This window comes from Cryptomeria japonica, chromosome 4 (assembly GCF_030272615.1).
Source record: "Cryptomeria japonica chromosome 4, Sugi_1.0, whole genome shotgun sequence".
Taxonomy (NCBI): Eukaryota; Viridiplantae; Streptophyta; class Pinopsida; order Cupressales; family Cupressaceae; genus Cryptomeria; species Cryptomeria japonica.
Window position 1 is genome coordinate 360894237 of NC_081408.1, and position 288358 is coordinate 361182594.

The window sequence follows — 288358 nt, forward strand, 5'->3', positions numbered from 1 at the left end:
TCTCTCTCAGGGGTTGGTGGTTCAGGTCAAGCTTCGTTATAAGTGATACAGAACTATGGAAATAAAGCGGGGTTGATCCTTTCTCTACGATTTAAGCATTGGTTGAATGTCACTTTCTAAATATAAGTTATGCTTCTTAAAAGGTCTTTGTCAAACTCATTTTATTTGCCTTGAATATACAATCGCATGTGACGCAAGAATGTGCGATGTGATTTAAAAAGTTAGCGATTGATATAGGGAAACTTATTCCTTTTTGTAAGTGTCTTAGAACTAGGTTGTCTCTTCTTCAACTTAGTTTTGTGATGAATACTTGTTCTTCTCAAAATATGAGGAGTGGTCATGCACGAATGATCAAGGGTTTCCTTTGATGTTGGATTGTGATACTTTGTTTGAAAAACTCAAGCTTACTTCATCAAGTAGAGGTTTAGTTAGATTCGCCCCCATGACAAAGTGTGTCAAATGATATGGATAAAAAGTCTCCTAATATAGAAACTTGATTTGACAACTTAAGGATTAAACTTGGTATTTTGTTTGTGACAGGATCCGTTAGATGGTAAAACTTTGATCAATGTGATGGTACTACTTGATTTTGTTTGGATGAAGTATTATCTCGAGCTAGTTTAAGATTCAAAAAATGTGTTCTAAGGATGCTTGTTTGATTTTGGAATTGTTTTCTTTGATAAACTGGTTTGGATTTTGACTGATGATTTTAACAGAGGACCAAAAAGGATACTTACAATTGGTGATAAAATTTTCGGTTTTTAGCATGTGCTAAAGTAGAGACTGGATGCACTAACTAATGGTCTAGATGTGCCATAGAAAGTTCTCTATGCACTAAGCTGCCTCTTCTATGTGCTGACTAAGATTTGTTTGAAACTGTTTTGACTGGAAATGTTACACGCTAATATGTCCCTAAAAAGCGTTAATGTTTGGGCTAAAAGCGCTAAGAGATGCCTCTTACATGCTAAGCTAATGCTAAAATGCACTAAGCTGGTTACCGAATGCGCCATTGAAAGTTTATGAAATTGATTATGTGCTAAAGTGAAGGCTGAGAGCGCTAAGTTTTGGTGCAGATGCGCTACAAAATGGTTGAGACACGCTAGGAAGTTGCTCCTATGCGCTAAGCTGCCCTGATTTCTTTGTTTTTTGCCATTTTGAGATTTTAACTTGTTTTTTTTATGGATGATTTTCTGTAAAATAAATTGCAAACACGACACAAATGAGATAACAAATTTTGCCTATGCTAGACAAATAGTGTATGTTCTGTGAGGATGTGTTCAAATCCCCGATGTTTTCACTGGATTAAATAACAAGTAAGACAAATCAGATAGACTCTTTATTCAAGTGTCATCAATAATATCATAGCCCACTAGTCTTGATACTTCGTCAGCTCAAACAGCTTTGTCACCCCCTAGGGGGTGCCCTTTTTTTGTCTTTTGTCAGAAATTAACTCAAAGTGAATTGCTTCATAATTGAGTAGTTATCTTGGGAGATATATGGTGAGTGATATTGGGGGTGCATTCTTCCCCACCCTTGCATTATGATATTGAAGATGTTTGGATATTGACTCAGCTCAAATTTTCTAGTGCTAAGGTGCTTAATCAGGCTTTCATTTGGTCTTCAGTGATAAACTCCCTCAGGAGGCTTCCCAACCTTTAGAACAAAGGCTTTACATATCTTAAAGATATTGGGGGAAGGCTAATCATTGAGCAAAACTATTGAAGGGGACTTTTGTCAGCCTCCAATTTTGATTATAGTGGGTTGGAACACTTGGCGTTAAAGTCGTTTCCCACTTAGGTCATTCCCCTCTCATCGACCATTTAAATGGCGCTCTAAGAGCAACTCGAGAGGGTAGGCCTACGAAAGGATTTAAATGCTTGAAATGAAAAAAGCATAAGAGTGGTTTGGATTTTTGATCACCCAATTAAGGGGAGAGCATATACCTTCCATTTTCGAGACAAGGTGCACAAGTGTTCTTTTTAACCTTCAAATCAGTGATTTTCTAATTTCTACTTGGAGATTTTTCTCCAAAAAGTATGGTGTTCTTTTTACCCCTTTATAGCAACGATTTTCCATCTAAGTAAAAGAAATCCTGGTCAACAAATGAAATTTTGATATTGGTCAATAAAAGGGAAGTCGCGAAATGAAAAATCTCTTTTGCTTTGCACAAAATAAATATGAGGTTATTTTTATCCCTTTGTAAAGAAAAACAAAAATGGATCCTTTTATGCACCAAAGGAAGGTGAGGTTCTTTTTAAGCAACACCAAATGAAAATGAGGTTGTTCTTTTTACTCCTTTGCAAAACTTTGAAAGTGAGGTTGTTTTCTTTTTAAAGCAACACCAAATGAAAGTGAGGTTGTTCTTTTTACTCCTTCGCAAAACTTTGGAAGTGAGGTTGTTCTTTTTAAAGCAACACCAAATGAAAGTGAGGTTGTTCTTTTTAACTAACAAGAAAATGAACTATTTTTAAAACAAACTTGAAAAAGTTAGAAACAAAAATAATTAAATGTTTAAAATGAAACTCCTCCAACCTGCAAATAAAGATTAGTAACCTGCAGCAAAAATACCAGTTAGTGAAAGATATAGATCTGATGTGAGCTCATATAAGCCTAACTTTTTTCTTCGGTTACAAATTATGTTTTTGCTTCTTCTAGAATCATGTGCTATACTTTTGCATAGATGCGCTACAAAATAACCCCTATGTGCTAAGCTAATTACCTAATGTGCTACTCTATTTTCTGAATGCGTTATGATGATATAGAATAAACCAGAACTATTAGGCGCTAACAAAAAGCCTAAATGTGCTAATGAATGAGTCTCATGCGCTGAACAGTATACCGGAAGCACTACTGAAAGGGTTCTATGCGCTAAAAAAAGGGTCCAATGCGCTAACTCATCTTTTTCGCATGCTTGCAATGTTTCTCTTGTATCAAAAATGATAAGATTAATGGGGTTATGCCCAAGGTAGGCACCTGAAAAGTGTGCGGGAAATGTGGGGTATAGAAATGAAAAATTGAGTTTCAAAAGGTCCACACACCAATGGGACTCTTGGTGCAAATTATGGAGCTATATGGAACAACTCAACTTCCCAAGGGATGTTCCATTGTTCTCTATCTCATAGGATCCCTCAAATCAATACCTTTTCTCTTAGATCACTAAGCAAAGTGACTTAGGAATGACAACTCCAAGAATGAGTGATGTTTAATTTATTTTAGCACGAATGCATTCCTAGATATACATGATATTGAATTTATGATGATTTAAACTAGCATAAAAGATGATGATAAGATAAAGATTAGCAAACTTATCCTAGCATGATATACTAGTCTAACATGGATATACTCTGATATTTAAAATTACTTCTAAAATGCTATTAAGATGATTTTATCAAAGAGAGGCCAAATGCTTAGTAAAATGACTATAGCTTAGATGCATGAAACTTGGATATATAAAAATGAGAGAATGGGAGCTCTATTTATAGGAAAAATAGGGCAATGGATGATCAAGATTGGATAATCTTAACACGAGCCAAGATTGAAATTTATCAATCCATGTTTACAATTCTCACCGATGAAATGATGATGATTGTCAACAAGAGGTTGCTTGAGAGGAGATGAAAGAAGCATTAAATTCTTGAGAAGACATGATGGTTACCCTAGGAGGTAAGGGTTAAGGGTAGGTTATCCATTGGTTATCCATTGGATAAAGCTTGAGGGTTTAACCGGCAGGTTCAGTAAACCGGTAGATGAACCTAGTAATGGAGTTGGTCGATGATCCAATCAATACCAAGACAATTGTTCAAGAAGAGGTGGATATCGACATGGATACCACATAGAGATGAAGTATCAATCTTGCAGAGGTCGGTGAACTGCCATGTAGGAATAGGTGTTTCTACAGGTGTGCATTTATTATGGAGCCCGTGATTTGTGGATCGGATCAGAGGAGTGCGGCTCGAGGAAGAGTGAACAATAGAGGAATATCATGGAGTTGTTGGCACCTAAATCGAAGCAAGGAAATCAGATTGCAGGAGGATCTCCAGAAGGATACATTTGAGACATTTATGGCATTTTGACATATGCAGGTTGAGATACAAGGTCGTGTTTTCTAAGTTTAGAAAACGTGTATTGGAAGGAACGTTAATGGCGGTGGTGTGCAGACAGTTGTCTTGGAGATCAGATTGAATGAGATCTAATTGGATTTGGTTTACCTTGGGGTCAAAGAAGAAACCCTAACCGCCTGAATTTGAATTGGATTTTGGCTGGAAAATCTGGCTATATGTATGAGAGCCAAAGATATTGTTGGGTGTTGTTGAAGGATAGAATAGGGCTATTGAAGGAGAGAGTGTTGTTGCATGCAAAGATAAATCAGTCAAGTAATCATCAAGGAGATAGAGAAGAGACTGGGTGTGAGAGAGAACCAGGTTGAAGTGTTCAACCAGTAGTAGTGAGAGAATAGGTAGTGACCATACTGACAGAGAACTGGTAGAGTGTAGTACCGGTGGAGAGTATTAGAGCAGTAGAGAGAAGAGGCAACTAGAAGAGAAAACTGTCATAGAGAGAACTGACAATGAACTAGATAGGAGATCCAGTAGAGAGATTTGAAGAAGTGTTATAAAATCCATTTGTAACAAGGCTATTACTTTTTTAAATGAATATGTTTTGTATTCACTGAGTTAGAGCTCGGTGCAGGGGTTGATGCTCCTTGGGTTGGTGCCCTAAATCAGAGGTCGGTGCTCCTTGGGTTGGTGCCCTAAAACATTGTAATCAAAGATTGATTGTGAGGCTGGATTGGAGCAGTAGACTCCAACAACATTTCTCACTGAGGTTTTTCCCATCTTGGGTTTTCCTCATATATGTTGGTGTTATGTGATGTCCTTTTGTGTGTGATTGCATTTATGTTGGTCTCCCCACTAACTAGTAAGTCTACATTAAGTTAGATCTGAAAACCGGTATACACACATAGAGTAGCTTAAGGGAAAAGATTAAGAACCACTGAATCACCCCCCTCTCAATGGTGCATTGTGTCTAACACATTTCAGTTTGCCTCTTATGGATATAAAAATGCTTTCTATTTCATTTTATTATTTGTTGTTTCCATCATGCCATGGCAGGATACTTAGCCTAATCATTATGTTTTGAAATAGCTTAAATAGTTATTAATTTGTGTGGATATAAGATTTAATTTTCACCATAAAAAAATAGGTCTATTCTAATTTCTTCTCTAAAGTTAAAGAACAAACTTAGTGTCACTTCTGAGATGACCTTTTCTAAAAGATATTTGAAGTGCTTGACATAGACGTATTTGAAAAAAATAATGTCAAGGATTGGCTGAAAGTGATATCATCCAATAAGGATCGCAATGTCTATGAGCTACATTTTTTTTTTATCTATGAGCTACGTTATTTCAATATTTTGTTAAACAATGGAAATAAATTTAATACTGTGATCTTTTTTATGTAATGTTTCTTCCTCTATATTTAATATATAAAAATAAAATCTAGTTTGTTCCATTAATTATTTGTACTTTGATTATTATTGACTATAAATGTATATAAAAAGATGTTTATCTCGCAAAAAACAAGTGAATTAAAAACCAACTTACTTGTAATTTTTTCTGCATAATTTCAATTTTAAAAAGTCCAACTAACTAGGTACATGTACATTGAACACTACAAATATGTGTCATTGAACACCGACATGAAATAAAGGCTATGGCCTGTGGGATGATGAAGTGTTAGTTGATGTGGCATTTGGGTGGCATAAATCCTATGTATAATGAGACCCGCAGGAATTGACAACGGATATGCAGTGATATTGCCTTATGGTACGCACATCACTGAAAGTGAATGGTTAACATTTAGCCTTTAGGCAGCTTTAATATCGGCTTGTGCAGACAGATTATGCGGTTGAACTAGTACATGTGGAAGAATGATGGCAGAGTTTGTGATTAATGTCGATGATCGTTGTGGTTGGATGTCAGAAATTAGAATTGAGTGAGAGGTTTTTAAAGCTTGGGTGGATTGGAAGTCTTGGTATCATACTATCTGCACTTGTTGCATTGTCTTGGGTTTCTTAAGCAACATGGAAGCCAATTTCTCGTTCCATACTGATAAGAAATTAGTCCAATTTCTTGAACGATTTATGGACAGGAGGCTGAAAGGTTTGTTCTTGTTTAAGGATGAGTGTCTATACGAGAGTGTGAAAATGTTGTTGGGAGAGGAAATTGTCCATGTAGGTCATCACTATAGGACAAACATGGAGGCATATTCATTGATTTCCACCTGGGGTTTCCAGTTTGAGGACAAGGTAAAAAATACCCTGAGAGTTGTAATTGATTCAAACTACCTGTTAAATTCAGATAGTGTGTGTGCTTGTGTGGTCTTGAAGGTGGGCATTGTTCCTAAGGCAGGGGTGGCTGGTCTAATGGCACCACTACCACTCATTCGATGGGATGAAGATGATTTGAAGGAAAGATGTAGAGCTCTTGCTTGGTGCTGGTGGAAGGCCTTCAAAATGTTTGCAAGGTTGATGCAGTGTGATGAGGTTTTAATGATCCTTCATGAAATGGCACATGCAGAGGTGGGTCGAGAGTTGCAGCCGAGACCCAAGACTACCCAAGAAATGAAGCAGCTCTCAGAATTCTATGATGACCTAGAGTACAGGCCATTTCTGGGTTAATCCTGTTATGGCTAGTGGTGTTTGGTATTGTTTGTTTCTATCTTTTTGTTCCATGTCCATTTTCTCCCCAACTTTGTATGTATGAGGGGATGTCTGCTACAAATTTTGGTACACCAAATTGGAATTTTGGGGTTTTTGCATGCAGTAGGGTTTTATTTTTTGTTGGGAATGGTGGTTTTGGCCCTTGCGAGTATTTTTTGCGGTGGCAGAACTCTGGTGGTTTTACTATACCACCTATACTTGCATATTTGTAATATTGTATTTCCAAGTAATACAATACAAAAATTTACGATAAAAAAAAATGAAATATCATGCAAGTTTTGAAATTACATATTTAAATTATATATTTAATTCATATTCAAATCCTATTGATAATGGGACGAATGACAACTGACAACAGATATTGTCATCCGTTGTATTAGCACGGATCAACGACTTAAGGTGTATTTCAAGCCAAATGTGGGATCTCAAAAAAATTTTGCAAAATTTTACCAGAAACAGGTGTCATTGAACACCGAAAGGAAAGAAAGGTTATGGCCCATGGGATGATGAAGTGTCAGATGACGTGGTGTTTGGGTGGCAAAAATCCTATGTATAATGGTACCCACGATAATTGACAAATGAATTGTCATCTGTTGGATGAGCATAGATCAACGACGTAAGGTTTATTTTGGGTTGAATGTGAGAATGATAAACATTTTTTGCAAACTTCTAATGGAAGACTTCCATAAATGATAAAGATTTAATTAAGTATAATTAAATTCTAAATTTATAATTGTATACTTAATTAACTATAATAAGCTCTATTTTGGGCATAAGTTGTAAAGGATTAAAAAGTCTTCAAAACCATTCCCAAAAAGTGACTCGTGTCTGTTGACGTGACCGAAAAATGGCAAAATTCATGGGACCCACGACAATTGACAACATATACCATTGTTCGTTGGATGAGCACAGATCAATGTCTTAGGGTGGATTTTGACCCGAATGTGAGAAGTAAACACATTTGTGAAAACTTCACTCAAAATTAAACGTTTTACATTTAATTAACTATAATTAAGTCTAAAAAGCTCTATTTCAGGTGAAAGTTGAAAAGGATTAAAAAGAATTCAAAAACAGTCTGGATTAGTGACTCGAGTCTGGTGATGTGGTCGAAAAATGGTAAAAGTCCTGGGACCCATGACAACTGACAATAGATACCATCATCTGTTGGATGAGCACAGATCAATGACTTAGGATGGATTTCAGCCCGAATGTGGGAAGTAAACACATTTGTGAGAACTTTGCCCGGAATTGAATGTTTTACATATAATTAACTATAATTAATTCTAAAAAGCTCTATTTTGGGCAGAAGTTGAAAGGGATTAAAAAGACTTCAAAAATAGTTTGGAAAAGTGACTCGAGTCTGGTGACGTGTCCACTGTCCTCAGAATTTAGACTGAAGCAATGAATATTTTGTCCTTCGACGACAAATAGATATTAATAATAATTTATAAAATTACAACAGGATTCTAGATATTTTTCCCTTTAGGTATTACTTTTGAAATTTTCAGTGTTTTCAAAATACATAACTCATAATCGTATTTCATTTCATAGACAAACCAGTAAATCTAGGGAGATTCAGAAATGGCTACTAGATTGAGGAATGCAACAGAGTGTCTGCGCCAATCTAGTGAAATAGAAATTTTGAGTAAAATCTAGAACACCTACATCCCATGTTTTTTATTTTTTTGAATCTCATGGTTCAATTTGAGGTTAGCATTTTCAGGCTTGTATCTAGCATTATTATGAATTATTAACAGTAACAGCGATGGGGAAACCATAAAGCAATAGTTCAACAAAAAGCCAAGTGAATAAAAAAATATACCTAACCAAATTGGTTAAAACATAAGGTTTCACTGATGAATACCATGATATTTATGACCTTTCTATCCATAGTAAAAAGCCTATCATAGAAATTAGATATGCATTGTCTAATAAGGTGGGAGATCCAAACAGGGCAAAATTTATTGTTTTCAACACAATGCTAAAACAAAGAACAAATAAAATTGCATCGTGGGATGCTGGATTGGGAAGCATGGTGTTATCTGAAGTATTCTCTTGCCTTGAATTTGTCATGGTCTGGGCAGAAAATTATGATGAAGATAAAAAATCAATTGTCAATAAAAATACAAAAGAGGAAATTCTATCCATAACCAAGGGAGAATTTGCTCGTTTATTGAACCTAGGGTTTGAAGCACAAAACTCAAACACCCACATTGACCTAGGAAAGCTGGCAGAGAAATATGAGTCTCGATCCAAGTCATAGAGATTCATTTATCAGAGATCTAATAATGCATGGTACTCCGTTGGATCGGAATCATAAGCCTCCTTATGATTATAACATTTTTGTTCCATGGGTTCAGGATACTATTATATTTTGCCTGGGATTGGAAAATGATAGGGAAGTGGGTGATAGCCTTCTTGAAATGATTTTTAATATTCATTGTGTAAGTCAACCAATAAGATATAATTTTGTTGAGCACGTTGTTCAAACCATGCAAAAATAATTACTAATGATAAAAAAAGGTTCTTGTAAGACATTTAGGTTCTCATCCTACTTGTGCTATCTTCTTCTATCCAAGTATCATGCAATTTTAGAGACCAACAATCTTCACATTGTGAACTATAAGATTGATGAGGACTTGGAACAGAACAGAGTGTCCAATATATGAATGGACACCTAAGATAAGGATGCATGATAACAGAAAGAACTACAACCATTTTGTAGACTTCTTTTTGGCACCAATGTATAATGAAATTACAAGCACTCCAATGCCTAGATTGTTTGTGTCTTGTAGAGATTGCATTCAATTCAAAAGTCAAATACAATTAGCTGACTGGTTCTTCATGGAAGAATGTACTGTGTTAAGGTTCTACGAATCAGCAGCAAAACCCTACATACTTCCAATACATGTGACAGAGAGGGTATTTGCATTGGAATATGTATGGAAGTTGGAGAGCACAAATAGGCACTTTCATGGTCAGCAAAACAAGAGCATATTTCCTTCCTTGCCTTTCTCATGTAAAGGGTTTACATTTGAGAGAAAAGCATTCAATGTGTTACATTATTTTTTGATAGTTTTTAGCTTTGATGATGAGGGTCTCTGGCAGTATGATCCAATCGGTGTAGTTCAAGCAAGGCTTAAGAAAAATGGTAACTCTTCAGCGTTATGTCAACATGAAAGTAAACCATTGCTAGAAAATCTTAGAAACATGGACTTCTGGGATGAGGTAAAAAAAGAGATGGAGAAAATTTCTGTTGACAATAACATTTCAACAGAAGAATTGTCATCACAAATTATGGCATGGCACACACAGAGGACAACAAAGAAGGGCATCCAGAATAGGAGGCCTTGCAATTTCTACTAAAAATCTGCTAATCCATCTAACAAATCTATTCCCAAAACAATTATGCAAGAATGTAAAAACAATTGTTGGGCTCAAACCAAAATAAATGATTTTTGGACTATGAGGAAGAATCTCGGTGAACCAAAGACCAGTACAAAATTTGAGTCCATCGATGAGGATGAAGAGTTTAGCAAATTGTGGAATATGGAGCATCCCACAACAACATATGACAGGAGTGCTGATGAAAATGAGTGTGAGGTTGAGGCCACTCCAACAACTACTACACTCCCTACAAAATTTGGTGGAGTCAATGAGTCCGTGAAAGAAAAATATGGCAAAGGGGAAAACATTGTGGAAAAAATGGGTTTTGAAGGTGGTGGTCTAGGTCCCAGAGGAGAAGGCATTTGTTTTCCACTTGAGGTACAACTTCCATCAGATTCAAAATCAAAAGCTCCTGTTAAACCAGTCATTGGACTTGATTCATCACAGAAAGGTACTACTCATTACCCCCTAGCTCCACCTGCATTTTTTAGAGGTTCAAATCCAAAACCACCACCACATCATGGTATTCCTATTGGTGTTGAATCAAGTGCCACTACCACTAGTGGGGAATCTGGGGATAGTATTCCTATTAGTGTTCAGTCAAGTGCCACTGCAATTGGTGGGATTGGCATGGGTACTACTACTGATACTATTTGTCTTGGTGTTGGACAAGTGCAACAACAAAATATCTCTCTCAAGAGGCCACTAGTGGTAGATACTCATACTATTCAGAATCCTATATCAAGTACCACTGCTTCTACAAAACTATCATTTGCAGCTTCAGAACAGTCCCCTCAAAAGACTATAAAAACTACACATGCAAGTGACAGTGGGACAAGACTAGGAATGGTTGTTGCTACTCCTTATAATGCATTAGTTAAAAACACATGCATAGGTGGAACTGGAGCCTCTGCTATTTCACCTTTCAAACATTCAATTGCTTCAGCAAGCCTAGATTTTCAATTTTGTGATTACTATGAAAAAATTGAACACACAACAAATGCAAATAAAGAAAAAAAGAGAGCATTGCATAGGGTTGCCCTGACTGAAGTTTTAGAGGAACAACCTACAAGGAAAGGGGTTTTTCCAACATATGACCCACACAAAGATATGATGGAGTTCATGGTTGTTATGCCCCCAAATAAAGATAATAATCCACCACACAGTCAGATAGATCCCTCTAAATTTCAAGTTAGCACCCTCAAAATGGATTTTTCCAAAGTACAAAATGTGGAAAAAATTAATGTCAAAAAAGACTAACAAATTGGTCTACACTTCACTGCTAAAGGTGGAGAGAGAAAAATAAGCTGGAGAAACAAATAGAAAAGTTACAAGTAGACCTGGCAAATGAAAAAATCAAAGAGGAAAGCAGCGGATAACAAGTGCAACGATTTACAGAAAAGGATAAAAAATTTGGACTCTGCAGTAGAAATTGTAGAGCAAGAAAAGATGGAGGCAGAATTGAAGGAACTGAGGGAAAAACTGGCTAAAAGCAGTAAAAAATTTGATGATGTAAGAGCCAATTTACAAAAATTATACAAAATTTATGAGTCTTCTATTGCCGAAATAAAAAAAATACAGGACCTATTAAATCATTAGAAGGAAAAGGCAAAACATTTGGAAGAGGAAGTAGAGGAAGAAAGAAAAAAATGTGCACAAATGAAAGAAGACCTGCACAATGCAAATGATAAAATTAAAACTTTGGAGGATAGATTGAAAGATAGTATGAAAAATACAACGAAGTATATACAAGAAAACATTTGGGGATAAATAATGCAGATGAGTGACAAGGTGTGTGAATGGTTTGAATTGAATGAAAGTCAGATTAATTTATTGCAAAATCAAAGGGCACATTGAGAAGAGCATGTGAGAGCGATGACTTAGGTGTCCTTGGTGTTCCATCCTAGCCTTGAAACTTCCAGGAGTAAGTCAAACCCTTGGGGGGGAGAATGCAGTACCCCTACCCTAGTCAGACCCTTTTTTACCTTGTTGACCATGGTTGACTTTTTCAGTGGCTTACATGGATGGTTGATTTATTGTGATTGTGATGTTTTTATCCAGGTATTATGATTTGGAGTGTGATTTGGTGAATATGATTATGCATTATTTCTCATTGAGGAGTAGATATTTATTAGGCACTATTTCTTGGAATAAGTAGTTGTTAACACTGCTTATGCATCGTATTATTATAAATGACGAAATATTAAGTTTATCTATGTGTTGCTAATGATGGAATAACACATTTGTTTCATGTGTGAGTTGATTTATGTATATGTCATCATGTTGTGTGGGAGTGTATGGGGTGCGACGAGATGATTTCCCGTCACTCATTTCGGTGAGACACAGAAAGTCATGATTATCCTTCACCGGTGTGTTTGTCGTGGTTGTACATATATGTATGCATGGTTCGGTGATGCAGGAAATTGTAGATACAAGGTACCAACTCCACTTGGCTCCACAGGTCTAAGCGTACCTAATTAACCCGATGGAAGTGGAGGAGATGGTTTTAAGACCCTAATGTCATCCCTAGCCTTGCTCGATTATGAGTGTCGCCAATCCTTTGTCAACCCTGTTGGATTACCAAGTAGGTCGTCGTTCTGACGTTGGTATGTGGGTCATGTCCTTATTTTGTTAAAGTTGAGTTTTGTGTATTATGCATGTTGTGTCTTATTTATTCTTCTAGTGTTTTTTTATGTGAATTGTGTTTATAAATTATTATGGGTGTTGTGCGTGTTGTGTCTTATTTAAATTAATAATGCAAGCATGCTAGGTTGATTGATTTAAATTATTGTTTAAAAGTCATCATATAGTGGGTGTATTTTTATACCTTGTGTATTTTAAAAAAAAGAGGGATTGAATTGCATGTTTTTGATATTAAAAGTAGCCAAAACAAGGGGGCTGGCCTAGGTATAGAACAAAGAAATAGTGGCAAGCCAACTGTCAGTAGAGCAGTAGCAAAATTATAGCCCCCTCAACTTTCCTCTATCAAAAACAATAATCATTCTACACATGTTCATCAGATATATAAAAGTCTTAATAAACATTTTAAACATTTGTCACGCAGGACAACAGGTAGATAAGTTCAAACATAAACATAAATTAAAACTATAAGCCCAGAGGCTACTAGGGCCAAACAAAAAACCAGAGGTCCAAGACATAGAAGCAAACTATTTCTTTTTTCCATGGCTCCTCTTGGGGAGGAGCTTCCTAGTCCATTCCTTGGTGAGGAATTTGAATAGGGCCTTGTAGTCATCATCCTCCTTGCCTTTGCCTTTAATAGTACTTTCCTGCAGAAGACACAAAGTGGTCGTTGAGCAATGTATAATGTTCAAAGCAAACCTGGAGCCGTCCTATAGCTTGTTTTCCATGGCCTCCATTCTATTGGTGATCTCCTGCAAATTATCAAACAAACCCTCCACTTTCTTACCCAACTCCGCCAGGTTGTTTTCCTCTTCCTCCTTTATGTTGCTCACTTCCTCCACCACCATCATCTTGTCAAACCTGAGAGTTGGGGAGGGAGAATTTGTCTGGGATTTGGGGCTGGACTTTGAACTCATGGAATTTTTTGGGCTCTCAGAAGTGTGGGTGGAGCTAATAGAGTGGGGGGTCAAGGTAGACTGAAATAGGGCCACATTCTCAGAGGGGATGGAATTCCCAGTTTCATGGGATGAGGAGGGGTCTCTTAAGGATTTTTCAGGGGGTTTGGAGGCCAATCTCACAGAACGGCGAGGGGTGTTGGCCTCATTAGTAATCTCAACATCGGAATCAATCTCCTGAATTCTAACTTTCTTTGGGGTTCTAGCATCCTCAGGATGGCGCTTTTTGTTTTTCTTACCGCAAGAGCCAATTTCAAGCAGTCGAGGAGGGCTTGTATTGGGTTTATTGATAGCAATGGCTAGGGGATGGTTTTCAGCCACATTCTGGACAAAGATTATGCGGGGTGGGCAAAGGGCCAAGTGGAAATTGTAGAGGTGTAGGATGAGGCCTTGGTGTAGAATGGGGAATTCTTTTCCTTTTTTCTTGGCTTCGACAATATCCTTAACATTGGAGTCCAGCGATTGTAGCAGAAAAAATGGAATGGAGATATGATCTTTATTTCTATGATGGTTAAGGAAAGGGAGGTGATAATAATAAAAGATTCCATATTGTTCTTCCAAAGTGAAGTATTTCATAATGATATAGCAAACCTCGTCCCACAGTGGCAGAAGCTCCTCCCAGTTGAAGTTGTTCACCCTCTTCACAGGGTTCTCCCCTTCACAAAAAAACTGGTTCGGGCTGGTGGTATTCAAAATGCAGCTTTGTTTCTCCCATTTCCTCCCCTCCATGGACTAACCCATCACTTGGGAAATCACCTCTTCATTGATTTTGAAGGAAATAGCCCCCATGGTAACCCTTCTATCCTCCCAGGAAGCCATGAACTGCTTAGACAATCTCTCATCATTTCCTTTCATACTTTCCACAAACTTATCAATCCCTCCTTCCAAACAGACAAACCACAACGTCAGCTTGGCTTTAAATTCATCTATTTTTTCAGGTTCCAGTCTTACCCTATCACCCCCCATGGTCCTTTCTTCCAGCTTAGCAGAGCGAAAGAGAAACAGGGTATCAAAAAAACAAAGCCGAACCAAAGCAGACGCAAAGTCAAGATAAAAACTTAGCCAGTTTTGGGATAAAATCATGCAACAAATGGTGTGATTATTGCAAGTTGTGCCTAAGCAGATTTCACTATCACAAACACTCATGCGAATCTTCAATCCAACCAATGTGGTTTGGCCGATCCCAGCAGTCGCCTTTATCGCCTCCAATTATATCCGTCTGGATGATAATTAGGAAATTACCATTCCGGATATCAATACTATAACAATAACTATCACCATTATTAAACCCCCTTTGTAGCTAATGATAAGGCCATATGTAGCTAAGTGGTAGGCCCAACCCATGATGGGCGAGTTTCCCCTCCGAATTCAAAATTTAAAATTTAGCTCTCTTCATCTGGTCATAGTTATACTGGTTCATCATTAGAGTTGGTTTTTTATGTCTCCAAGATCTCCTTGGTGATCATTGGTAGCAAATCAGGGTTCCTCCAGCATCGTAAGTCATTTTGCAGCCTTCCCACCACAGCCATAGAGTCTGCAGCAGCATTCCCTTTCTTGAAGATATGGTGGATGGTGAAACCATCAATGTTAGCCAGTAGCATCCTAGCGTCCCTCAAAATAGAATCCACTTTCCACCCAGCAACAGATCTACCACTAACCGCTTCCACAATGATCTATGAGTCGCCTTCAATTTCTAGATGTTTAATACCAATAGAGGCAGCAAATCTCAGACCACAGAGGAGAGCCATTCCCTCGGCCTGAGTGACAATATGGTTCTTTAGGTTGCCCACATAGGCTGCAATAGTATTTCCCAGGTGGTCACAGATGACTCCACCTCCCACTTGGCAGGCATTTTGGGTAGACCCATCAAAGTTCAATTTGTACCAATGGGGGTTTGGGGCTAACCATTTGGTCTTTTTCCTATTGATCTTTGCACTGTTGTTGAAAACTTCAAACTCTGGGGGGAGCTTCCATAGTTTAGCAAAAAAAAATTCCATCGAGTTAGGAGGATTGGGGATTAAATTGCATGTTGACTTTAGTGTGAGAGGGAATTGTATTTTTAATGAAAGACATAAATGTTTTAAAAAATAGATTTTTCATTTTTTATAAAAAATGAAATTGTGCCCTAAATTAGATTTTTGGGGTAAAAGGCTTTATAATTTGGAATTTTTTTGGAAAAGGGGATTCTTTTTCTCATTCTGGGAAAATTCTTGCTCTCTGGTGATAATGGGGGTTTTGGTGAATAATCTGGAAATTTTGGGAGGAGTGGGAAGGCTCTTCCTCAAATTTCTTCCAAGAAAGCCTTTACAAGTTGGTTGCTTTCTTCTCTTGTTATGTTCTTCTTTTTAAAATTTTCCTGTGATTCTGTGATTGTTTGTTTCCTTCCTTTGTCTGGTTGAAAGATTTGTTGTTGAGGATGCTCTTATAGTTGGGTTTTTTTATCAAACTTAGTAAAATTGGAAGAAGTGATTCCTTCCTTTCTTTTGGGCAAAAATTGGTTCTTGGGATTTGAAATTTCTCAATTTGTTGTTTGGGAAGAAAATTTAGACTGTGAAATATCTTCAAAATTTTGTTGTTGAATCTTTGATTCGAGTTGTTAAGTTATTATTATGAGTGTTTTACCAATATATTGTTGGCAAATGTCCATACGCAGTTTCTAGGCAGAGGATTGGTTATGTTGCTGCTGGAAACTTCATTCTGGAATTTCTTTTTGAAATTTTGTTATTAAAAAATTAAATTAATTTTTAAAAAAATGTATCTCTGTTGGATATGATATCACAGAGAAGAAATTTTCAAAAAAAGTTATTGAAAAAAAAATTAAAGCCAAACCCCACAGCTGTGGGTGCCCCTCTATTCACAATAGCAGTGTGGCCTCCCCTTCCTCCACAACCATGGGGGGGAGGCAAACACAGTGTGGCCGTCTCATTCCCCATGTTGTGGGATGGGGGGGGGTAAAACCCCTCCCCAGCATGGAATGATTGTTGTTCGTTTTTTTTAAAACACTGTCAATTTTGATTTCCTGTGGCAATGCGTATTTCGAAATATATATATATATGTACATATATATACATATGTATATATATGTATATATGTATGTATATATATACATGTATATGTATGTATATATATATACATACATATACATGTATATATATACATACATATATACATATATATACATATGTATATATATGTATATATATGTGTACATGTATATGTATGTATATATGTACATATATGTATATATACATATGTGTATATATGTACATGTACACATATATATACATATATATATACACACACACACACACATATATATACATATATATATATACAAACGAATATGTGTGTGTGTGTGTGTGTGTGTGTGTGTGTGTGTGTGTGTTAATATATGTGTATATATATGTAATATGTATTTTGGGATTAGTAATATAAATTAAATGTCAAAGATTGATTGAATGTAATTGTAATTTATTTTGCGAAAATAAGGCTATATGAATAGTCATCATTTTAAGTGTAGTCAATGTGATTTTTAATTGAAAGGTTTATTTTGATTTAAATATTGAATTTAGTTTTCAAATGTATTTTAAATATTATTTTCATTAACTTGAAATTTGAATTCAAATGGTATTTTTTATAGCCAAATTGGCTTAAATTGAAATGATTATATATTTGTTTTAAATGATGGCTTATTTAGGCTACGAGTTGTTGTTACTCTTTTTAAGGGTGTATGGTTTAAAATCAAGTATTGTGCAAGTTTATTTGGGGTGTGGGTTTACTTAGACCATCTTTATGCATTATTCCCTATTGTGGTGTTCTTATAATGGAAAAGTCAGTTATTGAAAGAGTTGCAATTAGATGATATTAGTTTTTAATCATATTTTGAGTGATCGTTATGATTCCTTAACATGGATGTGTTTAGAGTGCAAGTCTTTGATTTTGAGTATTTACTCTGATTGGTGGATATTTGGTGTTGATTTGAAAGAGTCATTCTCGTGTCATGATGGCATGTTGTTGAATTTAAGTTGATCGTGCAATTTGATTTGGTTAAGTTTTTATGGTGGTCGTACTTGCTTTATTTTGGTTTTGGTCTTGTTCTATGAATAGACCAGTTGTTTGTTTCACACCTTTAGTGGTTTAACCTTGGTAGAAGGTTTGTATAACCAAGTTGTTCTTTAGTTTTGTATTTTGAACTCCATGTGTTAGTTGGCTTTCGTGTGTTTGCCTTGGGGTTCTTTGAATGTTATGTAGTGTCATAAGGAAGAGTGGCTTCTAAGTGGGGGTCAGGGCCCAAAGTGGTTGTCAGGATAACCCCTTGGAAGTTGAGTAATAAGTGATAACTAAATTAATAAACTAGGTTTGGGTTTTAAACATTAATCAAGACTAATTATGCCCCGCTCATGGTTGAGTGCTAGTACAGACTCAGGATGCAATGGGAAGGCCTAGAATGGAAAACCAACTACCTTGTCTTCATGAAAGGTTTGTTGGGTCTGCATGATTCATTGATGGGGGTCGGGGATTTGGGAGAGGATACTAGGATAACCCAGGATGGGGGTCAAGGCCTATGGAGGCCTACTAGGATAACCCATGTCAGCTATGCGATGACACTCTTCCCTTATGTTCACTAGTGTGTATTCATGTGTTGGATTTACCTAGAGCACTCTTGTGAGAGTCATATGTATGCTTATGTCTTGTGTGAGTACCTGATGTACATGTGAGACCATGTCATGCTTTGTTGTGGCTTGCTTGAGGGCCTTAGTACTATCTCCTAGCAGAGAGGGGTGGTTCCTTTTTGGGCCACATGGTCAGGTGGTAGTGCCACTTTCCATTGGGTATTTTGTTTGTGCCTTCTTGGGAGGGATTAGCTTCGTAGGTGCTCCAAATGTTCTCTTGGATTTGTTTCATTCCGTTGTACCAGTTGGATCTTTCTTATCCTTCTTGGATCATATTGTAATCTCTTGGACCCTTATGTGGTCGATTGTATCATTTGTTATATGTATGCCTTTGTGGCAGTTGTAATTAGATGTAATCATTATGTAATTTGTATGAGACTTGATGTATTAAGTTCAATTATAATACTAAGTTATCCTTGCAATGTAAAAGAAATGTACTATGATGTGAGTTAGATGTTAGGAATTCTATCTTTAATTAAATCAGTGTTGTAATGTAATTGAATGAGTTAACATGAATGAAGTATAGTAATGTTATTGTTATCTCATTCAAAGTATAAACAATCATTGATTAGTGTAATTAAGATCCTAATGGTTAAATGAATTCCTTAAGAGGATTAATTGATCTTAAGTAAGGATTAGTATAATTAAGTAATTCACGTTGGGAAACCCTTTAGGAGTTTTAGTTAAGCCTTCCACATGTGCAACTTCTATTACAATGGTTATCTTTTATGTTTATGTGTTCTATAATATTTAAATATATATATATATTGCACTCTTTTCGAATGTTTGTAGATATATCCTTTAGGGTTTCTTGGCGGAGCATTACACGATGTGTTTGATTATTGTATGTTTGTCTTTGTGAGAGGGACGATGTCACATCACTCATTGCAAGAGGGATGTGCCATTGTGATTCCATATCACTTGCCTATTATGATATATATGCATATGTGTATCGTTGCTTTGTGGTTGCAGGAATTGCAGGTACCAAACACCGACTGCACCTAGCTCCACAGGTTTGAGAGTGTCTTTAAATCCCAATGGCATGTGGTTCGGAGTTGACACAAGTTCCCTTCACATACTCTAGGTCTAAGATTTCTACCTTGAGTCGTCTATCATAACCCTCTTACTCTATCTTGATAAAAACTTGCTACTATTATTGTTATTATTATATTTCATATCATTTTGTGATTTTTGTTAATTAGAAGTGTTTTATTTATTAAGGTTGAAACTAATTTTTTAATAAAAGGAATTAAATGGACACACACACACACACACACTTGAAAATCATAAATTCTATTGGCAAATTAAATATTTATTCCAAATTCCAATTGAGCACATGTCATAGGAGGAAATGAGAAGCTTCTAGAAGTAATTTCAAATCCCATATTCTTGGATGTAACTCCTCCACTATGTCATCATTCAATTTTGCATGAGGACAATTTCGGAAAAGAATCTCTAATTTCAATTAATTCATTAGATAGTGGGAATGGTGCACCTTTTTTATATAATGTTTGATAAACTTTGATCAAATGAAAGGGGTCCATTTGTTTTGGTATGAAAAAGTAGTTTCTCGAATTCTTGAAATTGTTTGTTAATAGTAGAAGGTTTTTGTAGCCTTACTTCATTGTAGAATTGTTAATTTGTTCTTGAAGAATTTTCACCAAGCTACAAGAAAAGTTCTAAGAAGGCTAGCTAGAAGATTGGAGAGGATTCAACATCAAAAGCTTCATCAATCCAGGTTCTCCCCTCTTTACAATTGCTTAATTTCATTTCAAAAGAAATATCTTCTATCTCTCCCTTAGATTTTTTTTTATTTATTAATTTTATTTGTATAATAATTTTCTTTAAGAAATCATTTCTCAATTATTTAGGTATTTTAAATCATAAAGGAGAAATGCATTTGATAAAGTTTCTCTCAATAGTGCACATGTAGATCTTATTAGTTTGTTTTAGAGAAAAAGAAAGAAAAAAATCAGATTTTTTTTTACTTTTTGCTTTTCTTGAATTTTAAATCTAAAAAGATCTGTGAGTAAAATCTTTTCTTTCAAACAAAATTTTTCCCTTGAATACAAACCTTTGTGTTTGATGATTTATGTGAACAGTTCCTTCTTGAAAGTCCTTCTATTTCAATTTGTATCTCTCTGTAAATGTTTTACTTCCCTATGAAACCTATCTCTGAGAAAACAAATGTATTTGTGAATATATTTTTCTTCCCTGATGAATAAATTTTACTCTCCCCTATGGATAAAATTTTATTATTTCTCCGTGAATGAATCTTTTATACTTATTTATTATTTCTCTGTGAATAAATTTATCTCTCTATTAACATATATTTGTTCATCTGTGTATAAATCTTTTTATACTTATTTATAATTTTTTTGTGAATAAATTTATCTCTCTTGAACATAAATTTGTTCATCTATGTATAAATCTTTTTATACTTATTTATTGTATCTCTATGAAATAAATTCATCTCTGCAAACATATATTTGTTCATCTATGTATAATTTTTTTTCCCTGCAAATAAATTTTACTTTCCCTATGGATAAAATTTTATTTATACTTATTTATTATTTCTTTGAATAAATTTATCTCTCTGTGAACATATATTTGTTCATCTGTGTATAAATATTTTTATACTTATTTATTATTTCTCTTTGAATAAATCCTATCCCTCTCTATGAACATATATTTGTTCATATGTATTTATTATTTCTCTATGAATAAAATATCTCCCTGCAAACATAAATTTGTTAATCTGTGTATAAATATTATTTTACTTATTTATTATTTCTCTGAATAATTCTATCTCTTTGTGAGCATAAACTTGTTCATCTGTGTATGCATCTGTGATAAAAAAAAATTCTCTTTTCATATGCACCTGAGAGAAAAAAAAATTAACTCTTATTCATCTATTTTACACCTATTAGTAAATTTCTCTCTCTAAAAATTAATAATTATCTTTCCCGGTTTATTAAAATTCAGAGTCTCTATTCATCTTTTTTTTTTCTATCTGAATGCACCTGGGAAATTACCTCCCTCCCCCCTTGATGGTATGATGAAAGAACAAGGATCAGGTCAGCTACTGAGAGGGAGGGGGGTGAATCAGAAGATAGAAAAACTGATATTAACTTCACCAATCTCAGAATTAACCTCTCAAGTAAACTTAGAACTATCAATGCAATATCTCTGTCAGAATAGAAAAGATAACTATATGAACTCTTCTGAAGTTCGCCTTGTTAGGAGCCAAGCATGTTAAATATTTTACAAAAAGTCCTATTAAGAATAGATCCTATTAGAGACCATCTGGTTAAGGAGTTGACTATAATGCCTTGTTAGAAGCAATACCCTATGAGGAGTAACCTTTGTAAAGGATTTAGAATCCAAGCTAATGGATTACCTTGTTAGAGGATTTGAATAACACCAAGCTTGTTAGAGATTACCCGGTTAGGGGATTATACTACTGTAATTGTTAGAAAACAACAGGAGTTTGTTGATCTGTTTGAATAGCACTTCAATTGCTTGTTCAGATCTTTTTCATGCTCCTATATGCCTTTACTCAAAACTGCAGATACATCATTCGGTTCGGCAATCACACACTCAATTCAACTTTGCCAACAGTTAAACTAAAACAACTCATCAACCTTACAAACAAATCACTTAGGTCGGTAACACAACGAAAACCTAAATCTCATAGAGATTACAAACAAGTCGGTTTAGGTATGACCATTAGATTACATAAAAATCTCTACACATCATTCAAGAAAGCCTCAATCTCTCCTTGATTACCACTTCATCGAACTTAGTAACTCATCACGTGTTTTTCATTACATGCAATATACTTGCTCATTCCCTAGACAAAAAACATTAACTCAACGTGCCAAAAACTCTTCGAAACTCTCTTCATACATTATGCATATATGTCATAATCATTTCCGCTCATTACCAGATCATAAACCAATATAACCAATTCACCAAACTTAATCAATTAGGGTTTATCAAAACAACAGGTAGGGTTTACCGGTTCAACTCTCCCAACTTAGCAATATCGATTCACTCCACAAACTTACCTACCGGTTACAGTTTCCTTTTACTTAGCTCTTTCTACCAATTACAAGACATTATTGCAACAATAACATTACTGGTTAATTGACATCAATGACAACATAACATATCATCAATGTAATCTTTATGCAAATTCCAACAATCTCTCCCTTGGCATAGATGGCAATACAAATATCAATGCCATTGATTGTTGTGATTATGAATAGGAAGTGAATAGGAATCCTGGTTTACATTTCACCATGTACTCTCATTGTCTTCAGCTTGTCTTTGGTTCTTCTCCCCCTTTGACAACAATGCCAAATTGAAAGTAAAACATGAAAAATAAAACTTCATTGTTCAGCATCAACAACATGCAACTTGATGCTCCCCCTATGGAATAACTCCACTCCTACATTAATCCTACTGAAAAAATTTTGCAAGTAGCTCCAGGACTAATGTAATCTACATCATGCTTAATTTACCTCATGAAGGGGTACAACCCCTAGCTGATGTCTAAGATACTCAAAAGTAGTCTTAGGAAGAGTTTTAGGAAAGATATTTGCAAGTTGCTCCTTGGTAGAAACATGCTCTAAGATCACATCTTTACTCTGCACTTTTTCCCTCAAGAAATGATACTTCAATTCAATGTGCTTGGTTCGTACGTGCAAGACAGGTTTCTTTGAAATATGTATGGCACTGGTATTGTCACAAAAATTTTTACAGGTTCTATAAACTTCATCTTAAAACCTTCCAAAATGTGTCTCATCCAGATAGCCTGGGTACAATTCATATAAGCAGCAACATACTCAGCTTCAGCAGTAGACTATGAAATACAACTCTACTTTTTGCTACTCCATGAAACAAGTCTTCCTCCAAGAAAGAACGCTCCACTAGTTGTGCTTTTCCGGTCATCAACATTACCTACCCAATCTGAATCTATGTACACCTTCAAGTCAAAGTTTCCTTCATATGGATACCATAATCCATAGTCAATAGTACCTTTCAAATATGTGAAAATCCTCTTAGTTGTTATCAAATGTGTTTCCTTTGGATTCTTCTGGAATCTAGCAACTAGACCAACTGCATGAGCTATATCCGGTCTGCTGTGAACAACATAGTGCAATTTTCCAACCATTGACCTGTACTCCTTCTCATCAATAGATGTGGCCTTATCTTCCTTAGACAATTTACAACCTGTAACTATTGGTGTCCCAACTAGTTTACAGTCACTCATACTAAATGTCTTTAATACCTCCTTCACATACTTAGATTGTGTGATGAAAATACCGCTCTTCATTTGTTGTATTTGCAAACCTATGAATTTTTTTTATCTCTCCAACTAGAGACATTTAAAACTCACTTTTCATTTCATTTGCAAATTCATTGTTGATGTCATCATTTCTTCCAAATATGATATCATCTACAAACACTTCACTAACCAGTATCTTATCTCCTTCAGATTTGAGATATATGTTACTATCCTCATTGGTTCTTTAAAAACCTATCTTCATCAGGTGTGAGTGAAGCCTTTCATACCATTCTCTTGGTGCTTGCTTTAATCCATATAGTGCTTTATTCAACTTACATACCATGTCTTTCTTATCAGTCAAAGCATAACCATTTGGCTGCTCAATGTATACTTCTTCTTCCAGTATTCCATTCAAAAATGCAGATTTCACATCCATCTGATATACTTTGAATCCTTTATGAGATGCAAAAGCTAGTAAGGTTTTGACACCTTCCACTCTTGCCATTGGTGCAAAATTTTCTCCATGATATTCTCCTTCTTCTTGTGCATAACCTTTGCAAACCAATCTAGCTTTGTTGTGAACTACAACACCATCTTCATTCAACTTGTTCCTGAAAACCCACTTAGTACCTATCACATTTTTATTTACCGGTCGAGGTACTAGGGTCCATGTGTTGTTCTTCTCAATTTGTTCAAGCTCCTCCTCCATAGCTTTAACCCAATGATCATCACCAAATGCTTCATTAGCATTTCTAGGCTCAATAGTGGAGATCACGCAAGAATTTTCTCTGATTCTTCTTCTGGTTAGCACTCCAGCATCCTTATCTCCAATAATTTATTCAGGATTGTGATTGAGTCTCACATACCTTGGAATAACATTATCATCATCTTTAGGTTCATTTTCTTTATTATCATCTTCTTCTTCTAAGTCTACCTATTTTGGTTGAACTGGTACATTAGTATTGGCTTTATGGTTTCAGGTTTCACAGGTTCTAGTTCCAAAAACAAAATGAAAGGATCTTCATCCTTTCTCTCCATACTGGTTTCTCCTGAGACTTCATAAAGCTCATCCACTCGAACATCAGCACTCTCAATGATTTTCTGTGTTTGGTTGTTAAAATATTTGTAGGCCTTACTCTTGGTGGAATAACCAAGAAATATAACTTCATCAATTTTAGACTCAAACTTGCTTATATAGTCACCTCTCTTAATAAAACATTTGATGCCAAATATCTTAAAATAACTAACATTAGGTGATCTACCATACCAGTATTCATAAGGAGTCTTGTCCTTACCTCTTTTTACCAAAATCTTGTTCATTGTGTAGAAAGTTGTGTTGACAGCTTCTCTCCAGAAATTCTTTGCTACACCTTGTATCAACATCGTCCTAGCAACTTCAACAACTGACTAGTTGTTTCTCTTTGCAATACCATTCTGTTGTGGTATCCTTGGTGCAGAAAGTTATCATTTGATACCATTCTCTTTACAATATCTAGTGAATTCTTCAGAAGTGAATTATCCGCCTTGATCAGTCCTCAGACACTTGATCTTCTTTCCACTCTCCTTTTCAGCTAAGGCTCTGAATGCCTTGAACTTACTAAATGCCTCTGTTTTATCTTTCAAGAATGTGACCCACATTATCCTTAAGTAATCATCACTGAAGATCATGAAATATCTATCACCTTGAATACTTTTAGTCCTTATTGGTCCACATAGGTATGTATGAACCAAATCTAATAGATGCTCTGCTGAAAAAGATTTGCTCTTGAAAGTTGAGGATGTCATCTTTCCCAGATGACATTCCTTACATAGAGAATTAACCGGTTTGTCCAACTGAGGCAAACCTCATAGTGACTTGGACTTACTCACTTTAACAATGTTATCAAAATTTATATGACAAAATCTCCTATGCCAAAGCCAACTATCATCTATCTTAGCAATTAAACAGTTGTTGACTTTAGGATTCAGGTGAAACGGGTAACCTTTAGTCTTTTTGTCGGTTGCAATCAGTTCACCTTTGCTCCCATAGATTTTGCACATACCATTTTTGAACTCCAATGGGTATCCTCTATCATTGATTTGGGCAACATTCAAAAGATTGTGCTTTAGACCTTCAACCTAGTAGACATCATCTACATTGCTCTTTCCATTAAGAGAAATAGTTCCCTTACCTTTAACCATGGAGGGTGAGTCATTACCAAATCTTACAACTCTGCCATTAAATTCCTTCAAAGAAAGAAATTTTCTCTGGTCACCGATCATGTGATGTGAACAACCACTATCAATGATCCAATAATTAGAATTATCCATGCGAGAAACTAAAGATTTCTCATCAAATGTCTCCTCTTTAATGGCTACAAACACAATGCCCTCATTAACATCACCATCAAATTCCTCATCGCTGACACTGCCATCAATTGCAATAAGACAATCTCTTTTTCCTTTACCCTTGTACTTCTTGAACTTGTCTCACTTGTACTCATTATCACCATTAGGATAGTTAGCAGCTATGTGTCCAATCTTGTTGCAAGAAAAACATTTCAAAGGTAATTTACCTCTATATTTACCGATACCTTTGGGCAACTGCTTAGCCAACAATTCTTCAAGCTCGACTAAACTGTCTTCATCATCAATTTCCCTGCTAGATCTAGATTCATGACAGTGACTAACATATCTACTTTTCCTCATAGATGGGTTAGAAACATAAGCTCTAAATGTTGATTCAGATTTCTGAACACTACCATCATAGCTATTTAATTCAAAAGCAGTAAGCTTACCTATGATGGAATCAAGGGTTACCTTGTTTTTGTCAATAGATCTCAGCTCCTGAATGGCTGCAACTCGGATAGCGTAGACCGGTAGCAGGGTTCTCAACACCATACTAACTACTGTGGCATCATCCATTTTACCACCAACAGTCTTAATCTCACCCACTATCTCTTTTATACTCTGACCATACTACTGGATATTCTCACCTTCAGCCATCCACATGTCATCAAACTTCCCTCTTAGACTCTCTTCCTTGGAAATCTTCACATATTCATCACCGCTATAAATCTCTTCAAGTTTTTTTCATACCTCATGTGCAATCTGCAAACCATGAACATAAACATATTCAACATCAGACAAATAACTGATAATAGCCTCCAGTGCTAGGTTGTTTTCTTGTTTCTCTTTCTTTTGATCATAATTCATAGTCCCACTAGGTGCAACATATTGAGTATTAACATGTTCCCAGTATTGATTTCCAAGACTCTTGATATAAATTTTCATTCTGTCATTCCATATCCTATAGTTCTCTCTATTAAACTTTGGACCTTCCTTCTTCATCATGACCTACAAGATCTTTACCTCAAATTGTTAGGCTTAGACCTTAGAGGACCTAAGAAGTGCTCTGATACCAATTGATGGTATGATGAAAGAACAAGGATCTGGTCAACTACTGAGAGGGGCAAGTGAATCAGTAGATAGAAAAAATGATATTAACTTCACCAATCTCATAAATAACCTCTCAAGTAAACTTAGAACTATCAATGCAATATCTCTGTTAGAATAGAAAAGACAACTATATGAACTATTCTGAAGTTCGCCCTATTAGGAGACAAGCCTGTTAAAGCTTTTACAAAAAGTCTTGTTAAGAACAGATCCTGTTAGGGACCATCCGATTAAGGAGTTGACTACAATTCCTTGTTAGAAGCAATACCCTGTGAGGAGTAACCTTTGTAAAGGATTTAGAATCCAAGCTAATGGATCACCTTGTTAGAGGATTTGAATAACACCAATCTTGTTAGAGCTTACCCGATTAGGGGATTTAACTGCTGTAATTGTTAGTTTTCTAATCTATTTGAATAGCACTTCAATTGCTTGTTCAGATCCTTTTCATGCTCCTATCTGCCTTTACTCAAACTGCAGATACATCATCTAGTTCGACAATCACACACTCAATTCAACTTTGCCAACACTTAAACTAAAACAACTCATTGACCTTATAAACAAATCAATTAGGTCAGTAACATAACAAAAACCTAAATCTCATAGAGATTACAAACAATTCGGTTCAGGTATGACCAATGGATTACATAACAATCTCTACACATCATTCAAGAAAGCCTCAACCACTCCTTGATCATTGCTTCATCGAACTTAGTAACTCATCATGTGTTTTGCATTACATGCAATATACTTGCTCATTCCCTAGACAAAAAACATTAACTCAACGCGCCAAAATCTCTTTGAAACTCTCTTCATACACTATGCATACGTGTCATAATCATTTACGCTCATTACCAGATCATAAACCAATATAACCAATTCAGAAAACTTAATCTGTTAGAGTTTATCAAAACAACAGGTAGGGTTTACCGGTTCAACTCTTCAAACTTAGCAATACTAGTTCACTCCACAAACTTACCTACCAGTTCCAATTTCCTTTCACTTAGCTCTTTCTACCGGTTACAAGACATTATTGCAACAATAACATTACCGTTTAATTGACATCAATGACAACATAACATATCATCAATGCAATCTTTATGCAAATGCCAACACACACACACACACACACACACACACACACACACACCCTGCCCCCCCTCACTTAATCCTTATCAAAGCAATAATTAATAAATATGTTTTAGTTTATTTCTTCTTTTTTTATTATTATTTGTTTTTTTGTTTTTTTGTTTTTTTAAAAAAAAATCTTTAATGTAAATTTTGCTTTTTTATTTATTAGTGGAATACTAGATTTATTAAGATGAAATCTTTTCCTTTTTTTATACTAATATGAAATTATAATTTTGATTGGTATCGGGTGGTTTATAATTAAAGTCTATTTTACAAATGGAGTTGATAAGTTTATGAACAAATTTTTGTTAATAAAGATTTGTAATTTTCTTTTCACTATTAAATGGAACAAAGTTGGGAATTTACTCTGTCAAGTGATTGGGGCAAATTTTAGATGAAATAATTAATTGTGCTAAGGATATCTCAACCTTGCCAAATCAAGAGGATCTAAATTGTAGAATGGACTTGCAAATAAACTCATGGTTTAGACTCACCTAAATAGTTTCATTGAGTTAATTAGTTGGTTCATTTTATTTCAATTATTAATTCAAATGGATATAATCAGCAAATTAAGTTAATTCATTGTTCAAGTTGTCCAAGGAACTTTTCTCTTACAAGTAATCATGTTTAGAAATCGAAATTTAATTTCCTATTCTTTATTTTTCATGCAAGTTACATTTAATATTACCATGCAAGTTATTTTATTATTATTATGCAAGATATTGATTACTATTATCATGCAAGTTACACCTTTTACATATTTATTATCTCACTAGTTGCGTAAATAATGTTGCATGTCAAGAAACTAGATGATAGTTCTCTCATTTGAACTTTGATCACTTAGCAGTAGTAGGTTGATACTTTTGAGTGATTCTCTTTCTTGATATATATAGAAATTAATTTCATGAGTTAATTTTCAATTATTTAATTCTTGCAATAATGGTCTCGACTTCAACTACATTAGAGATGTTATTTTAATCTTTTCAAGATTATAATAGTTGGATTTCTTGATAGAAAACTAAGCAAGAGGAGTTGGAAATAAAAACCTTAGTAGAGTTCGATATTTACAGTACCTCTGGGTCATGCTTACAAGTGATGTCATTTTGTTGAACTACTGCACTTAATGCCTAATAAATCTACAACAACGACGTATGTGGCATCGTCCCTATAAATCATCGAGGAGTAATAAGGGTCATATAGAAGTTAAAATCCAAGGGGTGGGTAATCCCACTTGGATCAATAATCTAAAAAGATAATTTTTAAATGAGTTTTTCATCTCCTTAGTTTAACCTTAGGAAACCCCATTAGGGATTGGTTGCGTATGATGTCGGATTTTATTTATCTTAATGTTTTTCAGCGGATGATAATTGGGTCAAGGGTGATGCTTATGATAGGAAATAAGATCTAGTTGTTTTAGGCCACAAGCAATAGGCCACCTTGAGCCTTTTCTTAGAGCTACCATCGTGGGTAGCAATTGCAGAGAAACTGTCTGGGACATTGACACTAGAAAAGGTTGCATAGCCACCAAAACAGTTTACACTAAACCATAGATTAGAAAACAAAACTACATACTTTACACCTTGATCCCATGCCAAAACAGGTATGTAGGCAGTTTAGGGATGGAGTTGTCTCTAATACTCATGCGTTTGGGGATGGGGTCTAGGATTTTGGTTAAGGCAAGTAGAGGGATTGTGAAGTTTTCTGGACTCCCATTCAAAGGGGATACATCTACTAATTGAAAGTTTAAGGGATAATCCAACGCATACTCGAAAGGAATCTCGTATGGATTCTCTTGGCTTCCCAAGGCTTTAGGCCAAATTTTGAGGTGGAATTAAAGCTTGCATCATGTTATTTTATTTACTCCTAAGGACAACGACTTCAGTGCACTCCTATTAGAGGAGTGTAGTTCTTAGAGAGTGACTCAGGACCAGGATGGTTCCGATGAGTCTAAGTCTCTGGCCAGAGCACCTCCTATCCCAAGCTGGATAGATGCCTACCCCATTTGGGTAGATGCCATCCCATATTGGATAGATGAAACCTCGTGTCCCCTATGGACAGATGCCTAACCCGGATGGTTAGATGCTCATCCTGGATGGATGAATGCATATTCTGATTAGATAGATGTCCAGAGTATGCGATTGAATCAAACTCAAATAAGGGAAAATAAAAATTAGTCAATTTTTTTGGGGGTTAAGTAGAGTGGGTTATTATATCGTCAGCGCCTTGGCATAATTCACCATGTTAGTCAGTGAGTTTTGGTTTTGTGAGTATGCAAGTGCGTATTGATTTGTTTAATTAATTTGATGTGAGATTATATGGTTTATGATTGATTAATTTAATTGTTGGTTTAATATAGTTTTATTAGAGTATTTAGTTATTTGGGATTTAATGCTCATTTATTTATTATTGATTTGTTGGTGTTTTGATTATTCGAGATTTAATATTTATTTATTTATTGTTGGTTAATGATTTGTTTAATATTTATTTTTATTTATTTATTTATTTATTGTTTATTAATGTCTTTGGCTTTAGTGTTGGATAATATTTATTAGAGGTCATTTATTTATTTTATAAACTCTTAAGTTATTTATTTAATTACCCATTTGATTTATTTATTTAATCATAGCATATAGTTATTTGTATATTCTTATTATTAATTATGTGGGGGTAATAAAGTATCTTATATTATATCTTTTTACATCCTACTTATAATTATAAATGTGTTTCATATATTTCCCTCACCCACCGTTATTCTCATTGGTTGAATTTGAAATGAGAAATAAAAATATAACCTAACGTGGGTAGGTAAAATTTATTCCCAAAAGTAATATTTTGATTGTTTGATTTTGATGCTAGGGTTTTGGCTTGGAGGCTAGGGTTTAGACTTAGTTTTATTTTTATTCGGTTTCTTGAGCTTGTTGTTGGGTTACCATCTTTTGAATTCTTCTGCAAATTTTACTTTGAGCTTGGATTTTGGCTTTTGGAGCTTGCTGGATTTTTGTGGGCGCTTCATCAATCTTCTTCCATCACTTCTAATCTAGGTTGGAGGCCCTTCCTTGCAGTTTTATTTTTTGGTTTTGTGTTTTCACAGTGTCTACAGATTGTATGTGGGTGTTTGGGGAGAATAAATTTATTATAGTTTTTATATAGTTAAGAAGAAAATATTTCTTGGGGAAATTTATGTAGTATAGTTTTACTTCAGCTTTTGGGGAAAATACATTATTCTATTATGAATTTTGGCTTTTATCGTACGCACGGCTCTGCATATATTTCCTTATGTGATTCTTCCCTGTGTGAACACTTTGCCTTGTTTGAGAGTGTATTTTTATTTCTCTCTGGCCTGTGTTTGTTATGTGAAAATTGTTTTGGTTCAATAAACTCTCTGTGAGTTTCTAGAGTGCATTTTGAGGGTGCAACCATGAAGTTGTATTTTGGTATATCTTCCATTATAGTCAATGGTTTCATATTATGTCTATATCAATCATTTTGTATTGTCTGGGTATTTATTTTAAGCCCTTATTTGTAAGATTTTGTGATGTCTTTGATTTAAAATCCTTGTCATAATTTCATCTTTTTGTGCCTGAGTTTGGAGTAAATGTGTTGAAACTACGTATGCACTATAACCCTATGTATATGTGATGGAACCATCATCAAATGCATTGCACTGTATTTTATTTGTGTTGTTTGATTTTTCAAATGCATCATTTCTTAGTATATGTGTTGTTTTATTTTGTGTATGCGCTTCAAAGACTGATAAATGCATTGTTAGGTGCAGTAAAGGCGTTGCAGGGTTTAGCATATGCGTTGTCCTACATAGTGTTGGCATTATGGATGGATTGATTATGTGTTGCATTGATGTTTTGTCATTGATGTCAACACTAGTTGTTATGGTTGGTTACCAACATACAGGTTTTGGTTCCTGATAGACAGGTTTTGGTTACCGATAGAAGATCTAGTGTTACCGACAGAAGAGACTATCTGTTGGACACTTCCGACATATTTGGATCAATGGAGTATGTTTGATTTTATGTGTTACATGTTCCTAAAGCATGTTTTGGTCAATTGGTATTGACTTGGTAATCGGATGCTATCATGCAATCTTGTAAACCCATACCGGCATTGGTTTAAGGTTTAATCGAGAGAGCTTTCACTGAGGAATCTTGGCAGGATGCATAAGTAGTGTTGGTGCAGCTTCTACATGGATTTCAGGATGTTGAAGATGTTATTTGATATTGCTTCAACTGCTTGAAGACATCGCTTTGGCGTGGTGGACCCAGAATAGGTCCGGTACCTATCTAGGTTATGGACCGGTATTATGTTAACGTGTACTCTACACGTTATCGAGATGTTTCGGGATGTTCTATGGATTGGTTATTATTATTTTGGTCTTAAGCCGACATGGCATATCATTGTAATATGGATTTATGTAATGATCTTATTATAATATCTTTTAGGTGGTCGACCTAATTGGTTTAGGCCTTAGGGTTGGTATAAAATGATGTAATATCTCATTGTAGATCATGGGGAATAAGTGTCATGGTCTTGAAATGCAATATCATATGCGAAGGATATTTGGTCGATCATAGGTGATCGAATTGGGATTAAGGAAGAGGTTAAAGGCCTCTGGTATTGAGCTTAACTGGGACTATAATCAGGCATGGTAGATGTTATCTCTGGCAATTCATTACTCTGGATTGTTGTCCATTTATCTTGAGGTGGTTATAACCTCTATGTAGTCAGTGAGACTCTTTTGTAATGAGTAGTATGCTCTAGGTAGTGTGCCATCCTGCATGTGCAGGCCGCTCATTATATCACATGCTTTCTGCAGAAGTATCATCTGATTGTGGGTAGGCTTCCCACCATGGTTTTTCCCTTTCTGGGTTTTCCACGTACAAATCATGGTGTTATGTGGTATGGTTGCATTGTGTTGATTATCTGCTTTATTGTTAAGTTTCATTGCTTACCGATATTTGTTTCTGTTGTTCTGGTACTTAATGTTTATATGCTTTGGTTTAAGGTTATTAAGTGGATTAATTGATATAATATGTTGACAACTGATTCACCACCCCCACCCCCCCCCCCCTCTTAGTTGTTCATCGGTTATCCCAACACATAGCATATGCGCTAAACTGCCCATGTTTAGTATTTTGATCATTTTTCTCAGTTTGTCTTGGTTTTTTGAGTTTGATGTCGTAATAGAGGCTTGTTTGCAGGTCTGTGGACATTTTCTAACTTTGAGTTTTATCATATTTGATGTTCTTGCGCGACTTTTGCTTCTAAATGTTGATATGTTTCAGTGTTGAGGTTTTGTGCACTCTTCATGTTGAGAAGCCATGAAAGAGAGGATTGTTTTATTTCTTTTAGATCAACAAGTTGATGTGCCTTGTTGTTAGTTCTCATTTCATATGTTGGACAAATTTTGATGGCCTTTTTGTGGCCCTTGATGCATTATTATGCTATGAAGCTCTTTATTGCTTTATTTGATGTTGTGATCATTGGGTGTATATGTATGTGTATGGCTGCATGATGTTAACTATGGTTTTTAGATTTACATGTTGATTATGAGCCTCTTGTTGTGATTTTGTTTTTGAAACATGTTAGGGGGAGTGGGCTTCCTTGTGATGACCAGGGTCATGAGATATAGGCTTGCATGAGGTTCCTTGTAAGGATGCATGAAGTCTAGACTGCCAGGGCACATTGGAAGTTTACCATGAAGTAAACAAATGATAATGTAATAATTAATTGATGGGTGGGTAGTTAGGTTCACCTAATCAATATAATTAATAGTTGAGCCCCATGACTTGATCCTAGGGAGGATGTTTTAGGATAAGCTCGAGAAGGCCATTGTGATGGCAAGTCAATCTCCCTTGATTTCTCATAGGTTGAGATGGCTCCACATGTCCATCAAGCTTGTGCCTTGTATTATAGTATTGTATGTTATAGGATTTCATGTGATGACACTCCACTCCTACATATGTCCCCTTGTTGATTTGTATTTATGACTTGATGATTTGTAAGCCTCTGGGAGTTTATTTTTGTAATTTCTTGTGGTTGGTCCTTGCTTGAGAGTCCTTGTATTGCTTAGTCTCTTTGGTCATTAGGTTCCAACTTAGCTCTAGAGTGTGTGTTGGGACCTTGTGTCATCTCCTAGCATGGGGGGTGGTTCCTTTGGTTCTACATGGTCGGGTGGTTGGTTCTTTTCAACCATTGGGATATTCTTTTGGATTCCTCATGCGCGGATGTGGATTCTCTCATTATTGCAACTTTTGGATGTTTCTTGTAGCAGATTTATGTAATGGATATCTTGGATTTATGTAGCGTATTATCTTGTAAAAAAAAGTAGATGAAATCCTATATCAGAGAAGATCTATGCTCATGATGTATCATTTATGCAATGGTAATTGTAATTGTAAATGAATTGTGATTGGTATCCTAGGATCATGGCATGATTTGTAATAACGTGACTATGAGATGTATAATTATGTACTTGTATATCAAAAGGAATGATTTAATGTACTTAGATGCTTGTAATGGAATTACACTTGAAATAGAATGCATTCATGTGATGAGTTATTTGTATTAGTTTAGATTCCATGGTTATCATCTACGATGTAGATAAATATGTGTAAGAACCTTAAGTGAATGGAATGAATAAAATGTAGGAATTGTGGTTCTTAGATAATATCATGTCTAGATCATGGTGTCATTTATGTGGGTGCATTATAAATTAGGAAAGTATGCATAACATATAAGATGATTAAATTAAAGAAAGGCATTAGGATTATTTCATTGTGCATTGGAACTCATGTTAAGGGAAATGATCATGCTAGGAATATAGATGCATGTGTAGCATGGATAAGGTAGTTAAGTAAAGATGATTATATTTATGCATTAAGTATTTAATTATCCTTATAGATGAATAATGACCATGTAGATAGGAAATAGTTAATGGTTTAATCACATTTCGATTTGGTATATAAAATGAACTCAAGAAAAGGGATTAGTCTTGCATACCATGTTACTTAGGTGATAGAGTAGAGTGAATCTCATAATGGTTAAATAATCAAGTAGATTGCATATCATAATGGAAGGAAATATATAAGTTGCATTTGATTAAGATTAAGGATTAATATGATAATAAGTGTGGTAATCAAGTGAGTAGAATGTTATTGCTTAGGATAGTTGTTCAAGTAATGACGTTAAGGTACCCTAAAGAGATAGTTGTAATGATTGTGTTGTTATTATGCTTGCGTAATTAGTTAATGGATTTATAACACATGTTCATAATGATTAATGTTAATGGATGTAATTTTAGACGATGTTATGTGTTGCATTAGTTGTAAATATAAAAAATAAATAAATAAAATTATCTTTATTTAGTATGTTAGATCCTTAGTTTCTCTAGGGTATTTTGGTGGGCATTACAATTGACACATGGAAGAAAAAACTCCACTACCAAAAATAGTGCAAGCTTGTACTAATCTCAAAGAAGAATACATCAACACAAAATTCCCACTCAATCTAACAACATAACAACACAGCCTATAAAAAATATTAACCACTATCCCAAGCTATCATCAAATAAGAGAATATAATTTGAGAAAACTATAAATGATTTTTAATATGATGGACTCAAACCATGAGCCAAGTATTTAATATACAAAATAGATCTCTTGACATGTTTGGGAGTTGGAAGAATCTTTCTATAAGGACTAATATATTTCTCACTAATTTGGTCATTTGATTTCACTAGCGGAAAAAATATCCTATTAGACAATAAAATAACAACTAGCCATGTCTCAAAGTGACAACCAACTTCTTCCACATAATCGTAAATATTTTCTTACACCTTTTACAATGTCATAGATGTTTCTTACACATTTTATAGTCATAAATTATCATATATATCCTTCCACTTCATGCCAAGGGTCTAGTGATTCCTTACATTACTTCCTCCCATATTACACTCCTTATAGATATATTCTAAGTTACCTAGAGAATGATAATTAATTATAGATGTCCTAGACCTTATACAAACATCCAAGTTGGCCATCTCTATGATCTTTTCAAAGTGTATCACCCATATTCGTTAGTTGAGAAGATTGATTATCACATGCACCATCATGTGACCAATAAAGTAAAACATTATCATCATAGCTATAACTTTAGTATCAAACAAATAACAAATACTAGATGTATCTATACAAGTGAGAGGTAAAGGACTAGATTCTTGATGAACTATAGTCTTGTCACACGAGAGACCACCATCAACAAGAGGTAGTGTGTGGTGATATAAAAATTCATGGTATTTTCTAAGGAAAGGTTACTAGAAGGGGATGCATGAAGATCACAAGACAAAAATATCATAGTACCAAGAGTAATTTAACATATGAAAGTACATGAAATGACAAAAAAATATGTATAATGACACAAATCAAGAAATTCTAATGCTCTTCCCTTTAAATGCTTCTAAAATAACTCATTAACATACTCATAACTTACAAGAAATGACTTAATATATAAGGATGCATCCTTAGTGCCATCAAAATCATCATGCAATAATTCTTCATGAATAGATCAAATATCATGATTATACACCATCATCATGCACATAAGGAAACAAAATATTACTATCACTATCCATAGACTATTCATTAATACTGCATCAATGGGATGCAAACCTAAGGGTACATGTAGTGCCCTTCCTTATCATAATCTTTGATGATGCTCTCGACTAATACTTATGGCTTTATTTATATTTCAGATGCTTATAGTTGATGTTAGACATTGCATTTTGACTGTTGATATATTATGGTTCTATGTGGATGATGATATATTTGGGACAATTCAAAAGGGATGATGTTATACCACTCAATCGTGAGCAAGGTGTAATGTCGCAACTCTCTTTCACCTACTTGATTATTCTATATGCAATATAAATGTTTTTATAAAGACGTTGGTGTTTTGAAGGATGTAGGTACTAGACATCGACTCCACTTGGTTTTGCAGGTCTCAGCGTGTCTCTAATCCCAATGACAAGTTGATCAAAGGTGACATGGGGTCTTATTTAATACCCCTCCTTGATCAGACTCTTTTTGTATGTTTTTGATTGACTTCAGTGGAACATTATTGTATATTGATTCAGATTTTATGTGACGTTATTTCATGCTTTATCTGGATTTGTAGTGTATGATTTTGTGCAGTATCTCAGTGCTTATGGTTAATGTTATTTTATGGATCATTATCATGGACTGACACTTTTACCTTATATGTACGATGCGTTATTTATGTGTTGCATGTTTGCATGTGTATGGGATGCGAGGGGATGATTTTCCTTCACTCACTCCGGTGAGACAGGGAACATCACGATTCTCCTTCATCAGTGTGTGTGTCGTGTCTGTATATATATATATATATATATATATATATATATATATATATATATATATATATATATATGCATGTGTGGTTCTTTGGTGCGAGACATTGCAGGTACAAGTACCGCGTAGGTACAGGGTATCGACTCCACCTAGTTTCACAGGTCTGAGCGTGCCTTATATGTCCAATGGGAGTGGAGGAGATAGTTGTTGGACCCTAACTTGACCCACAGTTACACTCACGTGAGTGCTGTCAGTCAGTTGTCTTTCCCGTGTGGCTAGTATGCGAGTCATAGTGCTTTGGTTTGGTCATTTGAGAGTCATCATTTGATCATTCTTCATTTTGCATGCTTTCATTCATCTGTATGGTTAGTTAATTGAATGGACGATGCTATCTTATGTTGGCGTAATTAGTTAATTATTATGCTCTGAGATTATTGATTTAATTAAATTAATGATTTGCTAGATTAAATGGTTAAATGGCTTATTTCATTGTGTAAAGTGCATTAATATATATTGTGGAAGGAATTAAATAATTGCCTAGCCATTTAAATGATAAACGATTATGTTGAAAGAAAGTATTTTGGAAAATAGGAAATTGAATTTTTTTTAAAAAAGCTTTTCTTTTTACCTTTCCATTTAACTTTTTCATTTTAATTGTTGGAAAAGAATTTTTTTTGATAAAGGTAAATTTGATTGTTTTTACTATAAAAATATTTAAATCTGATTGGATGCACAAACTTTCAACCTAGAAAGTTTAGGTTGAAATATATTTTTCCATATATGCCTAGAAATTCACGAGAATAAGGGGGCAAGAATTTCTGGAGAGAAATTTGGTAAATCATTCTGGAAGGAGGAGCTGGAATTCGATTTGGGTTGCAAGGATTGGGATTCTTCCATCATTTTGCTTGCTAGTTTGCTTCAAGGTTGGATAATCTCTTCTTGTTTTAAATTTAAATTTAAATTTTTCAGTTTGCTTCCCGTGTGTTGAAATTATGCAAATCTCCTTGTAAATTCTTGTGGAATGATTGGAATGGAAGAAAGAGTGTCTATTATTGTTGGTTTTGTGAAATTTATATCATATGTTTGCATTTAGGAAAGAAATGGTTCATTTCTCTATTTGTTGTTTGCTATTTGTTCATGGAAATCAACTTCTGGAATTACCTCTTCTATTTGGAATAGAATGAACGAGATTTAGCTTGTCGTGTGCTTCCCTATTATCTTATTGCCCAAGATTTGGGGTTCTCGTGTGATTATAGTTCACCATTTACCTTGCTCGAAAATATCCATTTGAATTTTGGATCTTGGCACTTTGTGTGTGTGTGTGCCCATGAAATGATCTGGAAATGAATCATTTTCTTTTATGTTTAAACGTTTAGTATCTTGTGATTTTTAAATGCTTAGGAAGTAAGAATTTTTATCATTTTGGACTTTACCTTACCTTGTGGCTGGCTAGTCCCACCACACAGGTCGGTAGTGTCTGCTGCCCGCAGGTAGCAGTACTACCGATCGGTAGGACTGCTACGCGGTAGCAATACTACCAGTCGATAGGACTGTTACCGTTCGATAGCAGTACTACCGATTGGTAGGACTGCTACCGATTGGTAGTAGTGCTACTGGTGGGTAGTAGTGCTACCAGTAGGTAGCGGCTGCTACTGACGATAGTAGCACTATCGGTCAATAGCGCCTGCTACCGATCGGTAGCGCCTGCGATCGGTCGGTAGCAGCTGCTACCAGTCGGTAGGACTGCTACCGGTCGGTAGTGTCTGCTACCGTTTGGCAGCAGCGCTACCGGTCGGCAGCAACACTACCAGTCGATAGGCCTGCTACTGGTCGACAGTAGTACTACTAGCAGGTAGTGTCTGCGGCCTCGGTAGGGGCACTCTTGCAGGTTGGTCTCAACCCCCGCATAACCTTGTACCCTTAGCGGTACAAATTCCTATGGGAAATGAACTTTAATTTTATAAAATCAAATATATTTTTAAGTGGTTTTAGTGTTAAATGAAAATGGTGATTTTTCATGTGATTTTTATTATGTGGTTTAATAAATTTATCTATGGAAATCAAGGCATGAATTAGGAAATCAGATTGGTTAATTTGGATATATTCTGGAAATGAATTAAATGCCTGTTAAAAATTCATGTTTTATTCGCTGGAATATGTAATGTGAATTTTATCCTTGATGGAATATTGATTTGGAAATTGAATAGATGTTAATGGTAAAAGAGTGTTTTATTTAATTTTCAATCAATGATGTTGCAAGTGCTTATGATGTTGATTTCCTCAAAGATTGTCTGCATGTGGACTTAGTGAAATTAGTTTTCCTTGCAAGAGTTATATTGTGTTATTTTTGGTCTGTGGTTCAGTCGTCCTGTGGTGGCGTATTTGGTACCTTTGACCAAGTGATATATGATGACTTTGTTGTCTTAACCATGTAGTGTCTTTGCCTTATGGTTAACCAAGAGTCAGTATGACATTGTTTTGACCACTTGTCTTTGGATAGTGGTGTTATGGCTATCTGTTTCGCCATAGGATCCTCATGGAATGACCATGTTTGTTTAGTGTGCTTCGAGATAGTGGCTTTCGAATGGGGGCTGCGCCCAAAGTGGTAGGCAGGATGACCCTTCGAAAGTAAGATAATAAGTGATAATCTAATTAATTTATTAGGTTGGTAGTTCTCAAACATTAATAAAGATATTGTACCTTGTGCATAGGTGAGTTCTTGTATTTAGGCTCATAATGTAGTGAGAAGGCCTGGAATGGCAAACCGACCACCTTGTCTTCACGAAAGGGTGGTAGGGTCTGCATGAGACTTAGTTGGAACCAGAGGTTCAGGAGAGGTTACCAGGATAGTGAGCCAAGATTTATGGAGGCTGTACCATTGTATCCATATTAAGCTATGCGATGACACTCTCTCTTTAGGTTCACTTGTGTGTGTGATGTCGGTTCACTTGTGTTTTGTGATATCAAGTCACTTGTGTATTTGTGATGTTGAGTCACCTAGATTATTGTGGAGTCTCTTTGTGTTGTCATGGATTTGTATTGTTTTATTGACCATGTCATTCTTTTGCTTGCTGGAGGGTCCTCAGCTATCTCCTAGCACGGTGGGGTGATTCCATTTTGGGAATTACATGGTCGGGTGGTAGTGCCACTTCCCATCGGATGTTCTTGTTCGTACCTTCATGCGAGGATTGGCTTCGTAGGTGTTTCTGTGGATCGTGGCTCATGCTTATCTCATGTTTGGAGATTATTGTTATTTGGAGACCTATGTGGTCATTGTATCATGATCTTTTGTAACCTTGTAATTGGTTAAGTTGTATCTTTATATGTATATTGAGAAGTCATGTATTGGAAGAGCAATATATTTCTAAGATTGGGATGTTATTTATTAGTTTCCTTTATGTTATGTGTACATGCTATTTGAAGAGAAATTATATTGTATCCTTTCAATATTTCAATGATGTAATCTATTATTGCATATGGTTTCTTGTGATCATTGAGTTAATGATGGATTATTGGATTAACCTTATTGTGGAATTTATCTTTTGGTTTTAATTCTTCGTTGGTAACCCTTCAGGAATTCTGGTGTAAGGCTTATGCTTGTGTTATCGTGCATGTTGTGTGTTATGCACCTGTTATGTTTATACTTAAAAAAAAATGTTTCACCCTTGTTGTGGGTTTTCCTTCGGGGGTTTCTGGCGGGGCATTACATTTGGTATCAGAGCCCATGCTTCAACACTGGGTACTCTGGGTTTGTAGTGAGCCCATTCGTCTTGACCTTTTGTGTAGGTCTTGTGGTGTGACTTCCTTGTTCCTTTCCTTGCCTTTGATCTAAAATTTTCTCTCTTGTGCAGTGTTAGGTCATGGCTAGGAAAGCCAAGGGAGGTGGCTGTGTTGGTGGCCACACCAAAGGCAGAGGAGGAGGATGGGGTCGAGGTTCTGACCGCCATAGTTCTTTGGCACCACCCACTCATGCTAGTGTGGATAGAGATCAGTCGGTTCATGAGGAGGGACCGCATTCAGGAGAGCAGGTTCCCAAAAGGGAAGAGTTACAGCAGATGTTTTAGGAGGTGCTAGATAGACTAGGCCCCAGATCTGAGGTGGATCAGCCCATCCATGCCCAAGTAGTGGAGTCCCATTAGCAGATTCTAGAGATAGAGAGAGATATCCTAAGGGAAGAGAGGCCTCAATGGACCAGGATCCAGCTAACATGGGGCACATGAGGGACTTGATGAGGTCCAATCCTCCTTTCTTTGATGGTAAAGGTACCGGTCTCGAGGCAGAGACTTGGCTTATCAGTTTAGATTGGTGTTTCACCATGTATCCATATGGTAGCAACACCAAGGCGAGATGCACTATCATGCATCTCGAGAGCTTCACATCTATCTGGTGGAGGTTAGAGGAGGAGAGGATCGGTGTGAGAATTAACACTGTGTCATGGGAGATTTTTCTGGAGAGGTTCAGGGCACAATTTCTCTCACCCCAGTGGAGGCAGACGCATGCAGATGATTTCTATGCTCTGCGTCACTTTGGGTTGTTAGTAGATCAGTTTGAGCATAGGTTCTATGAGATTAAACAGTATGTCGGGATCGGCAATGATGAGGCTATGCTTGTTTAGCACTTCTTGAGGGGTCTTAATGACCGCATTTGTGGAGGAGTGAGAGTTTTTTAGCCTGCTTCAGTGGAGGTAGCCATGACGAAGACCAGGATGGTGGAGCAAAACCTTAGCCATGCTCATGGCAGCCAATCTAGAGTTTAGATTGGGAGTGATCCTTTCAGTGGGTCTAGAGGGAGAGGGAATCAGTCCCAGACTGCTGCACCTCTTAGGGGTCCTCAGGCACCCACTAAGGGTGGTCAGTAGTAGCAGCAGCCGCTGAGACCGAAGCAGTCTCAGGGCCAGCATGGTGGCAACTCTCAGTTTCGGAAGAGCAGGAACTGGCTAAAGAGTAGGCAAACTTTTCTAGGGCAGTCCTCTCAAGGTGCATCTCAAGCCCCTAGCGGGGAAAGCTTTCATCAGTCCAATAGGTCGTCTAGTAGTAGAGAACCTGTTTGAGGAGCTTGCTTCTCTTGTGGTCAGTTTGGCCACAAAGCCGCTTAGTACCCTCAATGTCCTCACCAAATGAGTAGCCAGAGGCCAACCGCATCAGAGCCGGTAGTGGGGGATGCAGGTAGATCCCATAGAGTATTTGCAATGGTGGATGACCTTTAGGCTAAGCATCAAAATACTATGATTGAGACCACAAGTGTGTTGTGTGGTATTCCTATCTCTGTACTTTTTGATTGCAGTGGTTTAGATTCTTTTATTTCTTCATCCATTATGGAGCGGTGCAGGCTCATGTCTGCTAAGCAGGCAGATAGGTGGCAAGTAGAGTTGGCTACCGGTGTGCATGTGTTCATAGATTCCTTTGTTCCTAGTTGTGAGTTGGACCTAGGACCCTTTGTCACTTCAGTTGATCTTTGGATCATTCCCTTGGGGTCCTATAGAGTTTTGTTGGGGATGGATTGGTTATCATCTCACAACACTCATATAGACTATCATCTGAAGACAGTAGAGTGTTTAGATGACCATGGAAGGAGAGTGGGGATCGTTGGAGTTTAGTGAACGGTATCCTTACGTATGATTTCCTCTATTCAACTTAGGCGGTGCATGCATCAAGGGTGTCATCTTTTTATAGTTGCTCTTGAGGATGTGGGTGAGGAAGAGAGTTTAGAAATCACTCTTGATGGTCACCCTATTCTTTGAGATTATGCTGATGTGTTTCCTTTGGATATTCCCAGAATGCCTCCGAAGCGAGACATATATTTTCACATTGACTTGGTTCCTGGTGCGGAACCTATTTCGAGAGAACCATATCAGATGACTACTCAGGAGTTGAGTGAATTGAAGTTGCAGGTTGAGGAGTTGTTGGCCAAGGGGTTCATTCATCCTATTGTTTCTCCTTGGGGTGCGCCAGTTATCTTCGTTAAGAAGAAGGATGGTTCTCTTCAGTTATGCATTGATTACCGACAGTTGAATAAGGTAACCATCCGAAATCGATATCCATTGCCTCGGATAGCTAATCTTTTTGATCAGGTAAAGGGAGACAAAGTGTTCTCTAAGATAGATCTAAAATCTGGGTATCATCAGTTGCACATTCATGATGCAGACATTCATAGGACAATGTTTCATACTCATTATGGTCACTATGAGTTCACAGTGGTGCCATTTGGGTTGACGAACGTGACTTCAATATTCATGAGTCTTATGAATGGGGTTTTTCGCACCTACCTTGACCACTTTGTCCTTGTGTTCTTGGATGAAATATTGATTTATTCTAGATCTATGGAAGAGCATGAGGGTCACTTGCGTCGGGTATTGCAGTGCTTGAGGGATAATCATCTTTTTGCGAATTTGGCAAAGTGTGATTTCTTCCAGTCTGAGGTGAGCTATCTTGGTCATATAGTCTCGAGAGAAGGTGTATCCATGGATCCTTCTAAGATCCAAGCCATTTTTTATTGGCTAGCGCAGACCAATGTTTCTCAGGTTCGAAGTTTCATGGGTTTGGTTGGATATTACCGTTGCTTTGTGCAGATATTTTCTCGGATAGGCCACCCGTTTATTTCTCTTCAAAGAAAGGGAAAGAAGTTTGTTTGGTTAGAGTAGTGCAAATTGGATTTTCATATCTTGAAGGAACTCTTTGTTAGTGCTCCAATTTTGGCAGTCCCTGACCCATCCAGAGATTTCATGGTATGCACGGATACCTCTTTGGAAGGAATAGGTGCGGTGCTTATGCAGGATGGACGTGTGGTTGCCTATGAGTCTCACAAACTCAAGGATTACAATTTGAACTATCCAATTCATGACTTGGGGTTGGCCGTTGTAGTGCATGCGTTGGTTAGATGGAGACATTTCCTATTGGGGCATCGGTTTGAGCTGCATAGTGATCATCACAGTTTGCAATATATTTTAACGCAATCAAACTTGAATGCTCGACAACGAAGATGGATGGAATTTCTTTGCGAGTATGATTTTGAGGTTCGTTATATTTAGGGGAAAGAGAATGTAGTGGCAGATTCTTTGAGCCGTAGGTGGCATGAGGTTGTAACATTGTCCCTTGGTGTGGACTTGAGTGAGAGAATTCTTGGAGTTCTTCCTCAGGACACCTGGTATCAGGATGTTAGAACCGTGGTGAAGTCTGGAAGACCATTGGAGGGTAGATATTCTAGATATACTCTTGAGTCAGATGGTCTTCTTCGACATCTTGGTTGGATCTATGTACCTCCTTTGGAGGGTCTTCACATTTTGATCATGACTGTGGCCCATCGTGCACCTTATTCAGCACACCCTAATGTTAAGAAGATGCACACAGATCTTAGACAGATATATCATTGGGCTGGTATGAAATGTGACATTACTGATTTTGTGTCAAAGTGCTTGGAATATCAGTGAGTGAAGGTGGAGCATCAGCACCTTGTAGGGCTTTTACAACCTAATTTGATACCGGATTGGAAATGGGATATCATTTCCATGGATTTCATTGTGGGGTTGCCTATTTCCTCGCGTTATCATGATGTCATCATGGCTATTGTTGGTAGATTGACCAAATATTCTCATTTTGTTCCTATTAGATCTTCTTATACAGCAACAGTGGTGGCATGAGTCTTCTTGGAAGATGTGGTGAGGTTGCATGAGATTCCAAGGCAGATCATTTCTGATAGAGACCCTGTCTTTACTTCAGCCTTGTGGACCTCACTTTAGCATGCTTTGGGAACCTAGTTGAACTTCAGTTCAACTAATCACCCAGAGACCAATGGTCAGACTGAGCGTGTGAATCAAATTTTGGAGGACATGCTTCGCATGTATGTTATGGACCAGCAGTCGCACTAGGAGGAAAATCTTTTCCTTTTGGAGTTTGCTTATAACAACGGATATCACAGCTCTATAGGCATGTCTCCCTTCCAGGCTTTGTATGGTCGTCCTTGTCGTACTCCTTTGAGTTGGGATCGGCTGGAGGATAGGGTGTGTTTAGGCCCGGATTTTCTTCGTGAGATGGAGCAACAGGTTGAGTAGATTCATGGGCATTTGGTTGTTGCTCAGGATAGGTAGAAGAAGTATGTCGATGCCCATAGAGTAGATCATCAATTTTTTGTTGGCGATCGTGTGTTTTTTAGAGTGCATCCATGGAAGAGTTCGATCCGTTATAGAAAGGGTTCTAAGTTGGCACCTCGTTTTGTAGGCCCTTTTGAGATCCTTGAGAGGATAGGACCTGTTGCCTACCGTCCTGCCTTGCCACCGAATCTATCCCGTATCCACAATGTCTTTCATGTTTCTGTTCTTCGACCTTATCATCCTGATGTGACCCATGTTCTTGATTGGAATGCTTTGCAAGTCGAGGACGTGCAACTTTCCATGGAGCCCGTGCGCATTCTTCAGCATCGGGATTTGACCCTCCGGGGTCGTACCATCGAGCAGGTAAGGGTCCTATGGGATCCAAATGATGAGACCTCAGTGACATGGGAAGATGCAGCGAAGATGAGAGAGCTTTATTCTTATCTATTTTAGGCTTCTAGGAGTAAGCTTAGGCTTGGGGGGGGAGGATGTAGTACCCCTCCTTGATCAAACTCTTTTTGTATATTTTTTATTGACTTCAGTGGAACATCATTGTATATTGATTAAGATTTTATGTGATGTTATTTCATGCTTTATCTGGATTTGTAGTGTATGATTTTGTGCAGTATCTCAGTGCTTATGGTTAATGTTATTTTATGGATCATTATCATGGACTGACACTTTTACGTTATATGTACGATGTGTTATTTATGTGTTGCATGTTTGCATGTGTATGGGATGCGAGGAGATGATTTTCCTTCACTCACTCCAGTGAGACAAGGAATGTCATGATTCTCCTTTATCGGTGTCTGTGATGTGCCTGTATATATATATATATATATATATATATATATATATATATATATATATATATATATATATATATATATATATATATATATATATATATATATATGTCTATATGCATGTGTGGTTCTTTGGTACATGACATTGTAGGTACAAGTACCGCATAGGTACGAGGTATCGACTCCACCTGGTTTCACAGGTCTGAGCGTGCCTTACATGTCTGATGGGAGTGGAGGAGATAGTTGTTGGACCCTAACTTGACCTGCAGTTACACTCACGTGAGTGCTGTCAGTCAGTTGTCTTTCCCGTGTGGCTAGTATGCGAGTCATAGTGCTTTGGTTTGGTCATTTGTGAGTCGTCATTTGATCATTCTTCATTTTGCATGCTTTCGTTCATCTGTATGGTTATTTAATTGAATGGATGATGTTATCTTATGTTGGCGTAATTAGTTAATTATTATGCTCTGAGATTATTGATTTAATTAAATTAATGATTTGCTAGATTAAATGGTTAAATGGCTTATTTCATTGTGTAAAGTGCATTAATATATATTGTGGAAGGAATTAAATAATTTCCTAGCCATTTAAATGATAAATGATTATGTTGAAAGAAAGTATTTTGGAAAATAGGAAATAAAATTTAAAAAAAGCTTTTCTTTTTACCTTTCCATTTATTTTTTTCATTTTAATTGTTGGAAAATAACTATTTTTGGATAAAGGTAAATCTGATTGTTTTTACTTTAAAAATATTTAAATGTGATTGGATGGAAAAACTTTCAACCTAGAAAGTTTAGGTTGAAATATATTTTTCCATATATGCTTGGAAATTCACAGGAATAAGGGAGCAAGAATTTTTGGAGAGAAATTTGGTAAATCATTCTGGAAGGAGGAGCTGGAATTCGATTTGGGTTGCAAGGATTGGGATTCTTCCATCATTTTGCTTGCTAGTTTGCTTCAAGGTTGGATAATCTCTTCTTGTTTTAAATTTCAATTTCAATTTTTCAGTTTGCTTCTTGTGTGTTGAAATTATGCAAATCTCCTTGTAAATTCTTGTGGAATGATTGGAATGGAAGAAAGAGTGTCTATTATTGTTTGTTTTGTGAATTTTATATCATATGTTCGCATTTAGGAAAGAAATGGTTCATTTCTCTATTTGTTGTTTGTTATTTGTTCATGGAAATCAACTTCTGGAATTACCTCTTCTATTTGGAATAGAATGAATGAGATTTAGCTTGCTATGTGCTTCCCTATTATCTTATTGCCCAAGATTTGGGGTTCTTGTGTGATTATAGTTCACCATTTACCTTATTGAAAAATATCCATTTGAATTTTGGATCTTAGCACTGTGTGTGTGTGCCCGTGAAACAATCTGGAAATGAATCATTTTTTATATGTTTAAACGTTTAGTATCTTGTGATTTTTAAATGCTTAAGAAGTAAGAATTTTTATCATTTTGGACTTTACCTTATCCCGTGGTGGGTTAGTCCCACCACGCGGGTCGGTAGTGTCTGTTGCCCACAGGGAGCAGTACTACCGATCGATAGGACTGCTACCGGTCGGTAGCAGTGCTATCAGTCGGTAGGACTGCTACCAGTTGGTAGCAATGCTATCGGTCGGTAGGACTGCTACCGACAGTAGCAACACTACCGGTCAGTAGGACTGCTATCGGTGGGTAGCGTCTGCTACCAGTTGGCAGTAGCACTACCAGTCAGTAGGCCTTCTATCGGTCGATAGCAGTACTATCGGCAGGTAGTGTCTACGGCCTCGACAGCGGCATTGCTGCGGGTTGGTCTCAACCCCCGCGTAACCTTGTACCCTTAGCGGTACAAATTCCTATGGGGAATGAACTTTAATTTTATAAAATCAAATATATTTTTAAGTGGTTTTAGTGTTAAATGAAAATGGTGATTTTTCATGTGATTTTTATTATGTGGTTTAATAAATTTATCTATGGAAATAAAGCCATGAATTAGGAAATCATACTGGTTAATTTGGATATATTCTGGAAATGAATTAAATGCCTGCTAGAAATTCATGTTTTATTCGTTGGAATATGTAATGTGAATTTTATCCTTGATGGAATATTGATTTGGAAATTGAATAGATGTGAATGGTAAAAGAGTGTTTTATTTAATTTTCAATCAATGATGTTGCAAGTGCTTATGATGTTGATTTCCTCAAAGATTGTTTGTGTGTGGACTTAGTGAAATTAGTTTTCCTTGCAAGAGTTTTATTGTGTTATTTTTGGTTTGTGGTTCAGTCGTCTTGTGGTGGCGTATTTGGTTCCTTTGACCAAGTGATATATGATGACTTTGTTGTCTTAACCATGTAGTGTCTTTGCCTTATGGTTAACCAAGAGTCAGTATGACATTATTTTGACCACTTGTTTTTGGATAGTGGTGTTATGGCTATCTGTTTCGCCATAGGGTCCTCGTGGAGTGACCATGTTTGTTTAGTGTGCTTTGAGATAGTGGCTTTCGAATGGGGGCTACGCCCAAAGTGGTAGGCAGGATGACCCTTCGAAAGTAAGTTAATAAGTGATAATCTAATTAATTTATTAGGTTGGTAGTTCTCAAACATTAATAAAGATATTGTACCTCGTGCATAGGTGAGTGCTTGTATTGAGGCTCATAATGTAGTGAGAAGGCCTGGAATGGAAAACCGACCACCTTGTCTTCATGAAAGGCTGGTAGGGTCCACATGAGACTTAGTTGGAACCGGAGGTTCAGGAGAGGTTACCAGGACAGTGAGCCAAGACTTATGGAGGCTGTACCATGGTATCCATATTAAGCTATGCAATGACACTCTCTCTTTAGGTTCACTTGTGTGATTGATGTCAGTTCACTTATGTTTTGTGATATTGAGTCACTTGTGTATTTGTGATGTTGAGTCACCTGGATTATTGTGGAGTCTCTTTGTGCTGTCATAAAGTTGTATTGTTTTATTGACCATGTCATTCTTTTGCTTGCTTGAGGGTCCTCAAGTATCTCCTAGCACAGTGGGGTGATTCCATTTTGGGAATTACATGGTCGGGTGGTAGTGCCACTTCCCATCAGATGTTCTTGTTCATACCCTCATGCGAGGATTGGCTTCGCAGGTGTTTCTGTGGATCGTGGCTCATGCTTATCTCATGTTTGGAGATTATTGTTATTTGGAGACCTATGTGGTCATTGTATCATGATCTTTTGTAACCTTGCAATTGGTTAAGTTGTATCTTTATATGTATATTGAGAAGCCATGTATTGGAAGAGCAATGTATTTCTAAGATTGGGATGTTATTTATCAGTTTCCGTTATGTTATGTGTAAATGCTTTTTGAAGAGAAATTATATTGTATCCTTTCAATCTTTCAATGATGTAATTTGTTATTGCATATGGCTTCTTGTGATCATTGAGTTAATGATGGATTATTGGATTAACCTTATTATGGAATGTATCTTTTGGTTTTAATTCTTTGTTGGTAACCCTTAAGGAATTCTAGTGTAAGTCTTCTGCTTGTGTTATCGTGCATGTTGTGTGTTATGCACCTATTATGTTTATACTTTAAAAAAAATAAAAAATTGTTTCACCCTCGTTGTGGGTTTTCCTTCGGGGGTTCCTGGCGGGGCATTACATCTTATCACACGCTCTAGGCTTAGTTGGTACCTTGTCACTCTTAGCGTCTTGCCTAGAGTTGCTTTGCTAGATGTTATGTGGTATTTTATTTAATCCTATGTTGGGATGATTTATGGACTTGTGGTTATTAATTAATTGATTTATATAGTTATTGGTATTAAATTAGTTGATATAAATATATCTATTTAATTGGAGTTTATAAAAAATAAATGTTTATTTTAAGGGATTTATATTTGATTGAGCATTTATATTATTTGGGCATTTGATTTATTGATTTATTGGTTATCTCGTTATTTATTTGTTGGTTTATTTTATTGATTAATCCTTTTACTTATTTGTTTTATTATTTATTTTACTTACCCTTTCTTGCTATTGGCTTTTGGGAGTTGTATTTATTATCTAATAATATTTTACCTTGATTTTTGGGAATGGTTGGTAAAGTTTATTATTATTTTCATTATTTTTTATTTGTGTAGTGATGAGGTATGATTTTTCGAGTAACTTTAAATATAGAATTTTGAGATTGTCATGGGGTTCTTTTGGTTGGAAAAATTATTGGTTTTCTAGATTTGGCTTGAATGGATTTTCCTGCAAATGCTTGAGGATTGGAGGTTGGATTTGGATTTGATTTGTTGTTGCATTGCATGGGGAGAGTTTGTTGGTTTTTGGTTGGCAATTTCAAATTCTTCTTCCATTTCCTTTGTCCATTTCTTCTTTTCCAAGCCAGTGGTTTGAATCTCTTCTCTATGCATTTGTTTAACTGGAGATGGTCAACCCCCAGTCAAGGGCCTGCTAACATTCTTTGGCCCGAACCCAACTAGCCATCCTTCACCCCAACAATAGAATATTAGGGGCGATTGCTCTTTCATACCCTGCTAACTGGGGGTGTGGGTAGGCTTTCTCACTATTTATGAAAATATTTTATGCTCTGTGACTATTTTGGAAGGGCATGAATATTGTTGTGTGTTGGAAGAATTTATTTGATCATTTTACAATGTTGAGATTTTGGTTCTTTTATTGTAGTTTTGTATGTTGTCAGGTGTTGAAAGGAAGTTTGTGTATTGAGCTCTTGTTGTATTTAATTGTTTTATTTTTAGATTTACTGGTATATGAAGTCTTTGGATTTTTTATTGTTGTGTATTGCTTTGAGATCTTGGATGGAACATTTTGTATTCATTCCTTGGAGGATTTTATTCGTAAGGTAATCTTGTCAGTTGCTAGGAATGAGATTCTGTATAGTGTAGGATAAACTTGTCTTTGATTTGAGGCATTTATTTTCCCTTTTAAGTCTGGAATTCCTCACACTTGGTTGTAAACATCTTTCTGTGATAAGTTTGAGTTGGATATTATGTCCATAATATTTTTTGGACTTCGTTGTTTATATTTTGGTTCCATTTGAGTCATATTTTTGTGCTCTGTTGTAATGCGCTAAAATGAGCGTCATATGTGCTAATCCTTTCATCGTATGCACTAATTTGTTTAGTGAATGCACCAAACTAGTTAACATATGCGCCATTCTAGTGAAGGAAAGTGTCAGTCCATTCAATATATGTGCTATTCTGGTTTACACATGCGCTATTGTATTTTCTATATGCACCATTTTGGTTATTGAAAGTGTTACTTTGAGTTGTTTATGCACTAGTTTATGTGTCACTAGACTCTTTGGTCAAAATAAGTCTCCGAGTAGATTTCTTGCAAGTTTTTGTTACCTTTTGTGGGGCAACATTCTTTGGTTTCTTACTCGGTGATGCTGCAGATGATCTTGTGTTTGGGCGCTTGACTGAAGGAGTCGGTGATACCTTTGATGTATCTGGTTTCTTCCTTTTCAGAATTTTCCCTTTAGGCAATTCGGTGCTCAATGTAATAGCTGCCTCTTGAGCTTCAGATTCCTCCTCAATGATGACTATAGTGCCCTTGACAGGTGTGGAGGAAGAACCTTCACCAAATTTCTTCGTTAAAGCCTTGATCATCTTTGTTGCTTTCCTTGTAGCCTTTGGTACTACAATACTCATCTTAACTTTCTCTTTTACTTCTTCATATGTACCATATCTCAGCTCGGTAGCATGCCTTGGTAGAGTAAGAAAAGCGTCTATCTGTTTTTGTGTGATGTCAAAATCAATCTCATAACCCATAGGTGGCAAAGATTGGGTTCTTGGTTCCACAACATTAACATAGCAGTAATCGGTGTCCACTTCAAAACATATGTCATCCTTGTATTTCTCTACTAACTGGGGTGGGATCCGGTACCTGTTATGCATCCTTTCCTAAAACTTACTAAAGTAATCATCCATAATATCATTAAAATTATCACCTAGCTTCTTGATGAAGTCATTGATTTGATGGGTGATTGGTCGGTGTAGCTCCCAAACTACATTACCGACTGATGGAAAGAATTTCTCAAAATAGAAAAACATGCATATTAGAAGTGATCCAAACTTCAGAGTGTTATCTGAGTTGTTCTTCTTTGGCTTCCTTATGGTGTTTAGATTCTCAAATAGGTTTTTCAGCAATACTTCACAAAGATTAATTTTCATTCCTTTCTTCACAATTTTGTATGCTAAGTCGACTGCTGCATAGGGTCCACTATTTTCCCTTGCCGATTGGAAGAAACAGTAACCTATTACTCCAATGGCAAACTTCAACTCTGCATCTGTCACATTGTTCAGTTTCAATCCTCTGCAATCTTATTCAACTCCTATTAGAGTGATCAATTCCTTTTGTGATATCATTTTCTGAGCTCGGGCATGATCAAAGATAGGGTAACCAGTGATCAAATGAATGATTTCCTTGGTGATTTTAAATGGTTGCTCTTCTAACCACATGACATCATCATGAACTCTGCTCAGAACAAACTTGACCCACCGGGGTTTGAATACATAGGGATAGGTTAGGGCTTTGGTCAATCCCCTGATTTTGATGTGTTCATACTTGCTATCCAATTTCCCATCAGTACACAATTCATCATATGTGTCCTTGATTTCAACATGACCTAGTTCCTCAACATGACACTTAGTGAAGAATCTGACATCTTCAACTAGTAAAACCTTATTTGGAATGAGTGAAAATGTAGTTTTATCATCCGGTTCAGAAGCTACTTTGGGAGTTAAAGAGTATTTCAGTGAGGGCTTTTCAATGTTCTCAACAACAACGGGCTTCTGGATCTTAGGTGCCATTGCAGATTTCAGATAATCACTTAAAAAAAGATTCCTAGGGTTTGAAGACTTTCAAATGACAGACACTTCCCACTTAGCAAATGTAAAACAGATATTCACAACTGATGTGATCGGTAAACTAGTTCTTAGAAATGCTTGAGATCGATGTGTAATTACCTTGAAATTCGCTCGAGAGGTGGTTTGATCACCTTGAATCGCTTTGCTCTGCTTTCTTGAAAACTTGGTAAGTGTGAAATGACCACGTAAAAGCTTTAAGTACACAATATACCTTATCGGGCTTCATGCAGTTAGGTCAAAAGATATTAAATGCACTTAGTACCACTTCCTTTCTATGCTTTTACCAAGTAGCCAGTCTTCCTGTATTCACCGACTAGACAGGCTTCCAAAAGACTTGATAAAATTTCAAATTTCCTAATGCATCTTTAACTATGCAGATTTTGAATTAAGTACATGATAAAATAGGAACTGTTAAGATTTAACCTTTGAGAGAATGCAGTCCCTTCATACCTTTACCGATTAATTTGAAATAGGTGCACCTAACTCAGTAGGTAAGGTGCTTTCTTCATTTGACACAATTTCCTTCTTTTTCCAAATCATCTGTAATTTGCCTTTTTTTTCTTCAGTGTCTCCTCTAGGTTGATCTCTGCAATCTCTAGCCAAGTGTCCAACTTTGTGACAATGTAAACATGCCATACTAGGATTTCTCAATGATCTTCAGTTGTTCATTCCAGACCTTATAAAGCAGTTAGCACTTATATGTCCATATCTTCTACAACATTCACACCATATCCTTGTATTATAATCCCATGGTACTGCAGAATACTGTCGGTAAGGATCTGTGTGAGTTCGGTATCCTCTAGCATTTGCTCGGTGTGCAGACCATATATAGTTCTTTTGCTTAAACCAACACTTCTCGGTACTATATCCATATCTATTACAGTTTTTACAAAACCCTTTGAATTTTGCCTTCTGATAATTGTTAACAAACTTTGTCCTACATTGATTAGATGTGTGACCATATTTATTGCAATTGTAACAATAACCATTAGACCTAATGACATTCAATTGCTTACCTTTTCTGATTTGGCACAAGTTAGTAGTATGACCTTGATTTCCACAGTAGTTGCAAATAGGATTCTTTCCTTTGATGTTCTTTTTGTTTCTAGCTTGCTTTGATGATTCTCCTCTCTCTGTAGTGTGAATTCCTTTCTTGGTAGAGTCTTTTCCTTTGTAACTGAGTCCTGCATCTTTGTTGGGTCTTCTTGTATTTAGTTGCTCATCCAACATCTTTGATGCTTCATAACTCTTCTTCAGTGTTTCTTTGGATTTCTTCTCTGTTTCAAGTTCATCAGTCAACCTTGATACTTCAAGTTTTAATGCTTGATTCTCATTATTCTTTAGATTTGCTTCATGATGTGCATAACCCAATTGATCTGACAAATTACTTTGTATTCCAAACATCCTAGTGATTTCATCATTTTTTTCAGATACTAATGCTTCAAGCTGTTATTTTTCTCTTTCTAGATCTCTTACTTTATCCTCAGCTGTCCTCAATGCATCAAGATTTTCAGTCATCTATGTGCTGAAATGTTCATGTCCTCTTTTCATTGCTTTTAGCTGATCAGTCAGTGCTTTGTACTTTTCTTTCAGTTCTCCAATCATCTCTTCAGTCTCTTTAGATATACTGTTCTTAGATGATGTCTCAATCTGTTCCACTAACTCTTGAGAGTCCTGCAAATCATCAAACAATCTTCTTCTAACTTTCAATGATTTTTGCATTTGTCTTTGCGTGTCTGCAATCACTTGATTAGCATGATCTAGCTCTTCTTGCAAATACACAATTCTCTGAGATTGTTTATAGCCTTCCATTGATAAGATCTTTTTCCTTAGGCTGTTAAACCCTTTTCCAAGATTCAAGCTCTGATACCAATTGTTAGGCCCAATATGGAAAGCTAATGTACTGAGAGGGGAGGGGTGAGTCAGTACTTTAAATACTTTTAACAACAATATCTTTACTATTATGCATAAACCAAAAACTGTTGTAACATAACATAAAGCTAAAACAAATAGATAACAATCATATATGATTCACTCCATAACACATATATTTTGGTTACGCAGAAACTCTTTGTTAGAGAGAAAAACTGCGGTGGGGATGGCACCCACAAATTCACTACTGCAATAATAAAGAGTGCTTAGTTAGAGCTACATGTTTAGCTATTTCTGATAGCTTACCCTGTTAGGAGTATCAAGATCTTTAGATCTACCTTGCTAAAGGATTTTACAACACTTATTCTAAATGCCGCACCTGGTTAAAGGCTTTACATTTTGCAAACTTTGTTAGAGTCTTTTACCCTGTTAAAGGTTTCTCTTACAACTTCAAAATATTACAATAAAATCTTTACAAATATCTACAACTTTACATCTGAAATGTTATAGCAGATTCTATGTGCTCAAAGTGAGATTACCTTGCTTATAGCATACCTTGGTAACCCATAAAGTAACTTGGTAAACCCTTCTATTTACTCTGTTCCTTGACTGTTCTCTGAAATCCTTCTTGGTGACCTCTGTGTCTCTGTAAGAGTCATAACACTCAGTGCTTTCTTATGTATCACACATGCCTTTCTTCATACACCTCTATATCTCTTCTTGTCACTCCTCATCTGATCTCAATCCATGCTATATAAATAGATCTCTTATGTCAGTGATCTGGTTCATTGCTTCGATCTTACCAACATGATTTATCGAATGAATAACCATATAAAATATTTCATTGGATAGATGACCTCAAAATCATACACAATCCTTAAGTATAATTTCCAATGTGATAATGGTTCTTTGTTCCTTGGTATTGTAACACATTTCCACAAGTGTGTCTAGGTTCAATGAATCTGGTAACACGTTTCACTCGGTGTATATCAACTTAGTGTATCATTATTGATGCTCGGTAGACATACAGTGTTACTCGGTAGACAACTCGGTGTATACTGAGCTCTGTGACTACTTTCTTCTATAACCGACTGCTCTGTGCATACCGACTGAATGTTTCGGTAGTAGTAACCAACTAGAGTGTATAGAATGACTTTGGATATAAAACTAATGGCAACTTAATAAGTAGTAGCATGACTATACTCTCGATTGTCTTCTCAAGAGGTTGAGTTGGTTTTGCATGGGTATCACTTGAGTGACTTGAGTGTCGAGGTCTAGAGAGAGACTACTAGGGAAACCCTTATTGATGGGCGCCAGAGTCTAGAGACTATCAGGGAAACCCTTGTTGATGGGCATCAAAGTTTAGAGACTATCAGGGAAACCCTTGTTGATAGCATGTGATGACAATCTTTCCTTACATGTCTCCTACTACCTTAGCCTTGTTTTGATGGTAGCCTCTAGTGGTTTTGTGATTTATGATTAAGCCTTGTTGAGTATATTGTTCTTATCTTTTTTGGTTTATCTTGTTGAGAGTTATTCTTTTGTTATATTCCTTGGATGTTAGGTGCCAGCCTAGGTTTAGAGTGTGTGTGGTGTTTGTCCCTTTTAATGGTTTCAATAACTAGGCCCTAGAATGATAAGTTAGGGATTGAATATACATGCTAAGTAGTTTTCTCATCATTATGAAGGCTCATTTTTTGACAACTTGGGGCGTATACTTGAAATGGGTTAGCAAAGTATATGCACTAGAGACTCAATTGTATCCATGCTAAATATAACTGAAAAAGGAAATGGTACTGAAAATAAAGTACATGAAAAGATAAGAACGCAAATGATTAACATGAACTATCATCTAAACTAAGCTCAAATTAATAATAACAATCTAATCCATGAAAAACAAACAGGAAACTACTCTATCTGCTTTGGCTGTAGGAACAGTTACAGGATGGCGTTTCTAGTGGTTGCGAGAATAGTCAACTGTCAGGACAACAAATGAATAATACATGAAAAATAACTATTGAACACAAAGATTGGAGTTCTCACTAAGTGGCCCCCCTCAGTGAGTCCTCCCAAAGCTCAACTAAGTACTGCAAACTATAATATTATCTAATTAATCCAAAGACATTGTTACATCATAATGTAGCTGAAATTGTTCTTCAATAAACTAAAATCTAGAATTATAATATCTGAAGTTATACTCCCTAAGAAGGCGTATCTGAACTTTATTTATAGAAAGAAGACTCCTAACCGATTCTAACTAACAACAAATCCACTCCCAAGACATTAGGAGGATGCATTTATTACAACATGAGAAAAAGGAAAGGGAGTTACACTTCGAATAGGAAACAGTCAAGTTGTTTCTAACACAAAAGAAATCTAGCCTAACTACTCCCCCTAGATCTACTCTACTACAAGAATGAACATTAAAGTCTCTTTATTACTCTACATGAGCTCTAAATAATCACTTGCTGACTCTTTCAATGCTCATCTTTGCATGGCTTTGTCTTCATCTAGTTAATTGGCATGAACTCCCATGTTGCAAGGCTTTGACCATTACTGCTCCTTCATTTATTCTTGCATTATGATATTAGTGTGTACAAAACAAAGGCAATATCCACTTCATATCAAAATAACATTTATTTAACTACATGCAAGATTAATATGACTAAATCACATAGCAAGATTACTTATCATCTTTCACCATTTAATTAAAAAGGAAGTATAAGGGTAAGTTCATGCCCATATTTGTCAAGCTTAGGAAAACAACATAGGATCATCATTAATAGTCTTGAGACCTTCAATTCTATCTAAACCCCTGACAAAACCAATAAAAACATAAAAGTCATAAGCAAAATTGAGCCATTATTTGAGCTCATCATTCCCCCCAACTGAACTCCCTACTGGTCCTCTAGTAGGTACAAGATAGTCTATAATCACCGGGGGTAACTTGGCTTGTACCTCTAGTAGAAAGACTCCAATAGAACCCCTTTTTCTTGTTCAACCTATCCCACCTAGCTGTCTCAACCTCATTGAAATCATTTCCATACTGCCTATAATCTTGTATGGCCATAAAAGCATCGGTGGTTGAAAAATATGAGGGAGCTAGTGATTTTGCTTTGTTCTACCTAGGTGTATATACCAAGTTGCTCTTCTAATGGCTGCATAATAATTCTGAAGGAAATTTTGTTATGCCTGCTTCAATTCTTCTGTCAAATTGTTCCATCTCTATGCTAGCTGATATCCCATCACTATATGTCCTTTAGCAGTGTCAATTTGCTCAAATTATTGGAATGCCTCCTCTCTCAAAGCTATGATTTGTTGTTTACACTGTGGTCTGTATAGAATATTTTGCCAACTGAAGTAAATAGTCCTAGGATTCTGAGCTTCAACCCTTAAAGGCAGAGGAATCCATAGTTCATCATCCCTGTATTCTCTAGACTGTTGCCCCATTTTATTCTCATTTTGGACCCAAGACATGAAGAATCTGAGATGAATATCACCAATTTACAACAAAGGATTCCAATTACTGTCATGAGGAACTGCATAGTTATGAAGATATAATTCATAAAGAAAAAATTTAACTGCTACAGGAGAAGACTGAAAAACCTGGTAAAACTCCTATGGAGTCTCAATAGAGGGGTTCAAATTTGAAACAATCCTTGACAATTTAAAGAAGAGACTGAGTTCCTGTAAATACGCTGCAAATACTCTTGGTGATGCTTTGCATTCTAAAATCTATGGCACCAAGGTTACCACATTATCTACTTTGCTTTTTAATATACCAATTCCTTCATTTTTATTCTCAATCTCTTCATCCTTCTCATTGATTATCTCCTGAAACTTAAATTCCTCTTTATTCCATTCTTCTTCCTTATCCATCATGTCCTTGAACAATTCCAGGGCTATATACATCCATGAAAAAGAGGTATGCCTATGCCTAACTACTTGGAGCCTTTTCTGTATTAATTCCTCTTCTTCTCTCCTCATTGGCTCTTTCTCTACCATCTGGTCAACTACAACATCTAGTCCAGCAAGGCCCTTCAAACCTACATCCTCTTGATACTGCTCTCCGAAACCTTATTCTTGTGACACATCTTCATCCCTCTCCCCTTCTGACTCATGAACTTCCATCAACGAATTGTCTTGTTACTTAATTGAAGAGGATAATTGTGGATTATCACTAGGAGGTCTAGGAGGATGATTAAAAATTATCCTTTCCTCTTGACTAGGGGTATTATGAACAGATTATGATGATTAAATTTGGATATTAACCCTAGGTTCACTATGTTTAGTTGCTTTCCTAGGCTTTCCCCTAACCCTGTGACTGCTTCATTGTGGTGTCTTTTCAGCCATTTTGGGGGTTTTGGCCTACTTGGGTTTCTTAGCATGTTTCTTAGTCTGAGTAGCCACAAGTTATTCTTGTTCTTTAGTTTTCCTTTTCCTAGGGCTTGGAGTTTTCTTTTCCAATTTATGTTTCTTCACCTTTTCCTCCTTTGCCTTTACTTTCTTTGCTTTTTCTTTTCACTTTTGCATAGCAGCCATAGTTCTAAGTGGGGTTTCAGGTGGTACATTGGCATTAGGGTTTGCTGAAGAGCTACTAGCGTCACTAGATGAAGATTCAAATGGAGTTGGTTCAGTTGCAGGAAAGTCTATAGTAGGAGTTACCCTAGATGTTGAGGTGCCTAGGGTTAATTTAACAGTTCCTTCCACAGTACAAACCCTCTGAGTTAAAGGTTGACCCCTCAGTCCAACATTAACTTCTTGAAACTTCCTAATTGTAATAAATTTATCCCAAGACATCTGGGATATATCTTGCAAAGATTTTTCCACAAATAGCATGATTAAAAAATAGTGTGAAACAAAATTTAGCCTATATTTTTGAGTTTTAGTTGCCATGATTGAGAGAAGATTATATAACACATTCGGCACATTCATCCTCTAGTTGTGTCCCGTGTGGCTCAATAGTTTAAAATGTAGTGAATGGAGACAAGATTGTCTGCCTTCATGAGTGAGATACTTGATCACATTGATGGTATGATGAAATAATAAGGATCCAGTCAACTACTGAGGGGGGGGTGAATCAGTAGATAGAAAACTTGATACACTTTCACCAAACTAACAATAAAACAACTTGAAACTTACAAACCTTTTATCTTGACCATTCAAATACTTTACTGACTGTAGTTAAAACATGTTTCAGTTTGCTATCGGTTGTCATAACATATCAAAGTGGATTTAGTAGTTAAGCAATTCAACAATAAACATAACCACAAAAACATTCACCACTTGACACAATATTTTGATGTGGAAACCCAAATGGGAAAAACCACGGTGGGGATGAATACCCTCAAGTATTCTGAACTCTTCTGAAGTTCACCCTGTTAGGAGCCTAGCCTGTTAAAGCTTTACAAAAATTCATGTTAAGAACAAATCCTATTAAGCACCACCTGATTAAGGGATTGACTATAATGCTCTATTAAAAGCAATACCCTGTTAGGAGTAACCTTAGTGGAGGATTTAGAATCCTAGCTAATGGATACCTGGTTAGAGGATTTGAATAATGAAGCTTGTTAGAGCTTACATGATTAGGGGATTTAACTGTTGTAATTGTTAGAAAACAACAGGGGTTTGTTGATCTATTTGAATAGCACTACACTTGCTTTTTCAGATCCTTTTCATTCTCCTATCTACCATTACACATATTGCAGATACATTATCAGGTTCAACAACCACTCTCTCACTCCCAACTACAAGTTTTCCAACACTCAAACAAAATAACTCATCGACCTTATAAACAAATCAATAGGTCGGTAACACATCACAAACCTAAACAAATCATAGAGATTAAAAACAAATCGGTTCAAGTATGACCATTGGATTACACAACAAATAACATAGAAATCAATGCACATCACTCAAGAAATTATTGACCGCTCCTTGATCACCACTTCATCGAACTCTATAACTCATCACATGGTTTGCATTGCATGCAATGAACTTGCTCATTCCCAAGACAAAAAACTGTTGTCTCTACGTGCCAAGAAATATTTAAAACATTCCTCAATCAACATGCATACGAGTCATAATCTTTGTCATTCACCATTTGATCATAATCTGCTTCAACTCCATTGGTTAGGGTCTGGACTTCTTCTACAGGTAGGGTTATCGGTTCAACTTTTCATAACATAAGTAATAACAGTTTCCAATACAAACTCTCCTACCGGTTGCATTAACCTTTGTTATCTCCTCCTACTAGTTGCATGACAACATATAACCGGCTAATTGAAATCAATGACAACATAACATATCATTAATGCAATCTTCAAGCAAAATGCCAACACACATAAACTACTACTTGCTTCCATTTGTCTGGTAAATTGAGCCTTCTAGTTTCCTTCTTGTCCACAATGAGTGGAGGGACGCAAGGCTTAGTAAATTCAACCCTGGCAGTCCTGACATCCTTGACTTCGGGATATTTTTCATCATCCATGGGTAACCCTAAAACTTTAGCTATCCACTCCTCTTTAACAATTACCTTTAATCCTTTCACCATTGCTTCTCTGTTTGAGAAAGTTTGAGCAAACTCCAAAGCAATGTCATTGTCAAAACCATTTAGATTCAAGAAATAATCAAACCACCCACACCACCTAAACTCTGACTCATAGAGAGGATCTTGAAGAAGTATAGTATGAACCATAGGCTCATTTCAAATAAGTGTTCCTCCCATTGCTTTACCTTCAACTTATACCCTTCAATTTTTTTAAAAATACATCAAATGTACTTCTCGCAACTTCTAGTAAATTTAGGCCCTTCCGCTAAGAGAATAACCCTTCAAATTTTCTATCTTTCAGTATTATTATGACAATTAGGCTCATTAAAGAATGTACCAAAGAAAGGCATAATGACTTTGAATGGCGGTGTTGCCAATTCAACTAAGCTTAGAATGAATAAGTTTTAAAAGGTCACATCACACATGTAAACTGTCACTTCAACTTAGATTCAAAAGATTTAAAATCAAAATAAAAAAGTGACATATTGGCATATAGCTCAAAAAAATAAAAAAAATAGTGACGCTAGTGATGCGGATGACACATGTGTATCATTCCCCCAACCTAAATTGTGACAGGTGTCCACACATGTCTTTTTGTAAAAGTGCAAGAAATTTGAATGGGATATACTATGTAAACTATGCATATTATTAAAGCAGTAATAAAACAAAGGCATCTGAAATAATGAATATACACAAATTGTTAAGTACATACCTGGAGTTTTGTCATTAATGCATAATGTCCACCTTTGGGGGAAGTAGGTATCATGTTGACCGAGTAAACTGGCTGAAAAGTGAAGTGGAATGATGGTGAGGTGATATGGAAGACAAGTGACATTAGATGAAAGATGGTGAATTTGTTGATAGAGAAATGTACTCCCACAAGGAGTGGAAGTTTTTATTATGGAGGCATGCAAATATTTGACTAGAAGAAGGTGGGACATTAAGTTCGCCTTCTTTGGTTGCACGAGTTTTCGAACTATGAGTAGCATTAAATTGCTGCAAGAACTCTTATTTAGAAGTTGGTTTATGATAAATTTTTAGGTGATGACCATTGACCAATAGTTTGAACTGCACATAGTCGATAGTTGTAAGTTTCACAACTTAGCTAGGAAAAACTTATGCAATTTCATATGGGCCTAACCACCTTATCTACAATTTTACCATGTTGTCTTTGTATCTAGAGTCATAGAGCAGTGCCCAATCTCCTGTTTGAAATTGCTTTTCTCTTATGTATTTGTCATGCCATTTGATCCTTTGATTTTGTACCATTTCCATTAGTTGTAAAGATGATTTTCTCAATTCATCCAAAGCATTTAATTGCATTAGCCTGTCTTTATATGCTGCAGATATATCCATGTTGAGTTCAAGTGTTGTTTTTAACGTTTTATGCTCAAACTCAATCGGCATCATGGTTGTTTTTCCAAATAGCATTTCAAAAGGGGTAAAATCTACAGTGGTTTTCCATGATGTTTAATATGCCCATACTACTTCAGGCAGTCTAGTTGCCCAATCCTTTCTATGCACAACCATAATTTTGGTGAGAATAGCCTTAATCTCTCTATTGGTGATTTCTACCTACCCATTAGCTTGGGGATGGTAAGGTGTAGATTTTCTATGCCTATTATTGTACTCACCTACCAATGTTGTAACAAGAGTTGAAGTAAATTGAGCAACTTGATCTGTTACTATCTCCCTTGGAATTCCGTAGCAGGTGAAAATCTCTTCATAGAGAAATTGTGCAACTTTGTTGTCCCTCACATATTTCATGGCTTTGACTTCTACCTATTTGGTAACATAGTAAATGAAAACCAAGATTTAAGACTTGTCATTTGATGGAGTATCAATGGGGCCTACAAAATCCAATTCCCATTTATCAAATGGTGTGACTACTACTTGAAGATATGATGGTATTTCATCCAATCTAGTTGGCCTGCCCATTCTTGTACATCTATCACATTTTATGGTGTATTTAGCTACATCCTTGTGTAGGGTAGGCCAATACTACCATGTATTCAGTATTTTAATTGTTGTTTGTTTGGATGCAAAGTATCCCCCACATGGCTCATCATGACATGCATGCATGATGTCATAGGTCTCGTCCTCTCTTACACATCTTCTCATTACTCAGTCTAGTCCAGTATTAAATAAACACCCTTCTTTTCATGAGAAGTTAAAGCTCTTATCAACAAGTAACCTCCTCTCCTTTGATGAAAAATGAGAAGGAATCCTATTAGCAACTAGGTAATTAGTTATGCCAACATACCAAGGTGTTTGAATAGAAACGGAGAACAAATGTTCATCTGGAAATGAGTCATCAATGACTTGTGGATCCTCCTTGGTTTGTAACCTAGATAGAAAATCTATTACATTTGCCTTCCCTGGTTTATCAATAATGATTATATCTAAATCTTGCATCAACAATATCCACCTTGCTAATCTGCCTGTTATTGAAGGTTTGTTTATGAGATATTTAATAGCTGCATGATTTGTATGAACAAATATTTGATAACTAGTGATGTAATACCTGAATTTATTGAGTGCATATATGACTGCTAACATCTCTTTTCGGTGATAGTATAATTGAATTTAGGTCCTTGCAGATTTTTCTTGATGAAGTAAATGACAGTCTCCGCAATTTGTTCTTTCAACCCCAAGACATCTCCAATAGCATAATTTGATGCATCGGTATGGATATGGAAGGGAAGTTCCCAATTGGGCCCTTTAAGAATAGGTGCTTGAGTCAAGGTTGTCTTCAAGTTAGAGAATGCTTTCTCACGCTATAGTGTCCACTAGAATTCAACATCTTTTGTTAATAGATTATATAATGGACCTGCCATGGTGTTGAAATCCTTTATAAACCACTTGGAATAGTCTACATGCCCCAAGAAACTTTTGACATCCTTTTGTTTTACAGGAGTAGAAAGGTTGAGAACTACCTCAATCTTAGTAGGGTCAACTTGGATACTAGCTTCTGAAATATAATGGCCAAGCACTACTCTCGCATGTATCATCATAAAATACTTTTCACTATTCAAGGATGGATTGTGATCTTCACACCTATGTAAGACTTTTTCCAAGTTTTTTAATCCTTAATCAAAAGTGCCACCATAAGCAGTAAAATCATCCATATAGATCTCCATGCAATTATGTGAGATATCTGAGAATATGCTTATGCCTGCTCTCTAAAAAGTAGCTAAAGAATTACATAATCCAAATGGTTGTACAAATTAGGCATAGGTTCCCCAAGGACATGTAAATGTTATCTTTGTTTTGGTCTTTAGGTGCAATCCTTATCTGATTGTATCCACTAAAACCATCCAAGAATGAAAAATATTGCTTACTTGCTAGAGAATCCAACACTTGGTCTATAAAAGAGAGTGGAAAATGATCTTTCTTAGTTGCAACATTAAGCTCTCTATAATTTAGATAGACTCTCCACATTCCTCCCTTTTTAGGAACTATAATAAGAGGTGATACACATTGACTATCAAATATTGGGTACATGAATCTTGCATCTAGAAATTTCTATAATTCTTCCCTTACTATTTCTCTTAATGCAGGGTTAATCCTCCTTTGTGCTTGCCTTACAGATTTACAATCCTATTTGATATAGATTCTATGGGTGCACAACTTAGGATCCAGACCCTTCATGTCATGGTAATTCCATGCAAATGCTTTCTTGTGAGACTTAAGAAATTCTATCAAAGACATATGTTGTTTGTGGTTAATGTTCAAATATTTGTCTAGTGAAACTTATACTTTCTTGGTCAACTCAATCATAGATGTTTCCCTAAAATATGGCATTTGTACTTCATGTGATAGCAATGTATGAAGTAGATCTTCAGCTGTAGGAAGGTTAGGTGAACGGGGGAGTAGGAAGTATGGTCTATAATGGACATGCAATTCTTGATGAACAACCAAGTGGTTGCTCATTTGCTCCATAGTAATTCTGAATAATGTTGGAGAGTAATTCATCTTCCTCTTAGAGTTGTTAGAAAGGATCCCTATCTATAACCATAAGTTGTGTGATTGAATTAACTTCATTAATTTCTTCTCCTATATTTGGCCATACTGGTTGTCCCAAATTAGGCTGAGGTTGTGTTGGAGGATAAAGAGAAAGTTTTTTAGTAGTCATGCAATCTGAAATGGTCATGTCTCCTGACCTACAACCTATAAAGGCATCTGTTGTAGCCAACCAGGGTCTTCCCAAAATAATTGGATATCCTCCCAGAGTTGCTTTAGGAGAAAGAATCATAAAATTAGTTGGGTATTCCCAAGAATCCAAGGTTACTACAAGGTCCTCTACCATACCATCATGTCTAACATTAGAACTATCTACTAGCTGCATGACCATAGGAGTAGGTCTTAAATTTGTGATATTGAGATTTTGCATGATATCTTTGTCATCACATTGATAGCTATGCCTAGATATGTTAAGGCATTTTGAACTTGGATTCCATTGATAACAATCCTAACCACGGAACTACCAGGGTCAAAGTACTTAGGTACAGTCACCTTTCCAAGCATTATATCTGCTAACTGACCTACTACATGCACTGTTTGTGGATCTTTTTTCTTCCTTCATGGTTTCTTTAAACAAGCCTCTTTAATGGCTTTGCTATAAATTAAGACATCCTTTATGGCTTGGAATAAAGGGATCTTAACACAAACATGCTTCAACTGGTCTAAAAGATCAAATGTTGGTTCCTCTTTCTACTTTATTATATCCATCTCTAACCTTTGAGGAAATGGAGGTACTGCATCATATTTTTTAAGATGTTCTGACTCACTTATCTGACTTGGTTGAATAGGTGGACTAGGCAAACTATCTTGCTCTACTTCTTCTACAGGTAATTTAGATATGACTAGGTGAGAAGGTGCTGACAAAGTTGTACCCGATTTGAGATGTATATATCTTATATTGATAGCATATGAATGATATTGGTTTGGGTTAGCAGAATAAATAGGTGGTTGTTGTGGTTTGTTGTTAGGATTAGGAACGAGTTATGTTGGTAGCTGATTAGGTCAAGGCGCACTAGTATTTGGATTAGGAGGATGCATTAGTGTTTGTTGTTGAGGTTGTTGTGGAGGTGGTTGAAGGTAACCAATGGACTAGTTTGGCCATTGTTGTCCTCCCCTCCATTGGGATGTTTGCTGCCAATTTCCCTAGGGTTGATGCCATTGAGATGGATAATTTTGGTAGTTGGGCCATGGATTATTCCAAGGCGGTGAGGGATAATTTCCATAACTTTGTGGGTAATAAAGCCACCATTGACTATTAGGAGCATAAGAATTTGAATGAGGACCACTAAAAGATAATGGGTTTGGTGGCATACCTTGTGCTTGGAGCCCATGGCCTTCTTTGTGCAATGTAAATAAATTGTTCATCATCTCCTACAATTGGTTTGAATTCTGGTGGAATTTGATGCTCTCAATGTTGCCTACCATTTTGCATCTGCAGTCCTTCTTTTGTCTATAGTGGGGACAATATTTTGCTAACAATGCCTTTGCCTCCTCATGCTTCTTCTTGGATTGAAGTGTGTCCACCTGAGTAGCCATATTGTTTATAATGTCTTGCTTGAAATCTGATAGTAAATGGGTGATTTCCATCCTTGAGATTCCATTATTGGAGGATTTAGCCATAGTAGACTGGTAAGCTCTTCCTTTCTTGGCAGCTGCTCTGGAGTAATTCTGGCATATTTTCTTGATGTCATCCCAAGGAATTTGAGTGATATCTCCTCCTTCCATCAGGTCCAAGGATTTTGTACAACTTTCATTTATCCCTCTAAAGAAGAGCAACCTTTGAGACTTTTCATTAAGTGCATGATGTGGGAATTTCTTCAAGGTAAATAAGAACCTTGAAATATAGTCCTCCAAACTCTCATCTTCCTTTTGTTGCATCCTAACGATAGCATGAATATATCATCTCCCCTCATATCACTACCTCTGCAATATTCCTTGTACTTTTGAAGGAACTTTTCTTTCATAACATCCCAGCTGTCCACGTCATCCCTTGCTAAGCTCATAAACCATCTCAATGTTGGTTCCTTCAAAGTGGTAGGAAACAACTTAAGCCTATGAGCATCTGTAATATAGTCATAGATCCTATAGAGGATACCAAATTCAAACGGGAAAGTATATGGGTCCTCTGTCACTAAACCATAAAATTCAGGAAGGATTGAAGCAAGAATGTTCTTGAGATTATGAATATTATTTTGGTCAGTGATAGGGATTCAAAGGTTACATGATTAGGTTGATTTGATGAAGCCATCCTTGCTTGATAGAGTATCAAAGCAAATAGATTGTCAACCAGATGGAGAACCGGGTCTCTAAAGGGAATTTCAGGATCGTGGAAATTAGCAAATATATCAACTAAAGGATAATTTCTTGTTCTTCTTCTTCTGGCTGATTGTAGGGCTCATCTAGGTGGTTATCAAGATAAGGGTCGTTAGGAAGAAATATCCCTAAAACATCTCTTCTTATATGCATGCATTGTTGACTTAATAATAGTAGTTGGTCATTACTTTATCAAACTAAAGGCTATACTTAAAACAAATTTCTGCACTACTAAAAAATAAGCAACAACTAAAAATGACTGCAAAAGACTCCCCAGTTTGACACCATCGCTGACAACAGTGCCAAAAATATTTGTCCCTTTTAATGGCTTTAATAATTAGGCCCTAGAACCATAACTTAGGGATTGCATATCCATGCTAAGTAGTTGTCTTATCATTATGAAGACTCATTTTCTGTCAACCTGGGGTATATACTTGAAATGGGTCGGCAAAGTATATGCACTAGAGACTCAATTGTAGCCACACTAAATATAATTGAAAAGGAAATGATACTGGAAATAAAGTGCATGAAAATGGAATAACTCAAATGCTCAACAACAACTATCATCTAAACTGATCTAAAATGAATAATAACAATCTAATCCATGTAAAACAAATAGGAAACTGCTCTATTTGCTTTGTCTGCAACAACAGTCATAGGATGGAGTTTCCATTGGCTGCAAGAACAATCAACCGCCAGGACAACAACTGAATATTGCATGAAAAATAATTACTAAACACGAAGATTGGAGTTCTCACTAAGTGGGCCCCCTCAACGAATCCTCCCAAATCTCAACTAAGTACTGCAAACTATAATATTATCTTATTTATCCAAAGACGTTGTTACATCATAATGTAGCTAAAACTGTTCTTCAATAAACTAAAAACTAGAATTATAATATCTAAAGTTCTACTCACTGAGAAGGGGTATCTGAACTTTATTTATAGGAAGAAGAGTCCTAATTGATTCTAACTAACAACAAGTCCACTCCCAAGACATTAGGAGGATGAATTTATTACAACATGAGAAAAAGGAAAGGGAGTTACACTTCGAATAGGAAATTGTCAAGTTGTTTTTGACGCAAAGGAAATCTAGCATAACTGCTCCCCCTAGATCTATTCTACTACAAGAATGAACATTAAAATCTCTTTATTACTCCATATGAGTTGTAAATAATCAGTTGCTGACTCTTTCAATGCTCATCTTGGCATGACTTTGTCTTCATCTAGTTAATTGGCATGAAATCCCATATTGCAAGGCTTTGACCATTACTGCTCCTTCATTTATTCCCGCATTATGACATTAGTGTGTACAAAACAAAGGCATATCCATTTCATACCAGAATAATATTTATTTAACTACATGCAAGATTAATATGAATAAATCACATAGAAAGATTACTTATCATCTTTCACCATTTAATCAAAAAGGAAGTATAAGGGTAAGTTCATGCCCGCATTTGTCAAGATTAGGAAAACAACATAGAACCATCATTAACAATGTCTTAAGGCCTCTAACAATATCTAAACCCCTAACAGAACCAGTAAAAACATAAAAGTCATAGACAAAATTGAGCCATTATTCGGGCTCATCATGTGGGACCTTATGTCATTCTCTGGAGTATGGGGGTGGACCTTTTTGTGTCGCATGGTCGGGTGGTTTGATGCCTTCTTCCATTGGGATTCTTCTTCATTGGATTTTTGTGTGTGCATTGAGGATTATTTATCTTGTTAACTTATGCTTGGATTATTGGAGTAGATTTGATCTATGTTCTTGGTTGAGAGACTTCATTGTATTATGTAATTTGGATAATTATTGTTGTAGTTAATGATTATGGCTCCTTGTTGGAGTAGATGATGTATGTTTGTAACGATCATGTTTGTATTATTTGTAATATGACATATGTAGCATGTTAAACACTTATGTGGATTCTTCTATTAAGAAATGGGTTGATTATGTTTAGAGTTTATGGTATTATCTAGTTATTGGAATTAACGGATATTGTTTATGAGTTTTAATTCATGTATGCGTAATGGTTTAGCTAAATGGTTATTTTCCTATGTTTCTTAAATGAAATGAAAGTTAGATTAATGAATGAATCATATGGTAGAGTGATTAGATATTGTTCATATATTAATGTTATGTTATGTTAAGTAATGACGTTGGGATACTCTAGGCAATGTAAATCTAATTGATGCTAATCTATGTGATGTAAATTGATTTCGCTTGCGTATTTATGTTCATATGACCATGTGTAGTTACTCTATATGTTGTAATTATTCTTAAAAAAAAAAAATCCCTATTTTCTTAGTTAATTGGTTAGTTTCTCTAGGGTTTTCTTGGCGAGCATTATAGTAAAAGAATATCATCATATATGGGAAGAATGACATTGTTGGGCACAACATTGTCATGAGTGGTCAATGGAATATGACCAACACACAAAGCATTATCCCTATATGTGTTGAACACGTATAGAGCAAAGTAAGAGTTAGAGCACTATCAGAGGCCACATAAAATATATTGTTCCTATTGATAATAATGGTATAAAAAATGAACTTGGCTAGGAAAGAGGAAAAAATATACATGATAAAGATCTAACAAGGATGTGTATAAGGGTGGATCAAAACCCAACGAATTTAGATATGCTATAAACAATAATTACACAAAATAAACATTTGGTCAAACCTTAGAGGGTGTAAGATCAAAGATGTTCACTAAAATGAAAAGAATAAATTATATATTTTATATTTCAAAATGTTTAATGCACATAACAAATAATACAATCTAATTAACTAAATTTAGAGTTGCGACAAATTATATGACAGACTTTAGAAACATGAAAATTAATACAAGTTAAATAAATTAGATAATTTTAATGATTGATAGATAATTGCCCACTATTTTGGTTATATCTTTTGAATCATATGAATCATAGCTTAAAATTGCTTAAGGTTGGATATGTTGAAGCAAAACAATGAAATATGAATTGTAAAAAAATGTGCAAGGTCAATTTCATAACTATAGAATTAAAAATTCTAAACAAAATTCATATATTTATATTTAATTCTCTATTTTAAATGATTGTAAAAATATGATCTATTTGTCTTTTTATTAGTCTATAATAGAATAGTGGCAATTTTTTTTTCTCTTTTATTAAAATGATGTCTTAAAGCATTTAATTCATCTAATCAAATGTCAATTGTATGCATGACTTGAATGACATGATCAATGGTTTGAATGACACAATCACTATTGTATATGTCATATCTTGACTAGATTGTGTATTTTTTATTGGTTGATTTTAGTTGCAAATATAATTTATTATTCAAATTTTTTTTTAAAAGTTGTTTGTGGTTAAATTGTCAATCCTATTAATTTTTTGAATGACATTGTATAGTGTTATAGATATGACATGGTGATAAAATAATTTAGTTTGAAATTATTTCACTTATAATTTAAAAATGTACAATTATTTTTGTCGATTTCAATTTATATACATACATATAACTTTTTCCATTAGATTTTTTAATATGATAAATTATTTTGGTTATGTTTGTATACTTTTGTTGTTGTATCATCTTTGACATTTTGATCCTCAAAAGTTAAATACTTTTAAAAAAAAAACTTTATACTATTTGAAAAAAGTAGTGATATCTAACAAATTAATAAACAAATCCGTCTTAACCAAATTCTTCAATGTAAATTAAGTTTGTACTTTAGCAACACTAATTAAATATCGAGACTAACATTTGACTTAATTATTATTATTATTTTAAAGCAAAGAAACAAACCCATTTTTAGATTATATATAAAACAAGAGACGCATAGCGTCAAGTTCTTGCCCAAAGTTTAGGGTCAAAGTTTAATGTTTTTGTTGATGGTGAAAGAGTGAGTTTAATAGTTGTAGAGAAAGCATCTGTCAAATTAATTAGTCCAGAACGGTCTTAATGAATTTGTTAAGTATTGAAATTGTCCATATTTCTTTCGGTGAATGAATGCAAGGACTGTATGCTTTACTAATTAGATCTAAGAACTCTGCATGACTCATATTATATGAACTTATGGACTTCCTAAGATGATATTGTAAAGAATATCTAGCTCAATGGCATGTTACTAGTTTTATCATAGGATAGATTATATTTCAAGTGGTAGATGTCTCGTTCCAACTAGCAAACAACTCTTACAAGCTAAGACATGGACAAATTTATGGTTAGTGGAATTTGTTTTGTATTTTTTCAAAAACAGTTTCGGATTATGTTCAATGAGGCTATAAATCTCTGAATATGCGGTGAGAAAATGTGTCATTCAAATAGAGTGGTTGTTATTGAACAATTAAAATAGAAAGAAATAAATGGAGAAATGGAGGAAGGTGCAATGGGATTTACACTATCGAAATTGAGATAGTGAGGGAAGACAAATTAAGTTTAACAACAAATGAATATTAATAATTGTTTAATGTAATGACATTGAATTGGCAAGATAACAAGTAAGAGAGAATAATAAAAATCTGATAAAAAAATTGATTTTGGAGCTAAGATAGAACCAGAAACAGATTTGATGCATCGATTTGGAGAGAGCAAAAATATTTTTAAGCCAAATGAATCAGTGTAAAGACAGTTGTGGTTCTGAAAGTGAAGGCTAAAGCTATTTGAAGATCAAATGAGGTAAAAAAAAAAAGATTGGGATCTTGTGTTAGCTTTTTTCTTAAATAAGAAATGATTTTGTCAAAGGAAAAATAGAGGAGAAAGTGCATTTAATGATTCAGTATGCATGATGGTATATAATTTTACCAGGGTTGCAATAAATAGATTAATACAGGAAAAATGTTGGACAACAGAAGATCTATGTGTAAAGGAAGAGTTATTGAAAAGGACACAAGGCAGTAGGTACAATAAATTAGAAGAAGTATTATGAGGACCTTATGATGGAGCTTAGCAAGGGTTAATGCAAAAAAATATAAACAAGGAGAGTGTATTATGCGCAAACTTGCAGAGCATTAATGTCTAAAAAACTTACTAATACATGTTGTAGACTAATTTCCAATACAAACATGACAGGTCTAAATTTGAAGTTCTTTGCATTTATGTTAACCACATGGGGAAAAAATCACTTTTCTTGGGTTTTAGAGAAAAGACCTGTAGCCTTTTCACAATGAAATCAATTTCATGGAGTAATCATATGACGAAGTTTCAATAAAGGACAACCCAGAAGTGGAGGTCTACCGGGCTAGGTGATGAACCAACAAAGGGTTATAGATAACATAGAATTATATGGAAGCTAGAAAAGAGATGCATTCCTAAAAAAAGAGTGAATAACCTTAACATGGATAAACTTGACCTTAAAATCCCTGCAACTTCTGGTTCTGTGGAAATCATATCATTAGGTCTAAGAACTATTACCTATGCATGTTTTCATAAAAATAGATAAATGCATTCATTAAATTGATGGTTTGAAAGTTGATTCTTATGTATCACCAATTTGTCAGGAATATTTTGAAAGACATGCCAATAATAACAAATATATTATAGAAAAAGTTTTCCACAAAAACTAGAACATAAGGAAATTAGAGGTACTGATATCCATTTATAAGAAACAAAAAAGCTTAGTTAGTAAAAGTCTAATTAGCTATCATAAACTAGAAGTGCAAAAGACAAATACAGGTATCAATAGTAGCAGTGTTTGAAATATAATACTTTAAAGTAGTTAGGCATATATGTTTGTTGCATCGACAAAAAAAGAGATGAGTTTTGATTGTTATTTTGTAGAATACGATTCAAAAATATAATTCTGGAAATGAAAGTTTGCACATTGTATGGTTGGAGTGAGTTGGATGCACCATTATTTTTCGGATCGAATTGTGCCTGCAAATTTTGTGTTAGTATTGTGGAAAAAGGATTAGTATTGTAATAAACATGAGAATGTATAGAAATATTTGTTCACTAGAATAAGGGTTTGGAAAAGTATTGTATTTACCTTTTTGTAGCATTTGCTGATTATTCATCAAGACGTGTAACATGGGTGATTATACTGTTTTGGTTCAATGTGAACTAGCCCATGACTGTAAAGTCTTGAAGTAGATATATTATTCCTGGTTTGTGTTTGATGTAGCCTTCATAGGTCGTGTTGTGGAGAGTGGACATAAGTTGTTGTATGATGGGCTCTTCAACAAAACAATGTATTGACTGTTTGTCATCAGTTGTGATAGTTGCGTTGAGATAGAGAGAGTATTTGTCATTTGTACTAAAGTGATAATAATAAAAATTAAAATCAATAGTGTTTTAGAAAATACCTGCAAATGGGAAGAAGGGTTGGATTATATCAATAGAACTCTTATTGGAGCTTTTACAACCCCTGCAAACACCCAGAATTCATTAATGAGGCTATAAGTTTTTTCGATTCCCAACCATCTTGGCATTGCTCTATTTCAGTTATCTTGGTCTTAGTACAAATATTGGTTTCACAAAAGGAGTAGATTCATTTAATAAACAAGGAAAATACATAAATACAACAAGCAGATGACCATAACTTAGTTTATACTACCTTATTAATCATACCTACCAATGTAGTGCTAGTTACTATTACAAGCGCTACAAAACTCAATAATTGTTGCCACAAAACAGATTTACAATAAACTATTGACATCATTGTCAAATTAACACATATAATGATTCAATTTTGTAGTGATATTCAAAGTCATTTGTACTAAAGTCATAATGATAAAAATTAAAATTATAGTGTTTTAGAAAGTCCTTGTAGATGGGAGGAAGGCTTGGATTATATCTCCATAACTCTTATTACAACTTTTACAACACGTGCAAACACCCAGGATTCATTAATGAGACTATATGTTTTTTTGCTTCCCAACCATCGTGAAATATAAAATGGAGAGTAGAATAATATGATGTTAATAAACAATTATTATAGATGTGTAACAAATGAGAACCAAAATATTTGTTCAAGAGAATGAAGGTTATAAATATAAAAAATATAGGACATAAGCATATCATTATAAGAAATAGAAAATTAGACATCTCGAGGAAATGGTAGCTTGGAAAACTTTACTATAGAATGTTAAAAACTTTCAAAATTTGTTTATGCATAGGGTTTTCAATATACAAAACAACAATATTTCGACAATTCATATAAAAGGGAAACTCCAAAAGCGAAAGTAAAAATGAACACGAATTCTTGAAAAGGAATTCCAACATTTACACTCAGCCTCTTTAACAGATGGAGTCATATTCCTCAAGCTCATAGATACAGAAAACTTCAAAACCAGAAGAAGAATGGATTTCTTCATAATAAATTCTTAGGAATGCTCATAGAAAGAATACTGAACACGGAGTATATATCGATTAAGAATACACATTGAAACTGAATTAGCCGCCAAGGATTAAAAGTTCACCATAAATTGAAGAAAATTGTACTTACTGAGAACAAAATCGTAATGAAACATGTAAAGTCAATAGAAACATAATTAAATATTTCAAGATAATAGTTCTGGTGCACAACTGAAAGTAATCACATTCATTTGTATTATTTATTAAAAAAATATATGAAATCACATCCAAAACTTTACCTTTTAAAATAGATGAATTTAAGTTATCAATTTATCACATGGTGAAATTAGTTTGAACATAGAAAATAGAGTAAGGAAAACATTATTTGTTTTATTTTTGCAAACCTATTGTTCCATGTTGAAGAGCAGCCTTGAAGAGGCTGACGATTTTCTAGCTGGACAAATAGTTTCTTCCTAAGTTTATAGTGACAAATTTAACATTTAATTAAAGGATCTATTTAATATATGTAACAAAGGAAAAAAATATAAACTACGACACATAGGCCCTGGTTATCCTATCAAAAGGAAGAAACCAAATTGAAATGGTAAATACCAGTCCTAATTGAAATCAAAACCTTCATATCAACAAACAAAATTTTAAAAACACTAATATGCTTGACCATGGCCTATATTTTCACAAAGAGCCAAAATGATCTAAATCATAAGTACCACCTCAAATTCGCGTATGGAGAAAGTTAGATTTTGATAAGGCCATTACATTGGTGTAAATAGATATTGTGATTGCCTTGGTATTCGTAGAACATGATGACTTCACTCAAACAAGAAGTCTACAACAATAATATTATGTGGCAAATTCACTTATCTAGTTTTCTGAAAGCTTCATACTAACAGATCCAGACAACAACATTCTAAAGACATTGAGTACTGCATTCCATGTCTGAAATGAAATTTTAAATGGCCGCATTGATTCAATGAATTACTAACAGAGCTAGGGTCATACATTTTTGGCACCTTGAAATGTTAATATGCAATCAATATTGTTGGTGAACAGATTTGTCTCCTTATTGAAACTTTAACTATTATCTTCTTAAGCAAAATATGACTCAGTTTTACCCTTTAGAAAGAAACAAATATACCAATAGTTGGAAGAATTAATGAAAATTCAACCTCTGCATTAGAGGGCAGCTCCTCGTATGATTTACAATGAATTAATTGTACAATTGATATAGTAACACTTTTAACCAGAAAGTATTGAAAAGGCTTCAGCATTTATCTATCAACACAAATAAATGCCTAATTTTTTCTGAAAGAATGTTAAGAGGGGAGTTCACAAACTCTGATTTATAACATATTTGTTGCATACATTCAAAATAGAATGGGGACTTAGCAAGAGAAAATAATAGCTCAATCGAGACTCTCTCATGCCTCACAGGGCAAGGGGGATCAAGCAGATCAACACCGTGTGAGTCGTCCAACAACTTATATTAAATATGAACTGAGGAGAAATGCAAAGATGACTGATTACCAAATTATATCATGCCCACATAACAACCTAAGAAGGATTATGAATCCCAAAATGCACAGATTCAAAGATAACACAACATTCCATTAATAGTCAGCCATTGTATCATTCCCACAATTCGTATCAAAAACTTTTTTATTGTTTCCAAAATCACAGTTTCAGAACCTATTCAAAGGCAAGCTTTTTTGCTTAAATAGCCACCAGGCCATAGTTTTTACATGATTAACAAATAACATTTACTTTCACTTCGGTGAAAGAAACCGTTAAAATAACATAAAAGAGAACTAAACTAATAGCCACTGAAAGGCTGACATTTCATTGTAGAACAACTAAGCATCCACCGCAACTGAGGAAGTTACGGGCTTGTCCTACTTTGTCGCGGATCCATGCCATTCTAGGTGTGCTCCCGAAAAGTTCAGGATAACTTGGAAATAGGGCAGGCCAATGTGTATGATCCTCTGCTTCCACACTTCTTTGTCCATATTCACTTGCGTGACCATCACTTTATGAACCTCTAAGTGATCTGAACAGACAATAAGCATTGATTCAATCCTTGCTACCTTTGAAAAGTCATCGGTAGTCAAAGATTTTGTGGTTTGAATGGAATGGACTCTGTCTTGAAAGACCTTAATCATGTCTACAACTTCCTCTATCACCTTGGCTCCCTCCTTTATGAGTTGGATATCAATACATTTAAGGTCCTTCTGTATAGTATCAATCAAGTCAGTCAGTCCCCTGACTAGCTTGGTGGACTCTTCATGGCCCTGCCCGATGATTGAATTGCACCATTCCACATTTTTCTTTGACACGTATAGCACATTATCATCTAGGTTCTCCACTAGTTTCTCAGCTAGGAACTTCATCACTCCATACTTTTGGACATCATTCATTTGTGCAAGAACCACTACCCACTTAATCCTTTCCTTTTCCCAGGCGACCGTCTCCAGCTCGAGCTCTTTACTCATGGTTTCTGCATCCTTATAAACCTTAACCAGATTAATAATATATTTTGATCCTTGTTGAATTGTCAGGTCCAACCATTTGTTAAACATCTTCGTCACTACCATGTTCCTTTGAACTTGATCAAGCATCTTCTGGTTTGCTAGAGACTTAGGGTCAAATGACACTAGTATCTGTGACAATGGTTGAGGGTCTGGATTGTGAATAGCGTTGATGTATTCTGCCATCTATGTGACTATTTGCTTCATTTCTCTCTTGTCTTTTTCATATTTCCAAGTCCTTGAGATTATCCTCTTTGTAGAGGATTCCAGATGTTTTACATCCACGAGCCTTGATGCAACCCCTAAATCTTTTTTCTCCATAGTAAAATCTTCCTCCGTGGCCTTATCTACATCTCTCCCAGGAATGGGTTTAGCCACTTCAGCTGTCCACTTCAGTTGTCCAATGTCCTGTTATGTCGTCCACATCAAGCATTGCTCGTGTTTTGAGCTTTTTGGGCTTTAATGCTTTTCCCAAGCATTTACTAACCATGTCCTCCAGTGGAATGGTGACCGACACCACGCTCCTCTTCTTTCCAATGGTGGCTTCTAGCCATCTTGGTGCATTGGTAGGTCCTTTAGGTGGCGGGGTGATCTGTGCATCTGGGGAGGTAACGATTACCATAGTATTCATGGGATCCTGTTGAGTTTCCACTTCTTCATTTGTATCCATTTCTTGCATCCTGGGCTCGCTTTGATCCTGTGACTTCATTGTTTGCTCAGGCTCTTCGTTGGGATCTAAGTCCACCATGACCTGTTGCAGGACAGGCTCCCTACTCTTCTTTTTGCTTCTTGACCGGGTTACTCGGGTAGCTGTAAGACCGAATGGTGACCTTCCTGACCTTCTTGGTGGTATTTTCTCTACAACGGGCTTTGAGACACCTGCAACATCAACAATTTCATTAGTGGCAGAAACAAGAGATTGAACCACGATGTGTGAATCACTTCTTGATTCGTGTGAGGACATGTGAGGACCCTCCTTGAATTTCAGTTTCCTCAACCATCTCTTTGTTCTCCTGACAACATTGAAGGTCCTTGTTTGGATGCTATCATCTTCTTTTTTGTTCTAGTCAATTTCTAGAATCGGTTTCCCTTCAATCTCAGTACCAAACTTGGGATCCAAGATGTCTTCCTCTGTATCTTCCAATACACTTGATGTATTAATTGGGAGCCTCGAGATAGCTATCTGTCGTAAAGTGAATCTTGACCACAACCTCTTTCTTACTTTGTGCTCATCCTTGTAGTTTTCCCAATAATCCTCTATTTGAGGTTCATGGCAGAAATGACTGTCTATATTAAGGTTCTCCCTTGCATAACCTTTGCTGTCAAATTTTTGCCTAGCCACATATGGCTGCAGGTTCATCCTTTTGAACTCCGATTCCAGATTCAAGGCATCTGATACTGATTTGCAACTGTAATACCCAAGTTCAACGGGAAATACCACCCCGGATTCACCACTTGCCCCTAATCTTTTATGTATATAAGCTAATTGCCTGCTCACTTCTGTAAGCACGTAGCTATCAATTGCGTACCTGGGTAATTTGAATGGTTGGCCTTCAAAACCACCTACCTGTATGTAAGTAAACTGTGGAAATTGGATAAAGAAACTCCCATATATACTCACAAATTCCATAGCCTCAATGAACATTCTCTTGTTTGCATCACCCTGAAGTTCAAAGGCCAGCCTTCCTGCAAAGACTCCATTCCATCTGTCAATTTGTTCAACATGTCTTTGTTGTTGCAGCAAAGGGTAATAATTGTAAACCCTCATTCCATCAATCTAGGGTTCATTGGGTAATCCAGGCCAATCTCTTGTGCAAGCTAAAATATAAAATAGGTAAGAAGACATGTAAAACCCAAACATCCCCACAAAATTGCTTAGTCCTTCATGAAACCTCTCCGCAATTACCTGAGACCAATCCAGAAATCTGTCACCAGATAGAACCACTTGGATGAAAAAGTGCATCCAGTCTTCCCAATAGAAGGAATGTGAATTCCCCTTTACTCTTTTCAAAAGCACAATAATGTCCTACACCTCTGTGATGAGGTGTTCTCTGGTTAGGGGTTTGGGTAGTCATGATCCTCCTTTCTGAACCCTCAAGAGCCAATTTATTGCAATTACACTTCTGTATTTGCTCTTCTTCTTAGAGAAATAGGCGTTTGAATTTCCAATGGTCCAATCCTCATACTCCTCTTTATGCGGAATACCCATTGTCGCCATCACTGTTTCCGTATTAATACCGACTAACACCTCACCATCATTGGTTCTGACGCACCTGTTCTCAGAGTCATATCTGTTCATGCAAGCCAACACTAAATCTGGACACGACGCGACGAGCGGGAATGCAACAGCTTCCACAAGACCGCTCTTAACTATCTTCTCCATTAATGAACCAGCCTGAGGGTTCTTAGTCCTTTCAAGGGAATCCCCCAAATCTACATGAACTAAGGAGGTGTCTTCCATTTCCGGCAAGATACTCACTAAACATGAGGTTCGGTCAAGCTTTGGCAGCATTGGCCTCATTTTAACTATCTATTCCCTTAACCAAGAAATATTAACAGCAATACAGTATGCTACCTCAACAATTTTCAGATTTCCCCCTTTTCAATACTGATAAAACTTCAGTACACAAATAAACACAAACATAGGAGAAAACAACTGAACTTACCCGATAACACCGTGAAAACTGGAAATTCTTCCGGAGAACATAGTTGGTTTTACCTTCAACGCCTCCAATTTATTGAAGTATGGCAACTGCAACCTTCCTAAATATGGAAATAAACTCATACATTTTTCCTTTAATCAGACGGGCAAATATCTATAGGGCCACACATGCTTCATCATGATTTACCCAAGCGTGCGAAGTAACGGTAAAATGACAAACCTGACACCTTCTTAATTATCCATCACTTCCGCACAGGCAATTTGATGTTTGCATGATTACTTTCTACATTTAGAATTTCAAAAAGCCAAATAAGGGAATATTCCTTCTTGTTGTGCCGCTTTTATTTCCACCAAAGAGCTTTCGGGTTAGTTTGAAATGAACTTATGAACCTTGAACCACTTGAACAAAAGGTTCAATAGCGCAAGTTCACTTAAGAAATATAACAGTAACGGGCGACACATAAACAACACCGGGAACGAGCGGCAAAAGAAAAGGACTATCTCAAGTGAACCTTGAACCTTTTGAACTGCTTGAAATTTGGTTCAAGGTCCAAGACTGCACATCAACTCAAGGTAAAAAGACTCACACTCATCATATAACAATACATTACCGTGACTTTCTAAAAGGTGTTTCGAACCTTGAACCTTGAACCCTTTGAAATTTGGTTCAAGGGGTTCAAAATTTCAATGACCAAAAGCAAAAAAAAAAGCGCTTGTTCACATGGTGACAAAGACCAAAACAAATTTATTTTTAAAAACGCGCTTTGAACCTTGAACCATATGATCCTTTTGACAAAAGAGTTCAACGGTTCAAGTATGAGGAGAACAAATGACCCGACAGAAGTAAAGGCATAAAAGCCAACCCTTGAATTGGAATTAAAAAGGGAAAAATTATGGGTGGTCTAACAAATATATTGGAAAGAAAGTCGTTTTAAGCTCTAACTCCCTTAAGTAGTATACAGTAACATATAATTTATCATATTATAGCTAAAATTACCATTCATGTATATGGACATAAACTAGATATGCTTTTATTGCATTTTTTGCTTCACCAATATAAACACACACAAATATAAATGTCATTTTTAATAGCCATCATAATTCATACACATGTTTCAATAATGATGATTTTCCATACCACAGTACTTAAAGAATTGTTGAATATAATGCAATTTATATGGGAACTTAACATCTAGAGCAAGGCTTGGCCAAGAAGAACCAATTGAAACGATGTCAATTATCTTAAAGTAGCTAACATAGGACAAGGGGATTCAAAAGGGAACGACAATGTTTGTCTTGGCGGCGTTGATTAACAATTCCAAAAAATTGGTTATTCTAAAGAATGGTCTGCCAAACATTTATGTTCTTGCCTGAATTTGAGGTTTTTTTTCGTATGTGTTTTGTTCCATTGGTAGGGGAAGATTTGGCTAAAAAGAAAAATAAGAAGGTTCATTTTGCTGCAGAATTGGTGGAATGTTTTGGGGAAAAGCAAGAACACCACAGGGAGGAGACATAAAGATGCCAACAACAGTCCAGGAGAGCAGATTTTGTAACTGATAAACAACCAGTTCAACAAAATCAAGCAGAGAATAACATTCCGACCAACAAACTTACTCTTTAACAACAATTTGTTGTTTGATTTACATTTTTTTTTGTGTTTCTGGTTTCTTTCTTTGTTGGCATTTTTCCATAAGCTCAAACAAGGCATGAACATCCATCAAATACAGATTTGGTCATGTGGAAGCACGACGTCTAAACTGTTTGATAGAAATGTCTGAAAGAAACGTTATCTCATAGAATGAAATGAATGTTGGGTATGCACACAATAGAAAGCGTTAAAATTGTTTGGAGAAATGCAAATGGGGGGCATAAATCTTAACTCCACAAAATTTGCCAACGTTTTCCTAGCCTGTGTCAAAATGGGAGCTTTGAAACAGAGTTTGGGCATCCATTCGAGTATAACGATTAAGGGAAATTTGTCAGATGTTGTATTTGCGACTATCCTGGTACCCATATTTGCAATTTATGGTAGCATGGATGTGGTACGTTAAGTGTTTGACAAAATGCCTCATCATTTGGAGGATACAAATGTGATTTATTGTTTAAAAGATGAAATTCTTGATTTTTTTAAAGAATATTTCAAGTAACACAACAACTAAATCTCCAAATTGAACACCCAAATTATAGATTTATAGGATACTGCATATGAAGAAGCTTAAATCTATAAGGTTGTAAGGTTGTCTTAGTTCAGCAAGTCCAGCAGTTCCGATAGTAGCAATTCTGAGACAGGAAGCCTTTGCAGTAAACCGGTGATGAAAAATCTAAGTCTACAAGAATATATGGAAATCCAAAACCCTAATTTTAAGTGGCCAAAAACATCATTGCCGTACAAAGATTGGCATTTGTGAGATTCTGAAACATAATAGAACAGGTTAACAACAGAGGATTCAAGAGATTTATAGTGAAAGTTCAATAAAAATGAGAAAATTTGTAAATTTTGAAGTAAAAGCTCAAAAAATGAGGTATTTTCTGTAAACCCCCAAACACAATGAGTAATTAAAGGATTTTAAGTAGAAGCCCAAAAAATGAGATATATTTGACAAAACTGGTAATAGGAATTGAACAACAAGATGTAATATTAATACCATATTAAGATTAGCAGATAAATAAAGCAAAAGATAAAAAAATAAAACTTTAGAGATAGATATAAAAACAATTAACCTAGCCCATTTTGTTATGGATCTGGAGATATCGCGACCTCTGTTAGTGATAAAGACGAAATCCCAATTTTGTTTTGTACAGGAGAATCACAGAGACTAAACGATGATGAAAATAAGACATTAAAAGCTAAAAGAGAAACTGTAACCATTTAATAAGCATTCAATTCACAAAACAAATGCTTTCACGGATTTTTGTACATGGGCGAATATCATTTATTTATTCTATATGTACTGTACTAAAAATTTAATTAAATGTTTGTATATATCATTTATTAAATGTACAAAAAATAAGAATTTTTTGTTTCAAAAATTGTATTGTCCAATGAGAGTAAAGAAAAATGATATTTTTATAATTACATAAAATACAAAATAAATATGAACTATAGAGTTGTTTAAAATTCTTAAATTTGATTGGTTAGCTAAAAAAATAAATGACCAAGGTGAATGCATAATAACTAGGGCAGGAACTAATAAACTAAGTAAAAAATAGAAATAAGAATATAAAATATACACTTACTTTTCACCATTATGATAAAGGGTTAAATTGACAAAGGAGAAAAGCTTTTTTTCATGCTTAAAACAGAAAGGAGCAGAGCTTTCATTGAAAAGATATAATGAACACATACGTACAAAATGTCACAAAACCCAAGGCAGGTATAAGGAATTGGCATACCAAAGGCTGACCACGGCTGGTGCATGGGTACATGAACCACGCACCATGCAAACGAGGCCACTACCTCACTCTGCACAAAATGTATAACCGCAAAGGGCAATCCATTAACAATCATGCCGTCTTACAACCGCACAGCAGGCCTCATTACTCTGGCGTGGAGATTTTTTCTACAGATCCCATCTATTTTTTCCTTCCCTTTGTTGTATTCTGCCAAGCTTAAATCTTTCAGCTATAGGATTGAGATCGAGCAGTGTTAGCTGACGATGGCAGGTGAAAAAATGGCGGGTTAATGTTGGAATGGCAGACTTCCAGTCCGGCAGTGGCCACAGGCTTCATTTGGAGCACATGGGAGGTGGCCCTCCTCTGTTGGTGGAAGCGCCATCCTGTGAGAAACCCATTTCCATTTCATCTCTGGTAGGCTTGGAGGGTGACAGGACCTCTTCCTACCTTGGCAGCTTCAACAGAGAGGGATGGGAGGATGCAACAGCAATACCATTCTACAGCCACTCCACAGAGCTAGATGGAAGAAGGCATTCAGCTTCCATAAGCAACAATGGAGGTGCCTACTGTTGTGCTCTCACCACCCATACCCACTTGCCCACTTTGACATCAGGGAGAGCTTTTTCTACTACTAGTACTACATCTACACCTGTGTCTACACCTAACTCTTGTCTCGAGTCTGCCATTCGTCCTGTTATACCTGATAACTCATGTGACAGTGAAAATCCTTCTTCCAACTGCCTTAACATAGCGCATCCTTCACCAGAGGACTCAAGTGTGAACAATGCTGTAAATGAGTCGTCTGTGAATGTGACCGACCTTTGGGCTGAACTTGAAAGAGAGCGGCAGAAGAATGCAGAGTTGTCAGAGAAAATATCTTCTTTGGAAGCACAGTTACAACCAAGTGATAAAGATTCTTTAGACTCATCTGTGCAGGTATGGCTGTGTAGGTTTATGCTATTTCAGATTACAAATACTGTAAAAAATGGTTTTATTACTATGAAATTATAGAGCACATCAAGGAAACTCCACCACTTCAAGTTGTCTCTCTCACACACATACATATAACACGCTTCTACACGTACATATACGCTTCTACATGTATATATACTTATTACCCACGTATGCGTATGGATACTCGTGCCATGCATGTTTATAAATGCTTCTACCCATGTACATTGTATATATGTTTGCACGTATCTATAGAAGCTTAAACATGCATGCATGCTCAAAATCATGTATACATGATCATACCCATGTTTGTGTATATAAGATATTTACATCGTTATCTATGCTGACATATAGAATCATGGATTGTACAAATTATTTATCTCTTCCTCTATGTGACGATGGCAACTTTCAATCTCCTTTAGAACACTTTGATCTGTGGGACCTTTAAATGATCATGTAGATTTATAGTTTTATGTTAACTTTATTTTATAATTTGTTAATGGAGTTGTTCATTATTATTGCCATCCTTATAATCATCTCTTTGTAGATGGAAGTGTCAATTGTGTGATTAATCTTGATGTTACAATTCTTATTTTTCTTCTTCTTCTTTTTTGTGTGATCACTTGAGTATAGAATGCCCTTAGTAGTCGTTCATATAGGTGTGGATATAATATCATTTCTATTTTGAACATGATGGAGATGAGGTAACCAAGTTGTATCGATTCTTGTAAGTTAGAATCTCTTGAATATTATTTGATTTGTGAAATCGGGGGAATTTGTTTCTCACATTATTACAGGTAGGGCAAGTTAAAAGGAAATGATACGCATCTTCAACTGCATTATTATTACAAATTTTACGAATTTGCTCGCGTCAATGAGTGTTTTTAGATTAGATTAGCATTTGGTTTTGCTTCGTAGCTCACAAGCAATAGCAACCAATTTCGCTCACTATTTCATGGGCACCAATCCATAGTTTTGCAATGTTCATTTTGTTTTTCAAGCATATAATGCTGAAAAAATGGTTTTAATCAATCAAAATTTAAAGATAAGTAAAACCTTTATAATACCCCAAATTCTTCTTATTAATAATTTCACTGTCATTACATATTTTTTCTTTGCTCTATAGGATGTAAGATTTGATTTGGTTGATATTGTTGATTAGATTGTGATAATGTTCTAGTATATAATCCAAGTGTTAATTTCTCTAGCCCTTCCTGTTTTTTGATTGGTGAATTGGTTTAAGGGAGCCGTACATGATGAAGGGTACTCCTCCTCAAATACAATCCTACACAAACAAAAGAAATTTGAAGACAAACAAGTATGCAACTTTTATTATTATTTTATCAAATCAAGTACAAAACCTGTAATACAACTATTACAGTCATAAGACCTCTGTTACAACAATATGGGTTGCAATATAAGCAGGAAAATCAAACATGCAAGTCAGGAAATTACAATAATGGCCACCAGAAACAACAACACCTAACCCTGTGCTGAAAACAACCACTTCACCAATCTCCTTATCCTGAATGAGCTTCTTTCCATTTATGATGAATTTATAGGATTTTTTTTGCATGTCACTAAACAGTGACTCCCATTTGGGAACCATATGAATCTAGTTGTCCCTTTTACCCTCCCAATTTATTTTCCCAAATTTAGTACAAATTTTGGGAGCCATAACTTTTGATCTGGGGGCACCCAATTGAGTCTATTTTTAAAAAATTGAAGTACTCAAAGTGCCCTACAACTTCCAAAATACGACCATTTTTGGACCCAGAAAAGGTTGTTTAAGGCCTCATATCTCAATCTAAAGAATTTATTAGAATGCTAGAAAATTAAATGATTAATATATACCATTCTAGAGCTAATCTTGGCTCGAAACTCACCCACAATGTGCAGTTTACTAATTTGGAGCTTTGGGGAAAATTTTGGGTTCCAATGCATTCATATGAAAACTTATTAAAAATAGAAAATTGCTATTTTTAGCCCTTATTCTTACTAAAAATAGAAATCAAAATAATTTTGTTTGGGTGATGTAAGATTGTTCTCACATTCTAGATGCTACTGCATTAGACACCATGGCTAATTTGAGAGGTGACCTTGTCACATCTTATGAAAGATCCCCAATGGATCTCTTTTACTAATCTGTTGTAATTTTTATTATTTTAAATTGATTTTTCCTGCTTATTAATATTTTCTTTTAGAAATAGACAGAAGTTGCAGAAGGGTTGGATTCTTTTTGTATTTTGATGATTTTTCAACAAGTAAATAATGAAGTACAAGTACATGAACAAAGTACTGAAAATGAAGTTCATATACAGCCAAAACAAATTCGATTCAAGGTAGATTTCTGAATATAAAATCAAATATTTGACTAGATGAAGATTTCCAATAATTCCAGGAAGATTACAATCAGGAATAATTCCAACCTGAATGCTGAAAGAGTAACATAACTAGGAATGAAGCTACGGCAAGATTCCAGCCCTCCAAGTGCTGCACGTGGGAAGGAAAGTGGCTGCCAGGTACAGCCGTACGGCTGCCAAGTACACCCAACTGGTTAGAAACCCCAAACCCCACACTGAACTCTGTCAGAATCGCTGAACCTCCAGAAAGAATGCCGTACAATCTCCAAGATGCTAATAGCTGCAAGCAAATCCAAACCACTGTATTGGGGGCTACGTCCTAAACAGGCAAGGCATTGGGGTTGGCGTCCCAGATGCTGAAAAGCTCTTCCGGAGCCAAATCTCAAATCCAAGATGTAAAATGTGTAAAAGATAATAAGAATTAGGTCTCAACTTCCTTATAACACCTTCCCACTTAGCTTGAACCCTAAAAGTGACTCAATGGGGCGTTTAGGGTTAAAATGTTATATTTCTCATTTTAAGTTGCCAAGTGCATAGAAAATGACCTTTTTTCAAATATAAAGAAATCCGTTCACCGAAAGGATCTGAGTCAAAAGAGAAATATTTAGAAAAGTCCAAGACCTTTCCAACGAGCTATTACACCAAGGGATACGCATCCAGATGAGGCCAAAAACCCCTTATTACTCCAAAATGGCTATAAACATAGCCTTATTTAAATAATAAACGCTAACTTAGGAAATATTAAAAATATAACCCAAATAGCTACAAAATGCTCAAATGACACCACAAACCAGAAAGTCAACCTGCCACCTGTCTGTGACTGAAGTCGGAAATCAAGGATCCACTGGCAGTCTCATCCCTAAAATCTAGGGATGCTCCTAGAAACTAGGAAACAAACCCAAATCCTCTGAAACTGAACCCAAGGAATAATCTCAAGGAGACCCAACCCTAGGTATGGTCATAACCTCCTAAATAGTAGGGATATCCTCCATAAATGTAGGAACGGTCTCCTAAAAATAAGGAACTGCTCCAAACTGATCAACTACTGCCAGAACACCAAGTCCCAGACACTGTATTACCACATTGAGTCTCTATCCATCGCTGTCAGCCTACAAGACCCCATAATAAGCTGACTCACATGTCTCTGCTAGACAGAACTAAAGAGGGGACATGACAGTCCTCCCCTCTCGGAGATGCTTGCCCACAAGCAACTATAATGCTGGATGTTGTAAAATGGCCTCACCCTCCCAAGTGGCATCCTCTATGCGAAGATTTTTCCAACGTACCAAATACTCACGAATCACCCTGCTTCTCAACCGCCGCTCCCTCACCTCAAGAATCTCCTCAGGAACCAAAGTCAATTTACCTTCCTCATCCATGGGAGGCAAATTGGGTGAAATTGTAATATGTTGTCCAAGGGCCTTTTTCAGTTAAGATACGTGAAACACATTATGAATTTTACTGCCTGGTGGTAACTCAACCTCATAAGCAACCTCTCCAACTCACCTGAGTACCCTGTATGGTCCATAAAAACGTGGTTTGAGCTTCTTAGCTCCCCCCCTTTAAGGGTGCTTTGCCGGTATGGTTGTAAGCACAAGAAAACCATGTCATCCACCTCAAATGCTCTCTCAATCCTATGCCGATCAGCGTATATCTTTTGCTGATTCTGTGCATGCTGTAAATTCTCCCTGAGAGATCTCATGATATCCTGATTCTCCTGTAATCAATCCTGAGCCAAAGGAACTCTACTGTCACTCAGAGCTAAATCAATGAAGGATAATGCCTCATAGCCGTAGAGAGCTTTGAAAGGCGTCATACCAATGGACATATGGTGCGTAGTATTATAACAATATTCGTCCAAATACAACCAACGTACCCATGCTTTCTGCTGCCCTGACACATAGTTACACAAATATCCCTCAATCCACTTATTGACTATTTCGGTCTGTCCATCTGTTTGAGGGTGGTAACTAGTACTAGGTGTCAACTCAGTGCCTGCTAGCTTGAAAAGTTCATGCCAAAAAGAACTCATGAATCTGCTGTCCCTGTCACTCACTATGGTCTTGGGAAGACCATGGAGTCTAAACACCTCTCTGAAAAATAGCTCAGCCACCTGAGATGCTGTAAAATCAACTGCAGTGGGAAAGAAGTGGGCATATTTTGTTAGCCTATCCATGACCACATAGATACAATCCTTCCCTTACACCCGAGGAAGACCTGTAATGAAGTCCATAGAAATCCCAGTCCACTTCTGTTCCGGTATAGGCAAGGGCTGTAACAACCCAGTAGGATAAGTATGCTCTGACTTGTTCTGCTGACAAGTCATACACTCACGGACATGTCGCAAAACATCATCTTTGAGACCCTTCCAAGAGAATCTCTCTCGAACCGCTCTGTAAGTCTTAACATACCCTGGATGTCCTGCTGTAGGAGTATCATGGAAAGCATGCAAAATTTGTTCCTTCAACTGTGAACCCGGAACAAGATAAACCCTGCCCTTGTAATAGATAATATCATCTACCACACTGTATCTGTCGTCCACTATCAAACCATCCATGACCTCACAAGCATGCTGATTTTTGGAATACTCAACCAAAAGTTGAGCCTTCCAATCTGCTGAAATCTCGCTCAACGAACATAAGGCAGCAAGTGATGGTTTCCTAGAGAGTGCATCAGCCACAGTATTATTCTTTCCTTTTATGAATTCGATATCGAAATCATAAGCCTGAATCTTGCTCACCCATTTTTGCTGTCGATCATTGAGCTCTGTCTGATCTAGGAAATATTTCAAACTGTTGTGGTCGGTTCTTACGACAAATTGGCTGCCAACAAGATACTGTTTGAATTTGGCTAAAGCATGCATAATAGCCAACATTTCCTTATCATAGGTAGAGTACAACCTCTCATTATCTCGTAGCTTCCGACTCTCATAGGCAATGGGGTGTCTGTTCTGCATCAACACAACTCCTATGCCCAGACTTGAAGCATCACACTCTAGGACAAATGGCTGCGAGAAATCAGGTAATGCCAAAACGGGACAAGTGCTCATGACCTCCTTGAGTCTATCAAAGACTCCCTGTGCCTGTTCTGTCCATCTGAACACCCCTTTCTTTGTGAGGTCTGTCAAAGGTGCTGCCAACTAAGAGAAACCTCTCACAAATCTTCTGTAATAAGCACATAAACCAAGGAACCCACGTAACTCAGTAATGTTCTGAGGGCGTGGCCAATCCCGAATCGCCTGAATTTTCTCCTCATGCGCCTTCACCCCATCAACACTGATCACACGGCCCAAATATAAAACCTCCCTAAGTCCAAAGTCACATTTGGATAACTTAGCAAATAGAGACTGGCTCTCCATAATGCTAAGTACCTCCCCAACATGTCTGAGATGGTCCTCCCAAGTACGACTGTAAGTCAATATGTCGTTAAAGAACACTAGAACCGACTTCCTCAATTGCTTGTTGAAGATATGGTTCATACAGGATTGGAAAGTGGCCGGTGCATTGGTAAGGCCAAAAGGCATTACCAGAAACTCATAGTGCCCATAGTGACAACGGAAGGCAGTCTTGTGTACATCCTCTGCTCGTACACGTATCTGATGGTAACCTGAACGAAGATCAATCTTAGAGAAGTAGATAGCTCCATGAAGCTCACCCAACAACTCATCAATGCGTGGAATAGGGTATCTGTTCTTGATTGTCTTCTTGTTCAAGGCTCTGTAATCTATACACATCCGTAGAGTCCCATCCTTCTTAACAAGCACTACAGAAGAAGCAAAGGGGCTAGAACTAGGCCGAATGAAATCCATATCCAACAACTCATGAATAGTCTTTTCAATTTCATCCTTATAGGCTTGAGGATGACGATATGGGGTGGTAATCACTGGCTTCGCTCCATCCTCCATCTCTATACCATGCTCAAAACCCTTATTTGGAGGCACTCCAGAAAGTATGTCACCAAATACTCTCCCATGACGGTCCATCATTCACTGAATATCAACATGAAATACCCTGCCATCTTGAGGTGTAGGTGCTTTGGACTTCACCAAACAATGTGTAGCCCAAATCACATCATTATGTCTAATAATAGTCTCCATCCTGCGAGAAGACACCTCCTTAGGTCCACCATCTGAAGCTGCCCTCAAGATAGTCTTCTTCCTCCCAGAAAGAAACTCTAACTGCATACGGTGGTGATCAATAATGCAACGCCCAATACCCTGTAACCACTGCATGCCCAAGACCACATCATAATCCTCTAATGGAAGCACATAAAAATCATCGGTCAGAGTATAATCCCCCATCTGAATACTAAGCTGTGGAATCCGTTTAGTACAGCCCAAAATAGCACCATCTGCCACCTTCACTCCAAAACCACCAAACTCCTCATACTGTAATCCACGCCTCTCCACTAACTTCTAATCAATAAAGTTATGTGTGGCACCTATTTCTACCAAGCTCATGACCCGCTTGCCCTTCAGTGTACCTTTCAACCTAAAGGCATGAAATTTAGGATAACTGGAGAGGGTAGCCATAGTTACTTTGGTTGTCGCCAAAGGCTCAAGGGTATCTAACTCCAACTGTGTCTGCACCTGCTCAACATCCTCCATGCTATCCTCAGTGTCAGTGTCGGGTACCTCCTCATCCCCTAACTCAGATGTCACCTCAATCAAATGAACCTTTCCTTTACCCATACAATAGTGTCCTGGTTCCCAGGGTTCCTTGTAGGAAAAGCATAACTTTTTCCTTCTCAATTTGTTCCTCGTCTCTTGATTCATCCAAGGGGGTCTAGATGATGACCCTCCTTTATTCTGTGAAGTATTGGCCTTCTATGCAGGCCGAGAGTCCCTGAATGACTTCTTATCTGCCTGATAAGAAGTGGGAACAGTATCCAGTCTCAATGTCACATCAATGGCTTCCTTAAGAGTGGCCGGCTGGAAAGCACGTACCAATCCCTTAAGTCTATCCTGCAACCCCTCAATAAATAACATCACACTCCGCCTCTGGGGCATATCAGGTACCATAACCGCAATACGCTGGAACTCATTAATATAAGCTTCTGCATGCCCAGTCTGTGTAAGATGTGCCAACTCTCTATAGTAGAGCTCTGTATCCTTACGGTCAAACCGTGTAATGAGTCGTTCAGTGAACTCGGCATAGGAACGTACCAAGGCATGATCCTGGGTGACCAATCCATGGTGCCACCAATCATAGGCAATCCTGTCTAAATGCAACATAGCAAACTGAATAGCCTCACGCTCAGGCATGGGCCTCAAGGATAGATATATGTCCAGCTTGTGCACCCAAGCTCGTGCACTCGTATCACCAGAGCCATCATATGTAGCCAATGTGATCTTCCCAGTAGCTCTATTGAGGTCATAGTTCTGTTGCTGTGGTGGTCTATAACCACGATCTACTCGGAACCTAGTTGTATCTCTACGCTGTGCACAATACTGGGGAAGAGGGAAAACATCCCTAACCTCTGGGGGTAGGGCTCTCCACTCAGCTGTGCCAAAACTGACTCCTGGAACCCAACCTCTGGTGGATCTTCCTGTGTTGGCTGTTCACCTGGTACAAACTGAGGAAGCAAAGGTCTATCCATAGCAGGTGTACGATGGCATTCCCGCTTAGAGGAATGAAGGGAGCTCCCAACTGATGAATGGGACTGAAGGCTATGCTGACTGCCTGCCATTGAAATTGATCTGTTCCGCCCATGTCTGCCCCTATTTCTATCCAACTCCATTCATGCCAAAGTTTCCTGTAATCTGTCAAGTGTTTGGACTATCCTGGGCTGTGTAGTGATGAGAGTTCTCATCATCTCCCGTTCTTCATCCTCAACCCGGTTCTGTCTAGCACCCCCTTGTTCATCTGCCATGCTGGGTACCTGTTCAATTCCAATCTCACGCTCCTGTTGAGCTACCCTGTGTGTATAATACCTGTGTATCTCCTCTCTACCCGGATGCATAGAATGAAATGTAACCCTAGTGTGAAAATTCCACACAAACCCTACAGGCTGGCAGGATGATAGCTTTGATACCATTGAAAGATCCCTGATGGATCTCTTTTACTAATCTGCTGTAATTTTTATTATTTTAAATTGATTCTTCCTGCTTATTAATATTTTCTTTCAGAAATAGACAGAAGTTGCAGAAGGGTTGGATTTTTTTTGTATTTTGATGATTTTTCAACAAGTAAATAATGAAGTACAAGTACATGAACAAAGTACTGAAAATGAAGTTCATATACAGCCAAAACAAATTCGATTCAAGGCAGATTTCTGAATATAAAATCAAATATTTGACCAGATGAAGATTTCCAATAATTCCAGGAAGATTACAATCAGGAATAATTCCAACCTGAATGCTGAAAGAGTAACATAACCAGGAATGAAGCTACGACAAGATTCCAACCCTCCAAGTGCTGCACGTGGGAAGGAAAGTGGCTGCCAGGTACAGCCGTACGGCTGCCAAGTACACCCAACTGGTTAGAAACCCCAAACCCCACGCTGAACTCTGTCAGAATTGTTGAACCTCCAGAAAGAATGCCGTACAATCTCCAAGATGCTAATAGCTGCAAGCAAATCCAAACCACTGTATTGGGGGCTACGTCCCAAACAGGCAAGGCATTGGGGTTGGCGTCCCAGATGCTGAAAAGCTCTTCCGGAGCCAAATCTCAAATCCAAGATGTAAAATGTGTAAAAGATAATAAGAATTAGGTCTCAACTTCCTTATAACACCTTCCCACTTAGCTCGAACCCTAAAAGTGACTCAATGGGGCGTTTAGGGTTAAAATGTTATATTTCTCATTTTAAGTTGCCAAGTGCATAGAAAATGACCTTTTTTCAAATATAAAGAAATCCGTTCACCAAAAGGATCTGAGTCAAAAGAGAAATATTTAGAAAAGTCCAAGACCTTTCCAACGAGCTATTACACCAAGGGATACGCATCCAGATGAGGCCAAAAACCCCTTATTACTCCAAAATGGCTATAAACATAGCCTTATTTAAATAATAAACGCGAACTTAGGAAATATTAAAAATATAACCCAAATAGCTACAAAATGCTCAAATGACACCACAAACCAGAAAGTCAACCTGCCACTTGTCTGTGACTGAAGTCGGAAATCAAGGATCCACTGGCAGTCTCATCCCTAAAATCTAGGGATGCTCCTAGAAACTAGGAAACAAACCCAAATCCTCTGAAACTGAACCCAAGGAATAATCTCAAGGAGACCCAACCCTGGGTATGGTCATAACCTCCTAAATAGTAGGGATATCCTCCATAAATGTAGGAACGGTCTCCTAAAAATAAGGAACTGCTCCAAACTGATCAACTACTGCCAGAACACCAAGTCCCAGACACTGTATTACCACATTGAGTCTCTATCCATCGTTGTCAGCCTACAAGACCCCATAATAAGTTGACTCACATGTCTCTGCTAGACAGAACTAAAGAGGGGACATGACATCTTAGGTGTTAGGAGGAAAACCAAGATGGTAACCTTTGCTTTGGATAGCCATGATGAATTTTCAATAGGGCTTCCTTTCCACTTATCCAAGCATTCTTCATATGCCTATTTCTTGTCTTGATGCCCACACGACTATCCAAGATGTCTTTTATCTCTTCTCCTTAGTTTTGCTAGAATATTTCATAGTTCTTTTATTGGTCCATCCTTCGTGCCTCCTGCATGATACTTTGTCCAATCAGTAATGTTGAACACAAGAGATATGTTTATTCCTATCAACAATTCTACCTCATAAGCTTTTCTTGAATCATGCTTCCTCAAGATCTTGCATGGTTCAAATTTCTTCATTTTTTGACTTGTTATAGTTCCCATAGCGAACCTTTCCTTCCTCAGGCGAACCATTACTTCATCTCCAACTTGAAATTCCTTAAATTTCCATTTCTAATCTACCTTAGCTTTGTACCGAGAATTCATCTTATTAATATACTTTCTTACCTCTTGTGCAAGTCCTTCAGATGCTTTGCAAAATCTTCAGCCTTTACACTGCTCTTTTCTACTTTGTCAATATTTCTCAACTTAGAAGTATATCTCTAACTACTCCCATATACATTTTGGAATGGGGATTTACTAGTACTCATGTTCTCAGATTTGTTGTATGCAAACTCTTCCTGTAGTAGAATCAAAACCCATCCCTTGGGCTTATCTCCTACTAAACATCTTAGCAGGTTGCTCCAATCCTATTCACCACCTCTATTTGCCCATTACTCTGTGGATGGCGTGTAGAAGTAAACTTCAAATTGATCTTTAGCTTCTTCCATAATGCTCTCTAGAAATACCCAACAAAGCTGGTATCTCAATCTGAAACTATACTCTTAGGTAGACCATGTAGTCTAATCACTTCTCTTAAAATTGAATGTATAATGTGAACAACATCACTAGTCTTCTTGCATGGAATGAAATGTGCCATCCTTGAAAACCTGTACACTACCATAAATATTGAATCATGTTCTCTTTGTGTCCTCAATAAATCAAGAACAAAGTCCATGCCAATATCTTCCCATATTCTCTCTAGTATAGATAATGGCTGATATAGCCCAATATTTTGACTTACTTCTTCGGTCATATGGCATACTCTGCAACTGTGCACAAACTTCTTCACATCTTGGTGCAATTGTGGCCAGTAATAATTCTCACTAACAAGAGCAATGGTCTTATCTCGACCAAAGTTCCCAACAACCCCTTCACTATGCTTTTCATTAATCAGGTTCTCACTCATAGAACTCCTTGGATGCACAACTAACTTCCTTTGAACATCATACCATCTTGAATTATGAAATCCAACCATCTTGCCCTACCCAAAATGATAGGTTCCAAACAGGCCTTCCAAGCCTCTACACAGTTTGGATCTCCAGGAGAAAACTTTTGAGTTCATTAAACCCAATGACCTCTATTTTCATCTCTGTTAACAAATTTTGCCTTCTGCTTAAGGCATCCACAACTTTGTTTGACCTTCCACTCCTGTGTTTCGAAACAAAGTATAAATCTACAAAAACTCAAAACGATTTTAAGTGCCTTTGATTCAACTTTCTGTGACTATTAAGATATTGCAAAGCCTGATGATCATTATATAAAACAATTTTTTTTGGCAATAAATAATGCCTCCAACTATAGCATAAAACTCCTGATCATAGACATAATACTTTTTGCTGGCATCATTAAGCTTCTCACTAAAATGGGCAATGATCTTAACTTCGTGACTGAAATCAGATCCAATGGCATTGCCACTAGCATCACTATCTACGTGAAGTGGCTTATTTTTTTATATTAAATATAGAGTATCAAACAAGCATTACATTATAAGGAGCATCAGCCCCAATAAAGTTAACGGAGGATCACCAAACAAGCAGCACTGCCAAAATAATAATCTAGTTTATCCAGCTACATACATATGCTAGAAAAAAGTCATTAGTCCTAGGTTCTAATGATGCTGTTACATTCATCTTTATTAGTCTCATATGTGCTGATAGGAGGAACATTGGTATTGGGAACAACATGAGTGTCCCACATATCCTTCTTCTTTCTTTGTCTCTTACTGCCTTCTTCCTTCTGATTGGTCATTTTTTTCTCTGTCATATACTGATTGAGCAACTCCTGTTCTTCTTTATTCAAGTTATTCTTGCCATGTGGAAAGCAGTGAGCAGCAATAATGTCTGATTTGAACAATAGCATGACCCCTTCTGTTAATAATATCATAAACTTGTCTTTTGAAATCTCCATAGAGTAGGAACCTATATCACAATAGTTAGGAAGGTGAGTTTGTTGTTGAACTCATTAAGGTGTCTTCTCTTGCACTGAAAGATTTCTTCATTCCTCTTTTTCCATAATAGCCAAAAAATCTCATTGGTAAGCACAAGCCAAAATCTACTCAATTTCACATTAAACTTTCGACATACTCGACAAGAATCTCAGACCAAGAAAAATCATTCGAATCACTTCTATTAATAGGTAAACCAAACATCAAATACCAAAGAGCCATTGCATATTTGTAGTCAAAGAAGAGATGTTCGAAAGTTTCAGGCAAATCACATAATTCACATTTCTTGGGGGCCACAACATAGGACTGTAAAACATGGTCAACAACAGGTTACTTAAGAATAAGCAACCATCTAAAACAGGTTTTCTTAGGTTCAACCGGCTTCTACCAAAGGTGAGACAGAGCCTTTTGACATTTGGAGTTAGGCCACATCAAGTTCCAAGCCTTATTAAGCCATTTATAAACTTCTTCCGAGCCAACTAACATGCAAAAGATCTCATTGACTGATACAGAGCAAAGTTTAGTACCATCCTGCCATGAGATCTTGTTAATAAGATAATCAGAAATTAGGTTGCTAGGGAACTAAGCACCCATTGCATTATGAATCATAGAAATGGTTCTTTTTTGTGATAGAGGCAACCCATATTCAGATCTCAACAGCTCCCAGGAAACAAGTTTGCCATTTGCCAATATATATAGAAAGGTTTTAATCCCCAGAAGATCACAATCCTTGGCCGAACAACCGTGTGTCAAAGCAAGAGGCTTCCCATTAGGGGCTATATTATGCCATACTGATCGACTAGTAACACCATGAGGAGGGGATTGCCTCACAATAGAGCATTTAGTAACCAAATGCCTTACTTGAGCCCAAGCCCTCCACAAAGAGGCAAAGACCACCGAACCATGGACTCTAATCTCAAATTGGCCAAAGAGGATATCCTGAATACGAAGAAATTGTCAATGTTTACCTTTTTTTGGCTTTGACAAATTCAAATTATTTCTGATTAAGACCTTCTATGGCTCATCTACTTGAAATGCCTTATTGAAATTCGAAAGCACCAAAATAGGTTGCTTCGTGACTTTCTTCTTTAATAGATCAAAACTCTTAGTTTCTCCTACAGTCCATTTAAACTCCTTTCTATCCCCTCTCATTGTTTCAGTTAGGGCTGCAACAAATACTACTAAATTTTTTGGTAAACTTTCTATAAAAACTTGCTAGACCATGCAATGATCTTACCTCTGTAACACTTCTTGGTGTAGGCCACTCAATGATAGCCTTTACTTCCTTTGGGTCTGTAACATGCTAAACATTTTAAGAGAGATATCAATTCAAATAATCTAACCATTGCAATATAGCCGTTAACATAATCATTGCAAAGCAACATAAAGGAAGAGATTTTTTTTTAAGATAACAAAAAGATAACAATAACTGAAAGTATTTCCATTGATCTAAACTAAACATGAACGTAAGATAAGGAAATAAATAACATTACATTAATTGGAAGAGCAAGGGTTTAGAAGGTACTTTTTATCTGATGCTAACTTTGAACTTCAAAACTTTATCAAGATACCAGTGAGGAGGGAAAGTATCATTAGGGCACTTTTTTGCCCAACCACAGACTATCTAGTCCCCCATGCCATATCCTTTTGGATTGGCCCGGCCCTTCGCAGGGAGGTAAAGGAAAAAGAAAACTCAATGCCATCTGAGACTTGGTGTTAGGACCTACACGCTTAGTCGGTCATACACTAAGGGTAACTACCTACTAGTATGACGCTCTGACTAGAGGTGTATCTGGTACTAAAGATCAGACAAATGCATGCATTACGCAACACCATCTTGGCCAAGGTATAACATTGTAAGCACGAATTAATGCGCTGTCAATGATCTCACCCTTCTCAGCAATAAGTCTAGGTCCACGAAGTTCAACTGAACTCCAAAGGGAAATTAAGACCCAACTTTATGTTTAACATACATTTGACACAGATTTAGTACTTTGAACTATTATCACAGTTTCCTTTCACATTCAAGACTACATTGGCTTATGATGATCAACTGAGTCCCTGGCTTGGGAAAGTTAGCGCGTAAGAGCCGCCGATTGTACGCACAATTCATGAATATCGAATTAAAATTTGCCGGGCATGTCTCTGCTATCCGACCCTTTGAGAGGGACCTCCTAGTAGTGATGCTAACTGCATCCTGTACAAAAGTGCTCTTCTACCCACTGCCTTCCTAGGCTAGGGTATAGGTAAATTCCTAACTCTAGAGAGGGTTATCTCAATTAGATAGATTTATCTTAGAGCTATCCTGACTTTCAGTCTAAGGAAGACTCTGAATATTATTGATTAAGGGATCAACTTCTTCATTAAGTTGACTCAGGTATGAACACTCTTCAGTTCAATGGTATAAGTTTGCACCACCATGCTGAATATTCTTACCAGCACATGTTAGGTACGCTTACACATACACACGAGTACAAATACCTTCACATATCCGTCAAGTAATTCCAATTATAACCACACGGGTATCTACTTGACGATATATGTCAAAGTACGTGTACAAGTATGCATACGTACCCATACATTCACATGTACGATAGGTATTCTAGGGTGCCTTAGATTTAAAGTATAGTTAAATTTAACAACTAGCAATTGTTCCAACCTTTGTATCACATTAATCCCAAATTTCATGAAGGGCAAGGATTCCATGGTTAAGATTTTATTCCAGTCTAAAGTTCTACTAAAGAATATACACAAATCTAACACATAGGCCTGCAATTGTCATTACACAAATATTTCTACCTTAGAAGTATATGAACTTGCATAAGGGTGTAAATTATATCTAAGACACACGCTGGCTGATTTTAACTTATTGGTTTTCCAGTTTAAGTTGACCGATAGGAGCCTTGCTGTACTTGATACCTGGTTCTATTCTTACGATTTTCAGATTTTAGTTAGCTGAATGGTGTGAGTAAACATATCTTCCAAGCCTGCCACCAATATATATATATATATATTTATTCATACTGGCAGACCTTATATATATGTGTGAGTAAACATGCTAATCTAGAGACAGTGTAAACTTGCTGTTCACTCAAGAAATGAAGATATTTTTGTGTAGAAAATAATAGAACAGTACTATGGAGGGTTTAGGGCATAACATGAATCTATCACTATAATTCCATATTTAGAACATCTGAAGGAATTTACAACACCTTACTGGTTTTCTGCATACAGTCTTCCAACCACTCAAATGATTTTCCTGACCTTTCATGATACAAGCATACACATTAATATATATATATGTTAACATACACATACATTAACGAGTATATATATTTACACATGTATTCCAAATTTAACCAGGTATGAGAATTTCGTACGCAATATCATTCCATTTAAATTTACCAAAAACAGAAGGTAAAATTTGCATTATGCAGAAGTAAACAGCAATACTACATATAAATTTTCTTTAAGACAGCATAATGGGTTTTTCCTTTCCCATTAAAGTATATTTCCAGAATTCGCATTACAAAAAGGGTAATAGCTCAGAAATTTTTCAAGGAATATTGAAGAATAAACTGCATTTATTTTCTTCCCTCTATTTTCCAGAAATTTAATGAAAAACGGAAAAGAACCTAGTAGAATCCCCACACGACCTGGAGGAAGTAGAATACTGTCAGAGGTTGCACTCTAACGCACTTCTCACTCAGAGCCCTTGGACTTGGTAATGGCTGAACAAAAAATCACGAAATTTTAGAGCAAACCCTCCTCTTGCTGTCTAGAAGAAGAACAAATAAAACACGATGCCCTTCTCCTTTTCCAAAAATGGTTTTAAGTATTCACCAACCCGTGACTCTTCTTTGGTTCACCCTAATACCAGGCAGAATTTCCAAACCACCCAAGGAGTCACGTTAATCCCGTGCTCCATTCTCACGCCTTCAACATATTTTGCCTTTGAACAGAAGCTTCCCCGTGAAAAATATCTTTCCATGCCTCTTTTAAAAATGAATGCCTAATAACATTTATATTTGGTGCTTTTATTTTCTCTTTTCTTTGCAAATGAAATTGAAATGTGTTAAACTCATTTTTTTTTACTTGCTTATTCTATTCTTTTTCAAATCTCCAATACTGGATAATTCCAAAAGGCAAGATAGAGCGATGAATAAAGGTTTAATTAAAACTATATCCCTCACAATTTTGCCATAATATATTTAAGTCAACACTTAGCAACTTAAGGAGGGGGAAACTTCATATCTCCCTTACACATAACCCTCACTTGATTATAGAGATGCCAATTTAAAGTTGGCAAATGATAATTTATTTAATTAAAAAAAATAAACATTGCCATACAATTTATAAATTAATTAAATATACATATTTATATATATGTGACCTATACTCCCTACGATTACCTAATTGCGGTAGTACGTATAGGACCACGTATACATACTCCCGTACCCAGGTACTCGTATAGGATATATACGTAACATATATATACATATACATAAACATATATAATTATAGTAAGAGTAACATTAGTCCCAACCAACTTGATTAATAAAATAATTAATAATTATCACAGGAAGCGACAAACCCTAAATTCTCTGCACTGACCTACCAGGTTATCTAGCGCACTGGCTAACAAGGTCTGACAAGATCAACATAGGTTTACTTGGCTTAGGTTAGGGTTTTCAAACGACATTGAGTCCTTTCCTTCCTTCCACCTCCCAACCTGATGATACTTTCCCTCCTTTCGTGGAGGACGACGGTCTCCTGCACACACTTGGCCCACAGAAATCGGTTAGATCCAATCTTGTCTAATTCTGACAATTAATAAATCATGACAAAAGTGAAACATGATATCATATTGTTAATTGCAATTTCATCATTTTAATAAATCAAAGTACATCAAATCATCATAGAAAGCATAATTATCATCATTCACATATGCATAATCATCTGAACAAATCCATCATTCAAAGCATAAAACTAGGCACATTATACATCATACAAATATATAAAAAATGCACTAGGGTTAACATGTATCAGGGTGTAAATACCGCACAAAATCAACTAGGGCACAAGTGGGATGTAACATATCCTTCCCCTTGTGAATCATCGTCCTCGATGATTTTTAAGTATCATTTAAAGCAAATATGAACATAACATTGTTTATCCATTATTTAAAGAAATAAATTAAGTTTAGCTTTTAAAAACATTAAACAGGTGGGGAAATCGTTGATGGATTTCGTTATAATCCTCCCAAGTGGCACTGTCCTCAATGTACTGGTCCCACTGGACCTTGCACTGAGTAACTTCTCTGTTACGTAAGCGCTGCTTACGTGCCTCGAGCACCCTGATTGGCTCGATCATGACTACCCCCGGGTCCTATACCTGCAAGGAGTTTCAGTCAATCATATGTGCAAAATCTGAAACATACTTTTTCAAATAGGAAACATGAAATACATCATGCAACCGTGCAAGAGCTGGTGGTAAAGCAATTATGTGGGCAACTGGGTTAAAAATTTCCAACATATCGTGGAGCTAGTTTGGAAGACTTTCCAAATTTATGCTACTTTTGTTTGGTTTCACCTATAGAAGTGTTGGTTGAAAATTTTGTACACTTGGGGAAATATACAAAATTGTGGTTTCAACCACAGCACACGAGTAAAAACTCTCCTAATTAAGGGAAGGCTCCCCCTATCTAACTACAACTTGAAAAATAAAATGGGATGAGACAGCAATCTTTCTTCTTTTTTCAAGAAAGACAATATCCTTTTCTCTTCACGGAAAATGATAGCTATTGAATAACAGCAGTAACCACTTTCAAGTGAAATAAGAGAAAGGAAATGAAGTTTCCTGAAAGCGCAAAGACTTCCGTCACTTCCTTCGGGACGGGACAGCAATATCAAGCTCAAAGACTTGACTATTGGAAGTTCTATCTACCCTTTGCTATACTAAATTTTTACAACGAATAAAAGATAACAGCTCAAAGACTGAAATAATCTATTCTTTTAACACAAAGACAAGAATTAATGCAAGCTCAAAGACTTGCTGCTATTTCTTATCAAACAATAATTTTTCCTCAAGAATAGACGCAAGCTCAAAGACTTGCTGCTCCTTTAAGAGAGTTTCCTATTTTAATTAATCTTCTCTACTTGCAGCTCAAAGACTTCAAATCAGATTGGACTAAGCTCCTTTAGAAACACTTTGCATAGAAGAAATAAAAAGATTCAAACTCAAACATGTAGCTCAAAGACTCAAAACTTGAGTAATCTTTCTTTCTTATTCTTCAAAACCTTCAATTCACATACATAAGCTCAAAGACTTCCTGCTGTAAATTTGGCAGAGTTTTTGCTTGCTTTCCAAAAGATATATTTACAATGGACCTTTCAAGTATTTATAGAAGAGGAGCCTTGAGAAAAAGGTGGGAGGATCCTAACTAACTTGAGAGATTCTCTCAACCACCAAGACTCATTCAATAAATAACTGAGACTTCATTAACTAACTAAGAGTTACTCTAATTAACTAAGACTTATTCCAACTACAGTCCTAATCGGACACAACTTGTAGTTGCCTTACATGTAATTACAAAAGTGCAAGTAATGTGTAACTTGCATTTTACAAAAAATACTTTTACATGTAACTTGTTAAAACAAAATTACAACTAAAGATTACAAAAGAGGGAAAATTCAACTAGGTGTTGAAAAACACTTAAGTTGAATTTTGTGAAGACACGAATCCTTGAAATTTCCGGATGCTCGCTTGTAGTTCCTCGGGATTCGGTTCATGGGTGTTCTTAGTAACAACCATAGTCTTCACAATAGTGTCGTGACAGCGGAGGAGTGCGGAATTGTTTTTATCCAGGATAGACTGGATTTCATGCAAAAAGGCTTGGTGTTTCATCAATGCTTGAATTGAAGCTGCCGAGAATTGTTCGCTCCTCCATTCATTATGAATCCTCATCTGTAAATCAGCAAGAACTTCTTCTTCTGGAATCAGCTCTCCATCCTGACTTACTATATTGCAAGAGGCCCTTTCACAATGTGAGACAATACCTCGATAGACTTCATCCCGGAATCTCCTTGCATCACTGATCTCCTCAATGAGGGGTTTAAGAACAAGGGTCTTGTTTTCCATGAGTTCTTCAAATTCCAAGTACATGACCCTGGAAGAGATGATGGCGTGCTCCTGCAAAATACTCAGTTGTTGTTGGGGCATGGTACGCCAGATTGCCAGACTTTTCTCAACACTTTCCAGATTCTTTTTGAAAGTGTTAGAAGTCTGATCCAGTTTCTCCTCAATGGTTTCCAACTTAGACATTATTTGAAAAATGTCTTTTACCACTTGTATACATTGATCATGAAGTTGATCAACCCAGGAATCCAGTGCTTGTACTTTCTGAGCAGCCCTTTCCACTCCACGAATCGATTCTTGGGAACCAGAAGAACCTATGGAGTTACTCCCTTCAACAGCAGGTTTTGTGATTTTATGAATGGCTGCCATGAGCTGTCGGTTTTCTTCTTCTAGCTTGTCTTTCTTCGCAAGAAGATCGTCACACCTTTGCACTAGTGAAGCAACATAAAACTGAGCATCATGTTTAATGACCTCATGTGTTTGCTTGCCCAATTCTACCCTTGTAACCTTATAATCAACAGCTGACATTTCATCAAGTGGTTTATCTGCAATAGGTTCCACAATTTCAGCTACTTTCATCTTGTTGCTATCAACAGTTACCCTAGAGATAGTCTTTGCCTTAGCAACTTTGGATTTGGACTGTTTGAGTTGCTGGTAGTCAAAGGCATCAGGTGAGATCTCTTGCTTCTTCCTTTTCGGGGTGAAAGAACTAAGCCATGGAGGCAAAGTCATCAACTCACTTCCAGTAGCAGCCGTAGGCAAAGGAGAAGCAGTTTCTGTTTGAATTACCGTGGTCACCCTGGGAGGAATATCTGTTTGAATGGCGACCACAGTTTGCTCAGTTACCAATGGACATGAAGATTGCCTCATGAATTCTTCAAAACCAGAAGTGGAAGTATCAATTTTTGATAACTGAATGCAAGTGGGATTATTTTCAGGAACTTTCAACACACTTTCTCTTTGTCGATCAGGAGAAGGCTCGTATGCTGAAATGGGAACTGCATTCTGAGGAGACTCATCTACGAGCAAATCAGGAGGAGAAAGAGGCGTCTCAATGGAAACTAGAGGAATGACCTCGTGAGGCGAGTCTGAAATTGGAGACTTAGGCGCATCGTCAGATTGCTGCCCCTCTTCTGGATTATCTAGATCGATCACCCGAACATGGAACCATGATTTCTCCTTCCCACGAGTAGTCGTCTCCTTAGGAGGAAGCACTATTGCACGACTAACTCATAACTTGATCCTTGTGCCTGAAGATGAAGCACCCTCCTTGTTATCAATCTGAATCTCAGACTTCTGTCCAAGAGGCCCTGTAGAATCATCTTTTTTACCAACTTTGATTTTGATAAGTCTAACAGCATTACTTTTCAGCCATGCGTTAGTGTTGGCCAAGATAGGCTGAAATCTGTCAAGGATGGAGACGCACTCCTTGTGTGACCATTGGATCAAAGGAAGTGGAGCTTCCTCAACCCTTCGTGAAGTGTATTCAGGATCAAGTATATGCCCGTCATCGATCATCCCTTGTGGGATATCCACCAAGTTCAAGTCAACAATTTGCTCAACAGTGAGCCTGCAGTAATCCATCTTCAGAACTTCGGCTTCCGTGCGGAGATCTACCCAGATGTCTTCAATGCGATGAACATGCACAAAGGATTTCTTGATCTTCTCCCTCATACCTCTATAATCAAAATCAGCTCTAGGTTTGAACGTCTTAAGCTTGATTTCCTGCAATTCAGCGTCCATGGCCTTAGCCTTCACAGATGTGACAAGGGAGTATCGACCAATTTTCAATGGGTTTGTGCTAGAGATCCCCATTCCAACCTTGTGTCTAGCAGACTGAAAAGTATGAACAGCCATGATCTGTCTTCCCAACTCCATAAGAATTATCTTATCGGTTGGGTATCTTGGAAGCATGTATGGCTGACCATCATAGCATCCAATCCTCATATAGGTGAAGGTGGGAAATTGCAGGAACAAACACCCATACTCAGACACCTTGACCCATGCCTCATCTGATACTCTTTTGTTTCTGAGATCCACGTCAAACTGACACATGAAATATCCGAAGAATGCATCTTGGACTCTTCTGAAATGCAGTTTGCTAGGTTTCAATGGCAACTGGTCATAATATTCCCAAACTGGTATAAGCGAGTGATCACCCTTGGTAGAAAGACCTGGAAAGTGTCTAAGTGATGCTGCTAAATATACCAAATAAGAATTCATGAAGAAGGTCATAGTGGTAGGAATTGCTGCAAGTTGTTCGCACAAAGCATCGTTGATGATTTCACCCCATGAAATGTGATGCGACTGCCGTATGAACATGATGAATTGATACATCCATGGCTCAAAGACATTGGAGTGCTCAAGGCCCAACATCTTGCTGAGAAGAGTGATGGTGTCTCCTATCTCCCACTTGAAATTACAACGGTACAACTTTGCCCATCTTGAGAAGGAAGGACGTGGCTCTTCGATCCACCTATTGATGTGTTGCTTGCAATCTTTTTCTCTTTTCACATAATACTCTGCTGCACTTTCTTTGGTGATTTCCATATAAACAGGTGCAGGAGGTATTTTGAAGACCTTCTCGATTGTATCCGCATCAAGACGAATTATAGCTTCACCATCATCATTTTTAATGACTCTTGACTCTTTTTCAAAATGATGGGCGCATGCAAGAACGAACTCAGGTTCTAGGGCAGCCACTGGGAAAGAATATGCATGATGGATATGGCTGTCCAACAGCTGCTGCAAGTTGTTATCTTGTGGATCTTCTACCCTGTTGATGAATTCTGCCATATCAACGTGCCCTATTTCCGTGTCCCTGATGCGATCCAAAGGAGAAGAAACCTGGGAAGGTGCAACCTCATTCTGGTATTTGTCATATTTGTATTTCATTTTCTTTGGAGTTGGAGATGCCGGCAAATCTGACATTGATTGTGAACCTGGAATGCTGTGATGAAGACTTAAAAGAGTTAAGGCAACATCATAGTCAGCTGCAAATATCATTCTTCCTTCTTCAAATGGGTAAAACTTTGATTTCTGAATTTCACGGTTTTGTGAGAGGAAGAGGGGAGATATGTAGAGATGGGAAAATCTTGATTTTGACCAATTTCGGATCTTGGGAGAATTTTCGCAAGTATACAAGTTGGAAAGGACATACATGCAATCGGGGTTTTAAAACCCGAATACAAGTACACTTGTAAATTCGAAAATGGAGAAATGGACGAAAAATGAGATTTTGACTTGCGGGAAATGATGGAAATGGAAAGTACAGATATGGGGAACATGAATGGATAGAAATGAGAATATCTGGGAAAGTCATTTTCATGAAAATGGGAAGAACTTTTCAACATGTAATCCGGTTTTTAAAACCCGAATTTGCAAGGGAGGGGTATTTCACACTTTTCAAGCTTGGAATTTCAACCAAAAATGACTAAGTTCCTTAACCGTAGGGGAAGAACAAGAATTTCCAGCGAACTTGTAATCGAGATTAAAAATCCCGAATACAAGTTAAGAGGGAATTTTGGAAAGAACAATGCAATTCAACAATTGCATATCAAGGGGAAGATTTCTTTCACAAAAACCAATTTTTGGGGGAAGAACAACATATGCCAAAAATGTAACTAATAACAAAAAATAAAGAAAACAAGAAAATAATAAAATGAAGGGAAGAAAGGAAAGAGAACATACCTTTCTTAAAAAATGCAAAATGCTTCTCCAATAATGCAACAATTCTTGGAATGAAGAAGCAAAACCGGTAAAAAAGGAGCAATCCGGAATGTCAAACCCTTTACACATTTTTGCAAGAATGTCTTATATGGCAGCAAAATGCAAACTTGGAGGCACAAGAAGAGGGCGAATCTTCCTCAAATCCCAACGCCTTAGAATGGAGAGCAAAAACGATTCCTCTCATCAAAGATTCGTGGCATTTAAACCCTTCAAATTTGCAGCCAAAGGAATCACATTTTTGCAAAAAACGTGGTATTTAATGCTTCATCAATGGATCATTAAATGGCTCGAATCTTATCCCAAACTCCACGCCTAGGTGAGAGAGGGCAAAACGCTTAAGGAGATTGCAAATTTATGGAGTAAAAAACGCCCAAAATGTGGATTAAAAGAACCACGCGTTTGCTGATCTAGGGCAACAAACCAGTCAATATAACCTCCATTTGGCGTGAAAGATGTTCATGATTGCATGAAAATAGGATAGAAGCAAAAACGCCTTTCCTCCCTAAAAAATCTCAACAAAAAATTGCTTTGAAATCTTCAACAAATCAATTTTTCATGCAAATCGGGTTTTGGGAGACAAACAACAAGTTTGAATTACCCAAAATCATGCAAATCGGGTTTTGGGGAGAAAATAAAAGTTTTATTTTCACTTTTTCCACTTACAAGCCAAAATCGGGTTTTTTAAGACAAATGGCAAGTTTAAAAATTCACTTTTTCACTTACCAAGCCAAAATCGGGATTTTTTGGACAAATGACAATTTTAAAAATTGTCAAAAATGCACTTGCAAGGCAAAATCGGGTTTTTTGGAGCAAACTACAAGTTTAAAATACTTGTAAAAGGGAAATAAAATCCCTACAACAAGTTAGAAACACTTGCACATATGTAATGGGGATTTAAAATCCCTATTACATGTAAAAACCATTAAAGTAGGGGTTTTTTGAACAAACTGCAAGTTTACTTGCAGTTGAGCCAAAAAATCCCTATTTTAACTAAAAATGACCAAAAAATAATAAAAAGATAAAAACATCAAAGGGGAAACTTAAAATAAATTACAAGTGACATATTTGAAATAAAAGTGCACATGTAATTGGTCAAAAATTCCCCTACAAAGACCAAAACAATGAATATCATTAAAACTTGCAGTTTGAAGAAAATTCTCCACCTACAGACGGGGTTTTAAAACCCGAAATTGAAGGAAAGGCATAGCAAACGAACCCAGAATTGGACGAAATTCGAAACGTAGTTCGAGAATGGATTGAGGATTAAGCCAGTCCAAGGATTAGTCGAAATTATGCCTCGGGAAGCGTGCCACAGGGTAATTTTTTTCATTTTTTCATAAAAATTTCACCGTAGTGGTCCTTCATTTTTGGAAACAAAAATGAGGACAACAAGAAGCACTTTCTCTCCCACTACAAACTGTTTGGGAGTACGCTTTGCATCTGCATGGCTTTTCTGCCGATCATTAGCTTCTACTAACCTTTTTCTGATTAGCTTGACTTGCTCCTCCATTTTTGAGAGCATTTCTGAACCGAGGGTTATCCTATCTTCTAGCTTATCCTAGCTGATAGGAGTTCTACACCTCCTTCCATATAGTGCCTCAAATGGTGCCATCTTAATGGATGATTGGTAGGAATTGTTATAGGCAAATTCGACCAATCGGAGGTATTCCTCCCATTTGTACTGTTGATCCATGCAATACATTCTCAAAAGGTCTTCTAAAGCTTGGTTGACTCTTTCTGTCTGACCATCTGTTTCAGGGTGATAGGCTGAGCTTATGTTCAACTGAGTTCCTAAAGCTGAAAATAGAGTTTGCCAAAATCTGGATGTCATTCTGGCATCCCTATCTAAGATTATTTTCTCTAGTACACCATGTAATCGAAATATCTCATGCAAGAATTTGTAAGCTATAGTAGGTGCCCCATTTGACAAGTTGCCCGGTATAAAATGAGCCACTTTGGTTAGTCTATCTATGTAATATCCCAGTTTTTTTTTTTTTTTTTTAGGCCAATAACAATCATCCACAACAAATAACCCGTTAAGGTTAGAAAGCATAAATTGAAAAATTGATGAAGATTGCAACCCTTGCACTTTCTGATCACCAAGTGCCCAATGTGGGAAGGTGAGAGCATACGATGAATAGGGGATCGTTAGATCTCAAACTGCTGAAAAATGAAATGAAATACAATACTGGGCGGCAAGCCAGCCCCTTTCGCTTATCCAACGGGAATGCAAGAAACTTGGCGGTGAACCAGCCAAGAGAAACACACAAGGCACAAATCACTCGACCGCAATATTTCAGCGGGAGAACTGAAATTACAAAACAAACTCAACTCAACCGCGTATGCAGCGGGAGGACCATTACAGCCAGACATCACTCGACCACTTATGTAGTGGGAGGACTGAATTACAATTAACTTGAAAATAGGCGGCAAGCTAGCCTCTTCCACTTTTCAGCGGGGTGAGATTTACAAGGCAGAATTGGTTAGTAGTACTACTACTTAACCTTACAATAATCAAGATAATGTGAGAAAAGAGTAATGTTGAACATCCAATTAAGAACATGAAATTTTTGCTAACATAAAAAATCTACAGGCTGGAATTGCAAAACCAGCAGCTTGTGGATTCACTAAAACGCTCATAACTCACCCAATTCACCCAAAATCTGTTCTAAATAATTGCTATACTTGCCACAATGAGAACAAACCCACGGAAAGCCATCGAAACACCCATATTTATTTTGCACGCTTCCCAATGCATTAACTAAACCCCACGCCTAACCTGGGAAGTTCAATTTTCAATATAAAAATCCACACTCGAAATAAGATGCTAAAAGCTTACAATATGCATCGCCAGTGGTAGGAAGGAAGGAAGGATGAGCCGGTACCCAAAATGATGGAATCGCCTGGCCAAGAGGTGCGAGCAAAATACACTTTTAGCAGTCCTGCGACCAGCAACCAGAAAACACTCCAATCTCAATTAAAACACTCCACAATCTGCAACTCACTCACCAACAGCGCTGGGAATACTTGAACACAGCTAGGTACTATCTTGCAAGTACGAAATTGAGACTTAGCTAGGAAGCCACACTTCGAAGCTCAGATTTTTCAATCGCCAATTTGGCAGCATAACGATGCAAATTCATTTGATATCCCAAAAGGAGAGTCCAAGGCTCTTATTTATAACTTCTTGCTCCACCAAATTTAAATGCAAATGCACACAAATTTGCCCAAATTACACGTCCTCCAATGCACCCAACACATTTGAATTTAATTAAACATGTCCCTTGAAAATGGCGTCCACTTATTTCCAACTCCCTAGGCAAAGTTCGAACTTTTGCTAGGTGAACAACTTGCAATATTAAAACAATATGAACATGACATGTTTAATCATTTTCAGCGCCACCTGACTAAGGGAAATAATGATATTAGTAGCATATATTTATCCTTTTCCCTAAGTCACCCAAAACACGATTAATCAGTAATAAAATAATTAAATATCAAACCTTAGGATAAGGATTTAATATTTAATTAAATAACTTATAACTCCAACACTGATTAATACCAAAAATCAAGGATGAAGTTGTGCGATGAAGACCACTGAACTGTGCTGAGTCAGAACCCTGTCCAAGACTGCTAAAAAAAGAAATGCTCAACACAACCACTTACTAAAAATAGTAAGTCAGGAAATACTGCTCCGAAAAACATAATCTTTGCACCCAGAGAAAGAGCTTGGAAAGCTCAGTAGAACTGCATCAACCAAACAGCCAAACCCTAACTTACTAAAAATAGTAAGTCCCAACTTCACCAAAGAATCAAATGCATGTTATGCCACCCTGGAGTTCATGGAAAACCCAGAAGGAAACCATAAGTAGAACTGAAGAATTCCCTCCCGACAAACCCTCGAAAGCTCGTGCAGAACTCCACAAAAGTTGGAAACCCTAGTTCTCCTTTCCAAATAGCCTACAGGTCTCCGGAATAGGCCAATGGACCACTGAATGCACATCACCAAGAAGGGGACATTACAATCCCAGGGTCCCATGCCCGTCTTAAGAAGAACCCAGCATGTCGATGCTGCACCACTCTGATCACATCGAGGAAAACATCATGCCCAAACTGCACTAACCTCCCTTGTAACTCCAAAATGTTACCATCCATGATACTCAAACTGGAAAACCTTGAAGGACTGAAATCAATATCATGCAGCATCTCATGCCCATAAAGCTCTGAGTAATCAATATCAATAAGGCCATTGTCTATCACAAGCCTGGGCAATAGGAAATAAATCTTACTCAACTCACGATCAAACTCCACAACATATCTTCCCAAGGTGTCAAGTAGAGCCATGACTGTAAATGTGACTTCTCCAAATCTCCCTGCAAAGATGAAAAGAATCCTTTGCAAGAGCTCAACAACCTCATCCCCATAACTCCGCATGAATCTACTAGGCCTCAACTGAATTATTCTGATACAACCATGGAGACTTCTGAAATCTCTTATAACTCCTACTTCAAGCACCTCAGATTGATGATCTGATTTTAGGAAAATCAGCATCCAAGAAGATGAACAGCTGCTGCAACACAAGAAATTATCATCCAAAACAACACATATGCTCACATTCAGGGCTGGAAATATCCTCTCTAGTGACTCCAACTCCACATAGAACCATCATTTTCTCATAATATCTTCCGAATCCACTAGTTGATGAGCAAAAGGAACCATCAAATGGCTGGTAAAGAAGGGAACAACACCATCAAGACTGAAAATTTATTCCTTATCCCTCCAAAGGTCCTTTCCACATATAACAAGCTCGATCAGACTAGGTTGACGATCTCGAGCTTGGATCCCCAACCGAAGGTGATTTTCAATACACTGAAAAGAAAACTCAACACATCCCCAAGTACTAGTGAGGACCAAGTGCATACTTAAGAAATTGGTGTCTTCTCTAGTGAACCCTTGAAGCTTAACCATGAAAGCTTTAAAAACATTGGAGTATGGAGAAAATGTTGTCCTTAAATCCAACTCCCAAAATGGACTAGTATGAGCCTTATTATTATTCAACCCAAGAAATGGGTTATCAAGCATGCAATCACCACGTTCTGGTCCTTTCTCCCCTACTTCATGAGTAACAAATCTGAAATCTTCACTCCTTGCTGCTGCGATGAAACCTTGGATGACTCCTAAACTGTGTTTAGACAACATCTTGATGCCAAAGATGTTGAAACCATCCATCACAAAGAGAGGGTTTTCAAGAACTTGGAAGCCATCCCTTTCTTCTTGCTGACTTCCATCTTGCTGATCCAAATCTGCACATACAATCTTTGTTTTTCTTGTGAAGTTCTCAAGATCAAACTCTTCTTGAAGACTATCAAGCTCACCATTAACTTGCTCGATTTCTTCAGCTCTTTGTGCATTCTCTTGCTCCCTGACAAGTTCGAAATCAGCAAACTGATCTTCTAACTCCATTAGAGCCAACTGAGTCTTTTCTAACATGTCCTTTGTTGACTCAAGCTCAAGAGTAAGCTCTTCACGTTTCCTCTCTTGTCCTTGTAAAGCACTAAGGACCTTCTTTGCAGATTCGATGGCATAATCACGATCTGTGATCAATTGTATGCACTCTGATTTTAGTGTCTCCAAAGAGTCTTTGATGAGTTGCAGATTGGGGAGATCAACTTCATCGTTAACTCCCTTCCGTCTCTCTTCAATTTGAGCCTTCCAATAGAGTTCTTGTATCAAACTATGTGTATGGTCAAACCCAGATAGAACTCGCACCTCATTCTCAAAGGACCTCATGACTTTATCCTTCCACTCGTGAACATTTAAAGGTGGTGTACTAGTCATTGGCTGCAATTGAAAATCAGAACTTCGTTTCTTGTCTTTGCTACCCACAAAGCTGCTCCAAGACTCCTTTTCTTCACTACCCACTAGCTGCAATTTCTCAATATCATGAAGAGGATCAGATTCTACTAAATCTTCAACTTTTTGCTTACTACCAACTTCATGAATGGGTGAATTAGATTTGCATTTTAGAACCTCTTTAAACTTTCCATCATCAAAAACCATATGGTCCTTTAACTCTACAACACAATCTGCTTTTTGAGCTTCATCAGGATGAAAGGGAAATTCATCCCACACAGGTTCCTTGTCATCGCTAGGTGCCATCATACTCGGATCCCAAGTGCTAAAGGGCTGATTACTTTGTTTAGTTAAAAAGTGCTCACCATAGCTCCAATTATCATCCAACTTAGATCTTGAATCTTCTTTTAACTTCCACACATTTCTATTCTCACCAAGAGCAATGCTAGAACCAAGTGATGTTTCATCTTCCCACTCAAACAGTGGATTATCATATGTTTTCACTTTACCCATCTCAAACAATGGGTTATCAACAATCTGAAAAGTATTTCCTTTTTCCAACTTAGACCAACAATCCCGCTATCCTAAATCTGAAAATTCCAATTTAGGACATTGCTCAAAGACTTTCAGAATTTGGTCAAGCTCATTCTTCAAACTATGAGTCTCAACACCATTGTTCTGAAATGCAATTTCTGATTGGTCCTCTAAATCTACCCCTTGAATGTCATCATTAGCTGCAATATTTTCATCTTCATAACATGAATCTCCATCCAACAATCTGTTAACCTTTTCCTCTTGTTTAACATCTTCAATTTTCATCTGCTCTTCCTCTAGAAGCACATGAGTGCATTCAACACTGTCACTAGCTCCATAAGAAACATTAAGAGATTCATCATGCACAACCTCAAATATGGTAGGTGCATGCATCACCAAAGAATCTTCATGAAGCACTGTCTCAAAGTTAGGTGTCAAAACACCAACTCCATCATTTGTCTTTGTATTAAAGATATTGTTTTCAGACTCTTCCTTATGTTTGGATTTTGCAAGAACCTTTACGAATCCCATTTTAATATCTGGATCCTTCATCAAATTAATCAATCCTTGCATTAACTCACAAATAGACTTATCTATAGTAGACATTCTTCCAAACTTTGATATGCAACGAAACAACCACGACCCAACAAGATGGCAGGGACAACTTGTGCTCTGATCAATTTGAACACACATGCTGGCAGGAAAACCAGCTCTGATACCACTGTAATATCCCAGTTTTTTTTTTTTTTAGGCCAATAACAATCATCCACAACAAATAAGCTGTTAAGGTTAGAAAGCATAAACTGAAAACATGCTGAAGATTGCAACCCTTCCACTTTCTGATCACCAAGTGCCCAATGTGGGAAGGTGAGAGCATACGGTGAATAGGGGATCGTTAGATCTCAAACTGTTGAAAGATGAAATGAAATACAATACTGGGCAGCAAGCCAACCCCTTCCGCTTATCCAGCGGGAATGCAAGAAACTTGGCGATGAATCAGCCAAGAGAAACACACAAGGCACAAATCACTCGACCGCAATATTTCAGCGGGAGGACTGAAATTACAAAACAAACTCAACTCAACCGCTTATGCAGCGGGAGGACCATTACAACCAGACATCACTCGACCACTTATGCAGTGGAAGGACTGAATTACAATTTACCTGAAAATAGGCGGCAAGCTAGCCTCTTCCACTTTTCAGCGGGGTGAGATTTACAAGGCAAAATTGGTTAGTAGTACTACTACTTAACCTTACAATAATCAAGATAATGTGAGAAGAGAGTAATGCTGAACATCCAATTAAGAACATGAAATTTCTGCTAACATCAAAAATCTACAGGCTGGAATTTTGCAAAACCAGCAGCCTATGGATTCACTTAAATGCTCATAACTCTCTCATTACTCAACCAATTCACCTAAAATCTGTTCCAAACAATTGCTATACCTGCCACAATGAGAACAAACCCAAGGAAAGCCATTGAAACACCCATATTTATTTTGCACGCTTCCCAATGCATTAACTAAACCCCACGCCTAACCTGGGAAGTTTGATTTTCAATATAAAAATCCACACTCGAAATAAGATGCTAAAAACTTACAATATGCATCTCCAGTGGTAGGAAGGAGGGATGAGCCGGTACCCAGAATGATGGAATCGCTTGGCCAAGAGGTGCGAGCAAAATACACTTTCAGCAGTCTCGCGACCAGCAACCGGAAAACACTCCAATCTCAATCAAAACACTCCACAATCTGCAACTCACTCACCAACAACACTAGGAATACATGAACACAGCTAGGTACTATCTTGCAAGTACGAAATTGAGACTTAGCTAGGAAGCCACACTTCGAAGCTCAGATTTTTCAATCGCCAATTTGGCAGCATAACGATGCAAATTCATTTGATATCCCAAAAGGAGAGTCCAAGGCTCTTATTTATAACTTCTTGCTCCACCAAATTTAAATGCAAATGCACACAAATTTGCCCAAATTACACGTCCTCCAATGCACCCAACACATTTGAATTTAATTAAACATGTCCCTTGAAAATGGCGTCCACTTATTTCCAACTCCCTAGGCAAAGTTCGAACTTTTGCTAGGTGAACAACTTGCAATATTAAAACAATATGAACATGACATGTTTAATCATTTTCAGCGCCACCTGACTAAGGGAAATAATGATATTAGTAGCATATATTTATCCTTTTCCCTAAGTCACCCAAAACACGATTAATCAGTAATAAAATAATTAAATATCAAACCTTAGGATAAGGATTTAATATTTAATTAAATAACTTATAACTCCAACACTGATTAATACCAAAAATCAAGGATGAAGTTGTGCGATGAAGACCACTGAACTGTGCTGAGTCAGAACCCTGTCCAAGACTGCTAAAAAAAGAAATGCTCAACACAACCACTTACTAAAAATAGTAAGTCAGGAAATACTGCTCCGAAAAACATAATCTTTGCACCCAGAGAAAGAGCTTGGAAAGCTCAGTAGAACTGCATCAACCAAACAACCAAACCCTAACTTACTAAAAATCGTAAGTCCTGACTTCACCAAAGAATCAAATGCATTATGCCACCATGGAGTTCATGGAAAACCCAGAAGGAAACCATAAGTAGAACTGAAGAATTCCCTCCTAACAAACCCTAGAAAGCTCGTGCAAAACTCCACAAAAGTTGGAAACCCTAATTCTCCTTTCCAAATAGCCTACAGGTCTCCGGAATAGGCCAATGGACCACTGAATGCACATTACTGAGAAGGGGACATTACAATCTACCACTACTAGAATGGTATTATGTTTATTTCTGGACATAGGCAATCCCTGGACAAAGTCCATGCTGATTATTTGCCATTTTTCAGTTAGGTACTGCGTTAGGTTGCAACAACCCTGCTGGGTGTTGATGTTTGGCCTTAACTCATTGGTACTCAAAACATCTAGCCACAAACCTTGTGGCGTCCTTTTTGATTCCTTTCCAGAAATATAAAGGTTTGATATCCGCAAGTAGTTTAGTTACTTCTGGATGTCCAGAGTAAGGTGCAGAATGTACTTTCTTCGACACCAATTTTCTCAACTCGGAGGACTCAGGTATATACATCCTACCTTGGTATCTTAAAAGTCCATCTGGTTCAAATTGGAAACCGTCATATCTTGGATCCTGGGAATCTATTTGTAAAGCTTCTTTACCTGCTGGTAAAATCTATCCCTTCCTAACAATTGTAGGACACGGTTCCAGAAATCTGTATGCACTGCAGTGATGGCATTTATATGGCATCTATGACTCAACGTGTCTGCCACTCGGTTTTCCTTACCCTTGATGTAGCTGATCTCAAAATCATAATTTGAGATTAGTTCTAACCATCGTCTCTGTCGGGCATAGGTTGGGTTGAGTGAAAATATATTTCAACCCTTGGTGATCTGACCGAAGCTCAATAGTGACGCCACATTTGTAGAGCATGGACTATTGTTGCAAGCTCAAGGTCATGTGGTGTAGAATTTTGCTCATAATTGTTGAGCTTTCTTGACTCATAGGCAATTACTTGTCCTCTTTGCATCAGGACTCCCCTTAATCCTTCCCCTGAAGCATTAGTTACTACTAAGAATTAGTCATCTGGATCTGGCACTTTTAGAATTGGTGCCGTGGTCAATTTCTCTTTAAGGAGTTCAAAAGCCACCTGGCATTTTTCTGACCATTCAAATCTTTTGCCCTTCCTCTGCAATGATGTGATGGGGTGTGTGATGTGCGAGAAGTTCATTACAAACTTTCTATAGTATCCCGCTAACCCCACGAAGCTTCTAACTTCATGCACATTCCTGGGAGTTGGCCATTCAGAAATGGCTTTAATCTTTGCCGGGTCTACTGCTATCCCTTTGGCTGAAATTATATGCCCTAGGTATTGTACTTCTTTTTGGAAGAAAGTACACTTGGATAGTTTTGCATATGATTTGTTTTCTCGCAATCGCTGTATAACAAACCGCAAATGCTGCAGGCGTTCTTCATTCTTTGAGTATATCAAAATGTCATCTAAGAACACCAAGATGAACTTGTCGAGGCAGTCATGGAATACACTATTCATTAAATTCATGAAAGCGGTTGGTGCATTAGTAAGTCCAAAAGGTAGAACCGTGAACTCGTAATGTCCATAACGAGTTTTGAAGGCAGTTTTATGGATATCCTCATCCTTTAACCTCAATTGATGGTACCCCGATCGCAAATCGATCTTGGAAAAGACTGCTGCTCTAGGCATTTGATCAAATAAATCATCAATGCGGGGTAGAGGATATCTATTTCGGATGGTCAACTTATTTAGCATCCTGTAATCTATGCAAAGTCGAAGAGTCCCATTTTTCTTTTTAACAAAGATTACTGGTACCCCCCAAGGCGACACACTAGGTCTTATCAATCCCTTATCCAGTAGTTCCTGAAGTTGGGCCTTTAACTCCATTGGATACAGGTGCTGCCGCAGGTATTAATTCGATGGAAAAGTCAAATATCTTTTTTGGCGGTAAGCCAGGCGATTCCTCTGGAAATACATCTTGAAAATCTTGGAGGTAAGGATATTTCACTTCAAAAGGCTCTTCTAGTTATTCGACTTCACTAAACTCCTTTTTATGATGATTACAATTCTCATACATCATCATATCATCCTGATAGAGGACATCCTTTGCACCACTGATTTCATCCATTTTAACTGCAAATACCTAACATCCTTTCTTTTTGCTTCGTCTCAGCTGCATGGCAGAGAGTTGCACAATTTGATATCCCGTTGGATGCCTTGTAAGAATACTTTGTTGCCATAATCATCTTGGCACTCCACAAACTTGTCGAAACAATTTACCTTTGCCCTATGCTGACCCAACCACTTTATACCTAAGATGACATCATACGTGCCTAGTGGTGCTACAATCAAGTCAACTTCGGTGGTGAAGTTTGGAAATTCTACTCTTGCCCCAAACAGGCATTGTTCTACCTGAGCTCTTGACTGGTTGGCATATTCTACTGTCCATGAATTAGCCATATAACTAGCTCTCCTAGGAAATTTACTAAGCAATTTAGGCGAAATAAAATTCTCTGTAGCTCCTGTATCAATGAGTATAGAAATGGGTATACCGTATAAAGTACCTAGAGTTTCCACTGGTGTGAATTGGTACTCAGCTTGGTGGTTATCAACCGCTGCATGAATCCTTTGCTGAAAACCTGCCTGTTGAGGTGGCAGTGGGTTCTTCCGTTGTTGCCCTCCCGGTGGTTTAGTTGGGTAGTGGTTGGCGTAGTGATTACTACCACAATTAAAACAACCCTTGGGTGGTCCCTTCTTTTTTGATTTGTTGTTATTCCCACCATTGTCCTTTCTGGGTTTATCATAACCTTTACCATCTCTGCGGTTGTTTTGTTGTCCTCCTTTGTGCCTTTTACTGTTTTTATTATTGACCCCATATCTGTCTCCCTTCTTGTTGAAGTTCCGAGACGACTGACCCCAATTACTCTTCTTTCGGTTTCTATCTCTAATGGAATCATCTTTACGGAGCTTTTGTTCTTGCCTAATAGCCTTTTCATAGGCTTCATCCATGGTAGTTGGAGCTAGAATATCTACTGAACCACCTATTTGGTTGTTCAAGCCCATAATAAACTTCTTGATTTTATACTTTCCGTCCACCTAGAAGTGAGGTACATATTTCAAGAGACGTGTGAATTTTTCCTAGTAGGCATGCACAGAAAGTTCTCCTTGTTTCAAATCCTGGAAGTCTGTCAATTTTTGTTCGAAGAATAATTGAGGTAGCCATCTTTGTCTAAACACCTCCACAAATTTGTTCCAAGTTATATTGTCTGATCTTAGGCCAAGTTCGGCCTTCTTGTTTTCCCACCAACCGGCAGCTTCTCCGGTTAGTTGGTATGCTCCCCAAACAACTTTCATGTTTTCAATATAATCTTTGATCTCAAAGTACTTCTCCATGCCTGTAAGCCAGGCTTCAGTAGCATCTCCTCCTTCAGCCCCATCGTATTGCGAAGGTTTTACTTTCTTCATATCCTCCGATATGACACCCATAAGCTGTTTTCCTTTAGGGTTCTGGTTATGGTTTTGTGTTTCTTGGAACCCACTCTGACGAGTGTGCTCCTGCTCAGTGAACTGGTCTCTAAATCGAGACTCATATTCCCCACTGAGTGTCTTAGTATGGCCACTTACTCTGTGCTCCAAGTCTTGGAGCCTGTTTTGCATGTTTTGAACCATCTGGATGAGTTTATCTAGTTTATCATTTGATGTTTCCGGACCTCCGAGTTCTCCCCCACCTTCCTGGTGATGAGACATGTTATAGTTCTTGTGAAACCTGTTATTATAGAATATGAAGTTTTAGTTTTTGTCTAATTTTCAACTATAAAAGCATGAAATGAAAGCATAATAATTTGTTTTTTAACCATCTAGCTATCCACACACACACACACACACACACACACACACACATATACATCATGAAAACGTTTTCAGAATCTGTTGTCAAAAGTAAGGTTAAAGTTCAATATATACAATGTAACCCAATCAGGGGTTACTCTAAAAAATAGTTCGGTTTAGGATTCAATATATACAAGAAAGGCTCTCTCTCTAAGAACTACTTTCCGATCCTGTGATGGGCTCTTCTTGCCCCTCAAAGTCGGAAAAGGGTACCAACCGAAAACAAGGTCGGGGTATGCGAACCGTCTTCGGTTCCTCAGGTTCGGGATGGATGACAGTCGTGTTATATTTCATCTCTTCAGTTGCAGGTTTAACCGGTTTCGGTGCTTTGTTTGCTAGTATTTTTGTTCATACTGTTGCCTTACTGGCAACTGTCCAGGGTCGTCTTTCTTTGATGATTCTTTTTAGGGCATCAACTAGGGTCTCATCGTCAGACGACAAACAACAGTATTGCAAAGCAACATAGAGGAAGAGATTTTTTTTTAAGATAACAATAACTAAAAGTATTTCCATTAATCTAAACTAAACATAAACGTAAGATAAGGAAATAAATAACATTACATTATTTGGAAGAGCAAGGGTTTAGAAGGTACTTTTCATCTGATGCTAACTTTGAACTTCAAAACTTTATCAAGATACCAGTGAGGAGGGAAAGTATCATTAGGGTGCTTTTCCGCCCAACCACAGACTATCTAGTCTCCCATGCCATATCCTTTTGGATTGGCCCAACCCTTCACAGGGAGGTAAAGGAAAAAGAAAACTCAATGCCATCTGAGACTCGGTGTTAGGACCTACACGCTTAGTTGGTCATACACTAAGGGTAACTCCCTACTAGTATGATGCTCTGACTAGAGGTGTATCTGGTACTAAAGATAAGATGAATGCACGTATTACGCAGTACCACCTTGGCCAAGGTTTAACACTGTAAGCACGAATTAATTGCGCTGTCGATGATCTCACCCTTCTCGGCTATAAGTTTAGGTCCACGAAGTTCAACTGAACTCCAAAGGGAAATTAAGACCCAACTTTATGTTTAACATACATTTGACACAGATTTAGTACTCTGAACTATTATCACAGTTTCCTTTCACACTCAAGACTACATTGGTTTATGATGATCAACTGAGTCCCTAGCTTGGGAAAGTTAAGTCGTAAGAGCTGCTGATTGTACGCACAATTTCTGAATATGGGATTAAAATTCGCCGGGCATTTCTCTGCTATCTAGCCATTTGAGAGGGACCTTGCAATAGTGATGCTAACTACATCCTGTACAAAAGTGCTCTTCTACCCACTGCCTTCCTAGGCTAGGGTATAGGTTAATTCCTAACTCTAGAGAGGGTTATCTCAATTAGATAGATTTATCTTAGAGCTATCCTGACTTTCAATCTAAGGAAGATTCTGAATATTATTGATTAAGAGATCAACTTCTTCATTAAGTTGACTTGGGTATGAACACCCTTCAGTTCAATGGTATAAGTTTGCACCACTATGCTGAATATTCTTACCAGCACATGTTAGGTACGCTTACACATACACACGAGTACAAATACCTTCACATATCCGTCAAGTAATACCAATTATAACCACATGGGTATCTACTTGACGGTATATGTCAAAGTACGTGTACAAGTATGCATACGTACCTGTACCTTCACATGTACAATAGGTATTCTAGGGTGCCTAAGATTTAAAGTATAGTTAAAATTTAACAACTAGCAATTGTTCCAACCTTTGTATCACATTAATCCCAAATTTCACGAAGGGCGAGGATTCCATGGTTAAGATTTTATTCTAGTCTAAAGTTCTACTAAAGAATATATGCAAATCTAACACAGACCTGCGGTTGTCATTACACAAATATTTCTACCTTAGAGGTATATGAACTTGCATAAGGGTGTAAATTATATCTAAGACACACGCTGGCTGATTTTAACTTATTGGTTTTCCGGTTTAAGTTGACCAATAGGAGCCTTGCTGTACTTGATACCTGGTTATATTTTTTATGATTTTCAGATTTTAGTTAGCTGAATGGTGTGAGTAAACATATCCTCCAGGCCTGCCACCAATATATATATATTTATTCATATTGGCAGACCTTAAACATGCTGATCTAGAGACAGTGTAAACTTGCTGTTCACTCAGGAAATGAAGATATTTTTGTGTAGAAAATAATAGAACAGTACTATGGAGGGTTTAGGGTATAACATGAATCTACCACTATAATTCCAGATTTACAACATCTGAAGGAATTTACAACACCTCATTGGTTTTCTGCATACAGTTTTCTAACCACTAAAATGATTTTCCTGACCTTTCATGATACAAGCATACACATTGTTATATAAATACACATTAATATATATATATATATATATATATATATATATATATATATATGTTAACATATACATACATTAACGAGTATATATATTTACACATGTATTCCAAATTTAACCAGGTATGAGAATTTCGTACGCAATATCATTCCATTTAAATTTACCAAAAACAAAAGGTAACATTTGCATTATGCAGAAGTAAACAGCAATACTACGTATAAATTTTCTTTAAGACAGCATAAGGGTTTTTCCTTTCCCATTAAAGTATATTTCCAGAATTCGCATTATAGAAAGGGTAATAGCTCAGAAATGTTTCATGGAATATTGAAGAATAAACTGCATTTATTTTCTTCCCTCTATTTTCCAGAAATTTAATGAAAAACGGAAAAGAACATAGTCGAATCAGTAGGGTAACTAGACCACATGACCTGGAGGAAGTAGAATTCCGTCAGAGGTTGCACTCTAACACACTTCTCACTCAGAGCCCTTGAACTTGGTAATGGCTGAACAAAAAATCACGAAATTTTAGAGCAAACCCTCCTTTTGCCGTCCAGAAGAAGAACAAATAAAACACGATGCCCTTCTCCTCTTCCAAAAATGGTTTAAGTATTTAGCAACCCGTGACTCTTCTTTGGTTCACCCTAATACCAGGCGGAATTTCCAAACCACCCAAGGAGTCACGTTAATCCCGTGCTCCATTCTCACGCCTTCAACATATTTTGCCTTTGAACAGAAGCTTCCCCGTGAAAAATATCTTTCCATGCCTCTTTTAAAAATGAATGCCTAATAACATTTATATTTGCTGCTTTTATGTTCCCTTTTCTTTGCAAATGAAATCAATATATATTTGGAAGTATTGATAATGTGTTAAACCCATTTTTTTTAACTTGCTTACTCTATTCTTTTTCAAATCTTCAATACCCGATAATTCCAAAAGGCAAGATAGAGCGATGAATAAAGGTTTAATTAAAACTATATCCCTCACAATTTTGCCATAATATATTAAGTCAACACTTAGCAACTTAAGGAGGGGCAAACTTCATATCTCCCTTACACATAACCCTCACTTGATTATAGATGCCAATTTAAAGTTGGCAAATGATAATTTATTTAATAAAAAAAAATAAACATTGCCATACAATTTATAAATTAATTAAATATACATTTATTTATATTTTTATATATGCGACCTATACTCCCTACGATTACTTGATTGCGGTAGTATGTATACTCCCGTACCTAGGTACTAGTATAGGATATATACGTAACATATATATGCATATACATAAATATATATAATTATATAGTAAGAGTAACATTAGTCCCAACCAACTTGATTAATAATTAATAAAATAATTAATAATTATCACGGGAAGCGACAAACCCTAAATTCTTTGTAGTAACCTACCAGGTTATCTAGCGCACTAGCTAACAAGGTCTGACAAGATCAACATTGGTTTACTTGGCTTAGGTTAGGGTTTTCAAACGGCATTGAGTCCTTTCCTTCCTTCCACCTCCCGACATGATGATACTTTCCCTCCTTTCGTGGAGGACGATGGTCTCTTGCACACACTTGGCCCACGGAAATCGGTTAGATCCAATCTTGTCTAGTTCTGACAATTAATAAATCATGACAAAAGTAATACATGATATCATATTGTTAACTACAAATTCATCAATTTAATAAATCAAAGTACATCAAATCGTCATAGAAAGCTTAATTATCATCATTCACATATGCATAATCATATGAACAAATCCATCATATAAAGTATAAAACTAGGCACATTATACATCATACAAATATATGAAAAATGCACTAGGGTTAACATGTATCATGGCGTAAATACTACACAAAATGAACTAGGGCACAAGTGGGATGTAACAGGATCCATCTTAAGACCTTCAATTAGGACAACAAATCTCATATATACCAATACCTTTACAAAACTACATTTCTTCAGGTTAATCAATATCTTCTCTTCCCTCAACTTTTGAAAAAGTCCACAAATATCCTTCAATTGCTCCTCCAAAGTCTTATTGAAAATCAAAATGTCATGCAAATAAACAATGATAAATTAACCAAAAAATTGTTTCAATACCTTGTCCATGAGCTGCATAAATGTGGTTGGGACATTGGTTAGCCTATTGGCATGGCCAACCACTCATACGATCCCTCCTTGGTTTTGAAGGCTGTCTTCCATTCATCTCCTTCTTTGATCTTCAGGTGGTGGTATTCACTTTTCATGTTGATCTATGTGTAATACTTGGCTCCACTCAAGCAATCTATAATATTGTCCATCCTCGACAATCAAAATCTGTACTTGATTGTTATTTTTTTAATGGATCAAGAATCTTTAGACATTCACCACTTTCCATATTTCTTTGGTGCTAGTATTGCAAGTTCTGCACATGGACTGAAGCTTTCTCGGATCAATCCTTTCTTCAACAACTCTTGGACTTGTCTTTCCAGCTCATTTTTTGTAGGAGTCATTCTATGGGTTGCATTATTTGGCAAACTGACTCCTTGTATCAATCCATCTGGTGACTAATCTTCCTTAATGGTGGCAAACCTTTAGATAAATTATCATATACAATGTCTAGGAACTCTTCCAACAACTCTAAAAGTTCTATCGACACTTCTTCTTCTTCTTCTTTGTTGACTCTAGGAATGAAAGATCCCTGATGGATCTTTTAAGCTGACACACTGTAATTTTTTAATTATTTGTTTTAAAATAAATTCTTCCTGTTTATTAAATGATCTTTTAGAGAGAGACAGAAGTTGCAGAAAGGTTGTGTCTTTTGTTTTTGTTTGTATTTTTCCAGATATAGGTAAACAATGAATAACAACAGCAGCAAATATGAAATAGGCTGGAAAATAATGTGCAATAATATAATATTCAGCCAACCCAGAATAGCTACAAATCGTACCAGGCAAAATACATAAATGATATGCCAGCAAAGTATCTACCAACCAAAGTAATGTTGCCGGCTGCAAGAAAGACCATCCACGCACAAAAAAAGAGATGGCTGATGAATACCAATCAGCAACCCACATGCCAGCTAGAAGGAGGCCGTACGGCTGCTGTAGTCATGCCCAGGCAGCCAAGGAACTCCCACGTGCCAAGCAATATACCCAATGTCCAAAGCCAAAGCTCTTCCAATGCTGAACTTGTACTCCAATCAAAGTCTGAAACCAAATGAAGCTGCTGAAACCTTCTATTGGGGTTTGCATCCCAATATCTAAGCCCTGGGGTTTGTGTCCCAGTTCTCCAGAAATCGCTCCTCAGAGCAAATTCACAATGCCAAGTTTGAAGATGTAAAAAGATTAAAAAAAACGAGCCAACATCTCCTTTTATCTCCCTCTCAAAGCTACTCGAACCCTAAAGGGAGAATATGCTTTTACCTTTATTAAATAATGGCATATTCTTAATTAAAAAGGCCTTTATGTATAGGAAAAACACCCCTTTCATCAAATCACAAAACTCAAGGTGCCAGAAGGTCTCCGGATGATGAAAATAAGTTATAATAATTCAAGACCTTTCCAACGAGCTATAACACATATGCCTGCCTGACCAGAAGAAGCCAAAATCCCCTTATTACTTGAATTAGCTATATAAATAGCTTTATTTAATTAATATGACGCTAACTTAGGAAATATAAAAAATATATCCCAAATAGCCGTATAATGCTCATCTGACTCCACAAGTCTAAAACGGAGCCTGCCACTTGTCTGTGACTGTTGTCGGAAATCATGGATCCTCGAGCAATCTTGTCCCTAAAATCTAGGGATGCTCCTAGAAGCTAGGAAACATACCCAAATTTCCTGAAATTGAACCCAAAGAATAGTCTCATGGTAACCCAACCCTGGGTACTGTCAAATCCTCCTAAATAGTAGGAATAGCCTCCACAAAAGAAGGAAATGCCTCCTAAAATTAAGGAACTGGTCCAAACTGGTCCACTACTGCTAGAATACCAAATCCCAAACACTGAATATCCTCACTGAGTCTCTATCCACCATTGTTAGCCTACAAGACCCCAAAACAAGCTGACTCACATGTCTCTGCTAGACAGAGCTAAAGAGGGGACATGACAGTCCTCCCCTCTCGGAGATGCTTGCCCACAAGCAACTGCAAAGCTGGATGCTGCAAAATAGACTCACCCTCCCAAGTGGCATCCTCTATGGGAAGACCTCTCCAGCGTACCAAATGCTCTCGAATCACTCGGTTTCTCAGCCGTCGTTCTCTCACCTCAAGAATCTCCTCAGGAACCAGAGTCAATTTACCTTCCTCATCCATGGGAGACAAATCGGGTGATGCTATAATATGTTGTCCCAGGGCCTTCTTCAGGCATGACACGTGAAACACATTATGAATTTTATTGCCAGGTGGTAACTCAACCTCATAAGCAACCTCTCCAACTCGCCTGAATACTCTATATGGTCTGTTAAAACGAGGTTTGAGCTTCTCAACTCCCCATAAGCTATTGTTATAACTTAGACCAGCATCATGAATGAGGTTGTAAATGTTATTGTACCAATGCCAACCAAGGATATCGATCCCGATCTCAATGTCCATCAAGTAGTCATATCTCTTCACACTCCCATGCAACTCAAGAGCTGATGTAGACCATGATAAATCTGCAAGTGCATGGGAAATTGCAGTAGGACAGCCACTAACTACCAGAGAGTCAAGGAAGATTGAATCATCAACCATCAAACACATAGCTGCCATATCACATGAAATTTGTGACACATCCAAAGAAGAATTGTAGATGCCCTTATCACCAAACAAAATTGTTTCTTGGGTGGCTATTCCACTACGAATGATATCCATAAAGTCACTGTGCTCATCCATGATTGCATATCCTTCAAATTTGTGATCATCATGAAAATCCAATGATGCAATATGTGACTCCTCTAAAATTGGTTTGCAATCAACATACTTACTTTGCTTATGCTCAATCTCTAAGTCTTCTTTTCTTGGAAGAAAGTGTGATCGAAGATATGCAACTCTTTGTTGTCTTGCCTGATTTAAATGTTTGTGGCGCTCCTTGATTTGTTGTAAGTGCTGCGTTGTCTGGACAAAAAACAACTTAACCTGCCATGCTCTTTTTAGACCCCCTTCATTCAACCTTCCAGACTGTTCTATTTGAGCTGCTCCAAAGTGCATAAAATCAATCCCATGGTGAGATGCATCATCAAGCTTATCGCACAACATGAATTCACCTTGTGTAACACCCATGGTAGAATCTCTAGCACTCATCTCTTCATGCTTAGAATTTGCATTAACTTGAAAAAGAAAAGGTATTTTACTGCTGTTATAAAAATCAAAATGACTGTCATGCATTTGTGTCATGTCATCAACTCTTACGAGTACCTCTTTATTGAAAATAACACAAGCATTTTGAGTGCTATCACTTATAGAATATCCTTCATTTGTTATTCCATGTATCATGGTGGCAAACTCTCGAGAATGAGAATGTACACAACTGTTGTCTCTAATCAGAATTTTGGGCTCCTCCTTTATACTTTCTTTCAAATCATCAAACATCACCAACTCTTGACTTGTCCCATGTCTATCTTCCCAAAATTGAATGCCAACATTAGATGACTCGATAACATTGTCTTCTACATGAGTATGGGCTGCTAGCTCACTGTTATTACCTTTCCTTGTGTTTCCTTTGAAGTCTTCAACACTGAATTGTACCTGCACACTCTTGGCTGCCACATCTTCAACAATAACCATTAGCTTCCTTGGCTCTTTGTTCACTGCTGATATGCCTATTGTCGGTGTGTTATTGATTTTTCTTGTCTCAACTGAAGTACTGCTGTCAACATCAACTACAAACTCAACATAAGATAAGTCTTGTTCCTCATTATGTATGGAGTAGTGTACGTCACAAACTTCTTCAGACTGATTTAATACTGTTGTTTTGATATAAACAAATCCAGTCCCCTTGGAAGAGACATCATCAAAATAACCATGCTTAACCAATGTATCATGTATACCAACATTTGAAAATTCAATTTCAATACTTGTTCCATGAATAGGAGCTGCAAATTCATGTAATTGAAAGAGGATGATGCTGCTGTCCTTAATCATAGACTTAGGAATGATTGTAGCCTTTCTTCCATTACCTTGGAAAACTTCAATGCAAGAGTACACTTGCATACACTTGGCAGTCCAATCAAGTAACATATCAAGACTTGAGATTAGGACATCCTTACACTCAAGCAAAGTGTCAACATCATAAAGGTGAGACATCAACATACAATCTGATTTGTGTTCTTCTCTAACTGCTATCATAAAATCAGATTGTGGGCAAACAGAAGTTCCCACCACAACCTCATGCTTATTTATCCTTTCATAAATGTCAACCATGCTATAGTTGTCTTCACTATCCTTCTTGGATTTGTTCCCATATGAAGTCAAAATATTTATGTCCCAATTTAGGAAATCAGAATTATGTTCAAACCTTCCCAAGGTGTCTTCATTGCCATTCCTTGTATTGTTCTTGAGGGTAGGGTAACCTTTCATGAACGTTGACCTATGAAGTGTACCCTGCTGTAAGTAACATGGATTTATAGCTTCCATAGCTGCCTTTAATCTAATCCATACCTTCACCTCCATGATTGCTATGCTTTTCCTTACCAATTGTCTCCAAGATGTAGTATGCAAAACAAACCAAACATTATCAAAATGCAATATCTTCTTAGTAGACAATCTCTTGGACTCCATAATAAGCTCTTTAAGATAAAATGCCTCATGTGACCTTAATAACTGTCCTTTCATTGTAGATGATGCATGATTAGCTAATTTGAAATGAAATATGTTCCATTCCACACAAATGGATATGTCACTTGTGGCTAGTCCATCAAGTGTGTAAATATCAGCATTAATGTTTTGAGTCTTCAAGGGGCTCTCTAAAAGAGGGAAGTCATAGACTTCATAAGGCAAACTAGACCAAACTGAATTTCTTGAATCATACCTCCTTTCTTCTTCACACAATGTAACATGCTCTTCTTGTGGGCTTACCTCAAGAAGCTTTTCCCTTGTAAGCTCTTCATCTACACATTCTTCCCTTGGAAGAAATAACGATCTAATGTATGACTCTCTTTGTCTTCTTGCATTATCAAGCTGATTGCATCTTTCCTTGAACTCTTGCAAGTGCTGTCTTGCTTGGGTAGCAAGCATCTTTGCTTGCATAGCTCTATCTAACCAATCTCCATTCAACCTTTGGCAATGCTCTATATCTGCTGCCCCAAAGTGCACAAAATCTGATTTATGATGGGTTGTTTCATTCATGCTAACCTCTGATTTTTCTTCATGTATGGAATTGGTCTCAACAATAGAGTCAACTAATTCACTAGAGAATGCATCTGTTTCATGTAACTCAACATTCATTCCTTCAGAGCTGTTTCTATTGTCATACTCTCCAACGGAATCCACCTGTAAGACACCTTGCAAGGATGTAGAAGTCTCATATGAATTATTCCCTAATGCTGAGATTTTATTTTCACCAATCAAATCTGCCTAGCTATCAAAGTCATCAACTAATTTTTTGCCAATCTCATTTGCAGACATCATTTCCTTTGCTCCTCCACTGCTTCCTTGGTTCTCAAATGATTCATGTTGCCTCTTTGGTTGATGACGTGGACTCGAAAGCATCAAGTCCTCTTCATCGGGTATTCCCATGAATTGTGTGAAGGAAAAACAGTCACGTATCTTTTTCGGAAGGGAACAATACTTGTCATAGTTGTTCATAACTGTATCATTCAATGTCTTTGCAGGAGACCTCCTCTTTGTACTAGTTGATGAAGTCATGCTCTTAGAGTGTCTGGAACTCCTTGAAGGTGTTTGTTCAAATTTTTTCCCTGTTTGTTTATTCTTAGACAACCCTGTCATGATGACCAATTTGGTCTGCAACGGAGCTTCAATATAAAATTAAACTACTGATCTTCACCCAACACGCTGGCAAGATCAAGGCTCTGATACCACTGAAAGATCCCTGATGGATCTTTTAAGCTGACAGGCTGTAATTTTTTAATTATTTGTTTTAAAATAAATTCTTCCTGTTTATTAAATGATCTTTCAGAGAGAGATAAAAGTTGCAGAAAGGTTGTGTCTTTTGTTTTTGTTTGTATTTTTCCAGATATAGGTAAACAATGAATAACAACAGCAGCAAATATGAAATAGGCTGGAAAATAATGTGCAATAATATAATATTCAGCCAACCCAGAATAGCTACAAATCGTACCAGGCAAAATACATAAATGATATGCCAGCAAAGTATCTACCAACCAAAATAATGTTGCCGGCTGCAAGAAAGACCATCCACGCACAAAAAAAGAGATGGCTGATGAATACCAATCAGCGACCCACATGCCAGCTGGAAGGAGGCCGTACGGCTGCTGTAGTTATGCCCAGGCAGCCAAGGAACTCCCACGTGCCAAGCAATATACCCAACGTCCAAAGCCAAAGCTCTTCCAATGCTGAACTTGCACTCCAATCAAAGTCTGAAACCAAATGAAGCTGCCGAAACCTTCTATTGGGGTTTGCGTCCCAGTTCTCCAAAAATCGCTCCTCAGAGCAAATTCACAATGCCAAGTTTGAAGATGTAAAAAGATAAAAAAAAAGGAGCCAACATCTCCTTTTATCTCCCTCTCAAAGCTACTCGAACCCTAAAGGGAGAATATGCTTTTACCTTTATTAAATAATGGCATATTTTTAATTAAAAAGGCCTTTATGTATAGGAAAAACACCCCTTTCGTCAAATAACAAAACTCAAGGTGCCAGAAGGTCTCCGGATGATGAAAATAAGTTATAATAATTCAAGACCTTTCCAACGAGCTATAACACATATGCCTGCCTGACCAAAAGAAGCCAAAATCCCCTTATTACTCGAATTAGCTATATAAATAGCTTTATTTAATTAATAAGATGCTAACTTAGGAAATATTAAAAATATATCCCAAATAGCCGTATAATGTTCATCTGACTCCACAAGTCTGAAACGGAGCCTGCCACCTGTCTGTGACTATTGTCGGAAATCATGGATCCTTGAGCAATCTTGTCCCTAAAATCTAGGGATGCTCCTAGAAGCTAGGAAACATACCCAAATCTCCTGAAACTGAACCCAAGGAATAGTCTCATGGTAACCCAACCCTGGGTACTGTCAAATCCTCCTAAATAGTAGGAATAGCCTCCACAAAAGAAGGAAATGCCTCCTAAAATTAAGGAACTGGTCCAAACTGGTCCACTACTGCCAGAATACCAAATCCCAAACACTGAATATCCTCACTGAGTCTCTATCCACCACTGTCAGCCTACAAGACCCCAAAATAAGCTGACTCACATGTCTTTGCTAGACAGAGCTAAAGAGGGGACATGACAAGGAATCAATGCAAAGCACACTTGCTTGTACCATCCAAAAATTTCCTACCATCAACCAAACAAACTCTTGCATTTTTACATAACTTTTCTCTGACCTCCTTCAAGGGCTTCAACTTGTGAGGAACTCTATCCTTTTTCAAGGAATATGTGTTAGCACGATCATCATGGACAACACATCGATCAAACTTCCATGGCCTCCCTAGTAACAAATGACATGCATCCATAGGCATGACGCCGCATTACCTCATCATGGTAGTTCCCAATCTTAAATTTACTAAGTATCGCTCATAGACCAAAGCTCTATAGTCATTCTACAACCATTCAATCTGATATGGATGTGGACACTTCGTGCTTTCTAATTATAATGTTAACCATCTCTTCTGAAACAAGATTATCGTGCTACCACTATCAATGATAACATCACAACATTTACCTCCATATTTGCACCTTGTGCAAAAGAAACTCTTCCTTTGAACTAGTTCCATTTTTTTCAATTAACAAGGCTCTTCGAATGATAAGAGTATCTCCTCTTTTTGCATCTTTAGAATGCTTGGATTCATCTTCTTTATCTACATACGCAACTTGTGTGTTACCTTTATGTTTTCTATTTGTCCTTCCTTGATGTTGTGGACGCTCATAGGCTCAATGTCCTTCTCCACATTGGTAACAAGTTCCTTTGAAGCCTCCTCTTCCAAGGCCTTGTCGATGTCTTCCTTTTCCTCTCTGTTCACCATTATTTTGGTCACGAGGGCGGTAGGCATTATCTCCTTGTTGGTTTTGACTGGGACCAACTTCTTGATTCTTCTTTGGATCTTCATTTCATCCTCTGTAGGATCTTTCGATAGTCCTTCCACCACGACCTCTTCCTCTTTGCTTGCTTTTGAGTATTCTATTTAGCTTCTCTTCTACCTTCAACGCAAACTGATAAGCATCTTCTATGGTAGTCATTTTGACCAAACTTAGCTCCTCTTGAATACTTGGATTCAACCCATTTATATATTAGGCTATCTTCTCCTTGTTGACCTTTGAATGGCCTGTTTTGTTGATGACCTTGTAGAACTCTTCTGTGTACTTTTTGACAAACTTACCTAGTTGCATCTTTTAGCAACTCTAACTCATAATCAATGGAAATGAACAGTCTCTTTAACTTTTCCACCATTTGGAAGAAGGTGTGTTCTTTTTGGCAGTTTGTGCAGCCCTTTGTATCTTGCCCTAAGGTTGTACACCTTAGTCTTGCAAGTCCTCCAGGTGCAGTGAGCTCCTTGGCCTTGAGCCTAAACATTGTAATCAATTATTCATATTGTGAGTGATTGTCACCATTGTTTTTCCCTATTTAGGGTTTTCCATGTAAATCTAGTGTTCATGTGATTGTTATTCTTTGTGCTTTCATGCTTCATAATTGCAGTAACAAGTTAATTGTGATCTGAGGTTTGATCGATCAAAAGTAAAGTATTTTGAGGTCTGGACTGATTCACCACTGCTCGCCACCCCCTCTCCCCTTCCCACCCCTCCTCTCAGTCCTATGGTGTGTTCAACACACTAGAGGGTGCTTGAATGAGTTTCCATACCCTTTCATATAGCAGCCGTTGTATTTTTTCAACATCTGTTTAAACTGATTGTGCAATGGCAGAATAGCCTTTAGGTAAATCACTGTTGGTTTAAGCTTTGATCTTATCAATTGTTTGCAACCTGCTAAAGAGAGTCATTTCTTGGACCATCAATTTATTCTGTTTTGAATTTTGCTCATAGTATGATTTGAGACTTCGTTTTATACCTACTGTGGAGGGGAAAGCTAAGATAGCTGCAGGGATGAGTCCTTTTCTTGAGTCTTAGAATTCTTAGAATTTTAGATTTGACAATCTGACTAGTATTTAGAAAAAGAACTGTAGATTTGTTGCAATTGATGACTTTCCCTGAAGCTGATTGGTAGTTTGTAAGGATTGTTCTAATTTTCTTGATCTCTGACAACATAGACATGGAAAGGAGGAGAGTGTCATTTGCAAGTTGGTATACTGTGCATCTTGAGCCTTTTTCTACTGCACAAAGGCCCTGAGTTTTCCTTCAATATTTTTTGGCTATGAACATTCAAAGAAGAGTTTCATTCATGATGAAATAAAGATAGAGACTGAGAGGATCTCCTTGTCTTGATCCTTACATGGTAGAAAGAGGGCTACCCATTGGCAGAAATTTTGAATTTGAGGGTGCTCATGCAACAGTTGATCCACCCTTTATGTGCTTCATTGAAACCCAGTTTTCTGAAGGTTTGGACAAGAAATTGCCTATAGCTCCTATGAAAATGTTTAATCATGTCTAACTTAATGAATAGACTGAGCCAGTTGCTTCTATGAAAATATTCAGTCATGCCTAACTTGATGAATATACTGGGCTGGTTTTAAATTTTACTAGAATGTAGAAGCTCTTGGAAACATTATATACAATCTGTCTTCCTTGGACAAAAGCTGATTGGGTTGGAGTTAGTCTGGTTTCTACTAGCTATAGTTTTAGACATAATTTAAATTTTAGACCATATTGCAGGGAGCTATAGTTCTGAACTGATCCATGTTTGCTGCCTTCAATTACTTTGGGATGAGAACCAGGCAAGTTTCATTTATTTGTTTCAATATTTGGTTGTGGCAGTGCTTTTAAAAATTCGAGAGGCCTTCAGAGTCCAAGGTTGGATAATTTTGTTGATTTTCAAGTCCATGTTTTTGAAAACTTGAGGGACTAGGTGATTTTGTGAACAATTTTTCATTTCTTTTTATCATCCCCTATACCCACCAGTTGTGAGTGCTGTATGCTAGCGATCACTAAGCCTTTGTTCATTTCTATCTTCTTGGCCATGTTGTGAGTTTGCAATTTGGCCTTTGAGATGAATTTGATTGGACCCTTGCTAGGTCCCAGTTGATTTGTTTTTCTGTTTTGTTCGTTACTGACCATGGGCTGCAGTTCTTATTGATTTGGTTCTAGCAGGTCTTCTTCCATGAGTGCTTCAAAGAGTCTTTGCAAAGTGATTTGGTTCTCTAATTCAGATTGGGCCACGCTGCTTTTTTGTAAACTTTTTCCGGTTTGCTTGATTGATTGATGTCTTCCTCTTGTTGTTTCAGCACCTTGAGATATTTGTGAGTAGTAAATTGAGCAGTAGCTTTTGTCTTTACCAGGTCAGCAGGCTTGTGTTTATTCATCTCCTTTAGTGTGTTTGAAGGTAAAACCTCTGTCAGGTGGCCATGCTCATGGTGCAATCTTCATCCAAATGAAATGTTTCATAATGAAGTGATTGCTCCCATTCATTGCTTTCCATATCTAGAATGATTCAGTCAGGATAAGTTTGTTCTATATTGAAAATTCATGGAGTCCTTGTGGACTTTTGCTAGTATTCATTTAGAGAAGTGGGAGTTTTATCCAAACTGGAACTGTGCTGGGCAGATCTTCAGTTGGATTGAAAAAAGAGGGGCCCACCGTTTCATGAAGAAGCCTGATGTTTTGAGAAACCAAGTCACCTCTTGGAATATTCTATTCTTTTCTCCTTTTGAGGCAAGATTACCAAGAAGTAGCTCTTTTTCTTTTAGAGAAGATCTATTGGGCCATTTGGTTCCCAGCTTTCTTAAACCTTGAACTTTAAAGTTTTTGGCCCAGGGAATGCTTCCATGTATCTGCAGATCTGGGCTTTTTCCTTGATCATTCAGATTTATTGTTCCATTTCCTCTATTGAAAAGGAAATCTTAGGGAGGGTCTCTCTTTTGAAGTGGTAAACTGGGTTTTGTTATTCAACAAATGGCATGTTGAGAATGAAGGATTTGAGATCCTCCTCACAGATCTGATTATGTTCATTGGTTACTGTGGCTCTGAAGCTCTTGAGGGGGCCAGTTGAACTCTGATCTCTGAAGGGGGCCATTTCCTCCTTCCTCCTTAAAGGAGGCTTCCCATTGAGCAACGTAACTGTGGCAGGTGAGAGAAAAGAAGTGGGAAGGAGGGTTGTTGCAAGAAAGAGATGGTGGAATGGGGAACATCAGAGATATATCTACCTGTTAGATATTAGGTAGCATATTTTTTAGTCCTGATTTTTCATTAGTGATCCTTCTATGTTTTATGACTGATGACTCTGATGTATTCAGTTGTAATACCAATTTTATTTCCAATTCTCTATTGTTTATAGTTTGATTAGTGAAAATAGGCACATTCTCCCATTATAAACGTGCTATATTTCTTGCAATGGAATTTAGAGCAGAAGTTCCAATTCTCTTTAATCTTTTTCTGTTTTCTCTGTAGTTTGGACAGAGTTTTCATTTGCCCCTCTTTTTCTCTCCTAGTTATTAAGAGAATATAATAACTATTCATTAAGGTAAGCTTAAGGTAGTAGTCTCCACGCACACACACACACACACCCACACCCACACCCACATCCCCCCTCCTCCCCTCCTCCCCCTCCGCCCCCCACCCCCTTGCAATGGAGTTTTGAGTCACAGTTGTACTCTTTTCCTTTGATGTATTCCTGTCTCAGAGAAGGCTAATGCTTATTTAAATAATTTTGTAATTGCTGTTGTAATGTATGCTTGGCTGGAATTAGTATCCAACTTGTTTAAGATTGTGATAAATAGTCGACCAATACATATGTAAGCTTGAGGAAGAAGATATATGTAGCTAAGTCCAGCAAAAAGGGATTTGAAGTGGGTTTGCATTACTTACAATCTGGAAATATGGTTCCCCTCTTCTTAAACATTAAATGTGTTTTGAGCAGTGAAATTGGCATAGAAAATCTCAGTTCCAAGTCCCTTGTGGTCTTGCGTAGCATCAACCTGCACCAATGACACAAAATATTGTACATTATAGAGTCTGATTTTTAAAATAGTGTAAATATAGAGATTGGTTTGTACAGTTTGATCTTTAACAATGGTGTAATTTTGGATGGAGAATTTCTAACTATTGCAATGTATTCATCAGAATCAGTAATTAGAACTTTGATTTGAATAAAAACAGAAACATTCTTATTTTGAAGTTTCTTTCAAATTTACAAAGAGACTAGGTCTAGTGAATTGAAGACAAGGAAAGAACCTCTAAGACTCATTTCAGCTTGTTTCCAAGAGTAGAAAGATGATTGTATTTCTGAGTATGTAGGATAGTTTAGATTTGACAATTCAGAATGACATGGCTTCTGAACTGATAAGCATGCCCTTTATGCAAAATGAGAAAATATTTAATCTAACTTGCACATATTCTCTCATTTCTGATAAGATTGGACCTGATACTGATGGGAATTGGCAGTAAATCATAGGAATAAACTAATGGTTTGAGGCTACTTTGTTGGTCTGCCTGTTGGTTAAAATCTTTTTAATTGAAGAGGTTGTGTTTCTAAATGTCTTTATATGACATTGATTTTTTTGTATCACACATGTTTGGAGTGATTGAATTTTCTATATCAAAATTGTGATATCCAAGGATGCCCATATTTCTAAGCTAATAAGTACTGTATTCCATCTGCCAGGATGCCTCCCACAGGATGTTAGAAAACAGCAGCAAGAAACTTAAGAGAGCGAGGAAAGGACAGAGAACTGATCAACAGGAGGATGCAAAAACTCAAACGGTATTAAATATAGTTTCAAAGGTCATGAGAGAAAATTTACATACAGTTTCCGAAGTAAACGTGCAACATAATACCATTGTGAATTGGATAAGCCCAGAGAAAGTGCAGGTTTCAGGCTTCAATAAAATTAAGTATGATGATTCTGCTATGGATGAATGTGTTGATAGTGATGAAAGTGATGAAGAAGACGATGACGCTGATGAAGATAATGAGGATGAAGTTGAAGACAAGAACACAGAAGGAAAATTCTCAGGAAAGAAACTGGTAATGAATTATGACAAATGTGTGGGTACTGAAATGGTATTTCAAGAACCAGAGCAATTGTCTATGGTATTAGATGATGGTAAAAATCTGGTTGTAAAGGTAGAGATAAAAAATAACCAAAATGAAGGATCCCTGGCAAACAAAGATGATGTTAATGGAAGTGATATAAGTGTAAAAGGGAGGATTAAAAAAACAAAAGTACGGATGAAAAATAAAAGGTATAGGTTGTTAGATGTCAAGAAATTGTCTAGCCATGAAATTGGACCTGTAAGAAGTTCAAGTAATGTTTTGTCTTACAAAAAGTTTCCAAAAATGGCTTTTTGCCCAGAGGAGGTCAAGAGGATAATGGAATCAGGTTTACTTGCAGTGAAAAATGCACAGTCCCATACAATACGAAAAATTATAGTGTTTTCTTCTCTTGGAATAAGACATGGATGTGAAGATATGTATGAATTGGACTTCAATTGTTTCAGTATTCTAAGGAGAGGAGAACCTTATGCATCTCAACAAGATCCTGGGGTACATTATCCTTATCATTTAAAACTTTATTATTATGTATGCACTTTTTCAATTTTTTGTCTGTATATAAGCACTTGACAGCAGAACAATTTGAATTCTATACTCATATTGGAGTAGCTCTGTCATGCATGCTATTGCTATATCATAACTGTAAATTGGTTTGGGTCCTATTATTTTGCAAACATTGTCTGATCATGTTTTTGCTTCTTGATGATTGGTTTAGACTTTTGATCAGATAACTTTGGTTGAGGCAAATTTTCTATATGCTTTCTCTCCATCGAGTATGACTATGTTGACAAGCACATTTCTCTAGTCCCTGTGAAATTGTATCCTGATACTTTTGTTGACATGTTTAAAAGATTTCTAGCAGGGTTAATCATTTTTGTCAAAAAAATGTGAAAATATTTTATCATTTAATTACTGCAAGTTTTGGTCTTATTTCTCAGGTTTTGTAGCAAGTGCCTTCTACAACTTAATAAAAGTTTGAAGCTAGACGAGTCCTTGAAATATTTGTGAACAATTATGAATTAATTTCAATCCTAGAGTTGCAAGAAAATGGAGTTATGGATTATGGAAGCTGACATTGTTTTGTAGATGCATCATTTAGCTATGCAATTTTGCTTGCTTTTGTCATTTTTCAAGTTCTAGCCATATTGAAATTCTTTGACATTAATCCTACAATTAAGTCATATACACTTCGTCTGTTTGTGGAATATAAAATATAACATACTTTCTAAGAATGCCCTATGCTACAAGTACATGTTGACTCTATAATATAACCTATTTCATGTACAACTCACATGATTTGGCAATATAACTAGGTGAGTTTTCAGGGAGGCAGAGAACATTTTTGTAAATTGTTACACTACCACAAATACTAATTGTAGAAGAGGATTATAATTACATACCATAACCTATGTTGTAGGGTCCGCCCCCTGGCAGCCTAGGTATTGGTCCAGTTCGAACCTAGTCCTGATTCCGGTTTGGTTCACTTGCGAGTTCAGCTAGGGTGCACCAAACAGAGCATTGGTTCATCCTGGGCGAACCCAGATGCCCAAGCACTCAAATGTTTGTTTTTTTTGCAAAATTTTAACAAATTTTAAAGTCCACCTCCCTTTGCAACCCTAAAAGTGACTTTTAAAACACATGAACGTTTCAAACCTCTCATTTGGTGTCATTTCTTTTGCAAGAAGCTATTTTTTTCTTGCAGGTTGAGCAAAGTTTTGCTTGTGGCATCAAATATAGGGAGTTGAAGATCACTTGTTGAAGCTTGATCAAGTGTTGCAGCCCCATTCCTACTCATTTGCAAGCTTCCATTGGTTGGAAGAGGTAAGTTTTTTTCATTTTTTTCATTCAAACTGAATCAAACATGAAACAAATTATTTGTTTAGTTTGTCTATTTTTTCCCATTCTTTTGTTTTTGTTTTTTATTTTGAATGTGTTCGTTAAATTTCTTGCCATAGGAACTAGAATGGCAACTAGCTCTACCTCCACAAATGAACAACAAAAATACAAAACAGATCTAGGCTCTCCTCTATGGAAATACATTGATATTATACAACTGCTTGCAAGAGGTGGGGCATTCCTTTGGAAATGCAAGGGATGTGATGTTCAACGTTCTAGTTCATATTTTTGGGTGAAAGGTCATTTGTGTGGAATACCAAGAAGATGCATCAAAAGTTGCCTTGGAAAAGATGGTGTGCCTATACCACAAGAGATAGTTTTAAAATATATTAGGGAGCAAACTGAATCAGATGTGAGAGAAGGACATAAGATTAAATCAGCCCATGTCAAAAAAATCAAAGGGAATGTAGCCCCCATCTAATCCCAATATTGTGGTAGAAGACCACCCATTTTTTACGACAGCTGAGCTTGAAAGTGAAGAACCCATTGTACACAAAGATTAAAGGGACCTTTGAAAAGTGCATTTCAAAATGAGAGTCGAGACATTGCCGACCAAGATGTAGCAAGATGTATATATGCAAATGGGCTGGCTTTCAATGTTGTTTGCTCCCCATATTTGAAAAAGATGTTGAAAAGTGTTAATGAAGCTCTAAGAAGGTATAAGGGCTCGGGTTATGAGAAGGTGTGTGGCACCTTGTTGGAAAGAGAGGTCAAGGGGGTTGAAGATGCATTGAAGCCCATAAGGGATTCATGGACTGAGACAGGTGTATCCATTGTTGCAGATGGGTGGAAAGATTCAAGAAATTGTCCATTGATCAATGTCATAGCGGTGTCCCCTAAAGGGGTAATGTTTTTTTGAAAGCCGTGGATTGTGAGGGGCAGGTAAAAGATGAGCAATTTATTGCTGATATTCTCATCTCTGCCATTGAGACAATGGGAACCTATAATGTTGTTCAAGTCATAACAGATAATGCAAAGAATTGTAGAGCTGTTGGTTTGTTGGTTGAGGAACAATATCAACATATCTTTTGGACACCTTGTGCGGTCCACTGACTCAATCTTATGTTACAATAGATTGGGGATAAAATTGAGTGGATCAAAGAGGTGTATGCAGAGGTTGAGGACATCCAAATGTTCATCACCAACTACCACATGTCTTAAGGATTTTTAGATCATTTTCAAAATTGTTGCTATTGAAGGTAAATGAAGTATTATAAAATTTTAGATTTTCCGACTTTCATAATTTGATTGTGTAATGCATATTCTTCTTTAAAATTTGTCCTAAATTTTTAATCATTTTGCTTTGATTTCTATTATAGGTTGTAGAGACCTGTTAAACCTCTTACACAATCGTCTTGAGATGACTTGTGAAAGTTAAAGAGGCACTTACTAATATGTTGATTAGCCAAAATTGGTCTATATGTAAGCAAAGCAGCATTGAGAGGGCAACAAAAATTAGGCAAAGGATATTAGATGAATGATAGTGGGATTGTGTGGAGTATCTCCTTTGTTTTATCAAGCCCATTATGAGCTTGATTCGCTATACTTATGTTGACGTGGCTAAAATTGCATTGCTACGACTCTATCCAGCCAACGCAGGATAGAATGGTCTTGTGGAGTATCCTATCCTTTTTTGAGATAAGGAAATCCCTAATGCTGTTTCAATTTGATCAATGGGGACGACCTCAAGGTTTCGATTGTCAGGTCTTGACTGCAGGATAACTTAGTGATTGATGTGATTTGCTGGGAGAACAAGGGGACTTATGATTTTGCAACAAGATGGTCTGCTGCGATTTTCGGATTGCGATAAAAGTCAAAAGGGAAGGGTTAAGGAGACCTAAGGACAAGGATGATAACAGTTGATGTAGCGGGTAGACAAATTTCGATAAACCAGTTCTTGTTTCGCCAGAGACATCCTCACAACTAGACAAGAACGGTGCAAGCTCCAAGGGATGAGGGATTTTCAAATCGAAGACACACGTTTTAGGCACCTAATTTTGGCACAACCCAAGACGAACACCTGTAGTTGAACTAAGCACAATTTGGGCTCAGACTAACCATGCATGGTGACCTACAATCAGCAGACCCCCAATGGTATGAACCAGAAATGCATCAAATACCCTTCCACACTTCACCATTAAAATCCGTGCACTCTAAAATTAACTAGCTGAAAGAAACCATACAAACACACTAAAACAAAGACAACAAACACCATATTTCAATGTTCATATATTTGCTTCAGCTGCCATTACAACAATTTTTGCAACATCTCTATGCTATGCCTAAAATCTAACCTATTCTAACTCTAAAATCTAACTACAAAATTCTAACCCCTTTACATGTCGAACCGGTGGCCAGGATTGACTGTATCGAAGGGTTGCAATCTGCCTTGCAGAGGCTGGCAGTTTTAACCCATGCCTATTAAACTCTCAGTCATCTATCCAACCACTATCTCAACTGCCTACCACTATTTGGCTTTAATTTAGGTCTATATGGTAGTTGAACATAACTAACCTGTGTCCCATCTGTTTTAAAATATCTTGAGTGGGGCCCGCAGGCACTTTTACAATAAAACAGTTTCAGTTTTCAGAAACTGAACTTTTGGAATTAAATCCAACTGTGTATTTCTCGAGAATGCATAGACTTGCAACATTCAGAGTGTTCTTTGGGCTTTGGTCCAGGTGGTGGACTTTAGCTTGTTGTTCAACGATTCAACAACACGCTTCCCAATGCTTGGTTATGATCTCACGCTTTGCATCTTCTTCTCTAGCTTTAATTGCGATCAAGGCTCCTTGATGTTTCAGGCTTTCTCTTGGTTCTTTCGGATGATGCCTTAGACCTGCGAACAATCAATCTCACTTTAATAAATCAATTTGAAAAATTAATTAAATTAATTTAAAAAACATTAAATTTTTTAACGCCTGGCTTCGTCTTGTGGGGTTCGGGCTTGAGAAGCTCTTTGTGAGATGTATCTTTTCGGCTTGTATGGCTTCTTTTTACCTTTGTCGGCTCAAATGGAAATTGCACATGAAATCTGGAGTTTTAGTTTCTTCGGCATGTTTACCTGTTTAGTGCGATTATATTTATATTTCTCAATTTCGACCAAGAAGCCGATTTTGCAAATTTACTTGATGTCTAATTTGACTGATTACTTCCTTGTTTGCTCTTTTCGGCTTGGAGCACACTTTTGAGAACTTTAACTCTTTGAAGTTTCCTGCGTGGATGAGTGTTATCGCGCGATTTTCGGCCTAAATCATCATTTTATTTCATTTTCGGCTAAAAAGCCACTTTTGCGAACTTGTGAACTCCTTAGCCTTTCGGGTCAAATGATTACATTTCGCGATTTGTTAGCCGTCTATTATCTTTTCGGCTTGTCTGCTTATTTATCGCGAAATATGGTTTCATTAATCTTTCGGCATTTTGGATGATTCGCGAGGTCTTTTACTTGTCTTATTTTGGGCAAATGATTTTCGGGCAAAGAAGATGGATTGCGCGATTTTGACTTCCGAAGATTTTTTGAGAGATTGAGGCGAACTTAACCCTTTGGTTTTTGGCCTAAAATGGGGAATGACGCGATTATATTCACTCTCCCAAGTTTTCGGCTTATTGAGACCCTTTGCGAGATTGTGAAGCTTTTATCATTTTCGGCCTAGAAGAGGTGTTTGCAAACTCGATTTTCTCCTTTCTGCAATTTGAACGCCTAACTTACAAAAACTCGGGCATTCTACTTGCCTCTTCTACTAAGAACGAATTTCGGGCTTTATGGTGGATTTGTGCGAACTGCTTTACTTCTCACAAAAATGTTAAAAATGTCGAGTTTAGATTTTCGACTCCTCTCCTTTTAAGTGCCCCCCTTTTGCTTCATTGTCGGGTCACATGACCATTTTGTGCGAACGTGAATCCTCCATTATTTCGGCCTATATACCTTGGAATACGCGATTTTTGAAATTTTCGGCTTGGAGGTAGATTTCGCGAGATTTGGAAGACTTTAAGTTTTCTGGCCAAAAGGAGATTTCGCCCGATTCAAAGTAAAAATGAGGTCGCAAACTGAATCAATTTACCAACCTTGAAAATCAAGTGTGTGCAGTGAAATTTATTCTAGCTTAGAGAAAGTTGAGATATCATTGTTCAGTTAATGCAAGCTACCTTGCAGACTCATACTCCAAAAGCAACCTGCATATTGCCTCACTGCCAACAAGCATCCATAGCCCCGACAAGGTTATTGCCTGTAAGCTCACAAAGATTGCTCTGTTTCCGATAAATTTTCTTTTTTGAATACCGACAGAGGTGTCTGCATTCCCAAAACCAAGCAATTTGATATGTCTTTGCTTTTCAATTTCTTTTTTTTGATTTTTTCTTTATTTTTCAGTTTTTCATTGTGGCTGGTAAGCAACGAAGCCTACGTGGGATTGAGCGTTACAGTGATCGCTGAAGCAGAGCTTCAAAATTTTCACTTGCAATGACTTCCCTTTGATAAAACAACAAACTCAAGCGATTTTAAGCGTTTAATGTGTAGTGATCGCAATTTCGGTGATAAAACGTTGTAAGCAACTAAATTTTTAGAATGACCAAGCCTTTAGACAAAATGAGCTGACTATGGGGGCAACTGTCAATTAGGTGCTCTACCAAAGTCGGCATCCAAGAAACAGACTGGAAAACATCCTGACTTTGTACACCAATGCTGGGGAAAGCAAACAAACCCCTACAAAAACGGAGACAACCCCTTCCAAAAGGACACCTACGCTACGACAAAGCAAACTAAACTAAAGGAGAAAACAAGAAATCTAAGCTAAGAATAGAAAAACAAACTACTCTAAAACGGAAAACAAAACCTAGATTAGCTATGTACAAGGAGAGACCGATTGTACAAAATGTGGACTATATGCATGCGTCCCTAATCCATGATGATTTTTTAATATGTGCAGCAACAACCGGGCAACGGGGACAATTCTAAGCTTGGCTAGTTTGTCTTTGAATTCTGAAAAGAAAATTTTCAATTGGCCACTCTCAAGTTTAACCAGGACGTCAGGTAGTATTATCAGTTGAGGAAAAACATTAGGTTCGTGGTTAATCCATTTATAGGTTGCTTTCCCAGAATATTCAGAATCAAACTGAAAATCTTCAGAGTTAACAGTAGAAAGGAAACAAACAACCGGGTATGTTTCTGAGTCGTGCGGGGTGTTGTGCGGCTGAAGATCTTCAGTAGCCTCAGGAGGTCGCAATTGGTGGTATAGCATCTCGCTCGCGTTTGGTGTGTGCAAATCAGCAGCAAACTCCAGAGGTTGCATAGGCTGAAAATCAGTATGGAACTCGAACTCGGGAAAGTGGAATGCATTATCCACCGGTGCATCTTCAGGTTGCATGCGGCTTTATGCACTTCTGTCAGCATATCTTCAAACAGTAGGGACTCCTTGATTGATTGATCCTCAAAAGTGTCTTCAACTGGCTCTCGGATTGTATCGTCCATTGGCGGGGCTGCTGCAAATTGCTCTTCAACTTGGGGCTGCTCTACGAAGCTCACTTGATTGTCTTCTTCCGCCCTGACTTCATCAAGTGCAGGGACAACACAGCCATCTTCTGTCACATCTTCTTTTGGCACAAGGATAGCAAAACAATCATTTGCTGCCACATTCTGATTGACTAGTTCATTTTGCTTGGCACTTGGCAATTCCATCCTAACATCGTCAGAAGGTGTGGTGCTGTATTGATTTTGCGTCCATCTATATTCGTTTGCAGCGAGATAGGCACTCCACACTTTGCTAGTGATGGGCTCCTCTGGTTCTTTTAACAGTCCAAACTGGGCTTTGACTTGACTGATTGCCTCCATGCATAGCGAGCAAGTGAATTCTGAATGTGGAGTGTGGTGAATTGTGCACCACCAAGGTGACAACATGCTCTCCAAGCATAACTCCTCGAGACCAAATTGGTTCCCAATCTGATCCTTAAATCTTGTAAACTCATTAGTGCTAGATAGAGGACTAGGGATATTCGACTATGCTAGCTCCTTCGGTTTGGGGATATCCCAGAAAAATATCTACCCCTGCAATGCTAACTCGACTCTTGATAGAAACGTCAAGTAACTCAACTCATCGTGCTTTGTGGTGCCATGAATCCTGCAGTGACCTGCGGATGTGAACTCGAATAACTGCCTTGGATACAGTTGCAAACTCAACCTTTGCTGGATCTGGAAAATTTCAGACTGCGGTCAGTCTTCATGAAGTGACTGACTCAACATTTTGACTCAGATTTTTTTGTTGTTGGTATTTTCAGATTTTCTGGTTTAACAGGGATCTTGCATATCCCGAATATAGCATTGGAAAGGTCAATTAGACTCAACTTGCTGCAAGGAACCTGATAAGGCCCTCCTAGCGCCAATTCTATTGACGTGGCTAAAATTGCATTGTGACGACTCTATCCGGCCAATGCAGAATAGAATGGTCTCGCCGAGTATCCTATCCTCTCTTGAGATAATGAAATCCCTAATGCTGTTTCAATTTGATCAATGGGAACGACCTCAAGGTTTCGATTGTCAGGTCTTGACTGCAGGATAACTCAGTGATTGATGTGGTTTGCTGGGAGCACAAGGGGACTTACAATATTGCAATAAGATGGTCTGCTGCGATTTTCGGATTGCGAAATAAAATCAAAATGGAATGGTTTAGGAGGCCTAAGGACAAGGATGATAACAATTGATGCAGCGGGTAGACAAATTTCGATAAACCAGTTCTTGTTTTGCCAGAGACACCCTCACAACTAGACAAGAACGGTGCAAGCTCCAAGGGATGAGGGATTTTCAGATCGGAGACACGTTTTAGGCACCAAATTCTGGCGCAGCCTAAGACGAACACCTGCAGTTGAACTAAGCACAATTTGGGCTCATACTAACAATGCACGGTGACCTACAATCAACAGACCCCCAATGGTATGAACCTGAAATGCATCAAATACCCTTCCACACTTCACCATTAAAATCCCTGCACTCTAAAATTAACCGGCTGAAAGAAACCATGCAAACAGACTAAAACAAAGACAACAAACACCATATTTCAATGTTCATATATTTGCTTCAGCTGCCATTACAACAATTTCTGCAGCATCTCTATGCTATGCCTAAAATCTAACCTATTCTAACTCTAAAATCTAACTACAAAACTCTAACCCCTTTACAATGAGAGAGGCCTCTGCCTTTTATAGAATTTACATGTCGAACCGGTGGCCAGGATTGACTGTATCCAAGGGTTGCAATCTGCCTTGCAGAGGCTGGCAGCTTTAACCCATGCCTACTAAACTCTCAGTCATCTATCCAACCACTATCTCAACTGCCTACCACTATTTGGCTTTAATTTAGGTCTATCTGGTAGTTGAACATAACTAACCTGTGTCCCCTCTGTTTTAAAATATCTTGAGTGTGGCCCGCAGGCAGTTTTACAATAAAATAGTTTCAGTTTTTAGAAACTGAACTTTCGGAATTAAATCCAGCCGTGTATTTCTCGAGAATGCATAGACTTGCAGCATTCAGAGTGTTCTTTGGTCTTTGGTCCCGGTGGTGGACTTTAGCTTGTTGTCAGCGGTTCTGATCTCACGCTTCCTAATGCTTGGTTCCGATCTCACGCTCTCATCTTCTTATCCAGCTTTAATTGCGATCAAGGTTCCTTGACGTTTCAGGCTTTCTCCTGGTTCTTCCGGACGATGCCTTCAACTTGCGAACAATCAATCTCACTTTAATAAATCAATTTGAAAAATTAATTAAATTAATTTAACAAACATTAAATTTATTAATGCCTGGCTTCGTCCTGTGGGGTTCGGGCTTGAGAAGCTCTTTGTGAGATGTATCTTTTCGGCTTGTATGGCTTCTTTTTATCTTTGTCGGCTCAAATGGAAATTGTGCATGAAATCTGGAGTTTTAGTTTCTTCGGCATGTTTACCTGTTTAGCGCGATTATATTTATATTTCTCAATTTCGGCCAAGAGGCCAATTTCGCAAATTTACTTGATGTCCAATTTGATTGATTACTTCCTTGTTTGCCCTTTTCGGCTTGGAGCACGATTTTGAGAACTTTAAACTCTTTGAAGTTTCCTGAGTGGATTAGTGTTATCGCGCGATTTTTGGCCTAAATCATCATTTTATTTCATTTTCGGCTAAAAAGCCACTTTGCGAACTTGTGAACTCCTTAGCCTTTCGAGTCAAATGATTTCATTTCACGATTTGTTAGCCGTCTATTATCTTTTCGGCTTGTTTGCTTATTTATTGTGAAATATGGTTTCATTAATCTTTCGGCATTTTGGATGATTTGCGAGGTCTGCTACTTGTCTTATTTTGGGCAAATGATTTTCGGGCAAAGAAGACGGACTGCGCTATTTTGACTTCTGAAGATGTTCGAGAGATTGAGGCGAACTTAACCCTTTGGTTTTCGGCCTAAAATGGGGAATGGCACGATTATATTCACTCTCCCAAGTTTTCGGCTTATTGAGACTCTTTGCGAGATTGTGAAGCTTTTATCATTTTCAGCCTCAATGATGATTTCGCGAAATTGTGAAGCTTTTATCATTTTCGGCCTCAATGAGGATTTCGCGAAATTGTGAAGCTTTTATCATTTTCGGCTTGGAAGAGGTGTTTGCAAACTCGATTTTCTCCTTTCTGCAATTTGAACTCCTAACTCACAAAAATCGGGCATTCTACTTGCCTCTTCTACTAAGAACGGATTTCGGTCTTTATGGAGGATTTGTGCAAACTACTTTACTTCTCACAAAAACGTTAAAAATGCCGAGTTTAGATTTTCGACTCCTCTCCTTTTAAGTGCCCCCCTTTTGCTTCATTTTCAGGTCACATGACCATTTTGTCGGAACGTGAATCTTCCATTATTTCGGCCTATATACCTTGGAATATGCGATTTTAAAAATTTTCGGCTTGGAGGTAGATTTCGCGAGATTTGGAAGACTTTTTTTCGGGCCAAAAGGAGATTTCGCGAGTTTTGGAAGACTTTAAGCTTGCATTTCGGCCTTTAAGGACCTTATTGCGATTTGAACCTTGTCTTTAGTTTTCAGGCTAAATGAAGTGTTTGATGACAGATGCGATGGCAAAATGAATTCGCCCTATGACTTCGGATTTGCAGGGTCAAGATGGATTCGAACTACGGAATGAATCACTTCCACGCGAGGGCAAAATGAGAGGGGGTCCCTTGTCAATGACAGGGTGGGGTGTGTAAGACGCACAACACTAACATGGGTAGGCTTTGCATAGGAGAGGTGTATGATGACATTCACTCAATGTTTGAGAAGATGAAGTGCATCATAAGTGCAAAAGAGCAGGAGGTTGAGGAGACTTTCTTCAAACAATTACATGCAATTGTTGAAGAAATATGGAATAAGATGACCACTCCATTACAACATCTTGTGTATGCATTGACTCTAAAATATTACAACAATTAGTATTTTGATATGCCAAGAAGGCTTCCCCATATAGAGATTTAGAAGTGTCTGAAAGGTACAAGGCAACATTCCTTAGACTCTTTGCTGAAGATGATGTGCGAGATTTGATTACAAATGAGTTCATAGATTTTGTGAACGCAAATGGTCTAAGAGATGATGCTCTTCGTCAGAGGTATAGAAAGGATGCTCATAGTTGGTGGTACTTCTATGGCCAATGCTTCCAAAACCTGCAGCCCCTTGCAATCAAATTTTTATCACCAATAAGTGTAACAATTAATGAAATTTTTTTTAGTGTTTTAAGTTTTATTTACAGTTTTTCTATTTTATTTTTAAATTAAAAATTCTATTAATAAAATTATAAATGTATAACTTAAATTGTTTACTTTGTCTTAATAAGTTGCTAGTTCATCTGCATCAGAAATAAATTGGAGCAAGTTGCTAGTTCATCTGCATCAGAAATAAATTGGAGCACATTCTTTAATCCACTTAGTAAAGCGCAATAGATTGCAACAAAAAAGAGTGGATAACTTAGTATATGTGCATTCCAACTTGCATCTCCTTTCACACAAGCAACATGACTACAAACAAGGGGAGTCGAAGATGTGAGATATAGAGCCAGAGAATACTAGCTTGGATGCTTCCACTTCTCATCTTGTTGCATTTGAGGATTTAGGAAGCGAGAACACATTAGTGCAAGTGCAAGTGGCAATGGAATTGGTTCATCTAATGTCATTGCCAATGACAATGATGATGTTAATGACGATGATGATTTTGATGATTAAAACTCAAAACTAATGTTCCAATTGTTGAAACAATGATACTTGAACTCAATATTATTACTTTGATATTGAACTCGAAGTATATAGATGCTATGATGGTATGATCATGATGCTATGATTACAAGTTTATGGTGGTTTTTGTTGTTTACATGATGGTATTTGATATTCTAATCTTAATTCATACTTCTAGGACACACACACACACACACACAGACGCACACACCCACCCACACACGCACACACATGCACACACACGCACATGCACACGCACACACACTCACACACACACAATTTTTACATTTTTGGGTACCAACAAACCCAAATGAATCCAAAACCCATTTCAAAATTTTGCCGAACCAAATGCACTGGGTTCTCGAACCTGAACCTAAATTGGCAACTTAGACCATGACCGATGATAAAAAATCAAAATAATATGGAGAACATGACATTATTGCATAGACAAAGTTCGATACAATGCTTTTCTTTAGGTACATAAAAGACCTATAACAAAAATGCCCCTCCCTTGATAATGAATGTGCACTTTATAATACGAATGGTTGTCCCTTGAGACATAACCATCGGTCCAACTGATAATAATTACATTTTGAATAGCACTATCTAATCCATCAACTAGTCAGCAACTTAAGTGGGCTACAAAACATTCAATTTTCTAATGAGAATATAATTTGATAGAGGTCTACAACCATACCCTACCAAAAATAAACCTGAGTTCCCTACACAACCAAATACAATATGAAGAAAAAGTAGAGATAAATTCAAGGAAGACGAGTTGGAAAAGAATAGGTCTTTGGAGATATGTTTACTCTAATTGGCCACGAGCTGAAAAGGTGGAACCAATGGATTTCAGTAGCTTCATTGCAGCCCAAAGCTTATACACCTCTTCAATGCATTGCTTTGGATGGTACTCTCTTGTAGTTTCCCACTCTAGGAACATTTTTGTAATCATTTGCACAACCTCTTGTAGTTTATCTTTTAAGCAAGCTTACGCAGGGATGCGTCCCTTGGCCTATTTGACTTGTCTTGGAAATAGGGATGTCCTAGGGAGGTGGGGACACCACAGGGATGTCCCCTGGCTGTCCCATTGTATTAATGTTTGAGTTTTGATAATTTGTTTGACTTTGACTCTCATGTGAACTCTTAATTTAAATTATTTAACACACATGTTATATGCTAAGGTTCTATAATGTATATATGCATGCTTTATCCATTTTTTCATATGAATATTTATAATTTTCCTGTATATTTTAAATTTTATATATTTTATATAGCCATCCCCTAAATTGGCTCAAAAAATCAGGGACAAGGAAATGCGTCCCCCCATCTCCCCATCTCTAAAACTTAGGGTAATATAGCTTTTAAGGGATCTTTTTCCAAATTTACCTCCTCAAGATCAACCACTCTAGCTTTCAATTGATTCAAATCGCCACCCATTTCTTTTGTCTCACATAACTCTTCTTCACCATTTTCATTGTTGCTATCTTCTTCTTTAGAGGCTCTCTCTTAGTGATGACCTTTTTCTTCTTCTTATTGGTTGCTAGATGATTTTTTGAGTGATCATCTTGCTCCTTGACTTTAGTTAACTGAGTGCCCAAATATTTTCATGTAAAAAAGGATGGCCAAGTAGGGTCATATCTAGTGCTAGCATTCAAGTCGTTGTTTAAAGTTGCTTATGGATGTGCAAAATCTAAGAAAAGTCCTATTGCATGTTAAGTCATTTAAAACACTTTGTGCTTTAGGGAGAACACCTTTGTGAATCCATCCTTGTTGTAAAACTTGACCCCATGATAACTTTGCCTCATAATCAATCATTGAAATGACAATATTCTAAGCCCCAGTGGCTCCAACCAATAAACAATAGATCACATTCAAGATGCATGGTCATTCTTTTGTGGCCTGATTCTTCAATTCCTTGGGGATAACATTTGTACTAAATCCACCCTAGTCAAATATGGTTTACAAATTTGAATGGCACAATACATCCTAGCTTGGCTAGTTTAAACTTAAAAGATGACTTAGCAATTCAACCATAAGAGGGTATCACAACTACCCTAGTAAATCAATTGATGGGCATGATTTTGACATCCTTATTTATGATACTGTACACAAAACTCTCTGTTGTCTTTGTCATAGCCCAACAACGAACAAATCAAGTGCAAAATCGTAGGTACTGGAGTACAATATTTGGAGAGCTTTATCTATACTAAAATTTAGTAGGGGCACCTTCAAGTCATGACCCTAATGTTTATTGGCCCATTGTGTTCTTGATTATGTGGTAGTCAAACTCCCACATGTGTGTTTTTAGATGTGGACATTTCTATGCCTCTAGGAGTGCATTTTGCTCTTTGATCTTTAATTTTTATTGCTCTTTTGTGCATGCATTTTAAAAATGACACCAATTGACTTGCTATGTTTAAATCATCCTTGGATGTGCAGTTGTGTTTTGTTGTGAAATATATTCCTACCAAGTGCTACTTTATCCCTCCAATGTAGTGTTGTATTTGACAAAAGTCATTTCTAGCATTTTGTTCTATATTTTTAGCCTCACTAATGATAAAGTCCTAATAACTTAGGTTTTTTTAAATTTTCAGCTAGAATTGTACTTGCGAATCTTAAATTATCAACCAAAAATTCAAAATACATGTTGAAGCCCTCTTATTGAATGTTTTGAGAAGTTGTATTTATCTGTTGAATCTTTGGAAGTTGCCTAAAACCCTAGAAAAAGGGTTGTTTAACACTAATTATCATCCATTGCCAAATTTATTGCTCCTTCTATGTATCTTCTATTGCAGAAAAAAGATAATTAGATTCCTCTCACAGTATATTTAACTTCCATTGATTAATTGGAATACAATTCATTGTATAGTGATTGAATCTGCTATACATAGTACTAGAATTGCAAAAGCTTGTGAGGTGGTAATTTAGAAAAATCAGACTACAATATTGTTCGTTCGATGTATGAAGCAAAATTACACGAACAAGAATAAAATTTGAGGAGTTGGACTTGGATTCGACTCGATAGTGCAAAATTTTGACTTGGACTCCAGACTAACTATAGACTTGACAAAAAAAACCTATAGAATTACACACAAAAAAAGAGACTAGTTGACAACTTTAACCTCATTTGTATAATTCCACTTCTAGGCCCCCTCATTGTAATCGAATTTCTTATATGACAAGAGATCCCTATAACTAGTGAGGGTTTCGGAGTGGAGACCCTAATGGGTTTGAGAGGCAGCAATGATAAGTTGCACAAGGTGTTAGATGTGAGAAAAACCCAATGATAGAGGGGGTGTGGGCCAAAAGTAGGGGTTTGAAGGCTATGCCCCCTTTTTCTTTTTATTGATGATTGAAAAGATGAAGCATAAATGAAAAAAAAAACGCATTTATAGGGCAAAATTACAACTTTTTGACTATTTTCCCCCTTTTTTGGAATGATGTCCATTTATTCTTGCCCATATGCTTGTCTTCTCCACTTCTAGACAGACCCAAGAGTTTGATCTCTCACGAGTTTGAGCCGTTGACTTGGTGAGTCCTTGCACAAGACTCGACCGAGTACTTGCTAGGACTCTCTAGGACTCGGCTCGCAAGTCCTTGGCAAGTTGACTCGATGAGCTCTTGGAGTTGCAAGTCGTGCTAAGCACTTGACGAGCTCCTGTACTTGTGAATCTTGTGAGTCTTGTCGAGTACTTAGCAAGTTGCCAAACAATGAATAGGAGAATATGATTGGCATACGGAGTAGGGGATTTTTGGGTGTATGGTGTGTACAGGAGATTGTTGGGCGTGCAGTGTTAGTGGTTGCCATATTGCAATAATTGATCAAATGGCATTAACAATTTCATGATAACCACTAATCAGATTGTAATTGAAATTGGTTGTATGATAGAATAGATTGCTAACTAATGTTGAGTAGTTGGATGTTGGATTGATAGTGGACATCAAATTGGTGTTGCAATGCAATCATTGGGAGGTCACATGGAAGGGACTCTCAACATTGTTCAACTAAAAAAGAATGAGAAATTTGGATACTTAGGCATGGTGCTTATGATATCTTTGGAAGGAGAGGCGATAAACTTATTAGTAAAGGACTTGTTGTGATCTTTTCACACATCGCTCCATTGCAAATAGGGACCCCTTTTTTTCTAAGTTGTTTGGCTGTTTTCTAGGGTTTAGTGTGTCTGGTAGTAGTTTAGGTCCTCAAGTGTGAAGTTTATCCTCAAGGATGTGATCAAGTCATCAGTTTGAGTCAGAATCCATGAGTGAACGCCAAGTTTGAGAATTGAAGGCGAAATGCACAATGTTGTCAATTTTGTAAAATGTTCTTGAAGTGCAAGAAAAGTTGTCAAAGTTGTCAATGTTGTCAATTGTTGCCAAGAAGTTGTCAAGGAAAAATAATGGAAATCCAAAATCAAGATAAGGAAAATTCTTTGCCAAGGTCGGACTTCCTGACCTTAACGAGAGGGCAAAATGGGAAAATTTGTCCTTAACACGTGAAGTGATTGAAAATGAAATGGTGAAGAGTTCCAACTTGGGAAAAGGGTCTTATGAATGAATTTCAAATTAAAATCTTTGTGCATATTGTCCATGAGTTCTTGCATTGACTAAAATTCTGCTCAACACTAGGGTCCTTGAGTTCTCACACTAATTAAATTTCTGTCTAGCAATGAGTTTTCTGTTCCTTCACACCCTTGATCTCTGCCCAGCACTTGAGTGCTTTGTTCCTTCACACATGGAATCTCCTCCCAAGCAAACGGTTCTTGAGTGCATACACCCTTGGAATTTCCACGAGGGAGGGGGATAGTTTGCTTTTCAAATGACTTAGATTTTTGCTTTGAAGAGTACTTCACTCCTCAAAATTGGATTCAAGACCCCCTTAAGTGTGAAATTTTTGAGAGTGTAGAACAATTGAACTTTTAGAATGTAAATTCTGTTCTTGACTATTGATGGGAGTTTTGTTCTTAACTACCCCAAAATTCCGAAAATGAATGACTAAATGAGGGGCGAAATGTGGGAATTCTGTTCTTCACCACCTACAAATTCCAAATTATGATGGTGAGTTCTGTTATTCACTATCCAAGATCCCCGAAATTGAGAGAGGAGTGTTGTTCTTGAGGTCTTGAAATCTCTGGTTGGGTCTTCTCCATTAGAGGGTATCCCTATGCATAGAATTCAATGAGTTAAACCCAGCTGACTTGCACAAGATAAAGAAAATGCTAAGTTTTAATAAGCCAAATTAAATGATTTCAGGGCTAGCCAACCTGGTAAAGGCTAATTTAAATTGCAAATGCAAGTATATTCAGACCTAGTTGGCCTCATTGAGTAAATATTATTTCAATATATGGAGCGCATATAATTAAGAGGTTATTAGCATTCATTCAACAACAACTCAAAAACAATTCCCTTCACATTTAATTGAATTTGGTAGCAGGCCTAGGAAAGTAAACTCTTGAGCAGACCTAGAAGGGTGATTGGTGTATACTTTCAAGGCGTTTTTTATCAGATTTCAAGATTATTCCCTAGCAGATTTAAATTGAATTTGGATCAGACCTTCAAGGGAATTGGAACCAGACCTTAGATGCAATTTTCATAGCTGTTTTGAAGCGTTGTTGAACAAAGTGGATCAGGTTGCGAAGATAAATCAGAATTAGGGGTGTGAATTCTTGACTAGACCTAGAGGAGAGAATTTTCCAAGGAGGTCTACACCTAGGTTTAGGCGAATTTCACTAGGAGATTGATCAATTTTCAAACTGGCATCCTCATTTTCAAGTGGAATTCGAATATTTAAATTTGGAGCAGAAGACTAATCAAAATCAGAATTCAAATTGTCAAGGGTGCGAATTGTATTGATGCATTTGGATTAAGGTTGAAAGGTGAATTTGGATTGTGTTGCAGACTGTTTTGCACACAGATCGGATTGAAATTCTTCTCATTTTTTATACTTTCCAGGTCTGAAGGTTGCGATTTAGAAGCAATTTTTCATACATTTCCAGATTTTAGACAAGGAGGTGAAGGATTTTTTTGAATTCAATTGACAATCATCATGGGAAAATCCATCTACATGTGTTCAAGTGCAAGAATTTGTTAAAATTTCCATGCTCTTATCATAACTATTTTTTGCATATTTATTTGAAGTACTTTGAAATCAGTTTAGCATCCTTTCATTTTTGTAACTTAAGGTGTTTCATTTTCAAGTAAATGTTAGGTGCTAGAGTTGGAGGTGTCTCAAGGCAAGCACACATGAAGTATGATTATAAATGAGTCCTTTTGGAGTCAAGGATTGTCTCAAAATGGAAGAATATTGGAGACACAAAGCCTGGACATGTGGACTTGGAGGAGTTCAAAGGGCATCCATCCAGGATGGCAAAACGAATGGTGAGGAACAAAATTTTGCAAGCTGTTGGCTTCCCTCCTGCAATGGCACTTGATTGTCAAAGCTGAGATATCATTATTCCAAGATACCAAAGAAACTTCATAGGTCAGATTTAAAGGAAGAGTACCGGGATCTTGTCACTTTGTCGAGGAAATTGCATTTGGTGTGAAGATGATCAATTGGGCCAAGTGTAATGTCCCCTTCTCAGTGATGTGCATTTAGTGGTCCATTGTCCTATTCCAGAGACCTGTAGGCTATCTGGAAAGGAGAATTAGGGTTTCCAACTTTTGTGGAGTTCTGCACGAGCTTTCTAGGGTTTGTCAGGAGGGAATTCTTTAGTTCTCCTTATGGTTTCCTTCTGGGTTTTCAATGAACTCCAGGGTGGCATAACATACATTTGATTCTTTGGTGAAGTTAGGACTTACTATTTTTAGTAAGTTAGGGTTTGGCTGTTTGGTTGATGCAGTTCTACTGAGCTTTCCAAGCTCTTTCTTTGGGTGCGAAGATTATGTCTTTCGGAGCAGTATTTCTTGACTTACTATTTTTAGTTAGTGGTTGTGTTGAGCATTTCTTTTTTTAGCAGTCTCGGACAGGGTTCTGACTCAGCACAGTTCAGTGGTCTTCATCGCACAGCTTCATCCTTGATTTTTGGTATTAATCAGTGTTGGAGTTATAAGTTATTTAATTAAATATTAAATCCTTATCCTAAGGTTTGATATTTAATTATTTTATTACTGATTAATTGTGTTTTGGGTGACTTAGGGAAAAGGATAAATATATGCTACTAATATCATTATTTCCCTTAGTTAGGTGGCGCTGAAAATGATTAAACATATCATGTTCATTTTGTTTTAATATTGCAAGTTGTTCACCTAGCAAAAGTTCGAACTTTGCCTAGGGAGTTGGAAATAAGTGGACGCCATTTTGAAGGGACATGTTTAATTAAATTCAAATGTGTTGGGTGCATTGGAGGACATGTAATTTGGGCAAATTTATGTGCATTTGCATTTGAATTTGGTGGAGCAAGAAGTTATAAATAAGAGCCTTGGGCTCTCCTTTTGGGGATATCAAATGAATTTGCATCGTTATGCTGCCGAATTGGCGATTGAAAAATCTGAGCTTCGAAGTGTGGCTTCCTAGCTAAGTCTCAGTTTTGTACTTGCAAGATAGTACCTAGCTGTGTTCATGTATTCCCAGTGCTGTTGGTGAGTGAGTTGCAGATTGTGGAGTGTTTTGATTGAGATTGGAGTGTTTTCTGGTTGCTGGTCGCGGGACTGCTGAAAGTGTATTTTGCTCGCACCTCTTGGCCAGGTGATTCCAACATTCTGGGTACCGGCTCATCCTTCCTACCACTGGCGATGTATATTGTAAGTTTTTAGCATCTTATTTCGAGTGTGGATTTTTATATTGAAAATCAAACTTCCCAGGTTAGGTGTGGGGTTTAGTTAATGCATTGGGAAGCATGCAAAATAAATATGGGTGTTTCAATGGCTTTCCTTGGGTTTGTTCTCATTGTGGCAGGTATAGCAATTGTTTAGAACACATTTTGGGTGAATTGGGTGAGTAATGAGAGAGTTATGAGCATTTTAGTGAATCCACAGGCTGCTGGTTTTGCAATTCCAGCCTGCAGATTTTTGATGTTAGCAGAAATTTCATGTTCTTAATTGGATGTTCAGCATTACTCTCTTCTCACATTATCATGATTATTGTAAGGTTAAGTAGTAGTACTACTAACCAATTCTGCCTTGTAAATCTCACCCCGCTGAAAAGTGGAAGAGGCTAGCTTGCCGCCTATTTTCAAGTAAATTGTAATTCAGTCCTCCCACTGCATAAGTGGTCGAGTGATGTCTGGTTGTAATGGTCCTCCCACTGCATAAGTGGTTGAGTTGAGTTTGTTTTTTAATTTCAGTCCTCCCGCTGAAATATTGCGGTCGAGTGATCTGTGCCTTGTGTGTTTCTCTTGGTTGGTTCACCGCCAAGTTTCTTGCATTCCCGCTGGATAAGCGGAAGGGGTTGGCTTGCCGCCTAGTATTGTATTTCATTTCATCTTTCAGCAGTTTGAGATCTAACGATCTGCAATTCACCGTATGCTCTCACCTTCCCACATTGGGCACTTGGTGATCAGAAAGTGGAAGGGTTGCAATCTTTAGCAAGTTTTTAGTTTATGCTTTCTAACCTTAACGGGTTATTTGTTGTGGATGATTGTTATTGGCCTAAAAACAAAAAAAAATAACAGGGATATTATAGTGGTATCAGAGTTGGTTTTCCTGCCAAACTGTGTGTTCAAATTGATCAGAGCACAAGTTGTCCCTGCCATCCTGTTGGGTCGTGGTTGTTTGGTTGCATATCAGAGTTTAGAAGAATGCCTACTATAGATAAGTCTATTTGTGAGTTAATGCAAGGATTGATTAATTTGATGAAGGATCCATATATTAAAACGGGGTTCGTAAAGGTTCTTGCAAAATCCAAACATAAGGAAGAGTCTGAAAACAATATCTTTCATACAAAGACAAATGATGGAGTTGGTGTTTTGACACCTAACTTTGAGACAGTGCTTCATGAAGATTCTTTGGTGATGCATGCACCTACCATATTTGAGGTTGTGCATGATGAATCTCTTAATGTTTCTTATGGAGCTAGTGACAGTGTTGAATGCACTCATGTGCTTCTAGAGGAAGAGCAGATGCAAATTGAAGATGTTAAACAAGAGGAAAAGGTTAACAGATTGTTGGATGGAGATTCATGTTATGAAGCTGAAAATATTGCAGCTAATGATGACATTCAAGGGGCAGATTTAGAGGACCAATCAGAAATTGCATTTCAGAACAATGGTGTTGAGACTCATAGTTTGAAGAATGAGCTTGACCAAATTCTGAAAGTCTTTGAGCAATGTCCTAAATTGGAATTTTCAGATTTAGGACAGCATGATTGTTTGTCTAAGTTGGAAAAAGGAAATACTTTTCAGATTGTTGATAACCCATTGTTTGAGATGGGTAAAGTGAAAACATATGATAATCCACTGTTTGAGTGGGAAGATGAAACATCACTTGGTTCTAGCATTGCTCTTGGTGAGAATAGCAATGTGTGGAAATTAATGTACAGCTTTAACTAGTGGTTATTTTTATGCCCTCTCTTCTACTTTTGATGGGGATAGCGGACCTTTGCTTTCTATGGTTTATCAATCTGAGGTGCTTGAAGTAGGAATTATAAGAGGTTTCAGAAGTCTCCATGGTTGTATTAGAATAATTCAGTTGAGGCCTAGTAGATTCATGCGGAGTTATGGGGATGAGGTTGTTGAGCTCTTGCAAAGGATTGTTTTCATCTTTGCAGGGAGATTTGGAGAAGTCACATTTACAGTCATGGCTCTGCTTGACACCTTGGGAAGATGTGTTGTGGAGTTTGATCGTGAGTTGAGTAGGATTTATTTCCTATTGCCCATGCTTGTGATAGACAATGGTCTTATTGATATTGATTACTCAGAGCTTTATGGGCATGAGATGCTGCATGATATTGATTTCTGTCCTTCAAGGTTTTCCAGTTTGAGTATCATGGATGGTAACATTTTGGAGTTACAAGGGAGGTTAGTGCAGTTTGGGCGTGATGTTTTCCTTGATGTGATTAGAGTGGTGCAGCATCGACATGCTGGGTTCTTCTTGAGACGGCCATGGGACCCTGGGATCGTACTTACTTTGGTGCGGATTAGTTTAAAATTTTCGAGAATTGTGATGGCATTGCTTGAGGACAAGCAATTTTGGGAAGGGCGGATTGTAATGTCCCCTTCTTAGTGATGTGCATTCAGTGGTCCATTGGCCTATTCCGGAGACCTGTAGGCTATTTGGAAAGGAGAATTAGGGTTTCCAACTTTTGTGGAGTTCTGCACGAGCTTTCTAGGGTTTGTTAGGAGGGAATTCTTCATTTCTGCTTATGATTTCCTTCTGGGTTTTCCAGGAACTCCAGGGTGGCATAACATGCATTTGATTCTTTGGTGAAGTCAGGACTTACTATTTTTAGTAAGTTAGGGTTTGGCTGTTTGATTGATGCAGTTCTACTGAGCTTTCCAAGCTCTTTCTCTGGGTGCAAAGATTATGTTTTTCGGAGCAGTATTTCTTGACTTACTATTTTTAGTAAGTGGTTGTGTTGAGCATTTCTTATTTTAGTAGTCTCGGACAGGGTTCTGACTCAGCACATTTCAGTGGTCTTCATCGCACAGCTTCATCGTTGATTTTTGGTATTAATCAGTGTTGGAGTTATAAGTTATTTAATTAAATATTAAATCCTTATCCTAAGGTTTGATATTTAATTATTTTATTACTGATTAATTGTGTTTTGGGTGACTTAGGGAAAAGGATAAATATATGCTACTAATATCATTATTTCCCTTAGTCAGGTGGCACTGAAAATGATTAAACATGTCATGTTCATATTGTTTTAATATTGCAAGTTGTTCACCTAGCAAAAGTTCGAACTTTGCCTAGGGAGTTGGAAATAAGTGGACGCCATTTTGAAGGGACATGTTTAATTAAATTCAAATGTGTTGGGTGCATTGGAGGACATGTAATTTGGGCAAATTTATGTGCATTTGCATTTGAATTTGGTGGAGCAAGAAGTTATAAATAAGAGCCTTGGGCTCTCCTTTTGGGGATATCAAATGAATTTGCATCGCTAGGCTGCCGAATTGGCGATTGAAAAATCTGAGCTTCGAAGTGTGGCTTCCTAGCTAAGTCTCAGTTTCGTAGTTTCAAGATAGTACCTAGCTGTGTTCATGTATTCCTAGTGCTGTTGGTGAGTGAGTTGCAGATTGTGGAGTGTTTTGATTGAGATTGCAGTGTTTTCTGGTTGCTGGTCGCAAGACTGCTGAAAGTGTATTTTGCTCGCACCTCTTGGCCAGGCGATTCCATCATTCTGGGTACCGGCTCATCCTTCCTTCCTACCACTGGCGATGCATATTGTAAGTTTTTAGCATCTTATTTCGAGTGTGGATTTTTATATTGAAAATTGAACTTCCTAGGTTAGGCGTGGGGTTTAGTTAATGCATTGTGAAGCGTGCAAAATAAATATGGGTGTTTCAATGGCTTTCCTTGGGTTTGTTCTCATTGTGGCGGGTATAGCAATTGTTTAGAACAGATTTTGGGTGAATTGTGAGAGTAATGAGAGAGTTATGAGCATTTTAGTGAATCCACAGGTTGCTTTTTTTGCAATTCTAGCCTGCAGATTTTTGATGTTAGCAGAAATTTCATGCTCTTAATTGGATTTTCAGCATTACTCTCTTCTGACATTATCTTGATTATTGTAAGGTTAAGTAGTAGTACTACTAACCAATTCTGCCTTATAAATCTCACCCCGCTGAAAAGTGGAAGAGGCTGGCTTGCCGCCTATTTTCATGTAAATTGTAATTCATTCCTCCCACTGCATAAGTGGTCGAGTGATGTCTGGTTGTAATGGTCCTCCCGTTGCATAAGCGGTTGAGTTGAGTTTGTTTTGTAATTTCAGTCCTCCCGCTGAAATATTGCGGTCGAGTGATTTGTGCCTTGTGTGTTTCTCTTGGCTGGTTCACCGCCAAGTTTCTTGCATTCCCGCTGGATAAGCGGAAGGGGCTGGCTTGCCGCCCAGTATTGTATTTCATTTCATCTTTCAGCAGTTTGAGATCTAACGATCCGCTATTCACTGTATGCTCTCACCTTCCCACATTGGGCACTTGGTGATCAGAAAGTGGAAGGGTTGCAATCTTCAGCAAGTTTTCTGTTTATGCTTTCTAACCTTAACGAGTTATTTGTTGTGGATGATTGTTATTGGCCTAAAAGAAATAAAAATAACTGGGATATTACACCAAGGTAATCTGTGATAACCTAGATGAACAATTGAGAAACTTGGAATGTTCCCAATCCTTTTATATGAGTTTGTGTGTGGTCTACATGCTAGCAAGGATCTATAGATATAGAGGGTTAACATGCAGGGGACCAATTGAGAATGGAGAAAGACAATTCAAAGTGTATGAGTGTTATGCCCAGTTACACCTTCACAATGTTTTTAGATGGGTGAATGATGCCTTCTCAATGTATATTGTTAGAACCCTTCAAGGAGGTACACACAAAAGGTTGTCACAAGAGGCTAAAGATTTGGTGAAGGGGTATGGTTCATCGTTCATTCAACTTCCTAATTTCACTTACATTAAAGTGCAAGGGTCTTCATCTTATCCTTATATGCTTCCAAGATATCCAACCAATAAGATGGTGTTGTAAGAGGTTACAAGGCTATTATTCATGTATGACAAGATTCAAAAGAGTAAGCACACGACTGGGGTAGCCTTTCCAGTTGCTCTTGGAAATTCGATTGACCCATGTCCCTCGATTCAAGTAGCTGAGAAGTTATAGGAGGAATTGCAATTTTACTCTCTTGTGACCCACACAATAAGAGTGAACTTTGATCTTTACCACAATGCTAAGAGGATTATTGGAAGAGAATTTAGACACAAGGTGCATCTAGAAGATCATTGGGCAAACGTAGAGGATGACTCTGGAGTTAGAAAAAGAATGTGTTCGAAATTATTAGTGAAGATGACTAGAGTTTGTCAGCTATTCTTTGTGTCAGATCAAATTGAATGATATCAAAGTCATGTTCAATGTCATTTTGAAGAAAAGGATGAACCTCTTCTCACAATTAATTGGGCTAAAGTTGAGATAACTAGTGTTCCACGGGGACGCATCCCCCCCCCTTTTTGGCCACGTCTCTCAGGAGGAAACGTCTTCAAGACGGGGGGACGGGGACGCGACTTCCCTCGCCGTCCCGCCACCACCACCCAATCGTCGCTGAGACGTCTCCGCATCTCGTCTCTCGAGAGACATGCAAACGTCTCTCAAGGGACGGGGAGACGCCCAGACGTCTCCCGTAACCCCACGTCAAAAGCAATTAAAAGGGCAATTTTAAATAAAAATGTGACTTTTTGGGGGGTTAAGGGGTAACCCTAATTGAACGTGGGCCCCACCCTTTCCCCCAAAACAACACAAAACCATGTTTTTTTTAGATTTCACTCTCATTTTGGAAAACTGATTTTTTTTCCAGCAAGCTGAAGAGGAGGAAAAACTTGAAGAAGACTGAAAAGGAGTGAGAAAAGTGATTGCAAGCGTGATAGGAGCTAGAAGAAGCAAGAAGAAGAGGAAGAAGCATTTTGGAGAGATTTTTCAAGCACAAGGTAGTGTTTTTCAACTTTTTCTTGTTTTTTTTTTTGTTTTATTTTCTGATTTTCATTGTTCTATGTCATTTTTGGATTTTTTTTCCCTATTCATTCATCATTTTGCCCTCAAGATTCAACATCAAATCTCATTTTGAGTTGAATAGGGAAAAAAATATATTGTTAAACTAGGCTGATTTTATTTTTATTTTTATTTTGTGAAATGCAGTGTCAATTTCACAATGAGCTCCCAAGGCATGAGTGAAGATGACATGGAAATCCATTCTCATAGTGAGAATGATACAGAATATGAACCTGAAAATGAGGGGGTTGACCATGGGGCTGATCTTGGAGCCCAATCTAGTTCTATGGTGAGTGCACTAGCTAGTACAGGTTGCCCTTCAGAGTTGTTGGCACCGTATGCTAGGGGTCATTTTGATCCTAAGTCTCCTCTAAAACAGTTTGCTTCACGAATATCAGTACAAGGCACATCACATTCAAGTGGGGGAACAAGGAAGTGGAAGTGCAACATTTGTGAAACTGAATGGTTCGGTAGCATTAGTAGGGTGAATGCACATTTTCTGTTTTGGAGAGGAAAAGGCGTGAAACATTGCAAGTTTTTGGAGGAAGCTAAAAATATACAGTACAGAATTGAGTTTAACAGGCTTTGGGGGGTTCCAGATGACACAAATATTTCAATGCCTACTACTTTGTTTGCTAGGAAAGCACTTCAGGGCAACCAGAATCTGCCACATACTTCTCATCCTTCACAAACAGGAGGAATGATGTTTGGATCTCCATCCACTTCCACTTCTACTGCCGCTAGGGCTGGGAAACGTAGGTTGCAGACACCACAAAGCAACCCCATTGCTGATATGTTTAATGTGCAGCTAAGAGATGAGATAGATGAATCCATTGGCAAGTTCTTTGCCAATGGCATTCCATTTCATGTTACACGATCTCCTTATTATAGGGAGATGATGGCTATGGTGGCCAAGGGAGGACCATCTTATGTGCCACCAGGGGAGGTGAAAATGAGGACCTCGATCTTGGATAAATGCTATTCCAAGATCAATGTTTTGATGGAGAAGATGAAGGCATGTTGGGTGGCATCGGGGTGCAACATAGTTATGGATGGGTGGACGGACATTAGCCATCGTCCACTCATCAACGTCATGGTCACATGTGCAGAGGGCCCATACTTCCTTAGAGCAGTTGATTGTACAGGGCATCGTAAAGATGCTGATTTCCAGTTTTAGGTCCTCAGGGAGGCTATTGAGGAGGTTGGGCCATAAAATGTGGTCCAAGTAGTGACAAATGCAGCCCATGTGTGTAGAGCAGTAGGGAGACTCATTGAGGCAGCCTATAGACACATTTGGTGGACCCCATGTTGTGTGCATGCCATGAACAATGCACTCAAGGACATGGGGAAGATTGACTGGATTAGAGGAGTGGTCACCGATGCGAGAGATGTGCAGATGTTTATCTGCAACCACCACACTTCACATGCACTCTTTAGGACCTTCGCGAAGGAGTTCTTGAAACCAGTTGAGACTAGATATGCATCCTATTTCATTCTCTTGGAGAGAATGATTGAGTTGCAAGAGGCATTGCAACTCATGGTTATGACTAATGGGTGGAATAGGTGGGTTGAGGCCAAGACAGAGCAGGGGAGAAGGGTGAAGGAGATAGTGAAGAGTGATGTGTTTTGGACTGATGCGAAATACATTGTCTCCATCATTTCTCCAATATTCCAGGTGATCAAATATGGGGATGGGGATGCACCTAACCTTGGAGAGGTGTATGAGTGCATTGACTCTATGCTTGACCAGATGAGGGCTGCTGTGCGAGTGAAGGACCCCTCTCTAGCATTCTACAATGAGCAAATCCGGCCTATCATTCAGCGTAGATGGGACAAGTTGAACACTCCTTTGCATATGGCTGCCTTTGCCTTGAATTCTAAGTGGTACAAGGCTAGACCGGGTAGAGTGACAACGATTCAAGATGATGAGGTGAAGGCGGGTTTGTTTAGGTGCATAGAGAAGATGTTTGATTCCAGAGATGCCGACACAATTCGCACTGAGTGGGGAAGATTTGCCACTCTTAGAGGTTATTCAGATGCGGCAAAGATGGATATAGACACTATGGCACAGGAGGACCCACTTTTGTGGTGGAATTGTCATGGCCCGAAATCTTTGACCACCACTCTAGCCATCTGTCTACTATAGTTTCCAGTTCTTCAGCTGCTGAGAGGAACTGGTCTACATATAGCTTCATCCACTCTCTTAAGAGGAACAAACTTACCTCTAAGAGAGTAGAGAAGCTTGTGGTTGTACACAGTGCTTTGCGTCTCATGGACCGCAAGACACTTGTGTACAAGGAGAGTCCAGTGGCACGATGGGATGTAGAGCTAGAGGAGCCTTCACAGATTGATGAGGATGATCCTACCACTTCAGATGCAGGGCTAGTTGGTGTGAACTTGAGGGACCTTGATCTTTAGGAATCCAACAGTTCCAGTGAGGAGTTCAAAGATGATTAGAGGCCTCCATTAGCTACATTTTGAGTTTTGTCATTTTGTCTTTGACTCTAGTCTCTTTTGTAATGCTTTTGCTACACGTATTTTTATTTGGCTACTCATTGTAATGATGAATCATGTAATCATCTTTATTATTATAGACTTTGCAATGGCATCAAATATTCATATTTTCATTTTCCTTTTTCGATATAATAGAAATCTCCAATTTGACAATTTCATTTGTCAAATTTTATTTACCATTTAGCAATTAGCCAATTACTAATCTTGGTATTTCCTATAGTTTCATTTGAAATCTAATTCTTATACTGTTATACTGTCATACATCTTTTCAAAACTAGTTTTTCAAGTACTATATGTATATGTATAACTATATGAGCACCACCACCACCCCGCCACCCCCCCGCCGCCGTCCCCCTGCCGTCCCCAAACTTAGGCCCTTGGTCCCCCCGTCGCAGAAATGCATCCCCGCGTCCCCTCGTCCCCAACGGCCGTGGAACACGGTGATAACAGATCTTAATGTGATAATGAGACTAGTTATGGCCAACAGAGGAAGATGGGTGGATCAACAAGTTGATAAGTTGAAAGAGGAGAATGCCTATTTGACTTATAAATTGATGAAAGACTTAGAGTAACAACTTTATGATGACGAAACGACTAAAGGACAACAAGAAATCAGGAGTGAGGAAGGTAGAAGTCACAAGAAAAGGAAAGACTTGGCCAAAACTTCACAACCTAAGAAGATAAAAAGAATAGAAGCTCCTAGTGAAGAACCAAACCAAAAAAGGCAAAAGACAAGCATAACTCACTTATCAACTACCAATTTTTCAGTGCAAGAGGTTGTTGTTTCCGTGGACAAGAATGGGACATCCATTGCTGACAATGAGACATTAAGGGAAAATGAATCAAACTCAAGAGTTTGAGAGGGTCAATCCTTCGAGCCCCTTCAACAACAAAACTAGGAGAGAGATCCTTCTCATGATGAGGAAGTTCTTCCTCATGTTCAGTTAGTGGATTTAGGAACAATACCAATTGAGGAAATCCTAGAGGATGTAGACATGGGTTTTTCGGATGAAGATTTCAATGAAGGAATGATATCAGCACTTCAAGGATTTCAAGAAAAGGAAGAAGTAAAGATGTTGAACAGTGCACAACTCTTGAATGGTTGAGGAATATAATGAACAAGGTTGCCATAGAGAGCAGTCTAGATAATGACTTGGAGGATTTTCTAAATAGGATTGGTAAGACTATAGAAAAGAAGCAAGCAAATAAATACTCCAAGATTACAAAAGGCAGTTTAGGATCCTGCATGATGCAAGTTGCAATTCCAAAGGTTGATAAGGCTAAATAGGGTATCACTCCAGAAGAGTATGAAGTTGTGACCGTTGACTTAAGACCAACTACAAAAGAATAGGATATTGAAGAATTTGATGGATCCGTGAAAGCAATTAAGGAGAGATTGAGAAAATACAAAGAAAATAAGCATTGGCTCAAAGTAGAAAACAAGGAATTGAAGGATTACATATGACAGTTGATAGTCCAATTCAGCCAGCCGAAGGAACATTCATCCCTCCTGTAGCACTTTCGAAGGAGTTAATTGAAGATTTGGAAGGAATATAATCAACAACACAAGTAACAAAGAAATGGATTGGAAGTGCATTTGATAAAGCAAATGCATTCATTGAGGAGTTGATATAGGTATATGGGAAAGTTGTATCCATTCAGGATAGGATTTAGGTCATACTTGCATTGTGTGATGAATTTGAGGTTGTTCAAGAAAAGACTATTCCAAGTTTGCATATGTTGATGGATATCCCTAAGTAAACTTTGGTGGATGGAAATGTAATGGAAGCAAATTAAGCATGTGACTTTCACTGATGGTATTATGTGTGAATGGGGGAAAATGTCTGAGATCTTATGGAGTCAAGATCTAGATTGACCCTGACATTCTCAATAGAGTACTTACAAAACACACAAACATGCAAAGCCAAAATGATACTAAGCTAATGTTCGATCAGCAGGAAATTTAACTCTACTGTACTCCTATCATCAAGGCTTCTTTCTTAAGAATTTGAATCCTCTCAGAAAGCACTTGCACAAAGAGCCATGATGAATGAAGATTTTGAAGATGAAATGCAAATGGTGCGCAAACTAGAAAATGCCAAACGCAAGATAATAGAAATAAGAGAATGCAAAAGATAAACTAAGTGGTAGATTGCTGGATGGTTTAAATGAGAGAGGGGGCTGAGTTTTTATAGGCACTCTCCGGGTGAATCCAAATTGTGGTGCAAATGTGGGATAAAGAAAAGGGTTTGAGAATTTGATCCCACATGTGTGAGGTGGATGCAAATGGGTAGATGAGAAAGCATAAATGAATAATGTAAATGTTTATGCATGTATTTGTGAAAATAGATAAATGATATTATTATTAAATATATAGGTGATAGATGATAAATAGGTGATAGAATAATAATATTATTAAATGATAAATGAAATGATAATATAGATATTATTGATGATAAATAATAATATTAATGGATAAATGATAAATAATAATATTAATAATGGATGAATGATGATAAATGATAATAGATGGAACAATCCATGAAAAATGAATTGGATTCACCCGAAGATTAAGATGACAAATTTTATGTGTCTACATTATGCATTGATGATAAGAATGTAAAGCTTTGAGAAGGCAAAGGAAGATTACAATCTATTACGCGCCATGGTCAAGGGAATACATGATAGAATCCTCATTATACTGGAGGTATTGCTTGAAAAAGAATGAATGATGATAGAGACATGAGTGCGAGTAAATTGAAAGATAATATGAAGGCTATTTTTTCAAGGCCACACATTCCATTTCAGAGGATCATTTGGAGGATGCTTGTAATGTCCCCACAATTTTTTTCAATTTCCCATTAAGGTTAGGAAATCAAGACACAATAATGCTGAAATTGCAACCCTTCCACTTTTTGATCACCAAGTGCCCAATATGGGAAGGTGAGAGCATATGGTGTTGAGGGGATTGTTAGCTTCAAATAATTGGAAATATTACAATGCTTGGGCGGCAAGCCAACCCCTTCCGCTTATACATCGGGTGACAAAAAAACTAAAGAAATCACTTGGCAGTAAACCAGCCAAGGACTAGCCAAGAAACTGAAATAACAATCACTCAAACGCTTATCCAATGGGAGGACTGGGAATGAAATTAACAATCAACTCTACCGCTTATGCAGCAGGAGGACAATATTACAATTTTCTGATGTAGGCGGCAAGCCAGCCTCTTCCACTTATTCAGTGGGTCTCTTTTTTTGTTTTTTACAATCCAGAAGTAGCTGTTAGTACTACTAAACAACTTACAAATAAGAGCATGAGAAAATAACACTGTCCAACTCTGCAAACTGAAATTTGTTGGCGGCAATATTGTACACGAAAATAAAACTAGTTAATTAAGTTGTAATTGTCTTGGTTAGTTGGCAATCAAGGGGTGGTAGTTGCAGTGCGACGGTTGGCGCTCGCAACCCCTCGGTATCTTTATATACTTTCGAATGTAACTTGTGAGACACGATTATGAATGGAATAACATCTCTTATATTTTATCTGATATCTATGGCATTATTGTTCTGCATTACGTGTTGTATCTGTATGCTTTAAGTTATTCACCCGAGAGGGTAAACATTTGGCGCCGTTGCCTAGACATACTCGGGAAAGGAAGGAGCGGATGGCGTACAGACACGATGGGCCTACCCGTCGGTGAGATTAACCCAGAGGCCGACGACGCGCAAATAGAAGAATCATTTTTGGGACGTAGAGCGTGATGGCAAGAGGTGAAGGGGAAATTGAACCCTGTAATAATCTCGACACAATGTTGATATAAATTGCGGCCGAAAGGAAAAAAAAAAAAAAGATTTTTTTTTGTGTACATGGTGTGTGCTTGCTATGTACGGAAGTGATTTATGCCAAATGTACTAAATAAGGACAAAAATAAAAAGATACAAAGTGACGAATGGGAAGTGGCACAAAGAGCGTTGAATCTTAGACAACAAATAGAGCGAAGGCATAGGCTAAGGCAGCTTGGCGAAGGACGACCAACCGAGGGGTTGCTCGAAGGGAACCCAGGAGGTGTCACGGAGGTTGCAGAGGCAGAGATAGACGGAGAGAACTACACTCTCTACACTGTCGTAGGGTTGCCCGAAGGGAACCTAGGAGTCACAGAGGGTGCCGAAGGAGAACTCTACAGTTTGCCAGAATACCAACATAGGGTAAGAAGTCGCGAAGAGTTGGTGGAACAAACAAGGCGAAGTCTAAACCTGATCGACAATACCAGAGACCTACTAAAGAACTTGTCCATTTCGGAGGACAATCGGAGGGAGATGACTGAAGGTGACGGTACGACCGATGGTGCCGAGAGAGCACAAGGGTACCGTATGGGAGGCAATTTGTTCGGTTCGGGGTCAACAACCTTCTCCGGAGGATCCACGAGTGGAGGGTCAGGTGCAGGAGGTGGAGGGGGAGGATCACCACGTACAAGCACACAAGGCACCAGAGGAGCGAGACCCAGTGGTGGGATGGCAAGTAAGCAGAAGCTGCTGAAGTTCAACGGCGACGGGAAGGAAGATCCCGTTCGCCATTGCCGCACTTGTGAAACCATATGGTCAGCGAATGGTGTTACCGACTAGGACGAATGGGTAACACAATTTCCAACAACCTTAAGGGGAGTGGCCATTGACTGGTACTCTGATATGGATAAGACCAAAGTCGGCACATGGCCCAACCTGAAGAAGGAGTCTGGGATAGAGTTTCGCCTCCTCAGAGACGACAATGAAATAGTAGCCGAAATCTATGGTACAAAGCAGAACAAGAACAAGACTGGTCGAGCCTATAGTCGGCGGCTCAAGGAATTGTTGGGGAAAATGGAGAGTCAACTAGCGGATGGGTTGAGAAAGAGATGGTTCGTGGAGGGACTGGAACACTCCATCCGGAAGAAGATGAAAATTGTTCCACCAACCTCGTACGAAGATGCATATAATAGAGCGATGGATCTCGAGAGCGAGACCAAGACATCCAAGAAGAAAAAGAAGGATAGCTCGTCCGAGGATGATGACTCTTCCGAGGGAAGCAGCAGTGATGGCGAGTCCGGCAAAAAGGTGCAAGCCCTGCAGAAGGACATGTTGAGGATGATGAAAGAGCTGAAGGTAGGTCCGAGCAAGACCCACGAAGGGGAGCTTTGGTGCACGGATTGTAAGACGGACGACCACACGAAAGGCTCCTGCCCAAAGAAAGCCTATTGTGATATATGCTAGTTGATGGGGCATCCCACCAGGGAATGCCTGTACAACATGAAAACACGAAACCAACAAGTATTGCTTACGCAGGAGCAACCAACTACGTCGGGCGGTACCGGCAGCTCCCAGGCGAACAACAATGCAACATCAGGAGGCTACCGAGATAACCAGTGGGGAGGACGAAACAACAATAACAATACAAGGAGCCGGATCCAATATGGCTCCAAAGGCCGATCGATGGTACAATGCAGAGCGTGCAACCAGTGGGGGCACTTCGCCCGAGACTATCCGAAGGGAGAGGCCACACAATATTTGTGCAAATGTTGCGGACCGGGAGACCACGAAGACGCCACCTGCTCGAAGTCTGGCATCAACTTGCTCAATATCGAGGAAACCAAAGAAGAGGAAGTGCTGGCCATAACCCGCGCCCAAGCCAGACAGCAATGTGCCTAGACCCAGAGACGGAGAAGCGAAAGGTATGGGAAGCACGGGAAGAAATTGAGAAAGAGATACGAGAAAGGGCGAAGGCGAAGGGTACGGCGGGTACTTCAAGCCGACCGGAGGCAAAGGAGGCTATACTAAATCAAATTTTAAAATTGGAGGTGCCTGTGAAGGTACATGACCTCCTCCAGATGATGCCTCAAGTACAAACGACGTTGCTGAATAATCTCTCCCAACCACGCACCAATACCAACCACGGCACAGATGGTCCTGGGGGGTCTGCAATAGACCCCATGCTGCTGGCAGTTAACACTGGAAGGAACCCGACCATTGTGGAGATGGGTATCCTTGGCACCATTCTAATCGATACCATCGTCGATGGTAGATCAAGAGTGAATGTTCTTCCAGAAGAAACCTGGCAGAAGCTAGGGAAGCCGACGCTGTGGCCATCTACATTTAATCTGCTGGGAGCAGATCAACATGGAATCAAACCCATCGGGACACTGATGGGCCAGCAAGTTACCATAGGAACACAACCCTTCATACTGGACTTCGTGGTAATTCCACTAAAGAAAAAAGGGTACGATGCGATCTTAGGGAGAGGGTGGCTGGTGGCAGCCAAGGCCACCCACAACTAGAAGAAGAACACTCCGTCTATGGAGAATGGAGGAAGGAAGTTTATCATAGACCTTGGGACGTAGTTGGTTAGTGAGGAACTGGCATCATGTTCAGAATCGGAGGGTGAAGGAGAAGGCGACCTGAGGGACGAAGGACGGGGCTGCAGGGAGCCCAACGACAAAGGGATTCTCAAACTAGGAGAGTGCTCCAAGGATGAGACGGGGTCATTGAACGGGCTCTTCCACTGGTAGATGGAGGATTACGAAATGTTCCAGAGCTACAGGCTCGAAGTAGAGGAACCAGAGCAAGTAATAGAGGAGGTGTACCTGCCAGAATACAGAGAATATTGGAAGGGAGACTCCCCAAACCTCAGTGACGTAGATAATCCCAAGATCATTCATGTTGGCAACGATTGAAACCCTGTGTGGAAGGCTGCAGCCTTCAAAATCTTTATTATTCTTCTTCTTCTTATGTACGGGAAGGAGACCGTGGTTCCTGTAGAATTTATGGTTCCAGGTCTTCGGATGGCCATTGCAAATAGACTTGCCATCAACGGGTCCAACTTGAAACCCTACCACGAGAAGCGCGCAGGGGACCCTTGAGGCCGGAAGGACACCCGAGAGTCCGGAGGGGGACCCGAGAGAATGGAAGGGGACCTGAGAGGCCGGGTAGGTGACTCGACCAGCACGGGACCAAAGCGGGAGACTCTCGGGCGAGGCAAACCGAGAAAGGGCAATTCCTGAGGTACGGGACCCGAGCCGAAGACTAGATTAGGGATTTTTTTTTTTTTAAAAAAAAAAAGAGAAGAAAAATCTTGAAAGTGGTGGTGGGACCACCGTACGGTGGAACCACCGTACAGTGAGACTACTGTGCGGTGGAACCACTGTACGTTGGACCACGTGCGGTGGAACCACCATACGGTGGACCACTGACGATAGAGGACACCTGCGGTGGAATACCACCGTACGGTTGACCCCCCGTACGATGAAATGCGTTGGACGTGCGGAAGGAGGACTGTAGGGTGTGGACGGTTGGTCATGTTGTCTGTATGGTGTGATCCGTACGATGGAGGAGTGACCATACGGTAAGGAGGGTGTTGACTGCACGGGAAGGTGGTCGTACGATTGGAAGTGTCAGTGCTGATGTTGACTGTACGGGGAGGTTGTATGGCCGGGGTGCCATCGGGGACATTACAGGGAAAATAAAAAAAAATAAAAAAAAGACGACGACCAGATTGAAAAAATCATTCGATGATGTCTGGAGCCAGGTTGCTGAAAATATTAGAGTGGAGAAGAAGGGTTTTGGCATCTTAAAATATCACAGAAATAATGTGCGCTATGCACTGCCCCCAGACCCCTAGTTTATTTTTGAGCTACAATACACTTTTTGAGTTGGGCGAAGGGCATCAGAGAAGGCAAGGTAAGTGTTGGGTTGTCCCGTACTGTGAGATAGAAGCCTGAAGCTAAGCAGTGGGCGGGAAGCCATAAGCCGTAGAGGGAGACGGATTTGGAGGTTGCGAACAAACAGAGTCTGAGGGAAGGCATTGTATGCACACGAAGTTCTACAGCACCAGGGAGTTATTCAGTTCAGTTATCAACCTTTGGGGAGTGTGATGGAGGATTTGAGGCATCTCCTAGTCTTTGTGCCAGAGGGTTGTGGCCACTTCCCGACATGAATGGTACGCTTTGAGGAACTCGGAGTATGTCTCGGCTGGACGAGAGGTTGCTTTGGTGGATGCACAGAGGGCTCGGGAGGAGCTGACCGCCAGGTTGGAGGCAGGAGTATGCGTGAGACTTAGCTCAGCGTACCCAGGAGTTGGCTGTCGAGAGGGCAGCCTAGGTGGCTATCGAGGACAAATTGGCTAGGGAGACAGTATCATTTGAGTAGCAGTTGGTGGAGGCTGAGACTGAAAAGCGTGTTTTGTAGACAAGTTTGGTTTAGGCACAGGAGAACTGTGATGTCAAAGGAAGCACTAATGGTGAAATCCGCACTTGAGCATCGGATGGTAGCAGAAAAGGGTTTTCAGGCGAGGACGCAGCAGGTGTATGAGTTCCACGCTTGACTAGCATTTGCAGTTCCTGCAGTTCTCTACCTTGGTTTTGTTTAATGTCATCTCTATTTTGTATAAGTTGACCGGAGACGACTTCTTTTCTTTTTGAGGGGGATGATGTTGGCGACAATATTGTACACGAAAATAAAACTAGTTAATTAAGTTGTAATTGTCTTGGTTAGTTGGCAATTGAGGGGTGGTAGTTGCGGTGCGACGGTTTGCGCTCGCACCCCCTCGGTATCTATATATACATCCGAATGTAACTTGTGAGACACAATTATGAATGGAATAACATCTCTTATATTTTATCTAATATCTATGGCATTATTGTTCTGCATTACGTGTTGTATCTGTATGCTTTAAGTTATTCACCCGAGAGGGTAAAAAAAATTATGCACTCCCAAAGCCCATGGACAACCCTCACCAAAAAACACACACCACACTAATGATTTTAATATGCAACCCAATCGCTGGAAAACACAGACCAGCAACCATAAATCTCACCAAAATGCTCATATCTCTATGCACACCCAACGAAAAGACCCAAGAACAAATGTAAATGATGACTAGAAGCTAGGGGATGAAGCCAAAACTGAGAAAACACACCGAATAGACTCCAAACAATAATGCACGTTAACCAAAGCGCTTATAGCAGGGTACGACCAGGCAGAAAGTTCGACTTGCATTTAAAAATTCAATATTCAGAGTTAGGCACTGAAAACTTACAAATATACTGGCCCATGGTCTAGAGGAAGAATAAGACAATACCCACAATGAATAGATGCACAGACAGAGATATATGAATGAAAACGTGCTACAGCCATACCCAAACCAGCAGCTAAAAACACACCTACAACACTCCAAAATCACAAACTAATATAAAAATCTGCAACATTGTCTTCAATCCACTTTCCTGAATGAAAAACAATCTTTGGTTCAACTGGTTGCTGTATTGCAAGAAAGAAATCGAGCTATGGCTAGGAGGTAAGCATTCCCTGAAGCTTCATTCAAAATTTTGGCAGCACTTCGTTATAGTTTTTTCCATAGATGTCTAATGAGAAGCCCAACACTCTTATTTATAGAGTTTGAAGGCTCAAATTCAAATCCAAATAGCATCCAAATTCCCCTCATTTCACTTTCATTTCATTTCATGACACCTACTAGACTTGGCGTTGCATTTCTTATTTTTCCCTTAGCATATGGCGTCCAAACATGACCCCCTCCTTAAGTTGAACTTTTGGAGATAACTAAAGGTGTATAATAATGTTGCATTTATACTTTGGCCTCTAATAAGAGGGTGAAATAATTCACCCAAGTAGACTTAGGATAAAATTATTATTTTCTCCTTTCCTAAGTCGTCCAAAATAATCAAATATTAAAACCTTATGCCTAAGGTATTAATACATTAAAAATACCTTCTCCTCAAATACTGATTATTGTCAAATTGAATTGGAGACTGAAATTTTGGAAATCACCAAAACTAAACTGAGTTGGAGCTTTGAACTGAACTGCTAAAAATGATACTGCCGAATATAGTACTTACTAAAAATAGTAAGTCCTGTAAACATCACCAAGAAGATTGTTCTTCGAACCTCGTGAGTGAACTCGGAAAACCCTAAAAAACCCTGAAATCTTGACAGTTGCCTCCAACTTACTAAAAATAGTAAGTTCAGAAAACTTCTCTGAACTGAATGCATGTCACACCCTGCGAAGCTCTCGGAAATCCTAGAAGGAATCCATAATCTAAACTGTAGAATTCCAATTTGTCAATCATCAAACAACTCCTGCAAACCTCCACCAAAGTTGGAAACCCTAATTTATGCTTCAGTTAGCCTACGGGTCTCCGGAATAGGCTAATGGCGAATTGAACTTCTCATCATTGAGAAGAGGACATTACAATCCGCCCTCCCCAAGATTGCTTGCCCACAAGCAATCGCAAGCCTAGATGCTGCATAATCTCTTCATTCCCATGTCGCATCCTCCAAAGGCAGGTTCTTCCACTTTACTAAATATTCCTTGATTGTCCTCCTCCTCAAGGAACATTCTCTGGAATCAATAATCTCGTCCGGAATCAATACCAACTGCCCTTCCTCATCTAATGGAGGCAAAATGGAAGAGATCACATCACGGTGCCCAAGGGCCTTCTTGAGGCAAGACATGTGGAATACATTGTGCGCCTTGCTACTTGCCGATAGCTCCAACTCATAAGCCACTGCTCCAACTCTCATGATGACCTTGAATGGTCCATAGAAACATGGCTTAAGCTTTTTTGCACCTGTCTTCTTAAGAGGAGACTGTCTGAAGGGTTGGAGTTTGAGGTAGACCATGTCCCCAACCTCAAAAGTACGCTCAACATGCTGCTGATCAGTGTACAACTTTTGCTGATTTTGAGCAATCTAGAGATTATCCTTCAATGCTTTCAACACATCCTGACACTGCTGCACCATATCCTGTGCTTGAGGGGCTCTGCTATTCCCAAACACCAAATCAGCAAAGTTGGGAGTCTCATAGCCATATAGTGCCATGAAAGGAGACATTTTGATAGACATGTTGTAGGACGAGTTGTAGCAATACTCTCTTAAATGGAGCCATCTCACCTATGCTTTCTGCTACTCAGAAACATAATTACAGAGATAACCTTCCAAGCATTTGTTAACAATCTTCGTTTGTCCATCTGTCTGCGGGTGATAACTAGTGCTTGGAGTGAGCATAGTACCACACATTCTAAAAACTTCTTGCCAAAAAGTCCTTAAGATCTTGCTATCCCTGTCACTTACAATGTTTTTAGGCACCCCATGCAGTTTAAACACTTCTTGAAAGAACACCTCAGCAACTTGAGCTGCTGTAAATGAGCTAGTGATGGCAGAAAAGTGAGCAAACTTAGTTAATCTATCCACCACAACATATATGCAATCTTTGCCCTGAGCTTGTGGCAGCCCCGTGATGAAATCCATTGATATACTATCCCATTTTTGACTAGGAATTGGCAAAGGTTGCAACAAACCAGCTGGTGCAGTATGCTCATCCTTGTTCATCTAGTAGTTATGACACTCCCTGATATAACTCAAGACATCATTCTTCAACCCCTTCCAAGAAAATCTTTCTCAAATCTGCTTTTATGTCTTGAAATAGCCTTGGTGACCAACAAGGGGAATGTCATGGAAAGTCTGTAAAATCTTTTCCTTCAGCTTGGATTCGGGCACTAGAAAGATCCTTCCCTTGTACAAAATCAACCCATCCACCAATTTGTACTTTTCATCATGAAAAGTACCTTCAATGATGCTGGTTGCAAACTGATTTTTAACATAATCAGCAAGCAACAAGTTCCTCCTATCAGCAGTCAGCTCACTCAAAGAGCTCAAGTGAGGTCTTTTGGATAGAGCATCAACCACAATGTTATTTTTGCCTTTGACATAGTCAATGTCAAAGTCATAAGCTTGTAGCTTACTCACCCACTTTTGTTGTCTCTCATTCAAAACCCTTTGATGCATGAAGTGCTTGAGACTATTATGATCTGTTTTAACAACAAATTTGCTCCCCACCAAGTATTGTCTAAACTTGGCTAATGCATGCATGATTGCAAGCATTTCCTTGTCATAAATAGAATAAGTCTTCTCAGCTCCACGCAACTTCCTGCTCTCAAACACTATAGGATGTTTTTCTTGCATCAAGACAACACTGACATCTTCTCTAGATGCATGCTTGGAAAAGTCAGGAATAACCAACATAGGGCATGAACTCATAATCTCCTTAAACTTATCAAACACTCCTTGTGCCTTTTCTGACCAACTAAAGGCTCCCTTCTTAGTGAGATCAGTTTCGGGGGCAGCAAGCTGCGAGTATCCCTTCACAAATCTCCTGTAGAAACCGCATAGGCCCAAGAACCCCTTCAGATGCGTCAAGTTCTCTGGCGGAGGCCAAGCAACAATTGCCTTGATCTTCTCAGGATCCACCTTAACTCCCTCTGAATTGACGATGTGACCAAGTTAAAGCAACTCTCTCATTCCAAATTCACATTTGGACTCCTTAGCAAACAAAGATTCTGACTCAAGTATATTGAGCACTTAATCCAAGTGCTGCAATTGCTCTTCCCATGACTTGCTGAAGATGAGAATGTCATAAAAAAAGAGAAGTACAAACTTTCTCAGTTGCTTCTGGAAGATCTTGTTCATGCATGACTGGAATGTCGCAGGGGCATTAGTCAAGCCAAAGGGCATGACAAGAAACTCAAAATGCCCAAAGTGGCACTTGAATGCAGTCTTTTCAATATTTGACTCCCTCATGCGAATTTGATGGTACCCTGATCGGAGATCAATTTTTGAAAAGAAGACAACTCCATGTAGCTCATCAACGAGCTCATCAATCCTGGGAATGGGGTACGGATTGTTGATAGTCTTTTGATTTAGTGCTCGGTAGTCCACACACATACGCATGGTCCCATCTTTCTTTTTAACTAGAACCACCGCTGAAGCAAAGGGGCTCTTGCTCGGACAGATGAAGCCCATGTCCAAGAGTTCCTTGATGGCCTTCTCTATCTCACCCTTCTGCTTCTTAGGATACCGGTATGGAGTGGTCATGACCGATTTTGCTCCTTCTTCTAACTCAATTATGTGTTTTGACCCTCTATCTGGAGGTCTCCCTGATGGTAAGTCCTCAAAGACTTTGCTTATTTTTGTGATTAGCTCTTGAATATTTGAAGGATATTGTCTCTTCACTTCAACATGATTGGATGGCATAATTATACACTCCGCTGCCCACTCAACTTGTCCATGCCGAATTAGCCTTTCCATCCTTTTTAACGACACAATGCGAGGGCCTCCATTTGACATCCCTCTCAACACTACCTTCTTCCCTTCAGACATGAACTTTAACTCCATGGTTTGCAAGTTAAGAGTGATCTCTCCAAGAGATCTCAGCCACTATATGCCAAGGACCACATCATTTTTTTCTCCAATGTTAACAACATAGAAGTCATCCTTGACTTTGTAGTTACTCAACCTCATAGACATATTGGAAACCATCCATTTGCAACAAATGGTTGAGCCATCAGCCACCATAACTTTGAAGTCTTCAACTTCACCTGTGACTAGGCCTCTTTTTGCAACTATTCTAGCATCAATGAAGTTGTGAGTTGCGCCGGTATCAATTAGAGCAATGAGTTGATGCTCTCCCAATGTTCCTCGAACTCTGAATGACTCATTCTTGTAGAAGCTTGAAAGTTGGGCCACTGCCTTGCCTTCCCCTTTGTCTTCACTAGCCTCTTCCAAGACATCTTCATACTCCACTTTCTTCCAGCTCAGTTTGCTGTTTTGAAAATTCAGATTCTGAACCATCAACAGAATAGGCCTCCATGTGATGTGCCTTATCCTTGCCATAACATCTGTGACCCGAGGCCCATGGCTCTTTACAAGTGTAGCACAAATTCTTTCTTCTAAGCTCCTCTCGAAGGTCATTGTCCATCCTAGGAGGGAATTTTTTGGCTGAATATGAAAATCTTTTCTTATCTCTCCTCTGAGAGATGGGCTTGGGCTGAAACTTAGGCCTCGGTGCAGCCAACTTCATACTTCTAGCCTTCTTGACTACTTCACCAAGAGTTGATGGATCAAACGGCTTCACCCAACCCTTCAACGGTTCCTACAGTCCTTTAGTGAAAAGGACTACAAGCCTCTTCTCGGTGATTTTGGGCACCATCATTGCGAGTCTTTGAAAATCTTCAATGAAAACATCAAGTGAACCTTGTTGTTTCAGCTGAGCAAGCTCACGAAACTTCACCTCTGGATCCTTTGTGTCAAACCTCTCAATGAGCTTGTAAAAAACCCCAACTAATGTATTTGCTGATAATGAATTTCTCAGAGTTTGTAAAGAAGTGTTGAAATAAACAAATTAAGTGTTATCTTACTGAAACTCAAATATCCAATTTCCACAATTTTGAAACTACAACTATTCAGTTCCTAAGTTTAAATTCTGTGTAATTTCCGCAGTAGGCATACATGGTCTCTACATTCATTGCACATTTAGAACCTGAACATTTCAATTAAGCATTCAATCAGTTATTATGAAAGGGTTCATGCACCTGATAATTAAACTGTGGTTGCCAACGTTGCATTAGTTGTTGGTGCCAATCAGGTTGTCGAGTTCTACCAGATGAATGTCATATATTCTTCCCCATTGGACAGCGGAAACACTCACGGTAGCTGATAGATTGCCCGGACTTTGTGCCACTGTAGCCTTTGTTTTCGAACCAAACAGAAACAAATCTTCACGAAATGCGTATCACTGACCAGCATCACCACCGGAGCCGCCACGCCCCTTAACGACATCACCAAATAGAACCACTGTTATATTTGTACACCATACTCCCGATATTGGGTAAAAGAGGCTCGTGAAAAACGTTTTTGTTGAATGCTAGGTTCGGTTCAAGCACCAAGTTCCTTGACGACAGCATTCCCAATCACATGAAGGAAGCAACTGCACCATCCTGCGTTAGGAGCCATCTCGAGAAAGAATTCTTGATGATCCCGTGAATAATAATTCCGCTGCAGAAACACATGACCAATAGGCCAGTCTTCTGACTGACAAAAGGCAGAAAGTTTAATCGTGTAACCTTACACGCAGACTTCACACTCTCACATTCTTCTCCGTCCCCATGTCGAAGCCAAAGCCATGCCTTTATTCTCAAAATAAGTTGGTTTTATTATTTCCCGTAGGAAACTACCTTATTACTTAAATAATAGTTAAGAACTATTAGTTAAATAATTACAGTGTTTATTCCACTTTATCAACAATGCTTTAATAATATTAATTATTTATATTAATCTATGAATGGGATATTAATATAAAATAATTAATATTGTTTTGAATTTACTTTTTGCACCTTATTTATCAGGGGACATTACAGAGCTTATTAGTGAACTCATTGTAGGTCACAATAAGGCTATGACTGACTGTAACCAAGCCATGATACCACCAATCATGAGCAGCCCTATCCAAGTGCAAGGTGGCAAACTTGATTGCATCTTCCTCTGACATCGTTCTGAAGGACAAATAATTGTCCAACTTCTGAACCCACACTCTAGCTGAACACTTATCACTCCCATCAAAATGAGCTAGAGTTACTTTCCTAAGAGCTTGTTGATAGTCTCTTGGAACGGAAGAATGATTGTCATATTTCCCACTTCTCTTTTGTTTTTGGTGCATGAACTGGTCTAGGGTGAGAATGCTCTAGATCTCGGCTGGAAGAGAAGCATACTCCATGTAGCTAGCTCTTATCTCATTGGCCATTGGGAGGTGGCGGTGCTTCTCTTGGAAGGAAGATGGGTTGCAAAGGTCTGGTAACAGACCCAACATTTGTACCTCCAATGTTACTCCCCTGGTTGCTTCCATTTCCATTTCCTCCAGGGTTATTAGAGGTGCTGACATCATGTCATTAGAGGGCTGATTAGGAGTTCCCACAACATTTGGATTAAGCTTAGCCAATAATTGTGACATCATATCTATCATAGAATTAAACTATCTTTCTGCTCTGACATTAAGAGCCTCATTCTGATCTGCTGTCCTCTTTGCCATAGTATCTACTGAATCAACTGAATCAACTGCTTTCTCTCTGTTTCTCAAAACCTCTGAAAAGGTCTCTTCAACTGGGATAGACGGAATTTGATACTGTCGCCTTCTTTGCTCTTTGTTGTAGTAACGGATGTCGCTGTCACTCATGGAGAACACTGATCAACTAACTCATAGGCTGGCAGGAAAACTAGCTCTGATGCCACTGCAATGTCCCCACAATTTTTCTCAATTTATTTCCAGTTACAATCACAACAAGAACCCGTTAAGGTTATGAAATCAAGATACAATAATGCTGAAATTGCAACCCTTCCACTTTCCAATCACCAAGTGCCCAATATGGGAAGGTGAGAGCCTACGGTGTTGAGGGGATTATTAGCTTCAAATAACTGGAAATATTATAATGCTTGGGCGGCAAGCTAGCCCCTTGCTCTTATACAGCGGTTGATAGAAAAACTAAAGAAATCACCTGGCGGTAAACCAACGAAGGACAAGTCAAGAAACTGAAATAACAATCACTCAATCGCTTATCTAGCGGGAGGATTGGGAATGAAATTAACAATCAACACTACTACTTATGCAGCGGGAGGACAGTATTATAAATTTCAAATGTAGGCGGCAAGCCAGCCCCTTCCACTTATTTAGTGGGTCTCTTTTTCCTTTTTTACAATCCAGAAGTAGCTATTAGTACTACTAAACAATTTACAAATAAGAGCATGACAAAAGAACACTGTCCAACTCTGCAAACTGCAATTATGAACTCCCAAAGCCCACAGATGACCCTCACCAAAAAATACACACCACACTAATGATTTTCAGATTTTAATATGCAACCCAATCGCTGGAAAACACAGACCAGCAACCATAAATCTCACCAAAATGCTCATATCTCTATGCACACCCAACGAAAAGACCCAAGAATAGATGTTAATGATGACTAGAAACTAGGCGATGAAGCCAAAACTAAGAAAACACACCAAACATACTCCAAATAGTAATTCAAGCTAACCAAAGCACTTACACCAGGGTACGACCAAGCAGAAAGTTCGACTTGCATTTAAAAATTCAATATTCAGAGTTAGGCACTGAAAACTTACAAATATATTTGCCCATGGCCTAAAGGAAGAATAAGCCAATGCCCAAAATGAAAAAATGCACAAGCAGAGAGATATGAATGAAAACGTGCTACAGCCATAACCAAACCAGCAGCTAAAAACACACCTATGGCAGTCCAAAATCACAAACTAATACAAAAATCTGCAACATTGTCCTCAATCCACTTTCTTGAATGAAAAGTAGTCTCTGGCTCAACTAGTTGTTGTATTGCAAGCAAGAAATCGAGCTATGGCTAGGAGGTAAACATTCCTCGAAGCTTCATTCGAAATTTTGGCAGCACTTTGTTATAGTTTTTTCCATAGATGTCTAATGAGAAGCTCAACACTCTTATTTATAGATTTTGAAGGCGCAAATTCAAATCCAAATGGCGTCCAAATTCCCCTCATTTCACTTTCATTTCATTTCATGACACCTACTAGACTTGGCGTTGCATTTCATATTTTTCCCTTAGCATATGGCGTCCTAACATGACCCCCTCCTTAAGTCGAACTTTTGGAGATAACTTAAGGTGTATACTAATAATGCATTTGTACTTTGGTGTCCAACAAGAGGGTGAAATAATTTGCCCAAGTAGACTTAGGATAAAATTATTATTTTCTCCTTTCCTAAGTCGTCCAAAATAATCAAATATTAAAACCTTATGCCTAAGGTATTAATACATTAAAAATACCTTCTCCTCAAATATTGATTATTGCCAAATTGAGTCGGAGACTGAAGTGCTAGAAATCACCAAAACTAAGCTGAGTTGGAGCTCTGAACTGAACTGCTAAAAATGGTATTGCCAAATATAGTACTTACTAATAATAGTAAGTCCTGAAAACATCACCAAAAAGATTGCTCTTTGAACCTCGTGAGTGAACTCAAAAAACCTTGAAAAACCCTAAAATCTTGACAACTGCCTCCAACTTACTAAAAATAGTAAGTTCAGAAATCTTCTATGAATTGAATGCATGTAACACCCTGGGAAGCTCTTAGAAAACCTTGAAGGAATCCACAATCTAAATTGTAGAATTCCAACTCGTCAATCATCAAACAACTCCTGCAAACCTCCACCAAAGTTGGAAACCCTAATTTCTGCTTCCAGTTAGCCTACGGGTCTCTGGAATAGGCTAATGGCCAATTGAACTTCTCATCATTGAGAAGGTGACATTACAATGCTTCTTCATTTGGGACTTTCATGGATGGTGTTCAAGACTAAGGACTAGAATGGAAGAGGGTATGTGCCACATGTATAACTTACTTGGCACTCATGGAGTATAAAGTGGAGGCCACGCCAAGTGCATCAGTGGAAGAGCTTGACATCATCATGTCTAGGTTCATTTTATTTGCTATCAAGGAAAGAGGTAAGGGGCACACATTCCTAGAGGATAGTTATAGTCATAGGTGACATTGAATTTTCCTATTTGGCTCGTAGTTTGTGCCAAGGAGAATACTTAATTTTTCATTGGTTGATATTTAATAAGAGTTAGCAGAATAGTTGGTAGTTGTAACTAACTCCACTTAGGGTTTCTTTGATTTATCTCGGTCGCTGATTTAGAATTAATTTGGGCCCTTCATTTGTAATTGAAAATTCTATATAAGGCTTGCTCATTTCCTTTGTAGCAAGAGACTTTTGTGAAATTGTTGCCGAAACACTGCCAAAATAAATGCAAAGTTCATACTCATTGAAAATTGGTGAGAACTTGTGTCATTTTGGGATGTTAGCATGGTTCCCTACTTCTCAAATTAGTTTAAGATTTGTTTACATCAAGTTGCATGGTTGAATGGAAGATATTGTTGTTGATTCATGGTGAAACCTATATGCTCATACCATTTGTAATTCGTTGATTGCAAGTTGTACTGTATGGTTAGTTTGAACTCATTAGAAAGCTTAACTTCAATTGCTTTATGCTCATTGATTTCGATTGTCTATGGTGTTGATGTGTATAAGTTGTTTGAAAATCATTTGCATACCCCTTGAAGATTGCATCATCTTTGTATACTTGTTTCCTCATGGTGAAGCAAAGCTTGGTTTGGTTTGACTAAGTCAGCACTAGTTTCTTGCATTGTTAGAAATGATTAGTTTCCTAAGCTCTTTTCCTTTTACATTTGATTTGAAAAGATCTTTCATAGAATTAGTTGAGGAGCCTTATTCCAAAATCATTTGTTATTCAAAGAAAAAGAATAGGTAAGATCTCTAACAATTGTGTAAGTCCCTTTGTGATTATCAACAAAGCACGTCATTCATTGAGCCTATCCGCCAAAAAGTTGCTTTGTTCGCATTGTAAACCTTGTGGTTGCCTTATTTGATCACATAGTTTAGCATTTGAGGTTTCTATAATATCCCCTCCCAACCAATGATCAGTCATGGTGGAGAATAACCTATTCAGGAGGCTTGTAGGCTATTTTTGGCAGAATTAGGGTTTCCATCTTCCGAGAGGATTTTGAGTGGGAAGCAGTTGGAGTCTGGGATTTTTGATTGTGGAGTTTTTCTGGGTTTTTAGAGAGCTTCGTAGTGGTGATAAATGCATCGCGTTCAATTGAGGTTTGCATACTTACTATTTTTAGTAAGTAGGGTTTGAATAGCACATTTTTCTGGGTTTTTCAAGAATTTTCTGGCAATATGACATACAACTTCATTTGACTACTCTTCAATGGACTTACTATTTTTTGTAAGTAACAGTTGATCCCAGTTTGTGCCCTAACAGAGTTGGGAGTCACTTACTATTTTTAGTAAGTGTGGAAATTTTTAGGGTCTTAGTCTAGTCTGGCAGCACCGGCTATTTTTGGCAGGCCTAGTTGAGTTCATAATGCAGTTTAATGGACTAAGTCATTTCTCATTAAAATGACTTAAGTTAACATTTTTATGACATTTGGTCTGCAATATGGTTTATTTGATATTGATACTTTGTCCCAAGTTTAATATTCAATTATTAAATTGGACGACTTAGGAAAGATGGAAAAATATTCTATTCATAAAATTTTATTATTTCTCCTAAGTCTAGGGGTCGAAAATGGGAAAAGTATTTGGAAATATTTCTTGTGGGCCTAGGACAAGTTCTAACTTGTCTAGAAGAGGTAAAATACTCCTTGGGCGGCTATATGTTGGTGAAATGAAATGAGATGCATCGCTCATTTGGGGTGAAATGAAATGTCATGAAATTTGGAGGTGTTGAATTTGAATTTCGTAGAGCAAATGTTAGAAATAAGAGCTTGGTCTCTCATTTTCTCATCTTTTGAAAACATGTATTGTTATGCTGTCAGATTAATTCCAAACTTCTTCGAGGGTGAAAACCTCCTAGAGCTTCTTTTGTAGTTTCAAGTGTGAGACATCACTCCTAGCTGTGGTTCAATTTTTTTGAATTGCTTGGGTGTTTCCTGTGGATAGCGTTTGCTGGTTAGCTGAGTGTGTGTGGCGTCTTCTACCTTTGGAGGACGTGGTTTTGGAGAGGGCGTGGTATCATTGCTGGCCGAACTTCCCTTGCAGGCCGTACATCTCATTGTTGGTTGTACTTCATTCCTGGCCATACTGTCCTGCAGGCCGTATCTTCCTTGCTAGCCGTCCCCTTTGGAGTTTGTTTCTGGGCGTGTTTGGTGTGCTTGTTGTGGGAGGTTTTAGTGTTTTAGTGTTCAACAATTCTGGTTTGTGGTGTGTATACGAATCTCCAGTGTTGTTTGTGGTCCTTTGTGTGGTTTTCCTTAGTTTGTTGTGGTTCGTGGTGGCAGATTAGTGGAGTTGCAGCAGGCTGTTCTTTGTAACAGCAGTTCAGTATTGTGGTTTTCTACTCTCTTGCAAAACCTTCCTTGTTTTTGTACTTCACCTTCAGTTCAATGTTTGTAATAGCTTTTATTCTATGTTAGCTACCAATATTAGAATGTACCATTGTAAAGCTAAATGGTAGTACCATTAGCTATCACTGTTTGCATCTTATTTTGTAATTCCCTTTGCGCAAGTGGAATAGGATGGCTTGGCCGCCTTCTATGTTTGTAATCAAGAAATGTTGTAAGTCCTCCCGCTGAAAAACTGCAGTAGAGTTGAAGTGTTGTAATAATTCCTCCTGCTGAAATACTGCAGTTGAGTTGACTTTGTTGGTAATGAGTCCTCCCGCTGAAATATTGCGGTAGAGTTGATTTGTTTGTGTGTTGGAGTTTCTCCTTGGCTGTTTTACCGCCAAGTCTTCTGGTTTTCTATCTCGCTGAAAAGTGGAAGGGGCTGGCTTGCCGCCCAAATTGTAATCAATTTCAGTTTTCAAGCACCTAACGATCCCCTTAGCCTTGTATGCTCTCACCCTCCCAGGTTGGTGTAATGTCCCCTTCTTAGTGACGATGCATTCAGTGGTCCATTGGCCTATTCCAGAGACCCGTAGGCTATGTGGAAAGGAGAATTAGGGTTTCCATCTTATGTGGACTTCTGCTCGAGCTTGTTAGGGTTAGTCAGGAGGGAATTGTTCAGTCCTGCTTGTGGTTTCCTCCTAGGTTTTCCATGAACTCCAATATGGCATAACATGCAGCTGACTCTTGGGTGAAATGTGAACTTACTATTTTTAGTAAGTTAGGGTTTGGCTGTCTGGATAGTGCAGTTTTAATGAGCTTTCCAAGCTCTTTCTCTGGGTACGAAGATCATGTTTTTTGGAGCAGTATTTCATGACTTACTATTTTTAGTAAGTGGCAGTTTGGGCATTTCTATTTGTGGCAGTCTTGGATATGGTCCTGATCCAACGCAGTTCAGTGGTCTTCATTGCTCAGCTTCTTCCTGGATTTTGTTGATAATCAGTATGGGAGTTATAAATTATTCAATTAAATATTATTTCCTTCCTAAGGTTTAATATTTAATTATTTTATTATTGATTAATAATATTGGGAATTGTGCATTATATGAGTTATCCTAAGTCTGCTAGGCGAATTATTTGTGCCATGAAGGGGGACGCCAAAATGAGTAAGGAGACTTTATGTTATGTGTCAAAGTATATTTTATGCCAAAAATCATGGTCTCCTTTGCTAGGCATGGGTTTGACTTAGGGAGGGACGCCATACTTGGGTCCACCATTGGAAATGAAATGCAAATTGGAGAGGTGAATTTGGTGGGAGTTGAATTTGAATTTCAGACTTGAAAATCTATATATACAGGTGTTTGGTTCCTCATTTCATACTTTCTGGGGTGTGCATTGGGAAGCATGATGTTAGTTGGAGCTCATGTTGATGTTCTCTCTTTATTTGTACTTGGTCGCCTAATGCATAGTGTTGATTTGGGTGTGATTTGGCGTGATTTGGTGTTATTTATATCAGATTTTAGGAAGTTGGTGTTGAGCTGGTTTGGTGATAATATCTTCTGTGATCAGCATTCTCTTCTATTCTATCTTTCCTATATTTTCTAAGGTTGAATAGTAGTACTATCAACCAATTCTGGACTGTAAGCATACCCGCTAAACAAGTGGAAGAGGCAGGCTTGCCGCCTATTTTCTGGTATTTGTAACTCAGTCCTCCCGCTGAAATATGCAGTAGAGTGATAGCTTTATTTATTGTCCTCCTGCTGAAATATGCGTTAGAGTGATAGCTTTATGTAATGTCCTCCCGCTGAAGTACGCGGTAGAGTGATTGAGTTTTAGTTTCTTGTTGTTTCCTTTGGCTGGTTTACCGCCAAGAAGTTTAGTTTCTATCCTGTTGGATAAGCAGAAGGGGCTGGCTTGCCGCCCGTGCATTGTAATTTCAGTTTGGTTTATGGTGCTAATGATCCTCGGAACACCGTATGCTCTCACCCTCCCAGATTGGGCTCTTAGTGAACAAAAGGTGGAAGGGTTCCCTTTCAATTGTTTGGATTATTTCTCTAACCTTAACGGGTTATGGTGTTTGCTTTGTAATTCTTATTGCTAAAAACAAAAAAAATTTAAGGGGAATATTACAGTTGGGCTCTCGGTGATCAGAAAGTGGAGGGTTACTTTCAGCAGCATTTGGTTTTCATTTCCTAACATTAACAAGTGTTGTGTTGAATGTAACTCTGTGAAAAAATAAAATAAAAAATTAAGGGGGATATTATAGTTTCCTTGTTCAAGAGAGGATAGAATACTTAGTATTTTATTGTGTTGGCAAGTGTCACAAAACGTGCATCAACAAGACCTACGTCCACACAACCATCATGGGGATAACATTTGTTATGCTAACAACTGACAAGTCTCCATACTTAAAATTAAGTTTTGTTCTTAGTGTGTTTGAATTTACTTTTATCAATTCTTTATTTTTAATCTTTTATTTTTCAATACCAATTACTTTATTAGTAATATTTGTACCTTGGCCTTTTTGTTTGGTAAATATCGAGTATCACTTAATTATATCTTTTTCTTTGGTAGGGAAAAATTTCTTTGTAATTTGATTTATATCCTCCATCTGCTACCACTGCAAATTAATTTCAAACCATTTATTGGATCTTTCTTAGGTATTCCATCCAAGTTCTTCAGCTTTATTAGACCATTTCCCAAAATTCCATGTATCTTGAATTGCCCAAGCCACATAGTACTAAAAAATTTTCAAGTTTGATTTATCTTCTTCTGTTGTATATTAAAACTAGAGTGCTCGACTTAACATTCATTGTTTGGAGACGCTTGTCATGCCAATATTTCTATTTATTTTGCATGACTTCCTTTGCTTATTGTGCCATTGTGCAACATTTGTCTAATTTGTTTTCCTTCCAAGAGTTCATCTTTCATGTTGTTTTCATCACCAATCTATTATCAACAATAATCTTTAAGCTTGGTATGAAATACTCCATTAGTACTGTTGCCTCTTGATTTTGCATGAATTGGATTTTGTGGAAGAATGCATATCTTGTGACCACCTTGTAGGCCATTTAGTAAGCCCATAAAACTATAAGTAGGTGTTTTTCGTAGCTAACATTTTCAATCTAGTAAGGAGGAGCTTCAATTTTGGAGTTTATTTTTTTAAATTAAGACTTGAATTATGTTGACGATGATCAAGATACTCTTTGGTGCATTCTAACCAAGTTATTTTGTTTTTAATGTGATAATCTAGATGTGTGAATGGTATATTAAAGTTTTATTGAGAAAGCAAGGATGCATAGGTCATTAAAATTTACTTATGTTGAAGACTAGTGCCCACTTTTTCTTTTAATTGGTAAATAAAGGGTAGAGCCCATTGTCGTTAGATTAATAAAATGTAATGTCCCCATTTTTACGCCATCTTGTTTTGCAAGCATTGGCCTTTTTTTAGGGTTTTCCATAGGTTTTTAGATGTGTTGGTAGAGTTCCAATGTTCTTGGTAAGCTTAGTTCTCGGATTTAGTGGGTTTCGACAATAGTTGCTATTTATAGTAAGTGCTTGTATGACACTAATCTTTCAATGTTTTTTCGGATTTGTTCTCTTTGATCCTTAGGGAACACTATTATTAGTAGTAAGTGCTTGCACGACACCGATTGTTCAGAGTTTTTCTAGGTTTGTTCTCTTCAGGGGTACATGGGGATGCATCCCTGGGGTTTTTAGCCCCTTTCCCTGCTCCGGGAATGTCTTCGGGATGAGGGATGCCTTAGCAACATTTCCAAGGCGTTCCCCCCAAAAAATATCCCTGATTGGTGGGGACATCCCAAAAAGGTGGTGGGGACGACTGTTCATCCCTGGGACACATTGGGTACGTTTGAGACGTCGCCAAAGTCTCGGGGACAGCCAACAATCCCCTTTTTTTCATTTTTTCTTTGTCTTTTCAATCATCCAATTTTTTTTCTTTTTGGGGGCTTAGCCCTTGAACCTCCACTTCCAACCCATAGGGGAATGTTTCAATTGTTGGGTTTTCTCACATCTAACACCTTATGTAGCTTATCATTGCTGCCCCTCAAACCCATTAGGGTCTCCACTCGCAAACCCCTAGTAGTTATTAGGATCTCATCATATAAGAAATTTGATTACAATGAGGGGGTCTAGAAAGTGGAGACCATAATTGAGAACTTAGACAACTAATCTTATCACTATTTTTTTTTGCTGATTCTGTGTCGAGTATCGAATCCGAGTCAAAATTTTGGGCTGTCGAGTCAAGTATGTGTTTGAGTTGTCAAACTTTGCTTTTGATCATTATGTTTTATAGTTTTTGACATTTGTAGTGCAAACTTGTAGTCTTTGGGCATTTTGGTGTATGCAGTATTACTATTTTTCATATTGACATTGACCTGAATCATGGAAGCAATTAAGTATTCTTATTAATTTTTCGACTCTCATGTGAACTTTATTGTTGTGTTTTACTTTTGATTCTATAATGTATATATCAATATGATTACGTTTGCGACTTTACCAATGTTATGGTTTATCATATGATATTTGAAACTCTCTCTCTCTCTCTCATATATATAGGCCATCTTTGAAACATGACCCCTCATCCCCCCATCCTAGAAACTTGGTGGAAGATAGGTTCTCTTTGGTCCTCAAAGAACACTACTATATATAGTAAGTACTTGCATGGCACCAATCTTTCTAGGTTTGTTCTCTTTGGTCCTCAGGGAACATTGCTATTTATAGTAAGTACTTGCATTGCATTGATCTTTCTGGGTTTTTCTGGGTTTGTTCTCTTTGGTTATTAGAGAACATTTCTATTTATAGTATGTGCTCATGTTGACATCAATTATCATCTTTTAGCTTCAATTATGTTCTAGCATGATCAGATTTTTGCTTCTGGAGTCTTGGCAAGTTCGTAAGGTGATCGATATTATTTCAATTTTTACAGTAAAGCAGTGTTCCATGAGGACATGTTTCCCCCCCTTTTGGGCCACGTCTCGAAGACGGGGACGTTTCCGGGACGGGGGTGTTGGTGTTGGAAATAAGCCACACTCGGACCGACAATGGACTGGTCCAAGAGGGGCCAGTAGCTCAGTGGTAGAGCACTCTAGCAGCGTATGGAAGGTCCTAGGTTCGAGTCCTAGCTGATCCATGTCTCAACATGGTATCAGAGCCAGGTCCAAGCTAGGAGCCCCAAGCACACGAGAGGTGTGGCTTAAGGCGGGGTGTTGGTGTTGGAAATAAGCCACACCTGGACTGACGATGGACTAGTCCAAGAGGGGCCAGTAGCTCAGTGGTAGAGCACTCCAGCAGTGTATGGAAGGTCCTAGGTTTGAGTCCTAGCTGGTCCATGTCTCAACAGGGGGGACGAGAACGCGACATCTCCTGCCGTCTCGCCACTGCCACCGAAGCTCCGCCGAAGACGGGGAAATGTCTCTGCGTCTCCCAAGGAGACATGGAGATGTGGGGACGTCTACAAGTCTCCTTGGGAGACGTGGAGGCGTTTCTCGAGTGGCGAGGAGACGTCTAGACATCTCCTGTCGCCTCACATCAAATGCAAAAAAAAATAAAAATAAAAAATAAAAAATAAAATTAAAAGTGACATTTTTGGGGGTTGGGGGGTAACCCTAATTTGACGTGGGCCCCACCCCTTACCCCAAAACAACACAAAATCATTTTATTTGTTGATTCTCTCATTTTGAAAGAATGATTTTTTTTCCAGCAAGCTGAAGAGGAGGAAAAACTTGTCTTTGACTCTTTTGTAATGCTATTGCTATTAGTATTTGTATTCGGCTACTCATTGTAATGATGAATCATATAATCTGTAATCGTCTTTATAGACTTTGCAATGGCATCAGATATTCATAGTTTCCATTTTCGATATAATAGAAATCTCCAATTTGACAATTTCATTTGTCAAATTTTATTTAGCAATTAGCATTGAAGAAATCTTGGTATTTAGATTTAGTATTTCAAATTTCCTATAGTTTCATTTGAAATGTATTTCTTATATTGTTATACTGTCATACATCTTTTCAAAACTAGTTTTTCAAGTACTATATGTATATGTATAACTATATCAGCACCACCAACCCCTCGATGGCGTCCCCTCGCCGTCCCCAAACTTAGGCCCTTGGCCCCCCCGTCCTCGAAATCCGTCCCCACGTCCCCAACACTGGTGGAACACTGCAGTAAAGTTATGAAATGACTTTAATTTATTTGCTTTAGTTTTAGATAATAAAGTGCTAAGTGTTGACCCGAAAGTTGAATGTGTAGGTTGTGGCGGAAATAAAATTTAAGTTGTTTTTAAAAGCTTATTGAGAGCTTTTTTGAGGGAAATTAAATATTTGAAATTTTAAAAGTGCCCTAATTCCTTCCAAACTCTATAAATTGGAGTTTGGGCTTTCATTTCTTCATTCAGATTTTTCACACATTACAGGACTGGAATGAACATAGAGGTTCCTTTCAGATTGATTGAGGACCTCATCATATACACTAGTTTCAGCAATGAAAGATCCTCCTTAGCTGGTTTGGTATTTTCCAAGGTTACCGGGAAATGGGGGTACTTGGAGACGCTGGAGACTGGTACCGGTACTGGTACGCCTAATTTTCAAAAATAGGAGACGGGGGAACTTCGAGATACCAATTTTTTTTTAATATAATTTAATAATTTCTAGAGAGTATCATGACATAGAACTTTGAAAACAAGAACAGTGGTAAAGTTTAACGTTAAATTTAAAATTGAACAAAAATTGAAATTAAAATTGCTTATAATATTAAATCTAAGTGGACTGTGCTTCGGGAAGTTTCCGGAGACGTTTCCGGTACCGGAGACGAGCATGTCTCAGGGGGTAGGAGATGGGTCTCCTGGTAACGTAGGTATTTTCAAACAGGAAACACATTGGTTTTCATAGATTTTCTGGAATCAAGGTTTGAAGAAAATAAAAATATACATGGTATTTTGATTGCAGATTTGTGGGCTTGCTTTTTGATGATTAGCAAAGATTTTTGGGTGTTTTTGGTGGTGTTTCTGTATTCTCTGTGCTGTCCGTGAAACTAAGGGGTTCAGATGATGCCCTATTTTGTAGAACCTTCTTTTGGCATAAAAAAAATGAAGCTGGGAATGGTTTAAATTTGTGGGGCTATTCTTGTTGCTGGGTTAGTAAATCATTGTTTGACTGTTGTAGCATACATTGAGCAAGTTTCATTGCTGTTTGGTGTTGATTTTGTCATGGAATAGCAGACTTTCATTGTTTGGAAGTTGGAAATGCGACTTTGGGTGTTGTGACTAGATGTTGGATAGTGCTCAAGAGTGACTTATAGTCTGATCCGAGCTATATCAGACCCTGAGAAGATAACCAGTTTGATTGCTGGTTGTTATTTTCGAATTGTGTTTGAGTAATCGATGAAGTTTTCTTCAATGGGTATGTTTCAAAAGGGTAGTACAGCAGGTCTGTGGTGAATATGGTGCATTATACATTCAACAGACCTTAAACAACCACTGTTCTAGCTTGGAAACGATCTGAAGAAGTGTCTTGATGATGGAGAATCAACCCAGCAATGATGGCATGTATTCTTGGTGATTTGTGATCATTTCCCCCTGTCATATTGCAGCCACCTGGAGTTGTTGATTTCAGTAGTTTGAACAGTATGTTGATCATTTTCCCCTCTCAAATAACTTGTTACTATGTTAAACATTGCTATGTTATATAAATGCTGAAAGGTGCTATCTTGTATACTCCAATCTTTTATGATGTCATCAGCATCTGTGATCTTATCAGTAAAAAATTATTAGCAGAAATTTAAGACTGCCCATCTTTGGCACTACTGTAGCAAGTCTAATCAGCTATATCATGTTGCATTTATGAGATATTTCGATGCTTTGATAGTGGGTTCAGTTGTGTTATCGGTTCATGTTGTAATGCTTGTGTGAATGTCAAAATATTCAAGAACTCTGGAACAGAATATTGAATGATCATTGAAAAGATTCCAATCAGAATTTGTTATCAGAAGAAGCCTGTTGTTTGCATTGTCAAGTTGTCCACTTAATTGGAAAGATTTCAAAAACAAAATTAGGGGTAGTTATTACATAAAATAAGATTACAAAATCCAGATTCCTGCACTGTGGGGAAATTTGAATAGGGGTCTTACAGCCAGATGCCTTTAACTCATCATCTCTTACCCAAACAAAAATGCCCTGAAAACATTACAAGGAAGCCACATGTTTACTATGTCAGCCACTACCCATGACTTTAGTAGCACACCCATCTTCTTCAGCATCCTAATGACTTTTGTAGCAACCTCTTGTCTTCTGCAGCCACCATTAACTTAGGCAGCAATACCAAATGAATTTGTTAGCCAGTTGACAACTTCATCAGCAAAGGTAACTTAAGCAGCAAGAGTCCACTTGTGTAGCAAGTATCAACTGCATCAGCAACTGTCATCTTCTGCACCTTGTAAAATATTTGGCAAGGGCGAACTTCAGCAGCAACCCCATCTTTGTTGACTTTTGCAGCAACCTCACAACTTAAGCAGCCACCATCAAGTTTGACAGCAAGCCTAAACAACATTTTCACCTAGCTGACAACTTCATCTGCAATTGCTGTCATATTTGTTAGCAAAGATACAGCCTATCTGGTTTGATCCTAAGCCCACCTTTCTTAACTTGGGAGTGGAGAGTCATTGGGCATGGGTTGTTAACAGCACTGGAGGGAGCTTTTCTCATTTTTTGAACTGTTGCCAATTCATTTGAACATTAATATGCGTAGCCTTCAATATCTGACAGAAAAGCCTTCCCCAGAACCTCTTCTCGTGTCTGAGAGGAAGAAGTGTTTGCTCCGCTATATATGAGGGAAAGACTAGGAAAGATCCCTCAACGTCTTCACCACAGTTGAGGCATGTTCAGTCTTTTGTAGCCAAGTGGGGCATTTTGGAGCTGTTCAGATAGGAAATGTGAAGGGTCCTCCTTATGCTGGTAGGGAGTATTGAGATTTTGAACAGATTCCATTATGTTGAGAAGGTGCAATACATGCAACCAAGAACTCTTGGGAGGAAGCTTTTTCAAAGGATTATCAGCAGAATTTTTTCCCTTTCTTGTGCAAGTGGAGGCCAAATGCTCATAGCTGAAAATTCTTTGACGTGTGAACTAAATATTCTCATAATCCAAATTTTTATTCCAAGAATAAGCATCATTTTTCAAAGGGATAGATTCAGGCAGGCTCTTTGAGAAGTTCATTTCAATTGGTGAAAATGTAGCACTAGTAAAATCCTCATATCTTTGGAGAAAATTATCATAAATTTACTGGAGTCGTCTTTGATCACCCTCAGTGTAGAGTTGCACCAGAAAAGCAATTGTAGAGAAGGCAAGCACACCCAAATAAAAGCTGTTATAAAGGAGTTGTGAAATGAGTCAATAGAGGGATACCATGGACTTGACTTGAGAATCATCTCATTGTTAGCTGTATGACCACACATAACGATGAAGAAGCCTTGAGCAAAATGTACCAGGTCAATAATCCCTTTCAACAAATGAATTTAAGCCTTGGAGGACTAGGCGGACAGTTTGGATAGATTCAGCAACAAACTACTGAACTTACTAATTTTAAAATGACTACACAGGGAACCCTCCCAATCAGTCACTTCTTTATCAGTGTCAAAATTTACTTCCAGAATGAAATTTGTCTTTTTGACAAGAGACCTAGAATTTCTTAAACTACGACTGTTTGGAAGGACTCATCATCATTCAAATAAGAAGCCCTGGCCATTCAAACTGAGGGTGATAAACTAGAATAGGAGACACTAGCTTGTAGAAGGGATCTATTTGAATAAAAATCCAAGGGTGCAGGAGAATGCACAAAAGTTAGTGCACCTATCTTTGGAGAAATGGCTTCCAAAAGGCACCCATTAGCACCCTTAACAACCTTTGAACACGAAGAAGAAAGGTGGCTTTCTACAACCGCCCCATGCTCAGCCCTTGTAGCTCTGAAACCCCCATTACAACCAAGTTGAGCAAAACTAAGGGATTGATGGTGATTGGATGAGTGGGGATCAACATTTCTATTTGTACTGTCAATGGAAAGCCTGGATTTAAGCGAAATCAGAGACAGAATATTTGAAGAAGCCATTGCTAGGATTGAGGTGCTATAGCTTCATTCAGGGATGACACCATTAGGGTTCCTGATGTAATGCCCCCGACTACGAATTTTGTCAATTTTCTGATTTTCATTTATTTTTCTCAGACAAAGCACAAACTAGAACATCGAACCAAATAGAAACCAATGACTGGAAACTAATCAAATCCCCAAATGCTGATATGCACTTCAAATCATAATTTTGGATTAGATCTCATCAATTGTATTGCTGGTATAAGCCCTACAGTGACCAAAAACGGCTATATTTGAAGTGGAAAGTTATTACAACTCCAGACATTAATTTTAGAAACCCTCAGAAATCTGATTCCATTTATTTGCGACTGTTGGAAATAATTACAAGATGGAAATGATATTCTCAGAGCTTCTATAATTGTCAAAACAACTCACAAGCAATAACGATGGAACCTTAAGGCTTAGATTTGTATGGCTGCTGCAATAAGTGCCAGCTGGCTGATGTAGGGTGGTGTTGTGACGTATGGGGACCCCCACTTTTTTTCTGCTTTCTAGGATAGTGGTAGAGTCTTTTGCTGTTAGCTGTTGTGTTGAAAAGGTGTAGTTTCTCAAGTGACCAGGAGGAAATCGGGTTAGGTGTCTCTCTTTAGGATGAAGTGAAGTCAGTCAGTCATCAAGGCTTAGGAAATGAATGACTCATCTTTTACTTGCAAAACGAGGGATGAAATGCTAAATTTTGCCAAGGCATTGACAGTCACTTCCTTTAACCTCATAGAAGCCCCAATCAACATAGAAAACCTTTTGATCAAGGATGAGCATTTGATGTTTTTGCAGCAATCCAATCCTTGCAATGGAGCAATTCGAACCAATTCATGATGATCACTTCGTTTGATCATCATCTTTGGATGGCAAGAAGTATAAGATAAGATGTCAATTTGAACAAGACAGGCGAAGAAATTTGAGAGGCAAGTCACTTGGGCGAAATTTGACTAAGTATAGGAAAATTTCCTTTGCCCTTGGAAAAGTCCGAAATGACTTCCTTCGCCCAACCAAGGCATAATCTTCTCCCAGCACTGCCAGTGGGTGCCCAAATCCATTCAATCCCATTTTCATTCCTCACCATTGCCATCACCATTTTACCTTTCCATTCTCTTCTATCTTTCCATCTTACTCTTTCATTCCACTCTTCCCTTCTCCACAACACCTCACATCTCCTTCCACTACCTTGCTACACATCTTGCGCCCCACAAATTCTAAAATGGAGATTTAAAAAGTTTTCTAAAGGCACAGAGCATTTCATTCCTCTCCCTCTCTACCATATCACATTTCTTGTGCCCCACAAACCTTACAACACTTCTTTTGACTGTCCAAATCAGTAGATGACTCACTTCCTTTGCTCCTTGTGAAGTATGGAATACTCTCATTGCCTTTGAAAAGTACAAAATCTCCTTTGGCATTTGAAAAGTACGAAACTTCCATTGCTACTTAAAAAGTCCTAAATTCCTCATTTCCTTTGCCCTTTCACATCCTCGATCTATCTTGAAATGACTTCCTTTGCGGTCTTAAAAGCTTGATCAGCTCATGAGTCATTTCCTTTGACCATCATAAAGTCCGAACTATGTTGGGGAGCATTTCCTTTGCCCATCCAAAAGTCCGATCCACCCTATGAGCATTTCCTTTGCCCCTCTAAAAGTCCAATCAGGGTAGAATGTTTTCCAATTTTGATTAAGGAGGAATGTTTTGATATTTTTTGTGGCTATTTGAAAGACTAAAGATAATATCTTGGAGCATTGTCTTTGCCTCTTTAAATGTCCAACTTGCCCTCACTGTCATTGCCCTATCAAAACCCCGATCCATCATAGATTTCACTTTCATTGCCCTCCTAAAACCCCGATCCATCATAGGATCCATTTCCTTTGCCATACAAAAAGTGCGAACTTTTCTTGAATTCACTTCCTTTGCCATGCCAAAAGTCCGAACTTTTCTAGGATTACTTCCTTTGCCCTCCCAAAAGTCTGAACCTTCCTTTGAGGTGCAAAATACCTGAATTCTCCAAAGGGGATAACTATCAGCGTTGAGGTTTGAATTTATAAAGAAAATGTTTCAAAAAATCACCAAGTCCGCCCTATAAGGAATAATGTTTTTTGTGCAAAACCCTATCAAGTTGGCTTTAGTGATGAAGAGACACACCTCATGCTCGATGTCTATAAATTTCAATTCAAAAAGTTCATTTGAATCACCGTTGTAAAGCAAATTTCTTCTCTAAGAAGAGCAGAGTAGTGATCTAAAATCCATTAAGCAGCGAATTGGATCAGGTATAAAGCTAATTTATTCATACACCTCAGCATACAACGAAATACACTCAGTCCAGTGATTTGACAATCATTTTGATCATTACATTTGATCAAAATGCACTTAGAGAAGTTGATTTTGGATATTGGGATCAAGTTGAAGGCACTCTCAAAAGTTGATATAGGATCGGATCTCACAAGCATGAAATCAGATCTCCAAACATGTGGTTCAGACCTTGGATCACTTCAAAATCAGATATGGGAATCAGAGATAAAATCACCATTTCATCATCGTTTTGAGGATATACCAAATTAGAGGATTGTGAAATCTATCCATATCATGTGTGTTTAATATCATCTTTGTTTATTTTGTAGTTATGACTAATGAAAAAGATGATACGGACTGCAAACAACATCAAGAACACTTCAAAAGCATGGAAGAAGACTCAAAACATTGCCAAGACGAAGGACTTCAAACATCTCAATAGCCACAACATGAGGCAAGCATGACAACAAGTGGAGCATAATACATTCAAAGTTTTCATTGCATCATGACAAAATGAAGAAGTTTTGTTGATCAAGACAAGTTCAAAGACCTTCAAGATATCATTTTGATACCAGGTAGTCAAGACCTTGGAGCATGAAAGAAAGATAACTTACATAATGATGAAGGAAAGTTTTACAATCTTAAATTCCCTTCGGAAATCCAAGAATCAAAGTTAGTACATTGAGGAGTTAACTCCAACCGGGTGTATCATTCACCAAGATAGGATCATGAACAAGACAAGTACAACCAAGGGCATCACATAGTCTACATCAAACATGATCAAGGAAGAGGATAGTTCCAGAAGAATTAATCAAAGTTAGAATATTAGCTTGAACAACATGATATAATTTGGGGACATGCCTTCATCATCATCACTGCTGAAGTTCGGGATGTTGAGTATCAAGAGATATTGCTCAACATTCCTTCATGATATTCTATCAAGTCTACAAGTGCAGATTGAGGCGGCATCCTAGTCACCACTTCACCAATCAAGAAGTTCCACATCAACATGTCCAGATTCAATGCACTTGACTCATCCATGGAAGCACAAACTTTGAGCTACCTACCCCCATTTTCTATTGGTTCACGTTCGATATTGAACCTAAATGTAATTTTCTCATTGGCTAGAGGGAATTGTTTTAACAAACCCTAATTAGGGTTTCCATATGTAATCTTGGCTATTGATTGTGAATCTATCTGAGCCACTCATTGTAAAGAGAGCATTACATAAGGATCACTCTCCTCATTTGTAAAAGTTAATAGGAGGTTAATAGTAGGTTAGTAGCCTAGAAATAGTTAATAGTTCAACAATAGTGAATAGTTGATAGATGTTAGATAACAAGTAGTTAGAATAGATTAGGAGAAGAAGAAATTGTTGCCAAGGCTTGTAAATGGATATACTCTTTTCATTGAAGATATGGTGAAATGTGTTATTTCAACCAAGGATTCATGAATCGTTTGGGGAATTAATCGGCAAACCAAAAGTATAAGATTTTTTTGAAAAAATCGAGAAAAAATCCAACATACAAAAAAAGTAAAAAATTTGAAAATAAAAAATAAATTTTTTTTTTAATATATTTAATGGCATTTCCATAGTATAGAGATTTTATTAGCAAATAAAAGTAAGTTGCTCGTTGAGGTACCACAATTTTTTGCTAGTTGAGGTACCACAATTGTTTGGAGGTTGGGTACGTTCATTGGTACAAAAAACATATAAAAATAATAAATATATACATTTTTACATCCTAAAAAAGCAAGAATTTTTAAAAAATGTAATTATAATATAATTGTTTTATATAATTTAATAAATTTATAATATAATAAGAAATATTCAATATAGATTAAAATATTATATATTATATAATATTAATATATGTTAATTTGAATTAACAATATAATATTAATAATTAGTTAGTATACTATAAATATAATCTATTCTAAACATGTATAATAATCATATATCATTGAACATTTATATTTATTATAATTTAAATTATAAAATATTAAATATTAAACTATTAATCTATTATAATGTATATTTAATATTTAAAACATTATTAATTAGATTATATATATTATAATAATCATATTAATAAATTAAAATTATGTATATGATGAAAAATAATAAATATAATCTATTTGAACATAAATTATGTATATAAATATAATATATTCGAACATATATAACAATCATATATTATTAAGCATTTGTATTTATTATAATTTAAATTATAAAATATAAAATATTAAACTATTAATCTATTACAATGTATATTAATATTTTAAATATTTATTAAACATTATAAATTAAATTATTTATATTATAATAATTATATTAATAAATTAATATTATATACTCTAATTAACAAATAAATTTTTTAAAATCTAAAACTATTTCTAAAAAAAAGAGTATTTAAAATGATTGAATCAAATCTTAAAATCAGTTAAATAAATTAAAAAAAAACTATTATATAACAAATTATACACAGAAAATACAGAAAGAAAATAAAGAAATAAAGAAAAGAGCAGAGAAATAACACCGAACATTACACAAAGAAAATGCACAAAAAAAAACCTGACTTCTTTGCTGGCAATGGCAATGACAATGGCTTTTTTATTCCTTTGCAATCCGTCGAACTCTACTTCCTCTCATCCACTCTTGCTTTTCCTCCCGTCATCCAGACACTTTGCCTCTGATCCGAGCTCACGCCGCAAACTTATAAGCAAAAATTCACTTTTTTCCAGTTTTCACGCTGTTTAGGGTTTTTGCAGGGTTTTTTGGCTGCGCTGGCGATTTTTTCGGGATTAATCACGCTCGACTATTCCATTTTTTTCCCAATTAAACCCCAAAAAATCGTTGACCCGTTGACCAAAAAAATCGCGATTTTTTTTGGGTTTTGATCGGCAAGGCTCCCGATCAACGATGAATCGGGAATAATCGCGTTTTTTTGCCAATCATTGCTTCTATGATTTCAACAATTGACATGGTTTCTATTTCTCATTTGCTTCCATGTTGATTAGATGAATGAAAGGAATTGTGAATGATTAATGATGAAATTCATATATCCATACCACTAGCGATTTGCTGATTGTAAGTCTGCCTTGTGTGGTCAATTGGAATGATGAAATTCATATATCCATACCACTAGCAATTTGCTGATTGTAAGTCTGCCTTGTATGGTCAATTGGAATTCTTAATGAGCTTAACTTCAATTGCTATTCACACTTTGATATGCATTGCTTTGATAGTGTCTTTGTTGCTGATAGTGATTTGAACATCACACGCCTACTTTAGGAGATCGCACTAGCTTTGTAGAGTTGTTCGTTGATGGTGAAGTGAAGCTTAGTTGAGTTTCACCTAATCGTTCATTGTCTCTTGCATTCCTAGGAGTAGCTTAGTCTTCCCAAAGCCATTTCTTTTGCCATTTTATTTTCCAAGCAAATAGTGAGAATCTAAGTTCCGACAACGTCCAAATGTTCAACATTCAAATATTCAATGTAAGTCTCCTTAGATTACCAACAATCACATCAACCAATTGAGCTTATCCACAAGTCAAGACCTGACAGTAGAAACCTTGGAGTTGTCTCATTTGATCGCAAAGCATAGCATTTGAGAGACTTTGTTCAAGAGAGGATAAGATACCTTGGTATTTTATTCTATGTTTGAGTGTGCATAAAAAACACATCAATAGAATTGGCACTAGAGGGAGGGGATGATCACGATGAATTCCTAAACAGCCAAACTCTAGATCATATCAATTCAGCGAGGAGTAATCTTATAGCCTTTTTCACCCTCCTCCATGCTCAACAAAATTGGCACTAGGAGGGCATGATTGTGAATATATGCTTGAACAATCAAAGAAGGTGATTGCTGGGTCGTCAATTGGAGTTGCGAGAAAAGGAAGCATTTCCCGCAAATGGAACCAATTGAGCTTTCAAGTTGAATCCAAAATTTGCAAGATCTCTTTTATTCCAAGAAATCCAAAAAGATTAGAAAAGTGTAAAAAAAAGTGAAAAACCAAAAATCCAAAAAAATAAAAAAATAAAAAAAGCAAAAAGAAAAAGATTTCTCAATGGAGCGACAAAATCGCCAAGATGAGCAACAAGTTGATATTCCTCAACTTTGGTGGAGATTGAATGCACAACTTTACCTACATAGATTGTCCGAGTTTGCATCGCCAGGGAAGTGTAGAATCCATGAAACAAATAATCATGAAGAGATGCATTGCATAACATACCTATTAAGAATGGAATCGACAACACAATGAAAGATCTTCTTTTGGGATGTTCCTAAGACAAAAGCGGAAGAAGGCAATTTCGGTATTCCAGAAATCAATGATCCTCTTTCAGGATTCTGAGGGATGATTGAAAATCAGCTTGTCCTAAATGGTGGACTACTTTTAGAAAGCATAATGTTACCATTTTGGTGTAGGATTCATAATGCACCCCATTTCGAATTTACTTGCTCATTGTGCGAAATGGCTATCAACCAAGTCAAATATCAATTTGGATTGCCAGGCTTATCTAAGGAAGTGTATCGCGAATAGATCTTGGAGTGCACACCTTGCAGCCGAATTTAGAAGAACATATGAACAAGGTATTGCTGCATCACCCGATAGTGAAGGAAGCTAGCTACGAGTCGAGGACACAAAACAACCTAATGATCAACATATTGCAATGGATAGCTCTCCATACCTTGCACCTAAAGAAGAGTACAATGGAATGAAAGTTGAAGAAACAATTGAGAATGTTCAAATAGAGACAAGTGGTGATCAAAGTGTTGGTCAAGCATTCAAGGAAGAAGGTGATTCATTCCTTGATGAATTTTCATTCCTACTACAAAAGGAGATCCTTGAGAATGAAATAAAAGAAGTTTCAAGTAGCAGCCTTGAAGGAGAAGACAATCATATGGAAATGTTGAACCAAGAACTACAAGTTATCGCTAGCGAGCCCAAGTATGAAGAACGATTTGAGGGGGTGCTGAAAGACATCATCACTACAATGCTATTTGAGGGGGCGCTGAAAGATCTCATGGAAGAAGTACAAATGGAATCACTGTCAAAATTTTTTCAAGACAAACAAGTTATTGTGGGTGATTTAATTCATCATCAACTCCGGCCTCCCGAGACATTGCTTGATGATGAAATACCACCAGAGATTGTATTTGATCAACTAGAGGAAAATTTTGAAGATCAATCATTTAAGGAGACTCTCATTTTTGAAGATATGCTTATGGGGTTTCACAAAGATGCATGGTTCATGCAATATATTGAACCTGTCGTGAAGAATGAAGAGCAATTCGAGGTTACGCTAGCTCCAGTTCAAAAGATTTAAGAAGAACATACAAATGAAAATCAACATGTTGTGAATGCTTGTGGAATGGTACATCACTAGTGGTGACCTCCCGAAGTAGTTGATGATTTCTCTTCTTGCGATGCACTAACGGATGGCGGCTAGGAGTTTCTACTTGAGCATGAACAACGCTAGGTTGTCTCTTTCCTTAATCCTAGTTTTGAAAGTTATTACGATTTTGATTATGGGGGTTATGGAAAAACGACTTGCATTTGGATAGATCATGGTCCTAATGAGTCACCTCAATTGCTTATCTTGAGTGAGGTTTTGATTGAATATGAGACTTGCATAGTGAGAGCATATATGCAATGAAACCCTTCATATATTGAATATCCAAATCTGAAAATGGTCCAATGAGCATATATGCAACACCTAAATGGAATTGCCTATGTTGGGATGCGGTTTCTGTCCCCAAATCCTATAGTGAAACCCTAGAGGCTTCTTGACCTTTAAGATCTTCAAATCAACCAAGGGCTTTTATCCTAGAAGCCAACTTGAACACAAGGCTCAAATTTTGAAAATTGGATAGGAAAATGATGCCAAACTTGATGATGCAAATGAAGCTAGGCGCCCTTCTTTTGTAGCACCCTAATTGGGCCCTGTGGATGAATTTTATTAAGTATTAATAAATGCTTTTTATTTTATTTTAAGTTTTTAAAAATATTATTTATTTTATTACTTTTGAAAACACTTTTATTTTACTTATAATATTATTTAAGTTGTCCCTTAAAATTTAAACATTACTGGGCACAACTTTAGATAATATTAAAAATTTATTTCCCTTGCTTTTCCCTTTAGTCAATGGGAAATGGGGATTGGCTAGAGGTCTTCTCTTTGGCACTATTTTAAGAAAGGGGACATGATAGCTCATAGATTAATAATCACTTTTACCATGTATTCGAGAGTGCATTTGATGGGATACCATAGTTAATATTTTAATTAGAGTGTTTCCATTCAAACTTTACTAGGAATTTAGGAGTCGTCTTTGGTAATGGGCATTAGGGGATCCTACTCCACTAATCTCTTCAAATAACACTTTTTTTCTTTCAAAAAAGGTAAATATTAGACTAAGAAAGAAGTGGATCACGATAACTACTCTCTTTGATAAAAATAGAAAATATAGGAAGATTACCAATTTCTAAATATGTTCTAGTCTAAGCCTTTAATAAGGAGAGTGATATTTAGCTATTTAAATCCATTTTCAGATTCCATTCTTGATATAAAATATACATAGAAAATACTCATTGGAATATTTAACCTCCTACAAGCTCGACTAGACCGCATATTCTTTTGGACTGCATATTCCAGCTCAGCTCTAGGTGGTCATTCTTGATTGGTTTCGCAAGAGCATAGCAGTACAAAAGTTTGAACCAGTCAAGGCTGTGATGGTGCACTCTTTGGACACATGTCCTAGGCCTTCCAATGGTTAGTGCGGTCAACATGGCAACAAAGCGTATGATTGCAAGGTTTAGAAAGATGGCCCTCCTTAGGGCTGTGCTAATGCACAATCACAACATGTGTCTTGGGCCCTCTAGCATGATCAGATTTATTCAAGGCTCCTATAGTGCGTTCCACGCAGTTTCATATCACGTTATTGTAGGAGGGGAGATGAGGGGTTTGTTCAAGACCGGGATGGAGCGATACGATGACATGTGTCCCTTCTTGCTCAAAGGATGTTGCATGCTCCATGGGCCTTGACCAATGATGTCTCGAGTTTGACTTCTTACTCTCCAACGATTAACGATTCTAACAAGATTCCCATATTAATCTCTAGTAATGCCATGCCCAAATAAAAAACTCTCTTAATCACCCAAGTTTACCTATAACTACCTTCTCCATAGCTCACCTTTTTGTCTTTATTAGCCTCATGCCCTATTCTTTACCGTTTTTTGTTGCCAAGTCACTCTTTGGGTGCACATCTCCAAGGTTAATGTCCAACTTGGGCAAAATCAACAACACTTAATTCTAAATAAACTCTTGCGCTCAATATTCCCCTTAGTTGCCCCTTACTATTTCCCACACAAAGGCTGGAAATAATTTTAAAATGGCGTCAATTCTATCAAATAGATGAATGTTGCCCAATCCATATACTTATCAATCACTGGATCTCACAAATAAGGGAATTTGTTTTTGCCTTATCTAAAAGCTAAAGTTGCAAAGAAGACAAATTTCTTGAGGCTATGGCTAGCATAGGATGCTATGCCAAAATAGAGATAAGCTTTAAAAGTTTGTTAACCAATACACTTGACTCTACTAGATTTCTAAAATTGGTATGACCAAGAATATAAACCTAAAGTATTTCAGTATAATTATTAACATTCTTCTCCTTAGCACATGCACACATAGCACAAAAACATTAACAAATTTGAACCTTTCAAACTTGGCAATCTTGAGCAAACTCCAACTCTTTGAATTTGAATCTTACAAATACATATCTGCACAAGTTGAGACTCTGAACGAATCCACTGCATCAACCGGGGTGGATCTTTCACCATTGTAATCAATTTTCCTTAAGAGGATTTATGTCCACTGGAAGGTTGAAACAAACTGAGTTCAATTCCCAAACCCCAAGGATTTCTCTAGAGAGAAAAATCAATAATCTCCATAATCCAAATGAGCCCCTCAAGTGCCTTTTATACCATTTTTCCCACCAACTTCCAAAAATCACTATTTAATTTTTTTTTTAATTTAAATTTCATTTTAGCTTTGAAAAAGATCTTTTTTATTAAAATAATGAAAATTTGATATGCAAGGTACCTCTTTTATGCATCCAAGATTCAAAACTCCTCACCCCAGTTTTGATGAGCTATTATACTAAGGTGCAAATCAATATTTTAATTAAATTTAAGCAACTTTAGTAAAATAATTAAAAATAAGCCATTAATGTACCCATTTTGCAGAATTGTCGAAACACCTTGAAATAAAAAATTGATTAGGTTGGAGTGATCTCGATAATGAATTATGATAAACGAAGCCAACCGAGTGACTTACTATAATATATGCCCTCTCCAAGATTCATGGAGAGCTCAATAGAAGCTGGAAATCACCCAAGAAAGTGGCATACGTGTCCTCGAGACTATCTAAACTCACTGGCAACATCAAATAACCCCTCCAGCAAGACTGACACCCATCGACAAGGACAAAGCCAATTACAATGCAAGAGAACCCAAATTTGGACAACAAATTCCTCTCAAAGTGAATGTCAAGCCTTTCAAACAAAAGTAAAGGCCTAATAACTCAACTCTGGCACCTAAGATGCAACAAGAGCTGATGAAATTCAGGGATGGAGGCATAATTAAGCCTACACACATTCCACTTGGTTCTCTAACTTGGTACTAGTAATAAAGAAGAATGAATACATTAGATTGCGTGATGATTTTATAAATTGAAATGTGTCTTCATTAAAAGACAACTATCCTTTACCTAATATGGAGACAATGCTTCAAAAGGTGACTAGTTGTGAGTTGTTATCAATGATGAATGGTTCTTCATGTTACAACAAGGTAAAGGTCAAAGAATCAAAGCAATGTAAGACTTCCTTTGCCACAACTTGGGGCACTTATGTTTACATCAGAATGCCATTTGGGTTGACCAATGTTGGAGCAACATTTTGGAGAGCAATGGATGTTGCATTTTCTGATCTGATTGTAATCATGGTGGTGTACCAGGATTATCTTATTGCTTTTTCAAAAAGGGTTGAAGATCATTATCTACACCTTGAAAAGATTTTTTCTAGGGCCATTATGGAATTTCCTTAAACCCAAATAAGTGTACTTTTGTGGTCTAAGATGGTAAATTATTGGGTCACATTGTTTCAAAAGATGGAGTAAGAAGTGACCTAGAGATAGTTGCAATAATCGATAGAATCCCATTGCCCAAAACTGTTAAAGGAATTCAGTCTTACTTTGGGTAGGTAAATTTTGTTAGATAGTTTGTAACAAACTTTGCAGAAACTACAAAAGCCATCTCCAAGATGCTTAAATAGGGATAGTCACTTATTTGGGAAGATGAAGCAACCTTGGCCTTCCATAACATCAAGGAAGCTATCAAGCAAGCTCTTGTGCTTAAATCTCCTTTCAAAGCCCTTTCAATTATTTTCTTTTGCTTCATTTCACCATTGTTGTTGTGCTATTACCTGTGTTGCACGAAGATGCGTCTCCATCCCCCTAGGACATGTCTCCCGTATCCAAAACGCCTTTGGAGACGTCTCAGTTTGCAGGAGACACAACCCTAACAAATCTTGCTGAATCCCGCCGTCTCCAGCGAACGCGGTAAAAAAAAACCCTAAAAGCACGTTTTTCATGAAAAATGCAAACCAAAAAAACCTAAAATCTTGTGGTCAAAGGAAAAGTGACAACATGAGTCACAGGCACACAGAATAAACGTGATGCAAATGGAAAACACGACAAAAAAACCCATTGACGTGCCGCACAGAAGAAAAAGCATAGTGAAAAATCACACACGAACCATTGGAAGAAAATCATAGGCCACATGAAGTGCAGATGTCGTAGAAGAAAATCGCAGGCCACAAGAAGTGTAGATGTCGTAGACGACAAGGAGGAAGACCAAAAGTCACGAAAATCCAAAAATATTTTTAGATATTTTTCGATTTGTTTAAAACAAAAAATTTTAACTTTCAACAAAAAATTTAAGATATTATGATGTTTTAGTTTATAACAAAAAATTAATAACAAAAAATAAGTTTATCATTTATGATATCTGATACAATTAATAAATTAATATTATATTATTAATACTATTAAATTGTTAAAGTTAATAATATAAATACTAATTACTTTAATAATATTGCTAATTTGATAAACAATATTTTAAAATTTTTATTTTAATACAATATTAAATTTTGTATTGAATTTTTCTTTAAGATTAGATTATCAAAAGGATTAAAATTTAATCTTGCTAAACAAATTTTATTCAAATCTGATATTTAATGTCAAGACTCAAATCTGATATTGTTTTATTTTATTCAATGATTAAATTTCTGTCAAATTTGATTTGTTTTATTTTTAATTTTCCATGTAGAGTGTTGGGTGGAGGAAGGCGAGGCTTGTACCCACTATGGAAGTATGTTGACTAAAATCCGGGGCCGAAAGGATCAGGTGGAACAACCACTATCTAATGTAAACTTTGTCCACTGCATTGGAAAGGCACCTACACTAGGGTGAAGGCTCATTTCCTTCACCTACCAGGAAACACTGTTGATGGTTGTAAAAATGAGTTAGAACGATATGATGTTGTGAGGGAACAAGAAAGGGCTGACGGTAAAGTTTCTATTCAAAGCTCTCATGCTTCAACAACAAGGGCAACTACCGTAGCTGAAAGTTATAATAGAGACTCAGAGGTGGATATGACTTCTAGAGATGGAACAAGCGAACATGCACACAAAAGATCACACATTGGCAGCTCAAACCCCATTGGAAGATTGTTTGATGTGCAAGGTCGAGAAGCAGTTGATTCAGTGATTGCACGATTCTTCTATGCAAATGGAATACCATTTAATGTTGATCGCTCACCTTTCTATAGAGAGATGGTCCAAGCAATCGACAATGTATTGGTAGGCTACAAACCACCTGGATATAGAAAGCTTCGCACTACTCTAGTTTATAAAGAAAACACTCGATTAGAGGAACACACTGTACCGTTGAAAAGAGTGTGGGCTACAAAAGGATGTAGTATTGTGATGGATGGGTGGATGGATGCTAGGAATCATCCACTACTTAATATCATGGTAACATGCAACAAAGGGCCTTATTTTTTAAGGCAATAGATTGTTCAAGGGAAGAAAAAATTGCAAAATTTCTTCATAACCAAGTATGTGATAGCATTGAGGAGGTGGGGGCATCACATGTAGTCCAAGTTGTTACTGATGCTGCCCTTGTTTGTAAAGCAGCAGGCATGTTGGTGCAAAAAAGGTACAAGCAGATATTTTGGACACCATGTTGTGTTCATTCATTGAATAATGCACTCAAAAATATTGGCAAGTTCCAATGGATTTCAGATCTCATAGAGAAGGGCAGAAAAATACAAATGTTCATATGTAACCATCACCACACACAAGCCAATTATCATAAATTTGCCAAGGTGGAACTTTTCAAACCCGTTGATACACATTTTGCATCTTACTTCATTCTTCTTGACTGCCTTTGCGAAGTCAAAGGAGCTTTGTGTTCCATAGTTGTTAGTGATGCATGGGCATCTTGGAAGCAATCTACATCAGATATTGCAGTTGAGGTGAGAGGTATGGTCCTTGATGAGCATTTTTGGGCTACTATTAATTTTGTTGTGGACTTTATTAAGCCCATATGTGAGGTGATCAGATTTGCAGATTCAGACATGGCATGTTTGGGAGAGGTTTATGAAGCAATAGATTCCATGTGTGAAAGAGTCAAGAAGATAACAAATGCAAAATATATTTCTCTATATCCTTTTATAGAGGAAAAGTTACATGGAAGGTGGAACAAACTTAACACATCTCTTCATTGTGCTGCCTATGCCCTTAATCTTAAATGGTATGATACAGAAGTGACCAAAAAGAGGGCTTCATGTCAGGATGGAGAGCTAATGAAGGGATTTTGGGCAATGGTTAAAAAAATTTATGGCAAAGGTGAGGATGCTTCAGTTTTGAGGACTCAGTGGAATAAGTTTTCCCATGGGTGAGATGATTTTGGTTCCATGGAAGCTATATATGATATGAAAGCAAAGAAAGACCCTATAGAGTGGTGGTGGAACCATGGAAGTGAAGCCCCTAAATTACAATCATTTGCAATATGGTTGCTCTCACAAGTAGCCAACTCTTTATCTTGTGAGAGAAATTGGAGTACTTATGGGTTCATTCATTCACTAAAGAGGAACCGATTAGGATCAAAGAAAGTAGAGAACTTGTTGTACATTCATAACTCACTTCGTCTTCTCTCTCGTGTAGATCCTGGATACAATGAGGGTCCTTCAGCAAAATGGGATCAAATTGATGGAGAAGTTGTAGACATTGTGGATGAAGTGGTTGAAGTAGATGGACTAGCTGATTTACCCCTTGTTATTCTACCATCAGAGGAACTTGAATTTGAGAGTGATGACTATTTGGAGAGCCTCATAGCTGAGGACCCTGATATGGATGATCATGGCATAGAAGAGTAGATGATAGATATAAGATTTCTGATTTTTGTTTTCAGCTTTTTGTTTGTGTATCAGCTTGCTTCTTATCAAGCTATTTTTAATATGTATCACTAATCAGTTTAAAATTTTGACACAATGATTGATGACATTTTGATTTGACTCATTTCACATTTATGTACCTAAACTTTGAAGTTAATGTTAATTCTTGTTTTGAAAGTTCAATGTCATTATATTTTCAGATTTTCTATAAATTATTAAATTATATTAAAAAAAATTGGCGTCTCCAAGTACCCTTGTTTCTTATTTTGAAAAAATAGCCATACCAGTACCATTACCAGTCTCTGACATCTCCAAGTACCCCCGTACCCATGCAACCTTGGCTATCACACAAGAACTAGGAGGGGTATGAATAGCCAATTACTTTCTTTAGCAAGTCTCTCCAAGCAGCTCAAATGAAGTATGATATAATGGGGAAATGTCATGTCCCCACATTTATAGTAGAAACAAGCATATGCTTTGGTTAAGCTAGTAAAGATTTTTAGGCCTTACCTAGTAGGAGCCAAAATAGTGGCTTATGTCCCAAATGCTGCAATCAAGGATATCTTCACTCAGCAAGAGGTCACAGGAAGAAGATGCAGATGGATCAACAAGATCCAAGAGTTCAATATTGACATCTAGATCACCAAGCTTGTCAGAGGATAGGGATTAGACAGGGTTATGGCTGAATCTAATCTGAGGCAACTCAAATTAATCAAGTAGGAGAAGAGGTATCTCAGAAAGAGTGCAATTTATAGTCTTTTTTATTGTTATAAGGACATCATGCGATACTTGCAAAACATGTCATGTCCCAAAGAGATGAATGAAAATAAAAAAGGAATCCTCGAGATGCAAGATATCAAGCATATCATATTGTAGGGTAATTTGTATTGGAAAAATAGAGGAGTCCTGCTGAAATGTGTTAATGAAGTCTAGGCCTCAAAAATATTGACAAAGATGCTTAGTGGTGTTTGTGGAGGTCATTTCATGGCCAAGGCAACTACCCATATCTTCACTCTTTGTTCATGCATAGAGGTTGGTGAGGAAGTGTGAGGCATGTCAAAAGTTCTCTAGCAAATTGAAATACTCTAGAGCTTTACCTTTTAAGAACCATGACTGTGGAAGCTCCTTTGTAGCAATGGGGCATTGATTCCATTGGAGAGATTGCAGAGAAATCAAGTGGGAGATTTAGATAGATCTTGGTTGCCACAAATTATTTTACAAAATGAATTGAGGCAATCTCCACTAGAAGGGCAACAAGAAAAGTGGTTGCATATTTTGTCTTGGAACATATCATTACTAGATTTAGAGTTCCTGTTAAGTTGATCACAGACAATGCAATGTGCTTCAAATTTGAAATATTTACTACTTTTTGTGATAGCTATGAGATTAACTTGTTATATTCTTCTCCTTCTCTTCCACAAGGAAATGGACAAGCTGAGTCAAGCGAGAAAAGCTTGATGAAGATATTAAAAGGGAGATGGGAAAAAATAAGAACTCATGAGATTCAAAGTTAAGGCTAGCTTTGTGGGCTAATAGAGTTAAAATCAAGAAAGTCCACTGGAAATTCTCCATATGAATTAGTATATGGACTGGATGCTAGAATGCCTATGAACAATTTGCTGCCAATATACAAATTTGTCCAAGAATATGATAAAGACAATGATGGTGCCGTGACTTGTAGGATAAACTAGTTGATTAAATTAGATGAACTGAGGAGATGAACACAAAATGTTAACATTGAACAACAACAACACAAATACATCTTGATAGGAGGTATTAAACAAAAAATTCAAGGTGGATGATTTGGTATTGATGTGGGATGCTAGATTTCAGGATAAGGGAAAGTGTGGCAAGTTTGATCCTCTTTGGACTAGTCCATATGTGATTCTGAATACTCGTGAAAATTCTTATTTCTTGCAAGGTCTTGATGGTGAATTTCAAGAATTGCCAATGCATGAACAATTCTCGACACCCTATTTCGCTTAAAATAGGTCTCTTCCTTGCACAATGCATTTTTATTTAAATTTGTTGAGTCATTTATTTTTTGGTTTGTGCCCTAGAGAGTTCTAGATCATCACTTTATTTCTTCTAAATAGACATCCCAACTAGAGCAATTGGTAGAGTTTTGCACAATTAGGGTTTATCTTGCCAATCATAAGGGTTTTACTTTTATTTCTTTTTTTATTTTGGGATGTGTTGACGTGTATTTTGTACACTATCAAACACAGAATAAAATACCTAAAGGTACCTTATACTCTCTTGAATAAAGCCTGATTGCTGAAGATATCACGGAAAAGGATCAATCAGGATGACTTCAAGGTTCTTGTATGTAGGGTCTCTACGTGTGGATAAGCTCTTTGTGGTATGATGTGATTTGCTGGAATCACAAGGGGACTTACACTTGATGACTGAACTTTTGATTTGCTTTGAATATTGCTGGAACACAGGATCTCACTAGCTTTGATTTGAAAAAAGGGAAAAAGACGAGGGCGAGGAAAGGATCTAATCCTAACACTAAGAATGTAGGAGCAATGAATGATCTTTGATGAAATTCTAACTAGGTCTTGTTTTGACATCACAGGACCATCTCCACAAGGCTAGTGCGATCTTCGAAGGAAAGCTTTATGATGTTCAAATCATCAATGCAGGCATAGACACCATCAGGTTGATGCATATCAATGAAGAAGCGACAAATTGAAGTTGAGCTTAAGCTGAATGATTCCAGTTGACTGCACAAGGCAAGTCTGCAATCAACAAACTGCTAATAGTATGGATATATGAATTCCACCATCAATCAAGCACATTTCTTCCACTCATCTAATAACATGAAATCAAATACGAGAAGTATAGAGACCATGTAAATTGTCGAATCGACCCATAAATTTCACCATTTCTTCAATGAAGTTACAAGTCTTTTACAACAACATCTTGGCAACAATCTTTCTCTCTCTACTCTACTCTAATTGCTATTCTATCAACTAGCTAATCACCTTCTAACTACTCTCTATCTGTCTTCTAACTGCTTCCAACTATTCTAACTATTCTAACTGCCTTTACAAAAAGAAAATGCCAGGGCTTATATAGTGCCCTCAATACAATTCGATGGCTTAGATCAATTCGAGATCAATGGCCAAGATTCAACAATGAAAACCCTAATTAGGGTTTGTTACAACCATTACATAACATTTAATGCTTGACCAATGATAAAAATTGTATTGCTTGGACACATGTCCTCTCTAGAAAATTCCACCAATGGATAGCTGGGGTAGGTACATCGAAGTTTGTGCCACCTTCCATGAGTTAGGTACATTGAATCTGGAAATGCTGAGGTGGACCAATCCGACTGGAGGAGTGATGACTAGGATGCGAACTCGTCTGACACTTGTAGCTTGGTAGATATTCAATTTGATGTTGTTGAGAAGCTAGCTTTAATTAACTCATCTGGAACTATCTGCTTCTTCAACGAACCCTTGTTCTAACTTCTTGTGTCCTTGATGTGCAGGATGATTTATGTACCTCGCCTTGGAATACTGGATTGGAGAAGGTCGTTCCTATCCTGATGATGCTTGATCGAAGAAAGCCATCCTTGTCGATGCTAGACTGGAGGAGGTCGCCCTTGTCCTTGCCTGATCTTCTTGGAGGAGACCGTCCTTGATCTGGCTTGATTTTCCTTGAGGAGAGTCTTCCAACTTGTAGATCTTTCGAACTTGGGAGTCACCATCTTGATACCTACACAACATTTCACAATTAATAATATATCTTGAAGTGTAGAAATTAGGATTCAAAAGGAAGATTCAAGATTTTAATTAGGAAACTTTATGATAAATCTTTGAATTATCATTTCCTAATTAACTACGCAATACTTAGATTTGAAGTTCAAAATTCAAAATTTCAACATTGGGACTAGGATGATCTCGCCATACCTCCACTTGAGAATTAATTCTAAAAAAGATGCAAAAATAAGGTGAATTTGCTAGGCAAAATGTAGATCAAGACTCCCTTTAGCAAAATGCGCCTCCTTTAGTCTTCACAAGCATCAACTCCACCACCTTAAGTCTTCAACACTTGAGGAAAATTTGCTCCAAATAGGCCAGCTTTCGCACTTCTTCTTTGCCCTCCAAATCGCACTTGAAATAATGAGTGAATGATTTGAATAATGAAAAACACACCCCAAATATATAGAGCGCTCACCATTTCACCTCCCCATAGGCCGACTTGGCAAAATAGGCCAAAAAATAAATAAATTTGCAAAAACAAGAGGCCGACCTAATAAAATAATAAAACATGATACCTCAAGCGCCCCATTTTCAATTTTAATTTAATAAAAATTAATTTTAAATGCCTTAACAATAAAAGTTCGATTTTTTTTTAAGACCTAAAATCAATTTATTAAATGCCAATTTAATTTAATTTTTTCAAATATTTCGAAGTTTTTAGCGAACTTGGCATCTAATGCGATTTGGAAGATATTAACGTCCAAGCATGGCAAAAATAACGATGTCAATAACCTCGCTCTGGTCCCTTGGAGAGGGACAGGAGTGCCTTTTCACTTTTGTCCTCAGTCCTTCATTTTTTAATTGCCAATTCACATTGTGGGGCTAGCAATGATCCCTTTCGTCCCTTCAGTGCATGTTCAACTCATTTTTTGCAAGGCAAAATTGATGTTCTAGAGATTTTCGCCCTGGTCCTTCAGTGAGGGACAGGAGCGCCTTTTGCATTTGGCCTAGGATCATCAAGTTTTTGGAGTCAAACCTTTGTTCATCATGATTTAGAAGACCTTTCCAATCTTGCTCAACTTTGCCTTAGCATAATCTCGGAGGGAAATTGTTGATTTTATAAAAATCACCCTGGTCCTTTGGAGAGGGACAGGAGCGCCTTTTGCATCCATTGCGCAAATTCTTGATCATATCAACCTCAAGGCATTTTAAACATCATTTCAAATTCGCGCCTTGGCTTAGATTTGTCCAAACTTGGCGAGAAGGACTGGATATTAGGTTTTTCGCCCTAGTCCCTTGGAGAGGGACAAGAGCGATTTTGCAAATCCAAGCTTATCCGTCCTTTGTTAGCCTTCCAAATTATATTCAATGGATAAATCATGTTTTCCTTGGTCTCTTCAAATCATAAAATTGTCTTGATCTTGCAAGAACAGTGCAAATTTGAAATTCAAGCTCCGGTCCTTCAGTGAGGGACAGGAGCGAATTTTGCCCTCTAGGCCAAATCGTTTCACTTTTCATCTCGAAAATCCTTTGCTGGGGAAGATATCATCCTTTTACAAGCCATGAATGAGAGTTCAAGTCTAAGAAAGGTCTAAGAATGTGTATATAAAGAAAATTGCTCTGGTCCCTTGGTGAGGGACAGGAGCGATTTTACCTTTGTAGACAAAAACTCCATCATTTCATTGTCTTTGATCAAGTCTGGATGCTCTATCATGCTCATTTCGTCCTTCACCATGCCTTTGATGTTTCAATCTGACCAAACAAGGCCAGGAATGACTCAAATAAGCCCCTTTCGCCCTGGTCCCTTGGTGAGGGACAGGAGCGCTTCGCCTTGGACCCCTGGAGAGGGACAGAAGCGCTTTTCGCTCTGGACCCTCAGTGAAGGACAAGAACGCTTTTTGACTTTTTGAACTCTCTATCAGGATAATTTTTATGGAATATAACATTTAAGTATAAGAAAGAAGAAAGACTTATACTTTAAGTTATATTCCATATATACTTTCAGGATGTTTGAGAGTGGTTTCAGACCTCCAGGAGTTATATTGCAAAATCTAGTTTTTTGAGGTTTTTCAGTTTCTAGACTTAGTCAAATTCAAGATCAGGACATTCTAGACTTAGCCAAATTTCAGGATCAGGACTTCACTTAAGCAGGACCTGCTATCCTATTGATCTCCCCGACAGCACTCAAAAATGCAAAAGCCAACTGACAAAACCCTAAAAGACCTAAAAAAAACAAAAACCCTAAAAAGCAAAAAACAGGGGTCCCCATTTGCAATGGGGTGATGTGTGAAAACGTCACAACAGGATGTAATTGCTTTTCTTCTAATTTGGAGTTGACTTGTTATTGCCTATTACTGGTCATTTAAGTCATGACTTGAGACTTTTAAGTCATTACCTGGCATCTAGCTGTCACTTTGTCATTTGCAAGGCACTATCGTAGTCTTTGGAAAGCTGGCCCACCCAAAAGATGCGATGGTGTGCCATGTTGATGTGTGACAACCTATTGTGTTAGCACGAGATACGGAAGCTGGGCCCAATTGTGATTGGAATGGTGCAGTCTTGCGTCACGTGTCTCCTTGTTAGTAGGCAGTCCCAAATTGATGCTTTTTTCGTTGGGTAGAGGAGGTTGTCCCTACTTGTCCATGTAACAAGATATCACATGATCACATGCTCTTGAAGAATAAACCTTGTTAGAGTCGCAATGTAGCTTCCTTTGATGCAATATGTCCATATGTTAGAGTGGGCCCAAGTTTGGCGAAGCCCAAGCAGAGTATTGCTTCCAACCCAACCCTAGGTGGTCATTCTTGATTCGTTTCGCAAGAGCTTAGCATTGCAAAAGTCTGAATTAGTTAGGGCCATGATGGTGCACTCTTTGGACACGTGTCCTAGGCCCACCAATATGTTCCAACAAAGACTTTAGTTAGTGCGGTCCATATGGCGGCAAAACACATGATCACAAGCTTCAAAAAGATGGCCCACCTCAGGGTTTCTCCAATGCAATCACGACACATGTCTTGGGCCTGCTAGCTTGATTAGTTTTAGTCAAGTCAAAGCTCCGATAGTGTGGTCCATGCGGTGCCATATTGCATTATTGTATGAGGGGAGATGAGGGGCTTAGTCAAGACTGGATGGAGCAATATGATGACACGTGTCCCTTTTTGCTCAGAGGAGTCCCCCTTCTCCATGCACCTTGATTGATGATGTGTCGAGTTTGACTTGATTATGGAGACTTTTGATTGGTCGATGGATAGTGATGTGTCGTGTTAGGCCAAAATATTCAAATCTAGTCAAGGTTCGTGATTAGGGTTGATCTCACTTGTGCATTTCAAATCAATGGTCCACATTCAAACTTAAGAATAGCTCTAACTATGAATTCTTTATTCGCGGAAACAAGCAACAATTGTAGATTTGATCGATATTAGTCTATTTCGATCAATTTTTTGACACAATTACATTTGTCCAACCTCCAGAATACAAGGGATGTTCCAATGCAAAAGTTAGTGAAATTAATGCGGATTGAGCATTCACAAAGATGGTTTAGTGTTTCTTAATGCAGAGCATCTATTGATGCTCATTTGATCAATCCAATCACCAAAATCTTATTTAATTTGCTACAAGAAACAATATTAATGTGCTCTCTCAAGGATCTAGATGGAAGATGAAGCCCATGCTCATTGAATGTTTACAGACATACCTTTTTGTCTCGAGCCCTTCTCAAGTTGCAAAATTTGTGGGTGATTTTCCCCTAACTTGCACCTAAATTCCAAATCTTCAAAGCTAAGGCATGATTGATGTAGCAAACATGTGGAGTCGCACCTCTTTAGTTGCTCAAGATTAGATTTTGATGAGGTCACCATGTCAAAAGCTTCAAGCAATGCGTAAAGATACGGTTTCAGTTCTCATGTGCCCTAACTTTCTTTTGTGCCCAGTAATTGGTTATAAAAGGCTCCTCAACCTCATTGTAAAGGGTTGTGATCCCTAGGAAATAATTGTGGAGTAGAAAGTCAGTCTTTTTGTTTTTAGAAGTCATAGCAATTTTTTTTAATTTTCTTAAGTTATAATAGAAAAATGTCCAGATTGAAACTAATATGAATAGCATGTCTGTACAATGTTTGTTATTGTCTTCTCTAATGTATCATAGTATTTTTTGATCAATACAATAAAGGGATGTGGATTTCCATTATACATTTGTTATGATGAATGTGTTATTGATTGCTTTTGTTCAAGCAACAAAGTAATTGCTTTCAGAAGGACATTGAAGTATGAAGGATTGTAAGAAGAATATCGTTGCAGGTCATAAGTAGGTTATACAGTTGTAAGGCAATAGTATTTGTTTAACTATTGGACTAGTGTTTAGACTGCTACTGAAAATATTTGCAGGATTATTGACTTTGTGGATGGACAAGGCACCCATCAAATTGAGTTTTTGTTCATTCCTAACAAAGACCCACAAAAATAACAAAAACATAATTTCCTTTTTCTATTGTTAGATTAATTTTCTTGCATTTCATACCTGAATCTTAAAGATATCTGAGGCTATTAAGGAATTAAGCATTATTTGAAAACCCTCAACTTGCTGTGTGGAATTACCATCTGTTCTTACATCATTTTGCATCCTTAATAATGTAAGATGATGTAAATTAGGGAAACCCACCTTGGTTTTGTAGAGCCTAAAGTGTAGAGAGAGCCTATTTCTTTGGATGAGTTCTTTGTTCATTGACCATTGACCTGACCTCCTTGATAATAAGTAGTTTACTTTTAGAGAAGATTAGACAATCAGCTGGAAATAAAAAACAAACCAACACTTTTGAAAACGGGGACATAAGGAATGAACTACAAATATTATTTTATTTCCCCAACGTGGTGCATTTGGTTTGGGGAAGAGCATAAAAGGTATTTTTGGAGCTCATTTGCATATGCGTGAGAGTTTGCATGAAGGATATACCGTGGGGGAACTTGTTGAAGACGAAATACTTAATGAAGAATAGCATCCACGGTGGTGAGAGATCTTCCTTGGCTGTTTGCTGATAGATTCATTCAGAGTCTATGCTGGTGCTTCATTGTTGTGATTCCAGTTTTGATTGGAAGGGGTATTTTTGCAAAATATTTTGATGATTCTTCAAATGAATTCAAGTTGCAAGTTGAAAATGATTTCGAGAAATTTTGGGTGGCTTTTTTAAGGTATTTTTGCACATTCCAAGCTGGCCATACATCTTCATTGAGCAGACACATAATCATCTTTGGACACCATGGTTGGAGGATTTGTTTAGGTGATTCTGATTGAAAAGTTTTCTGTTTGCCTCTCTCAAAATCTGAATTTTTTAAGGTGATCGACCTCATAGACAGGTGTGTATGTTCCCATGGGTTTGAATTGAAATTTTGAGAAGATTTTGGAGGGTTTCAATGATGTTTCTTTTCCCCAATGTGACACATATACATGGAGAAGTGTGGAAAGGAATTTGTTGCAGGTTTGGTGCTTCAAATAATTAATATTGAATTTATAGTGCTAATTGCCCCTGCACATAAGTCCTGCAATCAGCTTCAGCGGAGGGTCTGACTTGAGTTTGGGCCCTTGGTGTGATCTTTATCAGTTGGTCATGGCTATTATACTGATCTGAGCGTTCTATAAGAGTTATATCTTATGCTAGAGGAGTCTTGGTCTCTATCGCTGGATGGGAATCTTGTTTTGTCGATAAGGAGCCAATTTATCAGCTTCTGTTGACTGTTCCAAATACAAAACTTCTGCAACAGGCCTGAAATGATCCTTAATGCTGCTGATATGAGATATTTTTCTGGGTGCTTTATGATTGCTAGTTCATTGTAGTTTCATTGCATGTTGATGTTCCAAAGATGGACTATATCAGTGCACCAAAAACAATGTAATAGCAATATAAATGAATATTAAACTTCTGATCAGACTTTCCACCATTCAAGAATAACTCTCTCTGTGTTCTCAAGTTGTCTTCTATTTGGCAAATTTTCAAAAAAAAAAAAAATGAAAATCCAGGGGTGTATGTTACAAAGAGAGATCATGTGCATGCTTATCACCAAGAAATTTTTTAAACATTATCAGATGATGCTGTATTGTGGTTGTAAAATTATTAAGGATTGTGTCATTACTCATTAACCTTTTTCTCAATCTGATTTATGGTCCTTGGCATAGCTCTATCCTCCAGTAGTGCGGTTACTCATTTAATAATCTCTTTCTGTAGTGAAGTTTTGGGGCTATAACATCAGATGGCAGTTCTTTGATGATAAGTTGCATATTAATTTTAGCACTGCTAATATTTTTTATTCAACGATGAACCTTTGATTTCTTTCTTAAGTTGTCCAATTTTATTAATGTAATTTGAAGCTACCATCTCTTGAATGATCAACACTTATTTAGTTACTCACAGTCACAGTTATTATTGGCTTTTTCTAAAAGGTGTAATCAAATTAAATAACCGATGACTGTAAATAATAGCCACTTAAGGCCAAGTTTGGAGTGGAAATATCAAATCCTTTATTCCATAATTGTAAGTATCTTTGTACATAATTGTTTCATTATTTGTCCAAGGGATTGAGCTTAATTGGTTGAAGCATTGAGTTTTCATTATGAAGACCCAAGTTCAAATCCCAAGGGGACATCTAATATGGAATTCTAAGTTGCGACTCTTGGTCTTCCATTGTTGGCTTATATCGTGGTGGTGGTTTCTAAATAAATGGTTTTCTACGTTGCAACTCTTGGTCTTCCATAGGTGGTTTCTACTATGGTTTCTTGAAAGGAGCTAGCATTAATCTCTTTGTCACGCTCCCAAGAGCTTGTATTGGTCTCATGTTGATGCTCATATGAGCAAAATATTTGTAAATGACTATCAATATAAAAAATTGTTTCATTATTTATGAATGTGAAAACATAGACAATATAAGGCTTTTTTCAGATGAGATGATATCTTAATATGTACTTGAATTCTTTGTATTGCTTGCCAGGAGCATGTATTGTATGAGCAGCCTGGTATGCGGAGAAAGATATTCTTTCCCAACCGACAGAATCCAATCCTGTGTCCCGTACAGATACTTGAAGAGGAGAAGGCAATGCGTCCTTCTGATTCAAGTTGTCCATCATGCTTGTTTCTTTGCATTAAATATGGTGGCAGGACAAGGAATCTTCCTCAGAATGAGTAAGCATCGTGTCTTGAAATTTACCCTTAAGACAAAAGGATGTATTATTAGTATTGTTCTGAAATATTGACTGACAAATTCGGAGCATCTATAGTTTACTGTATCTAGGAGCTTCTGAGTTGTGTTTTTCCTTCATCTTTCATTGTAAACCTGGACTGTTACTTATCTTGATCTGTATTAGACAGACTTTTATTATTTTAAGATCGGACTATAACTTTTTCTTTGTAGTAGTCAACTATCATGTGTAATAGTCATGGATTCTTTAGGTATTTTTATAAATCTAGCAATCCGCAGAATCTTCTTTTCTGAGTTTAGTTGTAAGTAAATTTATGGAAATATTTCTTTGCTGTTGAGATTTTGTGAAATTGGCCTTAATGTTTCCTTGCTTCAATGTGCTGTGCAACTTAAGTTTCGCAAGGATAAAGTAAGATGAGAAAACTATCATTGTATTCTTGTGAATAAGTAGCAAAGAAAAATAGAATATTAAGAAACCTCTAAAAGAGGCAGGTAAATCATTTTTTTAATGTTGTTTACTTCACCTTATAATATTATATCTACATTTTGTACTAATTTGATTAGTATGTGATCAAAGTAGATTCTATTTGATTAAGTTTATTATGCCTTAAAAGTTGAGTTAGTGAAGTTTGCATAATAAAATCTTTTAATCCTTACAAATTCACCAGATTTCATGTTTGAGTCTTGTAATTATTCATGAAACCCATGCTGAAGATGAAATGCGAAAACATGTTTGAAAATAGATGTTTCTACTAAAAGATATGAAAAATTGATTTAGAAGAATGTTGTTGAATTTTGCACCGCTTAACCCTTGGTACTATTGATTTAATGATGTTTTATAATTGTCTTCCATCTTATTGAAATTCAACCACATTTGTTGTATCTTTCCAAATATATGTTGTGAAGTTCTGTTGTGGAAGTACATCTTCAAGAATGATTACAACCTTATGCTTCGTTTCTTTATCATAGTCTTGATATTCTTCATCTTTTGATTTAACCCTTTCTGACCTGAGCTAATTGATAATTGCTGAATGTTCAACACCAACTTTGTCATTGATAAAATGAGATCCATTGAAGATAGGGATGAATGAAACCTTAAGAGGAAATTCACTGTGTTCTCTATTGAGGGCTCACTCCAAAGTGCTGTTGGAATTTTGTCGAGGTTTGGTAACAACTCTTCCACATACTTTTGACCCAATAAACAAATTTGGAGCCAAACTATCTTCAAGAAGTAATAATTCGTATATAACTATGATCCTTAATTGACATCACGAAGAAATATATCAACATTTGGTAGCAAAGTTGTAATCACTAGTAAAGATGTCAACAAAGGTTGACATTCCTCATAATCAGTTTCCACAAATTGTATTGGGATTGAAGCTAAGAGCTTTTTGAATGGGTTGCCGTTGACCTCCTATTTGTTCTTGTCTAGATTTTTTGAACAACCCTCCAAATGATGAAAAAAAGTAGCTTGATTCATTATCCTCTCTAGTATATCTGTTTTTTTGTGCTTAATAAAAAGGGTTGAAACAGAATTTTTTTCTTTAGATTTTAATGTGATCTGTTTTTCTTCAGAGCATACTTGAGTAACAATAAGCTCTTCTGTAATGTCTCCAATTTCAATAAAGTGACTTAATTAAGTTAAATAATTAAGTGGTCCTAAATTTTAAATAATATCATAAGGACTTATTTAATTAATTAATTTAATTATTAAATAAAGGGACCCAAATTAATAAAATAATAAACTATTGTTGGCCTACTTGTAACCCTTCGGGAAACTTCTCGGAGCTCTTTATAAGGCCGAGTTTGGCATAGTTGTTGGATGGTGAATTTGATGTTTTCTTTGTATTTGCGAATTCTAGTTGGAGTTTTGTTTTGTTGCAATTTCAGAGATGCAAGATACTCCCTATTCTATATTTGCAGTTTCGGTGGGAGTACCTCTACACCCTATTCTGTTGGTGGTTCGAATCTGTAATGCCTTCATTTGAAGATACATTTGTAATCGAGTTCTAGATGAAATACATGTCCCAAGAGTTTTTCTGTGCACTAAACTAGTATAAATATATATATCCAAAGAGTATATTGCGTGTAACTCTGTTGCATAATTTGAGTAGTAACATTTGATGGTTGGCAAATTACACAAGGCTCAAGAAATACTTATCCTGCCGAAGGTGTAGATCCGTTGAAAGTGAAACCCACCGAAGGTGTAGTACGCCGAGAGTGTAATCCTGCCGATAGTGAAAACCTACCGAAGGTGTAGTATCGCCGAGAGTGTAATCTAGAACACTGAGATTGTAATCTTGCTGACAGTGAAAACCCGCCGAAGATGTAGTTCCGTCGAGAATGAAACCCGCCGAAGGTGTAGTTCCGTCGAGAATGAAACCTGCCGAAGGTGTAGTACGCCGAGAGTGTAATCCAGTACGTCGAGAGTGTAATCCCGCCGACAGTGAAAACCTTCCAAAGGCGTAGTTCCGTCGAGAGTGAAACCTGTCGAAGGTGTAGTACGCCGAGAGTGTAATCCAATACGTCAAGAGTAATCTTGCTAAGAGTGAAAACCTGCCGAAGGTGAAATTCGGGTACCATGCGATTGGGTACATTATAGTGGTATCAGAGCCAAAATCCTGCCAGCCTGTGGAATGCTTGGGATGACTACATAAAATGGAAGAAAGGGATGATGAAATTGTTGCCAATAAAATCACCAAGTGGTATAACAAATATCAAAAAGGAAGAATCTTTTGACATTTCAAGAATATCTAGTTCTAACAAGAAAAAGTTTACTTGTGCATGAGGAGGTTATTAGAATCTTTAATGAATACTCAAGTGAACCTGAGGAGATCAAGGCTACCGAATCCTTTGATAGGTACCATGTAAGGAAAATAAAAGAGGAGTTGGATCTTGAATATGGAACTCAATCAGAATCAAAGAAAGATGAAGACAAGTTCTCATGTTCACCCCAACGACAGGAGGATATGGACAAGCCAGAGACAACAATTGTCTCTTCAAGTGGAGAACACTTAAACTTTCATGATAACTGCAAGGATGAAGATGTTTGTATGAATTTTGTCAAGCCAATTGTGGTTGATCAAATTCATGGAGATGCGAACTCTAGCAATGATTCCTTACAGGAGCAATCTCTACAGTTGGTTGAATACGAAGTTTACCCTTTGGTTGGGCATGAGGCGTGCATGATTGTCATCTCTCCTTGTGAGTGGCATCTATATGAAGAAAGAAAATTGGATTTTGATGAATTATTCCTCAACTTCGAGTAGGGCAATGTTTATATCAGAGTGGAGTAGCGCAAGTTGATTGGGGATTTGCAGGTGGTGCTCGCAGGCATGGTGCAGCGTCAAGCTTTTAGCGGATATGGCTACCAGCATCCGCGCATGGTCTGGGATCTCAGAGCTTGTCAGATGACAGATAGTTACGGATTGCTTGAGGGCAAGCAATCTTTGGGCCGGGAGGATTGTAATGACCCCAATTTTAATAAAGTGACTTAATTAAGTGGTCCTAAATTTTAAATAATATCATAAGGACTTATAAAATTAATTAATTTAATCATTAAATAAAGGGACCGAAATTAATAAAATAATAAACTATTGTCGGCCTGCTTGTAACCCTTCGGGAAACTTCTCGAAGCTCTTTATAAGGTCGAGTTTGGCATAGTTGTTGGATGGTGAATTTGATGTTTTCTTTGTATTTGCGAATTCCAGTTGGAGTTTCATTCAGTTGCAGTTTCAAAGATGCAAGATCCCCCCTATTCTGTATTTGCAGTTTCGGTGGGAGTACCTCCTCACCCTATTCTGTTGGTGGTTCGAATTTGTAATGCCTTCATTTGAAGATACATTTATAATCGAGTTCTAGATGAAATACATGTCCCTAGAGTTTTTCTGTGCACTAAACTAATATAAATATATATATTCGAAGAGTATATTGCGTGCAACTCTGTTGCATAATTTGAGTAGTAACATTCGATGGTTGGCAAATTACACAAGGCTCAAGAAATACTTATCCTGCCGAAGGTGTAGATCCGCCGAGAGTGAAACCCACCGAAGGTGTAGTACGTCGAGAGTGTAATCCTGCTGACAGTGAAAACCTGCCGAAGGTGTAGTTCCACCTAGAGTGAAACCCGCCCAAGAGTGTAATCTAGAACACTGAGAGTGTAATCCTGCCAACAATGAAAACCTGTCGAAGGTTTAGTTCCGCCGAGAGTGAAACCCGCCGAAGGTGTAGTACGCCGATAGTGTAATCTAGAACGTCGAGAGTGTAATCTAGAACGCCGAGAATGTAATCCAATATGCCGAGAGTGTAATCCCGCTGATAGTGAAAACCTGCCGAAGGTGTAGTTCCACCGAGAGTGAAACCCGCCGAAGGTGTAGTACGTCGAGAGTGTAATCTTGTACACCGAGAGTGTAATCCTGGCGAGAGTGAAAACCTGCCAAAGGTGAAATTCGGGTACCGTGCAGTTGGGTACATTACATCTTCTTCCAACATTAATCCTTCTTTCTCAAAGAATTTGAGCAAAGTAGATCTATTGTTCTCTTTGTAATTTCTAATAATGTCATTGTGAACACATGCCAACATTCAATATATGATTATGCAAATTATCTCTTACCTTGCCAAGTTCATATTCACTATATCCCATCATAGAGTCACTGCTGAGTTCATCTAATAAATGTTGAGGATCACTCAAAGACCCTTGTGTGGTTAGAATTCATATTGGTTCATTTTATTATTTTTTGTAATTTTGGTGGTTGTGTGGTTAATAACTGAATAATTAGGGGAAATGACCTAGTAGTTGAACACCCTAAGTTCTAACTACGTGCATCTCCAAATACTATGTGGCAATTTCAAATCACTTCCATTTTTTTACAATAGCTGTCTTGGCAAGTCCCCTACTTATAACTGATGTTTCAAGTCCACATTATCAAATACGATTCCACATTAGCATGTTTTTTGTTGAGGTGTCCAAAAAGGTCCAAAAAAAGGTTAGACTAATAGTTGTGCATTAAGTCTTGATTTATTGGTGAGCTAATGTGGCATCACATGATTTGTTGCTTTTTAGATCTAAGGAATAAATTTCATTTAATTATTGCTACTCATATCGATACTAACAATTTTAAAGTCATGACTACTAGTGCTATATTTTTAAAAATATTGGGCAATAAATGATTAAATGCTATAACAAATATTAGAACATGCTTAATTACTAGGTCTAGTACCCTAAATGATTAAATACTTGAATTGTTGTAAAGTGGAAAATTAGAACACATCTGATATGAAATTATTTAAAAAAGAAAATTATTACAAAGAAATCAAGTGACTTATTGTTGCACCGAAAAAAAAAGTTAAATTAAAAGGTCACTTTATATAGGAAATTAAAAGGCTTTTTTTATGTTTATTTATTTATTTAAGGGGTGGTGAACGTTATACAATGTTTTCAAAAGTGGGCCAAAAGTGATAATTCAAGGCATGGGGAACAGCGTGGTGATTTAAAAAGTTGCTTTAAAAGTAATATTAAAAGTGACTTAGAAAACAAGGATTAAATGTAATGTCAAATTAGAAGAGTTTGAAAAGTCACTTTATTTTTTATTATTGAGGGAAAAAGTGAAATAAAATAGAAAGTATTATAGTCACAAAAAAGTGCCTATAACTGGAGTTTTTGAGAAGAGCATTTATTCTTGGTGTTTACATATTCTTGAAACCCTTGTGTGGAGGTTGAGTAGGTTCATTCAGCAGCAGTCTTAGAATAAAAATAAAAACTGAAATATCCCCCCCGATTATTTTTTTTTAAATTTCCAGAATTTGGGATATTTTCGATCTGTTTTTTTGCTTTTGCTTTTATGTCTTTTGGTATTGAATTGAAAATACAAAAACCTGAAAATAATTAATGAGAGGAAATTGCAAACTATAATTAAACACCCTTTTAACAATTCCAAACCCTTTACTGCTAAGTGCAATATTTGAATGATTAAACATACCAGGTTTGATAGATAAATTGGAGTCAATACAAAAGCTGGAAATATTCTTGATCAGCTATAGGCAATAGTCAGTATTTGTGACAAAGCTCATCCAATGCAAACCCACAATGTGGATACAACTGACAACTCCAGAATCCATGCACCAACTGGAGATCCAAAGACTGAAGGTTAAAGTTGGGACGACCAATTGGAATAAATCTATGCAATCTGATTTGGATCTGAAACCCTTCCAAAATCTGCCCTTAGCTCTTACACAGGCCCCTGTAGCTGTACATGTGGCCTCTTGGCAGGTACAGCTGGCCCTATGGATAGTATGGCTGTTTGGGAACACAAGAAATAACATAAATCTGCCTTTCTCAATCCCTTTCCAATCAGTTGATAAAAAACCTCTGAAATACTTCACCAAAATTTGCAATTAATGGCATCCATACTTTGCCTGTAAACCCTTGTAAAAAGCAGATAAATTGTCTTTTTAATGACTTCACAATCTTGCCTGGCAACCCTTTAAATAAATCTATAACCCTGCACATTATATATCAATCTATATTACCTAGCTGTAGAAAGATGCTAGAAACAATACAGAGAAAAAAAAAAGAGCTTCCTCTGAAAGATATGAACCAAAACCTGTAATTGGAAGCTCAAATGCAACCTTTGGAAATTCTCTGAATCCTCCACCAAAGTCTGTAATTGAAAACTCAAATGCAACCTCTGATTGAGGCTTCCTATAGTGATGTCCTTGGGTGATCTCTCACACCTACAGACACAAATCTATGAGAGATTTCATTCTCAAAGATTGAATGTTCAATTGGAAATGTTGAGTATCAAGAGATATTGCTAGGGATGCGTGCACTCTGAGGTGGTGCTTGATCATTATCAATCAATCCGGTCATTCCAAGTCAACATGCCCAAGTGCATTGAACTTGACTCATCCAAGGAAGATCAAGTGACATGTGGCACTACATCAAATATTTTTTTCAATGTACCTAGCCTCATTTCTCATTGGTCCGAATTCAAGGGAAGGACATTTGTCCAAAATGTTGTAATAATCTCCTTGGTCAAATAGTTAATGTAAGGCGATGGTTGTTGTAACTACCCCGATTAGGGTTTCATGGAATTATCTCGGCCATTGATTTCAAATTAAGCTAGGCCATTCATTTGTAATCAAGACCTCTACATAAGGCTGCGCCTTCTCATTTGTAAAGGTTAACAGTGTTAGGAGTAAGAAGTAGTAGTAGTAGGAGGAGATCCGGGATTGTTGCCAAGGCTATGTTGGAATAAACATATGATTTTCATTGAAGATATGGTGGATCTTTATGTGTTGTTTCCACAAGTTGCATGGTTTCTACTTCTCAAGTTTTAGATTTGTTTATATGGAGTTAATTAGTTGATGGAATATCTTATTGTTGATTAATGGTGAAGCCTATATGTTCATACAATTTGTGATTTTTTGATTGCAAATTGTAGTTCATGGTTATTCTAAACTAATATCGAAAGCTTAACTTCAATTTCTCTATGCTCATTGTTCATGGTGTTGATATGCATAAGTGACTTGAAAATCATTTGTGTACTCTTAGGAGATTGCACCATCTTTGTGTAGTTGTTTCCTCATGGTGAAGAAAAGCTTGGTATGGCTCACTAAGTCAGCAATTATTTCTTGCATCGTTAGGCATTAACTTAGATTTCCTTAACCTTTCATCTTTGTCTTTTATTTTTCAAGTTAGTTAAGTGTTCCATGTTCTGGGAAAACATAAGTCCCTTTGTGTTACCAGCAATATCACATCAATACACTGAGTCTATCCAACATAAAGTCGATTGTTCATATTGTAAACCTTGGGGTTGCCTTATTTGATCACGGAGTTTAGCATATCAGGTTTCCTTGTTCAAGAGAGGATGGAATACTTAGTATTTTATTTTGTGTTCGAAGTGTCGTAAAAAACACATCAACAGGCTGATGATTAGAGCACAAAAACACAAGCCTTAGGAAACCTTGCATAGACAATTATGATTCTTTGTGTCCACACACAAGCGATGATGACACTTGGTGATAGTGAGCAAGTCTTTGTGCCACCTTTTGTTATCATGCAAGCATCTGTAACAGTGCATGCCACCAAGCATGTACTTGCAAAGGAAACTATTCATGTGCCACCTAGTGGTCATTCATATATTCAACAATCTTGCACATGTGCCATTTGCACAACATTTAATCTACAAAATATAGAACTCAAACATCAACCATCAACAATCGTTAGTAGTTGGAAGGTAAACTAACACCAATTATGGGATATGAACCGTTTTCTAACTACTTTCTAACATCTTGTAACTATGTTATATATATATACTCATTCACTAATTTACATTGAAGATAGAATAACAGAGATTAGTCTAGGACTCTAGGCAAACCAATTTGATTTGATTATCCTTTTCTAGTCAACAGAGTTCTCATTCTCAGCTTTGGTATCTGTACCATCCATGTCGATCTATTTATTATTGCATTGAATAAAGTAGCACATTATTGGAAGAAATCTTCTGAGCATTTAACTGTTTATTGGCTAACTATGTCTTTGGTTTTTCTTTGCATAGTCCATAATCATGTCTTTTACTAAGATAGGATCATCCTCCATGCGCCTAGTATTCGGATGACTTTGGATGAAGGAGAAGCATAAGGAATTATTTACCTTTCAGATAATTTCATATTTCCCATAACTTGGACAATTGTTTAGTCTGAGAGGTCGCATGCTTCTTTTGATAGAGGTATGTACAACTTGTAGAGCATTCCCCTCATTATTGATTCTCTATTTGAGGTATCTGTTCTTGCCAGAGTAGATCAGTTGGGTTATTCATCTCAATTTAGTAGGTATGATGGATATTTTTTATCTGATCCCAATCCTAGGAAACTCACCCCATGCATAAGACCTGCAACAATCACAATTCCATCTGCAATCATGGCTACATTAAAGGACAGCAATCCAATTGAAGTTTCCAATACTTGATAACTTTTCTAATTACCCTGCAGAAGCTGTGCTGTTTGGCCATTATAAATTCACTACTATAATGATGGAACCTTTTGGAAACCGCTGGAAAAGTTAGAACATTAATGTGAAAAGGGAAACAAGATATTTTACAGGAAGGTGTTCCCCCATGGGATTAATTATTTCTAAAGTAGTTTCCAATCAAGTTTCATGCAAGTACCCAATTGAAAGCCTAGAGTGTTTTGATGTTGGGCCCTCTACTTTTCTGGACTGTTATACAAGTCTAGGCCATTGTTGGGAACTTAAACTGGTTGTTAATCCTCCACATAAAACTTTGTTGAGTACATGTGATAGAAACTTCCATCTCCTTAGATAGGGTTGTATGGTCATATAATATACTTGCATATCCTGAAGAATTGATTGAATCAGCTGCATACACCCTGTGGTGAAAACCATTGATTGCAACTGCAGATACCTTAGTGTGGAAGTCAGTGACTGTTGGAGCAGTTCAGCTTCCAAATATGATGTTTTACATTGGACCTCTTTTTAGCCCAATATACTGAGAATGATGTGCTTCCTTGCTTTGGTTCATTGAAGGTGGCAATTGAAGATATGTGAATCTTGACCATTGTTCAGTGAAGCTAGCTGATCAACCTAGAGCAGAGCATGGATTGTGCTTATCTTGATAAGTGTGGTTATTAGTTAGGTGACATGCAAACATAAAATGAGAGGACCTGGGGCCTCAAGCAATTGCTGGTATTCTGTTTTTGTTTGGTTCGGATATTCTTTAGGCCTTCATTCATAATGATGAAAAAGTATGGTGTTAGAGAGTCCCTCTTTTGTAATCCTTGAGAAGATTTAAAACAAAGCTGACAAGTAAAATTCATAGAAGCTAAACTAAATAAAGAATGTTTGATTTTGGGATATCAAAAAATTTAGAAGTAATTTCCCTCTGCATTTTCATATTTTACTAGCATCTACAAATGCATCATCATGCAATAGATTGTGGAGCTTTATAAAGGTCATCTTTTCTAACCCTCTCTGTAAGAGTAATGAACAAGTATTTTAACGGACGAAACACACAATATTTTGAGCACCAAGTTATGGATCATATAGAATTTTGAGTTGCATGGATGAAAGGACATGAATTCCTTGATCTTGTGCACTATTTCATTATTAACAATTGTGGAAATTGATGTTCTTGCAGGTATGTTAGACAACGCATGGGGAGGAATAAACTTAAATCTTTTGGGCCTTTGATATGTCAAATGGCATTACTAGTTCATATAAGAACTGGGAGCTTTTTTTTTAAGGCCTTGGGCATTACACTTCTCTTCATGGCTGGATTTCCAAATGATTTTATTCAGAAAGAAACTAAGTATCATAACTTGGATTTGCTTCAGAAGTATTACAGGTATTTAGTTTCACAAACTAGAGAAAGAGCTTTGATGTTGAGCGTAACTTACCTTAACTTCAACTGTTTTGTTGAAAGTTTCATCTATACATGAGAGAATCTTAAGAGTATTCAATTTATTTATGCTTTTCTATCAATGAACTCTTGGTGTGCAAAATATTTACTGTTCCAGAAAAAATGAATCAAAATATTCAATTTATTTATTGGAGGTAGGATTAATGTATCAGACTGAAAGCAATAGCCACATAGGGCAAATGGCTCATGAAGCTAATGTTGCTGATTAAACAAGCAGACAATAAGAAATGGCGTGACAGTTATTGATAACTAGTCTTTTGTTTGAAATATTATCTCTAGGCTTTAAAGTATTAGATTTTGTTATTTTTTGTTTTAGAAGTCGGTGGTTTTTAGGTGTTGTTTTCAGTTTATCATGCTTTTCTGTAATTTTATGTGCTGTGGAAGAGTGCTAGCAGTTTCAAAGAGCAGTCAAGACATGCAGCTGGTAATCCAGTCACCATGATTGCTGTGTATTGTATGATCTCCCATGCAGTATTATTATTTCTAATTATCTAAAACCTAAGTTGCCGGTCCCGGTTCGGATTCGGATTCTGGTTCGAGATTTGGGTTTGAAAATTCATTCAAATTTTTTTGGGGGTGGGTTTGGGTTCGCTTTGGTTTCGTCCGTACAAAAACATATAAAAATAAAAAATAGAAAATATATACATATATGCAGCAGCAAATAAGTTCATAATACACCACTGTCAAATGTCAACTATGCTAATAGACTAAGAGTAAAGTAACATAGCAAAATATACCACCATATATATTAATATTATAGTCCAAATGGCAAATAACATAGCAAAATGCCAAAATCCACCACCATATCAATGTTTCAGTTCAAAAATAATAATGTCAACATTAAAATAGGCAATAAAAAAACTTTAAAAATATTAAAAAAACGTGTTTAGTGCCCAAATTCGGCTCGGGTTCTGCTGCTGAATTTGAAATTTGCTGCAAATTCCCCAAAATTCTCCCCAGGTCCTTCTCAGTGAACCCACAAGGCAAAAACGGGACCCTGGAAGAATTTGTAGAGGATTTGTAAAGGACCAGAATTTCTGCAGAACCGAACCAGGACCCTGAGAAATTCTGGAAGAATCTGGCAACCTAGTCTAAAAGAGAAGTTCAAGGGTATTTGGTTTTGACTGTTTGTCTTAACTAATTCAGTTCAAATCTTCCTTTCCTTCCCATGCAAATAATGATTTTCCATGCATTTTTAGCAGCATAAGCAGCTTGAATCTACCAAATGTACTAAAGCAGGTTTATGCGGAATATTACCTCTTATGTCACTACTAATACCAAATAATGTAGATATATCAAGAACATACAAGGCAGTTCCACCGATTTCTATGCCAAAGTTATCAAGTACAATAACAAAGGCATATAGATACAAACAATGATGGAAAATATATGGCAATTTCAAACATGAAGTGAACTGGGAAAATAAGCTTACATCAAAAAGCAAATATTGAAGAGATAATATTTCAACTTGCCATATTACTATTTTCTGGTTTCACATACAGAATGCAACTCACGGCATATAATTTCAGATTCCAATACTTGATCAGTAAAAGTATGCTGCTCAAAAAAATCAACTTTATTGGTAAAGCTACACTTTAAGTTGGATGGTCATATGCAGATAAGCTATGGGTATGGCACGTAAGAACTGACAAGCTTTCAAAAAAGATTGGAATATATATATGGAGAGGGGGAAGGTGTATCTGATAACATGGGCTAATTATGTGGTGTATTCATGTGCTTTGTCCCAATAAATGCATCTGCAATGAAGTATAAGTATTACAATTTACTACAATATTAATATTTAAATCATTGCTCTCTATAATCAGTGACATTCTCTTTTCCTTATTAAGTTCTTGCTAATCTTTTTTGGTAACCAAGCATGCTATTTACTTGTGTTGATGCATTCACAATCATGCATGTTAATATCAAGGGCTTCAGCAAATACAAATTTAGTTGTATGAGTGAATCTAAATTATAAATAGTGCTTCTGTCGATGTTTTGCATGATATACGTATTACCTTTCAATGCTAGGTAGATTCACCATATTGTGCTAAATCACAGGTCAGATGAAGATACGGAAGGGGAGGAACTGTTTCATACATACCCAATATTATATGCAACAGTAAGAAAACACTTTTTTTGTACACATTATTTTAAGTTATCCAACCTTCATGCTATATCTTTCAAGCAAGATTCCTCCATTAACATTTGAAATGTAATCTGGGTATAAATATTTAAAAATTTATTATTGAAACACACGTACATCCTTTGGTTCTGCAGCAGGCTATGACAAATGCACCTTCACTGCAAGGAAAAAGAGTTTCAGGACAAGGCAAATTATCTGGAAAGAAAAAACCTCCTTTGCTCCTTAGCAAACCTCAGATGCCACAGAAAATTTACATGCCTTCTATTTCAGCAAGGTCCATGTCAACACGGTTTGGGCTTGTAGGCTTCCCTACTTTTCCAGTGACTACTGGAGCTGCTCTTCCTTCACTACCACATCACACATTTCCTTCTGCATCTGCCTCCTCCAATATTGCTATAACCTCAAGCACTGCATTTCGCAATAGTCCATTTCCCCCTCTGCCACCTTATGCTATTTTCACCCCTTTTGCTGTTCAGCGCCCACCTAATGGGGTTTTGTCTATGCCTATGTGGCACAATGTAAATTCATATCCTAAGAATATGTATCCGTACTCTTCATACGGATGCCAATCCATTCCACCTTTGTATGGGTTTCATCGTTCACACCCTTATTACAATCATTCCTTTTTTTCCTCATTCCCTTCTGATGTGAAGGAAGGGATGGGCAAGCACGATGAATTAAATGAGTCCAACAGTGATTTAGATGGTAGTTCAAGTGAAGCAGATGAAAAATGCAACCAATCTAATAGCTCTGATGAAAAGGTTATGTAGAATGTTAAATTGATCCTTACGAACAAGGGCTGACTTTGTTGTGCAAACTGAATTTTTATGGAACAGTTACCTCCTAGAGATGAAATGGTCAAAAATTCCAGTCAGCAGCTTCTGTAATTAGTTGGATGTAAAAAATCTCACACGTGAACACAGGAACATGATCTCTTCCTCTCTTATCAATGTGTTCTCAAATTATTAATTATAGCCATGATTTTACTGAAAAGAAGTGTTTTTCATGTTAAATTGGTAATGTTGTGAGTATTATCCTTAGCCATATACACCTGTTTCATATGCCAATGTTTTACAGATGCTTATTTTTTGGGCCCTGCAAAATCGAATAATTTGGAGGAATCGTTGTAATTTGCTGCAGAAGATAGTTAACTTGCAGGCATTGATATGTTTCATTGCGAATCAAAATGGGTTTGGTCTCTTTGAAATTGTTTTTCTGCATATATTTCAATTGTTGCATGTAAACCCATGTAATTAAGACAGGTGAGGCATGGCATGACAATGTTTGGAGGATGTGTCAGATTGAAATACGCATGATGAGGGATGTAGTTTGAATGTGTGCATCACAATGGGTCCAATGATAGGGTGTTCACACAACTACAGATAGATGAACATGTCCATCTTCACTTTCAAATCAACATTTTTAACGTCTGCTCTTTTGTATGCCATCTTGTCACTGGATAGACTGTTAGTGTAATTTTCTCTGTAGTTTTAAATTTTTGTATTTACTACAACCATATTATTGAGACTGCGAATCTCTGCCAGAATCAGTTTTATACCAAGCATGCATGGGTGAGTTTTGCTGCACCAACTTGATAGCAGACTCGGCAGTGACACAAGCTGTAATTGTTTATCCCTAATTTTGTTAGTGTTTCTTTGCTTCTAATTCCGCTGCAAAGGCATCACTGCTCTAGGCAGCTGCAAATGTAATCATTTTGAAATAACTTCTTTGAACATTTTCCATGGAAACACTATAACTTCCATATTTGGATGAAGAAACCCTAATATTTGTAGAACAGTGAAATAAAAATAGCTGAACAGAATTTCATGTAAACTTAAAACTTATCTGATATAGCCATAAAAGAAGTACATAGGGTAGCTATCCAAGAATCTTTCTGGTTATGTCACAAATTACAGATGTTTACAAGAGAAGAAGAATAACATAAGTTTTGACTTGAAAACAACCGAGCACTTAAAGTATGGTTGTTTGCCCTCGGTTCCAGAAAGGCTACTTTTATTTTTTGTTATTAGGGCAAGTAGTTGCCATCTTTGTTTTCATCTTATGCTAACGTTGACAGTATAATGATATACAAACTGGACATGCTATTTTTGATATCTGAAAGAGTGATATTTAAATAAAGGTAGGTACTTCTCAAAGATCGATTGGACTGTCTTTAAACTTTATGGTTTTTAATTTACCGAGTTTTTACTGAATCTTTTGTCAAGAGCAAGCCTGAGCAGGAGCGTAAAAGCATCCGGCAAATCCAAGCGAAATCTAAATGTAATTCTATGATTACAACTTTAACTAAAAGTTGTTCACTGAGCGAAGTTGTCCGGTAGAGATGGAATGTCACGAGGTTAAAGCCCTAGTTTTAAACCAATTAGGCTTTTAAGTGCTATATTGCAGAAAGGGGAGTTGTTTGACCACCAAAATGTTCAAAAAGCCATTTTGGAACTCAGAGCTTCCTTTATGAAACAAAAACGAGGTTTAAAACAAGGAACATGGAAAAGAAGAGGAGATTCAACAAAGAGTTAATATTCAAATAAAGTCAGTCCACCAAAGCAAATTCTTTATTTTGTTCTGTTAGATTGGATTTATTCGAAGATGTTGGGCAAGATCTCTGTCTAGTGAATATGGTTTGAAATGACATAAAATTATCACAAAACACTGCTATAGTTGATCTGCACTGATATTGTACTTGTCTAGAAATGTTGCTGTAAATTTCTTTGTTCCTTATACCTCGTATGGAACATGTGATGCAACAACACACGGTTCCTTGAAAACACTGAAACACCATGTATACTGTCACACTTCTCATTTGATGTTTTCTTCTGATTCAAATTCTGAAAAATCTTGATAAGTAGTTTAATTGGTCATTATTAAATTACCTTGGAAAGAAATATGTGTGTTTGTGTGAGAGTGAGAGAGAGGTGTGTGGTTTTCTTCTGATTAAGATTCAACATCACTTTGAAAAATCTTGATAAGTAGTTTAATTGGTCATTATTAAATTACCTTGCAAAGATGTGTGTGTGGCGGGGGGTGGGGGACGAGGGTTCCTCTTCCTTTATAATGATGGGAAAGACTAGTATTATATTGCTTCAAAAAGTTTGTAAAAACTTTCCCATAGTGTTGACAAGAGGTAGCATTTGTTGAAAATTTTGTACACTTAGGGAAATATACAAAATTGTGGCTAGTGTGTGAGTAAAACTCTCTTAATTAAAGGAAGGCTCCTCCTATCTATATCTAATCTAAAACTAAACAGGATGAGACAACAGTCTTTCTTCTTTCTTCAAGAAAGCCAATATCATTTTCTCTTCATAGAAAAATGATAGCAAGTTAACTTAGAATAACAATAACAACTTTTTGAAATAAGATGAGAAAAAGGAAATGAAGTTTTTTGAAAGCTCAAAGACTTTCGTCACTTCCTTCGGGACAGGACAACAATATCAAACTCAAAGACTTGAATATACGAAGTCCTATCTACCCTTTTCTATGCTAATAATATCAAAAACAAATTATAGCAGCACAAAGTTTGAAATATCTTATTCTCTTTTACACAAAACAGTAAGAACTAGTATGAGCTCAAAGACTCACAACTTTTTCTTATCACAAAATCTATTTCTAATTTATTTCAAGAACAATTGTAAGTACAAAGTCTTACAACTCTTTCTAAAAGAATATTTACTCTAATTTATATTAACCTCCAATACTTGCAGCACAAGACTGCAAATCAAATTCGATTAAGCTCTCTAAGAAATATTTGCAAGAAAGACAATATGAGACAAACTCAATAATGTAGCACAAAGACTCAAAACTTGAGCAATCTTCTTCTATTCTTTTCAATTCTTCAATTTACACATGAAAGTTCAAAGACTTATTTGTTGCAAATTTGGCAGAGTTTTTTGCTTTCTTCTTAAAAAATAAAAATTACAATAGACCTCTTCAAGTATTTATAGGAGATGAGTCTTGAGAAAAAGGTGGGAGGATCCTAACTAACTTGAAAAATTATTTCAACCACCAAAACTTATTCAAAGTCACAAGTCCTATTCTAAATTGACTTGTCACTCGTCTACTTGTAATTACAAAAGTGCAAGTAATGACTTAACTTGCAATTTACAAAATGTTTTTACAAGTAAACATGTCAAAAGAGAAACTACAACTAAGAGATTACAATTCTGAAAATGCAACTAAGTGTTGAAAAACACTTAGATTGCAACATGTGAAGATATGAATCCTTTGAACTTCTGGATGATCATTTGCAGTTCATCAAGATTCGGGTCATGGGTATTCTTTGTCATGATCATGGTTTTCACAATAACATCGCTGCAACGAAGGATTGTGGCATTATTTTTCTCAAAGGAAGACAATTTTCTACAAGAAGACTTGATAGGCAACCAAAGCTTGAATAGATGCGGCTGAAATGGTTCACTCCACTCATGATGAATCTTCAACTATAGATCTGAGAGAACCCTTTCTTCTGATAATAATTCCCCATTGTGATCCATGATATTGTGAGAAGCTTTCTCACAACGAGAAATAATATTCTGAAATACTTCCAATCACAGTCTCATGGTATCATCAATGTCTTCAACAAGTGACTTGAGAACAAGGGCTTTGTTCTCCAAGAGCTCCTGATATTCTAGATACACAACTCTCAAAGGAATAACCCGATGTTCTAGAAGAACACTCAACTTTTGTTGAGGAATCTTGAGCCAAGTAGTTAAGTTATCTTCCACCTTTTCCAAGTTTTATTTGAAAGTATCAAAAACTTGGTTCAATTGTTCTTCAATGGTCTTCAATTTGAGCATCATTTGAAAAACCTCCTTCAAGACCTGTGCACATAAATCATGAAGCCGATCCACCCAAGATTCCAATGCTTGTACCTTTTGAGCAGCTCTCTCAACTCCTTGAATTGATTCTTGTGGACCGGAAGAACTTGAAGGATTGCTCTCTTCACTAGCGGATTTTGTAATCCTTTGAACAGGTGCAACAAGTTGCTTATTTTCTTCTTCTAACTTGTTTTTTTTCGCTAGAAGCTCATCATACCGATGTACTAGTGAAGCTACAAAATGTTGGGCATCATGCTTGACCACTTCATGCGTTTGCTCACTCAACTCTATCCTTGTGACCTTGTAATCAACAGCTTGCATCTCCTCATGTGGCTTGTCTACAAGAGGTTCAACAATTTCAGCCACCTTCATCTTGTTACTGTCAACTGTCACCCTTGAAATTATCTTAACTCTTTTAGCAACCTTGGGTCTTGATTGCCTAAGCTGCTGATAATCAAAGACATCAAAAGAAATTTCCTGCTTCTTTCTCTTGGGAGTGAAAGAACTAAGCCATGGAGGTAAAGCCATTAGTTTTCCTTCAGTAGTAGCTAGAAGCAAAGGAGAAGCAGTTTCTGTTTGAACAGTCGTGGTCATCCTGAGGGAAGTACATGTCTGGATGGCAACCATGGCTTGTTCGGTAACCAAAGGGCACGAAGATTGTTTCATAAACTCCTCAAAGTTGGAAGTAGAGGTATCAATCTCTGACAAATGAATGCATGCAGGAGTATCCTCAAAGATTTCCAGCAAACTCTCTTGTTAATGATCAAGAGGTGGCTCAACTGGTGAAATGGGAACGACATTTTGAGGGGAGTCATCTACTACTATGTCAGGAGGAGATAGGTAGCTCCATGGGAAATGAAGGGGGAATCTCATGAGATGACTCCAAAGCTAGCAACTTAGGAGCATCATCTGATTGTTGTCCTTCTTCTGGACCATCAGGATCAATCACATGAATGTGAAGTTGGGATTTTTCCTTCCCGCAAATGGTCATCTCCTCAGGAGGAAACACCATTGCCCGACTAACCTGCAACTTGATCCTTGTGCTTGAAGATGACACACCTTCCTTGTTATCTATCTAAATCTCAAACTTATGCCCGAGGGGTCCTGTAGAATCATCTTCTTTTCCAACCTTGATCTTGATGAGCCTAACACCATTACCTTTGAGCCAAGTGTTGGTGTTAGCTAAGATGGGCTGAAATCTCTCAAGAATGGAAGTGCATTCTTTGTGCGACCACTGGATTAAAGGAAGTGGGGCTTCATCAACTCTTTGTGAGACATACTCTAGATCAAGCACATTCCCATCATCAATCATCCCTTGTAGAATGTCTACCAAGTTCAAATCAATAGCCTGTTCAAGGGCGAGCCTACAGTAATCCATCTTAAGAACCCCCTTTTCTGTACGGAGATCTACCCAGATATCTTCTATGCGATGCACATGTATGAAGGACTTTTTGATTCTCTCCTTCATACCTCGGTAGTCAAAATCCGCCTTTGACTTAAACCTTTTGAGTTTTATCTCCTACATCTGGATCTCCATAGCTTTGGCTTTGGTGGATGTGATGAGGAAGTACCGACCAATCTTCAATGGGTTGGTTGTAGAAATCCCCATTCCAACCTTATGCTTGACAGATTGATGTGCATGAACAACCATAATTTGTCTTCCCAACTCCATAAGAATAATCTTATTAGTTGAGAATCTAGGGAGCATGTATGGTTGCCCACTATAACATCCAACTCTCATATAAGTGAAAGTCGGGAATTGAAATAACAAGCAACCATACTCATTCACTCTTTCCCATGCCTCATCTGATATTCTTCTATTCTTTAGAGTCTTGTCAAACTGACACATGAAATAACCAAAGAAAGCATCTTGAACCCTTCTGAAATGTAATCTGTTGGGTCTCAAAAGTAGTTGATCATAGTACTCCCACACAGGTATAAGCGAGTGATCACCCTTGGTAGAAAGACCAGGGAAGTGTCTAAGTGATGTTGCTAGATACGCCAAGTATGAGTTCATATAGAATGTCATGGTAGTAGGGACTGTTGCAAGTTGTTCACACAAATCGTCATTGATAATTTCTCCCCAAGAGATGTGATGGGACTGCCTTAAGAACATGATAAACTGATACATCCAAGGCTCAAAAACATTAGAATGTTCTAGACCCAACATCCTGCTGAGAAGAGATTAAGTCACAACAATACAACTTAGCCCACCTTGTGAAAGCGACTCGTGGATCCACCTGTTAATGTGGCATTTTCAATCTTTCTCTCTATTGACATAGTATTCAGCTGCACTATCTTTGAAAATCTCCATATACATAGGTGCTGACAGTATTCTGAAGACTTTCTTAATAGTATTTGCATTGAGGCGGATTATTGTCTCTCCATCATCATTTCTAACGGTTCTTGTCTCCTTGTCGAAATGGTGAGCGCAAGCAAGAACAAATTCAGGTTCTAGGGTAGCCACCGAAAAGGAAGATGCATGATGAATATGGTTATCCAACAACCGTTGCATATTACTATCTTGCAGATCCTCCACCCTTTTGATGAATTCTGACATGTCAACATGCCCAATTTCCGTATCTTTGATATGATCCGAAAGAGAGGAAACTTGTGAAGGGGAGACCTCATTCTGGTATTTGTCATATTTGTATTTCATCTTCTTTGGAACGGAAGATGATGGTAAATCTGACACGCTGCGATGAAGTCTTAAAAAGTGTCAAAAGCAACATCAAGATCAGCTGCAACTAACATCTTTCCTTTTTCAAATGGGAAAAACTCTAACCCTTGCACTTCACAAGTTTGTGAGAGGAAGATGGGAAACAAATGGGGATGCTCAAAACTTGGCTTTTGACCAATTTTGGATCTTGGGGAATGTTTTACAAGTATACAAGTGGGGAAGAACAAATGTGGAATCGGACTTTTAAAACTCAAATGCAAGTATACTTGTAAAAAGGAAAATGAAGAAGTGGGTAAAAGATGAGATTTTGACATGTGGGAAATGGCGGGAATGGTATGTACGGATAAAGACAATGAATATTGAACGAAAATGGAAAGATTTTGGGAAGATCATTTTCAGGAAAATGGGAAGAACTTTCAACTTGTAATCCGGTTTTAAAAACCCGATTTTGAAAGAATGGGTATTTTCCAACTTAGAAACTAGGAATTTCACAAAAAGATGATTAAAATATTCCAACCATCAGGGAAGATCAATTATTTTCATCCTACTTGCAATTGGGATTTAAAATCCCAAATGCAAGTAAAGAGGGAAAATGGGGAAGGACAATGCAATTCATGAATTGTTTTGCTAAGGGGAAAATCTCTCTCACAAAACCGTTTTTAGGCAAGAACTATCAAAATAAACATATATACAACTAGAAAGATCAAACAAGAAGAGAAAATAAACAATGCAAGAAAATGAAAGCAGAATCAAAAGAAATTATTACCTTGCTTAACCAAGATGCCTCTTCAAGAGATGAAACAATCTTTGAAAGGAAGAATCAATCTCTTAAATAGAAAATGAAACCAAAACCCTTGCCACGTTTTTGCAAACTCGGTTTTGAAGCATGAACAACAAAAACGTGTTTCAAAATGGAAGTAGAAAAGGTCAAATCTTCATGGAGAAACCACGCAGGAGAGGCACAAACCAAAATGCCCAAGTATTGAGAGAAATCGTGGCATCCAAACCCCAAAATGTGGCATGTGAAAAACGGTTTTGAAGAGGTAAAAACACAGTTAATGAAGCGTGAAATGGACACCAAAATGATTGCAATGTGTTTCCAAGTTCATAAAATCCGCCATGAAACCATATCGCCTCCTTGTCCCATGAATTTCTCCACAAAAATTGGGAAGAAATTGTGGCAAAATCGATTTAGGAGAGGAAAAATGCTTGGTCGGGTTCTTAGCAAGAAACAACAAGTTTAAAAATGTCTTCAATAACATGTAATCAAGTTTTTGAAACCCTTTAACAAGTTTAAAATGCATTCACTTTCATTCCTTAGGCAAATCAGGTTTATGAGAGAGATCAACAAGTCAAAATAACTTGTAAGGGGAAAATAAAATCCCCTTTACAAGTTTTAATAACTTAACTTCAAAAAAGAACATGAAATGGGGAAATAAAATTCCCTTTACAAGTTAAAATCACTTAAGTAGGAACTTTTTAAAAGAATTACAAGTTCTTTTTAATTTATAATTTTAAATTAACTTGTAATACGTCCAAAAAGTTCCTATAATGACTTAAAAAGCCGAAAAGAAACAAGGGGGAAATAAAAAGTAAGTTACAAGTTCTAATTTCATAAAGTGCACTTGTAATTAACTTAAAATTTCCCTACAAAGACAAAAACAAAAGAAAACATTAAAACTTGCAACTTAAGGAAAATTTCTCAGCTGTAGACAGGGAGAAAAAAACTCGAAATTGAAGGAAAAACATAGCAAATGGACCCAAAATGCGATGAAATTTGAAACGTGGTTTGAGGATGGATTGAGGATTAGTCCAGACCAAGGATAAGGAAATTTTTTGCCTCGAGAAGCATGTCAGAGTAAAATTTTCATTTTTTTGACAAAAATTTAAGTAATGGTCCATCATTTTTTTAAACAAAAATGAGGACAACAAGTCGGCTATAAGAAGTGTTTGTAGCTTGTGTAGAATAGTGTATTTTGTAATTACCATTAAGCTACAAGAATAATAAATTATTATATTTTTACATATTTTGCTGTGTTTTAATTTTATGTTAGTTTTTATTCATTCAATAGATCTTTTGATCTATTTTACTTCAATATTCCAATGCAATTTCTAATATGTTCCTATGCATAGCTTGAATAAAGTACTCAACGCCTTATTGCAACACTTTGTCCAAATAGAACAAACAAATTCAGTAAAAAAATGATGTCAAGAGTCCATACAACTCCTAAAATTGTCTTGAGATAATCCACACCCAAAACTTCCTTGATGACATATATCACCAAGCCATCTTAATATGGAAAATATTTACCATTTTGTTGTTTGTAATAAGTTTCCCAAACACAATTTCCCTCTTCTATGCATAGAGATGAATCCATATTAACTTTGCTACCTTCCTTTCAGGATGGAAATTCCTAGAAAAATTATTGCTTGAATAGAAAGTGAATCTAATAAGCAGCCCTTTAAATCAAAATTAGTCTTTCCTTATCAATACACCATCAGTTTGAGACCAACCAACATATTAGAGAGGTTCCCTATCACCTGTATAAATTGTTCCACCCACTAAACATGTGTTAAGTTTTACACAAGTGCAAGGTAATTATGGAATGTTTATAAATTTCCCAAATTTCTTTCAAACCAACACTCTTTTGATATTTATCTCAATGATAATATCTTCTTGAGCATCAATGCTAAAACTTTCCAAAAAGTTAATCACTTGATTTTCTTCTCTATAATAATGAGACAAGGAAAAAGATTCAAACAAATCCAATGTCCAAGCTTTGCCTATGAAAATTTTCGTTTACAGTTAGTAGATCATCTTTTGCTTCTTGTTGTAATGATGGTAGTTGAGTACAACTTTGAAATTTCACACAAAGAAGCAACATGAAAACCCAAAATCAATGTTGGAGCTTCTGCCTTGTTATTAGTCCCTATCACTAACTTCTTAGATGCAATCCTAATTAGAAAGCCTACATGATCATAATTCCCAATTTTCTTTCAAGTCAATTGTTCTTTCAACATTATATTGCTACTGTTTTCTTGAGTATCAACTCTTTTTTTTTTACAAAAAGTTGGTCACTTGATTTGCTTCTCTACAATAATAGTAAAAAGGAAAAATGTTCAAACAAACCCAATGTTCAATATTAACTCTGAATATGTTCTAGTTTCTAATTAGGGAATCACTTGTTAATATCATCGAGTCATCTATATACAACTTCAAAATTCCACATAAAGTAGCAATTTGAAGACCTAAAACCAAAGCTTGAGCTTCCACCTTATTATTAGTCTATGTCATAGCTTCTTAGATTTAAACTCGATGAGAGGTCTTGGACAATCTATAATGACACATCCCACCCTTGACATACCAAGATTACCTCTACAGGTGTCATCAAAATTTAGTTTGCAAAACTTAGAGGGTGGAGTCCACTTCACAAAGTCTCTAGAAACTTAAGAAGGCTTAACCATTAGCTTCCCCTTAATGGGAATGATGAGAAGGATGTTTAGGAGCTTCCAAAATTTAATTCTATATTCCCATTAAACAAGTGACTTCTCTTGATTTATTGTTGTCTTAGTTTGATTCATTATCACTTCAAAGATAGCCACCTCCAAAATCTAGAGAAAAGCTTCCATCCCTAGTGAAGTGTCCTTGAAAATACATTATTTTCTATCCTTGCAAGTGTGCTAAATAAGCATGGAATAATTGATAGTCCAATTTTTGGAAAAAAATTCTTTTTTGATCATCAATTGGCCCACTCTAGAAAAGTATTAATAGGCATTTGACAAATACCAATTCAATTTAGTGCAAAGCTAGTATGAATTTTTCACCAAAAAGAGACAATCAATAAGAAGGTGATCCATCATTTCTTCCTTACTCTGAAAGACACAAAACACAATGTGAAGGACTTGAGAAACTCGATTTGAAGAGTATAGCTTGATAAAAAAATGTTGTGAATCATCATTTAACCAAAAGCCACAACCTTTGGGAGATAAGATTTATTCCACTAGGTAGTCATGACCAATAGTTGTCTATCATGGAGTTAGAAGCAACAAAATATGATAATCTTACATAGTTATTAGTTTTCAAATCCATCCATTGAATAATGTCATAATCATTACCAAAGAATATGAGTATCTTAATAAACAAATACTTTAGTAGGGATATTTTATCCTCTAAAATGAACTAGGGAAAACGCTTTCTAAACAAATCAGGTAGATTGCTTCTATAGTTCTCATGCTCAAAGTTCACATCAACACAATGCATTACAACTTCACTCTAGGGCATCTCATACACCCAATATTCAAAAGCTAAAGTAGAGGTTGGAATATACTACCAAGATAAAGTAGAGATTGGGATATACACCTCTTGGGAATTAATTGAGGCTATTTGCTAAATATCCACACCTTTTCCTCATTTTTCTCTTTAGATTCAAAATTAGATTATCATAGTGTAAGAGCACTTGTAAAATATTTTATAGTGGATTTAGTGATAAGATAGAGAAATCATCCTAATAAAAAATTATAGATTTTCAAAAATTTCCTCTACCCCAATGTTCCAAATACAAAAGTAACTTGGAATGGTGCTTTTTGCAAGTTTGTATATGTCTTAAATCTATATGAGCATCCTCTACTATTGTTTGTGTTGAAGAATGTTAAGAGTTGCATGAGTTAGTTCTATTGTCCTATTTGGGTGCCCAATTAGGGAAAAGAAACCCTTTGCTAGCAATTGTATTCTACATGATTGTTTGTGTTGAAGAATAGTGCCTCAAAATATTTTCTAGAGCATCAACTTTTCAAGATATTTGATATGGTAATTTTTTACTAGTTTCCTCATTCTACAATATTTTATTTTCCTAGGGATGTGTAACCTATCTCCCTTTCTATTCCATTTACAATTTTCATTTCCCAGCTTAGCATTAATTTTGTTTATTTGAAAAAAATGAAGTTTTTGATAATTTTATACTTACATTAATAACATGCCTTCATATCGTTAGTCTATATTAGTGCATAAAATGATTTGACACCTAATTTTAATAGGTTAAACATAAAAAAGCTAAATCTTAGGATAGACCACATATTCTATAATTAATTTAGGGAACACTTCCTTCCTACATGACATATTTTTTATTTTCTAAGCTTTGTCCACCAAACATGTGATTTCCAAAAACATTTTCTATTGTTAACATTTTTTTATCTTAACACAATTTTTCTATCTTATCTACTCTTCATTGCATTAATTTCCTCTTTCTCAACACCAAGTTTACCCATCTCACTACTTTCTTATTTGCCTCATACACCTAGTTTACCCTTTCCCTTTGCTTCCCCTTTACTTTAGCCTTTGCCACTACCTTCTTTCCTCATATCATCAATTTCTTGTTTACTCCATACACATAGTTTCCCCTGCCTAGTAGTTTTCAACCCACCCCATCCTTTAGAAACCCGATTTTAGGACACTTTTGTATATATTTTCCCTCTTCTTGTCATACTTATAGTATTCCTTACGAGTCTTCAACATCCTACACTTAACCTTACCTTTCCTTGAGTTACCTATTAAGGTTAGAATTTATCTCCTATTTTATCCATGATACTTCCTGTTTGGTTCATGTCCTATTCTCAACATAATTCATATGCTCATCAGTCTTATAGTTTTTGTTTTCATCTAGCTTAGACATTAGCCCTACCACAACTAATCTATTTATTTCTTCTGTTATGATTCAATGGTTAGTCATACTGAATTTTGAAGCACATAACCAAGTTATCTTAGCTACGAGCCATAAATCAATTTTATTGACCTTGAGGACATCAACCCTTTAGATATCGTTCATGCTTGGGCAACCTTTTGATCTCCAATTCATCATGTTTATAGATTTTACAATGCATAGGGAACATTGTTCATGCAAATGTAACTTTTCGTCTTCTTTCCCACCCATCTATTCACTTTGATACATCTACTTCTATTTTAATCTTAATTAGTCTTTTCACTTGCATTAATCCAATAGTCGACCCACACGCTCCACCCCATTTCTCACAGAATGACTTAAATCACACACACTAAGCTTACACTTCTATGCTTAAAAGTGTTAAACACTCAGAGCTGACTGACATTTTCTAGGCTTAATATGTTGCTTAAGGTGTGTGGTCACACTAAGAATACATTTCTAGGCTTAAAAATGTTACACTCAAAATTGACTTACATTCTCTAGACTTAATATATTGCTTAATGTGTGTGGTTTAAGGCTGGCCATTCCCACCATCTTAACCTAAGATTTTTTTTTATTTATTTTTGAAAATTGTAAACAAAATGATTACAACATATGTCAAGCCTACTCGATCAGTTTAACCAGTACTGAATCAAAATTAACAAAACCAAGTTATCACGTGAGTCTACATATCATCCATCATAATCGAGAAGTTTATGAAAAGGATTATGCCAGATCAAAAACCATCTAACAAAACAAGACAAAGGAAGAGATCACATCGGTCATCCTAATTCCATGACCCAATCATATTGTTGCTGCACTCTGCCATGTCACATGTCACAGTCATAGACACCTAAAGGAGGGTCTATGTTAGGATCTTTAACCACGTCCCAGTCTTGACCATCCTCCTGTCTCGGGGCATTATTAACTGCCTCAACCCGTTCTTTAGAAATCCCTTTCTCTTTAAGAAATTGATTCAGCTTATCCAGTTCATCCTGATTTAACATGTCTCTAGCTTGGGCAAAGAAATGAGTAGACTGTATCTCAACCTTGTATACTAGCATCACACCTTCATGGAGAAGTAGCATAAATCTTTCTTTAGGTACATCAATTAACTGTTGTAACCTGCAACATAATCAATAAGTATGTAAGTTTACTGCTAAACTCAGTAAGGTGTCTCTTTTTGAACTGAAAGACTTCCTCATTCCTCTTTTATCACAAGAACCATAACAGTTCACATGAAAAGACAGACCAAAAGGCATTTAGTTTAGGTTCAAATCTGTCAACATAATCAAATAGGATCTCAGGCCATGAAAAAACAACATTAGCATTCCAACTAACAGGCAATCCAAAAAAACATGGTCCAAATAGCAATAGCACATTTACATTAAAAAAACAGATGCTCAATAGTTTCGGGTTTAAGACAGATGGGACAGGTTTGACAAGACATCCCAAATGAAGATAAAATACCAGCCACAACAATCTTCTTAAGCATAACTAACCAACAAAAATAGGATTTCTTACGTTCAGTAGGGCTATGCCAGATAGAGTAACAGATCTTAGACCATTTAGAGTCCGATCAGTCAAGCTTCCAACACCCATTAACCCATCTAAAACTCACTTCCTTATCTTTCATAATTTCATATATCTTTTTGACAGCTATGTCCAGAAAGATGGTGCCATCTTTCCATTTGCCTTGTTCCAAAAACTTCTGATTACTGCAAATAAAACCAGGGAAATAAGGTCCCACCGCCTTAGTAGTTGGAGTATAGGTCTTCTTGTGAGTAGGAGGAATCAAATTTTTTCTTGCCAACTCATCCCAAGATCCAAGCCTGCCCGCAATCAACAGATCACCAACTTGTCTGATATCGAGCTCATACCAAGCTTTGGCTAAGCAGCTTTGGGTAAGGGCCAAACGTTTATACTTAAGATAAATCCCCCACTATACAGATCTATCCAGGTTCGAACAGGTAGGGGATGCATTGACAGCATCTCTATTACAAAGAAAGTTCCTAACTTGACTCCAGGCTTTCCACAAAGAGGTAAAGACCACCGAGCCAAAAGTCTTCACATAGAACCTCCCCAAGATGATATCCATTAATTCCAATTGAGCCCAAGATTTACCCTTTTTAGGCTTTGACAACAAAATGTTATTCTGGACTAAGATTTTCCATGTTTCATTTCCATTAATGGCTTTGAATATCCACTTGGAGGCTAGAGCCACTCCATACGATTTCAAATCTCTTATGCCAAGTCCCCTGAGATCCTTAGGGGTGCAACACCACTCCCAAAAAACACACTTAACTTAAGATTATTAAGATTATTGCCACCACTTCCACATCCCAATTCTATATTAATTCATAGCCACAAAATCAGGGGTGCAACACCACTCCCAAGAAACACACTTAACCTAAGATTATTGCCACCACTTCCACATCCCAATTCCATATTAACTCATAGCCACAAAATCATGTCCCTCCACCTTCACAACCACAACTCTATATCCTTTTTCTAAAATAGATGTAGGTCTCACCTTCTTATCCCTTTCCATTCTTTGCCACACATACTTCTATTGCTCTTTCACTTCCCTTGTCTTTTGTGTTTCATCTTAGATCACATTATAGCACTATACCTTCTTATATCGACCCATTTCTTGCCAGTTCATCAATTCCCCACACTTGAATACAACTTGTTTATGTCTATATGTATTCAAATCCTATTTCCTAATTTATTTTGATCTCATTCGTGAATTTGTCTTCTATCCTTGGATTTGTCTCTCCCTCCTATGGTTCACTTCTTCCCCCATTTCCACTTTTCCAATTCCAACCATCATCCAATCCAACCATGTTGCATGTCACTTGAAGAAAATATAGCTGAAATTGTATGCTCTTCTTTATCAATTTCAAAATTCACCATTGATCCTCATAGTTCTCTTTCTCCTAAGATTATTTCTCACTCATTTATTGTTGTATGTGTGGCTCCTCACTTTTCTCTATATCATGGTAAATGAGATTTGATTGCATATGCACAATTGTTTAATGATATATGTGTTGATATTTGTTATGACATCATAACTTAGAATATTGTTCCCTTGTAAACTTAAGATCCATTCCCTTGAGTGGTTTTATTCTCTTCCTTAGTGACTATTTAGACCTTTAATGCATTTTCACAAGGTTTTGTTAGCCACTTCTGAGCCCAAATTGACCTAGAATTAATTACATTTAATAGATTTAATTCATTGTAAGCAAGGTCCTACTTATTTAGTATGTGATTTTATATTGTAATTATATTTGTTCTACCTAAAATGCATTATCACTTGCTCGATATTGAGAGTTAACAGGTTTTTAAAGGAAAACCTATACGCATAAATTATGGAAAATATCATGTTTCAAATACAAATTTCGTGGGCCTTAATGCTAATTTGTGTGATTATAAGAAAAAATTAAATAAAGTCAATTGTCCATCTCATGAGTCCACTTCTTCTTATTCCTCTTTGTCTATATCTATTGATCTCAATTCTTCTTCCTCTTTCTACAACAAGTTCTAGAAAAGTACTTTTAATAAAAAATTGATCAGACAAAACTACAAGATACTAAGAACAAGATTGAAAAATCTGTCTAATCCTTATAGCCCTTCTAATGCTATTTCAAATCTATAGCTGAAATATTACTCTCTACAAGGAAATAAGTTATTTCCTTCAATATGACCATGATCCTTCTCCTCCTCTACCTTGGATATATTATTTTGATTTTTCTTGTCATATCATTGTTTTCTTGGATAAAATAATGAGAGATGTATGGGTTTTAAGCATAAAATCTAGGGGACTGGGGGCCTAGCTCAATTGGCAAGAGCTTTCAGTAGTGGAGCACGAGATCACGAGGTTTAGTCTCCCCCCAACCCACATGGTACCGAAGGACGTGTCGCGCCAGTGTCACCGATCACGTTAAAAAGTTTACCTGGTGCACCGCAGTTTATAGGGGGGTGCTATACCCGATTCCTGTAGTCTAGAAAAAAAAAGAGCATAAAATCTAGGATTTGATTTGAGTGTAGCGTAATTTATGTGAAAAAGTCTAATGATAAAGGGAAAAGATATGTGATTCCACCAAAACAAAACTTACAAATATATACAAACCCCTTTTTACAACATAATCAAACAAATGTTGATCTTGTCCTTGAGGTCATTACTCCTCCTCTCTTTTGTGAGGATCCTTTCTCCATGACACTTCTTGATCCTTTTATTTTTTCTTGTACATAATTTTCTATTATATAATTTGATGTCATTGTTGATGTTCTTGACATCACACTTGTTTCTTCTTCCTCGTATCATCTTATTTCTTTCTGTTTTGCTAATGTGTTGTAGTTTTTTTCTAAAGACAACCCTTTCAAGAAACCCATTATAACAATGATGAATCCACCGAGTCCTTTCTAATAGATTTATTTGAAATTTTAATCTCTGTTGGGTTCATAAGGTTTCTCTATTCATAGATTATTCCCATTGATTCATGACCTAGTGCTTGAGCCACAAATTTCATTGTGCATATGGGAGCTTTCACTTAGTTTCTAACACTTAGTGTCATTCGTAACCTCCATTTTTAAAAAGTTGTCTCATTTCATAGCCTCTTTGAAGGGATTTTGGTATCATGAATGTTCATTATTATTATTATTAGTTATTAGCCGATAGGCTATTCCCTGCGGGAGGCACTCCCACCGGGAAGTTGTCTTACGCCGGCATTTTTTGGATTTACCGGTGCGTATTTAATTTTTACGGTATCGCTTAATAATTCTCGACGTGAGAGACCCACGGTAAAACAGACATTTTTTTAGTCTCACACTCGTCGTTTTCTTTTCCTGCGGCCGCGGAGGAAAATTACGAATCATAGAAAGAGCAAAATAGGGAGACAAGGACGAGGCAAGCGGCTACATTGGTAGCAAGGTTGCAGAATATGAACACAATCAAAGACTTCAAGATTTTAAAGGAAAAAAAATTGCATATGAAAAGTCAAAAACCAAGTAAATCTTTGGATAGATTTATGGTCATTTTTCAAAGCATAAAACATGTACACCATGTTGCTTAGCTGGTAATTTTAACGATCAATATATTTTTTTCTATAGTGGTCAAAGGTAATAAATTGTAATATATAATTTTTGTGTATTTGGAATGAATATTTAAAAATATATATATATATATATATATATATATATATATATATATATATATATATATATATATATATATATATATATATATATATATATATATATATTTTAATATAAATATATTAGATTTTTTATTTTTTTTAAAATTGTTTGGTTGGGAATTCAAATAAGATTGTGAAATTAAATATATCAACTGATAAAAATATTTTCATGCAATTTAAAAAAAAATAGTAATATTTAACGGAGGTTTTTTGTGTGTTTTTTCAGTGTAATTTTTTTTTCTTAAATATATTTGTTAGACATATTTAATATTTAAATTGAAAAATAAAAAGATGAAAAAAAGATTCTATATTAAATTTATTGAATGTTTCTCAAATCACTCTAATAAAATTTGTTTTATTTGAAAATGAATATTACATATCTTGACAATAATAATTTTTTTTATAAGTTTTTATATCAAGTAATTTATTCTTATTTATAACTAAATTTTAAAAAATAATGGTGTTCTACTTAGCGACAAAGCTCAATAGCATTCTACTATGTGACCAAAGCTCAATATTATTTTAGGGTTTAGAAGATTCCCTATAACAAAAATGATGGAAAAGTTGTTACCTGATGGATAAATTACCCAACTTAATTATTGCTATTATAGTTCATACTTACCTCTTACTATTATAAGGCTATTAGGTTATTTAGTAATTTTTAAGAGTTGGGATTTTTAAATCATTTAGCGAGACTTTAGTACAATTCAACACAAATTGTCATATAATAATAATTTTCACAATTAAAGCATCACGGTTCCAATTGTTTGCAACTAAAGTTTCTAATTACTCACATGTCTTGTCTCCAATCTACTAATATAGTATCAGTTGAAGATTATTCAACAAATGTTACTAATCTTCTCATTCTTTATTCTTTTCTAAAATATTCCTAGGCTCTTTTTGGTTACAACTACACAAGGATTCCCATGATTGCATAAATAAGTGTTGTGACCTTTTGTAAATAGCTTTTGGCTTTTTAATATACAATCAACTTTTGGATTTCTATACTAAATAGTTAACTGATCATGATCTACTAATTTGTAGAAATGAGATATTTTTAGTTCTTTTGTTTTTTATTGTTACTTATATATTGGAGTGCCATAATTTTTATTTTCTGACCTTTTAACACCAAACGTGTGATTTTCAACTATATTTTTTAATCTTGACACATTTTTCTATTCTATTTTGTCTTCACTACATTTCTTCCTTTCTTTCTCAACGCCAAGTTTACCTATACTACTACTTTCATATTTGCCTCATATACCTAATTCACCCTTTCCCTTAGCTTCCCCTTTACTTTAGCCTTTGCCAATACCTTATTTCCTCATCTTAACACTTTCCTATTTACTCCTTACGCACAATTTCCCTTGCCTAGTAATTTTTGCACACTCCATCCTTTGGAAACCCCACTGTAGGACACTCATACATCATACGCTTAACCTTACCTTTCCTTGAGTTACCCATATAAGCTTACAACTCTTCTCCTATTTTGTCCATAGTACTTCCTATTTTCATTTGATTCATGTCCTCTTCTCACCATTAGATGTTAGCCCTACCATGACTCATCTTCCTCCCACATGTATTAATTTTAAAAGGGTATCGATTTCTTCTATCATTATACAAATATCACCCATACTGACTTTCAAGCGCATAATTAGATTATCTTAACTATAATCCATAAATATTTTTTGTTGATCTTGTAGGCATCGACCCTTCTAATGTTGTTCATTCTTAGGCAACATTTTGCTCTCCAATTCATCATATTTATAGATTTCACAATGCACAGGGCACATTATCCATGCAAATGTACCTTCTTATCTTCTTCCCCACCCATCTATTCACTTTGATGTATCTAATTCTATTGCAGTCATAGTTAGTCCTTCCACTTGTATTAAGTCAATAATTGACCCACATACTTCCCCTCACTTTCCACCATATAAATCTCAGATTACCATAGGCTATTCCACATCTCAATTCCCTCTTATCTCATTGACACAAAACCATGTCTCTCCTCCTTCATAACTGCAATTCCATATCCCTATTCTATTAACTCACACGTGTTGTCTCCAGTTTTGCTAATATGGTATCAATTAAATATTATTCAATAAATGTTGTTGCTTCTTTGACATATGCTTATCTCCCCTTCTCATTCTTTATTCTTTTGTAAAATATTCCTAGGCTCCTTTGGTTACAACTACGCAAGGATTCCCATGGTTGTATAAATAAGTGTTAGACCTCTTGTGACTATATTTTTGCTTTTTAATATACAATCAACTTTTGGGTTTCTATACTAGATAGTCATTTATCATGATCTATTATAATCTAGAATTGTGAGTGTTGTTTAGAAGTTTTTTGCTACTCATCTTGGAGAGTTCCCTTGGTTTGGTTATGAATATATGTTTGATTTTCTACTTATGCCCCTTAGAGTTAAGTGGATTATCAATATGTGTTAAATGTTTATTATTCATAGATGTCACTTTCTATTACAAGTAGGTCCATGTAGGTCTACCACAAGAATATTTTTGTTCACAAATGAAAGTTGTTTGTGTAATATAGATAAATTTAGCAAGTTACCCTTCAAGTTAGAACTCCTTCATCCAATCTTTTTTTTTGTTTCCTTGAACGTATCTCATTTCTTAATCCTCGTCCTCCTTCCATCCCTTTTACTTTATCAATTAGATAGCTCAGGATAAATTCTAGAGTAGCTTTTTGTTTTGCATCATCTATCATAGTAGTGTGTGTTTGGTTAGTTTAGTTTAGGTGTATAGTAGAAGTTATCCTTTTTGGAGGTTATTGGATAGTTATTCAAAATAAATTATTGTCAGACATGTTCCTTGTCTATCGAAGCTTCTCAAGTGCTATTAAAATTATTGGGTACTATAAATGATTAAAATTGACTCTAACAAAAAACTAAGTTTCTTTGAGAACAATTCAACCAATCACACTAGGATGAATCAATGGTTTTACATTAAAATTAAATATCCTTTTTCAGAAACTTAAAATATAAAGGTAACTCTGAGGAAAATGAATTGGTGAATAAATATAGTAACAAATAAATAAATATAACTTTTTAACTATGGAAGTGAAAAGTATGAATTAAAGGGAACCTACGGTTCAAATTTGGAGGTCTCTACTAAGGACACCAATGCATCAAGTGGAAACTTGTGTGTTGTGTTGTCACCTAGTCCAAAAATGAAACTAAAAGTATATTCTAGTGTGAAAAGTTTACTAGGACATATAAAATATGAAAAGAGAATTTACAGCGTGATATAACATAGATTATAGAAATGTTTCTTTTGTTGGTGTTGTTGTGTTCTTCTGGTGGCGTTTTGCTGGTGTTGGGCTAGTGTTCTCTCCGTGTGTCTTATTTTTGTCAGTCTTTTTATCTTTCTGGTCTGTTTTATTTTCTTGGGCCTTAATGCAGTATTTTATGTAATCTTCTTGTAAAGAGTTTCGAGTCCCTTCAAACCTGTTTTTGCCCGAATAAAAAATATAGATTATAGAAATGTAGAAATTGAAATTAAAGAAAATAAAAAAAACTAACACAAAATCAATTAGAGAAGAGGTCACCAAATGAAGTTGCTTCTTTCCAACAAAATCATAAACATCAAGAAAAGGAAAAATGCTAGGGGTTATTTGAGGATTTTCCTCAATCAAATCTTTCTTTTGGTATTTTTACCTCCATAATAAACAAGATTGATTGATTAAAAGAAATAGTGTGTATTCTTACTCTAAAATGCATCTAGAAATAAGAAGTTGAACAATGACTAAAATGAAAGATTTGATAAGATGTGATAATCCCAAGATTCTTGAGGGTACAATAGAAAAACAATTGTAATAAAAATGAGAAATGAAATAAATATCACTTGAGAAGGCTGGAGTAAGTCAAGGAGACTGAGAGATTTGAAACAAATGATGCAAGAGTCTTGTGAAAATCTTAAAAGTGTTGTGTATGAACTTGAGAGTGTTGTGAGAGAGACAAAGAGAGAGCCAAGAGAAGGAGAGAGATCAGAAATGAGAAGAGGAGGCAAAAGAGAGTTGTTGATGAGTTTTTTAGATTAATCACAAGTTGTTTCTAGTGAAATGGGAAGGTGACAAGTAGAAAAATTCTTGAAAATGACCACTAAAGAAAAACTATCACAAGATGAGCCTAGTGCAATACACAAATGTCAATGTGATGCACTAATTTCCAAACAACTTATGCTAAAAATGATAAGGGACTAGAAAAACATAAGGGCAACACAAAGGTGACATGAAAAAGTGACCACCAAAAAGTTGGCATGAGGACCTTGAGAAGGAGAAAGGTTGATGCAAGGGCCTAATTGAATTTACAAAAACACTACTTCTAAGAGAATGGAGACAAAAGTGAACACAAACCATAACTTGAAATTGAAAGTGTATGCAATTTTTAACATTATAGGTACAATTAATTTTTTTTATTATATCTACCAAGTGGTAGTCATGGCTATGAGAATCGAATGCCCATGAACCTTGGTGTATGAACTTTCCTATAAATACCGACCTCATCCTCACCTCTTTATGTGAGATCTTTTCCCACAAAATTTATAATTGAAAATAAATCACCAATAATTATTTATTTTGCATGCATGGTGAGCCTTGAATCATTCTTATCATTTGTTCTAATACATGAATTTTATTTAACTCTCCCATAAATTGTGTGGCTTAATCTAGAGACAAACCCTAACCAGGTTCAAAGTGAAAGAAAGGTTTCCAGGTAGTTTTGAATGAGAATATATCTTTCCTATAAGGTGAAGCCCCATAAGGTTTGGTACCCCTAGTCCTCATATTTCCTTTGCAAAAAACATATACATATTTTCTATTAGGGAGTGATTTTTCTCCCTTGTGACAATAGTGGCTCTCTTTGACTCGTCAACTGAGATGAGCTACTAACTATTGCAATGACATCTCTTCCTTGTTCAATAGGGAGGAATTAATATCTCTAAAAGAACACATGAAGGATTATTCCAATATGTGTTCACTACAACACATCACCAATAAATATGCTCTTCTTGATATTTTTCTCCTTCTATAAAGAAAAGGGTGAATACTCAAAACTGAAAGCATTTAAAGTTGGGATGTCATTGGAATATTTTTTATGTCTTCCAAGGATATACAATAATCTATTTCATTTATAGAACATATATCTCACATAAAGCTAGTTGGTTCATGATTGTATGATTCAATCTAAAGAAAGAAACACTATATCTCCTAACCCAGAGGACTATTGTCACCGCGGTTTGCCCCTTCCTGGACCCAACTTGGTAGTAAGTAAGACTGAGACAAGGCAGGTTGGGCACTAGGTTGGGTCACAAGGATACCCTCGAGTTACCAGCACCCCCCCCTCCCCCCCCCCAAAAAAAACAAAAAATACTATATCTCCTAAGTTAGTGTTAATGATCCTAGAATCACCTATATATTTGTTGTTAAATGCATCACTCAATTATATGACACTCTTTTTACTATCATCAATGTTATTTGGAACTATTTTCTCTCCTCGAATTCTTGCTTGTGTGTAACAATCTCATAGAATATTGCCTCAATAATAAAAAAATATGATTTTTTTTTAGGAATTCAATGAACACTTCAAAGTTTGAATTCGGTTTGGGTAGGCATATGATTATTGATGGTCAAGGGTACCACACGTGGCTTCCACTTCCTCTCATGTGATATTTGGTAAGATGAATGGTGCCACTTCAATTGTGCTAGAAAAAGAGGTATTATACACCTTGCATATAATGCTTATAATTGTAATATATTATTTATTATGTAAGTTGCACATGAATGTGTAAAGTGTAGAGATTCCCTTGGAATAAATTGGGGCTCTTGGCGAATTGTATTATAACATTGGGATGTTATATTAGAATTGTAGCGTCCTAAAATTGCGACACTTGCAATTTTGACCGCATTTGGGTCTTCACGATGGCGACGCAACACGCAACCTGAATGGAGACCCCGAAACCTGATTATGACATTGAAAAATGCATTTTCTTGCACCCTGGCCTGAACCTCCTTTGCACCCTGCTGTCCCGGGAGGTGGGACCAGAGCGCCCAGCGCCCTGGTCCCTGGGTCCTATTTTGGGCCCGGTCTCTTTTGGACTTCGGGTCTTTATGTTTGCAAATTGGAAAATTATCTTTCCTGGTCGGCCTAAGGTTGGGAAAATCAGTCTATCAGCCCTAATTGACAAGTATATAAACTACATTTTTCTCTTTCATTCGATATGATGGAAAAAGCGTGGAAACTATACTCAAGCATTCAAGCATTCAAGCATTCCTTCAAGCAATTGATCATTTCAAGTCTCCATTCAAGGCTAAGTGTTGCATTCAAGACAAGGATTCAACCATTGAAGAGGAGATCACTTACAACATACTACTACAACATACAACATACAACATCTATACCTTCGCACATAAGGATACAAACATCCTTACAACAAGGTATTAGTACTTGTTTTACATTACAAACATTTACATTTACAGCATTGCTCATTTCTTGGTTAATTCCAAAACCGGGTTTTGACCTAAAGGCAAACCCCTAATCCCTAACCCCCCAATCGTCTTCGCTTTTCTGTGTGTAGGTTGCAAGTACGCGGCTGAAATTGAAGATCTGGAATCCTTGTGCAGAGACGAACAGATCCCCCTTCATTTCGCGGATTTTTCGGAGGACCGTGGCGCTCGGGCGCCATCGTCCTGACAACTTTTGCTCAAATTTGCAGGACAGCGCCGTATCGACATTTTACTACTAATTCCAGGTCCGCAGCTTCATACTGTATTCCTATCTCAGTTTATAAGCGAATCTTTCTCACTTTCTATGCATTCCTAGCTTAATTCTTCTATGCACATTCTTTACAAAAGAGGGTAGCCTTGTTGTCATAACCCTTGAAACTCATTTAGCATCCAATCTTGCATTGCGTGGGATTGGATCTTGTGGGTTTCACCCCCTCTTTTGAATGTAAAGTCTCTCCCCTAAGTGAAAGCCATCAACCCTAGAGTAACCTCCCTTCTCTCTCCTCGGAGTTGGAAGAGGGGAGAGCAACTAGGGTTCGATCGCGATTTTCCGCTTTACATTTTGGTGAACCTGACGTGAACATCCTTTCTGATTATTCATAGTTAGATCTGAAAATTTGATTCCTTGATTACATTTCCATGTTTGATCTTTTGCAAAATTTTAGAGGTTAATTGCATAAAAACCCTAAATTTTCTTTTTAAGTAATTAAACTTGTGAAATGTTTAATTGTTAATGCTTGTTTCAGATCTGCCCTTCTATTACAAATTATCAACTCATATCTATGCTTTAATTTTGAAAATTAAGTGGTTAAGTGTTAAAACCCTAATTTTTAAAACCCTCTTGATTCAACCTTTGTCCGACAATTTCACTGATCAAAACATTTCCAAATCAGCTGTAACTTTGGATTCCGCAATAAAATCACAATATCTTTCATCCCTGAAAATTTGGAAAAAAGTTGCGAGGACCGTGTGCACTCCGAGCGCCATCGTCCCCGACATTTTTTCCGAAATTTCGGGAGCTAGATCTTATTGTATTTTCCTGCTAAAATCCAGAATTTTGGCTGATTTTATCAAATCTAACACTTTCAAAATTACAGTCAAAGTTGGTCTAGGGATTGCTTGGATTAACGCTTCTAATCATTCAAAAATTGTTAAAATTGAAATTTGTGTCAAAATTGTGTTTCTTACAGTCCTAAATCTGAAAAGTGTGTTTGCATTCATTAAAAATTTCAGTGCTTTATTCAAATTCTTGCAATCTGTGATTTTTGAAATTAAGTGCTTAATTACAACAACTTTAATTTCCGCTTTCAAAATTGAATTTTGCGTGAAATTGAGTCAATTTTAAATTTCAAAATTTGCATTGCTCTTGACATTCCCTCTAAAATCATAAAATTCAAAATTTCAGTTTCCCTCTCTTTTTCAAAATTCAAATTTTTGCATTTTTCGACAATCTTGGTAGGGTTCAATTTCGAGATTGCAACTTTAATTTGGCCTATCTACAGATCGTAAAACCACTCAATTTTTTCAGATTAGCTCCAAAATCATCATAACTTTCATCCCTGCAAATTTCGAAAAAAGTTGCCGGGACCGTGTGCACTCCGAAGTGCCACGGTCCCTGACATTTTTTTTGAAATTTCGAGAGATTGTCCTGATTGTATTTAACAGCTTAAATCTGGAAGATTGGCTGATTTTACTGAAAATTGCTACCTCTAAATTCAAAACTTTCTCTCTCTCTCTCTAGTGCATGAGTTTTACAACAATAAGCCCTACTTACACTATTCCTGTTAGACGAAGCCGTAGAATTAAGTCTTTCCGAGGTTTAATTACCGAGGAGATGGAACCTAATTTGAATAGAATTTTTAACGAGGACATGGGTAATTCCTCTAATCCTCCTAATGATGAAGAAGCTCTCCATGAGGTTTCTGAAGAACAACTTTCGAAATTGAATAACCAATTTGACGATTTTCAATAATGGATGTCTCAAGAATACCCCGATAGTCAAGCTCTTCCTTTAATTGAGGGTCTAAAACGTATGCTTCAAAGTGATAAGAATGGAATTGATATTTTGCGTGGTATTGCACACATTGTGGATTCGAATGTGATGCCTATGAAGAGTTGTGCTAAAAATTTGGGTTATACACAACCTCCTACTCAAGTCAATAATTCTATTCCTTTGATGACTTCTATTGCTAGCATACCTACCTTTACATCAAACATAATGGCTACTTCTACACAAGACATTCCTCCTGTGATCGCCAGTCATGGGGGCAATCCTTCCTTTTCAATTAACCCTCTTCCTTCATTCAATCCGATTTCTTCATTCATTCCTTCAATGAGTGTCCCTATTATATCTCCACAAATGAACATGATGCAAGGGGGCAATTCATTAAATCATTCCATTCCTCCTTGTAGTGTTCCTCCTGTCCAATCATCTCCTATGACTAATTATCATAGAGTCCCACCACCTTACTCTTTACCTTCTTTCAATAACATAACACCTCCATCACAATCTAACACATCTAATATGAATTCTTCGACTGAAGCGACCATTAACAATCTTGCACAAACTGTCTCTTCTTTACAGCAACAAATTGCCTCTATGAATCAATCTAAGTTTAGTGTGCCCACATTTGATGTTGCGAGCCCACTTTCTCTTGACATTGTTCGAGCTATCCCTCCTAAACATGTTGAAATTCCACATTTGGAGCTTTATAATGGTAAAGGTGATCCTCTAACACATGTTAAGACTTTTCAAACAATATGTACCGATTTTGCTTATGACCAAAGGTTGCTTGCAAAATTGTTTACTAGAACATTAAGAGACAAAACCCTACAATGGTATTGCTCGTTGCCTTCTTATTCTATTACTTCTTTTGAACAACTTGCAAATGCTTTCATTCAACAATTTCAAAACAATATAAGTCCTAAAGTTACTTTGATTGATTTAATGCATTGTAAACAAGGCGTTAAAGAGAAAGTGACTGATTTCATTGGTAGATATAAGCATTTGTATGCTCAAATTTCTTTATGCTATCTTTTAGTTATGTCATGATGCAAGTTCTCTTGGGACCAAGTTGTGTGCATTAGTGCATGTGATCTCCTAGGAGGAGATGTCAAATCATGATGTCATGAGTGGGTTCCTAATTTTGTAGACATGCAATTGAAAGTTTGATACTGGTCTTGATGGTTCTATTGGTATTGAGTACATTGGTCATATGCATGTAGGCTTCATGATAGTTCCATGTTGTATTTTGATTTTGATGGTGTAGCGTCCTAAAATTGAGACACTTGCAATTTCGACTGCATTTGGGTCTTCACGATGGCGATGCAACACGGAACCTGAATGGAGACCCCGAAACTTGTTCATAACATCAAAAACTGCATTTTTTAGCACCCTGGCCTAATCCTCCTTGCACCCACTGTCCCTGGAGGTGGGACCATGGCGCCGAGTGCCGTGGTCCTTCAGGACTAGGGCGCCCAGCGCCCTGGTCCCTGGCCCTATTTTGGGCCCGGTCTCTTATGGGGCTTCGGGTCTTTAAGTTTGCAATTGGAAAATAATGTTTCTAGGTCGGCCTAAGGTCGGGAAAATCAGTCTATCAGCCCTAATTGACAAGTATATAAACTACTTTTCCTCTCCTCGAAAGGGAGAGAAAAAGAAGGAGGACATATGTGTACAAGACGCGGAAGCGATACTCAAGCATTCAAGCATTTCTTCAAGCCATTGAGCATTCTAAGTCTCCATTCAAGGCTAAGTGTTGCATTCAAGACAAGGATTCAACCATTGAAGAGGAGATCACTTACAACACATTACATACAACATACATTACACCTTCGCATGTAAGAATACAAACATTCTTACAACAAGGTATCAGTACTTGTTTACAACATTCTCATTTCTTGGTTAATTCCAAAACTGGGGTTTGAACTAAAGGCAAACCCCTCATCCCTAACCCCCCAATCATCCTCTCTTTTCTGTGTGTAGGTTGCAGGTACGCAGCTGTAATTGAAGATCTGGAATCCTTGTGCAGAGACGGACAGATCCCCCTTCGTTTCACGGATTTTTCGGAGGACCGTGTGCACGCTGGGCGCCATCGTCCCACCAACTTTCACTCAAATTTGCAGAACAGCACCGTCTCGACATTTTACTACTAATTCCAAGTCCGCAACTTCATCCCATATCCCTATCTCTATTTATAAGCGAATCTTTCCTACTTTACATGCATTCCTAGTTCAATCTTTCTTTCCACATTTCTTTACAAAAGAGGGTATCCTTGATGTCTTAACCCTTGAAACTCATTTAGAATCCAATCTTGCATTGCGTGGGATTGGATCTTGTGGGTTTCAACCCCTCTTTTGAATGTAAAGTCTCCCCTAAGTGAAAACCATCAACCCTAGTGACTCTCCCTTCTCTCTCCTTGGAGTTGGGGAGGGGAGAACAACTAGGGTTCGATTTTTCTGCTTTACATTTTGGTGAACCTGAAATGAACATCCTCATTCTGATTATTCATGGTTAGATCTGAAAATTTTGCTCCCTTAATTACATTTCCATGTTTGATCTTTTCAAATTTTAGAGGTTGATTGCATAAAAACCCTAAAATTTTCTTTTAAAGTAATTAAACTTGTGAAATGTTTAATTGTTAATGCTTGTTTCAGATCTACCCTTCTATTGCAAATTGTCAATTCATATTTGTGCCTTAATTCTAAAAATTAAGTGGTTAAGTGTCAAAACCCTAATTTTTAAAACCTTCTTGATTCAACCTTTGACTGATAATTTCACTAATCAAAACACCTCCAAATCAGCTGTAACTTTGGATTCCGCAACAAAATCACAATATCTCTCATCCCTGAAAATTTGGAAAAAAGTTGCGAGGACCGTGTGCACCCTGAGCGCCATCGTCCCCAACATTTTTTCTGAAATTTCAGGAGCTAGATCTTACTGTATTTTTCTGCTAAAATCCAGAATTTTGGCTGATTTTATCAATTTTAACACTTTCAAAATTAAAGTCAAAGTTGGTCTAGCGATTGCTTGGATTGAGGCTTCTAATCATTCAAAAAATTGTTGAAATTAAAATTCATATCAAAATTGTGTTTCTTACAGTCCTAAATCTGAAAAGTGTGTTGGCATTCATTCGAAATTTCAGTGCTTTATTCAAATTTTTACAATTTGTGACTTTTGAAATTAAGTGTTTAATTGCAACAACTCTGATTTCCGCTTTCAAATCTGAATTTTGCATGAAACTGAGTCAACTTTTAAATTTCAAAACTTGCATTGCTTTTAGTATTCCCTGTAAAATCATAAAATTCAAAATTTCAGTTTCCCCCTCTTTTTCAAAATTCAAATTTTACATTTTTCAACAATCTTGGTAGGGTTCAATTTTGAGATTGCAACTTTAATTTGGCCTATCTACAGATCGTAAAATCACTCAATTTTTTCAGATTAGCTTTAAAATCATCATAACTTTCATCCCTAAAAATTTTGAAAAAAGTAATCATCATAACTTTCATCCCTGAAAATTTTGAAAAAAGTTGCGAGGACCGTGTGCACTCCGTTCGCCACGGTCCCGGACATTTTTTCCGAAATTTCGGGAGATTTTCCTGATTGCATTTAACAACTTAAATCTAGGAGATTGGCTGATTTTATTGAAATTTGCTACCTCTAAAATTCAAAATCTTCTCTCTCTCTTCAGTGCATGAGTTTTACAACAATAAGCCCTACTTACACTATTCCCGTTAGACGAAGCCTTAGAATTAAGTCTTTCCAAGGTGTAATTACCGAGGAGATGGAACCTAATTTGAATGGCCTTTTTAACGAGGACATGGGTAATTCCTCTAATCCTCTTAATGATGAAGAAGCTCTCCATGAGGTTTCTGTAGAACAACTTTCAAAATTGGATAACCAATTTGATGATTTTCGACAATGGATGTCTCAAGAATACCCTGATAGTCAAGCTCTTTCATTAATTGAGGGTCTAAAATGAATGGTTCAAAGTGATAAGAATGGAATCGATATTTTGCATGGTATTGCACACATTGTGGATTCGAATGTGATGTCGATGAAAAGTTGTGCCGAAACCTTAGGTTATACACAACCTCCTACTCAAGTTAATCATTCTATTCCTTTGACAACTCCTATTGCTAGTATGCCTACTTTTACATCAAACATAATGACTACTTCAATACAAGACATTCCTCCTATGATCACTAGTCATGGGGGCAATCCTTCCTCTTCAATCAATCCAACTTCTTCATTCATTCCTTCAATGAGTGTCCCTATTATATCTCCACAAATGAACATGACGCAAGGGGGCAATTCGTTTTCCATTCCTCCTTGTAGTGTTCCTCCTTTCCAATCATCTCCTATGACTAACTATCATAGTGTCCCACCACCTTACTCTCTACCTTCTTTCAATAACATAACACCTCCATCACAATCTAACACGTCTAATATGAACTCTTCGACTGAAGCAACCATTAACAATCTTGAACAAACTGTCTCTTCTTTACAGCAACAAATTGCCTCTATGAATCAATCTAAGTTTAGTGTGCCCACATTTGATGTTGCGATCCCACTTTCTCTTGACATTGTTCGAGCTATCCCCCCTAAACATGTTGAAATCCCGCATTTGGAGCTTTATAATGGTAAGGGTGACCCTCTAACACATGTTAAGACCTTTCAAACAATATGTACCGATTTTGCCTATGACCAAAGGTTGCTTGCAAAACTGTTTACTAGAACATTAAGAGATAAAGCCCTACAATGGTATTGCTCGTTGCCTTCTTATTCTATTAATTCTTTCGAACAACTTGCAAATGCTTTTATTCAACAATTTCAAAACAACATAAGTCCTAAAGTTACTTTGATTGATTTAATGCATTATAAACAAGGTGTTAAAGAAAAAGTGACTGATTTCATTGGTAGATATAAGCATTTGTATGCTCAAATTTCTTTTCCAGTACCTGACAATGATATTCAAAGAATCTTTATTTCTAATTTACAAAAAGATATTAGAGAAAAAATTCTGTTTTCTAAGTTTACTTCTTTCCAACAGTTGTGCGCAACTCTTCACAATTATCAACTGACTGTGAGTCAAATGGAACAAGCAAATCCTATGGCTCCAAGTGATAAGGGTGATAGTAGTCAACAACCACTTGGGAAGTTTAAACCAAACAGAGAGTCAATTAAATTCAATGAAAACATCATCAACAACAATGTGAATGCGGCATCAGGTGTGCCTCCTATTTCTAAGTTTTTCAAGAAAGAAAGAAAGTTTACTCCTTTGAATGAATCATTGCATAGTATTATGAATAAGTTATTGGAACAAAATGTGCTTACCCTTCCTCCTATAAAGCAAATAGATCCTACAAAGATTAATTCACCCTATTTTGATAACAAATCTTTTTGTCAATTTCATCGTCATCTTGGGCATGATACTGAAAAATGTTTTGCTTTAAAGGGTAAAATTCAAGATTTGATTGATAATAATACTATCTTTGTTTCTAGTGTGAATGATAAAGGCAACACATCTGTAGCTCCTCCTAACCAAAATCTTTAGATTTTTACTGATCCATTACCTTCTCATACCTCTAATGCGATTGATACTAATGATTCATCTGTCTCACCTGATGATCTTGTGTCTACGGCTCCGAATGTGATTAACTTTGTAGAGCAGCAGAAAATCCCTAAAGAACCTTCCATCACCTTTGATTCCAGTGAAACTATCAGGGCACCTGATGGTCCTTTATATATAGTTGCAAAAGTCAAGAATACACCTTGCCGTGGAGTGCTTATTGATCCTTCTTGTATGGTTAATATCATTACTGAAGAATTTCTTTTTACTTTGCAATTGAATCAAGTGATCTATGATGAAACAAATGTGGTTGTGAAATTATTTGATGCATTTTCTTCTCCTGCAATTGGTTCTATTACATTACCTATTGAGGTCCATAACAAATCCCTTGATGTGGACTTTGCTATTATTCCATCGTCCGAACAATTTCGTGTGAAGCTAGGCTATCCTTGGCTGTCTTCCATGAAAGCTATTGCTTCTCCTATTCACAAGTGTTTGAAATTTCCCCATAATGGTGAAATTGTTACTATCAATCATAGTCTCTTTAAACCAGCTAAAAGAACTTCTAGCGTTCCTATTGATTACTTTTGGCCTAAACAATTCCAATCTCTTCCTCCGCGAAGTGATCATCTTTTTAAATCTTATCAAAACTGGAAAAAAGATATGATCCTATCTCTAAGTGAACCTAGAACACCCAAACTTGACATTCCTATCATTCTTGAGAAGGAAGTTCTTCCTTTGAAAGATAAAACTAATGTCTTTCCTCAAGAAGATTCCCAACCCATCCCTATGGATGTGACTATGCCTATGATTAATAAACTTCCTAAGAGTAGACCTATACCTCCTCGTCATGATGGACTTGGTCTTCTTCCTAAACCAAATATTCCTCCTTTGTATGGAGCAGTCCCTCCTCCTTCTTTTTATAGAGCGAAGAGACCTTCTTCTTCTCCTATTATCCAGCCTAAGAGACCAAAACCTAAACACCCAAGTGATAAGGATGAGAACATTCCTCCTCCTCAATCTTCTCAACTTCTTACTAAGACTAGACGGAATCGTTCTGCACGTGAACGCCGACGAAAGCATCGTCTTAGAGCTCAAGCAGCTGCTTCTCAAACTTTGCAATCTCCAAAAACACCTTCAACAAGCATTATTCCATTTTCTCCAAAATCTCCAAAACATAAGATGCATGATGGTCTTGATCCTGTGCGAATTAAAGACCCTATTTTTATAAATCTTGATGATGATATAGATGAAAATGTTATTCATGATGAAAATGCTACTTCTCCTCTTGCTTCTGATAGTGAATATGAACTTGTTGATATTGATAACCATTTATCTAATGAATTTTCTAAAGCACTTATCCTAGCTCCTAGACAAGAACAATGTGGCTCGGAACATGAACATAGCCCTTGTTTGGATCTTGTGATAGCTCCATCTGCTGTGTTGAATGTTCCTCCTATAGCGTGTTCCCTGCCTTCCCGAAACATTGATCAGCAAGATCGGGGGGTAGATGACATGCTAGACTAGTTACATTAGCATAGCAGATTCTCTCATCCTCTCTTGTGTTACTTCTTCTATATGTTACTCTCATTCTTCTATTTGTTGTCCTTAGTGTTGTCTACTTGAGGACGATGCAAAGCATTGAGATCTCTCGATCTCTCTCATGTTGACTCAAAAGACACATGTGTTCCCTTCTTCTAGGTGACCTTCCTTGATTGGGGAATGAAGAACAATTATGCATACATACATATGATATATATACATGAATTATCATACAGTATACTGACCCCGAGGAAAGTGAAGTCACCTCGTGCTTTGTGTTTTGTGTCTACTATCCTTGGGCTTATCTCACACTTGGGGGCTAAATCCTTGTGATAACGTGCTCCTTTCTCATTTCTTATATGTCTCACTACCTTAAAGCAATCACCCCCGGTGAGGCGTGTGCGATCGCTTTAACGTAGGGGGGCATACATCCCGTTCATATCTTTTCAAGATACTTGAAAATTTCTTGACAAATTTAGCTTTGCCTTGAAAATTTTTGATATCTTTCTTGCATGACTCATAGTGAGGGAACCTTACTACTGACAGTCATGGTTCTCCCTCGTGATCTTCCCTTTTACTTTGTCAATCGAAGTCGTAAGATCCTTAGTCCACTGGGGGCTTGGTGTGTCTTGCCTCCTTGACGTGGTGAAAGTCTTTCAATGTTGTTTCCTTGTATTTTACCAGAAGTATGAGCATACGCCTATACTCCTGCTAAAGTGGGGGCTAAATGTAGCATCCTAAAATTGTGACACTTGCAATTTCGACCGCATTTGGGTCTTCACGATGGCGACGCAACATGCAACCTGAATGGAGACCCCGAAACCTGATTATGACACTGAAAACTGCATTTTCTTACACCCTGGTCTGAACCTCCTTTGCACCCTACTGTCCCGGGAGGTGGGACCAGAGCGCCCAGTGCCCTGGTCCTTCAGGACCAGGGCGCCCAGCGCCCTGGTCCCTGGGTCCTATTTTGGGCCCGGTCTCTTTTGGACTTCGGGTCTTTATGTTTGCAAATTGGAAAATTATCTTTCCTGGTCGGCCTAAGGTCGGGAAAATCAGTCTATCAGCCCTAATTGACAAGTATATAAACTACATTTTCCTCTTTCATTCGATATGATGGAAAAAGCGTGGAAACTATACTCAAGCATTCAAGCATTCAAGCATTCCTTCAAGCAATTGATCATTTCAAGTCTCCATTCAAGGCTAAGTGTTGCATTCAAGACAAGGATTCAACCATTGAAGAGGAGATCACTTACAACATACTACTACAACATACAACATACAACATCTATACCTTCGCACATAAGGATACAAACATCCTTACAACAAGGTATTAGTACTTGTTTTACATTACAGACATTTACATTTACAGCATTGCTCATTTCTTGGTTAATTCCAAAACCAGGGTTTGACCTAAAGGCAAACCCCTAATCCCTAACCCCCCAATCATCTTCGCTTTTCTGTGTGTAGGTTGTAGGTACGCAGATGAAATTGAAGATCTGGAATCCTTGTGCAGAGACGAACAGATCCCCCTTCGTTTCGCGGATTTTTCGGAGGACCGTGGCGCTCGGGCGCCATCGTCCTGACAACTTTTGCTCAAATTTGCAGGACAGCGCCGTATCGACATTTTACTGCTAATTCCAGGTCCGCAGCTTCATACTGTATTCCTATCTCAGTTTATAAGCAAATCTTTCTCACTTTCTATGCATTCCTAGCTTAATTCTTCTATGCACATTCTTTACAAAAGAGGGTAGCCTTGCTGTCATAACCCTTGAAACTCATTTAGCATCCAATCTTGCATTGCATGGGATTGGATCTTGTGGGTTTCAACCCCTCTTTTGAATGTAAAGTCTCTCCCCTAAGTGAAAACCATCAACCCTAGAGTGAATCTCCCTTCTCTCTCCTTGGAGTTGGAAGAGGGGAGAGCAACTAGGGTTCGATCGCGATTTTCCGCTTTACAAGAATTATTTAATATTGGGGAAAGTAAATTTAATAAGTACCCAATATTAGATGTGGGGTCAATAGGTTACTTAGCCCATGGTTTTAGCACATGGTTTTGATGTAATACCACTTGGTGGTTTTGTGGGGGCTTGCACATCTATAAAAGCAACCACATGGGTAGTTGTTTGGGTAAGACATGTTAGCCTTGGCGGAGGTTGGAAGCATAGCATGGGATGTGTTGTTACGTGCTTGCTCACATGGAGTTCTTGTTGATGGTTGGGGTTCAAAAGATTTCATGGTTGTATTTGTAATGTTGCATTGCTGATGATACATGCATGTTAGATACTTTTGGAGGCTGGGTTTTTCACTCATGAGGGTTTTCACAAGGTATATATTGTTGAATCTTTGATAGGTATGTTATCTATACTTTGCATATAGACTCTATGTATTTATTTGATTAATATCTCAGCTGGGTTATGTCAAAAGTGTCATTTGCATGGTTGCAAGCTTCCCTTCAAATTGGTGGACTATACCTAAAATGGTATGATGTGGTCAAATACTTTAAAACCTCAACTATCATCATTGTTGTTTTTGAATCATACGTTATCCCAATGTTGTTTGTTTTTTCTAAAGTTCCTACCTTGAAACTTCTTTATTGTATTATGAATTGAATAAAAGATAAAATGAAGAGTATTCTTATTGGCAATTTTTTATCTTTTCATCTTAATATTGTTTTAGTTAAAAAATGGCCTCAAATTTTTTTTGAGATTTAAAGGACATGTTTTAGCTAATGTGTCAATGATCTATTTCTTTTTTATTTAACCCTCTGAGAAGATCTATTTAGGGTTCTTATGTATGATATGTGGTTTTACTTCTTTTATTGTGTAGATGGAAGCAATAGTTTGACCCTAAAGTAGATCTATTTGTAGGCGCACTAGTTTGGGTACATGTCCCTATTCTTCGTTTGGAGTACTAGGATGAAGATTTAATTGCATGGATAGATAACTCTTTTTTTCCACTTTATAGCTATGGAAACGTTAATGATGAAAAAATCAAGTTTATATTCTCTCTTTTTTGTGTGATCGCGAAAATCCACAAGATTTGGTAAAGTGGATTATGAAAAGCACACAAAAAATACTGAGAGGGGGGGAGGGGGATGAATCAATATTTTAAATTTTTGAGCCAAGAAATCACATAAAACATACAATGAGCAAACATAAAGACACAAAAACCAATTTCACATGGAAATCCTTTCGAGTAAAAAAGCATGGTACACAATAGATTTCATTAACAAAAGAAATTGACACCAACCCAAATTACACAGGTGAGCACCAACTCACTAAGAGAACCAACCCTCCATGAAGCACCAACTTCAATGATGAAGTACCTACTCCACAAAACTGAGGCACCAACCTCAAACTCTTTGATTTTTTATATTTCTCTTCTTCAAATTCATTATGTTGTCTTTTCTCAACCTCCACAATTTGATCTATCATTGAACTATCTTCACTGATTTAACAAAATATTGCTTTCATATTGCTCATAGAAATTAATGAAATTTGATCTTTGCTTGAAAGAAATGATCATTTTACTTACGAGCCTCTATATCTTTTTGCATGTAACACACAAAGTATGCATTTTGTAATATATAATAATAACTCAATACACACCACCGATATTCAACAACACCCTCCCATTTTTATTCAAAAACACATAGTCGTATTATAAAAGAATCCACTGACACTTGGAATCACATCAATCTATAAATATTCAATTAACACGTCCATAAGCTCCATACATTGCAACCTGACCAACTGTATAATTATTTTGAAATGGAGGAAAGCTAAAAAATTAAAATGATACTATGCATCCTCAACTTAACGTTCTAATACAGTTACCCATTTCCCATGTATTTATCAAAGTAAGTCAATGATATAAATTTAGCACCCCATGATTTGAATGTTATGCTCTACTAATAAAAATAGATGCGTAATAATAGCCATTTATCCATAGACCAACCAAAAGGTCAGCGAAAGAGTTATATAGCTATTGACTAAGAATAGAATAAGAAAAAGATGCATTCACTAAAATAAGCCTTCACACAAAAATCTAAAACCATTCAAAATATTAAAATCGGACAGCTAAAATAGGATTATTTTAATGATGATGTGTTAATTTAACTTGGCACAAGTCAACAGATGAAGTGGACAAGCATACATCTTAATCTAGCATCCAAGAAGCTCAAACACATAGCCAAGTAGCTCAACTAGACAAATAGGTAGCTCAACCAAGAAATCAAGTATCACAATCAAGAAGACAATGAGCTCTGTTGAACACAGAGTACCACTGAGAGGGGGGTGAATCAATGGTTTCTAATCTATTTGACTTTTAAAACAACTGCAGAATACTGATTTTTATCTTAAGCACTAGACAACCAAACTAGTAAATCAAATAAGGAGACCAAAGAAGACAATCACACAAATGCAACCCACAACACCAGATGTACGAGGAAAACCCAATATGGGAAAAACCTCGGTGAGAAATGTTGTTGGAGACTACTGCTCCAATCCAAACTCACAAGTGAAACACTGAATTAAAAATATTTAGGGCACCAACCCCTACTGATTTAGGGAACCAACCCAAGGAGCACCAACCCCTACACCAAGCTCCAACTTGGTATTGTATATTGAAATACAATTTAGTTACAGTTATAGCATCTTGTTGCAAATGAGTTTTGCAACTCTTAATCAAATAGGTTACAGTCGGTTGATAGTTTTCTCTTCTTTACTGGATCTCACAGTCTCACAACTCACCGTGTCACACTTGGATGCAGCCTTACTCAACCACACCTCACCAGTTTGCTCAGCTGTTGAACCTGCTACAGTTATACCGATACTCTATTACTGTCGGTTAAGCCCTCTCACCGGTTTGTTGTTGACTGACTCTACAACTTACTTAGAGTAAACTCTAAGAGAGATGATTCTTCTCTACACTCAATCTCTCTTCACTCTTCTTCTTCTCCACATACATCCATCCTTTCTATTTTGAGCTTATGTATTTATCAACATGGATTCCCGCCAAGAATGCATTCAAACACTGCTGTGTTAGGTTTTCCTTTTCCAACTCAATCTGAATCCCTTTTTATTCAATCTTCTTTTCAGGGATATGATCTTTATGACAACGTTCAATCACCAGCAGAACTTCGCATTCCAATGTGTGACTTCTATATCTGGAGGTCTGCACCATGCTTTTCTGCTTTTCTTTGTCACTCGCCACTAATGGCTTTTCTGTTTCCTTCCCCTAACAAGTACGAAGATCAAATCTTCTTGCAAGATTAGTGCAATTTCTTTTCCATCTTGCCTTCCTCAACCCGCAATCTTCTGGCATCCTCTGTGACTTGTGGGTTCCTCATTAAAGCTGACCTACTCTCAGATTGTTGTGTCGATGCACACTCCACCAACATGTGCGGTACTTCCACCTGGCATCCAGCTGTCATGCTTGTAGACATCCACCTTTGCTTGGATTCCTATGTCAGTTTGACATACTTTGTCATCCAAGTTTGACTATCGGTTTAGCTTATCTTACTGGTATGACCATCAATCATCCTTTCTGTTATGTTCACCGGTTGTTGTGCCTTCATAACACCCAAACAACCTTCATCTCGGTTTATGCCTTACCGGTAAGCCTTCTTTACAGATAGATGACACAAGTCAAATTTACTAGTAGCCTTTCTTCGTTCTGCACACTCTCATGTGTATTGCCATTATACCGGTCACCTTGCCAAATTGGTTGACATCAATGACAACTTAATGCCAAATTGCCAACAATCTCCCCCTTTGGCATTGATGTCAACTTACTGCAAGACACTTCATAATGGTACATTTCTCCCCCTTTGACACAATGACAAAGGGTACTGTACACTCCCCCTTTGATTGTTGGGAACTCCCCCTGAACCATATACAACTTTCCTTTCTTAAGTGCATAAGGCAGATGACATAACTCCCAACTTGTGTCGTAGGTGCTCAAAAGTGCTTGCCGACAATGCTTTGGTGAAAATGTCTGCTACTTGTTCTCCGGTGGGGACATAGTCCATCTTTAGTTCTTATCCTTAAACATTCTCTCTGATAAAATGATACTTGATGACTATATCCTTTGTCCTGGAATGCATCACCAGATTCTTAGCTATGTTGATTGCACTCGAATTGTCACACCGGATGAAAATAGGATCACTGATGTCCACCTATATATCTTTGAGGGTCTGCTTCATCCAAAGCACCTGAGAGAAACATGTAACAACATCAATATATTCTGCTTCAACAGTTGATAGAGAGATTGAGTCCTGCTTCTTGCTATGCTAAGAGACCAACCGGTCACTTAGGAAGAATGCACCACCACTTGTGCTCTTCCGATCATTAATACAACCTGCCCAATCAGCATCAGTATATGATTCTAAGATGAATTCCCCTTATTTAGGGTACCACAATCCATAACTGAGTGTCCCTTGTAGGTACCTAAAGATTCTTCTTACAACATTCATATGTGACTGCTTAGGTGCAGCTTGGAATCTGGCCACCATACACATTGCCTGTACTATATCCAGTCTAAAAGCAATTAGATACAAGAGACTACCTATCATAGATCTATACAAAGTCTGATCCACCATAGGTGATTCATCATCCTTGCTTAATTTACTTCCGGTCACCATGGGGGTACTTACCGGTTTACAATCCTCCAATTGAATTTTTTTCAACATTTCCTTTGCATACTTGATTTGTGAGATAAAGATTCCCTTATCTTGTTGTAGTATCTGCAAACCAAGGAAATATGTCAATTCACCAAGCATTGCCATCTCAAATTTTGACTGCATCTGATCAGAAAATTCTTTGCAAAGGATGTCCTTGTTGTCTCCAAAGATAATGTCATCTACATACACAACCACAATGATCATGTGGTTTCCATATTTCTTTATGTACAAATTGTTGTCAGCACTCCCCTTTTTGAACCCTTGCTCCTTCAGGTACTGATCTAACCTTGAATACCATGCTCTAGGAGCTTTCTTTAAACCATACAGGGCTATCTTCAACTGACACACAAATGTTTCATCATCATGCAGCAGAAACCCTTCCAGTTGCTCCATGTACACATCTTCCAAATTTCCATTTAGGAAGGCAGATTTTACATCCATATACTTTATAACCCTTGTAGGCAGAGAAGGCTACAAACATTCTAATTGCTTCTAATCTAGCTATCGATGCAGATGCTTCTTCAAAGTCAATTCCCTCTACCTGAGAGTATACTTTGCACACTAGTCTTGCTTTATGCCTAACAATTTCACCTTCTTCATTCATCTTATTCTGGTAGACCCATTTAGTGCCAATGATGTTCTTATCTTCCAGTCTAGGAACTAATTCCCAAGTCTTTTTCTAATGCAGTTCTTCTTCCATGGCATCCATCCATTCTTATCTTTTGTTGGCCTCATTGAATGTTTTAGGTTCTACTTCAGTCATGAGGCAGAAGTTGACTTGTTCATCATTTCAGGCAAGTCTTCTTCTAGTCTGCACACCATCACTCTTATTTCCCAGAATTTGCTCTTCCGGATTATTCAACTGCACATACCAGTTGGGAGTCTTCTTGGATGCTTCTTCTAGTTCATTGTTTGACTGAGCTTCCTCACCTTCATCACCGGAATCATCATACTGGTTAACCTGTGGTTGACTTCCTTTGTACATGTCCTTATCAACTTTTACATGCACACTCTCAATGACTCTTCTTAGTATTTTGTTGTATAATTTGTAGGCCTTTCTATTAGATGAGTAACCAAGAAAGATTCCTTCAACACTCCTGGAGTCAAAAATACCTAGACCATCCATATCTCTTTTGATAAAAAACTTACTTCCAAATACTTTGAAGTATTTGACTGGTGGCTTTCGGTCATACCACAACTCATAAGGTGTCATTTTGTTGTTTGTTCTTAATTGAACCCGGTTCAAGGTATATGTAGCAGTATGAACAACTTCCTTCCAATATGTGTCTAGCAGACTGGCCTCATTTAACATGGTTGTGGCCATCTCCTTAACTGTCTTGTTCTTCCTTTCTACCACACCATTTTGCTATGGTGTCATGTGGGCTGAGTATTGCCTTTTAATTCCATGTTTTTCACAATAATATTCAAATTCATTTGATGTAAACTCTCCACCCTAGTTTGATCTTAGATATTTTAGTTTGCACCCACTTTCTTTCTCCACCATCTTCCTAAAGATCTTGAATCTGTCAAATGCTTGTGACTTATCTTGCAAGAAGGTGACCCATGTCATTCTTGAGTAATCATCAATAAAAAGCATAAAATATCTTTCACCGGCTAGAGCTCTTGTCCTAGTTGGACCACACAGATCTTTATGCACAGTCTCAAGTGGTCTTGAGGTGTTGTGCTCTTTTGTTCTGAAGATCACCTTAGTGTGCTTTCCTTTCACACATTCATCACAAAATGTGCTTACCAGTTTGATGATGGGTGGAATATTCCTCACACACCCCTTTCTGCTCACTGCAACTAGGTTATCAAAGTTAATGTGGCCTAATCTTCAGTGCCACAACCAATTTTCATCAACCTGTCCTATCATGCATTGGGACTCATAGAATTCCTTTAGATTATAAACATTACCATCTATTCTCTTTCCTTCTGCCACAACCTGACCGAATTTGTCTTTCTTTATCTGGCAACTAGTTGAGTCAAAGGTGAATTTGTAACCTTTGTCACGCATCTGGCTCACACTCAGCAAATTGTGCTTTAGGCCTTCCACATAATATACATCATGTGCCTTAACCTTCCCATCAATACTTAGAGTACCTTTTCCCTTTATCTTGATGGATGAGTTGTCTCTGAATCTTACTGAACCACCATTCCAGTCTTCAAGTTTGATGAATTTCCTTTTGTCACCAGTCATGTGGTTGGAACAACCACTATCTACAACCCACAAGTTTTTCCTTTCAGTATGTAAGGCAATTTGCACTATCAGACTTGATTCTGCCTTTTCTTTTTCTTTCTCAACCCATACCGATTTGGTTTCCTTCATCTTGTCAATTGCTATTTTGTGCTTAGGTTCAACTACCGATTCTTGATCAGGATTTTTCTTCTTTTGCTTGATCTTCCCATTTTTACAAAACCTTGCTATGTGTCCAAACTCTTGACAGTTATAGCAATTCACATTTTCATTTAAAGATAAATCCTTAAAATTATTGTAGGGCACCGAAATTCTTCCTACATTCAAAACTCCTATGACCATATCCGTTGCACTGATAATAGACAACATTCATATCCCAGAGTGCATTAAATGGATTTCTACTTTCATAACTCATTGAAGTCTTATTGGTTAATCTACAGTCATCTATTCTATGCCCAAATTTGTTACATCGGTAACCGTAACCATGAAAGTTTGAAACATACCGGTTAGGTTGCCTTGGTCCTACAAAGGACTACCTCACTGAGGGTCTTCTCTTCATGTTGTTGACTCTGGTGAGTTCTTCATGGTCAACCCTTGCATTTCTCCTTGGATCTGCATGTCGGTACAAAGAGTGTGGCCTCCGGTTCATTGCTTGTGTATACCGGTTTGTGTGGCGATATCCAACAACATCTACATATGTCCTTTTACCGGTATCCTTGCCTACAGTGAATGTCTTATTTTCTTCACCTTCATTTGAAGAGGTGAACTTTATTTCTTTACTGGATGTGTCTTTGTTGTTTGAACTTTGACCTTCTTCAAAGCCTAAGCCACCAGTATATTTGGATTGCTTCTGTTCGCTCAACATCTTGTCTAAGGCTTCGGTGTTGCCTTCATATTTTCTCCTTACTTTTATTTCTTCCTTACTTTCTTCAAGCTCCTTTCCGAGCTTCACTATTTCTGCTTCTAGATCTTGATGCTCATTTTTCTTCTTCATTAGATCAAAGGATGTAACTCCACATATTCTCTTGGTTTCTTCCAGCTGCAGTTTCAAGTTAGATATGACTTGACTTGAATCAGCCAGGGATTGCTTCGAGAGACCTTGTTCATCTACTGCAACATGCTTGACCTTCTTGAGTTCTCTTCTTGTTTTACTCAGTTCCTCAAGAGCACTTATAAGCTCTCCTTATAAATCCACTTCAGCCTCAATATCCTCCTCTTCCTCATCTTTACCAACCGGTTCATTAAGTGCCATAAAGAGATTAACTTTTCTGTCATTCTCATGGTAGTCATCTTCTAATGCACTTTCTTCATCTATGGCATCATCTTCAATAGTATAGAGGTTGTTTTGCTTCCGGTAGCCTCTCCTTCCTTGTCGGTAGACAATTCTTTCTTTATCTTTTCCAGCAAATCTGCTAAGACCTCTTGACTCATCTCCACCAGTTTCATTATAAGGACATTTTGCAGCAAAGTGTCCAACTTTACCACATTTAAAATATTTTAGTGGTAGCTTTCCTTTATACTTATCGAATCCTCTTCTGAGATTTCTGACAACGTTTGCTACCTCTGCATCAGAGTCTTCACTCGATCCTTTATGACTAGCTACTTCTTTGCCCTTCTGGGTGGTGTTGAACACTGCCTCTTTCCTTAAGGAAGCATCACCATTTGTTATCATTTCATAGGTTGTTAGTGAGCCAAATAGCTCATACATTGAAAAGATCTTCAGATCCTTGGCTTCTTCTATGGCATACACCTTTGTATCATACTTAGGTGTAAGAGACCTAAGTACCTTCTTCACAAGAATCTCATCTACAATATCTTCTCCAAGTCCTTTGATAGTATTCATAGTTTCATCAAATCTATGAAGTTAGTCTGCAAATTTTCATCATCGTTCATCTTGATTCCTTCAAGTTGGCCCCTTAGTGCTTGTAGCTTGGCCTCTTTGACTTGCATCTCCTTCAAATAACCTCTGCATTTTATCCCAGGTCTCCTTGGCAGATGCATAGTGCATGACCTTGACAAACTCATTATCAGACAACCCGCTCAAGATAGCATGTTTGGCCTTTGCATTGTTCTCATACTCCTTCTTGGCATCCAGATCAATGGGAGGAACACTAGGGACAACATACCCACTCTTGACAGACATCCACACATCAAAACCAAGGGAGGAAATATAGGTCTCCATTCTTCTGCTCCAAAAGGCATAGTTGGATCCATCAAACATGGGGGCTTTTGAGAAAACAGACTCATTTCTTGCCATTATGTTCTAGGTCCAGAATCTACCCAAGGTTTATAAATAGCCGGGAACCTAGGCTCTGATACCAATTTTTGAATAGGGAGTACCACTGAGAGTGGGGTGAATCAGTGGTTCCTAATCTATTTGACTTTTAAAGCAACTCCAAAATACTGGTTTTTATCTTAACCACTAGACAACAAAACTAGTAAAGCAAATGAGGAGACCAAAGAAGACAATCATACAAATGCAACCCACAACACTAGATGTACGAGGAAAACCCAATATGGGAAAAACCTTGGTGAGAAATTCTGCTGGAGACTACTGCTCCAATCCAACCTCACAAGTGAAATACTAAATTACAAAGGTTTAGGGCACCAACCCAAGGAGCACCAACCCCTGCGCCAAGCTCCAACTTGGTACTGTATATTGAAATACAATTTAGTTACAGTTATACCTTCTTGTTGCAAATTAGTTCTGCAACTCTTAATCAAATAGGTTACTGTCGGTTGACAATCTTCTCTTCTTTATTAGATCTCACAGTCTCACAACTCACCGTGTCACACTTAGATGTCGCCTTGCTCAACTGCACCTCACCAGTTTTCTTAACTGTTGAACCTACTACAGTTATACCGGTATTCTATTACTGCCGGTTAAGCCCTCTCACCGGTTTGCTTGTTGACTCGCTCTACAACTTACTTAGAGTAAACTCTAAGGGAGATGATTCTTCTTTGCACTCAAGCTCTCTTCACTCTTCTTCTTCTCCACACGCATCCATCCTTTCTATTTCGAGCTTATGTATTTATCAATATGGATAACACCAAGAATGCATTCAAACACTATCGTGTTAGGTTTTATTTTTCCAACTCAATCTAAATCCCCTTTTATTTGATCTGTTTTTCAAGGATATGATCTTTATGACAATGTTCAATCACCAGCAAAACTTTGCATTTCAATATGCGATTTCTAAATTTGGAGGTCTGCACCATGCTTTTCTGCTTTTCTTTGTCACTCGCCATTAATGGCTTTTCTGTTTCCTTCACCTAACAGGTACGAAGATCAAATCTTCTTGGAAGATCAGTGTGATTGCGTTTCTAGCTTGCCTTCCTCGAGCCACAATCTTCTAGCATCCTCTGTGACTTGTAGGTTCCTTATTAAAGTCAACCTACTCTCAAATTGTTGTGTCGATGCACACTCCACCAACTTGTGCGGTACCTCCACCTGGCATCTAGTTGTCATGCTTGTCGACATCCACATTTGCTTGGATTCCTATGTTGGTTTGACATACTTTGTCATCCAAGGTTGACTATTGGTTTAGCTTATCTTACCGGTATGACCATCATCCTTTTTGTTCTATTCACCAATTGTTGTGCCTTCATAATACCGAAACAACCTTTATCCCGGTTTATGCCTTACCAGTAAGCCTTCTTTACAGATAGATGACACAAGTCACATTTACCGGTAGACTTTCTTCGGTCTGCACATTGTGTATTGCCATTATATCGGTCACCTTGCCAAACTGGTTGACATCAATGACAACTTAATGCCAAATTACCAACAAGATCGACCAAGCAAACAAGTAGCTCAACTAGGTAGGCAAGTAGCTCAACTAGGTAGTGACGCAATCATGATCTACAGGGTCCTCAAAGAGAACAATCTAGATCATGCAGCAAGAGTAACACAATGGAAACACCAACACATAATAGAGAAAATGAAAAATCAAACTTCTACAATATCATATATTCACCATAAATCAGTTGGCAATATGCGGGGAAACATCCTGGCTCATAGGCCTAGTTACAAATACATTCCAAAATTTGATCCATCTAGACCTCCAAATATATTCTAATTACAAATCATGAATCATATCATCATATTAATTCTCTATCCCCTAAATGATCTACTATAACAACACATATAGCATCTGGAACACATTCGGGTCAGTCACAAAAGGATTACATTCTCTAAGACAGGAAAATGAAGCATGTAAGATAGGTCAGCCCAAAAGGCGTGAAGATCTCCTCTGCGAAAGAGACAAAAGAAGTGTGGACCACCAAGAAAGGTCGGCTAAGGGCCAAGGAACATCGAACTATTGGCAATTTGGAGGAATTGATTATGTGTTGCATTGATTTTTTGTCATTGATGGCAATATTAGTTGTTTTGGTTGTTTACCGATTTCCGGTTGATTCCGATAGAGTGGTTGGATTATGATATTGATTTGGTATGCTCTGGTATGCTTTGGTTTGTGGAATTGGTTTGGATATGTCATTCATGATATTCAGTGTGTATCACAATTAGTTGATTCAGGATTTGATGACTCAGATACTATCATTTGTTCTAGTAAGTCTTTTGGTCACGAGTAAGGGTTTTATCAACGGAGCTTTGTTGAAGATCGTTTGATGCACATGATAAGTGGTGTTGGTGTGGCTTCTAGATGGCTTTTGGGATGGTAATGGTTATCATGTTCGTGTTCTAATTTATCGGTGGTGTTGCATTTGGCTTATGGCGACCTATTTTGGGTCCGGTGTTATCTAGGTTATGGACCGGTTTATGTAACGTGTTGGAGGATGTTCCTGATGCGTTACCAGCAGGATTTAATGATTGGTTTCGGCCTAAGATGACTTGGTTGATCACTGGATTGTGGGTTTATGTTATGAATTTATTGTATTATCTTTTTGGTGGCCGACCTAATTTTTTATGTCTCGGGATGGTATAAATATGATGTAAGATCTCTTTGTAGATCATCAGCATACGAGATTATGGTTATATGATTATATGTGTGCGAATAATGTTGTAATCATATGCAGAGGTTTTGGTTGGTCATAGGTGATAGAATTGGGTTTGTGGAAGAGGTTTAAGGCCTCTGGTATTGATCTTAACCGGAACTGTACTCAGGCATAGGAGATGCTATACTTGCAGTTCAATCTTCATTCCAGATTGTAGTATGGATTTATTTTGTAGTCAGTGCTCAAGGCTCCTTTTGTGATGAGAAGTGTGCTCTAGGCTATTGGCCTTCCTGCATGTGTGTGGCCCTTCATTTTGTGATCACATACTTACTACTGAAGTATTATTTGACGGTGGGTAGGCTTCCCACTGTGGTTTTTCCCTTTATCAGGTTTTCCGTGTAAAAATCTAGGTGTCATGTGTTCAGGATGGATGGTAATTGTAATGCCCCACCAGGAAACCCGAAGGAAAACCCACAACAAAGTATAAACATAATAAGTGCATAAAACACAACATGCACGATAAAACACAAGCGAAAGACTTACACCAAAATTCCTTAAGGGTTACCAACGAAGAATTAAAACCAAAAGATAAATTCCACAATTACGATTAATCCAATAATCCATCAAAACTCATAGAACATATTAAGCCATAAGCAATAACAGATACATCATTGAAAGATTGAAAGGATATAACATAGTTTCTCTTCAATAAGCATTTACACATATCATAAAGGAAACTAATAAATAACATCCCAAACTTAGGATTACATTGCTCTTCCAATGCATGGCTTCTCAATATACATATAAAGATACAACTTAACCAAATACAAGGTTACGAAAGTTCTTGATACAATGACCACATAGGTCTCCAAATAACAATAATCTCCAAACATGAGATAAGCATGAGCCATGAACCACAGAAACACCCGTGAAGCCAATCCTCGCATGAAGGTACAAACAAGAACATCTGATGGGAAGTGGCACTACCACCCGACCATGTGATCTCAAACTAGAAATCACCCCACTGTACTAGGAGATAGCAGAGGACCCTTAAACAAGCAAAAGAATGACATGGTTGATAGAACAATACGACTCCATGACAACACAATATGACTCCACAATATACTAAGTGACTTAACATCACAAATACACAAGTGAACCTAAAGAGAGAGTGTCATCACATAGCTTATGATTGTTACCATGGTCTGCCTCCATAGGTCTCGACCCCCATCCTGGGTTACCCTGGTAACCTTTCCCAAACCTCTGGCTCCAGCTAAGTCTCATGTGCACCCTACCAACCTTTCGTGAAGACAAGGTGGTCGGTTTGCCATTCCAAGCCTTCTCACTACATTATGAGCCATGTACAAGCACTCACCTATGCATGGGGTACAATATCTTATTTAATGTTATGAACTACCCACCTAATCAATTAATTAGATTTTCACTTATTATCTGACTTTCGATGGGTTATCCTGCCAACCACTTTGGGCGCAGCCCCCACTCGAAAGCAAGTCTCTCAAATGATATTAAACAAACATGGTCACTCCATGAGGACCCTATGGCGAAGCAGACAACCATAACACTACAATCCAAAAACAAGTGGTCAAAACAAGGACATACCGACTCTTGGTTAACCATAAGGCAAAGACACTACATGGTTGAGACAATGAAGTCATCATATATCACTTGGTCAAAGGTACCAAATACGCCACCATAGGACAACTGAACCATAGACCACAAATAACACAATATAACTCATTGCAAGGAAAGCTAATTTCACTAAGTCCGCACTCAGACAATCTTTGAGAAAATCAGCATCATAAGCACTTGCAACATCATTAATTGAAAATTAAATAAAACACTCTTTGCAACATTCACATCTATTTGATTTCCAAATCAATATTTCATTAAGAATAAAATCCACATTAAATATTCAACCAAATAAAACATGAATTCCTACTAGGCATTTTAATTCATTTTCAGATTATATCCAAACGTACCAATTTGAATTACTAATTCATGCCTTGATTTCCATAGATAAATTTATTAAACCACATAATAAAAATCATTTGGAAATTACTATCTTTATTTAACATTAAAAAAAAAACTTTAAAAATATTCCATTTTATACAAATAAAATTCACGACACATAACAAGTTGCACCGCGAAGAGTACAAGTGTCACGCGGGCGCCAAGGCCAACCTACGGTAGTGTTGTTGTCGAGGCAACAGACACTAGTTGTCGGTAGTACTGCTGCCGATCGGTAGTGCTACTACCGTGTAGCAGTACTGTCGACTGGTAGTACTGCTACTTGCGGGTAACATACACTACCGACCCGCGTGGTGGGACTAGCCCACCATGGGGTAAGGTAAAGTCAAAATCAATAAAATTCATACTTCCCATAGCATTTAAAATCAAAATGAAACAAAATCGATCTAACATGAAAATGATTCATTCCCAGATCATTTCACGAGCACACACACACACAGTGCCAAAATCCAAATAACAAAGGGATATTTACCAATAAGGTAAATGGTGAAATAAAATCACCCAAGCACCCAATAAATATCGATTTAGGCAACAATAGAAGAATTCAACAGGTAGGAGAAGGGTTAAAATAAATTTCCTTACATAAACCCCAAATCTTGGGCAATTAGATACTAGAAAGCACACAACAAACTAAATCTAATTCTTTCTATTCCCAATAGAAGAGGTAATTCAAGAAGTTGATTTTCAGAACAAATAACAAACAAAAAATAGAGAAATGAACCATTTATTTCCTATAAGAAAACATATGATATAAGTTCTTCAAAATCAACAATAACAAGCACTCTTTCTTCCATTCCAATCATTCCACAAGAATCTACAAAGAGATTTGCATTTTTCCAACACATAGGAAGCAATTGAAATATTCAAAATTAAATTTCAAACAAGAAGAGATTATCCAACCTAGAAGCAAACTAGCAAGCAAAATGATGGAAGAATCCCAACCCTTGCAAACCAAATCAAATTCCAACTCCTCCTTCAGATTGGTTTTCCAAATTTCTCTCCCAAATTTTCTGCCCCCCTCTTCCCATGAATTTCTAGGAATATATGGGAAAATAATTTCAACCTAAACTTTCTAGGTTAAAAGTTTTCTCCGCCAATCAGATTAAAAACAAATTAAAAAGTAAAAAGCAATCAGATTTACCCTTATCCAAAAACAATTCTTTTCCAGTAAATAAAATACAAAAGTCAAATGGAAAGGTAAATAGATAAGCTTTTTATTTTATTTCATTTCCTTCTTCACAATACTTTCCTTCAAAAATAAGCATTTAAAACTTAAATGGCTAGGCAATCATTTATTTCCTTTTCACAATATAATGATACAACTATTCACAATGAAATAAGCCAGTTTAACCATTTAATGATAGCAACTCATTAATTTAATTAAATCAATAGACTTAAGAGCACAATAATCAACTAATTACCCCAACATAAAAATAACATCATCTACTCAATTAAATAACCATTTAAATAAATGGAAACACGCACAATGAAGGATGATCAAATGACGACTCACAAATGACCAAACCAAAGCACTATGACTCGCATATCGGCCAGATGGGAAAGACAACCGACTGAAAACACTCACACAAGTGTAACTGCGGGTCAGGTTAGGGTCCAACAACTATCTCCTCCACTCCCCTTGGACATATAAGGCACGCTCAGACCTGTGAAACCAAGTGGAGTCGATACCTCGTACCTACCCGATACTTGTACGTGCAATGTCCTACACCAAAGAACCACACGTGCATATAGACAAATATATATTATATATATAGACATGACACATGCCGATGAAGGAGAATCGTGATGTTCCCTGTCTCACCGGAGTGAGTGAAGGAAAATCATCCCCTCGCATCCCAATACACTTGCAAATACGCAACATATAAATAACGCATAACACATATAAGGTAAGAGTGTCAATCCATGATAGTGATCCATAAAATAACATTAATCATAAGCACTGAGATACTGCATAAAATCATACACCTCAGGTCCAGATAAAGCATGAAATAACATTGCATAAAATTTGAATCCATATACAATAATGTTCCATGAAAGTCAATCAAAAATATACAAAAAGAGTTTGATCAAGGACGGGTATTACATCCTCCCCCCCAAGCCTAGGCTTACTCCTAGAAGCCTAAAAAAGATAAGAATAAATCTCTCTCATCTTCACCACATCTTCCCATGTCGCTGAGGTCACATCACTTGGGTCCCATAGGACCCTTACCTGGTCGATGGTACGAACCCTGAGGGTCAAATCCCGATGCTGAAGAATGCGCACGAGATCCATGGAAAGTTGCATGTCCTCGACCTGCAAAGCATTCCAATCAAGAACATGGGTCACATCAAGATGATAAGATCGAAGAACAGAAACATGAAATACATCGTGGATGCGGGATAGGATTGGCGGCAAGGCAAGATGGTAGGCAACAGGTCCTATCCTCTCAAGGATCTCAGAAGGACCTACAAAATGAGGTGCCAACTTAGAACCCTTTCCATAACGGATCGGACTCTTCCGCAAATGTACTATCAAGAACACATGGTTGCCAACAAAAAAATGATGATCTACTCTATGGGCATTGGCATACTTCTTCTACCTA

The 288358-nt window shown here is 37.2% G+C and overlaps 1 protein-coding gene across 1 annotated transcript; it reads left to right on the top strand.

Moving 5' to 3' along the window:
• The first annotated feature begins 83938 nt into the window (after positions 1–83938).
• Positions 83939–236924, top strand: LOC131040991 (uncharacterized). Its single transcript, XM_057973969.2, has 6 exons — positions 83939–84920; positions 137988–138869; positions 223045–223235; positions 233406–233612; positions 235749–235809; positions 235968–236924. The coding sequence occupies exons 1-6, from the start codon at positions 84282–84284 to the stop codon at positions 236601–236603; spliced, it is 2616 nt and encodes an 871-aa protein (XP_057829952.2). The 5' UTR covers positions 83939–84281; the 3' UTR covers positions 236604–236924.
• Positions 236925–288358: the final 51434 nt, after the last annotated feature.

Bases quoted from the DNA above. Each gene is read 5' to 3' on its own strand.
- LOC131040991 (XM_057973969.2), top strand. From the start codon at position 84,282: ATGGCAGACTTCCAGTCCGGCAGTGGCCACAGGCTTCATTTGGAGCAC. The intron at 84,921-137,987 runs GTATGGCTGTGT...TCCATCTGCCAG, and splicing joins CTTTAGACTCATCTGTGCAG to GATGCCTCCCACAGGATGTT. The intron at 138,870-223,044 runs GTACATTATCCT...ATTGCTTGCCAG, and splicing joins CATCTCAACAAGATCCTGGG to GAGCATGTATTGTATGAGCA.